Source organism: Pungitius pungitius, chromosome 5 (genome assembly GCF_949316345.1).
Source record: "Pungitius pungitius chromosome 5, fPunPun2.1, whole genome shotgun sequence".
Classification (NCBI taxonomy): domain Eukaryota; kingdom Metazoa; phylum Chordata; class Actinopteri; order Perciformes; family Gasterosteidae; genus Pungitius; species Pungitius pungitius.
This window is the reverse complement of record NC_084904.1, coordinates 9776897-10028793: the sequence shown is the minus strand read 5'-3', so window position 1 is coordinate 10028793 and position 251897 is coordinate 9776897. Positions and strand designations below refer to the sequence as shown.

The 251897-nt window shown below is 43.0% G+C and overlaps 3 protein-coding genes across 13 annotated transcripts; 1 reads left to right on the top strand and 2 right to left on the bottom strand.

Moving 5' to 3' along the window:
• Positions 1–49146: 49146 nt before the first annotated feature.
• On the bottom strand, positions 49147–60778 carry noxa1 (NADPH oxidase activator 1). Of its 4 annotated transcripts, none has more exons than XM_037483685.2 (17): positions 60629–60778; positions 59028–59228; positions 58459–58633; positions 58190–58272; positions 57930–58038; positions 57138–57272; positions 55932–56039; positions 55754–55813; positions 55641–55678; positions 55410–55548; positions 54473–54541; positions 54010–54097; positions 52890–52981; positions 51794–51954; positions 51307–51415; positions 50343–50466; positions 49148–50071 (listed from the first exon to the last, which is right to left on the bottom strand). In XM_037483685.2, the coding sequence occupies exons 3-17, from the start codon at positions 58630–58632 to the stop codon at positions 49965–49967; spliced, it is 1596 nt and encodes a 531-aa protein (XP_037339582.2). In that variant the 5' UTR covers position 58633; positions 59028–59228; positions 60629–60778; the 3' UTR covers positions 49148–49964. The 4 variants fall into 4 exon arrangements, with proteins under 4 accessions (XP_037339580.2, XP_037339582.2, XP_037339581.2 ...); XM_037483684.2 differs by having other exon boundaries at positions 59095–59228; XM_062562512.1 differs by lacking the exon at positions 60629–60778 and adding an exon at positions 60405–60497 and having other exon boundaries at positions 59095–59228.
• A 3179-nt stretch (positions 60779–63957) lies between these two features.
• Positions 63958–79944, top strand: dpp7 (dipeptidyl-peptidase 7). 8 transcript variants are annotated; one of them, XR_009956236.1, is made up of 16 exons: positions 63958–64180; positions 66289–66415; positions 66489–66628; positions 68420–68583; positions 72166–72301; positions 72485–72566; positions 72937–73103; positions 74249–74309; positions 75445–75563; positions 75702–75858; positions 76116–76180; positions 76269–76339; positions 76428–76500; positions 77135–78090; positions 78182–78246; positions 78396–79944. XR_009956236.1 is itself a non-coding variant. In XM_037482665.2 (14 exons), the coding sequence occupies exons 1-14, from the start codon at positions 63995–63997 to the stop codon at positions 77165–77167; spliced, it is 1581 nt and encodes a 526-aa protein (XP_037338562.1). In that variant the 5' UTR covers positions 63958–63994; the 3' UTR covers positions 77168–79944. The 8 variants fall into 8 exon arrangements, 3 of the variants coding, with proteins under 3 accessions (XP_037338562.1, XP_037338561.1, XP_062418305.1); XR_005121094.2 differs by having other exon boundaries at positions 78384–79944; XR_005121092.2 differs by having other exon boundaries at positions 78182–79944.
• A 3132-nt stretch (positions 79945–83076) lies between these two features.
• cacna1ba (calcium channel, voltage-dependent, N type, alpha 1B subunit, a) lies at positions 83077–250842 on the bottom strand. Its single transcript, XM_062562322.1, is given in 49 exon segments — positions 83077–83528; positions 83530–83940; positions 85742–85956; positions 90379–90592; positions 100696–100815; positions 101611–101746; positions 115003–115184; positions 115632–115747; positions 126407–126514; positions 127375–127480; positions 129964–130060; positions 131166–131293; positions 132776–132926; positions 138439–138530; positions 138674–138739; positions 140167–140283; positions 141159–141164; positions 145133–145216; positions 145291–145401; positions 145711–145875; positions 147075–147276; positions 149928–150065; positions 150187–150347; positions 150549–150645; positions 162477–162583; positions 162926–162985; positions 163227–163356; positions 164734–164830; positions 172899–173092; positions 174239–175015; positions 186955–187020; positions 188627–188733; positions 189334–189401; positions 189535–189652; positions 189740–189812; positions 192039–192170; positions 192255–192367; positions 192501–192613; positions 195926–196132; positions 196913–196996; positions 198913–198999; positions 199105–199220; positions 201431–201534; positions 212804–212991; positions 215832–215984; positions 221356–221447; positions 246978–247117; positions 248773–248879; positions 250016–250842. Coding segments are annotated over 49 exon segments (7014 nt in total). The 5' UTR covers positions 250266–250842; the 3' UTR covers positions 83077–83420.
• Between the last annotated feature and the right edge of the window lie 1055 nt (positions 250843–251897).

Genomic DNA, 251897 nt, shown 5'->3' with positions numbered 1-251897 from the left:
CCGCATCATGAAGCACGTGTGAAATCTAACCAATGGCAAGCTGGTATGTCATAGGCGGGCGACGCCAGGACCAGGAAGCTACAAAGGGCCCCGAAACACAAGCCCATTCATCTCTGTGCCTTCATCAAGTGTGAGTGTGATTCTGACGATGGCTGGTAGAAAGCAACGCTTCTAGCAGCCGAGGGACGCAGGACCTCATACCGGGGATCGGAAGCACGTTCGGAGGTTCTTCCACCCAGGATGAGGCACCACTCACGCAGCCATCCAGCCCTGAGAAATTTGATGTGGTTAGCGTTGAGGCGGCGGAGTCTGAGGGCATCCTTCCACAACACAGGGAGTTCCTGAGGTTCGCTTTTGGTGACAAAGCTTACCATTATCGGATCCTTCCGTTCGGCCTAGCTCTCTCTCGCCCCTTACGTTTACCGAATGCGTGGATGCAGCTCTGGCACCATTGCGTCTCCAGGGCATCTGCATTCTAAACTAGAATATAAATGGCATGTAAATTGTTTCAGGCATTGAAACACATATATATATATACCCTGAGAAAAACACTGTATATACATTATACACTCACCGGCCACTTTATTAGGTACACCTGTCCAACTGCTCGTTAACACTTAATTTCTAAGCAGCCAATCACATGGCGGCAACTCAGTGCATTTAGGCATGTAGACATTGTCAAGACAATCTCCTGCAGTTCAAACCGAGCATCAGTATGGGGAAGAAAGGTGATTTGAGTGACTTTGAACGTGGCATGATTGTTGGTGCCAGAAGGGCTGGTCTGAGTATTTCAGAAACTGCTAATCTACTGGGATTTTCACGCACAACCATCTCTAGGGTTTACAGAGAATGGTCCGAAAAAGAAAAAACATCCAGTGAGCGGCAGTTCTGTGGGCGGAAATGCCTTGTTGATGCCAGAGGTCAGAGGAGAATGGCCAGACTGGTTCGAGCTGATAGAAGGGCAACAGTGACTCAAATAACCACCCGTTACAACCAAGGTGGGCATAAGAGCATCTCTGAACGCACAGTACGTCGAACTTTGAGGCAGATGGGCTACAGCAGCAGAAGACCACACCGGGTGCCACTCCTTTAAGCTAAGAACAGGAAACTGAGGCTACAATTTGCACAAGCTCATCGAAATTGGACAATAGAAGATTGGAAAAACGTTGCCTGGTCTGATGAGTCTCGATTTCTGCTGCGACATTCGGATGGTAGGGTCAGAATTTGGCGTCTACAACATGAAAGCATGGATCCATCCTGCCTTGTATCAACGGTTCAGGCTGGTGGTGGTGGTGTCATGGTGTGGGGAATATTTTCTTGGCACTCTTTGGGCCCCTTGGTACCAATTGAGCATCGTTGCAACGCCACAGCCTACCTGAGTATTGTTGCTGACCATGTCCATCCCTTTATGACCACAATGTACCCAACTTCTGATGGCTACTTTCAGCAGGATAAAGCGCCATGTCATAAAGCTGGAATCATCTCAGACTGGTTTCTTGAACATGACAATGAGTTCGCTGTACTCAAATGGCCTCCACAATCACCAGATCTCAATCCAATAGAGCATCTTTGGGATGTGGTGGAACGGGAGATTCGCATCATGGATGTGCAGCCGACAAATCTGCGGCAACTGTGTGATGCCATCATGTCAATATGGACCAAACTCCCTGAGGAATGCTTCCAGCACCTTGTTGAATCTATGCCACGAAGAATTGAGGCAGTTCTGAAGGCAAAAGGGGGTCCAACCCGTTACTAGCATGGGGTACCTAATAAAGTGGCCGGTGAGTGTATATCTCAGGGTACCAAAACCAGGGGGCAGACGCCCTATCGAGACAGGGGCCGAGGCCTGGGGACTGGAGACTCCACCCCGAGGTGGTAGAGCTCCTGTGGAGACACTTTGGTCATGCCGAGGTAGACCTGTTTGCTTCCAGAGCGACGACACACTGTCCTCTGTGGTTCTCCCTGATGCATCCTGCCCCGCTAGGCCGAGGTCACGTCTGTACACCTTTCCCCCGGTTGCTCTGCTCCCAGGGGTTCTGGAGAGGGTCCGTCAGGACGGTGTCAGTCCACTGTTAGTAGCCCCGTAGTTTGCGGACCTGATATCGCTCCTCGTAGGTCCTCCCTGGGAGATTCCCATCAGGGCTGACCTGCTGTCGGTATCGGGGTCCATCGTTCACCCCCGCCCGGAGCTATGAAAACTATGGCCGTGGCCCTTGAGGGGACCCGCCTCTTAGAATCCGGTCTCTCGACCGAGGTCGTTGAGACCATCCTCCATGCCACAGACCCCGCAACAAGGAAGGCGTACGCCGGTAGGTGGAGGGTCTTTGCAACTTGGTGTGGGGAATGGCAGCTAGACCCAGTTAACTGCCCGGTGGTTTCAGTACTGGAGTTCCTGCAGGAACGATTCTCCACAGGTTTATCCCCGTCTACGATCAAAATATACGTGGCGGACTGTACGGGGTGGGTTGCTCTGGCTCCGGACAAAGAGACGTAAACAGGGTGAAGAGTTCTCAACGGGTCTTTAGTTCTCTCGTTTGTTAACGTGCCGGCGTTCCGCTCGCTCGTACACACACACACACACACTTGCTCGCCTCACTGTTTAAATAGGGAAGAGAGGACACACGTCAATTACCGGCGGCTGATTGCACAGCGCTCTCACCTGGCACTGTTCCCTGAGCCGCTCCCCCTCTCTCCCACACCTGCAGCCGAGCTGAAACCACGCCCGCTACCACACGGACGTTTCGGCGACTCATGCCCCACTGGACGGGCGTAGTATTTTGCTGCCTTCGTGGCACTCTGAGTCTGAGGCCAGCAGCCCGAGAAAAAGGCACAAGAGTACCGGGACCTGGCCATCGTGCTAGAAGGTCTCTCCGGTGTTCCGTTCGAGCCCATCGCAGAGGTCGCAGTGAAGTATGTGGCTCTTAAGACCCTCTTCCTGCCTGCTATTTCTTCCCTTAAGAGAATTGGAGATATGCAAGCCCTTTTGGTGGCCCCTTTGTGGTTGGAGTTTGCATCCGGGATGGTGAAGGCGTTTTTACGTCCTTACCCCGGCTATACTCCTAAGGCGCCGTCCAGTTCGGAGCAGGCCTTCTGTCCTCCTCCTTTCCTAACGTCAGACCAAGCGAAGCTGAACCTCCTCTGCCCAGTTAGGGCTCTAGACTCATACGTCCACAGAACTGCCCTTTGTAGACGTTTCGAACAGCTTTTCGTGTGTTTCGAACAACCCAATACTGGGGGCCCGGTGTCTAAACAGGATGAGCAAGTGGGTGGTTGAGGCCATCTCACTTGCCTATGAATCGGCCGGTCAGCCCGCACCTTTGGCCCATTCTACCAGGGGTATGGCGGCTTCTAAAGTGTTGCTGCACAACGTTTTTATCGCGGCAGGCTGCTCCTCTCCCCACACGTTCGTGAGGTGTTATCGTCTTGACCTTAACTCCACGCCTGGAGCGCAGGTTCTCTCGTCAGAATGTGCGCCCTGACTTCACACTACAGTCACTGGCTCATATTGCGGAGTGGGTATTGGCGTTCCCACAGCGTTTCCACGCAGCTCGAGTTCCCTTACATACGTAACCGGAGACGTTCCCTGAAGGGAACGAGATGCTGCGTGTCTATGCCATACTCCCAGCATGCCCGTGGCAGAGATGGGGACTCGAGTTTGAGACTCGTCCTCGCAAAGACTTCAGACTCGACTCAGACTCGAGCTTTGGGACTCGTGAACAATGTTTCATTTTAGGAAACATCTGATGAGCTCGCTATACCGCTCCCTCCGTTACCTGCCTACGTAACACGTAACGCGTACATTGACATATATTGCTGGCTGTGCACGCGCGGCCACATACGAAAAAGATGTTGAATGCACCGGGCCGCTGCTATGCCATTTGTCGTGAGCTTTGGTTACAAAACCTTTCAACAAGATGGCAACAGCGCTGGCGATCCGACCCACGGTTCGCTGACGTCGGGACGTATGCACTCCAGTGGCGGACCGTTTACTCTGCGATCTCCTTAATTTGTCTCTGCTCTGCTCACTGAAGCAAAACAATACGTGGACAATAAATATCAGAGCCAAGAGCAGCGAGTGTAGTCAACTACTGCTGCTAACACATCCCGTCAGACCAGGATTATGTATTTATAACCGTTTTCTCCTCGTTACCCTGGTAACCGCTGTCATTACAGACGGTTGCGTCGATTCTTACTGTGAAAATCGACGGTTTAGCTAAATTAAGAGTAAAGGAGGAGTAAAAAGTTGTTGGTATGTTTTTTTACGGTAAAAGGGACGATGATAAGAGATGGGGACTCCAGTTTGAGACTCGGACTCGAGTGTGACTCGAGTTGCACACACGGTGACTTCAGACTCGACTTGAGACTCGACTCGGACTCGAGCTTTGGGACTCGTGAGGATCTCTGGCCCGTGGCACTTGATACGGCCGTTCAGAGATGAATGGGCTTGTGTTTCAGGGCCCTTTGTAGCTTCCTGGTCCTGGCGTCGCCCTCCTATGACGTACCAGCTCATTATTGGTTAGATTTCACACGTGCTTCATGATGCGGTCACGCAGGGCGTTCCCACAGCATTTCCACGCAGCATCTCGTTCCCTTCAGGGAAGTAAGGTTACATACGTAACCGGAGACGTTATCCGTACCCATTCTACAAGAATGTATAAATCTAATCTATCCAATGGTAAATCGAACTAGAACATGCATTTCCTGCTGAAAATGCGTTGAAATGCAGAAAGCTGAAATTAATTTCAGAAAGTTGCTTAAAGTACAGAAATAAAAAAGGTGAAATTATTTGTAAAAATTGCTGAAAAAATTGAAATAGGAAAAGCTGAAATGAATCTAAAAATTGCTGAAAATACAGAAATGAGAAAAGCTGAAATGAATTTTTAAGAATTGCAAATATATACAGAAATACATTTCAAAAACTTTTAATTTCTAAAAATACAGCTCAAAGATAAAAAAATATAAAAGAATTGCTGAAAATATTGAAATTTCCAATGGCTTTCCTGAAAAAGTGTTACTGCTAAAAAGTCAAGACACAATAGTTGAATTTCAAAAGTGGCATTGTGATGAACTGTATCATCCAACAAAGCTACGACCTGAAATACAAAGCAAGAGAAGCTGTGGAAGTCCTTGAAGAAGTAGTATACTGTGGTGGCGGGGTGTGATTAGCTCAGCTGCAGAGGGGGGGAGCTGGGGGGAGGGGTTCAGGGAACAGTGCCGGCAGGTAACAAGCACAGCTGAAGAGCATCGGACTGATTGTCTTCCCTGTGTTTAAAACAGTGAGCAGGACTGGAAAGACGAGAGAGGCTGAACCAGACGCTCAGGGGCGAGGCCGAGGAGCGAGCGACAGTCTGCAAACGAACAATAAAATATCTTACCGAACTGACCGGTGTGGCCGTGTGTTCCTCCATCGTGAACCTGCGCAGAGGAGTCCCCTCTGCTACATATACATATTCGATTATATAATATCAGTAGCTGAAATTTTATCTGGGATAGTAATAGCAGTAGCGTATTCAGTAGTATCAGTGCCGTAATAGACTAAGTTTTATTAGCAATAGTAGGAAAATTTCAACTGAACTGAATATGTAGAAATAGCGGTAATAGCAAAAATATTGGTAGTAGTAGTAAGAGTTGGAGGAGTACTATTAGCAGCATTTGTATATCAACAGTAACTGTAGCAGCAGCAGGTGTAGTCTCCACAAACAAGACAAAGTCTCAATGTTGTAGCAAGTATAAAGCAGACAGTGACCTTATTTCAAACATTTTATTTACTTATATTTAGAATACAATTTTGTGAATCGACAATTTATAAATAATGAACACAGTAATTAGTAATAGCATGTCAAAACTTACAGACAAGTCCAATATATTGCTCGTGCAACAATATAAATCACTGGATTTTATTGAGGAAAAACTTTTGTAAATATAAAAATGTCAATAAATATTTGCTGTATGCATATATAAGTGGAAATGAAAACTGGTTTTGTCTTTTAATATTTAATTGTTCAAGTATGGTTGACTTTATCAAATCAAAGCATTTATCTGAGTTAACTTAGTTAAATTGATTCATCATTAAGTGAACTCAAGTGAGTTAAAACAAATTGGAAATAGAAAAAAAAAACCTTTCTGCAGATCCACACAGATCCCACAACATGTTGCCTGTAGTGGCCATTTGTCCTACGTATCCTTGATCAAAGGGCCACTGATGCACCTAGTTTGACTTCTTTTACGCAGAAAAAGAGTGTTGTCCAGGCGGTGTTTTCTTGTTTATTTTTAACCAAAATATCACCAAAAAACATAACATAAAGTGAGCTGCTTTCCTATGCAGTTCCTATACACTGTCTAACTGTTAATTGTTTTAATTGTTTCACCTGTTTCACTGTTTTACCTGTTTCACTGCTGTAGCTGGGAAAAACTTTCGTCACCCAGGTGCATGCTGGTCCCACCTGGCTATGCCCTTAAGTAACCTCCAGGTGCCCACCGCATTACCTAATTAGTGATCCAATTACCCAATTAGTGATCCAGCTACCCAAACAATCAAGAAAAATATATTTAAAGAATATATAACTAAATTTTAACTCTTACAGTGCCTAAGAAGCAAATGTTTTAAAATAAATGTAAACTACAGAACACTGGGTTCTCCTTACTTTGATAAAACATTGGGTTAGAGTCACTTGTTGAATCGAAGTTATAATCTATAGAGATTTGTTTTCCTATTAAATCTTTTGACAAGGCTCTTTGAACCAAGTCCTGTTTTAGCCAATTTGAAGATAATACATTTAGCTTGGATTTCTTAGTCTTACAATTTAACACTGGGCTTGAATATTTATCTTCTCTGTAGAGTTTGGGTTACCCTTAGGATGGGTATACACATGTTAAAAACCCTGAGAATACCTACCAGCTGAAACCCCATAAGAATGACTATTTAGGATACAAATATGTAGTTTCTTCAAGGTTAATTAGTCTGTAGGCATGACGCAATCAAAGAAAGAAATTCTATCCTTCATTTTCTCATATTTGTTAGAAAAGTGACTGCAACAGGACAGAAAACTAAATAAATACAATCAAATAAAAAAATGATGAAACATAAAGAAAAGACACATGGTTGGTTCAAATAAGGTAGAGCTTAAAAAGCAAAATAGACAAGTGTTCTGTAGTTTGAGATAGTAGTGTTAAGTATAAAGATCTGTAACATTGTGACCCTTGACCTTAACCACTGCTCCAGTTGTCACATCAGGGCTTGGTGTGAGGATAGTGTTTCTATAGCAACATGGAGGATGAGAGGCCTTAAAGACAAAGCAAATGTAGTCATGTACAGTGTGTATAAATGTAAATGGCACATTCAAGTAGTAAAACCACTACAGATTTCTTGAGTACTTTGTTGTAGTCAAAGAGAGCTATTTCTACCAAGGACGTGATAACAATTGTTACCTTTACAGCTGGTTTAGGGAGGAGTTTGATGCGGCACTAAGGTGGGGCTATCACTTGGACAGCGATGACTGACTGATGACTAATCTGCAGCAGTTAAGAACCAACCAATGCACACCAAATGCACAAATGGAGCAGGGTGGTAGGAGGACAGAGCTGGTCCTGACAAAAGAAAACAGTATGCTATTGTTATTAATTAGACTGAAACTAAACCTTCTAAAAAGGTTTATAATTCACAACAATGAAATACCTTGAACTCTGCTGTAGGGCAGATCAACACATACGTCAAGTGCAACTGAATACGCTGCATGATGTCTCGTGCAGTGTGTTTCACCCTCTGCAGTCCTGAGTGTCTTCACTGTGAAGTGGAGGAATCACAGAGGAGGAAGACCTGAAGGAAGAAGTGGATATAAATTACAATGTTATTTAAGATGTAAAATTATTGTTATTAAAAATATTGCAATCATACAAAATGAATACATGAATGGAAAAAGAACAAAAAACATTAGGAATTGCAGATAAAATAAGAAGACAATACCTTATCTGTTGTGAAGAAACCTCAACACTGGCAGGGAGAACACGTGTCTCTGTGGTCACGCAGTGAGGTGTCCACTGATGATGAACTGTTAATGTGACGGGGGGGTTAGGGGAAAGCGTCAACAACGCCACTTGGGGACCCACAAACTATAGAAAAACACCCAAGGCACGCAGATAAGTTACTGTGGGCTATAGGCAGAGACCAGTTGATATTTAAGTAAACGGTTTTATTAAACAAAGCAATAAAACCACAGTAAATTCTAATAACTATAAGAAAACAAACAAACTCAAGTCTACTTAACACGGCAAACGAAACACAGCAATAAAACCACAGTAAATTCTAATAACTACAAGAAAACAAACAAACTTAAGTCTACTTAACACGGCAAACGAAACACAGCAATAAAACCACAAGAAACAGTACAACAAAGAAATAACAAAGTAGAGAAAACATTACCAAATAGAATTGAGCAAAACAGCAGCAGGGTCCCTGTGCAGCACAACACAAAAGGTCTTTGTTAGGATATGGATTTAGAGACATTAAAAACCAACACAACCAAACATACCTGTGCAGCACAACACAAAAGGTGCTTGAGGCCCTGACGGCAGGTGCTTTTAAAGGCCTGCTCTTAATTGGCCGTTTGGCTGGGGAGGAGCCAGCCGAAAGGCTGCGTTCAACCCCACCACAATCTACCCCCTAGTTTTTAACCGTCGACTCGACGATTGTGTACTAACACCATGGCCGGAACATGTGGGAAGGTCTAGGCACAGGTACCCGAGAGTTGGTAGCCCCAATTGACCTACTACCAGCTGTAAGGGGCAGATGATGCATGTTCGGATGCCTCCCAGCATTGGTACGAGTGGTCCTTCTTAGCGTGGCTCCTCTGTTGCCCGGGGAGGCCTCCACAGCGTCTGCCACGGGATTGGCCCTGTGGCAACTTGTAGATGGCACTGCCTCTGGTTGGGTTGTTTGATGACCGGCCGGCGAGTGCCGAGTTGGGGGATCATCAAGGGGTGCATCCCCGTGTCCAGGAACGAGCATAAACCATTCACCATCCAACAGGGGCTCCTCCACTAGAAGGGGTTCCGTCTCCTGTGGTGCCTTATTAGGACAGTTAGTTCCCCGAGCAAATTTATTTTTTATCAATGAACGATGGACATGTTTTACCTTTAGAGGGTCATTGACTGGAGCAATGGTGTACACCGATCCGCCGACTGCCGGGGCCCTCAGCACCTTGTACTCTACCGAACTCCAAATGTCTTGGATCTTGTGGCGGCCTCTGATACCAACATCCTTAAGGTAGACCAACTGACCTTCTTGCAGGGGGACGTCTCTCACACGTTTGTCGTAGTGAGTCTTACGATGGGCAGCTGTAGCTTCAAGGTGCTTGGTCGTTCCCTCAAAAGCATGTCGCAGCCGGGTTTGGTGTTCCACAATCCAGTCCTGAGTGGTGCCGGTTACAGGTTCTTGGACTCGGCCCAGAAGGAAATCTACAGGTAACTGCGGGTCTTGCCCAAACATCAAAAAAAAGGGAGACTCACCGGTGGACTGGTGTGCGGTGGTATTGTATGAGAAGGTCACTTGCGGCAGGTAACACGACCAATCTCTCTTCTTTGTGACGGGCAGAGTGCGTAGAAGGTTGTGTAGGGTACGGTTAAACCGCTCACATTGGCCATTGCCAGTTGGATGGTAGGGAGTGGTGTGGCTTTTCTCGATATTATACATACCACAAAGCTGTTGGATAAGCTGGCTCTCAAAGTTCCTACCCTGGTCAGAGTGTATACGACTTGGCACTCCGAATTTGTAGAACCACTCATTAACCAGCACTTTGGCCACTGTCGAAGCACGTTGGTCGTGGGTTGGTACTGCCTGAGTGTACTTCGAAAAAATATCAGTCATAACCAGGACATTCTCCATTCCATTCTTTGATGGCTCCAGCAGTGTAAAATCCACTGCCAGTATTTGATTTGGGCGAGACGCCAACAAATGGCCCATGTAGGCGCAGGCCGCCGGTTGAGTGTTTTTAGCTACCTGACAGCGTTCACACTCCAGACACCACTGTTTAATGTCCTGGTACATTCTAGGCCAATAGCACCGCTGGTGGACCAAATCCGTGGTCCGCTCTACACCTTGATGTCCATGTTCGTTATGCAGTTGATATAGTACCTTATTTTTCAGTGACATGGGTAACAGCAGCTGTGAGACCTCTTCTCCCTCCGGGCGGCAGACGTTGCGATAAAGCACCCCATCTTTTTCCACTATCCTGTCCCACTGTCTTACCAGTACAAGCACTTCCTTGGAGGCCTGGCTTCTTTCCGATGCATCGGGACCCTTCCCTTTGGTCCAAAACCCCAGGAACTCCTGGATGGTTGGGTCTGCTTCCTGTAAAACACGTAGGTCAGATGGCGTGTGGCAGGGAAAGGCGACGATAGTTGACTGGGCAGCCTGAATTATTCCCTTAGCCTGCCGGAGCGACTCTGGAACATGAATACCAGGGGCTGCACAGTCCAATGCGTTGACCGGGTGTTGCCTGGAAAGGGCATCTGCATTCTGGTTACTTCGACCAGGCCTATACTTTATGTCGAAGTCAAATGAAGCAAGTTGCGAAGCCCAACGCTGTTCTGTGGCACCTAGTTTGGCTGTGGATAGATGACTTAGAGGGTTATTATCTGTGTATACAACACATTTTTGTCCTAAGAGGTAATCTCTGAATTTCTCTGTCATAGCCCATTTAAGGGCGAGAAACTCCAGCTTCATAGAGCTGTAGTTGCTCATATTCCGCTCTGTAGGCTTAAGGCCACGACTAGCATAAGCTATAGGTCTAACCTTACCATCTTGCTGTTGTGAGAGTACCGCACCCAGTCCGCTGTAGCTGGCGTCAACCTCTAGAATAAATGGTAAGGTAAAGTCGGCATAAGCCAAGACTGGGGAAGCAATCAACCTATTTTTAAGGCTCTGAAAGCTCTGCTCACACTCCTCTGTCCATGCTGCAACTAGATTTTGTTCCGATGATTTCCGTGATTTTGTTCTAGTCAATTCAGCAACAAGGTGATGCAGTGGAGCAGCAAGTTTGGCAAATCCCTCTACAAAACGACGGTAGTAGCTTGCAAATCCTAGAAAGGACCGTAACTCTGACACCCGGGTGGGTCGCTGCCATCTGGACACAGCTTCTATTTTTCCAAGGTCTGTGGACACGCCATCCCTCGATATGATGTGGCCCAAGTAGCTCACCTCTGGTTTGAAGAAGGAGCACTTTTCCAACTTGACTTTGAGGCCCTCTTGCTGCAGTCGGCCTAACACGGCCTCCAAGCGCTCCACATGCTGCGCTACAGTAGAGGAGAAGACTACAACATCATCCAAGTATAACAATAAAGACTGACAATGCTGGTCCCCAAATATTCTCTCCATCAATCTCTGGAACGTACTTGGCGCGTTGCACAACCCAAATGGCATCCGATTCCACTCAAACAGCCCAAAGGGCGTGCAAAATGCAGTCTTCTTTTTGTCCTGTTCAGTGACTGGTACTTGGTTGTACCCAGCGGAGGGGTCCAAAGTCGAGAACCAGCGGGCACCTGACAGTGTGTCGAGGGACTCCTCAATACGCGGCAATGTAAATGCATCCTTGTGGGTCTTGCTGTTCAAGAGCCGATAATCCACAGACGAAGGCTGCCATCCTTTTTCTTGACCAGTACAATAGGGGAGGCAAAGGGGCTACTACTTTCCCGGATAACCTGTGCCTCCAGGAGCTGGTGAATATGAGTTTTTACTGCCTCATAGTCTGAGGGGGGGATGCGTCTATATCTCTGACGTATAGGTACCTCATCCGCTAACCGAATATCATGGGAAATTAGGTTAGTACAGCCTATATCTCCTTCATGAGAAGAAAATACACCACTGTATTTCTGCAGCAAGGCCCTGACCTGACACTGCTCCCGATCCTTAAGTGCAGCAACATCAATCGTAGCAATTTTGTCCTGCACTGAACTGGTAGCAATCTGGGTGAAAACAGTAGCAGATATCCCTTTCTCCTCTAGACCCTTGGGAGAGCTCACCAAATGAGCTGGACTCAAAGTACCTAACACAGTGCGGGGGTATAGTACAACATCCTGGGTCCCTACATTGACGACGGGGATGTAAACAGTACCTCTCGTTATACATACTAGCGCTGGGGATGCTAGTAACTCTGCAGGTAATCCATTGCTCGATGGTTTAAACAAAGCATTATCTGCGAGGAGGTGTTGGGCGCATGTAGCTGCCACCAATTTCATAGTACCCCCCGGGACTCGCCACACCCTTCTTCCCTTTACTTTTACACAACCTGAACGATCGGGGGGAGTGTTGGTCAGGACCTGGTGACACTGCTGGAAAGCTTGTTGAATTGGGGTGGGAGCCTGCAACACAGAAGGCAATTTAAACAGAGCTGGCCCATGCTGTACAAACAGCTCCCAGTAACACTCCTTGATAATGTTCATTCCTAGTACACCAGGGACTTTAGGAGGACTTGTTGAGAGATCCTTGACCACCAGCACTCCCCTTTTTGCAATGACTTTGTCACAAAGCTGTACATCTAACTCAAGGTAGCCTACATATGGTATTGACAGCCCATTAGCAGCACTTAGCCTTAGCCAGTTGCAAGAATGTAGTTTTTCTGTACCCCAAGGTTCAAAATGTTGTACAAAGAAACTCTCAGTTATGGTGGAGACCATTGACCCCGTATCAACCAGACATGGGACCAAGACCCCACCCATGAACATAGTAACGTTTGGGCAAGCAGACACCAAACTCTGAATATCGTCTATTGCAGACTCTGAGCCTGGGGCACCCCCACCTGAACTTTGACTCAACAGTTCAGAGGGAGAGAGTTTCCCAGATTCTGAGGGCAGTGTCCATCACTCGAGAGAGTATGCGCCGCTGCCGAAGCTGGCGGTGGAAAAGCAGGTCTATATTCCCCTTTACATTCTCTAGCAAAGTGACCAGGCTGTCGGCACCTTCTACAAAGATTAGTTTTAACGCGTTGATTGAACTGGGTTCTAGGGACATTGTTAAGGGCCGCCAGACTTCTGGTAAGATGATTTAACTGCTCTTGCTGAGTCCTGAGAATCTCCTTGATTTCACCCAACTCAGGACTAACAGGAGATTTACCATCCCTGAGATAATTTAAATGGCCTCCCTGTACTGTGTGTTGGAACCCAAATGCCGCAGGAACAGAGTTACTTCTACCCCTCAAGGATCCCGGCGTTCCTTCTTGCTCCCACCTAATGGCCTCACCACGGACCTCTAATAAGGTGGCAGTGGGTTGGGCCCGGACTATCTGTTTGAGTTCTCTGCGAAGGAAACAATCGGATACGTGTTCGACAAACTGATCCCTGAGTAATACTTCCTTGTTCACAAACCCATGTGGAGCCCGTTTAACAACCCGCTCCATTAAACACATTAGTGCGTGAGAAAATTCTTGCAATGTCTCACCCTCCTGTTGCTTCCTGGAAAAGAAGTCTTCCTGCAAAGACACATATGATCTAGTACAACCATACAATTCTTGTAGTATTTTTAGAATTTTACTTGGATCTTCCTTGTCCTCCCCAGAGCGGTACTTAATCTCTTCCCTGGCCTCTCCCTCGAGATGGTCATAAATGAAGAGTGCCTGTTCAGCTGGTGCCAGGTGCTTTGCACGTATACAAGACTGAACCTCTTCAACCCACTCGACGATGCCAAGACCCGTACTACCTCTAAACAACGGACACTTTCGGTCTCTGGGCAGATAGATCAGTCTTTCGGTTACAGCCGCATGACCTGAAGGACGCCCAGGTGCTGAAGAACTTGTAGTGCTAGTCCCCGGCAGGTGGATTTCCTGCTCCTGCCGCATTAGTCGATTATCAGCTTGCAGCTGCGTGACCAAGTCCTTTAACTGGGCGAGTTCCTCCTCCATGATGGGACTTTCGTGTGCCTGTCAAGTTCCAGCCGGGGCCTGCTGCTGCCTTGCTCACTCAACCCGTTTAAGTAAAAGTCCGTTCAAAATAATCGTTTGTTCAAAGAATAAAAATAAAAAAAATCAGCTACAAGTCTCTGCCTTTACAGTATCCTGCCAGCAACGCCAGATTGGGACGGGGGGGGTTAGGGGAAAGAGTCAACAACGCCACTTGGGGACCCACGAACTATAGAAAAACACCCAAGGCACGCAGATAAGTTACTGTGGGCTATAGGCAGAGACCAGTTGATATTTAAGTAAACGGTTTTATTAAACACAGCAATAAAACCACAGTAAATTCTAATAACTATAAGAAAACAAACAAACTCAAGTCTACTTAACACGGCAAACGAAACACAGCAATAAAACCACAGTAAATTCTAATAACTACAAGAAAACAAACAAACTTAAGTCTACTTAACACGGCAAACGAAACACAGCAATAAAACCACAAGAAACAGTACAACAAAGAAATAACAAAGTAGAGAAAACATTACCAAATAGAATTGAGCAAAACAGCAGCAGGGTCCCTGTGCAGCACAACACAAAAGGTCTTTGTTAGGATATGGATTTAGAGACATTAAAAACCAACACAACCAAACATACCTGTGCAGCACAACACAAAAGGTGCTTGAGGCCCTGACGGCAGGTGCTTTTAAAGGCCTGCTCTTAATTGGCCGTTTGGCTGGGGAGGAGCCAGCCGAAAGGCTGCGTTCAACCCCACCACATTAAGATGGTGCTTCAACATCTGCTCTGTGGTGGAATGATGTCTTGGTCGGTATGAGCTGATCCAGAATCACAGAAGTGAGGCATGCAGACATGCAGGTGTTTTCTAGTCTAGGAAGTCAAATGTGTCCCGATGAGGTCTAAAGGTGATGGGTCCTCGGTTAAATGACAGTTAGTTGGTGCTGCAGTCTTTGGCGTGTCTTAGATAATGTGAACTGATCCTCACAGTGTGGAGGAGGTGCGGGCAAGACTGGAAGATATTTTTTCAGAGGACACTCTTGTCCATCAGAAAAGGAAACTTAACACTACAGAGGACACAGAAGGATGTCGTCTCTTGTCAATTACAAAGGAAACTTAACATTACAGAGAACACAGGATACATGAAATGAAATTAATGGGGATAGAAGTGTGGGGATTCAGCTGGTAGGTACATCCGAAAGTATGTGTTACATCTAGAACACATACTTTCTGATGTGCGTCTGCTACACCAAATGTCAGCCGCTGTGTACAATGCCGTATAAAGCAATTTACATTGTACACAGCTGCTGAAAGAGTTTTGGCCTGTGCATCCAAACCCACCCTGATGAATGCACATGCCAAAATGTGTTAGAAATATAGATAAAAACAACATGGTTACCTGGAAAACTATATGACCCATAATGTTTTCCAATACTGTGAACACTTAAAATTACTCATTCTACTAACATATTGTGGAGTCTCGGCCCTAAGCTGCCCCTGATCAGGTGAGAGTCTCTATTGCAGCACTGGTGTACGCAGAGGGGGCCGGGTGCAGCTCTTGGGGCGGGTCATTGATGGGAGGTACGTCCCCAGATCAATCCTCGATCAGGGTGATATGCTCCCAGCCCCGCCCGCAGGAGCACGGCTGTGCTGAATTGCCAATCAGGGTTTCGGCATAACAGGAGCTGCACCCTGGCTTCTCTGTGTGTGCCTGGCTCGTATCCTGAGCAGAACTCTCACCATCGGGCGGTAAGTTGAGACTCCACGTTATTCGACCCTGTTAAGAGAAGTTATGTTGAGATTAGCCCATGGCTAACGACCACCTTTTTTGTCCTAGGCAAAGACGGGAAACCGAGGACGTTTTAAGTTGAGCTTTTTGGATACGTGTTTGAGCCGGTGGGACCGGCAGCAAGCGGACGACGTCCTCATCCTATTGTTTTGGTTTTGTAAATAGAGCCACGCTGACGGCGTGTTAACCCTTCCCCCCTAACTTTGTGGTTGTTTTGGACCCAGATGCCTCACAATATTAACATGCAACCACATATTTTGACCAGATGATTATGTCTTCTTTACATTGACAGTTACATAAACCCAGACCGATAACAATGTGGTATTTTTTTTCAAATCCATGATTCTCAGTGGATTTTGGACCTGACAATTTTAAGACCTGTTGGAGGAATGTGGACAGAAAACGTGATTGTGACAAGTGAAATCCTTTTTACTGTACAAGAATAAAGGCCCTGCTGAGGCTGAGAAGATGAAAATGGCTGCACAGAGGATGCCCCTCTTCTGAATAATTGTGGACAATAGTATTAAATCAATGTATATAAATATTAGTTTAAATTAAGTCACAGGTACATTACTTTTTCTTTAAAACTCAGCTGATACCTTCATGGACCATTAGAGCACATGACACAATAGACAGGGTTGTGATAACTGTAATAAGTTCTCATCACACCAGAGTAGAGACAGTGTTGTGGTTGAGAGATGAAAATGAGGTCCAGCAGTGTGTTCTTATCAGTGGTCGCAGCAGTGATGACTTGTGCATATCCTCTGGACTGGAAGAGCTCAAGGATTGGCTTCCCAGTGTTGGAGAAGAGATTCTCGTTGAAATCCCCACAGACAATGATGGGCTGACAGTCCATGATCTCCAATGAGTCCAGAAGGTTCCCCAGGTTAGACAGGAATGATCTTACACTGTGGTCTGGAGGTCTGTACACAGCTGCAATCAGGGCACTCGCTGGGGCTTCTACCTTCAGAGCCACAAACTCGAGATGGGTTACATTATGTACGTACTGTTTCTCATGCACCTGAATGTGGCTTTTCACATAAACAGCAACTCCACCAGCACCTCTGTTGGTTATTTGTGGAACATTTATGTAGGACAGGTGTCTACCTGTTGTAGAAAACCTCTGCAAGACACAGTTCATGATGGCTCCTGATGTCATTGATGTGAGATGGCAAACCCTTTAGTGTTATGGTGAACAATAGTCAGAGTGTCACGTCTGCTCGATGTCTGTGTGATATGAAGAAGAGGCATCATGTCGTCCAAGTTGACTTGTCTCATGGTCTCGAGGGCTCCAGTAATTTCTGGGTTGGCATAGATTTTACTCTCATCAAGATCCACCATGTGCAGTCCACTGAGAGAGGTCACTCTACTGATAGCTAAGCCATGCCAGGTTCAAAAATGTGTTTCAGTGACACTACAGCTGATGTCCTTGTCATACTCTGAACCTTGTGTATTGTACAGGCAAAGGCAAGTCTAACAGGAAACTGTCTGCGTACCACTCCTTTCTGTTTCAGATTACCCTCTTCTCTCTCTATGTACACCATATCATCAGGGCCGCCCGGTGCTCTATTACAGTAATTCCTTCCAACAGTTTGATCATCCATCTTAAACCGGAGCATAGTGACATATGCAACACCACTCTGTTCTGAGGTTATCACCCTGACTTGTGTAGCAAACGATCCATTCACCAATCCCTAAGAAACGTCTATGTTTCTGGTGAGCATGGCTCGAGCCCCTTCAGCTAGATTTAGTGTATCTGGTAACTCATTTCTGTTTCCTTTTGTATGGTTTGGCTTGTCGAGCCATTCTTCCAGTTCGTGGGTCTTTCTTGTAGTCATCTGCATCGATCTTGGTGGTATTAGAATGGAGCAGAGCTAATGTTACTGAGTTGTGTGAATCAACCTGTTTATTAGTTGCAAAGATGTGCAGGACATCAGGTGGACAAAGTGATGGTTCAGTGATGGTCTATGACACCAAGGCTCTGTCTGCTTGAGACAACTCATCTGACTTTCCTTTAACACAGATCCGATTCAACATCTCTGCAAAGGCAACATCATGCTTCTGCCGCATAATCTCAGTCAGGGTGGTTGTCTGAAAGTGTTCCTGCCAAAGATCAATCTCACACGGCTCGTACACACAAAGGGTCTTGGACTGTCGAACTGATGGCAGCTGATAAAAGTCTCAAACCGCTATTACTGACATTCCTCCAAAGGGTTTGGGACTACCTTTGATCTGTTTCAGTCTCTCATCCACATGAGCAAACAGGGGCTTTGACACCATGGATACTTCATCAATGATGAGCATTTAAAAGTTCTGATCGGACATCATCTAGTTGGTTACCAAGTCCTTGAAATGGAGGTTTCAGACTTCGTGGAAGCCTCTTGAGCAGAGAGTGCAGTGTTGATCCTGATATATTAAAGGCTGCAGTTCCAGTGAAAGCTGTCAACAGGACCGTGGGGTTTGATATGTCAACCTCCCTAGAATGGCTGGGCACTTTTCACAGTATCTTAGATGCTTCTAAGTGAGTGGATGCATTTAATGAGATGCGACTTTCCTGTTCCAGCACCACCATTGATGAAAAAGAAAAACTGCTCAGGATTTAGGCCACAGACACGCTTTACGCACCAGTCTCTGACTGCATAGAATACACATGCTTGTTTCTGGTTCAGGTTCTGATACATCTGCCGTAGCAGTGTGGGGTCAAAGGCAGGAGGCTCTCTGATGGCTCGGGCTTCTGTTGCAGGTTGTAAATAGTGTTAATGATGGACCCTATGCTACAAGAACCAGGCTTGGATGGACTGTAAATGGGCCATTAAAGGGAACTACTGCTCACCAACAAAAGGGAAATCCATGCAAGGTTTCAGCAAACCGCATCTCAGTAACCACACTCGATGACTTGTGGCAGCAGCAATTTAAGGTGGATTTCTCTGGGAATGTCCAGAGAGGATCATTGCTTCACAGACATGGTGACCAATTCAGCAAGACTTTGAGAAGGGCATTACACCATGTGTCTACCACTAAAAAACAAGACTGTCAACATGCCAAATAACCGCAAACTTGCTGAGCAGCAAGCACTTGCGAAGAAAGTTCAACAGAAATCCAAGCTATCATCAACAGTACACTGCCTTCATGACCGACCTTGTGGAAAAAGGTTATGCTGTGCAACTACTAGACCAGTGTTTCTCAACTGGTGGGTAACATGGGAAAATTAAAAAAAATATATATATATTTTGAAGGGACTTTTTGTAATGCAGCGGAGTTTCGTATTTTTTTCCGACTCCTCCGGCCATGTTTTCCGTCAGCGCGGCAATTACAACGCACCCCCCCCCCTGTCGACACCACTAGCAAACGCAGAAGCACCCCCCCCCCCACCCCTCTCCCCCGTTGACCAATCGAAATGGGTCGCGGCTTGTCATTAATGGGTAAAGGTGGGTCCCGGAGCCATACAAGTTGAGAACCACTGTACTAGACGATGCACTTCAACGTAATGCTGGCAAAGTCTGAAATATACCCCACCACGCTGATACCATTCTGTAAAACAGAAGTTAAGGGTGGTGTTTGACTGTGGTGCGTCATACCAAGGCAAGTCGTAGAATGAACAACTTTTAATTCAATTCAATTTTACAGAAATGATACAAGTAATTGCAAGTAGCAGAACTAGTGTACCGCAGGACCACTTCAGGGACAACCACCATCAGGTCGAACCACCATCCACAGAGGCTTCTGTGGGGAGGGAGAGCAGAAAGATGTTGGTTTATGATGACAGTAATATGAATCATATTTTAAGTAATGATGATGGCAGCAGCAGGTGTCAGCAGAGCGATGCCAGGAGTCAGAACCAGGGTCCGTACGAAACTATGATCCACGGACACCTGCTAGGCGAGAAAGCACAAAGAACTTCCGGAAAGAAGCTTAATTAGTGATGTACATTAATAAAACATGGATGATTTTGGAAGGAGAGAGTGAGAGTGTGAGGGGCTCGGTGTGTCCTAAGAAGTCCCCCGGGAGTCTAAGCCTAGAGCAGCTAAACTAAGGGCTGGTCCAGGCTAACCTGAGCCAGCCCTAACTATAAGCAATATCAAAGAGAAACGTTTTAAGCTTTATCTTAAATTGACTGACTGAGTCTGCCCCCCGGACTGAAAGTGGAAGCTGGTTCCACAAAAGAGGAGCTTGATAACTGAAGGCTCTGGCCCCCATCCTACTTTTTAAAACTCTAGGAACCATAAGTAGCCCAACATCTACGGAGCGCAGATGCCTTGTAGGGCAATACGGTGTAACAAGCTCTTTAAGATAAGACGGTGCCTCACCAGCAAGTGCCTTGTAGGTGAGGAGAAGTACCTTAAATTCTATTCTTGATTTAACAGGAAGCCAGTGCAGATAAGTTAATACAGGAGTTATATGATCCCATTTCTTAGTTCTGATAACAAAGAATTACAGTAATCCAGTCTAGAAGTAACAAATGCATAAACTATTTTTTTCTGCATCACTTTGAGACAGGAAGTTCCTGTTTTTCGACATATTACGTAGATGAAAAAAGGCAGTCCTTGAAGTCTTCTTTATATGAGAGTTGAAGGACATATCCTTGTCGAAGAGAACTCCAAGATTTCTGACAGTGCTGTTGGATACCAGGGCAATTCCATCCATAGAGACTGTATCACGTGACAGCTGACTTCGAAGGCGCTCTGGGCCTATCATGATAACTTCTTTTTCCGAGTTTAACATCAGGAAGTTGCAGGTCATCCAAGTTGTGATGTCTCCAAGACAATCCTGAAGTCTAACAAGCTGGTTGGTGTCTTCTGGCTTTATCGATAGATACAGTTGAGTATCGTCTGCATAACAATGGAAGTTTATGCAGTGTTTTCTGATAACGTCGCCCAAAGGAAGCATGTACAGGGTAAATAGAATCGGTCCAAGCACAGAACCTTGTGGGACTCAGTGACTAACATTGGTGGTCCTCGATGATTCACCGTTCACAAACACAAACTGGGATCGATCGAATAAATAAAATTTAAACAAGCTGAGTGCAGTTCCTTTGATGCCAATCAAGTACAGTACGGATACAGATAATTCATATGGTTCAACAGATACAGATAATGCTGTACTCGCTCATCTCTAGTATTTACGTTTATCCTTACCCAGCAGTTTAAGATAAGACTCAATGTCGCCCGCACCGACTATAGGAGATGGCTGGTTAACAGCGGCTACTGACTGAGCCTCCATGGTGCGGAGCCGTGCTTCTAACTCACTAAGCCTCGCCTCCAAGCGATCAAATATACTACACTTCTTACATGTACCATTATCCGTAAGGGAGGCAGAGAAAACATGTGACACACCGAGCAAGAAAGAGCAGGGGAGGTAGGGAGGGAAGACATCACAAGGTTAGCTGCTAAGCTAATGCTAAAAGAGGTAGCGTTAACGCTAAACAACGTCTAAGCAACTATTCGTTTAAACGATAAAGTGCTGGACGGTAAGGCGTTTAACAACGTCTCACGTAGATAATTCGCCGCTTGTACTGACAATATCACGACAGAATTAATTTGGTATCGCTAGAGCTCTGAAAAAGTTCAATGACATCAAACACGCTGTCGACAGGAAGTGACGCAACAGACTCACCGCACCCGCATTCCGCAGTCCAGTATTGGTCTCCGTCAACGCCCAGGGACCAGACTTAACCAGTCATCTTGTCGGTGTCATATTGCGATTTAGGAAAGAACCTGTGGCACTTATGGCAGATGTGGAATCGATGTTCCATCAAGTCAAGGTGGCAGAAGAGGATTCTGACCTTCTCAGATTCCTGTGGTGGGCTGGGGGAGACCTCACACAAGGCATTGTGGAACACAAAATGGTGGTACACATATTTGGCGCTACTTCTTCACCTAGCTGCGCCAGTTAAGCCCTGAGGAAATGTGCTGAAGATCACAGAAAGGAGTTTGAACCCGAAGTGGCTGACACAGTGCTTCAGAATTTTTATGTAGACGATTGTCTCAAGTCAGTGGCAACAGAAGAGAAGGCATTTAAGCTGTGTCAGGATCTGAGAGCCATCTGTGCAAAGGGAGGTTTCTGCCTCACAAAATGGGTCAGCAACAGCCGTAAGATCCTTAACTCAATACCAGGTTGTGAGCTGGCCAACGACGTAAAGGACTTAAATCTCGATCAAGACAAACTTCCTATTGAGAGAGCCCTCGGTGCACACTGGTGTGTGGAGTCGGATTGTAATGGCAAAAATATATGTAACTCTTCTAAAATGATTCATTTGTATAACCCGTTTATTAATTGCAAGTGCTGAGATGGAAAGGCCATGGTATGAGAGCTGAAGTGTTCTGCACTGATAAATGTCCTCAGCGTCCTTGTAGTGCCTTCCAATAAGGTCACTTCGGACGCCTCAGGGGTTTCAATAGGCTTGTTCATTTATTCCAGTGTTTTGTTCTTTCACGTATAATAACAAAAATAAACTGTCACTAAACTTATAAATCAACCAACAAATAAGCAAGCAAAAACTAACAACAACAATTGAAAAACCATATGCCTGCTGGCGTCCACGTCTTCCCACCACTCAACACCGAAGCAAAAAAGACAACTTCCAGGATCGTTTGTCTTCCTGTCCACTAATTGCCACAGGTGTGCAACTTCGACCAGCAGGCGTCACCCAATTAACTTTGCTTCAAAAATGGCTCCTACACACCGGCCCTCTTATTGCTACCGGCTAAATAGGTACAATAACAAAGAAAAAAACATGTGATTTTCCAACAATAAGCAAACCTTTGTTATCGGTCTGTCTATAACGCTAGTCTTTGTTTTTAAAGTCAAGCTACGAACGATCCCCTTTGAATCTTTCTTTGTGTCAATAACTCTCCCCAACATCCAAGATCCCCTAGGGGCAGTAGGATCTGCAATTAACACGATGTCGCCATTTGCATAGTTTCTTTTCTCTTTAAACCATTTTTGTCTTTCTTGTAGGTTTGGAATATACTCTCTAACCCATCTTTTCCAAAACATATCAGCTAAGTACTGTACTTGCTTCCATCTGCGTCTACTATACACATCTGCTTTCTGAAATTAGCCAGGGGGTAATGTGGGTTGTCCTTTGAGAAGTAAGAGGGGGTTGGGTGTTAAAGGTTCGAGGTCATTTGGACTATCTGAGTTTGAGGTAAGTGGGCGACTATTCATTATGGCTTCTACCTCACAGATGAAAGTGTGAAGGGATTCGTCGTCTACTATTTGATCCTTTGTTAGTGATAGAAGTATTAGTTTGACCTGTTTTATTAACCTCTCCCATACTCCTCCAAAGTGTGAAGCGGCAGGTGGATTATAAATCCATTCTATGCCATTTTGTTGCAGAGCAACTTGAAGTTTGTTGCTTTGGTTCCATTCCTTTAGGGCATTTTTTAGTTCACGATCAGCTGAAGTCAAGTTAGTTCCATTGTCAGATCTTATTTGGCGTACTTGCCCTCGTCTGCTTATAAATCTGCGGATTGCATTGATACATGAATCTGTGTCAAGTGAATTGGCTATTTCCAAATGTATTGCTCGAGTTGTGAAACACGTAAAAATGACACCATATCTTTTCACTTCACTGCGTCCTCTTTTCACTATGATTGGACCAAAGAAGTCTGCTCCAACAAAGGTAAATGGTGGTAAATCTGGTGTTATTCTTTCTTTTGGCAAATCTGCCATTTTTTGTTCTCCCAAATTTGAATGTAGGCGTCTACAGAACACACACTCAGATCGTATCCTTCTAGCAAGGGAAGTTGCTGCTGGAATCCAGTACTGCTGTCGCAGTTTGGCCAACATATGGTTCCTTCCACAGTGGCCTAGTTGTTCGTGAATGTGTTTTAACACCAGCTTGGACACATGATGGTGTTTTGGAAGAATTGTAGGATGTTTTCGATCCTCGGGCATAGCCATTCGGCTTAATCTTCCTCCTGTACGAAGTAATCCGTCTTGCAGAATATGATCCAGTTTACGAATGTGGCTCTGATGACTGACATGAGCGTTTTCCCTTTGCAAGGTTTTGATTTCTCCTGGAAATGCCTCCATTTGTGTAAAGTGTACGATTGCCTTTTCTGCCCTTTTGACGTCTTCTAAAGTAATCTGCTGCACATTCATGCGTTTTTTGACTGTTTGCATTTTACTTCCCATCAGACGTTGTTTCTCTGCATCTAAGGTCTTAATACTCATGTTGGTAAGTATTTCCTTTCTTTTCAGACTTAATTGCAAGAGAACGTCTTTTAACTTAAGTAGCCATGCTACTGCTCTGGTTAGATTGTTCCACTTTGAGTGATAAAGTATGAATGTGTGAGTAGGATTTTGTTCTTCTTTTACAATCAAGTTCATGGTGAGAACATCTTTCTTCACTTCCGCGTCATCATCATCATCATCATCATCTTCATGTGTTTGTATGGCAATGTCAGAATTTGTCCATTCAGATTCCTGACATTTGAGAAATTCTGGACCATTCAGCCACACCTTTGAATTCAGAAGAGCACTGGCTTTGAGACCACGGGATGCACAATCTGCAGGATTTTGTTTAGTGTTTATGTATCTCCATTGTTTTACTTTGCTCATTTCCCTGATTGTGTTCACTCTATTAGCCACGAATGTTTTAAATCTTTTGTTCTCATTCTGAATGTACTTCAGTGTTGATGTACTATCCGTCGAAAACATGGAGTTCTCAAGAGCAAGTTGTAACTCTGCTTTGATCAGTTTATCCATTTGTACTGCTAGTGCTGCTGCAGTAAGTTCCATTCTTGGCATTGTAGTTTGTTTTAGTGGCGCAACGCGTGATTTCCCCATTATAAAGGAGGTGTGCACTTCATGCTCTGAATTTGTGAGACGGAGATACGTGACACAGCCGTAACCACTTTCAGACGCATCACTAAAGTGATGTAGTTGTGCAGATGTTATCGGATCAAAGCCTTTTGGCTTGAAACATCTGTTGACACGGAGCTCTCCAATGCAACTTAGGCCTGCCATCCATTCATGCCACAGCTGTATGTAGTGGCTTGGTACAGTTTTGTCCCAGGCGTAATTCAGTTTGCAGAGATCCTGCAGAATGTTCTTAGCAGTAAGGACGAATGGAGAGATGAAGCCGAGAGGGTCGTATACTGAGGATACGATGGACAGTATTCCCCTTCGAGTACATGGCTGTTGTTTCGGGCTCACTGCGAAGGTGAGTTTGTCACTTTCTATGTGCCATTGTATACCAAGAGTCCTTTCTGTAGGAAGATCACTGGATTCCAAGTTAAGGTCTTTGACTTCTTTTGATCTGGCTGCTTGTGGGATGGACGTTAGGACTGTTCTGCTGTTACTTATCCATTTGTGCAAATGAAAGCCTCCCATTGAGCAAGCTCTTTCAAGCTCTTTGCACAACTTCGCAGCATCGGCTTCAGTAGCCACAGCTTTCAAGCAATCATCTACGTAGAAATGTTGCTTAATTGTTTCCACTGTTTCGGGCAAAAAGAGATCTTTGAAATCTTCGGCAGTTTGTCTGAGGGCGAAACTTGCACAACTTGGTGAAGACGTTGCCCCGAATAAGTGCACTGTCATTCTGTGTTCTTTGAGTGGTTGACCTGTATCACCATTTGGCCACCATAAAAAGCGCAAAAAGTCCACGTGCTTCTCCATAATTCTCACCTGGTGGAACATGCTTTCCACGTCAGCCATAAGAGCGATTGGCTCCTGGCGAAAGCGCAACAAGACGCCTACCAAGTTTCTGGTGAGATTTGGACCTTGCATCAATTTGCTATTCAAGGATACCCCCTGGAAGGATGCGGAGCAATCGAATACAACTCTCAGGGAGCCCTTCTTCGGATGGTGCACTCCATGATGTGGAATATACCACACCTTTCCACTTTGTGTTTCCAGTTCAAAAGATGGCACGCCTTCTGCGTGGCCCTTCTCAAGCATTCCTTTTAGAAATGCAGTGTATTCTCTGTGAAATTGTTCGTTCTTTTCAAATTTTCTTTTCAGAGACATGATACGTTGCTGTGCCTGTTGCTAGTTGTTTGGCATCATTACATCATTTTCTTTAAAGGGTAACGGTAAGTAATAATGACCATTTCTTAGTTCTTTTGAACTTTCCATCATAGACATGAACTGTTTGTCTTCGACTGACATCTCTGATTTCTCCTCAGCTGCCAGTTCAGGAAAATCTTGATGATACTGTTTAATCAACAAGTCATTCAAATCTGCTACCGATATGCGATTAACTACAGTACATGAGTGACTTCCTTGCGTTTGACATGTTGTTTCTTGCATGAGCCCATTGACGACCCATCCTAAAGGAGTTTTAACAGCATATGGCCCATTACCTCTACTGTTTATTACTTTCCAAGGCTCCATAAGCTTTGCAGCATTTGTGCCTATTAACAACTCAATGTCAGCATCCAATTGTGGAACCTTCACCTCATGTAAGTATTTCCATTTGTCTATTGATTCTTGTATTGGTATGTGTTGTTTTGAAACTGGTAATTTTGTTTGAGTATAGACTTCTGGGAGTTTGTGATACAGTAGGCCTTCCATACTGCTGACTTCAAGACCAGAGACTACACTGCTGTGGACATTTTTCTCCTGCCCCATTGTGCACAAGAGAATTGTGGTGTTTTTACCAGTGATGTTTAACTTTCTTTTCAATGAGTCTGTACAAAATGTAGCTGAGCTACCAGGATCTAAAAATGCATGGGTATTTATGACTTTATCTGAATTTGCTACCTTTACTTTCACTGGCACGATTGCAAGTGTGCATTGTTTTGATTGACTGACCCCCATTAGGTCATCGTCTTCTAACGAAACCATAGCACTACTCAGTGGTTTGTTTCCAGTTATCACACCTTCATTTCTAATTCCATCCTTTTCCCTGCCAGTGTGAATGTGGAGGATGGTTGGATGAGACAGAGAACATGTTTCGCATTTCATTCTGTTTTTGCAGGTTTTGCTAACGTGCCCCATGGTTAAACATCCAAAACAGATCCTGTTTAATTTCAGGAATTCTATTTTCTCGCTGTTTGGTTTAGACTTAAACTTTTCACAATTTTCAAATGTGTGATCTCTTTTACAAAATAAGCAAAGCCTTTCAAGTGCACGCTTACTTGTATTCGGTTTGGGTCCACATTGTGACTCGTTCCTTTTTAGTTCAGGTGCTTGAGCAACTGTAGTGGCAAAGCTGGTCCTCCCACCAAGTTTGGTGAATGGGTTTTGTGGTTTAGGTCTTGATGTTACTTTACTCTCTGTCGAGTTGTGTATGTCGCCGAAAATTGGATCAAGCATTGCTCTGGACTGTCTTTCAATGAAGCCTACCAAGTCCTTGAACGTTGCTCTGTTCTGGTTATCTTGCATGCTACACACATTTGCTCGCCATCTATCTCGTAGCCTAAATGGAAGTTTAGACACGATGAGTCTTAAGTTGGTGAAACTTTCAAGTTCTTTTAGGCCATCAATATCTTGCATTGTATTGTGGCAGCTTTGTAAAAAGAGAGCATATGATCGCAACCCATTGCCATCCTCTGGTCTGATGGTTGGCCAGTTCACAACTTTACTAATGTAAGCAGATGCTATTTTATAGCTGTTTCCAAAATTGTATTCTAGCTGTCTTTTAGCTTCTTTATACGCAATGGAGGAATCCATATGCATAAAGCTACTGATGAGGTTTCTGGGTTGGTCTCTTGTATACTGTTGTAAGTAGTATAGTCTGTCATCCATATTAGTTGTTTTATTCTCAATACATTGCTCGAACGCTTTAATGAACGTCCTGTAATGAAGAGCATCACCGTTAAATATGGGAATTTCTCTATCTGGCAAAAGAGAGAGTGTTTGCTGTTTCACTAACATTTCAGTTATTTCTGTTTGTCTCTTTAATACATCCGTGACATTTGTACGGATTCATTATGATCCCAGTGAATTCCGCTTCCTATCGGTGCTGAGGCGCTCTGATTGGCATTTTGTTGTGCACCTACAGTTTGAGGGGCTAATCTCTCTCTCTGGGATCTCATTGGTCTTTGTACTGTTGCAGGGGTATCATCTTCCGTTGGTGTAACGTATCGGTATACGCCCGACACTGAACGTTGTTTTTCAGCTTCTCTGAATACTTTAACTCTTGCCTCTGCAGCAGCAAGTTCGGAATCTATGACCATTTTTTCTTTTCGTGCCTTTAATTTTGCAATGATATTTGCTTCTTCAATATCAAGATCAAATTTGTTATCCAAAGCCTGCGCCTTTGCTCTAATTGCCGCACATTCAGCTTCGGCCTTTAGATGAGACGTAGATTCTCGTGACGCGCAACTGAGAGCGCTTGTTGCTTTGCGGCTATGCGTGTCACTGTGCGCTACCTGAGATGCGCTATCTTGTGGCTTAACAGCCCCTATATCCTCCTGCTCTTCTTCTTCCTCATTAACTTGATCAACCTCGAGCCAATTCATGACATCTTTTAAGAAGCCTTTGTGAAGGTGATATTTGGGTTGGTACCAGTCTAAGTTATCAGCCTCCCTTTCGTATTCGTCTTTTGTCAATTTTTGTACGGCTGCTTGTAAACTAATAAACTCAGAGAAAAATCCTTCAAACAAATTAACTTGTTTCCTAACAGTTTCTTTGTCCTGTCCAGCTTCAATTAAACTATGGATTTCGTTTCGTTTGCGTGTTAAAACACCAAGCTTCCCCCTACGTGTTGCTATTATTTTAAACAGTTCCTTTTCTTCATTCCAATCCAGCTCTTCAGGCTCTTCGTCAGCCATTTTTCAAAGATTAACTCAAGAGTTCATCACACACGAAATAAATAGCATTTCAAAGTCAACGTTCAGTTTGTAGTGTAGGCTAAACACGGCAGCTCACGTTCAAAGTCATTATATGAGCGCGGCGGCTCGCTTCAATTCAGCGTTTTACTCACAAACGTCCAAGGAAATAATGGTTGAATCCTCACGTATTTCCAGCGGGAACGTATATAATCCACAAACTTTAAGGAATGCAGCTCCCAATCTTCCAAGTATCCTCAGGGTATGGCTGTAAATCCAACTTTCCAAACTCAGGTGACATCCGTATATTCCAATGTAGCAGGTTTCATTTTCCAGTTGCAGAAGGTTTTTCAACTTATGTAGTGCCTTCCAATAAGGTCACTTCGGACGCCTCAGGGGTTTCAATAGGCTTGTTCATTTATTCCAGTGTTTTGTTCTTTCACGTATAATAACAAAAATAAACTGTCACTAAACTTATAAATAAACCAACAAATAAACAAGCAAAAACTAACAACAACAATTGAAAAACCATATGCCTGCTGGCGTCCACGTCTTCCCACCACTCAACACCAAAGCAAAAAAGACAACTTCCAGGATCGTTTGTCTTCCTGTCCACTAATTGCCACAGGTGTGCAACTTCGACCAGCAGGCGTCACCCAATTAACTTTGCTTCAAAAATGGCTCCTACAGTCCTAGCTCTATAGACTAAACAAAGTAGGTCGTATGTGTGTAACCAGATTTGTTTTCAAGTGTTAGGAGGGCGAGTCCATGGTCAAAGAACTGATGTGTCTTACATGAACTAGCTGTCCTGAGTATCCTGGCTGTGGAGACTCAACAAGGTGGTCAAGGTTTCTGTTGACGCCACCGATAACTGAACTTGTGTATAAGAACGGCCTCGTCCTGTTAGGGGGCAAGAAATTGGTTCATGACAGTCTGCAGAGCATGTAGCTGTTGTGACCTTTCTTCCCTTGCAAGGAAATAAACGGAGAAAGACATACTTGACTCGGAGCCTTTGTTTCTTACTTCACGATTGTCTGTGCAAAATCTTCCACCACAGGATACATTTCAGTTTAAGATTATCATCAAAGACTGTCCTTTTACCAGAAGAAGTCTCCTTTCAATTTTTCAATCTATGACCCCTTAGGAGTTTTAGCACCTGTGGTGTTACAAGCAAAGAAAATTCTGCAGGATTTGAGTTGGATGAAAATTGGCTGGGACAACGACTTACCGGAAACAAGTCAAGACGCTTATGGCCCAGCTAGTTACTTACTGTTGCGAAATGAGAGAAACCAGGTTCACTGCACATTCATGATGGGGAAGGCCAGAGTGGCGCCTCTAAAGCAACCTACAATACCACGCTGTGGGGTACCTTAAAACAGTAATTGAAAACTCCACCAGACAGTCACTGTGAAAGTAGACAAGCTGCTGAGAAAAGAGCTACAGTTGGAGATAGTCAACTCTGCATTTTGGACTGATTGCATCGCTGTGGTTGGATATCTTCAAAATGAAACCACCAGGTTCTGTACGTTTGTGGCTAATCGGATATTTGCTATCCTGAAGGACTCAACAATTGAGCAATGGAGATATGTGAACACTGCTACAAATTTAGCAGATTGTGCATCAAGAGGACAAAGCGTGGAGGCTTTTGTGAAAAATGATTGTTACGTCCCGTAATAGTGATTGTGCATGTGCTGGTGATGTTTTCTCCCCTCCTCCTGTGTTTCTCTCTCTCTGCCATGCAGCCCTCAAACGATCCCCAGCTGATGTCCATTAGCTGGAGCCTGGCAGTGGGTATAAGGCAGCGAGGAAACCAGGTGGAGGCCGGATTCTTCCCTTGCAAGCTATCCCAGCGTGTGTTGATAGTAGAGACCTGTCTGTGGAGTTTGTCTCAACACCAGCGGTGTAAACGGTGTAGGGAGTTGGGTGCCATTTTGTTTGGAGGTTCGCCTCACTAAACTTTTCTCTTGTTTTTCTGTTAGTCAGGGAGAGAGGTAAGATGACAGTCTTTTGTTTTACCCTTTTGTTTGTTAGGGAAGGTAGCTCGTCTTAATCTTTAGGAAGCCTTGTTTTGTTTGTTACTTTGGCCTGACCCTCTCCTGACGATTTGGTTACTATTCGTTTGTTTACCCTTTTGTTATGAGCTGATCTGTCTTACCCTAAAGTTTTATTAAACCTATTAATAAAACTATGAGAACTTACATTCGGTCTGTTTCCCTTTTGTGACAGCGTTAGAACTCTAAGGGTGTCGTGTCATGCTTTTGAAGTTGAGTGTAAAGTGCGGTCAGAGCTGGGAATAGAGGAGAAGGTGATTTCTCCATGTTTATACTTTTTTGTTTTGTTACATCCCTCATGCAACCCCCTAGACAAAGAGTGAGAGACGTAACAATGATGCATGGATCTCTGGTCCAGCCTTTCTCCAAAGACCAACAGAGACCTGGCCTAGAAGCCCCAAAGGATACAAAGGGATTTTGTCCGATGATCCCGAGATAAAGAAAATAAAAGCAAACCTTGTGTATGTGGATGAAGAAAGAAATGCAGTCAGCCGACTGATGAACCATTTCTCTTCATGGACCAGGCTAAGATACACATTTGCGTAGTTACTGAAGCTCAAAGTATTGCTGTTGACTTTGTCAAAACAGAGAAGACTGTTGTATGCAGCCTTTAGTAAATCAGATTTGGATAACAGTCAGCAGGTTCAACATGTGAACACAGCCATGAAGAAGTTTAAGGCAGAGTTAAAAGGATCCTCCTGCTCAGTTGAGGATCTTGCACAGTCTGAGCTGGAAATCGTCAGACACTGTCAAAGAACAAGCTTTTCTGAAGAGATTTCAGCTATCAGCAAAGGACAAAACATAAAAGGAAGGAGCCCCCTGCTCAAACTAAACCCTATGCTTCAAGATAGAATATTGCGTGTTGGAAGAAGACTCTGTCGTACGGCTTTACCAGAAGATCGTAAACAGCCTGCCATCTTACCCAAAGACCACCACGTCACCGTTTTACTCTTGCGTAAGATTCATGAGGACACAGGGCATTCCGGAAGGAACCACATGCTTTCTAAATTGCGACAAAGGTATTGGATTCCTAGCACCATCACAGCAATTAGGAAAATCTTATCAAAATGCGTAACCTGTTGTCGACTGCATGGAGCCACAGGACACCAACAAATGGCAGACCTCCCTCAAGATAGAGTGCTTCCTGATTATCCTCCCTTTCCCAGAGGTGGAGTTGATTATTTTGGACCATTCGATGCAAAACGAGGAAGGAGCTTGGTAAAGAGATATGGAGTAATCTTTACCTGCCTAGCCATCCGGGCAGTGCACATTGAAGTGGCTTCTTCCTTGGATACAAACTCATGTATCAACGCCATTCGTCGATTCATTGCCAGGCGAGGACAAGTTACGGACATCCGCTCAGATAACGGGACGAACTTCGTTGGAGCGGAACGTGAGCTGAGAACAGCCATTGAAGAAATCAATCACTCAAAGATTGAAGGTTATCTTCACCGACTTGGAATCAAATGGACTTTTAACCCTCCGACAGGCTCTCACCATGGGGGAGCGTGGGAAAGGCTCATTAGATCAGTGAGAAAGGCTCTACATTCGACAGTCAAGGAACAAGTTCTGGACGAGGAAAAACTTCAGCCTGTACTTTGTGAAATCGAGGCAATAATCAACAGTCGACCAATCACAAGAGCATCTAATGATCTAAACGATTTGGAAGCCTTGACGCCAAACCATCTCTTGCTGCTAAAAGGCAAACCTGCATTACCACGTGGACTATTTGACAGTGATGATCTCTACGCTCTACGAAGATGGAAACATGTCCAATACATGGCCAATTTATTTTGGAAACGTTGGACAAGGGAATATTTGCCACTCCTCCAGGAGAGACAAAGATGGTTAAGACCATCAAGGAATTTCGTTCTGGGAGATATTGTTCTTCTAGTGGATGAATTAGCTCCAAGAAACTCTTGGGTCATGGAGAAGGTCATTAAGTCACTTCCAGACTGCAAAGGACGTGTTCGTCAGGTCTGCATAAAGACAAAGACTAGTGTTTTGCACAGGCCCATTACAAAGCTGTGTTTGCTTTTGGAAGGCGAACAGCGCTAAAGACTGAGCTCAATCGAGGAGTAAACTTTGGACAAATAAAAAAGGACACTCGATTTCAATAACGCAACTAGTCGGTGTGAGGTATGTGACCAGATTACAGAAACGTGTCAACTCAACGTTTACGCTCCGCTACTAATTTCGAAGCCTACAACTGTATTCTGGAGCATTTTCTTTAACATTTTCATGATCTGGCTCTCTTGCCTCCAGTTCTTCGATACATTAAAACCTCTCCACTTCAGATTCTGGAGCCAGATTACACCATTCATCAATCACTCCTCTGTTCTGTTCAAATTCTTCGACTGCATTCTCAATCTCCTCACTGTTTTTCTCATATTTGTCTTTGTTTCGTTTCACAATGTGTTGGACATACTCAGGATGGTCAGAACCTGGTAGTTGGACACAACAACTCTTTTAGAAGGACTCGTACATGGGGAAATGGGGTCTTTTCAGTTCCATGTCTGATTGGTGAGGAATGTACAGTTTCAGTAATGTGCCATAAAACTTCTCTGGATATTTTTCCTGTGAGCAGCGGTAAAATCTGATGATAGCAGGCTTATCGTTTTTTAAGTTGCATTTAGCGAGGAGCTGCTGAAAACTGAGTGAGGCAGTTTCAGGTTCATTCAGCAACAAGTTCAGTGGTTGGATCTTGGACTATGCTATTTGCAGTTGCAGTGGACAAACGCCCTCACCAGGTCTTGATATCATTGTCTTACTGGAAGGTGGTTTAGGAAAACCAAATCTGCAACCTTAGCTGGGACTTCTGAAACATCTCTGTGAATGTTTTTTGCTGTGTATTTGTACCTTTGTGACCTTCTTGTGTAGTTCAGGTTGTGTGCGTATGAGAAAGTGAATGTGTGGGCTTCCTCTGTGCTGAAACTCAACTCAGTAAAAGTAGTCAACAACTTTTCCAAGAGGCTGTGCAGGAGATAAGAGCAGACCTCTGAATAAGGCCTCAACATGCTTATCAAACATGCACATTGTTGTCACAGGATTGCTTCTGAGAATGTCACACTTTGCTGACTAGTCAAGCCCTTCAAAATTCACCTCTTCACCTTGCTGTCTTTTTATTGCTTCAATCACTTCAGCCCAACGCATCTCAGCGGCAGAGAATGTACAAAAGAATGTAGGAGTTCCCAACTGTCTGATCATGGCAAAAAGATCTCGTGTTGTTCCTCTCAGAGGCTGCATGAATCTGACCGCATCTTTGTTCCTCACCAGTTTCTCTACCTCTCGTTTATTTTGCAGCATACCAGAAGTTATCTTTCGTCCATCTCGAGTCATTGGCTCCTTTCCTCAATTGTATTGTCATACTGGATGTGGCCAAGTGTATTTCAGTCACAAACTGAGCAAAGAACAAATAGTTTGTGTCCCTGGCAAAATGATCATCAACACAGAAAAGCCTTGCTTTGAAATAACTTCTGGGTGTTACTTTCATACATATCCTCTTATCCAGTGTGTTCTGACCTGTAGGGAACAAGTTTAGAAACCAACTCGACTTTCTGCAGGGGCAACCGAGTAGATTCCTTCACTGAAACATAAAATCTCCTCTGAAACATCACATGGTTGAAGACACGATTCTAGAGCAAAACCACCATTAGGCATTTCACCTTCCTGTTCTTCATCAAGCACAGTTTGTCTCACACAGTGCACTTTTCTCACACATGTCAATTTCCTTTAAATCAGCATCATCATAGTCGTTTTAATCTATAGAGGCATCCTCATCATCATCCTCATCTTGAAGTGTTGGGTCACCTAGCTCACCCTCATCTCTGATAGTAATGTCCTGATATTGTGGATGAATGCGTTTTGAGTTTATGCAGCGCCTGCACTAGTTTAGACCAGGTGACCGTCTGGAACAGCTGATGACCTCTGTTCACCTCTGCACTCATCATCACACGCATGGACGTACTTTCCTGTCAGGCATGCTGCAACCACGTCTGGATTTCTTACATAGTTTACCCTCTTACAGTGTCTCACTTGGTTTGGAAATGATGCTTTGTCATTTCAGGTGAAATGGTCTGATCAGTGGCCGTGTTTCTCATTAGAGTAGGTAAGTTTGATTAATCCACAGGGAAAGCTGTAGGTTTGCAGTCTGTGTTTGGGAGACCATTGTTCAGGTTGACTGTGTTCATGTTGTAGAACTCCACAGGCTTCAACTCATAGGTACAGGAGGACTCTTGAGCCTGTCAATCAGGTCACTGAGACGTGAGAATATGTGACAGCAGTACCTGGTGTGCGTGAACCGGCTGGTAGGGGCAAACCTCTGGCTCTTCTGGAGTGTGGGTCAAAAAAACCATATCTGCCTGACTTTGTTCTGAACACTGCGATACACAAGAGTCTCATCAATAGCGTACTTCACATCAGATAACAAGCAGCTGAGTCCTGACTCCAGGTCCAGAAAGCTATCCACAGCTCCAGGTAAAGGTTCTCCTAATGTGCCGTACCTTGAAAGCTGAGCCATGTTGGCATAGTGTGTAGCGCTGCGTGCAGGAACTTCATCAGTGAGCTCATCGGTGGTCAGATAGATGTGGTTCGTGACTTGTTTCCTGGTCTCTCTATACATCGTGTTACTTTTATCCAAAACATGGTCCAGGTCTGCTCTGGTGATGTTTTCACTGTGCCGATGTGAGGGTTTCGGGACAGAGGATGTTGCATGTGTACAGACCGTAAAGCCCTCTGAGGCAAATTTGTAATTTGCGATTTTGGGCTATACAAAATAAAATGAAATGAAAAAATGAATTGAATTGAAAACTCCACCCCCCCCCCCCCCCCAACGACCAGGCCTTGTGCCTGTCTGCCGCAAGTGTGAAGAGGGCACTCTCCTCTATCAACCCCCGAAAATACCATGCAGGTATGTATTGCTGTTCTGTGGTCTAGGAGAGAAACAATATGACAAACCGATGTGAGTATGTTTAACTTGCAGTCTTCAAATGAAACTACAACTTTGTAAATGGCTAAACAAAGGATCCCTTCTGTAATGCACAACATGCAATACAAATTACCAACATTGTATGAGAAATCAAAATTCAATTAATTCCACATTCATTCATTCAGTCATTGGGGCAACTTAAGATAAAGTTTTTATTAGTATATGTGTAACTACTTGGGAAAACAAACAAAAGAGCATCTTGATGATCATTTAACTATTCTTGCCTTACAGTTGCCTAAATGCTGCTAATGACGAAAACGTCTCTGGTTACATATGTAACCTTAGTTCCCTGAATGGAACGAGACGCTGCGTGAAAACGCTGTGGGAACCCAAACTCTACAGAGAAGATGAATATTCAAGCCCAGTGTTAAATTGTAAGACTAAGAAATCCAAGCTAAATGTATTATCTTCAAATTGGCTAAAACAGGACTTGGTTCAAAGAGCCTTGTCAATAGATTTAATAGGAAAACAAATCTGTATAGATTATAACTTTGATAAAACATTGGGTTAGAGTCACTTGTTGAATCAAAGTAAGGAGAACCCAGTGTTCTGTGGTCTACATTTATTTTAAAACATTTGCTTCTTAGGCACCATGTTGTGGGATCTGTGTGGATCTGCAGAAAGGGTTTTTTTCTATTTCCAATTTGTTTGATTCATCATTAAGTGAGTTAAATTTAACTGTAAGTTAACTCAGATAAATGCTTTGATTTGATAAAGTCAACCATACTTGAACAATTAAATATTAAAAGACAAAACCAGTTTTCATTTCCACTTATATATGCATACAGCAAATATTTATTGACATTTTTATATTTACAATAGTTTTTCCTCAATAAAATCTAGTGATTTATATTGTTGCAAGAGCAATATATTGGACTTGTCTGTAAGTTTTAAAATGCTATTACTAATTACTGTGTTCATTTATTTTAAGTTGTCGATTCACAAAATTGTATTCTAAATATAAGTAAATAAAATGTTTGAAATAAGGTCACTGTCTGCTTTATACTTGCTACAACATTGAGACTTTGTCTTGTTTGTGGAGACTACACGTGCTGCTGCTACAGTTACGGTTGATATACAAATGCTGCTAATCTTACTCCTGTGATGCCCCACACACATAATGAGTGTGTGTGGATGGTGCCTACCTAACTGTCTCCCTACAGGTGAGCCTGGGTGGGGCATTGTCCTGATGGCTAATGGAGAGCACCTGGGCCCGGTGTCTCTCCTGAGGTCTATATATGCCAGGCTCCTGCCAGTTGGAGGGGGGGACTCGAGAGGAGGCAGCCCCGGCCTTCGCTCCGGCAGTATTCTCCATGCGTTTTGAGTTGTGTTGAATTATTCTCTTCATGCATACACGCACCACACCATTTTGTCACACATCCACACTTACAACACTGACTTACTGACTACCCACCTCATAGGATCCTTATGGCTTTTGGATATATGATTTCAGTTTATTATTGAAGTTCTTTCTGTTAGGGTTATAATTTAATAAACATGTATTCCTTTCATCTTGTAAACTGTCTCCTGCTCCTGATGTTTTGGCATAGCTTGAGCCAGCTATGACAAATGGGGGCTCGTCCAGAATCAGTAAGTATCACATTTTCAAGTTTTGAATTTCAGTTAAGCAATGTGATGCTGTTCAAAAGATTCAAATTGTTTGGCGTTGCGTGCGGGTTTCCGTTGCCGTTATTATAACTTAGACTTTTCATTGGTTGAGTTAATTGGATGGATCAATTAAGTTTGATGACACATCGATGTTAAGTTATTGAGTATTTAAATAAGTACGGGAGCTACTCTTTGTCCCAGGTCAGGCAGAGCCACGTTAGTTTTTTAAACTTTCGTGGATAATTTTTTTTTTTTTGATAGTGTTGGGGGAACGCAGTAGTAGCAGTTGTCTCGGGAGCACAGTACGTGGCTGACAGCGTGATGTTTAAAAGTTGCGTTGTCCCCAGCGTATATTCAGTGCATAATTACCCCTGCCGAACCCCATGAAGAGCTAGGGTTGAGTTAGTGAAGATTTGGTTAGGCAGATAGGGGACACTCCTTTGTTTAAAGTTGCATCGGTGTGTCAAAGCGGTGTCCAATTATCCAACCAATTAATGATGGCTCATATTGATGAGTTTGTGGCATCACCATCAGTTGATCTTTTAAATAACAGTACAAAGGATCAGTTGCTGGAAATCGCGGACCATTACCACATTGACATTGGGGACAGGAGACGTAAATTACCAACACTAAAGATGATTTTAGTTGCTAATTTGGAAGAATTAAATGTTTTGCCGTCCCTGGAGGAAACGCCGGGAGGTGGGGTGGCTGCTGCGGAGCCATTAAGCCTACCTATTAAAGGTGTAAAAACAAATCCAGGGTTAACATTTGACCAACAGAAAGAGCTTATGCTTATTACATTGGAGATGGATAGGGTAAGGTATCAAACTGAAATGGAGCGAGAGAAAGTTGTGCTAGAAAAAGAGAGACTTGAAAATGAAAAACTGAATATTAAGTTGCAGAGAGAGAAATTAGAACTCGTGAAAGTGGGAAAAATGGATCAGAGGTTCTTGGGTGGTGAAGGTGGAGCTTCAAATTCAGAGAACAAGCATTTTGATTTGGTGGGAAATTTGCGCTTGATACCAAAGTTCAATGAGAGAGAGCCGGAAACGTTTTTTTCATTGTTCGAACGATTGGCGGATGCAAGAGGTTGGCCTGATGCTGATCGGACTGTCATGCTGCAATGCGTCCTTACTGGGAAGGCGCAAGAGGCTTATTCAGCGTTATCGGTAACTGATAGTTTAAGTTATACCACCGTTAAAGCTGCTGTTCTTAAAATGTATGAAATGGTGCCAGAGAGCTACCGTCAGCGTTTTAGAGATAGCAGAAAAGACCTAAAACAAACGTACTTGGAGTTTTCACGGGACTTGGTGCTCAACTTTAACCGTTGGCGAGGCGCTGCAGGTGGAACGACATATGAGACGTTATGTGACTTGGTGCTGTTAGAACAGTTTAAAAACGCTATTCCACATCGCATAGCAACGTTTCTCACCGAACAGCAGGTTAAAACTGTGGGGGAGGCGGCCGCCTTGGCTGATCAATATGCTTTGACTCATCGAGATTGGGTACCGCGAGGTGCGCAAAATACGCACCGGGGGGACACTGCACCCAGTCAATATAGTGCACCCAGCTATAATAATAACGCACCGTTCACCAGTAGGGTTAAAACGGAGGATGAGAAAGGTTGGGCTGCTCGTGACAGGGGAAAAACGTGTCATTTCTGTGGGAAGAAAGGTCATATCAAAACTGATTGTTAAGCACTCCAACAGAGAAATAAAACAAACGTGAAATCGGCAGCATTTGTGGCACCTGCTGTGGCTGATGTCGGTTCTGGGGGTCCGTTACAGGTGAGCGATAGTAGTCTTGGTGGGGTAGATGTGGCTTACCGACCATTTGTGGAGAGGGGCTTTGTCTCTCTTGTCGGGTCCGGAGAAAAGGTGCCTGTGAACATCCTGCGAGACACGGCGGCGTTGGGCACATATGTTCTGCAGTCTATTCTGCCGTTTTCATCTAAATCAGCGACGGGGGATGCTATGTTGAGCCGTGGGATGGGCATGTCCATAATCTCTTCTCCTACACACAAAATTGAGCTAAACTGTGGCTTGGTCCATGGTGAGGTGGAGGTGGCATTGCGCAAGGAGTTTCCGATGGCGGGCATTGATGTACTCCTGGGAAATATGCATGCTGGTGGCCTCGTGTGGGCTAATGTGCCCCCAGCACCACTGGTGAGTCCTTGTCCAGTTGTCGGCAATGGTCCAGATGAGAGCGAGCGGAATTTTCCGCAGGTTTTTGCGGCAGCGGCTGTGACGCGCGCCAGGGCTCGTGAAATTGAGCGTAATGAAGTTGATACAGGTTCAAAATTTTCTTGGTCTGATGTGCCTATTTCTGTGTTGCGGGAAGAGCTGGTTGCAGAGCAACTCTCCGATCCATCCATCAACAGCCTGTTTGAAGGAATTCTGACAGGTAGTGAGGTGCAGGATAGTGCTAATGGGTACTTTCTTGATAATGGGTTGCTGGTGAGGAAGTGGGTGCCTTGCGGAGATTATGGGGTGGGGGAACCGGTGTTTCAGGTGGTGGTGCCAGCTAAATACAGGGATTTGGTTTTGAAACTTTCACATGACCAGTCAGGGCATTTAGGCGTAAGGAAAACATACTACTGCATTTTGCAATATTTTTTTTGGCCTAGGCTAAGACGGGATGTTGCAGCATATATTAAAACGTGTCACATCTGTCAAATGACGGGTAAACCAAATCAAGCGATTAAGCCTGCCCCATTACACCCCATACCTGCTATCGGACAGCCATTTGAACATATCATAATTGATTCAGTTGGTCCTCTTCCTCCATCGGCGTCTGGTGCTAAGTATCTGCTAACTGTGATGTGCCAGGCGACTAGGTATCCTTCTGCCTATCCGTTGCGTTCCATTACAACTAGAGCTGTGGTTAAAGCTCTGTCACAGTTCATCTCCATATTTGGCATTCCGCGGGTTCTCCAGAGCGACAGGGGTTCAAATTTCACTTCTCACATGTTTGCCCAGATTTTGAAACAACTCCGGGTAAGACATGCTAAGTCCTCGGCGTATCATGCTCAAAGTCAGGGGGCGCTAGAGAGGTTTCACCAGACCTTGAAATCGTTGCTGCGGGCATATTGTACAGAGTTGGGAAAAGATTGGGGGGATGGCTTGCCATGGTTAATGCTGGCTGCTCGTGAAGTAGTGCAGGAGAGTACCGGGTTTAGTCCAAATCAGTTGGTCTTTGGTCATTTAGTTCGTGGGCCGCTTGCACTGCTTCATGACAATTTTAAGGCGCCCGACCCTCCCAAAAATCTGATTGACTTTGTCAATGGGTTCAGGCAGAAGTTGTATGTGGCGGGTTCAATGGCTAAAGAGAACCTGGCAAGGGCTCAAGTGAAAATGAAGCGCTCTTATGATCAGCGGGCTGAACGAAGGGACTTCAGTCCGGGTGATCAGGTTCTGGCTCTTTTGCCAATTATCAACTCACCATTTCAAGCAAAGTTTACAGGTCCACATACTGTGGTTGAGAAACTTTCAGATGAAAATTATCTCATTGCAACTCCTAACCGTCGTAAACCTTCTCAGTTATTTCATGTGAACCTGTTAAAGCCATACTATGGTCGTGAGTCTGAGGAAATTCTGCCTGTGTGTTTGGCAGCCAGCATGGGTCCTGTCTCTAAAGTGGTTGGTGAGGGCAAGGACACCACCACATTTGATGACACATTGGTGTATGGGCGTTTGAAAAACACTGAGACCCTGGGCAGGTTAGATAACCTGTTGTGTCATCTCTCCATGTCGCAACGCATAGAGTTGGTTGATTTGATTGCGGAATTCCCAACCTTATTTAGTGATGCACCTTCGCAAACTCATCTCATAGAGCATGATATTGCATTGACTGATTCAAAACCCATTCGACAGCGTTTGTATCTGGTCTCTGTAGACAAACAGCGGGTTTTGGATGCAGAGTGCCGATATATGTTGGAGAATGGTATTGCGGAGCCGACAATATCTAGCTGGGCGTCGCCATGCATTTTGGTTCCTAAGCCTGATGGGTCGTTTCGGTTCTGTACAGATTTTCGGAAAGTTAACAACGTGACACGACCAGATGCCTTTCCGTTGCCTAGAATGGATGATTGTATTGATCAGGTTGGGTCGGCCAGATTTGTCAGCAAGTTTGATTTGTTGAAAGGATATTGGCAAGTCCCGCTTTCAAAGAGAGCTCGTGAGATTGCATCATTTATTATTCCATCTGGTCTTTATTCGTATAAAGTTATGCCATTTGGGTTGAGAAATGCACCGGCAACATTTCAACGCCTCATGAATAGGGTCGTGGGTGACCTGGAGGGCGTGGCCGTTTATTTGGATGATTGTGTAGTTTTCAGTGACACCTGGGAGTGTCACATTGCTCGTGTGCGCGCTCTCTTTCAGCGGTTGGCTGAAGCGCGGTTGACAGTGAATCTGGCAAAATGTGAATTTGCTCGTGCAACAGTCACATACCTTGGCCATGTGGTCGGTCAGGGTGAGGTCCGGCCGGTACAGGCAAAGGTCGCTGCTGTGGAGTCTTACCCTCCTCCTACTACTAAGAGGGAACTTATGCGCTTCTTGGGGTTAATTGGATACTATAGAAGTTTCTGCAAAAACTTTTCGTCTGTTGTCTGTCCTCTTACTGATCTTCTAAAGGACAAGGTCAAGTTTGTCTGGTCCTCCCGCTGTCAGCAAGCGTTCCAAAATGCTAAGATCTTGTTGTGTTCTGCTCCAGTGTTGGCAGCTCCTCGCATGGATCGACAGTTCAAGCTGCAGGTTGATGCGAGTCACTTTGGAGCAGGGGCAGTACTGTTGCAGGCTGACGGTGGAGAGGTGGACAGGCCGGTCTGTTTTTTTTCCAAAAAGTTTAATAAGCATCAGCTTAATTATTCTGTGATTGAGAAGGAAGCATTGGCACTGGTGTGGGCTTTGGGGCATTTTAGTGTGTATGTTGGGTCTGGGGTACCAGTTATAGTTTATACAGATCACAACCCACTTACATTTCTCAATTCACTTAAGTGTCCGAACCAAAGGCTTATTAGGTGGTCTTTGCTTCTGCAGTCCTTTGCTCTGGATATCAGGCACATTAAAGGGAGGGATAATGTGGTGGCAGATGCATTGTCTCGTGCTCCTGTTTAGAGCTCTATCTAATCTCTGATGTTCTTTTGTTTGTTTGTTTGTTTTTTGTAGAGACTGGCGGTGTGGCCCCTGGCCTGTTCTTCTCCTGACAGCCTTGTTGCTAGCTGAAACATCAGGATCCAGCTGTCAAGGGGGGAGGAGAGTCCAGGTGGTGCAGGGCTAAGAGTGGTTACACTCTGAGGGTTAAACTTCTAGGAACGTCTAAAAGTATTTTAAGATTTAGTTAAAACTTAGTATGAGGTAATGTTAACATTGTAAATTTGATGGATGTGCACTTAATTGGTTATTTTTTAATTTTATGTTAATAGAAGTGATCACTCCGGTATTTTTGTTAGTATTGAGTGGGGAACTGTGGTTCGTAGTGAGACCACGACTTTAAGGGGGGGGGTGTGATGCCCCACACACATAATGAGTGTGTGTGGATGGTGCCTACCTAACTGTCTCCCTACAGGTGAGCCTGGGTGGGGCATTGTCCTGATGGCTAATGGAGAGCACCTGGGCCCGGTGTCTCTCCTGAGGTCTATATATGCCAGGCTCCTGCCAGTTGGAGGGGGGGACTCGAGAGGAGGCAGCCCCGGCCTTCGCTCCGGCAGTATTCTCCATGCGTTTTGAGTTGTGTTGAATTATTCTCTTCATGCATACACGCACCACACCATTTTGTCACACATCCACACTTACAACACTGACTTACTGACTACCCACCTCATAGGATCCTTATGGCTTTTGGATATATGATTTCAGTTTATTATTGAAGTTCTTTCTGTTAGGGTTATAATTTAATAAACATGTATTCCTTTCATCTTGTAAACTGTCTCCTGCTCCTGATGTTTTGGCATAGCTTGAGCCAGCTATGACACTCCTCCAACTCTTACTACTAATACCAATATTTTTGCTATTACCGCTATTTCTACAGATTCAGTTCAGTTCAATTTTCAAACTGTTATAGTCTACTACGCCACTGATACTACTGTATACGCTACTGCTATTATTATCCCAGATATAATTTCAGCTACTGATATAATATAATCTAATATGTATACTACTTCTTCAAGGACTTCCACAGCTTCTCTTGCTTTGTATTTCAGGTCGTAGCTTTGTTGGATGATGCAGTTCATCACACTGCCACTTTTGAAATTCAACTATAGTGTCTGCAGTAACACCTTTTCAGCAAAGCCATTGGAAATTTCAATATTTTCAGCAATTCTTTTATATTTTTTTTTAGGGCTGTCAAAAATAGCGCGTTAACGACGTTAATTAGTTGTTTGACGTTAATTACGTCAATTTTTTAACACATTTCACGCATGCGCAGTGTGACAAATTATTCAGGTCCGGAAAGAACCTCTTCCTCTAGGGAATGCACTTCATCCTATACAACACATTACTGCCACCTGCAGGCAGGGGGGGTGAGTGCTAGCGGTTTTCTTTGCAGCGCCAGTCTCATCTTTTTCCGTTCTATTTGCCGCGCTCGACTTCAAGGTGTAACTTTTATTATTGTTCGGTCTGAAACGGCGCGCCCAGTGACGGATGGTGGAGCAATATTGTGGTTCGGGTGGAAACGGGGAGAAATTCGGGAGAAAGGTCGGTCCGGGAGATTTTCGGGAGGGGCTTTGAAATTCGGGAGTCTCCCGGAAATATCGGGAGGGTTGACATGTCTGGTCATCGCAGCCCTGGACCATCAGGAGCACCAACTCATTTTGCCGACCGCAGCAGAGTGGGATAAACTGCAGAGGCTCAAGACCCTTCTAGAGCCATGCAGGGAAATCAGTCTGTAATTTATCAAATAACATTGATTTGATTATTTTCTGGAATGAATTAAACCAAGTCAAATATCAATAACATGTATTTGTGTAAAAAATAATAATGATGATAATAATAATAATAATTATGTATCTGTGTCCTGTTATTTATCTTTAGTATGCATTTCAGAAAGAAAAAATGGTTAGGATTCAGGTGTAATTGTAAATAGTGATAAATCCTGATTAATCCACTGAAAATTCTGATCAATTTGATTACAATTTTTAATCATTTGACAGCCCTAATTTTTTTTTATCTTTGAGCTATATTATTAGCAATTAAAAGTTTTTGTATTTGTATATTTGCAATTCTTCAAAATTCATTTCAGCTTTTCTCATTTCTGTATTTTCAGCAATTTTTAGATTCATTTCAGCTTTTCCTATTTCTATTGTTGAAGCATTTTTTTACAAATTTCAGCTTTTTTATTTCTGTAATTTAAGCAAGTTTCTGAAATTAATATCAGTTTTCTGCATTCCAACGCATTTTCAGCAGGAAATGCATGTTCTAAGTAGATTTATCGTTCTTGTATAATGGGTACAGATAACGTCTCGGGTTACGTATGTAACCTTAGTTCCCTGAAGGGAACGAGACGCTGCGTGGAGACGCTGCGTGGAAACGCTGTGGGAACGCCCTGCGTGACCGCGTCATGAAGCACGTGTGAAATCTAACCAATAGTGAGCTGGTCATAGGCGGGCGACACCAGGAAGCTACAAAGGGCCCCGAAACTCAAGCCCATTCATCTCTGAACGGCTGTATCAAGTGCCACGGGCATGCCGGGAGTATGGCATAGACACGCAGCGTCTCGTTCCCTTCAGGGAACTAAGGGAACGTCTCCGGTTACGTATGTAACCTATCAGGGAACTCGAGCTGCGTGGAAACGCTGTGGGAACGCCAATACCCACTCCGCCATATGAGCCAGTGACTGTAGTGTGAAGTCAGGGCGCACATTCTGACGAGAGAACCTGCGCTCCAGGCGTGTAGTTAAGGTCAAGACGATAACACCTCACGAACGTGTGGGGAGAGGAGCAGCCTGCCGCCATACAAACGTCGTGCAGCGACACTTTAGAAGCCGCCATACCCCTGGTAGAATGGGCCCAGACAGCCAAAGATGTGGGGTGACCGGCCGATTCATAGGCAAGTGAGATGGCCTCAACCACCCACTTGCTCATCCTCTGTTTAGACACCGGGCCCCCCGTATTGGGTGGTCCGAAACACACAAACAACTGTTCGGAACGTCTACACAGGGCAGTTCTGTGGACGTATGAGTCTAGAGCCCTAACTGGGCAGAGGAGGTTCTGCTTTGCTTCAGCTTTGCTTGTTCCGAGTCAGGAAAGGAGGAGGACAGAAGGCCTGCAGGATTATAGGCCCGACCGAACCGGACGGCGCCTTAGGAATATAGCCGGGGGAAGGAAGTAGAAACGCCTTCACCATACCGCGTGCAAACTCCAAGCACGAAGGGGCCACCGAGAGGGCTTGCATATCTCCAATTCTTTTGAGGGAAGAAATAGCAAGCTGGAAGATGGTCTTAAGAGCTACATATTTCAATTCAACCTTTACGATGGGCTCGAACGGAGCACCGGAGAGACCCTCTAGCACGATGGCCAGGTTCCAAGACGGTACTCTTGTGCGGGCTGCTGGCCTCAGCCTCAGAGTGCCAAGAATGAAGTGACATACCAGTGGGTGTCTCCCCAGAGAACGCCCATTTAGTGGGGCATGAGTCGCCGACAAGGCCGCCACGTATACTTTGATTGTAGACGGGGATAAACCTGTGGAGAATCGTTCCTGCAGGAACTCCAGTACTGAAACCACCAGGCAGTTAACTGGGTCTAGCTTCCATTCCACACACCAAGTGGAAAAGAGCCTCCACCTACCGGCGTACGCCTTCCTTGTAGCGGGGGCTCTGGAGTGGAGGATGGTGTCAAAGACCTCGGTCGAGAGACCAGAAGAGGCGGGCCCCCTCAGGGGCCACGGCCATAGTTTCCCTAGCTCTGGGCGGGGGTGAACAATGGACCCTGAAGCCTGCGACAGCAAGTCCGCCCTGATCGGAATCTCCAAGGGAGGACCTACGAGGAGGGATTTTATGTCCGCAAACCATACTCGGGCCGGCCAGTACAAGGCTACTAACAGTGGACTGACACCGTTCTGACAGACCCTCTCCAGAACCCCTGGGAGCAGGGCAACCGGGGGAAAGGCGTACTGGCGTGACCTCGGCCAAGCCTTCACCATCGCATCCACCCCTAGCGGGCCCGGATGCGTCAGGGAGAACCACAGAGGACAGTGTGTCGTCTCGCTGGAAGCAAACAGGTCTACCTCAGCACGACTAAAGTGTCTCTAAAGGAGCTCCACCACCTCGGGGTGGAGTCTCCAGTCCCCGGGCCTCGGCCCCTGTCTCGACAGGGCGTCTGCCCCCCTGGTTTAGGTACCCTGAGATATATACCGCTCTCAGCAGAGCGGAGCTTCCCGAGGGACCACAAGAGGATCTGGCAGGCTAGCTTATATAGCTGCCGTTAGCGCAGACCCCCTGATGATTGATGTATGAAACCACCGATGTGTTGTCTGGACGAGAACAAGCTGGTACATAATTTTTTCGAGATCTCTCCATGCCTCTTGAAAGACAAGCAGGACAATTACACACAAGCATTGCCGGGACAGTTAAACAGTTTGAAGATTCCCTAAAACCACTAATTTCATGTTTCGACCGACACTGGGAGATCAAAAAAATTGATATTCAGATCAAATTTGATCCGAAACAGCTTCAGTGTATAAAAATGTTTTTCACCTGTACAAAACTATACAACATAGTTTAAATGAGTTAGAAGCAGAATTTAATTTCATAAAAATATGTTCCAAATTCTAGCGTTTGTTCAATGTGTTTCAACATTTCTACTACTAATGTTGTTTTAATTGTCAGAATGTAATGCATGTATCGAAATGTTGAATACATAGGCTTACGTTACATGTAATCCCCTGGCAAAAGTGATATCACTCAATAAATTATAGTTTGACTTTGGGAACTTCATCGGGTAGAAAAAACACCATCGTTAACAGCTGTCGCTCTATGGAGATCATATGCGCCCGAATTGAGTGTTTTTCATCTCAACGCTTTGCACCTTGCATGTGTGCGCGTGTGTCTTTGTGTTTTTGTTAGTTTTCCAATCATTGTCAGTATTGAACATTTCTCGATGAAAAGCCGAAACACACTGGTTGCTACACCCAAAGCAAAGATATAAAAAGGGTTAGCGAGCAGTCGGACGATCTTTGACATAGGATTGACGGATAAGTTGAAGGATAAATTGAGAGAGGTAAGTGCTGTTCCTCCTGTGATATGTAATATGAAGAATATTAATACTGACATGAATTAAGTCCACATTAATATGTATATTTATCTTTTTAATTAGGAAAACCATGTTTTAAAAATATATATTGTCACAACTTTTTAATAGGAAATACTATAATTCCTAATAATACTAGAAAATGCATTTCCTACTGAAAATGCGTTTGAATGCAGAAAGCTGAAATTAATTTCAAAAGGATGCTTAAAGTACAGAAATGAAAAAAGCTGAAATTATTCTAAACATTGCAGAAAGAATAGAATGTTATCAAACCAAATGGACTTGGTAAAATAGATTTGTACAGCGCTCTTCTAGTCTTCAGACCACTCAAAGCGCCTTAACACTACATAACTTCATTCACCCATTCATACACCAATGACAGAACCTACCATACACAGTGGCACCTGCCCAACCAGTAACTAATATTCACACACTGTAGTCACAGCTAGAGGAACAATGCTGGGATTAAGTGTCTTGCCCAAGGACACATTGACATGCAGGTTAGCCGGGCCTGGGATCAGAACACCAACCCTCTGATTGGAGGACGGCCGCGCACCCCACTCACCCACAGTCGCCCTAAGATAAGAAAACTAAAAAGTTATTAATTGATGGGCCTCATCCAACATTACAGTAAGAATTCCCTCCATCGGGTTGAAATACCAGTAGTACTAGTAATATTAGTAGTAGTAAAAGTAATTTAGTAATAATACCAGTTGAAATACTAGAAGTACTACTAGAAGTACTAGAAATATTAGTAGTGGTTGTAGTACTATTTGAAAGCGCAATAAGTATTCAACGAAACTGCTGTATCATAGGTTTCATGGTTAAATTACAGATAATCATTGCAGCTTTTATTTTGAAATGATGGTATTGGGTGGAGGGGTTGTGAGACAGAATATATTAATAGGCCTCATCAAACATTACAGTAAGAATTCCCTCCATGGGGGTTGAAATACCAGTAGTACTAGTAATATTAGTAGTAGTAAAAGTCATTTAGTAATAATACCTGTTGACATACTAAAAGTACTAGAAATATTAGTGGTGGTTGTAGTACTATTTGAAAGCGCAATAAGTATTCAACGAAACTGCTGTATCATAGGTTTCATGGTTAAATTACAGATAATCATTGCAGCTTTTATTTTGAAATGATGGTATTGGGTGGAGGGGTTGTGAGACAGAATATATTAATAGGCCTCATCAAACATTACAGTAAGAATTCCCTCCATGGGGGTTGAAATACCAGTAGTACTAGTAATATTAGTAGTAGTAAAAGTCATTTAGTAATAATACCTGTTGACATACTAAAAGTACTAGAAATATTAGTGGTGGTTGTAGTACTATTTGAAAGTGCAATAAGTATTCAACGGAACATTTGTATCATGGCTCATGGTTAAATTACAGATAATCATTGCAGCTTTTATTTTGAAATGATGGTATTGGGTGAGTGGGTGGAGGGGTTGAGAGACAATATATGAATAAATAGGCCTCATCAAACATTAGAGTAAGAATTTCCTCCATGGGGGTTGTTTTGAAATGATGAGAGAAGGTGGAGAGAAGGAGGTCATGTCAGGCTGCACTAATCAGCTTATAAGGATCAGCTGTGACTCACAGAAAGAGCCCCAGCTTAAATGGAAAATTGAATCCATTGGAAACCATGTTAATTCATATTAATTAAATTATAAGAGCTAGAAAGCTGAAAAGTCATAGCACCCCTCTCCTGAATGAGCTGAACATTTTAATATTTGAACGGTTCAAATAGTTGAACAATACTTGGAACGCATCTGTAGCGACAATTTACCACCTTGTCACTAGTTAGAGGTGTTTGTAGGGCTATCTGACGCGTGGTTCCAAACAAATCCACTTCCAGTCCAATACTGCATTTATCTTCTTTATTTTGGCTCGGTTCTGATGCTCAAACACATTACAATCCATAGTTATGGTCCACCATGATTCTTGATCCTCACGGTCAAAAACTGTTTGCTTCCCCATAACACCTGGCCTCCCCTGCTCTCTGATTATCTATATACCTTAAATCCCATACTCCACCCAGTGTTCTCCAGTGGAACTACAACAGCCATTTGAGAGCATAATGGCTCTTACAGCATCAATGCATTCTAACAAATATATGCTTAAATAAAAGAATACACAAACTACAAAAGGGCAGCAGGGGAGGTAAACTACAAATCCCATAGTTAGCAAGACAGAAGGGCGAAGGCTACTACCCAGCTGGAAAGGATGACGCTGATTGCCCGGAGGGGAGCTGGCGTGTTTGAAGAGCAGAAAAGGACATGAGTCTGGAGAAGAAAGGGAAGAGGTTGATGTCATGCTACAGAGCAGGAACGAGGATTTAAAGGAAGAGATTTGTTGATTTTTACAAGACTACGTTTTTGAAACATTGTGTCTTTATTTTTGTTTAGTCACATTAATAATGTCAAAGGCACATGGGATGTTCTTCTACCAACCTTTTATTTTTGTCAGCTCTTGAAGATATTAGAAAGATTACATCATTTAATTTTGGGGCATACAACAGGAATATTACAGTGATACCAAAGGATATAGAAAACAGAAACAGTAGACCAAGTACAATACCGAGTGATATCATGCGAACTAGCTACTAAATCCAGTGCATGTATAGTTATTGTAAGTCAGTGAGCAAAGTAACATTTCTGCTTTTACTGCATGAATCCCTGGGTTATGCTGGTGTTCTCCTTGTAGGCAAAGCAGCTGGGGAAAATGCCAATATGTCCTGCACTGTGTCCCTCCAGCCATTCCTCATTAACTAAAGGAGAGTTTGAGAGGAAAATACAAAGAGCCAGTGAGGCTTGACAGAATGAAGCAGTATGAAAACTCTTCAAAACATAAGTTCAGTATGGGCCTTATAGTTGTGGCTGGCGAGCAACTCTTCTTGAGCCACCAAAAAATATATAATACAAAGAAAATGTCTGAGTGTTAGAACAAATGTTAATAATTGTTTTACATTAAATCACACTAGGATGTTTGCTGATATTGATTGGCCTGACCTAAAAATTGTTCCACCACTGGGGCCTTACCGTCTCCCAGGATGTCAATGGTATCTCCTTCGCTGAACTCAAGGTCCTCTGGACCCTGAGCTATGTAGTCATACAGTGCCACCATTTGGTAGAGGATGGTACGGTTGTCCAGTGGGTCTTCAGTCTGAAGTAATACATAATAAAAGGAGCAGAATCATCAAGGAAGTAAGTTGGATTCTTCCTGGAACATTTTTTTCCTAACTATATATAAATATAGTGTTCAGACTATTATACACTTTATACAGTATTTTTAAAGCTAAAATTACTTCAATTGAGTTAAACCCGAAAGAAAGATTCAAGTATACCTCACTTTAAACCAAGGTACACTTCCTGGCACCAATACCGTATTTTCATGACTATAAGGCGCACTGGATTATAAGGCGCATTTTCAATGAATCGCCTATTTTAGAACTATTTTCCTATATAGGGCACACCGGATGATAAGGCGCATAGAATAGAAGATACTGCAGTAAAACTGGGGTTGCTTTATGCATCCACTAGATTGGGCTGTGCTAAATCAAACTTTATTAAGAGTTTCTGAAAAACTCTTCACTCCCATCGTAACGTTGTTCAAACGTTAATGTGGATATTAACAATATCTCTGAACCTCTAACTTTTGTTTTTGATTAATGAAAACATTCTTGGCAAATGCTCTTGCGCCGAGAGGCAGCAGCACCACCGTCAGCTCGATCCCGAGATCCAACTACTAGCTTTAATATACGCTATTGGAGCTGAAATTACCGCGGCTGCTGCCTTATAGTCGCAAAAATACGGTAACTATGCACACAATAAAATAGAAGGTATAAGTGAAGTTATGTGCTGTTGAAAAAACAACTTGTCTTATCGACTGTGGGGAACAGCAAGAAAAACGGATCTCCCATTTCATCCCTGATGTATGAGGGGCCGTTTAAACACACACACGGCTAAACGGCCCCTCAAACTGATGTGTAGGTTAAACACTCACCTGGCACCACAGGGTGGCTCTGCCAGCCTCAGCCACCTCTTGCATAGTGCGGCCTGGCTCTGCCTCCTCACGTAGAGGTGTCAGCACTCGAGAGCCATGCTGCTTATGTCTGATGAGAGGAAGGGGGGAGGAGATTGGGTGAGAAGAAGTGGCAGCAGGGGAATAGATAGGAAATTAAGAACATAAAATGTTCAAACATTGGAGGACAGAAAAAAATAACTTGTGGAAGACTGCCTTGAAGCAATGCTTGTTATGTGTAATCTATCCTTGGCTGTCACAAAATGGTTTCGTGATGGGTTTTAGCACATGTATGAATTACATTTTGACGTTTGTCACTTCATGGACTCAGTGTCCAATGTCAAGTTAAATTTGCCGTAATAGATGACGGACCCATAGGGTCGAAAAAGAAGCATATTTTGAGAAATTAAGTTGTTAATAAAGTTTGCAATTCAAGGTGACTGAAGTCAGTTGGCAAGTCTGTGGCTACCTGAGGCGCAGTTGATATGCTGGCTGACCCAATTTCTGTGCGATACATTTCTTGACTTCACAGAAGGGTGTGTCCGAAGGGACCGACAGAGCCATGGTGTACGTGTAGTGGACCTTCAGCACCACAGAGCTGGTCTCCGGTCCCTGAGCCGCAACCACATGCTGGGTAAAAAACAGGAATAAAATGTAATGTTAATTAGAACTTTTATTCAAAATATTTATCTTGTACAATCAATTCAAACATGTAGGTCATTATGCTATATTAATGATATTACTATTGGCATCGTATTACTAGAAATACTTTTCTTAGATTTCCTAATAGTAATTGTAATAACGCTAAAAATAGGAGGTCTCAGCTGTCAAATTGTTAGTGTTTGTTAAAAGGTTACTTTTGTTAAACCAGCTCAAGTGTTTGAGTACCTGCCCGAACACTGAAGTGTCATGTACTCTTTAAGTCACCCCCCAACAGTCCTGACACCTTCAGTAAACACTTTTGTATCTGTGGGTATATAAAGATGCTGGTGGGTTTGTTATCAAAGCTCCTTACTATTTAGCCGCACGTTGCTTTCAGCTTATTTTAGTGCAAGCATGTCCAATTGGCACATCTAAAGCTGTTTGACCTTTTGTGCCATTTCAGTTGATACCCCAGGTCCAAGCTGCCATCCTCGTAATTGGTTATGCGTGCCCCAGGGTTTTTTCCTCTACCACAGTGCATTTGCTTTTGTTTGTTGTCACCCTGAAGAGCCGTAACTTGCGTGTGTGATCCAACTTTTTATCCCAGGTGTGTTATTGAGGACCACAGGAAGCACAGTGTCCAGCTTATATGAGCGGTTCTCCAGAAACCCTCAAGCAGCAACACTAAAAGCCAAACATCTGGCTCTGAACAGGCATGTTTTAAACATTAACCTAAACATTTAACCTTACAAAGCTGTTTCTTTACAACTCCACACAAACCTTCCATATTTGGATCAGACAGAAAGAGAAGGAGTGTGTAATTGCTGTGCTGGTGTTTATATAATCATTGGATGTGCAAAGGAAATCATTTTGATGCAATTCCACATTTCAGCTGGCACTGATGAATCAGAGGGGGCCATTACCTCCTCGTTGGTTGTGTTAACTGTGTACCCAGGAGGCTCTGAGGCTGGCAGTGGTGCGTGGGTGGCAGTTGTGTAGGATGGAGGTGGTGTGTCTGAGGTAAGAAACACACTGTTAGGCAAAACACAGTAAAGGTACAGTTTGAATGCACACAATGTAAATGAACTGTATGTGTATAGCACCTCTTTTTTTCTGACCACACAAAGCTCTTTCACACTACAGATTGTGGTCTAAGGCTTTCTTAACTTCCAGGAACATTCAGGTATTGTCCAGTGCAATGTTTAATGGTTCAATGGTTAATAACATGGGGTTTCTATGGGTAGACAATATGTCTGCTATCTTGGCATTAAAATCATCTAGAAAACATTGTCCATTGACCACATTTGAGTGCTAAGTGTCATTGATGTGCGCAGTCCAGCTCGTCCAAATTAACCTTGAACGGTTAATCTGGGATACTATGATGAAGCTGGGTTTGTGTGTCTGATCTTTTTGTTGGTTAACCCAAGTCTTGTTTACATCTTATTATAAGTTATAACCCTAACCCACTGCGCAGAAAATGGATAGGAGGAAGCAGAGTGGTGGAATAACAGCCGTTCGGTCCTCATCCCAGCTTTCTTCCCTTTCTTTCTTGGTCTATCACATTGCTTCAGATGGCCTTTTCGTGTAAGCAAAGTCTGCGAGTGCTACAAGTCACCACATGTTCATGTTGCCATAGTGATTGGTTGCTTAGTAATAAAAGCCTGTATAATTATACTTCCTATCAAAGAAAGGTACTTCATGACTTTTCTACAGGAGTTTGTCTGCGAAACGCTGGAGAATAGTTTGTGGGTGTCGACAGTAGCGGAAGGCAAGTTAGTTGATCATAAACAGATTTTAACATTAATAATTTGATCAAATCGATAATTTATTCATGTATCCAAGTGCAATATCTAAATTGCATGTATCCTTTTTAAAGCACAATTATTAAACTCAATTATTAAACTCAACCATTGATGATTTTATTAGGAATTGTTTTGTTAGTTTACGTCATTCTTATTATTGCGCTGACCTGATATAATTAGGTACATACTAGTACGGATAAGAAAGAAAGTGGAGGGGGATAGACAGGGGAAGCATGATCACCTCGTGGAAGAGCTGCAGGGCTGGGCTGGGCCTGTGGTCGAGTGGGTGGCTTGAGTCCAGGCGGGAGAGGGATCCCACTGGGAACTTTCTGTGGAAGAAGACAAATCAGAAATTCCAGTGAAACATTATTTCTTCTTTTATTGGGAAAAACATGAATTTTTAGGGTCCTCGCTACGACTAGTCGTAGAGGAACCTATTGTATTTCAAGGAATTATTATTCTCACAAACCGTGGGCCTTTTTGGGGCCTTTATCATATTCAAAAAGTTGTAGCGAGGAGTAGCGAGGACTCATCCAATCTTAATTTTAAGATTCTAGTTATTATTTATTTTTTTACTGCCACATCATTTTACTGGTGAAGCGATTGTCAGGAGTTTGCGAAATGTAGACTGAAGGCCAGTCTGCTTCCTGATCATAGTGTATTATACATTGCCATAGTATTACATAAATTTAGAAATACATTACATTCTCCCTTTTGCCTTTGGAAATCTTGACATCAGCAGGATCAAGCAGAGACATTGGGAGAAGTCCCCTCTGTAAAAAAAACAGTTAGAATCTGAATTTGAAAAAGACAGTGAAATGTAACATTTGTGCAAATCCAATTATTGTATTTGCATTTGGGTACGCTCGTATCAGGTTTAGCATGCATGTGCTTGATATATTTTTAAAAATCTATTACATTAAAACTATTCAGGTTAGTCAATCTTTTCTATGAGGGGTTGTTTTGAACATCTAAAAATAACGACACTGCACCTATCACCTCTGATGGAACAGAACGTAGTCATAAATTCTACTCATTTCTAACATTATTGGCCTTTACTTCGTCACAAAATTAAAAACAAAGAAAGGCAGCAGATAAACAGAATGGACATAACTTGATGAAAATGCAACACATGAAAGGAATGAAAGAAGGAAAATCGTTCAATCTGAATAAAAACTCCAACAATTGCACACATCAATATGAATTATCACCAAATGTGCAGCTTTCATAAACAGCAGACAGACAGGTAGAGAATTGCTGGTGTTTAAGCCTTGATAAGTGATAGGAAGCTGGAGGCGTGTCCCTCATGAGTGGAAACCAGTCCGAGCTAAAGGAAGAGTGAATATTGAGCTAATATTAATCAGGTAAGTGACAAGCACAGCTCCAAATGAATTTTCATGTTGCTCCGTGTCTCCTGGATCTGATTGCTGCTGATCGTTCTCAACTTGTTTTGCCCCCATGTAGTCCATAATAATTAAATACATACTTATATATGTAATGGCTACAACTGTGTTTTAGGGCACTAGAAGACAAGTATCTTTCTCAGAAGATACAGAACTCAACAAAAACAAACATTGCATCGGTCTAAACGATTCCCCCTCTTTTAGGCTCATTATAGATCCATATTATCTTTCTCCTCACCTGTCCATCATATATAACAGTTGCCATCCCGTCCCTCCTCTCCTCACCAAATAAAAAGACCACAGCCCCTCCAGGCACGGTCAGTTGACCCGGGCCCCGAGCCATGTAAGGGATCCGCACGCACATGTATCGAGAATCCCTTGCAAGTGTTGAGAGAAAATCAGTCTATATACATTAGTACTGAAATGTGATTTTGAACAGTACCGGCTCATAATATGTGATATTACTTACTGAGTTCCATCTACCTTTGGCTCATAGAAACCAGGTTTCTGTGGTGAACAAACAGTGATAGTCAACAAAATGCGCAACTAAAACCATCGTATCAACTCGGTGGTCCTTCTTACCTGCAGCCTCAGAGGTTCAAATCCTCCAAAGTCGTCATTGGGAATCACAGAGGAAATTACCTGCCAACAGAGCATCATGCATTACTGCAACATTTTCGTCCCCCAGCACTAAAAAGTGATAAGAGCTGGAGTAGTTCCAGCATCATAACCCTGGTATCATGGAGACACTTCATTGTACCTTTGCTTTGCCCAGGAAGTCCCTTTGCTGCAGCTGCTCCACGTCCTGTTTCCTGGGCCGAAACACCACATCCTCAGGCACCAGAAGAGGAGCAAGGATCTCTTCCTTCTGTTATTGAAGCAAAAGACCAGGATTGTTTGCATGTACAGACTTTGCAAATTGATTGCTTAGATTTAGTTTGAATCATTCAGCCAATATATTTAAATAAAAGAGTTGGGCAATGAATTTGATATTGTTTGCAAATTAACTGGGACCTAAAACGTCCCTTTTGTTGTGAAACAGCTTCATTGGAACCAATGCCCTAAAATTTGGCCATGACGATCTTTATTGAAATTGTGTCCTAAACTAATGGACTGTTCGTCTGAACTCTAGTCTTCCAATGCCCATTAGGAATATCCAAATTCACTGCAGCAACAATCAGTGTTTTTCGCAAGGGCACAGCAACATTGACCACAGCCTACCACTGAGCTACACGTGCAACACTAATATCTAAAGGATGCAATAAAATGACATGGCTGTGATGCCCTTTATGTTAAATCAGGGTTTTGGAATGAAAATACATTTTATTTATAACACACTCTTCATCAACAGATCGCAGTTCAATATAATTCTAAAGCTAGCAGTTGTGGTCTAATTATTAGAGGGATTCTAGATTGATCCACAGTAAATCTGGGACAGGGGAAGTGCTTCCTCAGCACCACCAACCCGACTGATCAAGTGTAGATTGTCAGACACATTCACTGTAGTTTGAAAAACAGAAGCTGCTCTAAGGAGGAAATTATGATCATTTTGATAGCGGGCCAGACAAGTGGGATTCTTTAAATTTGTAAAAGGTTGTGGACAGGAGTTGCACCAGAAATCCTGCACTTCACAAGCCACCACACACTGGACTTTAGTCCGCTTTGGATGAAATTCAAGTTCAACAGGGATACTAGCCTAAGAGACAGCAGTCTCATATCGTTGGGGGCTTTGGCTCGGATGTTAAATGAGTCATTTTAAATCGCTTGTTGGATCCCGGCTCGTGTACTTTATCTTGATATTTTCTTTGACAAGACACAATAACCATCAGTAATGATTAGTCATTCCTGATGGATAGTGGCACCTTGCATGGTAGCTCCTGCCATCAGTGTGTGAATGTTGTGTTGTGTTCAAGCACTGAATATTAGGCAATAAACAAGTACAAGTCAACTTAGCAGTCACACTCACCAGGATGCTGTTCAGAGCCACCTCAGTGATTCCCCCTCGACCTCCTCCTCTCTCCTGGGAAGCTGACAGCAGGACCTCCTTGGCCTGGTCCCACTGGCCCATTCGACAATACACAGCTGCTGCATTATACAACACCTAGGGGACACATGACCGTTCAATATGTCTGTACCATCCCATTCACACCACTGCAAAATGTAAATCCTTCCAAAGCACTTTAAGGTTTGGTACTTTGACGTTTTAAGAAAGAAGAAGATGAAGCTGTCGAACACTTTGTTAGGTCACTGAATACTTTGCATTTCTATTTTTCAGTGGTGAAGTGCTCTGGTTCAGAATTCCAAAAATATTGTTAGGTGGAATTAATATCCCTGAACAACACCTTAAAGCAGAGGTCTCCAACCACTGGGCCATGTCTTCACATTATACAATTATTCACTCCTCACAGCAGTTTCCACCACAAAAAAGGTTTGGGACCCCTACTTTATACACACACACACACGCTGATTTGTTATGATCCGACTAATGAATAGCCTTTAAACTCTGGGAATAGCATGTTAGGTAGACTCCGCTGAGCTCTGAGACTAACTGCAGTCGTAGGTGCATAGTCTTATCTGTTCTGTGAGAAATATGAAACTCTTCTTAGGCCTTCATCAATGAGGCTTTGTAAGCTCCCGGGTGTCTATGACATTTGTACTAAATAAATAAATAAATAATGAAGGGGATGATGAAGCATAATTTGCTCTAGTTTAATTCGTCAGTACTGACAGACAACGATTGGTAGTGTATGTGTCCGACCTGCCAGCTGTAAAGTTTGAATCGCAGTCCCAGCTGCCTGTAGTCAATGACCAAGTTTCCTCTCATATGCTTCTGTGCCCAGATACAGTCTGACAGAGCTTCCTCCAGCCTGTAAAAACAGGAAAACAGATACCCAGTCATGGATGTAAAGATGATAAATTACCAAACTCTTTATCCACAAAGATTCTCTTGATTTTGTTAACCGTACAAGTTACATCAGCATCTGTAGATCAGTCTTTGGGATGGGGTCTGCCACCTACCTGTCAATCTGCATCATCACTGCTGCTCTTTGAAAGAATCCAACGGCAAGACATTCATCCTTGGAAAGGGTGAGGTCTAAAGCCTGGACATTAGATAAGGCATAAAGACAAGATGAGCTTGGACCTAAATGGGCTGAATGTACAACATAAAACCTATCAAGTCAATGTACCAGACAATTTTGATCGGTTAAACAGAGTTTGAATAACTTCAAAGTGTTAACTGAATTTCCAGGCCCCCCATTATTCCCAAGTACACACAACACGCAGACCTTCAAGGCCAGGTCCAGCTGTCCCAGAACCATGTGAGCTGAGGCAGCATTGAACAGAGTGCGAGACGTTGGTTCGCTGATTTGCTCCAGTTTGGATAGACCTCCCTGCCAGTCTTTGGCATCCACCGCCTGCACCGCTTCATGCCACAGCTGCAGTAACTCAGTGTAAAGCATTCTGGGCAGTGGAGAGGAGGAGAAAATACCGAACTGAAACACCTATACAACAGAGTAGATGAGTCTTTGCTTTTCTGTCTGCAAGTTTTTCTAAATGGTGAAAGAATAGGACTTTCATGCTGGTTCATGCTGTTGAATTGAAGAGAGCTTCAGAGAAGATTACATATATTACAATAATGGTAAAATATGAGATATGGAAACCGAGAGGAAGTTGAGGCCAAATTCATAGAAAAAAAGAGGCTTGGAGACAGTAATCATGCAACAAAAAGGGTCCATTTACTAACAAGATCAAGGTAAAGGGCACCTAGAAGTCTGTGACACCAGTATACACATGGGGTAACCAGTTACTCTGTCCTGTTTAGGCCCGAGGGGAGAAGGTTAGTCCAGTTTGTTACCTCTTCAGTTTATGCTGATCCTTAGCAGAGGCCTGTCTGCCTGCCTGTATATGTTTTTTCCAATTACCTGATGGTCTGCAGGTGTAACCAATGCCGTGTGCCAAGTGGCTGCAGCACCTGAACTGGATAATTGACGCCGTCTATCACCTCCCCAAATCTTGGCAATCCGTCCCCTGTGCTTCGTCTGCTTGGGTTCTGGCCCTGGTTTGCCACAATATATCATCGATCACAATAAATAATATATTTGATACAGCAATATTTGGCACTGAAACAATTTAAGTCATTTATTAAAACATGGATGTTATACCGAATAAAGCTGTGTTGATATAACTTGTGAATATTGTCCCTACAACTATCACGTATGTCCAACATACCTGGCTAATAAATATTTCTGATTCTGATTTATATTCATTTTTCTTGCACTATATTACACGGTCCATCTGGCTTTGCGTGCAATCATTTGCAAAGACTGCAAGAAAGGCTTCACGTGGAGAAATTGGGGCAAAGTGTCCGGCTCAAGAATCCATTGTCATGTAGTAAAAGAAGAAGAATCCCGTCTGCCATTTTTCTCTGCCTTTAACCTATACATTTATCACATCTGGAGCGATTGAAAAGTAGGAACACAAAGTACATTTTGAGGTTTACGGTTTGATTTCTAATTAAGGACATCTGTAAAATCCTACAAAAGATATTAGACTGAAAAATGACAAATGGTTAATAAGCCCCTATGTCTTTTTAGCATTGCGGAAACTAACCACACACAGTAGTGGGCATATATAATGACATTAACACAAATCAGTGGTATATTTTTCACATAGGACACAGACTGTGTAATCCACACAGTGATCCTGTGTGAATATTTTGCACTCTGTATGTCTCTGTGGGAGTACAATTTGAATCTTTCCACTTCCAGTTCAGTTTTCTCTTTTTGTTTACTATTTCTTATTTTTCATCCTTATCTATATATTAGTTTCTAATAACATATTTTGAAATTTGAAACAGACCTGTATCATTTTAAACACATAAATACATTTGAAAAGTGTCAATTACATCTCCCCAAATATAACCTATTATGTCTTTAATTTAGAAAAACATACACATAAAAGATGACTCTTTTCAGGTTAATTAAGATATAATATTGACAATCCCAGGCACAGCTGTTATATGTGTGCTGATTACTAAATTTGTATGAAAAGTTTACCTACGTTACCAAATCAGGCTGAATGAATGTTTCCTGATTATCAATAATGTTGTATTAGCAGGTAAGAAGCATTTTAACATTGCAGCTGAGACATATATATCCCATCCAGAAGAATTACATATATGTAGACTAGATCCAAAACAAATACAAACACACATTCCCCAAATACAACTTACTGTTTAACGGTTTGATTCCAATAATTTCCAATAATCCAACAAAATTAAAAAGCAAAGAGAAACCTGCATAGAAAGTGAGCTGATGTTAATGACTAACCTCACATACAACTTTCCTGGAATACTTCCTGGTACCTAACTTCCGCGTGCCTATCCGCACAAGTGGTTCTGTTGAGTTAACACAATCTGCATAGTTTATTATAGATACTTTATAAAAGACAACTTACCTTTTACTCCTTAAAGGGAGTCCACTCAGTGTTCAGTGTTCAGTCAATGTACCAGCTGCCTACCGTGGAGAGTGAGTTAAACAGGCCTCCAAATACCCACTCCAGATTCCTCAGAGGCAACCAGGCTCTGGAATTCCCCTGCTACCTCACAACGATTGCAACATACATGCATGACTCATACAGGTGTTGATTGCACTTGTTAGACCTGGTATCCATTTGTTACAGCAGAGGCTTTGTTTCAGAATGTATGGCAATTATGACATCCAATAACATCTAAGCCAATAAGGCATTTGTGAATTCTAACCTCCTGCTAAATAACCAAATAATTTGAACAATCTTTTCAAATACATGTGGAAATGAACATATTACCAAATCATGGCAGGTAAACTGTAAATCGTTGCAGAAAATGTCAGGCCCCGTGACTACATAAACAAGGCCAATAAAAGATATATTTTCAACTTCATCATGGTATGCATTATTTGACCAAGGGAATCGTGGGGAAATCTGTCATTGTGAAACACAGTTATATTTGTATACAAATATAGTTTCAGATGAGTCATGTGCTAACAGACGGGCTGAACTCTCTCAGGTTTATGTTTTAAAGTTACGTAAATCAAGTTTATTTTCCATGGAATCTTTTAGAGAAGGAAGTTGACAAAAAAGGGTGCAGTTGTCCTGTCAGGCGCTTCACACATGAAGGGATGGTTGCTTTGGTATAAAGCTGGATTTCCTGTTCAGAAACAATGGAATTATGTGTCATTTCCTCTACTTGGTCAACTGGGTCAACCTGCTGCACACGTTGTGTTTTTTGGGCAGTTTAGAGATGCAGTGGGGCCCCGCCCCCCATAGTAACTCCTCATGAATTTAGTACTTCATTTAGACTAGCCTGTGGTGGAGAAATGATTCCAATGATTTACTTTATTAAATTTAGTAGTAAAACTACTCTTTTTATCTAAAAGAAAAAAATATTGTATAATGCTTTTTTGTCTCTCAAAGCACTATCCTCGTTTCTTCATTTATGATGGCATGGGCTTTATTGCACGGTTTCAACTGTCTATCTGTATTATCCAATCATTCACTTTTCTATAACATGTTTTGAAACTGCTTATTTGATGAAAATTGTACTTTCTTGTTACTTGTTCTTCTGAGTTTGTATATCTATGTGGAAATGCACTTATTGTAAGTCGCTTTGGATAAAAGCGTCAGCTAAATGACATGTAATGTAATTCGCAAAGACTGCAAGAAAGGCCTCCCGTGGAGAAATTGGGGCACAGTGTCTGGCCCAAGAATCCATTGGCATGGAATAAGACCCAGAGCATTTCTGGTTGAAAAGACGTGGCAAGGTTTAAAGGGGTAAGTCTATTCGTAGACGTTCCCTGTGACAGGAAGTCAATGTGACATCCCTGTAAAAAAATGGGTGTGTGCATATATTCATACACACCCACAATTCACACACGTTGAACGTTTTCTCTTTATAATATTGTATCTGCCTCTTCTCCGAAACATAGAGTGTGAAAAATAATTTTCAATTTTACGAGACTCTCTCAAACGCAGCATAGACCATAACAGTGTGCCATGTGAGAGACGCATGCGCAGTGGTCATGTTCAGCCGACGTTTTGGAAACTAAGGCCCTTTCTCAATATGCGTTCTTGTGTGGACTTTTGTTCTCGTGGACTCGTGAAACGTCATCAGTCACAGCCCGAGTACTGTTCCAATTCTAAAGTCCGCATCTGGCCGAGAACGGTCATAATACCCGGATGTGACTCGCCCCGCCCATTTTACCGGGCATGCATCGGAGCAGGCTCGTCTGTTCTTGTGAGAGCCAAATATCCCAGAATGCATTTCACCTCAGCAACAGGCAACAACGACAGGGGAAAATAAACACAACTTTGTGTCGAAGTTTATAAATACTACTTTTTTAAAGTAATGTAATTTTCTGACTGAATAGTAAAATATTTAAGTCAAAAACTAAAATAAAAACGTATTAGCAAGACCAGCTGACGTGGTGACGTCATCAAGTCAGCTGCTGTTCCAATTGCGGAAATGACCGTTCTCCGTTCTCCCGAACCTGCGAGTCAGGACTCCCGAGTCTGTCTCCCGAGTCTATTCTCGCGGGAACGCGAGTCCGTTCTCGCCGTCTTAGGTATTGAGAAACGGCCTAAGGCCCTGGCCCTTTCTCAATATGCGTTCTTGTGTGGACTTTTGTTCTCGTGGACTCGTGAAACGTCATCAGTCGCAGCCAGAGTACTGTTCCAATTCTAAAGTCCGCATCTGGGCGAGAACGGTCATAATACCCGGATGTGACTCGCCCCGCCCCTTTTACCGGGCATGCATCGGAGCAGGTTCGTCTGTTCTTGTGAGAGCCAAATATCCCAGAATGCATTTCACCTAAGCAACAGGCAACAACGACAAAGGAAAATAAACACAACTTTATGTCGAAGTTTATAAATACTACTTCATTTAAGTAACTTAATGTAATTTTATGACTGAAGTTAGTTGTTAGAGCAAGTTTTGTTGTTAAAGCAAATGTTTGTCAACATTCAGCCTTCGTAACAGCCTGCTCCGTGGATGGAGATGTGAGGTGTAGTTAACGGACCGTCAGACCCTCCAGCACCGGGCGGTCAGCTCGTCTCATCCCGCACAGAGCAGCCTGTTTTCGGCGAGTCTTTTGTGAAATGCTCCGCCGGTTTTTACGTCTCCGTAGCGGTTATACATGAGATTTAACTGTACTATAACGAGTCTTCATACGTTTTGATGTGGTGTCAGATACTGATGTTGTTCACCGGTTACGTCTGTTTGTTTAGATTCATAACTTCATGTTTAAATGTAACTTTAACGTATTGTCTGTATCCGCAGAGCGCAGCTTGTTTATTGTCCATTTGCGCACAACTAACAATGTTTTAATTAAAGGACACGAGGAGACCGTCCTCGAGACTCTAAACCGGCAAAATCTGAAGCTCTGAATTATAATAATAATGAATAAAAAACCCACATATGAATTATTGTACTCTGTAAGATCTTTGATGTGTGGTCAGCAGCTTGCTGTACGAGGACCACTACACTGATTATCAGCCTCTTGATGTTTGAGTAACAAGACAAACGGTAGGTGTGTGCACATTAAAATATTTTAGTATAATAGTTTATTTTTTGTTACTGTATCCAACCTCCTCCTTCTAAAATGATAAAGCTAACTATTTTATGACTGATTATATATCTATGGTGCTCAATATTATAAATACAATTTCTGAGACAAAAGTTTGTTAATAGTAAAATATTTAAGTCAAAAACTAAATTCAAACGACCTCATTAGCAAGACCAGCTGACGTGGTGACGTCATCAAGTCAGCTGCTGTTCCAATTGCGGAAATGACCGTTCTCCGTTCTCCCGAACATGCGAGTCAGGACTCCCGAGTCTATTCGTCCGTTCTCGCCGTCGCAGGTATTGAGAAAGGGCCTAAGTCTATCATGAGCGGCCAGCTAGTATTTTTCATGGTTACAGTAACCCTGATTGGCGTGCACGTGCTGCAAGCCCTCCCACACTCCCCTTTACAGGTAACGTCATTTTGTTTTTTAGCCCCGCTGGTCGGACTAAACGGTATTTTCGAAGTGGAGAGGTTCCTTAAACCGTAAACATATCCTGGTTCGGGCGGCTCGACCCACCGTGGATCTAGTTCGAATGCGGGCTGAAGTCGAGATCATTCACCCTCCCGTTCACAATCCGGAGAATACGTAGAACTTTTACGTAAGGTGTAGGGCAGGTTTAAACCGCGGATCGTCGCGCTGTGAGGCGACAGGGCCACATCACACCACCATCCCAGTGAGCATTTTTTGGTTGAAAAAACGTTGAACAGACGTCTATGCCCGACGTTGAAAAGAGGTTGCAAAATGGTTTAAAAGTGAAAGTCTATTCGTAGACGTTGAAATGACGTCTATGTTTATAAACGGGTCCAAACATAAACGTCTTTTCAATGTCTATTCGTAGACGTTGAAACAACTTTCTCTTTTAAACCAATTTTCAACGTCGGGCCATAGACGTCTATTCAACGTCTTTTCAACGGATAAATTGTTCGCTGGAACAGTACAAGTTAAACAGTCACAGTTGTCATGTCAACCGCCCTTAACAAGGACAATACAATTTGATTAATTTGTATTTATTCATATCAATATAACACTTTTCCTATACAAAACAGAATACAAAAATAAAATATATTTTGTTAAAATAAACTATGAAATTAAAAGTGCAGCAACAACATGAACCAGTTAGTTTAGAATTTTGTGAATTTTTCTGAATCATTGGCACTTCATTTTCAGATTCTGTAACAAGATCTGGCTCTGAGTCATTTGAATCTGGATCTGTATACCTGAAATCAGCTCCGTCTCCCTCATCGTCACTCAATGATTCAGAATGTGTAGAACACGCCTCAGTTGCAGATGCCTCTAGTCAACATGTTCGTTCAATTCAATTTATTTTATTTTGTTCAACCCAAAATGAAAAATAAGCCTGAGGGAGCTTTACAGTCTGTAAAAATGCAGCATCCTGTCCCAAAACCATCACATCGGCACACGTAAAACTCCCTTCAAATGGACAAAACCTAAGGGAGAACAGCGGAGGAGTAGGCGTGTACAGAGAGAACAACTTAAAGATGTACAGTACGTTCAATTCCTACGACAGAAATTATTCAAATATTCAGAGTAGTACGCCAGGTGTAAGGCAGGACAACTGCAGGGACAACCTCCATCCACAGGAACCTGTGAGGAGGGAAGAACAAAGACTTTAGGGAAACGTGTATAATTTGGGTTTATAATGACAGTAATAAAAAAGTTTAATAATGATATTGGCAGGAGGTGTTTGAGAACCCTTATTTATAGATTTTTTTACTTATGACATTATAAACAATTCATCTGCAAGTTATGGCATTTCTGGAGTAACATTTCTAGGTATATTACACAGTACCATACTTTACAATGTTGCTTTAAGCATGCAGTAACTTACAATGTTTTGGCTAGCTTGTTTACAGGCCACAACGTGTTGAATTCAGCTGTGATCTGTGTTTAGGCCGCATTGCTTTATAAACGTGTATTTTCTACATGAAATGGGAACGGCAATAATATGATAGGTTGTTACTGTACCCATAACACATAAGCAACCCCAAACAAACGGAAAATACTCTTATGGTACTTTTGGTCCAGTTCATGTTGAACGCTGAGCATGCTCCGAGGTAGCATGCTCCAAGCTAGCATGCTAACTAGCAAACTTTCTGCGCTAACGCTAACTAGCTTACCAAAAATAAGTCTTTCCCGTATCGAGTGGGCAGCACAAGTAAAATAACTGGTTATAGTTCCAGGTGTGCTTCATTCAAACACTCACGTACTTACAGAGTATTGGGGCCGGTAGCCGTGGTTGTAACAGCCCGTTCACGTCGCTCTGCTCCCGGACACACTTCCCCTCGCGCTGCACCCGGTGGAAGCTCTGCAAGCGTCTAAGAACTTGCGCATGCGCGTTACGCTTTTCTAGTCTTCCGACCACTCACTTGTCATTTACCACAATGTATAGAGTGTATTTTAAACAGTGCTCTTCTTTGAAAAATATGGAAATTTCGATGTGACACCCAAACCTTTTAACAGTAGTGTATTTATCTTAATATATTAATTATTCACAGCCACGGAAACATGATGGATTCCAAACAGAAGAGCAGTTCAGCGAGATGTATTTTACTCAGACTGTGGACCACTTCAACTTCAACAGCATGGGCAACGGAACGTTCAGTCAGCGATACCTGATCACAGGTGACCCTTCTTCCATTGAACCCGGAAACACCCGGCTGTGTGAACCACTGTCTTTTTTCCCCTCTCCCTTCAGAGAAGTACTGGATGGAAGGCTATGGTCCTATATTCTTCTACACTGGCAATGAGGGGGACATCTGGGAGTTTGCCTCCAACACAGGATTCATCGCAGAGTTGGCTGGCCAGCTCCGAGCCTTGGTCATTTTTGCTGAACATGTAAGAAAATAGAAGTCGGGGGGGGGTTTACAGATCATTGGACAACAACAATTGGGGACAAATTGGGAGCAAAATAGTTGCTCTTAAAGTTTGACACATGCTATCAGCTGATCCAACAACAGTTTATTAAGCATCCCAATGTTACACCAATAAAATGAGATGATGGATCAGATGATGAGGAGAATCTAAAGACAAAGGGCCCTGGTTAGAGGCTGTAACACAAGGACTGAAATACTGACAACAAGTATATTTAGTGATGTTCTGCAGTACTGGGGGAACCTCTGGCTTACTGGTTTCAAGCCATTATCTAGGTATCAAACATTGTTTTTCTTGTAACCTACCAATTAAATGGGGTACCAGATTTGTAATCATTTTTTACTTCTTCCAGGATCAGGTTTCTTTCATTAAATTAAAATAAAAAGATTGAGTTTATCATAAAGCTTGTTTTTATTTCTCAATGCAGGCTCTGTTTTAATGTTTATTACCCAAATGCAAATATTTGATCAGAACCAACACTGAAAACAATGTAATGATATTGAAAGAAAATCTTGCATTATTCTCCCATGAAAAGACCAATGACAACAATTTGTTACTTTGTTCCTCAATATCTTCTCAGACCCATAACGTTCTACTGGAGACGATTCTTTGAAAAACACTGCGCAAATATGCAGTCCAGTCATCTCCTAAATCAGCTTGTCAAAGAAGTTTTTCTTTTAGTTTTATTTGTCTTTTTCTGAAGATTACTCTATATATTTGTGCCAGAAGGATTTTGTGTGTGATTAAATTAAATGTATATTTAATAGACTTATGACTCGAGGAAAGAAGACTAGATAATGCATTTCCTGCTGAAAATGCGTTTGAATGCAGAAAGCTGAAATGAATTTCCAAAAGTTGCTTAAAGTACAGAAATGAAACAAGATGAAATTATTCTAAACATTGCTGAAAGAATAGGAAAAAGCTGAAATGCATTTAAAAATTGCTGAAAATACAGAAATGAGAAAAGCTGAAATGAGAGAAGCTTCTATGTATTTGGAAAAATATATTCAAACTAAGAAGCTATTAATTGATATCCTCAAACATTACAGTAATTTCCCTCCATGGGGGGTTGTTTTGAAATGATGAGAGAAGGTCATGTCACGCTGCACTAATCAGCTAATATGGATCAGCTGTGAGTCACAGACAGAGCCCCAGTGAGTTCCCGTGACAACGGAGCAGGTGCAGTCAGTAACGAGCTCACAGGGTCAGACAGTGTTACTCAGAATCCACACCTCAAACAAATGCTTTCTGGAGCAAAACTATAAGCCAAAAAATAATGTGATTTTGAGAGACAGAAGACTATCGAACACATGAGTGTAGCTTTCATGTCTCTGTGTTTTTAAAACTGCTCATATAGCAGTTTACAAAACATGTACCTTCTGTTTTTTTTTAATATGTCGGGAGATTTGTATTGGACCTTATGGGGCTTGATAAAGACTTTGTCTCACTATCTGGCTCCTCACGCAAAAGTAAATAAATGTGGGATTCCATACTCCGACCATATGAGTCCGACCAGCACAAGCACGGCAGCATTTTTAATCTAGAAATGAAGCCTGAAAAGGGAATATAGGGAAATAGAATAAATATTCCAAGAACAATACTTGGAATGCAGAACTGCATTCCAACAATTATAATATTCACAAAATAATGTGGCCAGAATGTAGCTAAAGAACCCTCCAAGTGACCCATAATACATTGTTGATGAGGTTGATGTCTTTAGTATTTGAACACTGTCGTTTGTTGTGCCCAATCCAGAGGTACTATGGAAAGTCGCTGCCGTTCGGCACAGACTCGTTTGACGTGCCTCAGATCGGCCTGCTGACTGTGGAGCAGGCCCTCGCCGACTACGCTGTCATGATCAGGGAGCTGAAGCAGCGGCTGGGTGCTGCAGACTGTCCCGTCATTGTGTTTGGTGGCAGGTGAGGACCACAGGCTGAGTAGATGCAACTCTCTTTTCCTTGAAAAAATGCTTCTTTTCAGAAGCAATACAATTAATTAATCAAATATATCTTACTTCTACAACTGCAACTAATCATTTCCTCGTTGACGAATTCCTCAATGTGAGTGTGTGTGTGTGGAGCTGATTTCTTTAAAGCTGAAAAAGGAAAAAAAAATTATTTAACCTCTTTGTCGAGGAAATCCGCTCACCTCAGTGCTCTCTTGAGAGAGTGACTAGAATGCAGAGTCGTGTCGTCTAACAAATCAGGAATCAGGAAACGTTTATTGCCATAATATGTTGTACATACATGGAAATTGTCTTGGCGGGAGGTGCATGACAGAAGACAGTACAATAATGACGACATAGTGCAAATAAGATAAAGATAAAATAAAATAAAAGTATAATAAAATATAAGCTATGGGTTGGTAAGTTAGAGGAGAAAAGATAAAATTAGGAATACAAATAAAGATAAAGTGCACCAGCTAAACAAAGTGACGAGTGAAAGTGACACAGTGAATGAATGAACATGGGAGTCAGAGGGGGCCCGGGCTCTGTTGATGAGCCTGACTGCCGAAGGGAAGAAACTGTTCGTGTGGCGGGAGTTCTTAGTCCTGATGGACCTCAGCCTCCTGCCGGATGGAAGGGGCACAAACAGTTGTCCAGGGTGGGAGGGGTCGGCTACAATCTTTCTGGCCCGCTTCAAAGTCCTGGCAGCGAACAAGTCCTGGAGGGACGGAAGATTGCAGCCAATCACCCGCTCTGCAGGGTGGATGACACTCTGCAGCCTGCCCTTGTCCTTGGCTGTGGCTGCAGCGTACCACACGGTGATGCAGAAGTAGAGGATGGACTCGATGATGGCCGTGTAGAAGTGCACCATCATCGTCTTTGGCAGGTTGAATTTCTTCAGCTGCCTCAGGAAGAACATCCTCTGCCGAGCCTTTTTCGTCATGGAGCTGATGTCCAGCTCCCACTTGAGGTCCTGGGTGATGATGGAGCCAAGGAAACGGAAGGAGTCCACAGTGGTGACAGGGGAGTCACACAAGGTGAGGGAGGAAGGTGGGGCTGCGTTCTTCCTGAAGTCGACGACCATCTCCACTGTCTTCAGGGCGTTAAGCTCCAGGTTGTTCTCGCTGCACCACGTCACCAAGTGGTCAGACTCCCACCTGTAGGCGGACTCGTCCCTACCAGAGATCAGTCCAATGAGGGTGGTGTCATCAGCAAACTTCAGGAGCTTGACGGACTGGTGACTGGAGGTGCAGTTGTTGGTGTACAGGGAGAAGAGCAGAGGGGAAAAAACGCAGCCTTGGGGGGAACCGGTGCTGATGGACTGAGAGGCAGAGACGTGTTTCCCCAGCTTCACGTGCTGCTTCCTGTCGGACAGGAAGTCAGTGATCCACTTGCAGGTGGAGTCGGGCACGTGCAGCTGAGAGAGTTTGTCCTGCAGCAGAGACGGGATGATGGTGTTGAAGGCAGAGCTGAAGTCCACAAACCGGATCCTGGCGTAGGTTCCTGGGGAGTCCAGATGCTGGAGGATGAAGTGGAGGGCCATGTTGACAGCATCGTCTACAGACCTGTTGGCTCTGTAGGCGAACTGCAGGGGGTCCAGGAGGGGGTCGGTGAGGGACTTAAGGTGGGACAGGACTAGCCGTTCAAAGGACTTCATGACTACGGAGGTCAGTGCGACGGTCCTGTAGTCATTCAGTCCTGTGGTCCTGGGCTTCTTGGGAACAGGGATGATGGTGGAGGCCTTAAAGCAGGCTGGGACGTGGCATGTCACCAAGGAGGTGTTGAAGATGGCGGTGAACACAGGAGACAGCTGGTCAGCACAATGCTTCAGGGTGTGGGGCGAGACTGAGTCCGGACAGGCTGCTTTCCGGGGGTTTTGTCTTTTGAAGAGCCGATTGACGTCACTCTCCAAGACAGAGAGGGGCAGTGGGGGAGTAGTCCAGAGGTGTGAGCACCTGATGGGTCGGGGGAGGTGGTGGAGTTGTGGGGGATGGAGTTGTGGGGGATGGGGGATATTGTCTTTCAAATCTGCAGTAGAACTCATTCAGCTCATCTGCCAGGCGGAGGTCATTCATGGAGTGGGGGGTTTTCGACTTGTAGTTTGAGGTGTTTAAAGCCTCTCCAAACCGAAGCAGAGTCGTTAGCTGAGAACTGATGTTGGAGTCGCTCAGAGTACAGTCGTTCAGCGTCTCTCACCGCCTTGCTAAACCCGTATTTAGACTCTGTGTACAGGTCTTTGTCCCCACTCCTAAATGCCTGGTCCTTCTGCAGTCGTAGTTTCATGAGTTCCGCTGTGAACCAGGGTTTGTCGTTGTTATAACTCACCCTGGTGCATGATGGTACACAGCTGTCCTCACAGAAGCCGATGTAGGAAGTCACAGCCTCTGTGAACTCATCCAGATTGTCAGAAGCAGTCCTGAAAACATCCCAGTCTGTGCAGTCAAAACACGCCCGAAGATCCTCAAGAGCCTTGCTGGTCCACTTCTTGGATTCCCTCACCACAGGTTTACAAGTTTCTGCCTGTATGCAGGAATCAGGTGGACCATGACGTGGTCGGAGTGTCCCAGCGCAGCACGAGGGACGGCGTGATAAGCCCTGCTTGCTGTAGTGTAGCAGTGATCCAGCGTGTTCTCCTCTCTGGTCGCGCATTTAATAAATTGAAGTTCATGGCTGAGGTTTCCTTTGTTAAAGTCACCGAGGACAATAACCAAAGAGTCCGGGTTGGTCCGCTCCACACGCCGTATCTGGTCGGCGAGTGTCCGCTGTGCCTCGTGCACGTTGCCCGCCGGCGGCATGTAAACACCGACCAGGATGAATGAAGCGAACTCACAGGGGGAGTAGAAGGGTTTGCAGTTGATGATAAAAGATTCCAGAGCAGGAGAACAGTGTTGTTGGATCACTCTTACGTCGTTGCACCAGTTGTTGTTGAAGTAGAAACAGATTCCTCCACCCTTCGTCTTGCCGGAGAGCTCCGTGTCGCGGTCCGCTCTGAGCAGCTGGAAGCCGGTCAGCTGGAGTGCGGAGTCCGATCCGCAGAGCCACGTCTCCGTGAAGCACAAAACGGAGCATGAAGAAAAGTCTCTGTCCCTTCTCACCAGCAGCTGAAGTTCGTCTAGTTTGTTGCACAGTGAGCGCACGTTGGAGAGAAAGATGCCTGGCAGCGGTGTGCGAGAACCATGCTTGCGAAGTCGCACCAGCGAGCCGGCACGTTTTCCTCTCCTCCGGTGTCTCACCACGTGGGTAAAGGTGAGCGCACCTTTAACTAGAATGTCCAGTAATTCCACAGATGAGAGAAGGAAAGTTGGAAATAACTCCACTGGAGTTGTTCCACGGATGTTCAAGAGCTAGTCTCTGGTGAAAGAGCTCCGGGATTCGCAACCGAAAACACAATTAACGACGAAAACAACAAAAAACAAAGAGCACCGAAACACCGAGGGAGCCATCTGCGGCGCCATCTTGGATCTCATCTCAAATGCATACATTATACTGCATGTACACTCAAGTGCTCTGTCCTCTCTGCTCCTCTTGATTCCCCGTGACTCATCTCTTTCTGCAGTTATGGTGGAATGCTATCAGTCTACATGAGACTCAAGTATCCAAACCTTGTGGCTGGAGCTCTGGCTGCCAGTGCCCCTGTGCTGTCCACTGCAGGTCTTGGAGACTCCGCCCAGTTCTTCAGAGATGTTACGGCTGTGAGTGTGTTCCCGCTCTTTTTGCTAGACACATAATTTGCCTAATTTACATAAACAGTCGCTAGAAAAGGTTACAGAATATCTGGGGGTTGTTTGCTGTGGGAGCGTTTTTGGAAACAAAACAACCATAGTGTATACTTATAGATACTTGTGTGGATGATGACCTCTGTTTCTTTCATCAAGGATTTTGAGAGCGTTGCCTGTGAATGCAGAGATGCTGTGAGAGGAGCATTCCATCAGCTAACAGAATTAGCCCAACACCAAGGTAAGTGTACAGGGCCTCAGTCTCATCAACATAAATGACAAGAAATATTGCACTAAGCTTTTTAATGTTGTTAAGACTACTTGTTTTGATTGAGGTCACAAATTGATGTTAAAAAGAGCAGGACAGCACCCAAAACACCCTGCAGGTCCACATCCGAATGGCTTACAAGGAGCTAGATGACTGAGTCCAGACGTAAATCGGTTTGAAATGCTGTGGCATGACCAAGCCATCTATGCTAGGAGGGGGTGCAGGGGGATTTTATCCACAGCTATGTATGTACTGTATGTACTGTGTTCCCCCTACCATTGAACAAGGGGTGCGCCACAAAAATGTAATGGAAAAAGTTTTTCACGTCTGTTGATGTGACCAGAATACAGTCGCATCCAGACACAGTTCCACTTGTGCAAGCCTCCATCATCCACTGAGGATATCCACCAGTTGAACGGGATGCTGAGGAACGCTTTCACTCTGATGGCCATGTTGGATTACCCCTACAGCACTCACTTCATGGGGAACATGCCCGCCAACCCAGTCAAGGTAAATGCAATCCAGTTTATTTTTACATTCGTGCATCCCAAGCTTAACAATAAAAACCTCAGCAGCTGCTGATTAACAGCTGAGGACCTCCAATGCGAATTATATATATGATATAGCTCTTCCAAAAGAAGTAAATACTATAGCCCAGGACATTCAGCAGTTCATTTCATTTTGTGAGGTTCAGATCTGTGTAAAGCCCTTAGGCTGTACAAAATATATGTAAATATGGGTATTTTTGCTAATTAGTGAATGATGGAGCGCTGGTCAGTAAGTAACAAGAACTGATTGTCTTTGAAGAAACAGCGCCAATATTACATACCGTCTGGACAGCACTTGCCTGTTTTTGTTGCCCCTCCCCAGTAGATGTCCCGAGGATAATCCGATGATGTCATTGTGTTTGTGTGAGAGGGATGAGTATAATAAGGACATGTGTAGGAGCGGTCAGTAAAATCAACGCGCATTATCTCGTATTGTCACTTCAATATCCTTTTATTCATTGTTCAGCAACAAAAACATAAATCATACTCGTAATAAACGGAGAATTTAATGCGGTTAAAAATAGTTTCTCCTTCCGCTCTCAAAATAAAACACACCTGGCCTTACTCAGGTGACATTTAAAAAGCCAACGTCCCCTGCCTTATTAAATCATCACATAAATCAACAGAAAAGTCAGTTTCATTATGCACGATACAAGTTTAGTAGAATGGCTTCTACACTCAGGCACCTAATTGACCGGTATAGGACAATTCATACATTTAAACATATGAAGCCCATTCTCCAGAGTCCTTTGTCTCGTGTCCATAGAATTTCAAGAAAAAAAAAAAATAATCCATTTAGTTTCGATAGTCCATTTTGCAAAACAGGTTAAAAAAATTCTAAAAATATGGATGAAAAGTTCTTAAAGTTCTCTCAGGGGTCGAAGAAAAAGGGGGCAAAGTCTATTCGAGGATCTAATCAGGCCATGTTTTGTAGAAGGCACAGCTTTGTGATGGGCCTTTCCAAGGTGCCATTTTGTGTCCTGATCTTAACACAACGTACATGTCCCCTTTTGTCGGGAACGGTTTCCGTGATTCGGTCCATAGGCCAGGAGAGTGGTGAGTGGATTGAGATCTGGAAGCTCTCAGTGATTCCTTCTCTTTTCTCAGGTGGCCTGTGAGATCATGCTAAGTGGACCTGATCTGCTCGGCAGCCTCAGGAACACTGCAGGTAAAGGAAACATCGCTAGCTTTTCTCATAGTCGCTAGGCTGCATTCTTAAGGACGCATTCATTGACTGCATACGTCACTTCCGCTGCAACTCGGCTACGACTTGCCTGTTTCATTCTGTCGGCTATTCCGAATACGGCCCGGGGGACGCAGCCCTTCAGGAGCCGATGTTGACGTTAAGTAATAAAATTCACTCGAATATCTGATATAAATGTTCTAATTCAGCGTCGGAAATACACAAGGGCAAAGGGCCAAATTGCCCCCAAGAAATATAATTTTGCCCCCGATATCACAAGGAGAGGGCCCAAAATGCCCCCATAATTTCCTCCAACAATAATTACAACTTGGTTAAATTGTCAAAAACATAAATAACCCGGTCCAGTTGGCATTGAATGTTTTGATTCTCACCTTGACTGATGCGTGTGCGGGAAGAATCAAACGTTAACAAAGAGCAGTTTATTCTAGCGTCTTATGTTTAAAAACATGACATCGGTCACCAACATCACGCAACTTTATGAACTAAGATGTGATTTTACAGTCAGGTCCATAAATATTTGGACTCTGTATACCACAACAATGGAGTTGAAATAAAAAGATGAGGGTCCCTTAAAAACGGGGCAGCAACTTTAACATTTGTTGTAGTTCCTACACTGTTCACCTGATTTGGATGAAAATCCCCTCAAATTAAAGCTGAAAGTCTGCACTTAAAGCACATCATTTTATTTCAACTCAATTGTTGTACAGAGCCAAAATAATGAAAAATGTGTCCAAATATTGTCCAATATGTGCAAATATTTATGGACCGGACTGTAAAATCACATCTTAGTTCATAAAGTTGCGTGATGTTGGTGACCGATGTCATGTTTTTAAACATAAGACGCTAGAATAAACTGCTCTTTGTTATAAGGTTAACCGGAGGACCCAGCCCAGGTCCACTACGAAGGCTGCTGATGCAGCCTAGCGACTTTGAGTCTTCAGCACTGTACCGCTTAGTACTCATCCCCAAAACAAGTTACAAAATTATGAATAGTATGTTCTGAGTCCAGATCTCATGCATTCAGATGAATGGTAAAAAAGCCTTTCATTTAATGTCGATAGAAAGCTCCATAACCTCTGTGGTCCATCCTATCCTTCAGGGATTGTTTACAACTCTACCGGGCTGCTGCCCTGTTTTGAACTGTACAGTCTTTTTGTGGAGTGTGCTGATCCCACCGGCTGTGGGCTGGGGCCAGACAGCCTAGCCTGGGACTATCAGGTACTCACCAAGCATCAGCATCACAGATTCAGACTCTCATCTGGACCTGGCCTACCTGGTTGACAAATTGAACAGAGTCATCCATTACTAAAAAGACGATGCGGTGTCAGTTGTGATGTGGGTCTGTTCTGGTTGCAGGCGTGCACAGAGATTGATCTGTGCTATGAGAGCAACAATGTGACAGACATGTTCCCTCCCATGGCCTTCACCCAGAGAGACCGCCAGCTCTACTGTGCCAAACGCTGGGCTGTGGTTCCCCGACCAGACTGGTTAAAAACCCAGTTCTGGGGAGACGGTGAGCAAAGAAGCCTCATGTTATATAGAGAGATGGTTCAAAAAATGCTTTGTTTGGATCTGTCCTAATAGCCAAAACTGGTTCTCATGCAGAGTAGTTTGTCCATTAGCCTGCTTGTACCTGATGCTACCTTTGTCATCATACATTATGTATTTCCACTCCCCACTTCATTCAGTCGGGTGCCATCATAAGTTCTGCATTGAGCAGTCCTAAGTAGTTACGCTTTCTAATGAGCATGCCCCCCACCTTGTGTTCAGCCCTCTCCACCGCCAGCAACATTATCTTCTCAAATGGGGATTTAGACCCATGGGCCAACGGAGGGGTAAGAGAATAAATTGAATCATCACACTTGAGTGAACTATATGAAGCCACTGCTTTCTGTCTGAGCCAATTAGATCTCTGCTGTTTAGGTGCGCAAGTCCTTGAGCTCCTCATTGATAGCTCTCAACATTTCTGGTGGAGCCCATCATCTGGATCTGAGGTATAGCAAGCTGTTGGCATCACTCACCTTTTATTCATTCTCTTAACTTTAGGCTAAATGTAATGTGACCTGTATCTGTTTTATGCAGAGGTTCTAATGATGCTGACCCAGCGTCGGTAATCAGTGTCAGGAAGACGGAAGCAGACCTCATCACACAATGGGTAAAGATGGAGCGGACCAGATCACAGCGTTCACTTAAACGCACAGGTTCCTGACTGTCCCTTGATTAGTTTGAACAGCAGTAACAGAGGAATTCCAATGTAAGAATGGAGCGCTCCAGGCTGTTTAAAAATGCTTCATAACCACAGTCCAAAATCTCAAATGTTTCTGAAACATTCGCTTTCTATTCTGTTGAGATGGAACCAACGAGTCTTGACATTTGGTCCAGAGATTAGAATCATTGATTATTGATTTGTGAAAATGGTTGCTTTTTTTTCTTGATTGACTTATTTCAGCACCAAACTGTTTTATAGCTTCAGTTATCTGGTACAACTGGACCCTAAATGATATGGATCAATGCAGGAGCTGTATGTGACTAAATAAGATCAATATTACTCATTTAACATGTCAGATGAGATGACTAGGAGCACTTCTGTATTGTGGCGTAATTCAATAAAGCTTACTTCAAGAGCTTTACAAAAGTAAAGGCAATCCATCTTTTATCTTACACCATGCAAATGCATTTTACATTTTAAAGACAATCAAATATTGAAGCACTACTGCTTCAATATTTGTATTGATATACTTCAATACGGCTGCTGTTTGTGTTTTCTCCTCCCCGTGTCTTTGTTCCAGTCTGTCTTCACAGGTGTGGTGAGTTGCTGCTGAAGATGCGGGCGTGGCCAGCTGTTTCTCCAGCCAATCCAGCGCAGCTCTGCTCTATAAAATGTTTAGTTTGTGAGAGCTTGGAGAAGGTTGTGTTGGGAGACAGATTGAAAGAGACTTCAAAATATATATATGGTTTATGGTATATGTTGTTCGTTCAGAGTGTGGTCTATTGTACACCCAGGTCTGTGTTTCATGTACTTACCAAGAGCGCTGTGGATCAGGGCTAGGTAGGATACCCTGGGCCCGGTTTTTCAAAAGTAATCCGTTAGGATTTTGGATTACGGATTGGATCAAATCTTGAAAATGGGTTTTTCAAAGGAAAAAAACGGATTAGATAATCGGATTAGATCACATAATCCAATTTTGGTTTTAAACTGGATCAAACCTTTGGTTTGGGTTTTTCTGAATTTTTTTGTAGGATTTGGATTACTTTGATCCAAAAAATCTGGATTAAACTGATCCCATCAGAAGGGTGGATTCAGCGTGGATTTCATGCCCAAAATGTAATAAACTTTAAAAATGTATCAAATAATATCTGCAGTTCTCCTCAAAGCACAATTTGCACAACTTGGTGAGGAAACCGCTCCAAACCGATGTACCTTCATCCTATATTCCTGTGGAGATGTGAGTAATGTCACGATCAGGCCACCAGAGGAAGCGGAGAAAGTCTATGTGTTTATCGGAGACATAATCTTGATGAAACATCGCTTGGATGTCAGCCGTTATTGCTACGGGCTCTTGCCTAAAACGAACGAGTACTCCTATGAGTTTGTTAGTAAGATCAGGGCCCTGCAAGAGCTGGCAGTTCAGTGGTACGTTGCTTCACAATCGCAAACAACTCTGTTTGCCTTTTCTGGGATTCTCTACTCCTTGATGAGGGATATACCACAACTTTCCATCCCGTCGATCAAGTTGATTAGCAGGTACTCTCTCAGCATATCCTCGAGTTATATTTGTTAGAAAAGCAGTGTATTCTTCCTTAAACGGGACATTCTTGAAAAATTTTCTTTCCAGACTTCGAAGGCTCTGCACTGTGACACAGCGATTGTTAGGCAGGACAGCATTTTCCCTTTTGAAAGGTAAGTTCATGCAGTAATGGTTTCCAGTTAACACTGTTGTGGTGTTCATAATATTTATGAACTGTAGGTCTTCTCATTTCCATCTGATGATCCTCTGATGATCTCTCGTTAAAGTCATGGTTATATTGTTCAACCAGCATTCCTTGCAGATGTTCCACAGTGATTCGGTTGGCTGTTACAGCACTGCGGCCAGTCTTACACCTGCTTCTGCCACGAAGTGGACCATTAATGACCCAACCAACTCTGGTTCTTACAGCATAAGGTCCTTCGTCCTGACTGTTAATTAGCTCCCAAGGCTCCATCACCTTTGAATCATCTGTACCAATTAGTAGCTCAACATTTTCATCAATATCGTGTAGCTTAACATCCTTCAGATAAGACCGATGTACAAGATGCTCCTGTCGCGGAACATTGAGTGTAGACACAGGCATGGCCTTTTGAGTTAAAACATCAGGTAACTCAATGAAGTCATTTGTACCCATACTGGACACTTCAAGACCTGACAATCTTTTTCTGATTCATTGTTCTCAACAAATGTTCCCCTCAAATTAAAGCTGAAAGTCTGCACTTAAAGCACGTGCACGTGCTGAGTGAGTGGTGCGTAACCCACTATGTCACGTGAGGCAGTGAGCGCTTTTTCAGCCGCGGCCACAGCGCGCAAACATTGTGGCAGTCCTGCAGCGACAGGGTAGAGTTTTGCGGAGAAATACGCACAACCGGGCGGGGTTTATCACCATGGGGTTGTAGCAGCACAGAAGTCATGCAGCCCTGTCTTTCAACTACTGTTTGAGTAAATGGCTTGTGTGAAGGCCGCAAGACCCTCTTCAGTCCAGATTATTTTGTCGTGTGCTGTAAGATTTTTTCCATGGATTAGATTTGATAACGGTTGTTCCATTTGTGAGAAGTTTGGTATAAATGATCGACAGTATGAGCACACGCCCAAAAAGGACATCATCTGTTTTTTGGTGTTGGGTTTCGGTATCGATACAAACGCTGACGATTCTTTTTGGAGAGAGGGTTTTTCGTTCTCCAGATATGTCATGACCCAGGAAACGTACATTTTGAGACACAAATTGCAATTTAGAAAGGCTGGCCTTGTGGCCTTCCTTCGCTAAATGTTTGAGTAGTTTAAGTATGTCTGTCTGACACTGCGTCTGAGTAGGAGCTGCAATTAAACAGTCGTCAACATACTGCCGAAGTACAGAGCCGGGAGAGATCGTTAAGCTCTCCAAGCTTTCTCTGAGCGCATCAATTGTAGATTGTGGGTGATTCGGTATAGCCTTGACACAAACTAGTGAAGATGTATGGCTTACCGTTGAAGTTGAATGCAAACCAAAATTGACTGTCTTTGTCGACTGGCACGCTGAAAAAAGCATTTGACAGGTCAACAACAGAAAACCATTTAGCTTCATGCTGAGTTAATTAATATACATTCTAAAGTGCAATGTCCTTATGTGAAGAGATGTATGTATACGTTTATGATAGTAAATATGGTGTGGAAATGTCCCTTATGTAGTTTGTCAATTGGAACTATATTAGGCAGTAATAACAGCTAAGGTAATTACAGGTGGATATTTCTGTAAATTTACCTTGATTTAGACTGCATCTATAAGATAAACAGGACAAGAAAAATGCACTAGATGTAAATTGTATATGTGTTGAATCAATTATACAGACGCAATCTGGAGAACGAGACAAGTGTTGCTGTGGTTCTTGTTCTTCAGACTCTACCTTTATTGTACAGGAATACATCTTTTTGTTATTGTGGTCATCGCGCCCGAGACAACAATTACTCTGTGATTTCCATAATCTGTCTCTGCTACACTACAGAAAGTTCAAGTTACAAACTGACCCTGAGGTTTAGTTACCGCCCTTTCTGAAACAGACAACCCAGAGTTTCCCTCATCTTAGGGTTAAAAAAACTGAGTTTCCACTGCCACAGCGGCAGTACTTGAATCACACAGCATTACAGAGGCCAATTCATTTAATTCATATTTATTTCAAGGAACTTCGCTTTATACAAAATGGTTAACGTAGAGACAACTGCAAAATTAAACAGATCAATACTGTTTGTAATCCTCGTTTTCTTTATCAAATATTTCAAGAAACAAAAAAAAATGTTTTCCACATGCAAGCACATTGCTGGAACATGCAAACCGTTTTTTGTGAAATATAATGTTTGGTGGTCAATCGGCCCAGATTTGAGCACATGCAAGTACCTTTCCTTTGACTCAGAAACCGCATAGTAAAAAAGCTACAAATATTTCTCATTTTTTCCCCACTCAGTTTGACAATTTAAATGGTAAATACATCTACAGACGTCCCTGTCTTTGACAATGAATCACTTTATAGGTCAACCTTGTATACTGTCAAAGTGCCTTTTATTGTAACTTAACCACTATGATTCATGGAAACTCAATTTGATATTCTCATGTTAAGCATGCAAATACATGCAAAGGGTTGCTGTGATCCACGTTTCACATCTTTGTTTGCATGTTTTACTATGGTATTTTCTACAAAACATTCGGTCACAATCATGCTAAAGTCTGAATCTGAAGAAACCAATATATATATAACACTATATAATGGCTGGAGATATGGATTCGTCAGGTTGCATAGCCTTACTCTCTTGTGTTGAGCTTGTGGCTGACCCCTAAAGTATGTCTCACAGATCCAGCAGGGACAGTTACGGGGGTGAGGGACGTGAAGCACCTACCTATACATATATCCTATTATATGACATATCCTATATTATATTGAATATCCTATGACAGTGACAAAATTAAGATTGTCAAACTGCTTTTTTTGTGTTGGATGAAAGATTCAACTGCCAACAGCCGCCCCTGCAGGAAAATGACCATGAAAGAGTCAGACTGGAGCACCCTTTGCTACTTGGGGAAAATCACAGTGAACTCAGTCTTCAACTCCATCAGACCGCCACTACCCAACACATACTCTAATATCCAATCAATACATGGGCTCGGAAGACTCACATTGACACATACTAAACCCTGGGTTTATCTATACGTGCACAACGTGTTACTGGCATTAACGTCACTGGATTGCTATATTTATACATTTGCATGTTGTTAAATGCTCACATAGTGTTTTCATAATGGCTCCATCACCGGCATATGACTTCATGGCTTATCAAAAACAAGTAAAAATAAAGGACATCATAAGATCCTTTTTCTGTTTCCGTCTTTGAGGCCAACTATTGGTAGAGTTCTCTGCCAATTAACAGAACTTTCTGTACAACATGGTTTTCTTTAGAGTTTCATATGGAATGAAACAAACATCTATTCAAGTGGGGATGTTTTAGAAAACAGTTGACGTTTCACGTTTTCTACAGTATATCTAAAAGCATAGGCACTTTGTCTGAAAACATCCCCCAAAAAGTCTGTAAAAAACATACCTGAAACAATAGCAAACAAAATTGTTTGCAAAAAACATATGTGTGTTACGTCATAAAAAATTCACACAATGGAAAGAACATCTTAAATGACATTTTTATAGAAAACAAAACAAACAAGTCAGTTATCTGTTGCATCTCTCTTGAATCTTGCAAAACAATGTGGCAGAAAAAATATCAATGCTACTTGTGTGTTAGATGCCGCATTCCTCACCAAAGAAGCAACTGAGTAGAGGAAGGTCACCTTGCCCGGCTATTCCAGGCTCCTGACCTGTAACGTTAGCCGGAAGCTCCATCACAACGCTGCGGGCGATACCCAGAAATATAGCTTTCATAAATCTCCAACTGGATCATTGTAACCGTGCAAAGCACTAAAGGAAAAAGAAATCCCTTTGAACAGATCGGACACCAAAAGTGTCCAACCGCCGTGCCGACCATAAGGTAAACACCGGTTTGCTTCTGAATGGTGTAATCGCGCAAATCACGTTTAAAAGTTAGTAATCCAGTTAAAGATACAAAACACCCAAATAACCCTCCAGTGGCTCATGGCACCAGAATGCCGCCCCCCACCCCTGCAGTTTACAGATGGAGCCTTGTACTGATTTGCGTGGTTTGCTGATTAACTACTCCCAGACCTTGGAAGTCTTTTCGGCCGACCCACGCTCTGTTTCACCATGTTTGTTAAAAAACATCAACATATTCTTCTTTGCCTTGGTTGCATATAAAAATGGAAGCAATACTGCCCCCTTCGACTTAGTCTTTGGGAGCTATTACAACGGAAGATGGTTCACATCAAAGATGGCCTCTCAAGCTTGCGAGAGATCTACCTCTTAGCTGTGGCGATCCCGAGGAGCCACGAGGGGTCTCGCAAGCCCATTGTCATTCACTCAGACAACCTCCCAGTGGTTGAAATTTAAACAGTCCTCGAAAGCATACTACCACTACATCCGATTGGATCTCAAAAGATCTCCATGCCACTCATCACACATGTGGGAGTTTTTGGGGGTTTAGCCGTGCCCGTAACTCCCCAAAACCAATCCAACCGCTAGACAGATCAACTTACAATCGTATCGTTCACGTCTCGCAATTAAAATTGTTAAAGATATTCAGTTGGTGGCGTGGTCCTTGCTAGTGAAATTTCACTTTGTTGAAAACACCATACTGAATTTGATTGAACTGTCCATAACTAACTTCACTTACAGCTTAATAGGGACTATTATACAGTATGCTGTGCTCTTTGCTGTAATAGTAATGTGAATGAAGGCAAGATGGGAGGCAGCCGATAGAGCAAAACTCGCACACGAGTATTGTGTTGTCGTCAGTCGTATGAATGTTTGCATGAGTCTACTCCATTTTTGTGTATGTTGTGCACAGATGGCAGAGAACTAATATATATATATATATATATATATATATATATATATATATATATATAATAATAATAATAATAGGTACTAATTGTGTAATTAAATTATGTATGATGGTTAATATGGTGGTGTTAAGCAAAAGCTTGAGTCAAAGCCAATTGACAAAACTACAATAAGATATATATAAAGTCTTCCGTTTTGTAATGCTACGAGCCCCTTGATGAAGATTACTTTTTTTTAATGTTCAAATATTACCCACTTCCCTGCTTTGATTCCCCCCTTAAACTTAGCTATCTATGTTAGGATAAAAAAAAGACAGCAATAAATACACTGACGATGGAAACTGAAGCCTTCCAAGAAGATTATAAAACCCATCACAAATCCTCAAGAATTCACTAGCACCATTTATCCTCTGCCTGTGCCCTAATACCAGAGCCTGGGCTGGTGCTTCCCCCAATGCTGAAGTGGTACCCGTTAGACACCCCTAGGTTCTGCTGCGGGGCGAGGAAGCAGGGCTCCCATCATGCGAGGCAGTGTAGTCTGAGATGAGCGTCCGGCACTTGAGCTGAAAGTCACTGACACTGCATCCTGAAAGATCTCCAGCTGGTCCTGGAGGCTGGCGTACAGGCTGTCCAGGTCCTCGGTGTGGCCCCGACCCAAGAAGGGCTCAGAGCTGAAACGAGTGACGGGGCAGGGAGAGTGAAGGTTACCATGCTGCAGGGCGTCGTGCTCCGAAAGGCCGAAGCTCAGAGAAGCCCGGCTGGACACAAAGTGCACCGGGGATGAATTGGCAGTCTTGTAGGCCACCCCTTGCCGCGGAGTCACGGGGGGGCGGGGAAGCCGCCGACGTCCTCGGCTTGGCGTGCTATAAATGGAATTCAGTGACACTGGGCTGTCTTTAACCCAAACGCTGCCCTAGATGAAAATTTGACAATTTGAAACAATGAGGAAATTATATAAGAGAGGACACGGTACAGGGGGGGAAGGAAAAGAGGGGAAAGAAACCAAACATGTGATGACATTAAACATGACACAGAACATATGGGACAGATCAATTGGAATGAAAGGACAAGCACTATTAGAAAGATAACGACAGATGGATGAAATGGGCAGAGAATAATGAAAAGTGGGAAAAGAAGTGACAGGCCATGAGAGGCAGCACTAAGGCCCGACTGATCACATAGTAGTGGTAAGAGCATGCAAATAGATCACAGAGAACACTCCCTAAGGCATCATCCTAACGTTAACTGTGCTGACACAATGAGCCTGCGATCAGCTGGTCAATTTGGTCATCTCTAACAGTAACCTCTAACTTTTTTCCTCAACGTGTAAGCAGAGTTGTTAGCAGATGTTCTTTGCAATGTTGCTAAATAATAAGACATTTTCCCCTCACCCACAGCACAACAGAGTCAGTGCAGTTGGATCCCTGTTAAAACCAAATAGATAACCCTTTCTGTATTGCCTTAAGCTATTTCACCACTACCTACTCGGCTTTTCACCTGGGTTCGAATTTTGTCTGCATTTCTCCTTCGCTGTTCGTCTTGTCAACGCTTCTTTCTCAAATGAACATGGCCATTATTATACTACCTGCTGCCCCCCACTGGCATGGACGTGTATTTAATTACTTAGCCAGACGCTCTTCATATGTGTGGGCACTTGTGGGTGAGTGCAAAGCACGTTGCTCTCCAAATAGAGGATCGGTGGTTCAATCCCAGGCTCTGCTAACCCTCATTTTGATGTGTCCTTGTTAAGACGCCTATCCCTAAATTGCTTATGTAGTTGGGACTACAGTGTGTACATTGGTAGTTATTGATTGGTAGATAGCACTGTGGATGTAGCTCCTGTCATCAGTGTGTAATTGTTAAAAGCGCTTTGAGTGGTTGGAAGAGTATTAACAAGTACAGTTTTTACCATTTATATTGCAGTTCAGATACATTAAGTTGAGACATATTATTTGCAGCAATTATATAATATTTCTTTGGACTGATTAAGTAAAATGTTTCTTACAGGGCAGAAGGTTGAAAATAACTAAATTATGGTAAATGGACTGTACTCTTAGAGCACTTTTCAAGTTGCCAACCCAGACATACACTGATGAGAGGAGAGCACCATACACAGTAAAACCTGCCTAGCCGTAAATAACATTTACACCATTCTTACACCGTAGTCACAGGTACGGGAGCTATTTTGTGTCTCGTCCAAAGACACATTGACAATTTTACTAGCTGACCTGGTGATCAAACTACCGGTCCTGATGAAGAAGGACCCCGCTCTCCACCAAGTCATATTTGGTATAACTATACATACATACATACATACATAATAATTGATTAATCAATACTACGCTAGCCAACTACACATGTCATAATTTTTGTTGGTGTTATTGTTAAACTGTGGTCAGGCTAATCCGGTCAGCCAAAAGGTAGTTATATTGAATTATCTCCATATTTGTAGTCTAGTTATTACTGGCTTTGCACGGACTGTTGTTCTACGAATACATGTCCCTCTACTATGCCGCTATGGCACTAATGATTTTTCATGTTCCAAAGATCTAATTGGATTTTTCTTATCACTATTACAAGCAGCAGCATCAATGGATGTCATGGTTTAGTCTCAAAGGAGTTCTCTATCTGATGGTAAATAGAGATAGATTAATTCCAAACTCATTGATTTAATGACTTGCCCATCTCTACTGAACGAGCCTATGCCCTCCCACCTGCTTGTTGCTGGTTTCCTGCCCCCCGCTGGGGGAGACGGCACAGCTGGGGTTAGCAGATTTGGTGGGGCAGTGTTCCCGGCTGCAGTAGCGGTCGCAGGAATAGTATCGCTGCTTATCTGCAGAGGAGTAATGCTTCCTGTCGTGGGAGCGTCCGCGGTCGTGTCCTCGTTCTTTGGAGGCAGCCGTTTCAGACTCTGGCTCTCCTGCTGCACCTGTAGAAGAGGAATTTATGATGTTTTTGTATTCTAGATAACAATTTAGATCTGGCTGACTTTGGTTCAATGTAGCTGTACTGACGAAGTCCTAAACGAAGTCTAGTACTGGTTACTAATAAGGCGGATAGGTTTAGACGTGCGCCAAGTGCGCTCGAACACAGCAAAAACGGAGAGTTCTTTGTTACAATTAATTTGTATGTTTATTTTACATGCAAATATCATATAGCGGCAAACTTTTGCTCATAATACATTTACCCAAAATAACAAACCGCATTGGTTGCGCACAGCAGACGTTCTGACTTTTAAAATTGTTATACTAAATTAACTGTACTTGTATGAAAACTGTCAAAACCAGTCACGTGTTACTAATGTAACGACCTCTGCTGTGGAGGCAGCCGCCGTCCAATGGGATTTCGGTTTGGTGATTGAAGGCACCTGGGCCCGGTGCCCTGAGATTAAAAGACCCAATGTTCATTCATTCATCCTCTCCACCTCACTGTATCTATTTGCAGTTGTTGTGCAGTTAAAATTGGCATATTATTCTTCTACTACTGCAGACATGGGGATGAGGAAGCCGCTAATGGAGGGCTGTCTTTAGCCATCAGACTACTGTAAAGTCCGCAAACAAACTGTAAAGGAACAAAAGCATCACATTTCTCCAATACGACTTCAGCTGACCAGCAGAGCTACCAGTGTGAAAATAGACAAAAATAAGGGAAAATGAGTGAGAGACACGTGTTCTCCAAATGTACTGCCCCATAATTGAGTCAAATTTTATTTGTATCATGCACTACATTTAATTAGTAAAGGCTATTATACTGTTTTTTTCTTCAAGTAAGCAACCAACCTACTCCCTGCTTACTTTTGTATTCCAAGTTTTGGTGAATAACCATGTATTAAGTATTAAGGATTACTAGCATGGAAAGAAATAATTGTTGGAATGCGTTAAGCATAAGTATTGTTCTTCTAATCTTTACTCCGACATCGTATTATTCAATTTCTTCCGTGGCACGCTAAAACTCCTTCACACTTTCAGCTATTAAGACTGTTTAAATATTAAAGTGTTTTGCTCCTTTCAGACATTCCTGCTATAACTTTAAATTAATTAAAATCAACTTTTTAAACATTGTTTTCAAATGGAGTTTTGTTTTCAAATCCTCTTAAACTTCTTCAACTTTCAACTTTTTCAGCTTCGCCAATCTTTCAGCAAGAGACACCATTTAATCTTCAAGATGTTGACAAAAGTCTAAACATCACTTTTCAGGCTTCATTTTGGGATCAAAACGATGCTGTGCTTGTGCTGGTCGGACTCATATGGGTATGGAATCCTTGAGTTATTTACTTTTGTCCTGAGGAGTCTAAGAGTGAGACAAAGTCTGTCTCAAGCCCCATAGTCTCCACTACAAATCTGCCAAAATATTTCTAAAATAAAACAGATTTATTTAATTTATTTTTGATTTTTATTGTTAGTTAAATTGTTAACACTTCGTTGAGTGTTGATTTAACACTGAAAACATAAACACCAACTTAGTTATTATTGAAACTCAGGCCATTTAACTCTCTGAAATTCGCTGTGTAAAGCTTGGTTTAGTAAATTAACGGTCACACAAAATCAACTTGTTATTTTGAGTGTGCACTGATATAGCATGCTCAGATTAATGTAAACCGATGTTACAGTACTTCCTGGCTCAATACAGTACACCCTGTGACTCTTGTTGGGCCCTCTATAGCGTAAAACCAAGGTTGGACAGGATTAAGGTGTGATTTTTCTCTCTAGGTAAAACAGCCCTGAGATCTGATTGGCCAAGCCACAGACACCACAGGGGTGCCATTGGTGTTGACTGAGAGTTCCCACTCTCAACTGTTTTACAAGGTTAAAAGACAGAGTCTCTCTATTAATCCCTTTCCGAACTGGTCTTTGCCAGCGCAAGGTTAAAGACAGCCTCTCCTGAATCACGCTTTCTAAACTAATGATGGTAAGTGCAAGGTTAAGACTGCAGTATCACCTCAGATAAATTTTTCTGAATCAACTTGTGTCCGTGACAAGTTGAAGACCGCCTCTTCAAATCAACTTTCCAAAGGATTAAGGATTTAGGCCTTTCCAACCTAAACCATTTTCTAGCTGCTCCAGAGAAGTCCGGCTGCCCCAGTCTTCACTTACGGCCCAAGCAGCTCCCAAAGAAGGAAAACTACTAACACCTTGGATACAACTTGCGTGTTACAAGAGCACCCACAGCTTTTGTGCCACTAAAAAAAAAAACAACAGTCATCATCCCCAGTTTGCAGATGACACCACCCTCTCTGGTGGGGATGAGTCGTTGGAGTGGTGTAGCCAGAATAACCTAGTGCTCAACGCACTAAAGACAGTAGAGATGGTTGTGGACTTCAGGAAGTACGCTGCCCCACCTTCCCCTCTCACCCTATGTGACTCCCCCGTCACCACTGTGGACTCCTTCCGTTTCCTGGGCCCCATCATCACCCAGGACCTCAAGTGGGAGCCGAACATCAGCTCCATCACCAAAAAGCCCCAGCAGAGGTTGTTCTTCCTGAGGCGGCTGAATAAATTCAACCTGCCAAAGATGATGATGGTGCACTTCTACACAGCCATCGAGTCCATCCTCTGCTCCTCCATCACCGCATGGTACACTGCAGCCACAGCCAAGGACAAGGGCAGGCTGCAGCATGTCATCCGCTCTGCAGAGTGGGTGATTGGCTGCAATCTGCCGTCTCTCCAGGACTTGTTCACTTCCAGGACTTTGAAGGGGGCTAGAAAGATTGTAGCCGACCCCTCTCACCCCGGACATAAACTATTTGTGCCCCTTTCATCCGGTAGGAGGCTGAGGTCCATCAGGACTAAGACCTCCCGCCACACTAACAGTTTCTTCCTGCTGTCATTAGCATTATTTTTACTTAATAAATCCTAGAAAACCTTACAGGAAGGTGATCTGACGCCCCGCATGTATTAATAAATCACTCTCCACGGCGATAGTTATTTAGTCTCCACAAGGGAAGACTGCAGACACCCCCCCACCCACTGGGTGCCAAGTGTGACGTCATGTGATTGCGGAGGTTGGTTTTGCGGCTCTTGGTGCTACAAAGAAATAAAGCAGTGAACGCTACGTGGCTATCTAACAGTTTAATACAACTTTAGTATGTTGGAACCTTGAACAACAGCATTTAGGAAACGTGAGCTAAACAACTGCTGTTGTTACGCTGCCTACACATTAAACAGGAACTCACAGTTCTCAAGCTGCTCAGCCACATCTCGCCCAGTAGAAGCCATGAGCTGCTAGCAGCTTCTAGACACGCTACAGGAGCGAAGTGCTGGGATCGATTGCTTCTGTCTCGCTGCTCTATTTGACCAATCCTGCTCAAGAATGAGGTTCTGCCCGCCTGAGCTCCTTTACATACGGATACAGAAATACAGGCATAAATAAATGAAGAAATACAGAACTGTATAAATAAATAAATGTAGAAACAGATTTAATTATGTTCTGTGTAGGTGTAAACTTCTATTAATACATTAATGTATTTATACCATTTATTCATATTCATTTATATACTTCATATTCGTCATTTTTTGTCCTCCATATTGCAAAAAGCTCTCTCCCTCTTCAACTACCGCCTCGGACTCTGAACAAAAGGACCAAAGGAACCTGGAAGCACTCGACCCGGCTGCCGTGTCTCAGCCTGAATAGGGCAGTTTCTATGAAGCCAGATTGGGCCCAGATTCTGCAACCATCAACGGGCTGGAACCTGTTTTTGTGCTGGTTTGCGATAAACCCGGTGGCCATAGCTGGCTCACATCTGGCCGCATCGAGCCGGAACACAGCCGAGAAAGCGGACGCTCAGCCTGGGTAAATGCTGATGGATTGGTTAAAGTCAGACTTAAGAATACAAAGCTTAAGTACCAACATAAGGACAAAGAAAATTCTCTTTTGTACATTTACATTTAATGGGTATATTCAGGTTCATCTTTGTAGTTTGGGTTTTTACTCCAGCATTTTTTAAAGCTGAAAAGGCGGCACAGTGGTGGGTGGTTAGCACTGTCGCCTCAAAGCAAGAAAGTCCTGGGTTTGACTCCACCCAGTGGCCTTTCAGTGGGGTGTCCGTGTTCGGCTTCCAATGACAAACCAACAACATGCTCTGGTATGCAGGTTGATTGGTGAATATTAATTTCCTGAAGGTGTGTAGATGTGAATGCGATTGGTTGTCAAGGTGTACAACATCTCTCTCACAATGTTAGCTGGGATTTACTCCAGTCCCCCCCGCAAAGGCTTTGAAAATGGATGGATGTTTGTAGTGCCTATCTCTACTGGTTTACTTGTTGGAAAATATATAAAAGGCACCCAATGAGCCATTTTATTTCCAACAAAAGGTGCGTTAGTAAACTGTGTGGGCGTGTTAGAGCTGACTAACCAGCTCTAGGTAGTTGTCCACCTGCGGTTGTTTCGAACGATCTCTGCCTCTTCTCTCGGTGACGGTGGCATTGGCGGTGGTGGTGGCGGTGGCGGCGGCGGGGCCGGTCTTGGATAGGTTTCTCCAGGGTGGAGTCTTGCAGGTTGATCTCTTGGGGTTGCTGTGGGGCCACACTGGAGGCGGACCGCTTCATGCAGCTACCATCTGGAACAGTCTAAGGTAGAGAAACATGAGAGCTCACTGACAATCATGTCTGACACAAGTTGTTTAATTGCTGGATAACAAAAACTCATAGTTCATAGCTTACTGGGACACTTACTGGAACTGAGCCTTGCTCCTGTACTGTGTGTTACTGATGAGCAGGTGGCACTGTGTATGGTTGCTCCTGTCATCAGGGTATGAATGAGTAAATGATGACATGATGCGTTTAAGCTCTTTGAGTGGTCGGAAGACTAGAAAGCCATCAAATAAAATATATTACATTGATATAAAATTATTTGAAAATGTGTTGTATGTTATAGAGAACGAGAAAATGCATTTCCTGCTGAAAATGAGTTTGAATGCATAAACATGAAATTAATTTCAGAAAGTTGCTTACAGTACAGAAATGAAAAACGCTGTAATTATTATTATTATTGTAAACATTGCTGGAAGAATAGAAATAAGAGAAGCTGAAATAAATTAAAAAATTGCTGAAAATACAGATATGAGAAAAGCTGAAATGAACTTGAAAGAATTGTTACTAGTATTGTTTGAAAGCAATTGTGGTGTACCTATGGTTGAGGTAAAGATAATCATTGAGGCTTTTATTCTGAAATTATGGAATTGGGTGAGGGGGGGGGATGTTTTTCATTCAAACTAAATGGACTTGGTAAAGTGGATTTGTACAGCGCTCTTCTAGTCTTCTGACCACTCAAAGCGCTTTAACACGACATGACATCATTCACCCATTCATACACAAATGACAGGACCTACCATACACAGAGGCACCTGCCCATCAGTAACATTCAAACACTGTAGTCACAGCTAGAGGAGCAATGCTGGGGTTAAGTGTCTTGCCGAAGAACACCTCATCATGCAGGTTAGCCAGGCCTGGCATCAAACCGCCAACCTTAGGAAAGCCCCATTATTATTGGACATGGCTACAATCCGAAGCCGAAGGTGTTTTAGGTGCTCGCTCCTTTAGCTTGACGCACGCTCCTGATCTTGAATCTAGAATTGATTGCTCTTCCTTAGTGTCCTGGATGTTGGTGTGTCAACGTTGACATTTTTTGGGTTGAATATTGTCACCGTAATTTCTTTTGCGCCTGAATATTTCAACAGTTGTTTTTTTTTAGGTTGAATTTTTTTGCGGTGTTTTAATGTTGAAAAACATTCAGGTACATAATTTCAATGCATAAATATTCAGTGCTAGAAATTCAATCACCTTTTTATTTCAACCCCCGATGGCACAGATTTACTTCCAAAGGACGGCTGCACATGTCTGTCTGAAAATATTTACACTAACAATGCATTCCAACAATAATAATAATAAGTTTAATAAAGATTTGAAGAACAATACTTGGAATGCATTTCAACAATGACTGTAACACTACATGGTACATTTTGACCACAGCAGTGAAATTAAAATATAGCATGGAATTGTTATAAATATTAATATTGTTGGAATGCATTCATGGTATCAAAGTATTGTTGTTCTAATCTTTATTCCGACTTATTGTTTTCTTCCGTGGCACCTGGAAATTGTACTTATAACTACTTGAGGCAGTACTTTATCTTCAATAATCTAACTGAGAGTATCCGGCACAACACCACCAAACTGTTAAGTTATTGGATAAAGTACAGCCTCTCGTACCTTATTGCTTAAATATATAATAACCGTTGCCAGCAACATAATTAATAGTAAGTGAGTAGTAAACTGCCTATCAGCACTAAATAGTTGTAGCCACCAAACGTCAGGTCAGGATTTCATTTTTTTCACATTCCTATTCTAATATCTAAATTCTGAAGAATAAATGTTCTTTGAAAGAGCATAATAAGGCAAGTGCATTATTATACTGTCATTATACCAGTGGCATAAAAAAAGTCTGAAAATTACAATACTATAATTTTGCGCAATTAATCTTAATTAATGTTAACAAAAAGCAGTTATCGTGAAAGCCTGTCTTTTTTTGACGATTGCCACACCCGCAAATCTTTTTGAGTGCACAATGATATGGAACGCTCAATGTAAACAAGTGTTCAGTACTTTATAATATGGATAGATGAAATCCAGCGTGCTGATTGGTTGAGAGTGAGAGACAGGGGTTGCATTATTGAGCAATAATGTACTGTTGCTGTTCATATTGACCCGAGCGTTTCATATCACTGCACAAACAAGTTAGATTTTGCGCAACTGTTAGTTGACATTTTAGTGCAGTGGCGATCGTGCATCAAGCCTAACAATTAGACGATAAAGCAATAAGGTACAAGAGGCTGTACTTTAATACAGTACACCCCGTGACTAAGTCTCAACCAATCAGAATGTTTGATTTCATCTACCTGTATTACATTTAATACTATACTGAAATATATATTATTATATGCAAGGCATTTTGTTATTGTTTAGCCCCACCACATAGGGGGTGTAAGGTGGTGTTTAAATTAGGCTACAATGCAAATATAATCAGGTGGATTACTGGGCACAGGTGTTGAAGTGAAATGTATGTATGTATGTATGTATGTATGTACTCACCTAAATGATTATTAGGAACACCTGTTCAATTTTTCAATGCAATTATCCAATCAACCAATCACATGGCAGTTGCTTCAATCGATCTGCATCTGCCAAGCTGCTTGTTCCTCCCTCACTGAGAAAAAAAGCATTCAACAAGATCGCGACTCTTCGCTGTCCTGGCTCCCAGATGGTGGAATGAGCTCTCTGATGACATCAGGACTGCAGAGAGCCTCTACATCTTCCGTCAAAAACTCAAGACACACCTCTTTAGACTCTACCTTGACTAAAACACTAGCAAACTGTAGCACTAACAAATGGTAGCACTTAAACTGTACTTATAATGGCACTTTTCTATAACATGTTTTGAAACTGCTTATTTGATTTATTCTTCCGAGTTTGTATCTCTATGTGGAAATGCACTTATTCGAAGTCGCTTTGGATAAAAGCGTCAGCTAAATGACATGTAATGTAATGTCAAAATGGGAAAGAAAAGGTGATTTAAGCAATGTTGAGCGTGGCATGTGTTATGACCCTGGTCATTTGTGTACGGCCGTGTGCCCTGTGTATTTCCTTTTTGGGTTTTTTCCTTGGTTTGTATTTTTCCCTATGTAGATCGGGGTGTGCCACCGCCATGTGCTGATTGGCCGAACATCCTCGCCGGGCCCTGGTTGGCTGCCGCGGGACTCCTGGGAGATAAAAGGAGCCAAGATGGCGTTGTTTGAGAGATAGAGGGGAAAGCAGCAGCAGCACGTCGTTCTCGTCCTCCTCGTGTCCCAACTGGCCACCCTGTGGGGTTGTTGTGAGACTGTTGTTTGTACATGTTCCTAACGAGTTTGTTTTCTCTTGTTTTTGTGATAGTTAGGTAGGTAAGGTTCTCTTGTCATTCTTTTCTCTTTTTGGTTGGCAGGTCAGCTATTTTCTTTCTAGACAAGGTTACTTATTTTTGGTTTAGGTCTTCCTACGGGGTAGGCCGTTTTGGTGCTGCCAGATATTAAATACTTTATGGAAACTATTATTTCTCCATATTTATGTTTGTGAAAATAAATAAGTTTGTAATGTAAAAGCTATTTGTTCGTGGCTACTTGGGAGACGGGGAAGATGGGGCCTGTTCATGTTGCGTCCTAGGCACCCCTAGACTGGGGCGTAACACATGGTTGTTGGTGACAGACAGGCCGGTCTGAGTACGTCACAATCTGCTCAGTTACTGGGATTTTCACGCACAAACATTTCTAGCGTTTACAAAGAATGGTGTGTGAAACATATTCAGTATGCAGCAGTCCTGTGGGCAAAAATGCATTGTTGATGGTAGAGGTCAGAGGAGAATGGGCCGACTGATTCAAGCTGATAGAAGAGCAACTTTGACTGAAATAACCACTCGTTACAACGGAGGTATGCAGCAAAGCATTTGTGAAGCCACAACACGCGAAACTTTGAGGCCGATGGGCTACAACAGCATAAGACCCCACCAGGTACCACGCATCTCCACTACAAATAGGAAAAAGAGGCTACAATTTGCAAGAGCTCACCAAAGTTGGACAGTTGAAGACTGTAAAAATGTTGCCTGGTCTGAGGAGTCTCAATTTCTGTTAACAGTCAGATGGTAGTCAGAATTTGACGTAAACAGAATGAGAACATTGATCCATCATGCCTCGTTACCACTGTGCATGGTGGTGGTGTAATGGTGTGGGGGATGTCTTCTTGGCAGACTAGGCCCCTTAGTGCAAATTGGGCATCGTTTAAATGCCACAGCCTACCTGAGCATTGTTTCTGACCATGTCCATCCCTTTATGGCCACCATGTACCCATCCTCTGATGGCTACTTCCAGCAGGATAATGCACCATGTCACAACGCTTGAATCATTTCAAATTGTTATTGTAAATAAGTTCACTGTACTAAAATGGCCCCCACAGTCTCCAGATCTCAACCCAATGGAGCATCTTTGGGATGTGGTGAAACGGGAGCTTCGTGCCCTGGATGTGCATCCCACAAATCTCCATCAACTGCAAGATACTATCCTATCAATATGGGCCAACATTTCTAAAGAATGCTTTCAGCACCTTGTTGAATCAATGCAGTTCTCAAGGCGAAAGGGGGTCAAACACCGTATTAGTATGCTGTTCCTAATAATCCTTTAGGTGAGTGTATGTACGAAGATATAAATAAAGGACAGTAAAGTAGTATTGGAGACTCCAGAACAATTCATCACACGTCAGAACAAAAGGGACACAGGGCAAAGAAGAAAGTGCCAACCAGACACTGATAAGGATGAGCGTTAGTCACACATAGCACCATACAACACGGACGCTTTGTTATGTTTACATTCATGTTAGACCACACATTTTATGTGATTGGATCTTGTGTTGCGGCGAGAGGACCTGCTCCTCCTCAACCCCAGTTCAGGGCCAATAGAAATCTTTCCTTTTTTTAATCCAAAATTTATAAAACAATGTTCTTCCTGATGTTAATCAGTTCTTCCGGCCTGCGTGATGCCAGAACTGCTCCTGCATTTGCAAACGCACTGCTGTTACTTGACCTGTGATCTGACAAATAAATCTCCCAGAATGAGAGAAGTTGTTTGGCTGAATAATCCCAACCGTGATTCCAACTTTTGAACATGTTCGTTCTTTCATCTGCCAACCCCTCGACATTCTTTAACACTACATGTCACATGCCCCAATTTACATCCATTCGTATTCTGATGGGAGAAGTTACCATACAAAGTAGCACCGGCCTTCAGACACTTAAGTCACAGCAACGGTAAGATTGTCAGTGGGAAGTGTCACAATAAGAGTAGATTCTTAAAGATGAATTGACTTTTTAAATCGCAAACCAGCTAAGACAATCATTGCATTAATAGCCCGCATGGTTAAACAGTGCATTTTATATCTCAACAGAAAGATAAACACCGTGGCACCTTGCAATGACTCTTTGTGAAGAACAAAGTATTTTTAACATTGAGTTGAAGGCAGGAATTTGCAAAACAATTAAATTTGACATTGTTGATGAGAGTTTAAGTGCAGGTTGTTCTCTTTCGTGAACATAAATCACTGCATCATCAGCGTACATTTGAATATTACACCCATTGCAGACATCCAGCAAATCATTAATGTATAATCTGAATATTAAAAAGGTCCCAAAATAGAATCCTGTGGTACTCCCTCAATAGATCTAAAAGCAGATAATGAAACTCTGAGACACTGGGTTCTTCCTTCAAGGTAGAATTTCAGCATGGCCAGAGACTTTTACGGTTTATTAATCCAAACAAAGTGATTAACCGTATCGAAAGCCTTTTTGGAGGTCAAGAAAAAACACTGCTACTACACCCACTTCATCCATTTTCAAGCTTCACATTCTCGGAAGAGTAAGCGGTTGGCGGTTTCAGTCAAATTATTAGTTCTGTAACCAGACTGCATAGAATGAAGCGGATTTGGAGAGCTATTGAGAGGTTTAACAAGTTGCTCTGCAATACTCAATTTTGGAAACAGCAGGAAGAATACCGATTGGCCAACCATGAGACATTGGTTGAGTCTCCTGAATTAAAAATGTGTGTTAATAAAATACATTCTATTTATATACCAGTTTTCCAAATACCCAAAGTCACTTGACATAAAACATTTTAAAATACTCTGGCAACACCGGGGAAGGGAGGCCAGATTCAGGTATAAAACAAGAGGCGCTGGAACGTGGCCGGGGCACCGAACAAGCCGAAGGGAAGCATGGTGAATTGGTACAAACCATACGGAGTGGAGAAAGCTGTTTTCTCTTTGGACTCTGACGACAGGGGAATCTGCCAGTAGCCCTTAGTTAAATCCAGGGTCGTAAAAAACTGTGCAGTGCCCAGCCGGTCCAGGAGTTCGTCGACCCGGGGCATTGGGTAGGCGTCGAATCGTGACACGTCGTTTACCTTGCGGTAGTCCACGCAGAACCGCACAGTCCCATCCTTCTTGGCCACCAGAACGATGGGGCTGCACCAGGCGCTGTTGGACTCTTCTATTACCCCCATCTCCAACATAGCCGCTAATTCCTCCCGGACCACTTTTCTTTTGTGTTCGGGTAGTCTGTAGGGTCGTGACCTCGCCGTCACCCCCGGGGGTGTCTCGATTTGGTGCATTATCAGGTCGGTGCGGCCTGGCCGGGGGGAGAACACATCAGCAAACCGCTCCTGCAACTGGGCAATGTCTGCTCTCTGGTCCTCAGAGAGATGACCCTCACACGGGAGCGGGGTGGGATTGGCCGCTTTTGGCACCTCCGGCCCCAGGTCCTCTCTTTCCGATACTGTGGAAATCAGAGAAACAGACTCCGCCTCCCTCCAGGGTTTCAGGAGGTTGAGGTGGTATATTTGTGTAGCCCCGCCCCTGTCAGACCGCACCACCTCATAATCAACATCCCCCACCCGGCGTGTGACCTCGAAGGGCCCTTGCCACTTAGCCAGGAGTTTTGAGTTGGAAGAAGGAAGTAATACAAGTACCTTTTCTCCCGGTGTGAATTCTCGCAGCTTGGCTCCTCTGTTGTACAGCCGCTGTTGTCGTTCCTGGGCCTGGAGCAAATTCTCTCGTGACATCCTACCCAGTGTGTGGAGCTTTGCTCGTAGGTCCAGGACGTACTGGATCTCGTTCTTCCCGGGGCTCGGACCTTCCTCCCAGCTTTCTTTAATAAGGTCCAGCAGCCCTCTTGGTGATCTGCCAAACAGAAGCTCAAAGGGGGAAAACCCGGTGGAGGCCTGGGGAACCTCCCGGACTGCAAACAACAGAGGGTCAAGCCATTTATCCCAATTATGTTCATCGTCGCTAATAAATTTACGAATCATGGACTTCAGCGTCCTATTCATCCGCTCCACCAACCCGTCAGTCTGGGGATGGTAAACGCTGGTGCGGACGGACTTAATGCCCAGTAACCCGTAAAGTTCTCCCAGTGTGCGCGACATGAACGAGGTGCCCTGGTCTGTTAGAATCTCTTTCGGGATTCCAACCCGGGAGATGACCTGAAACAGTGCTTGCGCGACGCTCTTTGCAGAGATATTGCGCAATGGCACCGCCTCCGGATACCGGGTTGCATAATCCATGAGGACTAACACAAAGCGGTATCCGCGTGCGCTCCGGTGGAATGGCCCGATTAGATCCATGCCGATGCGCTCAAACGGGACCTCCACCAGCGGTAGAGGCCGCAGCGGGGCACGCGGGATGGCTGGTGAATTGACTAACTGACACTCCGGGCAGGACGCACACCAGCGGCGCGCGTCTGCCCGGATGCCTGGCCAATAAAATCGGGCCATTATCCGGTCTAGTGTTTTCCCGTATCCCATGTGACCCGCCATCGGATTATAGTGAGCCGCCTGGAAAATCATTTCCCGGCGGCTTTTCGGCACCAGCAACTGGGTGTTTTCCTGCCCCGTTCGAGTGTCACGACTCACCCCCGCAGCCTCTCCCATTAGCGTGTTAAATCCCTCCCAATCCGTTCCCAAAATTACGGAGTGCGTCAGGTGGGAGCTAACCGCGACCTTTATTCTATATTTTCTCCCCTTGAACCTAAGTTCGACGGACACTATGGGATACTCATGAATGTCCCCGTGCACACACCTAATTTTCACCCGCGACGCTTCTACCAATGCCCCTGGCCGAACCAGGCTCTGATGTATCATGGACTGCGAGCAGCCCGAATCCACCATCGCCTGGCGTGTACCCCCCTGGATTCTTACCGGAACGCGGTACGTCGCTCCCGGGCCGGGGGAGGGTGATGGAGCGCCGGCGACCCGGATCACCTGCCCCACCTCCATCAGCAGGCACTCCCTCCGCAGGTGGCCGAGCCGCCCGCACTTCCAGCACTCCTGCCCTGGCGTTTGAGAACCTCCCGTTGGGTCAGGAAGGGTGCCGGGGTTTGCTGCGGTCGGGGGGTCCCGGTGTACAGCTGCCGGCGGCCGCCGTAGGGCCGCCCCGCGGTCCGCTGCGGGCTCCCTCTGGCTGGCGCTGCTGCCGGTTGCGTCGCAGGCAGCGCTCCCTCCCGGCCGCCCCGTCCGCTGCGGTGCACCGCCAGGTGGTCCTCGGCCAGGGTGGTGGCCGCCTCCAGCGTCGGTGGCCGGTGGTACCGGACCCACGCCGCCGTCCGGGCCGGGAGCCCCTCCACGGACTGCTCCAGATCCACCTTCTCGAGGACGTCCGACGCTGCTCCAACCCCGTTTGGCAGAAGCCACCTGGCGGCCGCGTCCCTGAGCCTCTGCCCGTAGGCGAATGGTCGGTCCTCGGGTCCCAGCCTGGCCCCCCGGAACCGTCGCCGGTGGTCCTCCGGCAGCAGCCCCAGTCTGTCGACTACCGCTTTGCGCACCGTTGAATAGTCCCGCCGGGCCGCCGGGGGCAGCCCCATGGCTGCTGATTGCGCCTCCCTGGCTAGCAGCGGGAGTAGCCTGACTGACCACTCCCCTGCTGGCCACCCGCACGCCTCCGCCGTCGTCTGTTCTTGTGACAGCAGAGCTGGATCTTCCTGTTGGAGAAGGTGCTCCGCTGTCCCTGCAGTAGGTGGTGAAGAGGGTGGTCCGGGTTATCCAATATGGACAACACTTTTCATTGTCCTCCTCTCCACCACCTGCTCTGGATGCTATTTTTGGCAGCCGATGATGGATCAGGCTTTCTTCAGTAGCTTCTTAAGTCTGTTGGTGTCAACCGCTCCAATGCTGCTTCTCCAGCAGACAATCGCGAAGTACAGAGCATTGGCCACAGACAGAACATCTCCAACATCTTGTTGAAAAAAAAAGAAGAAAAAGAGTCTACTCATCCCCTTCTTGTACAGAATCCGTAGCTTCTCACTCAGCAGCAGTGGTTGGATGGTGTTGAATGCACTGGAAATGTCAAAGAAAGTGATTCTCACACAGCCACCAGTTCCATCCAGATGCGACTGGGCTTGTTGCAGCAGGTAGATGATAGCGTCGTCCACTCCCACATGAGGCTGGTAAGCAAATTGCAGATGTGGGCCAAGACCAGCCTATCCAGCACCTTCATCACATGGGGTGGGAGGGCAACTCTTTGATAGTCATTGAGGCTAGATGGAGTTGACTTCTTTGGTACAGGGACCAGGCACAAACGTCTTCCACAGCACCGGGACTTCCACCTGCTTCAGACTCAGGTTGAAGAGACGTGGCAGGAATTTAGACAACTGGTTGGTGCAGGTCTTCAGTGCCCTGGGAGCCATGGTGGAGCCATGGAGGTGCGTTCTTTTGATTTTGAGTTGAGCCAACATTTTTGCCAAGCCCTCCAGGTTTAACAGAGCAGTCTAGGCAAGTGAACCACAAGACTCCGATGGGACTATGATGCTTGGTTCTCAAACAGAGTCAAAGTAGATGTACAATGTTGCCATGTTTAATGTTACGATAGCAGCCATATTATCTGCAAAGATAATTATTTTTTTTCCGGCAGTTTGCGTTTATGTCAAATTAAATAATGCACTTCAGAAATGCTTGTGTTTTGTTTTGTTTGTCAGGTTTTAACATGCAGCAAAGGGTATACAACTGCATTTTTTGTGCAACCCTTTTTTTTGTTGCATAATCCTAATGAATGAAAATGCTGAATGGTTGAAATTAATTTAAAACAATGTTGTGAAGATGAGGTGTTACCGGCAGTTCAGCATTGAGTCGAGGCATAGAAGCTGCTCTGCCGTTGTTGTCCAGACCTGTGCCAGGAACTGGGATTGTGCCGCTGACACCGGTCTCCATTTTCTTTATCTCCACGGATTCCTGCAGATAGGCACACACACACAACCACTCCCATTAGCATCATAAGATAGGTGGTCGTGAAGAGGGTTCCCTTATTTCATCTTAATAACAAACAGTATTCTTTAAACGGTGTTTAGCAACTTGAACCCTAGAATAACACTAAGAACTGCATTGAGCAAAATTTCCCAGAAAGACAAGGCAATTATCGCACAAACTATTTATTCAGTTTTACAAAGTCATTTATTCAAATAAAAGCTGGTATTTGCATAACAGCCCTCACATGGTTAATGCAGCGGACCACAATTCCCGCTGGCCTGCAGCGGCCCCCGTTCCCACTGTGCCGCAGCCCAATATGTGTCCATATATCCTCTAGCTCCGACTAGCTGTGACGACGGTGTGGGGGAGTAGAGGACCCCAGTCGCGCAATTTGCTACAAAAATGACAATATGCACAACCATTTGGGCTGTGCAACCCCCACGTCAGATAGCTTTACTAAAGCAGTTAAAAACTAAACTTCATGCTTTTCTTGATGAGACATTCCCTGAGGGAAGGATATGGTACATGTTTTTTTCTGAAATCTGCAACGATTTTTATTCCTCAACCTGTCACCTTCCTTATAGGCAAACAAAGTATAATTATTCTTAAAATGTACTTTTACTCGCTAGTTGCGGGAACGGTTAAGTAATCTCTCAACTCACATGACTCAGCCAGACAAAATCTGCAGTCAGAGATGTATAACATATTTTGCAAATACACAACTGTAGGAAACAACAGGTTAAAATACATTTTAACAGTCACAGCACCTGTGTACAGTACCTGCATGACAGCAATGTCTGGTGTGTCCTTTGATGGGCCCCTGAACACGGTTCTCTTAGTCTCAACTCCGGCCACTTCCTCAGGTTTCTCCATTACCCAAGAAGATGATGCTTTGATGTTGTGGTTACGTCCTGGCCTGTGTTGTAGAAGTCACAGCCCAGCATTATAATAACAACACAGTGTCTTTTTTTTGTCACAAGTTACACTTTTCACTTTCCAAAATTGAACTTCATTTGACGCATTACAAATGTGTACGCAACCCGGTTGTAGAAGGATAATGATTTCCCCTTATTGCCTTGTACCCCAATTGGCTTGGGTGCAACCTTACATTACTGTAAAATAACTACATTCTATTATTTTATATTATTTCCGGTAAATAATGACAACTATCTTAACTCTTTTTTTAGCACAGAGGGGGTTCTGTTACTGTGTGACATTGTCACTAAGCAAGATACTATGAAGATATACAGTAAAAGTCAAAGTTTTGGGGGAAATAATTCTCAGACTCATTGCGAGACTCTAGAAAGGCTATGTCTTGATGAGGAAAACTCCAGAATCGGAAATTGCAATCTTTATACTCAACATTATGATAGCCAATTATGTGACACCCTGCTGCTCCAGAAAACAACAGAAGGAAAAAATATACATCCTTTTTACGTTCTCAACTAAACTATACAGCAGACTTCTGGGGGGTATTGCACAAAAGTAGAATAAAGAAATCGGGGCTAAGTGATAAAGCGCCGCTTGACTTAGTGTGACCTGCTCATTGCAGCTTAATCGGTTGCACGTTTGCCGATTCCCGCTGCGAAGGAGGCGCTAAGTCGATCCAGGAGCACATATCTGGTGCAGAGTCGCAGTCTTACACACTTCTCTGCGCTTCCTTCCGAGCAGTCACTCAGTGTAATTAACTCTATAGAAACTGTTTCTGCCCCACGGACACCGTTATTTAAGTTAAAGGTAAACAACCGAGGAGTTATATTTAATAACTTAATCAAAGTTAAATGTAACAATACAACAGTGCAACAAACTAGGAGAATTAAAGGGGGACTTTTGAATATTAGATCTCTGTGCTCTAAAGCTGTTTTAGTAAATGAACTAATATCTGACAACCATGTTGATATTTTCTGTCTTACTGAAACATGGCTATCGGATAGGGAGTACTTTAGTTTAAACGAAACGACTCCTCCAAGTCATGTTAATACTCATATCCCCCGAGGCACATGCCGAGGGGGTGGAGTGGCAGCTATTTATGACTCCTGCCTTTTAATAAACTTAATAAACTCATTTGAAAGTCTGACTTTCACAACCAACCTGGAAAATAATCCAGCCGGTTCTCTTTGTAATAGTGTACAGGGCCCCAGGTCCTTATTCTGAATTTTTATGTGAATTTTCACAGTTCTTAACGAGTTTGGTCCTTAAAACGGACAAGGTAATTATAGTGGGTGACTTTAACATTCATGTGGATGTCGATAACGACAGCCTTGGTACTTCATTTCTCTCTTTGCTGGAATCAATTGGTTTCTGTCAGACTGTAAATAAACAAACTCATTGTTTTAACCACACGCTCGACTTGGTTCTTGTATATGGTATTGTGATAGAACACTTAACAATCTTTCCACAGAACCCTCTCCTGTCGGACCATTGTCTGATAACCTTCGAATTTCTACTGCCAGAATCTCCTCCTCCTGCCAAGGGTTTCTACAGTCGATATTTATCGGATACCGCTGTAGCCTCATTTAAAGAAGCCATTCCCTCTGTTCTAAGTTCAGATCTTGTCGATACTGCCACAGGCTCTTTGAGAATGGCACTGGACGGTATTGCTCCCCTCAAAAGAAGAATGGCAACAAGAAGGAACTTCGCCCCTTGGTATAACTCTCAAACCCGCAAACTGTGCGGAAACTTGAGCGGTTATGGCGTTCCACCAAATCAGAAGGATCTAGGCTAACTTGGCAAGACAGCGTTAAAACATATAAGAAGGCTCTCCGTAATGCAAGAGCATCTTATTACTCATCATTAATCGAGAAAAATAAAAACAACTCCAGGTTTCTCTTCATCACTGCAGCCAGACTGACAGAGAATCACAGCGCTGTCGAGCCGTGTATTCCTGTGGACCTCAGTAGTAACGACTTGTGATGAACTTCTTCAATAATAAGATTCTGACTATCAAAGAGAAAATTGATGGTCTCCTGCCCCCAAACGGAGCCGACCAGTCCTCGGATGTAGGATCCTTGGATGCAGCCGTGGGCCCTGATACCTACTTGAATGGTTTATCTTCCATCAACCTTGATCAACTGACATCTACAATTTTGAAATCCAACTCTTCCACTTGTCTCCTGGATCCGATTCTAACTAAGCTGCTTAAGAAAGTGTTTCCGTTAATTAGCACATCCCTACTGGATATTATGAATCTGTCTTTGTTGACAGGACATGTACCACAGTCCTTCAAGGTAGCTGTAATTAAACCTCTTCTTAAGAAACCTACTCTAGCTCCAGAGGTGTTGGCTAACTACAGACCCATCTCTAATCTTTCCTTCCTTGCTAAGATCCTTGAGAAATCTGTCAAGAATCAATTATGTCACTTTCTACAAAACAATGCTTTGTTCGAGGATTTCCAGTCAGGATTTCGAGTGCATCATAGCACAGAAACGGTACTGGTGAAAATTACAAATGATCTTCTACTTGCATCGGACCAAGGACTTGTCTCTTTTCTTGTATTGCTGGACCTCAGTGCTGCATTTGACACCATCAATCACCGTATCCTGCTGCAGAGACTGGAACACTTGATTGGCATCAAAGGAAGTGCACTCAGCTGGTTTAAATCTTATTTATCGGATCGATCCCAGTTTGTGTTTGTGAATCGAGGACCACCAATGTTGGTCACGGAGTTCCACAAGGTTCTGTGCATGGACCGATTCTATTTACATGCTTCCTTTGGGCGACGTTATCAGAAAACACCTCATAAACTTCCATTGTTATGCAGACGATACTCAACTGTATCTATCGATCAAGCCAGAAGACACCAACCAACTTGTTAGACTTCAGGATTGTCTTGGAGACATCAAAACTTGGATGACCTGCAACTTCCTGATGTAAAAAAAACGGAAGTTATCATGATAGGCCCAGAGCGCCTTCGAAATCAGCTGTCACGTGATACAGTCTCTATGGATGGAATTGCTCTGGTATCCAACAGCACCGTCAGAAATCTTGGAGTTCTCTTCGACCAGGATATGTCCTTCAACTCTCATATAAAGAAGACCTCAAGGACTGCCTTTTTTCATCTACGTAATATATCGAAAATCAGGAACTTCTTGTCTCAAAGTGATGCAGAAAAAGTAGTTCATGCATTTGTTACTTCTGGACTGGATTACTGTAATTCTTTGTTATCAGGCTGCTCTTGTAAATCGCTTAAACCTCTCCAGCTGATTCAGAATGCTGCAGCACGTGTATTAAAAGAAGTAAGAAATGGGATCATATAACTCCTGTATTAACTTCTCTGCACTAGCTTCCTGTTAAATCAAGAATAGAATTTAAGGTACTTCTCCTCACTTACAAGGCACTTGCTGGTGAGGCACCGTCTTATCTCAAAGAGCTTGTTACACCGTATTGCCCTACAAGGCATCTGCGCTCCGTAGATGCTGGGCTACTTGTGGTTCCTAGAGTTTTAAAAAGGAGGATGGGGGCCAGAGCCTTCAGTTATCAAGCTCCTCTTTTGTGGAACCAGCTTCCACTTTCAGTCCGGGGGGCAGACTCGGTCAGTTCATTTAAGATAAAGCTTAAAACATTCCTCTTTGATATTGTTTATAGTTAGGGCTGGCTCAGGTTAGCCTGGATCAGCCCTTAGTTAAGCTGCTCTAGGCTTAGACTGCCGGGGGACTTCTTAGGACACACCGAGCCCTTCTCTCACGCTCACACTCTCACTCTCTCCTTTCACAATCATCCATGTTTTATTAATGTACATCACTAATTAAGCTTCTTTCCGGGAGTTTTTTGTGCTTTCTCGCCTAGCAGGTCTCCGTGGATCATAGTTTTGTGCGGACCCCGGTTCTGACTCCTGGCATGCCTCTGCTGACACCTGCTGCTGCCATCATCATTACTTTAAATATGATTCGTATTACTGTCATCATAAACCAACATCTTTCTGCTCTCCCTCCCCACAGAAGCCTCTGTGGATGGTGGTTCGACCTGATGGTGGTTGTCCCTGCAGTGGTCCTGCCGTACTCCTGTTCTGCTACTTGCAATTACTTGTATCATTTCTGTTAGAGAAATTGAATGTATTGTACATCTTTTACATTGTTGATTCTGTACACATGACATCAATTGCAGTCTGTCCATCCCGGGAGAGGGATCCCTCCTCTGACGTTCTCCCTAAGGTTTCTTCCCTTTTTTTCCCCATTGAAGGGTTTTTTCATATTTTGGGGAGTTTTTCCTGTGCCGATGTGAGGGTTTCGGGACAGAGGATGTTGCATGTGTACAGACTGTAAAGCCCTCTGAGGCAATGAATTGAATTGAATATCTCGAATAAGTGCACATCCACAGCTTTCTTAAGTAGACCACGATATTGATCACAGATTTACTGATGCAGAAATGGAGAATACGCCACACGCAGCATATTTCCCACCCGCTGAGCAGCAACTTATAATGAAATGTATGTGGAAGTGAAGCATATCATACGCAAAAAAGGGAATACGGCAGCTGTAACTAAACAAAGAGAAAAAGCAGACAATCACGGACCGACTGAATGCGGAAGGATTTAGACATATCTCCTAGGAAAGTTGTACACTCTGTTTTAATTGCTTTAATATGATTGTTTCAAAACTGAGCAGAGGGAATGACACCTCCTCTGGAAATGTATCCAAAAGACAAGGCCTAATTTTAAACCCTTATCCACAATGGGAGGATAAGTTGTACAACCATATACACAAATCTCTATGCTGTGTCTAATTCTAAATATCTTTCTACAATTAATGTTCATAAAGAACAAACATGACTGGACAGCAAAGATCCTGGCAACAAGTCAACATAAAATCATTTTGCAGGCTGGTACGTGCCTTAACAGAGGATGTTGCATGTGTACGGACTGTGGAAATCCTCTTTGGTGTAACACATTCTTCTGTGGCCAGTGAAGGGTTAGGGTTAGGGTTGTGCCAAGGACTTCAGGGCCAAACACACACTTCGGACGGTACGGAAAATAGTGCCTTTATTTACAGTTTCGGCATTTCTTACGGCATATAAAAGCAATGCCGCTTGCAAGAAAGCGCAGTGCCACACAGACCATCTGTGGGATAGTGAGAGCAGGCTTCACGCTGTGCGGTGCTGAATTTTTGGACCCAGCAGTCTGCACAAAGGTACTCCTGAGGCACAGCTAAAGAGTCTGATCTGTCCCGGAACACCCTCACGTCTGAAAGCACGTCTTAATATCAGCGCTTCTTCATCCAACACGTCATTCAGAAGTGGGCATCACGGTGCAGGAAGAAACACCGGTGAATGGACTTAATATATCGCCCTCCTCACGTTTACAATTGATCACTCCCCACTGCGCAGTTTCGCCCACCAGGGTGGCTGAGCTTGAGTAGCTGAAGTGGATATAATCCGACCGGCACCTCCTGGCTTAAAAGCATTTTGAAGCAGATTGCAACATCTATTGCATTTTCACCCCTTCTAAGTTTCTAAGAACTCTTAAGAAGAGGCATTCCTAGTATGTTGCTTACATTGGGAACAAGATAAATTATTTATCTAAACGTTTTAAGGGACGCAGCAAGACTCACAATCCACAACCAAACCAAAGTAATGACGTGTTGTTGGCCCATAAAATGAGGATTTAGTAAAACAACAGCTAGGCAGATTTTTTTTCTCATCATAAGATGCTTACATCTGTGTTTTTTTTATATTATACCGCTACAGGCCCAATTTGCTATATTTTCTTGTTCTATCCATTGCTTGGATGTTGTTAGATCCGGGAGATTCCACACCCCGGTACAAGGCTGACTAAAATACTTAGCTCTCAATTAAAAGGGTTTTAAGCTGGTGGTCGAAGAAACTTGCTGTTGGGTCTGTGTCTGTCTTTTGTGTTTTTTCCCCTCTCGTTCCTGGTTGTCAGCTGGTCAAAGTGGGATCGTCTCGCAATTCCTGCCACCTGCTGCTGATCTTCTTGATTGCCTCTACTCACCTCCAGTATGAAGCCGGTCTGATTTTCCAGTCTTCGCCAGTTCCTCTCGTGGTAATCTGCTTCCCGGCCGCTGTTCTGTTGAATAGTATTCTGTTGCCTAACTATTGTGGTATTGCTGTTCAGGACTTAACTTCCAGCTGTCTGCTTCTTCCTCAGCTCCATTCTGTGTCCTGCTCCTCCGCCTTGACCAGCTCTTCTCCCTCCCTTGCCAGTTACCGTCCGAGACTCTACCATCCAGCCTCCCCAGTCTAACCTCCAAGGACAATTCCTCTTCCTCACCAGTGTGAGTTCAAATAAACATCTGTGGTGAAGTTCGGTCTGCCTTGTAGATCCATTTCTTTGAAAAAACCAAGTGCACTGCGCGGGTGAAGGCCTCTGTAGGAGCCATACATCGGGTTTTATTATTCTTTTGAATTATTCTTTCCTTCTACATTGTTTGTATGTGTGCGTGTGGTGTGACGTCATTTGTATCCACGACACCGTAAGGGGGTGTGGTGTGTGTGTCTGTTCACCTGTGGTGAGGGGTTGTTTGGAGCATGGCTGCAGGATGAGCATGGGGAAAAACTTTCTTTTGACCGTCATCGTCATTGTCATCATCATCGTTAACATCACCGTCATTTTCATCGTCATTGTAATCGTCATCGTCACTTCAATGGAGTTTCATGTGCTGTTGATACTCTCTTGATCGATAAAATGCATCTGGCAAGTAAGTGATTGGCGCATGTTCCTTCTCGGTGAAACGGAGTAATCAAGCTAACATCTAAAGTACTTCAGTGCGACGCGTCTTTAGTATGATCCCCTCATGTCTTAGCCTGCTGCGGCTTTTGTATATTGTTTATTGTGTATAAGCTGCTATATTTGTCAAAAGAAAGTTTGTTGAAGCGCGGAAATGTATTTGTCGTGATAACGCTGGATGTTTGAGATCGCTTTCAAAGTTGTAAACGATAGACGTGAATGCTCATTAGACTCGCGTAAAGCCCATTGATTCACAAATTTGCTGTTACTGTGCCTTTTGTAATCACAGCGCTTCTAATGAAAGGTACACGTCTGTAAACATTGTGCATTGTTTGTCAAAGACGGACTGTATTCCCCGCTAGGCTTAGCAGTACTTTCGCATAAGGTGATTGTACTAGTTTGTTTGTTTTGGGACCTTTTTGTAGGGTTTTTGTTTGTGCGTCAAGCGGGTGAAGCATTGCGCTTGGGAGTGCCGCCGTAGTTCTCGTTCTAAGACGCTTAGTCTGGTTTGAGGCTATCTGTATTTAGGTACATAAATACCCACCGCTAGTACGCACAGAAGACTAGGGTTGAGTCTAGTTTAGCCTCGGTGGAAGTTAGGGGGAATCAAAACAATGCACTGTAGCTGTACTATTTTCAGGTGGAAATACAAATTATAAAAGAGAGCTATGTCTTAACGTCATTAGCAGATATTTTTGGGATTTTTTGTAACTGGAAAATGGAGTTGAAGGACACCAGCCAAGTTGAGAAAAGACAAATAACACTTACACCAAAAGCCTTTGAGCACAAATTGGAAAAGCCCCAAGAAGAACGCCAAGTAAAAATAAGAAAGATTAAAGGTGCAATAAGAGAAATTAAAAACCTAATGCAAAGGGCGGATAATGCTGGAAAAATACTGTCATGCCTTGATAATGCATCGAGCTTGTTTAAAGTAGCAAGTCATCTTCATGGTGTTGTGGATATTTTACTTTAGCCGAGTGGCCATTACAGTAACTTTTAAGTGACAATTTGACAAATGACAACCTGACACTCAGACTTTATAATAGCAACAACCGACAACGATAATGTTTGTTGCCTTATTATAATATTCATTATTTGAGGTAACTGTTAAATCGTCATCATCTTGGTTGTGGCCCAGCCAGGCCCACACACACTATCAATCAACTCTTTATTACAGACTCACGGTCCAGATCCTATCCTCATGCACTCGCCCTGATTAACACTCCCTCTCTGTTCATGTAGCTACCTGCTTGCTTACCGTTTCAATGACACTCTCCTGATCATTCTGCCCCTCCTGGACTTCACTGTCAGACTTAGACACCTGCTGCACCTTCTCCTCTGCTGCCTGCGAGCTAGGTTTGCCAACCGTCCCGTATTACCCGGGACATCCCGAATTATGGGCAATTTTGATTTGTCCCGGTCGGGACAGCTCCAGTCCCGATTTCCAATCACAGCCTGCTAAGTCAATGACGCGCGAAAAACTCCCGGTTGTTGTGAAGTTGTGGCGCATCAGACCAGTGTGCGCGCGGGTGCCGGGTGGCCAGAGCCCGGCCGCCAGCTAGCACCCACCCGTCAGCCTGCGAAAGTGTCCCTGATTTGGGTTTGGGAGAGTTGGCAACCCTACTGTGAGCCGCAAGCACCGCTATCGCTATGGCTAGTCACCTCTCCTCCTCCATGTGCTATGTTCACCTGCTGTTTCTGCAACATGTCGTCAGGTTCTGTAGTAGTTTTGGAAACTGAAGCTACAGCACTAAACATGTCAGTCATTTTTGAACATGTTGAGGCATCAACCTCTAGATTTTTTTTTTTGGCCCGCAATTTCTCTGCACCCCCCTTGCTCTTACGTTTTTGTTTCTCCATCCTAATCCACACATTTCTTTCTACCTCGGAGTCACTGAATGCATCTGACTGACACACAGAGAGGGAGGGGTGGAGCCTGCTAAGAGATGATTGGGCCGGCCCAGTGTCAGTAGGGAAAATGAACCAATGGGCCGCTGTCCCTGCTTTATGGGCCGCACCATGTTTAGGATCTGTTCCCAACAATGAGGCAGGTATTGTGGAAAATGTAGTAGATGACATTAGACCGATTGATAGTGTTTCTAACGTATCAGTGAAGTCAAAGAGGCGCAGTTCAGTAATAAGTGAATCTATGTCCACTACTTCATCAGCTAGATTAAGGGCTGAAGCTGAGACAGCTGCTCTTATGGCTCGTCAAAGAATGCTGAGTCAGAAACATGCCCTGGAAGAACAGCAGGAGGTATTGAGGAAGAGAAAGGAGGAGCTGGACCTGGACACAAAGCTGGCGGCATCTATGGCTAAAGTGAGTGTGTTCAAGGCTTCAGAAGGATCCTGTGTGTCTAATGTTTCCGTAAAATCAGATGGGATGAACTCTTATTTGGAAAGAGGAAAAGGAACACAGTTAAGACCTGATGCTGTCAAATTCGTGCCTGAGTTCAACACCCAACCATGGGATGCAGAGGCTGGAGGTGAAGCTTTGCTTTCAGGTTATTCTGCTGTGAGGCCTAAGACACACAACAGAAGGGAGCCGCCTGCTGCTGTGACCCGGCCCGGTCCGTCTGCTTTGCTTTCTCTGCCTGCTGCTGCGACTGGGGTTGGTATGTCCACTCTTCCAGGAGGTGCTTCTTATCCACCAGTTACTCACATTCAATCTGGAGATACACCCGTGACAGTGAATCATTGTGATCAGCGTTTTCTCACAGTTTTGGAAAGACAAAATCAAATCACATCTTTATTGGTTGAACAACAGTCACTTTTTCTCGTACCTAAGCGAGACCTACAGGTTTTCGATGGAGATCCTCTGGAGTATCAAACCTTCATAAGAGGATTTGAACACAACATTGAAGCTAGAACACAAAGTCAAAAGGACTGTTTGTTTTACCTTGAGCAGTATATGAGAGGTCAGCCCAGGGATTTGGTCCGTAGCTGTCAACATCTGCAACATCAGGATAGACTAGCGGGGATAGACTAAGGCAAGGTCACTACTTCAAGAAAATGTTGGCGATCCATTCAAAGTAGCCTCCGCTTATATGATTAAGGTGCTTTCATGGCCAATGGTTAAAGCTGAAGATATTGAGGCTTTGCAGGCGTATAGTCTAATGTTACAGGAATGTTGCAATTCCATGGGGACTGCCGCAAAAGATCTGGATGTACCTACGAATATGCAAAGCATTGTGAAAAAGCAGCCTTATAAGTTGCGGGATCATTGGAGAAGTGTGGCTGGTGATATTCAAGAGAAGTTTCACCGTAGAGCTACATTTTCGGACATTGTGGAGTTTGTTGAGAGGCAAGTCAAGATAGCAAGTGACCATCTATTTGGAAATATACAAGATACACCTGTGACGGGAAGAAAGGAATTAAAAATAGTCAAGTTGCACTCTCAAACTGGTTCAAAGGCTAGAGGCAGTAGTTTTGCCACTACCGTAACACCTGCTGAGAAGAAAGTGGAGTCTGGGAACGAAATAGAGAAGAACTCGCTTGTGAAAGTTTGTTTGTTCTGTGGAGCTGGACATTCGTTGGATGTTTGTCTTTCTTTAGATAAAAAGACACAAGATGAAAAATTGTCTTTTTTGAAGGAGAACCGTATGTGATTTGGATGTCTGTGCGTTGGGCACATGAGTAAAGATGGCAGAAAACGTCTAATATGTAGAGTATGCAATTATAGACACCCCACGTTGTTGCATTTTCACCCCAAAGCAAAACAAAAGAGTTCGACTCAGGCCAGTGGTGGGTTTGAACCAGTCAGAGAAGGCGCTGTGGTGTCTGTTCAGTCCAGTGGCTTGACTGAGGCCGGTAAGCAGGACTGTACACTGGTCACGTACACCTTGGTCACGTATGCGTTTCTGGATCCGGGGAGTACTGCCTTGTTTTGTACAGAGCGGCTCATGACCCGGCTCAATCTTACAGGGAAGAAGCTCGGAATACTCTTTAGAACTATGGGGCAGGAGAAGGTGGTGGAAAGTTACAAGTTGTCAGACTTGGAAGTCTCCAAGTTGGATTCTGACAGCTTTTGTGACCTGCGTGAGATTTTTACTCAAAGAAGCATGCCTGTTCATAGAGGTAACATTCCACGCTCAAAAGACCTCCAAAGATGGTCGCACCTGAGACACATACAAATACCAGAGATTGACGCTGATGTGGACCTTTTGATCGGCACTAACGTCCCTCAAGCTCTGGAGCCGTGGGAGGTAGTTCGCGCAGTGAACGGCGGGCTTTATGCAATTAAAACCATTCTGGGTTGGACCGTGAATGGTCCGCTGCGAGGAGATAATCAGATCCGTGATCAGTGTTCACAGCCCGACATCTCAGTTAATCGCATCTCCGTGGCGAGACTTGATGAGATTTGGGAAAAACAAGTGAAGGTGGATTTTCCTGAAAATCTGCATGATGACCAACCTGGTCTGTCGAGATAGGATAAGCGCTTCATTGAGTTAGTTTCTGAATCTGCTAAGCTCATTGATGGTCATTATAATATCGGTTTGCCGGTAAGACAAAGATCCCTCAAAATGCCAATCAATAAGACAATCGTAGAGCAGCGTACGTTGAGTCTCAAAAGGCGTTTGAACAAAGATCTATCTTTTCGCTCTGACTACATTACATTCATGTCTGGCATGCTGACTAATGGCTACGCAGAGAGAGTTCCTACTGAGCAGCTGGCCCGTTGTGATGGAAGGGTGTGGTATGTACCCCATCATGCGGTGTATCATTCCAAGAAGAAAAAGCTGCGAGTAGTTTTTGATTGTGGGGTCAGGTTTCGGGGGATGTCTTTGAATTCTCAGCTTCTTCAGGGACCAGATCTCACAAATTCGTTAGTGGTAGTCCTCACAAGATTACGCAAAGAACCTGTCGTGCTCATGGCTGATATTGAGGCCATGTTTCATCAGGTTGCCAGTTGACTGTTGAGATTCTTGTGGTGGCCAGATGGAGATTGTACTCAGGAGCTAGTAGAGTACAGAATTCGGTGCTACTTCCTCCCCTAGCTGTGCCTGTCTCGCCCTGAGGAAGTGTGGTGAAGACAATCAAAAGTGCTTCAGTCCTGTGGCAGTTAACACTGTACTGCACAATTTCTACGTCGACTATTGTTTGGTGTCTGTTGGCTCTGAAGAGGAAGCAGTATCTTTATGTCAAGAGCTCTGTGCCTTGTGTGCTAAAGTGGGATTTAAGCTCACAAAGTGGATTAGTAACCAACGCATCGTCCTCGCTGCTATCCCTCAGGAGGAGCGGGCCAAAGAGGTAAAAGATCTGGATTTGGACAGTGATGCTTTGCCTGTAGAGCGTGCCTTGGGTGTTCAGTGGTGCGTCCAATCTGACTCCTTCAAGTTTAAAATTTCACTTAAGGCCCACCCATTCACAAGAAGAGGAATCTTGTCCGTGACTAGTTCAATTTACAACCCTTTTGGTTTCTTGGCACCTGTTGTTTTGTCCGCCAAGAAAATCCTCCAAGACCTTTGTAGGAGTACCTTCCTGGACTTCAGGAGCGCCAGAAGTGGAATTCCGTAAAAAGAAATTTTGTTTCAGGAGATCTGGTGGTGCTAGTGGATGATATGGCTCCTGGCAGTACTTGGATTACGGGAAGAATTGTGGATACTATTCCGGACAAAAATGGACTAGTGCGACATGTACAGATAAAAACTAAAACCAGTTATCTGAACCGACCAATAACTAAAGTCTGCCTTCTGCAGGAAGCAGAGGGGCAGTGAAGATCTTTGGATATCTCGTACATGAACATCGACATCAAGGGACTGAATGTTCACTTTGCATTTTGATTGATGTCTGTCTCCCACTAGGTGAATTGAAATATGAAATAATTTGGGGCCGGAATGTAGGAGCCATACATCGGGTTTTGATTATTCTTTTGTATTATTGTATTATTCCTTTCCTTCTACATTGTTTGTATGTGTGCGTGTGGTGTGACGTCATTTGTATCCACGACACCGTAAAGGGGTGTGGTGTGCGTGTATTAGTGTGTGTCTGTTCACCTGTGGTGAGGGGTTGTTTGGAGCATGGCTGCAGGGTGAGCATGGGGAAAAACTTTTGACCGTCATTGTCATCATCATCGTTAACGTCACCGTCATTTTCAGCGTCATTGTAATCGTCATCGTCACTTCAATAGAGTTTCATGTGCTGTTGATACTCTCTTGATCAATAAAATGCATCTGCCAAGTAAGTGATTGGCGCATGTTCCTTCTCGGTGAAACAGAGTAATCAAGCTAACATCTAAAGTACTTCAGTGCGACGCGTCTTTAGGGTTTCTACTGCCTCTTTATAGACTTCAGTGGCTGCATAATAATCTTAGTAAATCAGGGACCGAAAACGTGCAGTTTGCAACAACGAATACATTGAAGACTCCAGCATACCTTTACACAACATCATTCTATTAGTCATTAGACGTGTTTAGCCCCCGTTTGCACAAAACTGCACCTTAAACAACTGTGACAGCATCTTTACCCTAATTCCTGAAGCATTGAACTTACAGTGTGCCTCCATTGTTGAGGGAGTTGGAGCTAGGTCTGGTCTGTGGCTGCGACTCAGCATGGGTTTTGGGCTGAGGCTGAAGCATGTTGGGAGGCTCCACACTGTTTAACATCATAGGCAGATCTTTCTCCTGCATGTGAGTCAGAGGCAGCAATGGCGTAAACAGAGCTCCGACCTTGCACTGTGGAGGAGAGATGTATGGCAACATGCTGAAGACATTGAGCAGCAGCAGGCAGAATATTGTTGCAACAAGATCTAACAGCAGGGTCTCCGTGCCACCCAGATGTAGAGACTCAAGCCAAAATATTAATTTCTCACAATCATGCGAATAATAGATACATCACTGTGCAACTGTGAGATTGTTTGAGTGCTGAAACAAACCTCCACCTGTACAGTAGTGGACCCCAGCCAGCAGCCAAATGTAGGTCCATCTTTTGATGTCACTTCTAATGGTCACTTTACACTGAAAACATTACCTGTTGATTTTGTAATCTACAAATGAATGGCCAGTGGATAGAAATCATATTCTGCATGTGTGTATGCATGCAGGCATAATACATGTGGGGACATGCTTAAAGGTTTGCACAATTGAATGTGTGTGCAGGCTATCATGGTGTGTATGTCGTACCTGGGAGCGTGACGCGCCCTGTTGTTGCTGCTGCTGCAGCCTCTTCGATCGATTCTGCTTGTAGTAGTCGAAGATCATCAGGGCCGCATAAACCTTTCCAATGGTAAGTTCATTGGCTGAGGATTTGAGAGGAGAAGAAAGAATGATAAAGAAAGGAGAGGCAGTATTTCAAATCTTGGTCATGTGACGACTCGAGACTGCAAAGGGAGGGGGATTCTCCAGTAATCGCTAGAGAACATGATAAGTAGAGATGAGCGAGTACAGCATTATCTGTAGAGATGAGCGAGTACAGCATTATCTGTATCTGTTGAACCATATGAATTATCTGTATCCGTATCCGTACTCGGACTGGGCGGGGCCTAACCCGAAAGTGGGCGTGGTCTAACCCGGAAGTAGGACGGATTTACCCCGTAAATTGTCGGGTTAAGCTTTTCTGCGGTTAAAACAGCATTCCTTCTTAATTCTTATCACTGATGATCATGAGAGAGAGAGGGGAAGTGTGTGTGTGGCTTAATTTGTAATATTAATATTTAGTTACGAATAGCTGCTTAGACGTTGTTTAGCGTTAGCGCTACCTCTTTTAGCATTAGCTTAGCAGCTAACATTGGGATGTCTTCCCTCCCTACCTCCCCTGCTCTCTCTTGCTCGGTGTGTCACATGTTTAGCTATTCCTCTGCCTCCCTTACGGATAATGGTACATGTAAGAAGTGCAGTATATTTGATCGCTTGGAGGCGAGGCTTAGTGATTTAGAAGCACGGCTCCGCACCATGGAGGTAGCCGCTGTTAACCAGCCATCTCCTATAGTCGGTGCGGACCACATAGACGTATCGTTTGCTCCTGCTAACCGTCCCCCGGCAACCCCCGAGCGGCCGGGAGGCTGGGTGACTGTCCGGAATAAGCATAAGTCTAAGTCGAAGCACACGGTTAACCACCAACCACTTCACGTTTCAAACCGCTTCTCCCCACTCAGCGACACACCCGCTGAGAAGCCAACTTTGGTTATAGGTAGCTCCATTCTGAGGAACGTGAAGTTAGCGAAACCAGGGTCCATAGTCACTTGTATCCCCGGGGCCAGAGCGGGCGACATTGAGTCTTATCTTAAACTGCTGGCTAAGGATAAACGTAAATACAGTAAGATTGTAATACATGTCGGCGGTAATGACTCCCGGTTACGCCACTCGGAAGTCACAAAAGTTAACGTGGAATCGGTGTGTACATACGCTAAAACAATGTCGGACACCGTAGTTTTCTCTGGCCCCCTCCCAAACTTGATCAGTGACGACATGTATAGCCGCATGTCGTCATTCCGCCGCTGGTTGTCAAGGTGGTGCCCAGTAAATAATGTGGGCTTCGTTGATCACTGGAAAACGTTTTGGGGAGTGCCTGGTCTGATTAGGAGGGACGGCATCCATCCAACTTTGGATGGAGCTCAACTCATTTCTAAGAACCTGACCCAGTTTCTTAATGGACTTAATCCATGACCCAGAGTTCAGACCAGGAAGCAGAGTCGCAGTCTTATACACTTCTCTGCGCTTCATTCCGAGCAGTCACTCAGCGTAATTAACTCTATAGAAACTGTTTCTGCCCCACGGACACCGTTATTTAAGTTAAAGGTAAACAACCGAGGAGTTATATTTAATAACTTAATCAAAGTTAAATGTAACAATACAACTGTGCAACAAACTAGGAGAATTAAAGGGGGTCTTTTGAATATTAGATCTCTGTGCTCTAAAGCTGTTTTAGTAAATGAACTAATATCTGACAACCATGTTGATATTTTCTGTCTTACTGAAACATGGCTATCGGATGGGGAGTACTTTAGCTTAAATGAAGCGACTCCTCCAAGTCATGTTAATACTCATATCCCCCGAGGCACAGGCCGAGGGGGTGGAGTGGCAGCTATTTATGACTCCTGCCTTTTAATAAACCTTAAACCTAAACTGGATTATAACTCATTTGAAAGTCTGACTTTCAGTCTTTCACAACCAACCTGGAAAATAATCCAGCCGGTTCTCTTTGTAATAGTGTACAGGGCCCCAGGTCCTTATTCTGAATTTTTATGTGAGTTTTCACAGTTCTTAACGAGTTTGGTCCTTAAAACGGACAAGGTAATTATAGTGGGTGACTTTAACATTCATGTGGATGTCGATAACGCCTTGGTACTTCATTTCTCTCTTTGCTGGAATCAATTGGTTTCTGTCAGACTGTAAATAAACAAACTCATTGTTTTAAACACACCCTCGACTTGGTTCTTGTGTATGGTATTGTGATAGAAAACTTAACAATCTTTCCACAGAACCCTCTCCTGTCCGACCATTGTCTGATAACCTTTGAATTTCTACTGCCAGAATCTCCTCCTCCTGCCAAGGGTTTCTACAGTCGATGTTTATCGGACACCGCTGTAGCCTCATTTAAAGAAACCATTCCCTCTGCTCTTCAGTGTCCTGTCTCAAGATATCAGAAGACTCCTGTGAAAACTTCAGTCCGTCACAAATCGACCATCTTGTCGATACTGCCACAGGCTCTTTGAGAATGGCGCTGGACGGTATTGCTCCCCTCAAAAGAAGAATGGCAACAAGAAGGAAGTCCGCCCCTTGGTATAACTCTCAAACCCGGAACCTAAAGCAAACTGTGCGGAAACTTGAGCGGTTATGGCGTTCCACCAAATCAGAAGGATCTAGGCTAACTTGGCAAGACAGCGTTAAAACATATAAGAAGGCTCTCCGTAACGCAAGAGCATCTTATTACTCATCATTAATCGAGAAAAATAAAAACAACTCCAGGTTTCTCTTCAGCACTGTAGCCAGACTGACAGAGAGTCACAGCGCTGTCGAGCCGTGTATTCCTGTGGACCTCAGTAGTAACGACTTTATGAACTTCTTCAATAATAAGATTCTGACTATCAAAGAGAAAATTGATGGTCTACTACCCCCAACCGGAGCCAACCCGTCCGCGGATGTAGGATCCTTGGATGCAGCCGTGGGCCCTGATACCTACTTGGATGGTTTCTCTTCCATCAACCTTGATCAACTGACTTCTACAATTTTGAAATCCAACTCTTCCACTTGTCTCCTGGATCCGATTCCAACTAAGCTGCTTAAGGAAGTTTTTCCGTTAATTAGCACATCCCTACTGGATATTATGAATCTGTCTTTGTTGACAGGACATGTATCACAGTCCTTCAAGGTAGCTGTAATTAAACCTCTTCTGAAGAAACCTACCCTAGCTCCAGAGGTGTTGGCTAACTACAGACCCATCTCTAATCTTCCCTTCCTCACTAAGATCCTGGAGAAATCTGTCGCGAATCAATTATGTGACTTTCTACAAAACAATGCTTTGTTCGAGGATTTCCAGTCAGGATTTCGAATGCATCACAGCACAGAAACGGCACTGGTGAAAATTACAAATGATCTTCTACTTGCATCGGACCAAGGACTTGTATCTTTTCTTGTATTGCTGGACCTCAGTGCTGCATTTGACACCATCGATCACCGTATCCTGCTGCAGAGACTGGAACAGTTGATTGGCATCAAAGGAACTGCACTCAGCTGGTTTAAATCTTATTTATCGGATCGATCCCAGTTTGTGTTTGTGAACGGTGAATCATCGAGGACCACGAATGTTGGTCACGGAGTCCCACAAGGTTCTGTGCTTGGACCGATTCTATTTACCCTGTACATGCTTCCTTTGGGCGACGTTATCAGAAAACACCGCATAAACTTCCATTGTTATGCAGACGATACTCAACTGTATCTATCGATCAAGCCAGAAGACACCAACCAACTTGTTAGACTTCAGGACTGTCTTGGAGACTTCAAAACTTGGATGACCTGCAACTTCCTGATGTTAAACTCAGAAAAAACGGAAGTTATCATGATAGGCCCAGAGCGCCTTCGAAGTCAGCTGTCACGTGATACAGTCTCTATGGATGGAATTGCTCTAGTATCCAACAGCACCGTCAGAAATCTTGGAGTTCTCTTCGACCAGGATATGTCCTTCAACTCTCATATAAAGAAAACTTCAAGGACTGCCTTTTTTCATCTACGGAATATATCGAAAATCAGGAACTTCCTGTCTCAAAGTGATGCAGAAAAACTAGTTCATGCATTTGTTACTTCTAGACTGGATTACTGTAATTCTTTGTTATCAGGCTGCTCTTGTAAATCGCTTAAACCTCTCCAACTGATTCAGAATGCTGCAGCACGTGTACTAACAAGAACTAAGAAATGGGATCATATAACTCCTGTATTAACTTCTCTGCACTGGCTTCCTGTTAAATCAAGAATAGAATTTAAGGTACTTCTCCTCACCTACAAGGCACTTGCTGGTGAGGCACCGTCTTATCTTAAAGAGCTTGTTACACCGTATTACCCTACAAGGCATCTACGCTCCGTAGATGCTGGGCTACTTGTGGTTCCTAGAGTTTTAAAAAGTAGGATGGGGGCCAGAGCCTTCAGTTATCAAGCTCCTCTTTTGTGGAACCAGCTTCCACTTTCAGTCCGGGGGGCAGACTCGGTCAGTTCATTTAAGATAAAGCTTAAAACGTTCCTCTTTGATATTGCTTATAGTTAGGGCTGTCACAATCTGTGCTGGGTGCAGGTTGACGGAGGCAGGCAGGCAGGCAGGACTCAAACGGCAGAGTTTTCAGAAGGTGATCTTTATTCACCATAGAACTAAACAGAAGCCAAAAACGTGCACCAACGAGGACTGACATGGACAATGACGCGACAAAGAACAACTGGCACACAGGGCTTAAATACACAAGGGAGGTGCAGGTGATTGGACACAGGTGGAAACACTCAAGCAATCACAAGACAAGGCAGGAAGTGAAGTTAACCCAGGACCACAAGGAACATGAAACTTCAAACTAAAACAGGGAAAGAGACCAAACCGTGACAAGGGCTGGCTCAGGTTAGCCTGGACCAGCCCTTAGTTAAGCTGCTCTAGGCTTAGACTGCCGGGGGACTTCTTAGGACACACCGAGCCCCTCTTTCACTCTCACTCTCTCCTCCCACAATCATCCATGTTTTATTAATGTACATCACTAATTAAGCTTCTTTCCTTTTCACCTCTTCTGCTACTTGCAATTACTTGTATCATCTCTGTTAGAGAAATTGAATGTATTGTACATCTTTTACATTGTTGATTCTGTACACATGACATCCATTGCAGTCTGTCCATCCCGGGAGAGGGATCCCTCCTCTGACGTTGTCCCTAAGGTTTCTTCCCTTTTTTTCCCATTGAAGGGTTTTTTCATATTTTGGGGAGTTTTTCCTGTGCCGATGTGAGGGCTTCGGGACAGAGGATGTTGCATGTGTACAGACTGTAAAGCCCTCTGAGGCAAATTTGTAATTTGCGATTTTGGGCTATACAAAATAAAATGGATTGAATTGAATTGAAGTTATTCAACACAACTAGTCAACGTCAGACACTGAGTGCGTGAAGAGAGCCAGCAGACGGTAAAAAAATTAATGAGAGGGAGAGGGAGAGGGAGAGAGAGAGTAGGTCAGTGCGTGAAGTAAAAAAAAAAAAAAACTGGTTAGAGCCGACTGAAAAAAAAAACTCCGACAGGCAGTCGCATTCTTAAGCACCACGTCTTAACCAGCCCCACGTTTACCTGAACTCTACTAGTTAAGAACAACAAACCAAAGTAAAGCCGAAGAAATCCTTTAAATTTATCGGGAAAGAGAGAGGAGTTCTGTGTGTGAGCCGAGCGGGACACAGCAACACAAACAGTTTGTGTGTAGGGGAGGGGCGCTGTGACTACCAGCCAATCACAGAACACCGACAGCTACCCAATGAGGACTTTTATTCAATCCGAGCACAGGATTGACTCGTATTACTCGTATAATACTCGTACTCGGCAAAAGTGCTTTATCCGTACCGGATACTCGTTTCAGCCGAGTATCCGGCTCATCTCTAATGATAAGCTCGTTCTCATACCAGGCACAAGGAGTGTTTGGGACTGCCGCTGGCCCAGAGCGAACTGAGTCGCCGGGCCCACCTTCACAGGAGTGGAAGAAGGGTTGACCATGTAGTCACGCTTTCCCCATGCACAAGCCCAGAGAGAGAGATACGATGGGAACCCAGGCGCGTGTCACTCTTTTTTGACAAATAGCTCACTTCTGTTTGAACCAAATCCTTCATCCTAGGTCACAGAGAGAGCAATGGTGGCCACTTGGTGGGTCGAGCTTGAGGAGATTGTTTGACCATGGAACCCCTGACCGCAAGCGCTCAAGGGGTCTTCTTTGTCTGGGCAAAGCAAAAGTTCTCGACTACGCAATTGAATTACGCACTTTAGCTGACGAGAGCTGATGAAACAATTACGCTCTTGCAAAGGTGTAAAGCCCCGCTGACTTCATGAGAACCAGGGACTTAAACGCAACACATTGTTGTCTTTGTCGGTTTACTCGCAATGTTTTTGACATGACCAACGGAAACATGGTCCTTTTATTGTTTCCACTGAGAAATTGCTCGTCCCAACAAAAGAGACCCCCTAACCGTCTTACAATCTGTGCAATACATTGTTGATGTGGCGTGTGAACTGGTTTAAGTGCTTTTATTATATATTATTTAGACGTTTTTGGACAAGTCTACCGTAACAGACAGTCTCATCCAGCCGAGGAAACGTTCGCTACCGTCACCAAAAAACGGGCCAGGCAGGGCCACACCAACATCTCTGCTGTCTCTGAAGTGCTACGGCTTTAGCCTGCTAACAGTTACTTAAACTGAGACAGCTGAGCTAAACCAAGGAAATGCACACTTAAACTCACCAAAGCATAAAATACTCGTCGCGGTCCATATCGGTGTAAGAACCACCGTTAACACCAACATAACCGAGTCTTCGGGGTTTGTGGATGATGTAATCACGACACTTCAAAAACCGCTGTTAAACTACAATAAAAATTAAAGCTGCGAGCAGCATTGGACGGGTCCTCGCTACTCCTTGCAAGTCGGGGCACTGGCCGGACGGTTACAAATGCGGCCGAGGACGCCTGCGGCCGTCGGACGAATCGTTCGCAAGTTAGTGGTCGTTAACCTTGTGGAGCAACACCAGGAATGCCGCTTGGCAAACTTTATTTTTGACATTATCATGGTCAAATACCATAAAATACCATACATGAGCTGTATGGTTTCCTTCAAAATCTTTCACAAGACTACTTTTGGTCAATTTCAGGTTATAAATAGAAGGTAACTAAAAATAGTTAGACAGTAATTCCACTTCAGGCAGAGAGTACACATCGCCATGGTGTGACTTAACCAGACTACATTTGGTCATTTTCAGATTAGGTTTAAAAGAAAACAATCAAAACTTTCATGACCAGGTTGATAGTAGACATCCCCAAGGTGACACTTAACCAGGACATTCTGATGTTCCATCCCAAAATAAAAGCCTCTCAAAATACCATACATGACCTTACTTCCTTCGAAATCTTTGAAAGGTGTCATAGTTTAATATACGGCAAAATGCAACTTTTAGAGCCCAAGGTCTCAAGAGCACACTGCGTGGATTTGAAAAGAATCTGGTTTAATCCCTGGGAGGAGTTTGGTCTCGTACAACTCTAAGAAATTATGAAAATATGCCAAAAAAATAAATAAATGCAGCGCCCCCTAATATTCAAAAATTCTGAAAAAATTAGGGTGTGTCCAGGGGTTCAATGTTTACACATCCTACAATGTTGGTGAGGGCAGGCCAAGCCATTTGGAAGTTATAAATCTTGCCAGATTAAGCCACACCCCTTGCAAAGTTCCTTAACCGTAATATCTTCTTAAAACCATAAAACAGGTCAGAAATTATCATACGGATGTTTAAAGGGTAAGAAGTTCATGTTATATGAGAATATGGAGCAGATTAGATAAAGTATGGTTGAGTTAAAATAACTTCAACGTTCGTGGCGAATGATGGGTTTTTGAAAATGCTCCCTACACACATAGTTTGGAAATTCTTCCGGCAAAATGCAATTTTTACAGCCTAAGGTCTCAGGATCAGACTGCACGATTTTTCAAAGAATCAGGTTTAATCCTTGGGAGGAGTTCGGTCTTTTACAATTGTAAGAAATCATGAAAAAAGGCCAAAAACAAGCCAAAAAGGCAGATTTAAACCATTAATTACAAAAATTAGTGTGTGTTTAGGGCTTCAATGTTCACACATGCTATAATTTTGGTTAGGGCAGGCCAAGTCATTTGGAAGTTAAAAATCTGCCAGATTAAGCCACACCCCTTGCGAAGTTAATTAGCCCATATCTCATGAAAACAATGAGTTATCAGCACCATTCTTATATATTAAGGGCACATTGACCCAATAATGATCCACTGACGGTTTCGTGACAATCAAACTCAGCGTTTAAGAGAAACTGTCAAAAATGTGTTTTTCACTGAATTCAAAATGGTGGAAAATCTAGTTAGGTGCATTTGCATACCATGATTGACTTTTTAGAGCATGCCGAAGAGCACCTGTGTGCCAACTTTAAAGTTGATCGGACATCGGGGGCGGAAACTGGACTAGTGTGGTCTTTTTGAAATTTCTAGAGGGCGCTATAGAGACATTTCTTTATTACCCAAACGTGAGACCCAAAAATTATCAAATTTTTTAACTGTCCAAATATCCATGCCAAATTTAACAACTTTTTGAATATAATAAAGGCCCCAAAAATGCCTGCGGTTTGTGAGAATAATAATAATAATTCCTTGAAATACAATAGGTTCCTCTAGGACTAGTCGTAGCGAGGACCCTAATAATTCCTTGAAATACAATAGGTTCCTCTACGACTAGTCGTAGCGAGGACCCTAATAATAATTCCTTGAAATACAATAGGTTCCTCTACGACTAGTCGTAGCGAGGACCCTAAATATAGAGATATATAGAATTACACCGGCCAAAGTGAATAGTGAGAGACTGATTTTTTGCCAAAGGCTATTCAATACCCACATTTGGTGTGTGGGCTGGTAATGTCGAGCCCTACCTGTAAGTATGTTTCCCACCGTACTTTGCCCATGTCTGTTGTATGCAAATTTTAGGGGGGAAAAAGTATTGTTATTTCCTCAACCACCAACATTTTCGTCTCGTTAACAAAAGTTAATAGATTTAGTCATAGTCTTTATTTTCAAAAATCAGTTTTCGTCACGTCTTAGTCATAGGAAAAAAGGTTGTTAACGAACATTTTTCGGCATAGTTTTCGTCGACGAAATGAACACTGGTCTGGTCTGACCACAGGAACCTGGAGTACATCCGATCAGCAAGGAGACTCAACTCCGAACTTATTCTGTCGTCACCTTCCTTACTCCATCCTCTGTGTGGCTCTGGTCCCATATCTCCGTTGATTTCATCACTGAAGGTAATATGGTCATCCTCTCGGTCAGTGAGAGCACAACATTATATTCTTTTAACCACTGTCTTTGTTTAGTTTCCCACCCTTTTTCCTGCACAGCGGAGTTCAGTTTACCATCACCACACCTGTAATTAAGCCCCAAACACCCACTCATCCATGTCAGGTTATCCATCGTCTTACCCTGAGATTGTATGAAATTAATTTGCAGGCCGGAAGATTCCAGTGTATGAATGTAAAAAACTTTCAGCCCCCTTTTTTTTAGTTTACTAGGCAGACAAGGCACTGACTGATACCTCCAGTGTTAACTTGACAGAACTGACCGGTAAAACGCAGTGACATTGAGTTTTGAGTATGCAAATACTCGGGAATATTCCGAGCATTTGGTTTCCTGTTCCACACCATACAACTTTCCAATGATAGCATTGAGTTCTGTAGTGAACACACTGTAAAATCTGTGTCATATTTTAAAACAATGCTCCAGCAGATATAATGCTACATTACATGTCATTTAGCGGACGCTTTTATGCAAAACAACATTGCATTATAACCCATGCGTTACATTTTAGCCTGGGGAGCATTTAGGGGTTAGGTGTCTTGCTCAGGGACACATGGAGCGGCCTGGATTTGAACCGCCAGCCTTGAGGCTCCCAGCGCACCACACAACTCCATGTGCCACCATCGCCCCAGTCCTGCCCTATACATTCATAATAAACTGTTATTTAGGTGAGTGGCAACCCTGCAATTCAAGTAGGACTAACACACCATCAGGTTGATATAAGACCAGAGAGTTCAACAGATAATGGGGACATGCTTATGTGGCACCCTGGACATTTTAAGGACTGCCATTGTTTGTTTAAATTGTATTGTTTAGTGCCATTCCCTGTCATTTTTTGTGTTTGTTTTGATTATTGTGTTCAAAAACCCTTTGTGTGACTTTTTGAGCCTGCCTCTTTCCCCCTGGAGTGGCTACGGGACAGCACTCGTTTCCGCCAGCAGGTGGCGGTAGTGGGTTTAGTAGGCCAGACGGGCGCTGTAACACTTCCACAGAGCAAGTGACTCCGGCTAACGTCAGGAAGTACAGACAATTGTTGTTCTGATTTTGAGTGCCCTGTCTGTCTGTTATCATTGCAGGTGAGCAAATGTATATGTATGTTAAGTTCGCCCGTTTTTGGTGGTTGCATGTTTTAATATTTAAATGTAGCATTTCGGCGACGATTAACGAGAGTAGTTAGCAGTCTGAGGTTGTCCCGCGCTAGTGTTAAGCGCCATTGCGCCTCCGGTATCCTGTTTTGAATGTTCATATGTTAAACAGAGCAAGTGACTCCGGCTAACGTCGGGAAGTACAGACAGTTGTTGTTCTGTTCTTCAGTGTGCTGTCTGTCTGTTATCATTGCAGAATAAAAAAACACCTGAATGGAGCCTGTTGCAGTGTGTGTAACACTTACATTTATGAGGTGTGACCAACAGATCCATGGTCTTTTGGGAGAGACTGGGCCACACTGTAGACAACTCCTTCCTTAACTCGGCATCAGATAAGCACTGGGCTACCATGCCTGAAAAATCCATAAAGACACACTTAAAACCATGTTTATTAAATCACATGTCATACACCATCAATGGCACCATATACATTAATTAGTCATATTACACTGGTTGGGAAAAGGTGGTCTGCATGATATGTAATTTAAACATATATGTATAAACATAATATGGAACTGTACTGAGTGTGGGCTGAAAACAAGAAGCTTCCAGCACATTGTAATGTGAGCAGCTTGTTGATTAGGAGTGTGTCTACTACTGCAACATGCATCCAAAGGTACTTTGTCTCGGCTGTTGTTTATTTTGTATAGCCCAAAATCGCAAATTACAAATTTGCCTCAGAGGGCTTTACAGTCTGTACACATGCAACATCCTCTGTCCCGAAACCCTCACATCGGCACAGGAAAAACTCCCCAAAATATGAAAAAAAACCTTCAATGGGGAAAAAAAGGGAAGAAACCTTAGGGAGAACGTCAGAGGAGGGATCCCTCTCCCGGGATGGACAGACTGCAATGGATGTCATGTGTGCAGAATAAACAATGTAAAAGATGTACAATACATTCAATTTCTCTAACAGAAATGATACAAGTAATTGCAAGTAGCAGAACAGGTGTACAGCAGGACCACTGCAGGGACAACAACCATCCACAGAGTACCCTGGGATCAAACTGCTAGTTCTGATTAATGGAAGCTTGAAGCATTATTTTGTCAGCTTGTAGCAGCGTTGACCAGCAGTACCATGAACCAGCAGTACCATGAATGAGTTGTGGTTTCTCAGTTGGCCTCTAAAATGACAATAAATTTCAGCATTTTCAAGGAGTCAAGTCATTTCTATTCTGTGGTATTCTAATGATGTGTTGTACGTTTCACTGACCTGAGGCCAGTTTGATCTCCAGGGCCGTGCGAATCAGGGCCATCAGGGTGGAGGTGAAATGGACGCTGTTGTCATCAGCAATGGGCATGTTCATTTTAACGAGGCGCTAAGAAGAGGACACGAGTGGTGAGACATTAGATCACTCACTGATAGCACGCAGGCCCAACAGACAATTCATCCAGAGAAATCAATCTGTGTGCTGCTGTGATCAAATAGCATCCATCTAAGCATGAAGCACATTAAAGATTCTATGTCAAATTTAGTTGAAAATGTACAGGTTTGTTCATAATGATGAAATGTGTCAGAGCACAGAAAGCCTTCTCTAACCGTACGTACACAGGAGAAAAAAACTAGACATTCACATTCAATGATGTTGGATACAGAATGAACTATGCTGTAAGTCAAAGTGCACTGGTGCAAGACTGACATTGATCAAAAAAAGGTGGAGAGGAGGCACGTAACGCATAACCAGGAAGGTGCATCAACAGTTGCAGGAGCTCGACTCTGTGGTTGCCATCCCAATAATTACAGTTAGGGGGTTGACAGTCCTATACAGTGAAGGTGGAATCTGGTAATAAAGACCGTCCATTCCCCCACCAGGCCCTGTCAGCCTTTGAAGGAGGACTTTGTTCATATCAAACTAATGGCACCAGCAGAAGCATATGAAATGCTGTGTGATTGTTGTAAGAGTTGAGCTCCCCTGAACACAAAAAGCATGTATATGTGCCATCAGTGGTAGTGCAGAAAGTAAGAAACATCACAGTCAGTATGAGACAGAGATGAAGAGCTCAGGAACAAACTCTAACACACTTCTACAACAACGGCCAGTTGCATGTGTTCACACATTCACCAGCACATACATACATGTACATCTGCAGGCTGCCCAATTAGTAAAGGCCGATGTGATCTCACAGAAATAGGTGAAATGACTACAATCTATTAACACTGCATTACATGATGGTGGCATGTATGTATAAAATACGTGCACACCACCATGTAAACATTTAAATTAAATGCTCGGTCTAGTTAACACTGCATTTTTAAGTTGTGGAAATAAAACACCACGGTTTGGGTTTAAACAAATGCCTTTGTGATGCTTCCGTAGTGTGCGTACATTTTCAAAATCTTTGTTTGACTTTTTGTTTCCTTGGGGACACCGACACTGGTGTCATGGGTGAAATGTTTGAACCACCCTCCTACCGATACTGACTTATTTTTTACAACCTTGAAATGTTGTCTTTCAAACTATAAAATATGAACTATATGTATATGTCACTAAAACATCACATGCTCATCATTGTCATTCATGTTTTTCTGTGAGAGCAGAGTGATTAAAAAAGGTTTTAGACCAAATCTTTACTTAACTCAACTCTTTACAGCCACACAGTGTCCATATTGATTTCATGCGGCTCATCTACACCTGGTATTACACTGCTTACATCTGCCCACATTTTAAGTAGATCTTAACATAATTTGGTGGGTGCAGCATGTGGACTAGTCAACCTGGTAAATCCCCAAAAACTATGCAAGGTAAGTAGTCTATTGGCCCTTCACTATGGCTGGCATCTATAGTAGGCCGACCCAGACAGTGTTCTATCTGGACCCTGGACCTACAATTGATAGAACATTGAGAGTTATTCAATTGAATAACTAGCGCAGCCATTTCTTTTGTAAACTTCTCTTTCAGCGCTCCCTCTACTACTGCATGCAGCTAATCAGAGTTTGTGAAAAAGCTTGCTAGGACTACTCCTTCCCCAGCTGCCCTTGGTTGTTATGTAACCCCACTCAAATACGTTATTGTTGTCAACTCCCTTCAACTTGTTGAACAAATCTTGAAATCAATGAATGTGAATACAAATGAAATTTACTTCTGCCCGTGATTAGATTGCAATTTAGTCAGACCACTGTGAGAAATCGATGAGTGTAATCACATTGTTGGAAGTTTTCCTGATTTAGATAGTTATACAGATATCACTTGTTATTAACAGGTGAAAATGCTGTATTTTCTCAGTTATCTCAATCAAAATTTAGCCATTTTTTTCCTAAAAATATATAGCATTGACATAGTTGTATTAATGCTGTGCAGCAAAAACATTCTAATACAAAAACAAATGCACAAAATAGTACACATTCACACAAATATTTCCAACAGTGGAAAGAGGAGATGAGAGAGTGAAAGAGATGGGGACCAAAGTCAAAAGCACAGAGAAAGCATTGCTTGAAACAGAATAGCAACACACACCCACACATACTGCTCCACAAAATAAAATCCAAACTAGGGTGCACAATTAAAATGAAATGATATTCATATGACACATGGGAGCAGATTTCCTCTATAAACATAAAAGTATATATGCTAATCAAAAATACTTTATATCTCCATATTTGATTAGCAATAAGGTATAAGCCAAAACAAAAGAACAGTAAAGACTATAGAGGGCTTATATAAAGGCTTATATAAAATTAAAGAGCACTAGAAAAATAAATAAACGCGGGAACATTTTAGAGCACAAACATTTGCTTGAGTTCACGCCAATGGGAGAGAGACTGTTGAGCAAAGGGAAGAAGGTGGAGGAGGGGGGTGTCTACCTTGTAGGCGACTCTTGGCGGACATTTCTTTCCCAAACCTAAGGGTGGGGACATGTGGAGCAGCATCTGATACATATCAAGGTACTTGATACGGCCACTTTAAAGGGTAGGAAATAAAATGTTAAAAAAAGCAAATAGGAGGATGGGGAGATGTAAAGGAAGGAAAGAACAAATGGCAGAAACCAACAGAAAAAGAGAATAATGGAAAGGAAAAACAGAAATCTGTTAATAGATTTTCTAGAGTGAGATGTGATGTGGATGTCATCCTCGGCCTGTGTTAGGAAACAGGGATGCATCATTGTGGAGCTCAGAATCCCTGACAGGAAACATGAAATGGTAAAGAGTGAGTTTGGTAGGAGGGCAGAGAAGAAGTGAGGATGGGTTGACCCAACACACAGAATGCTAATGAGGGAAGATAAACAGGGATGCCTGCATGCTAGCAGACATCCCACTGGTAATTCAACCAGGGTTCACAGAGACAAAGATTTCAATGCCAGCTTAAGCTTTGGCTTGGAATAATGCCCTGCTTCATGAAAATATCAGATGAGATTCTATTGATTTGTATATTATTTGTATCTATGTAGTCCAATACCACATAACATAAACCTGCCTCAAGGCTTTACAATCCGCATTGCATACCACTGCCTATTGCTTAACCTCCAATGCAGTGATTTTAAGCTTTGGAGGGTAAGTATATCTCCTCTGGATACATTGCAGGTGGCAGAAAGAAGGCATGGCAGAAAGATTTTGGGACGATGGCGTGGCTTTGAAAGCTTTGTTTCCACTTCGGCAAAATCAACCAAAGCCAGTCAGTTTGAGGGGCGAGTGCTAGTGTAACGATGATATTATTGGTGCACAGCAATTCAGTTAAGTCTTTTGGCATAAAAATTCACAAAGCACCCTAATAACGGAAATATCTGTTATATGCAAACCTTGTATGCTACCCTATTTGGGCAGTTCTTTCCTAAGCCCAGGGGGGGTGAGATAATGCGTAACAAATGGTACATATCCTTATAGGAAATCCGTCCGCTGTGGAAAAGAACAAGCACATAAATACAGAAACATTCAAGACAGCTTGAAATAAATCAATGATCATCAGGGGATTGACTGCATTCAACAAGGTACAGGAGTAAAGTTAGGCTGTTTGCTCATCCCCACTTTACTTTTTATTCCAAGGGGCCGAGAAGAAGGCGTGAACATACCATGCAGCCGGGTCATACTCGGCCCAAACCCGGATGAACTCATCGAGGTGATGAGGTCCTAGGATGGAGGAGTCTCTGGTTAGGTATTCAAAGTTGTCCATTATGACAGCCACAAACAGGTTCAGCATCTGGAACACAACCATTATGTATAGTATAAGCTTTGACCATGTCGCAACAATAAAGCGATAAATAGTTATTTTCATTCAGCGGATCTCAATGACATCAGCATGATCAGGAAAGCCCCTGGTGCAGGTAATTTAAACAGTGAACAGTGCCAACATTTAAAGGAGCCATGTTAGGCCATTTTAGCACAAGTTGATGTGGTTCTTTGTGGTCGGAATGAAATGTCTAAAACAGGGGTGCCCAAAAGGTAGATCACGATCCACCGGTCGATCGCCAAGGCAGTGCTGTTAGATTGTCTGCCAAAAAAAGTCACCTAACCAAAGATAAATGCTAATGCTAATTATCAATCCTTGCTCACTAAGGGACACATTTAATGTCATTCAAAAGCAACCCTGGCTGAATACAATCAGTGCAAGTCATCCGAGTAAGGAAATTACACTTCCCCGTTCTGACAGATGACAGGCTCGTAGGGCGGAAAATCACTGTCAAAATTCAAAAGCGCAAATAAGGTTCATGCCCGCAAGCAAAAGTCCAGACCGGTCCGTGTTGGTAAAATGAAGTCTGAATCTGTGAATATCTTGCAAACTTTCAATACGGATAGATATTGGAAAATTGAAATTATGAGATAAGATATGCGTAGGCTCCTTCATAGTTCGGTAAAGTTAGCAAGATATTTACAGAGATACCATGGTGACTGGCTCCGCCCCTTTACTGTCAAAAACAACAACAGCGAGCGTGCAGAAAACACCTTTGAGCGCGAGGAGAGATTAGCCGTTTAATTTACGCACGCGCATGAACCTTATTTGCGCTCTCGAATTTTGACAGTGATTTTCCGCCATAGGCTCATTGTGTTTTGTAACTCGCCTATGCAGCTCTTCGGTTCCATTTGGTTACGGCTACTACGTTTGCCCAATTACTAGCCACTCCCACACTCATACTTTGGTCAAAATACCACAATGACCATTATTCGAGAATACAGGATTCAAAAGGATGCTTCTTAATGTCTTGAACCCAGAGCTTGTCGGCAAACCTCAGAACTGCCAAACGACTAGTTTTTATTAGTTAATTAATGAATTATTAATTCATTACAACAAACACGTATGTTGTTTTCTTCCATCATTTGGGGGTTGGTAGATATGCAGACAGCCTCTTTAAGATGCACATAGCAAAGTTTTCATGATATGTCTCTTTAAGGGAAAAAGCTCTGAATCATTCACTTTTTTCACAAATCCACAAATTTCCATATACATAAAAATTATACCAACAATTTTAACTTGTGCAAATAGTCTGGGTCTTGATCAAAGTTAACTTAAAACTGTAAAAAAGATTATTTGGTTTCATAGAATTAACAGAACATTTAGTAATAAACTTAATGTGAGTTTACATTGAGGCAAATCAGCTTCATTGACACTCCTAAAATAACATCCTACCTGACAGCATATACACGGTCAACTGTAACAGTGGCTAAATGCAGTTTCTGTACTTACCAGGAAAGAGCAGAGGAAGATGAAAGAGACAAAGTAGAAGTATGCAAAATCACTGCCACACTCGTTCCCATGGGACCCCGAATGCTCGTCACAGGCTCGCTGACTCAGACAGGATAACATTATCTCGTGCCAGGCCTCACCAGTTGCACTCCTGATGCAAAAACAAAGAATTGAAAAATTTTGAACTGTGAATGGATTAATTAATACATGAAAAAATAAAATGTCAAATAATTTAGACTGAACAGAAGTTGAATTTAAAATGTTTAAAGTGTGCTAGAAGATGAGTTGACTTTGTTTTTATGTTGCTTTACCAATGCTTTAATATGCATATATTATATATATATATTATATATTTATTATCTATTCAAGATGCATGATTGAATAAGTAGCGTCCTTTTAATGATTTTATTATGAAACTAAAATTAAAATGTCAGAATCAATCTGAAGCCAATAATGGGGCTGGACTTATGAAGAATAATTCTTCAGAAAGATAGCTCATTTGATGTAAGTATAAAAAGTTATCTCCATGACCCTTGTCACATTTTATTTCCTGTTTAATTTTGAATTTTCCTTGTGTCTTCACTATCTGCCCTAGTGTATTTTCTCTACCTCTGTGATTGTCTGCGTTGTCCCTGTTTTTCTTGTGTGTCCAATCACCTGCACCTCCCCTGTGTATTTAAACCATGCGTGTTTCTTGTCTCCTTGTCTGATTGTTTAGTAATTTTTGGTAAGTCTTCTTGGTTGTCTTGTAATCCTGGTCCCTGTTGACATTTCAAATAAGAGTAGGTATTCAAAGAATAAAAGGACTAGCATTCATAAATGAGAAACGGTCTAAACCTTTGACCTAGGGCTGCACGGTATGGTCAAAAATCCATATCACGGTATTAAGAAACATTCTGAAGGTGTCCTGGTATATCACGGTATTTCTTTTTCAAGTAAACACATTAATTCATTGCCCCCCAAAACGACCGCAGCGACCCGAACAGCTGTTGCTGCCTATCTGACTATCGAAGTTTGAACAGCATAACCACCCATAAGAAATATCCCCTGCCGCTGATTAACCCAGCCGTCGAACCGCTGGCTGGAGCCACGATCTTCTCAAAGCTGGACCTTCGCAACGCGTATCACCTGGTGCATATTCTTGAAGGGGATGAGTGGAAGACGGCATTCCAACACCCCTCTCGGCCACTTTGAGTATTTGGTCATGCCGCTTGGACTAACCAAAGCTCCTGCAGTATTCCAGGCATTAGTGAACGACGTACTCCGAGATTTTCTCAACCTCACTGTATTTATGTACTGGGATGACATTCTCATCTATTCTGCAGATTTGTTGGAGCACCAGCGTCATGTCCAGATGGTCCTCCAATGCCTACTGGAGAACAAGCTGTTTGTGAAGGTGGAGAAATGTGAGTTCCCTCTGTTCGGTTCTTGGGGTTCATTATTGAGACGGGCCAGGTGAGGGCGGCGCCAGAGAAAGTAAAGACAGTAACAGAGTGGCCGCTTCCCTCCTCTCTGAAACAGCTCCAGCAGTTCCTGGGGTTTGTGAACTTCTACCATTGTTTTATCAGGAACTACAGTACGCTTGCAGCCCTTCTCACAAGACTCACCTCCTCCTGGCGGCCTACTTCCTTGATCTATCAAAACTTCCCTCCTGGCGGCCTACTTCCTTGATCTATCAAAACTTCCCTCCACACAAGAGATGGCGGAAATTATGGTCAACAAGGTGTTCCAGCTCCATGTAATTCCAGTGGACATTGTGCTCAACCGCGGCCCAGAGTTCGCTTACCAGGAATTCGGCCGGGCCCTCGGCGCAATCATCAGTTTGTCATCTGGGTTCCACCCCCAGTCTAATGGGCAGACAGAGGGGCTGAATCAGGAGTTGGAGGCCTCCGCTCTGTGGCCGCGTCAAACCCTTCTAGCTGGAGTAGTCATCTGTCCTGGGTGGAATATGTCCATAAGTCGCGTACAACTTCGGCCACTGGTTGCTCGCCGTTCAAGGTCTCTCTGGGATACCACCCCCCCTATTCCCCTCGCAGGAGGTCGAAATAGCCGTTCCCTCGGTGCGGCTCCACATCCGTTGCTGTAGGAGGGTGTGGTGGGAGACACGGGCGGCCCTCCTCCATACAGCGGAAGAAAATAAGAAGGTGGCAGATCGCCGCCGCAGCCCTGCTCCTTGCTACCAGGTCGGGGAAAGGGTGTGGTTGTCGGCCAAAGACATCCCGCTTAGGACGGAATGACGGAAATTGTCCCCCCGGTTCATTGGCCTGTTTGAGATCCTGCGAATTATTAACCCATCGGTGGTTCGTCTAAGACTGCCCTCATCCTTAAAGGTCCACCCGACGTGTATCATTGATCAAACCGGTGTGCACCAGTCCCCTGTGCCCGCCGTGGAGGCTCTCGTTGAGGGGAGGGTCCCTGTCTGACCCGTTGGGTTGGGCCTTTGGTTTTTCCCTCCTAGTCTCCCTCCCTCTTGTGTTTGTCTTTCCCCTGTGTTTGTTTTGCCATGTGTTTTGTTGTGGGTGTGTTCTTGGTTCCACCTCCAGACGCCGCCCATTGCCATTCCCCGAGCAGTACACAGTTGAGACCAACGAGGACTCGTCTACGGCTCTATTTCAACCTCGGCCCCACAGGCTTGGGTTGTCAGTCCGTTTCGTCTATTTCCCTGGTAGTCACCACTGCCATTTTGTGAGTTAATGTGCCTGACCTCGTGCCTTACTGAGTTCCTCTCTCTCCCTGTCGGTAGAGTAACGGTACACCTCTTGCCTCCGGTGTCGAGCCACGGGACTCATGCCGGGACCTGCCTGCCTGCCTCCGGTGTTGAGCCACGGGACTCACGTCGTGAACTGTATTGTTGGAGGCAACGGATACATTTGGTAACCCCATCCGGTGATTGTATTTTAGGTTCTAATCCGTGTTTTCTTAATTATACCAAGCATTTTCCTTGATTATTGAGTCTTTATTCCGACATCTTATTATTCTTATTTCTCTCAGCTATTTAAACCGAGGTTTAAATATTATTATTAATAATATTATTGTTCAGCTCCTTCAGCTTTTTAGTGTGCTTACTTGCCGGCTTGTGCCGGCGTGTTGTTAGCTCAACGATGTTTTATAAACTGCTGCAGATTACATTAATCCATCTGCGTAAAGAAGCTCTAAAACCTCACAACCTTCAAGCCCCTGCTCTCCACACATCCAAAGCCATTCTTTTCTCTCCCGGCTCTCTCTCTCTGTCTCTCTCTCTCTCTCTCACATGCACACAAACACACACAACCCCGCCCCCCTAAACGCTTTCACTGGACAGGCACACAGTAGGAAACCAGAACATCATAACATTGTCCCACACAGCAGCTAACAGCGGGGTTGCTACAATATAAAACTCGCGGGCAGCACTAACATTAAACTTTCATATTAAGGTGGGGGCCACAAAATATCGTCCCGAGGGCCGCAATTGGCCCGCAGGCTGCGAGATTGAGACCCCTGATTTAAACGTTAAAATGTTGACAAAAGTCTAAACTATTTTATAAAACAAATAGCTTGTTGATATCTATTATACTTTTTTCATAATGACTAATTATGTTTCAATAGTTTTTGGGTCCGTTTCTGAGTTTTACATTATTGTGTATTGCATTTCTTAGTGGAGCCGTCTCAGAATTCAGTAAAAAGAAATATGGCACTTTATGGACACAATATTCACTTTTCAAGCTTCATTTTTAGATCAAAACGATGCGGTGCTTGTACTGGTCGGATTCATACGAGTATGGAATCCCAGTTATTTACTTTTGTCCTGAGGAGCCCGAGAGTGAGAAAAATTCTGTCTCAAGCTCAATAGGCTCTAATACAAATCTGCCGACATATTTCTTTAAAAAAAACAGAAGGTAGGTGTTTTAAAACTGCTAGTAGAGCAGTTTTAAAACACGGAGAGACATGTAAACTATACTAATGCGTTCGCTAGAGTTTTGTGTCTCGCAAAGTCACATTATTTTTCACATAGTTTTACTCCAGGGGACATTTGTTTGAGGTGTGGATTCTGTGTAAATCACTATCTCTGCCCCTGTGAGCTCGTTATTGACCGCAGCTGCTCCGTCACGGATACTCGCTCACGCCCACTCTGTCTGTGACTCACAGCTGATCCATATTAGCTGATTAGTGCAGTGACATGACCTGAAGGCATTCAGGTCTTACAGAGGACATTTAGTTCTCTCCACCCCCCCCCCTCCCCCTGAACTCTTTTCTCTTGTATTTGAGGTGTAAATTCTGTGTAAATGGCTGTTTTAAACTCTGCCCTGCTTTATATAATAAATTGTATAGGCCTATCGACCGGCCCCCAAGTGCGGCCTTTGCCCGGTATGCCAGATTACCAGTCCAGCCCTGCAGCTATGCTTTCTGTAAACAGACTAACATCATTTCAAAATAAACCCACCATGGAGGGAAATCTTTCTGTGTGTTGATGAGGCCCATCAACTAACAACTTCTTAGTTTTCTTAGCTTAGGGCGACTGTGGGTGAGTGGGGAGGGTGGCCGTCCTCCAATCAGAGGGATGGCGGTTTAATCCCAGGCCCGGCTAACCCGCATGATGATGTGTCCTTCGGCAAGACACTTAACCCTAGCATTGCGCCTCTAGCTGTGACTACAGTGTGTGAATGATAGTTACTGATGGGCAGGTGCCACTGTGTATGGTAGGTCCTGTCATTAGTGTATGAATGGGTGTGAATGGGTGAATGTCTAGTCGTGTTAAAGCGCTTTGAGTGGTCAGAAGACTAGAAAAGCGCTGTACAAATCCATTTTATCAAGTCAATTTAGTTTGTCATTCAAACTAAATGGACTTGGTAAACCCCACCCCCCCTCCTCAGCAAATTTTTCAGCTTTAATAACTATCTGTATCTTAACCATGAAGCACAGAATGAAGCTTTTGTTAAAATACAAACTGCTCTTTCAAATACTAATAAAACTAGTACTTCTTCTACTGCTACTACCACTAGTACAACTATGACTAGTACTACAATTTGTATTACTACAAAAATACATTTTTTAATGTCAGTTTTTATTATTTCTGTATTTTTTTCTCACATTTTGTTTTTTTTGCAATTCTTTCAAGTTCATTTCAGCTCTTCTAATTTCTGTATTTTCAGCAATTTTTATAATTATTAATTTACTTTTCATTTCTGTATTTTAAGCAACTATCTAAAATTAATTTCAGCTTTATGTATTCCAACGCATTTTCAGCAGGAAATGCATTTTCTAGTTAATAATCAAATCATACATATAATAATAGATTAGTATATATTACTGCTACAAGCAGTGGTGTAGTCTACATGTTACGCAGGTATACATCATATACCCATTTGGAAAAGTCACGGAACGTTTTGCTTGTTGTGACAGAACGTTCTAACTGTCATTCATAAATTTCATAAACGTCACGCGTGCACGGTTTACTGCAGGAGATGACTATAGCGATCCCCCTGTCAACCGGCCGGTGCCTTTACCCCCCTCACTTGCTCTGGGACAGGTGAGTGTGATGCTATGAGGGGATAATCACAGTATACCAAGTACAAAAATGTAGACTACACCACTGGCTATAAGTACAGTTTTGTGGGAAAATACAATCCTTTATAAAGTAAGTATTTGTCTTCCAATAGCAGGTCTAAATTCATGGTCTCTTATACCTGAATAGCAGCATGAGAGCTTGGAGGAAAGTACGAAAGTTGTTGTGGTGATTGATAGCTGTATCCTCATTCAGCGCAATGTTGCCAAACACCTAGAGCACACAGTGAGGAAAATTGATTTGTGGGTCTTTTGTGTGCAAAAGAAGTTTTTCACATTTGGGCCAAATCACTTCAATGATGAACAACTACATGAATATTATGACCTCTCTTACCACAGCAGAGCGGCATTTCTCACCTGCATCCCAATGATGGCATAAATGAAGAACAGCATAGCAATCAGAAGGCAAACATAAGGCAGGGCCTAAAGGACAGGAAACACGTGTAATTAATAATAGTCATCATAAATCCCTCCTTGACTAAAATACACACAAGCGTTTTGATGGGGGGGACATGTTTGTGTCATTGGACTGTCTTTGGTTAGGATCCTAAACAGTTAGTGGCAGCTGCTGGAGATATACTTCCTCATACTCAACATGTTCTTTTGAGGTAAATCAACTTACCATCAAGAATACTTGACTAGCCCTTTATTAAAATAATTAGGTTCTAAAAGTTGTAAAAACGGTGTAGCTGAATCCATTATGTTATGTTCCTGTTCATGAGAACGAGGCCAAGACAATACCCAGGGTTGTGGGGTATTGCTAAAGGAAACACCAGTGGTGGATGAATGAATTGTGCCTTAAACACTGTCCACTTCCCTTCAAATATCTATTCTTGCAATAGACAAAATTATCAGTTGAGTCATGATTGTGTACATTCATATGCGGCAAGTTGTCAGTCAAGTGACAAGCTTGACGCACAGCTGGATCTACTGCTCTCCCAAGAAAAATATTTGGACGAATCCAGTGTATATGCATAAACAATGCTCCACCGTCCACAACGGACACATGATGTTTTGAGGCAGCCGTTGTGCAAACACATAGTACACTGTAAAAAAAGATCCTATTTTTACAGAAAATAACTTTATAATTTTACAGTAATTTTTCTGTTTTTTAAAATTATGTGCAAAACTCTTTAAAAATAAAGATATTATCGGTAAATTAACAGTCCAACTGTAAATTTAAGTACTATGCTAATAATGACAAATTAAATGTTTTTCTCATTTTTTACGGAAGAAATACTGTAAGTATTTTACTGTTTTCCTAAATGACATTCAAAAACTGTCTTCCAAACAAAAACCATAAAATGAACGTAAAATAACTTAATTAAAATACAGTGCGAGAACCATAAATTTACAGGAATTTTCCATAACAATTTTACACAGAAAAGAAAAGATTTGTCCTGTAGTATTTCGATGAAACACCTTTAATAAAGGGTATTTTATATATGCGCATGTATATATATAGTTTATATATGTCCGCATTTATATCAACATGGTGGTGTGGTGGTTAGCACTGTCGCCTCAGAGTAAGAAGGTCCTGTGTATGACTACGCCACAGTGCATGTTCTCCCCCAAAAATGTAAATGGTTACTCTAAATTGACTGTTGGTGAGTGGATGCGAGTGTGAATGGTTGTTTGTGTCTGTTTTAGCCCTGTGATTGGCTGGCAACTACAGGACAAATATAATATTGTTTTATTGCAAAACATTTGTTGATATCACTGTATTGAAGGTTTTTGATCGTAATTATACAGAGAAAATCTATAAAATAAATGTGTTTCTCTGTAAAATTGTTAAGGAAAATTCCTGTTTGGGAAAGTGTACATGTCAGTGTTTATCTGATAATGAGTACCTTGAAGGACTGGACAAAGGTCCACAGCAGGATGCGAATGGTGTAGCCCTGTCTTAGCAGCTTGATGAGCCGAGCAGCTCTGAAGAGCCTCAGGAAGCTCAGGTTCAGCAGTTTGTCCTGTTAGATGCAAACGGGACATCAAATCCACTTAGAAATCACAGATAAAAACACAGACTGATCAGGGTTGAATTGTTTAATGAGTCACTTCAGCTGATTAGAAAATATCTTTTTGCTCTCTCCCTTTGACAAGTGGGATTGAGTAGAATTTACAATGCCTAGGTGTTGAGACATTAATAATCCCAGTACAGATGAATGTGGTCACAATAGTAACGTTACTTATTCATTTCGTTAGTCACGTATTGTATTTATCCGTTGTTTGTTTCTGCATTTGGGAATTTAATAAAAAGATATTCGACTTTGATCAGGCATATACAGCCATATGGTTTGCATGGATAAAGTATACAAGTTTCCATGAGATTAATTGTTTGTGTACTCAAATGAATTGTACCTGCAGCCTAAATATCTGGGTGCATCAGAGATTCAAGTCTTTTAACATGAAATAGAGCATAGATCACAAAATTGCGTGATTCAAGGTTGGAGGCATAATCCTTAACAGACTAGAAGCATGTAGACCTTCTTTGGTGTGGACATTTAGCCAGAGCAGGCTATGTGCTTTGCTTATTAAAACGTGATCTTGCTGTGATCCTTAAAGAAGCACCTCATTGATTCATATTTGACAAAATCAGAAGTTATATTTGGCAGTAGCGGTAACCAAGAGGAACAAGACAGCGTTGCATACCTGTTAATATTTGTCTGTTAGTAAGCAAGGATTAGGTTATCGTTAGGTTACTGTACATCTATTACATTGTTCATTCTATACACATGACATCCATTGGATTCTGTCATTTTATAGGGATCCTTTTCTGCCGTTCTTCCTTCATCTTATATGTTAAAAATTCAAGAGCAGAGAATGGTAAAGCAAAGTCACTCACCGTGGTCTAGTGGTGTTTGGGACCAGGTCATGGCAACACCGGGGATGACAATCAACGATAGAAATGAGGAGAAAAAGAGACAAATTGCATAGGAAGGTGAGAAAAAAGGGTGGCGAGGCAGGATAAAAGGCACATTCACATGCATATAGCAAACTGATACAGTATAACACAACTAAATACACTGTGTGTAGGTGTAAATCTTGCATTTATAACAGTTAAAATTGCATTTTCTCTTCTTATTTTGAATTTGTAATGCATTTTGAATCAAGGCTTTTCCTATAAACTATTAGATATGTTAAACCAGTAACAATACTTTTTGGGATAATGACCGGTTGCATTGTAAAGGAGAAGTGCAGAAAGTGTTTGGGAATTCAAGCAGAAAAGCAAGTAATTTAATACTGTACACATGACATCCATACCATCCCTAATGTTCAGCCTGGAAGAGGATATTCAAACAACCACCATTCCCATTGCTGCCATTAAAAGCAAAACGGTCTCATTCACATACTCAGCTCCCTGGTATACCCCTGAACTACACCACATGAAAACCCGTAAGCGCCAGCTTGAAAGACAGGAAAAAAAACAGGTTTAACCGTCCATCTCCAAGCGCACTCTGACTACCTTCAACAATACAATGACACATCTCTGCCCGATCAGCACACGGCCATGCAACTGTCCTTCGCAAAATGTTTGCTGAAAGTACGTACCAAAGTAGGATTGAAGATGTAAACAACGGCCAGAATGAGAATGAGAACTCTTGCAGTGAATCAAATTGTTTTCATAACTGAGGGCTGCACGATTCCACTAGCAATGAGACATCAGTACACCTTCCTTTGTTTTCCCAAACTATGCCGTTATGCGGCCTGTTTGGATGAGTTGCAGATGTAGTGCGCTGGCCCATGGAGGAGCCAGCCACCACTCATGTATATATATTTCTTTGTACGTGGGTTTTTTAAACATGGAATATACCCAGTAATATTTGTAAAATAAGATATCTGTGCAAAATATATTCTTTTCCTGCACCTGTCTGCATGTCTTGGTTGGGCTAGGGCCAGCCTCAAGAGAGAGAAGAAGTTTAGTCAATCACTGGGTCATAAATATAAATAAATAAATGGGTCATATACAATGTAACATCGCTACACAGCTGCAGTGAGGAAACACCTTATTATAATCTATTCATTATATGATATTCAATTCAATTCATTTTATTTATGATTGATATTGTATAATTGTATATTGTAATTGTATAATTATAATAGTTACGATATTGTCAGAGTCCCACCATGACCGACACTCACTCCTCCCACTCTTTCACATTCCTCATCACCCAACCCTCTCTGCCGTTCACTATCGCCTCAGTACTAATTACACGCAGCTGCACGCCATTACGCCATGTCACCAGTTCACCACCTGCACCTCATCAGTCACCACCTTTATAAACAGCAAAGGCACATTCACTCCTTGTCTGGTCTTGTTTAATGCACTACGCTTAGACTCGCGCTCTTCTTTGGACAGTCTTGGATTACTGATTGAACTACCTTCTCACCTGTTGAAGTCCTGCTCCGCTCTCTGTTGGATTTTTGCTGAATAAACTCAGTTCCACTAACTCCAGTCGGTCTCCTGGTCATTCCGTGAAGGATATGGCATATATATCATATACTGAATATTTATATCACTTAATATGAATACAGTGACTTAATATCACTGTATGAATAAGATATCCTTATTATGTTTTGGATTAAATGTTAAAGTAATAATGCTTGTTTGATACCTTTATTTTGCATTGAATCGTCACTGGGATTTTGAAACTGATTGGCTGGCCCTACCCCAAATTCCACCACTCGCCACGGCTTGACATCTTTATATAAAGGCAATTAGTATATGATTATGAGATACGAGTTTGGTTTGTTTGCTCATTGTAATTTGGTGCTTACACTTTTTCACACATTAAGTTGCTACATTCTCAAAAAGGCCAGACAGCATGCAAAAACACTTTTATGCTTGCTCAGGGTTTATCTTATTTTTATCCTCTCTGAAGGCTGTAGTGGCATGTGTATAAACAAAGCTTAATGGGAGTATAGCAGGAGATTTTTTCTACCAATTTCTTGGCCATCCTGCTGGTGGTACTGGTGGGAGTATTTTGATTGGACATTCAATGGTGGGTTGGTTTGATCATATTGAGGAGGGGAAACCTCCTCTGACCTATTTATATACAGGTCACTCAACAGGCAGTGCCCCGTTCATCGTATGTGGCTAACTGAGTTAGCCGGATAATATTCAGGATAAGATGACGTAGACCTGTCTTTTCAGTACCCCGAAGCAGGTTTGACTAAATCACTATAGCAACATATCGAAAAACTTGAACCAGCTGGATTAGTTCTCCACTCTCCAGCTCTCTTTCTCATTGATGAAGGAGCATCGTTAGATTAACGTTTTATAGGGAGAGAATTTTCCGACATCACCCGTTATGACATTACAAGAAGATTTCCCCATTACGTTACGCGGTGAACACTGCAACCGAGCATCCACTATCCTACAGACTGTCTAAACACACCGCCTCTCATACTGTTGTGCATACTGTCTTATACTGTCCCACACACTCTCTTATACTGTCTCACAAGCTGTCTCTTATACTGTCTCACACACTCTCCCATGTCTCACACACTGTCTCATACTGTCTCTCATACTGTACGTTGTATGTTTGTACAGTGTTGCAATGCAGAGAACATCCGGAGAGCCGTTGCATGTCATGCTCTTCGTAAAGTTCTGTTTGTTTATTCTGCGATTTCTTCTGGATGTTCCATATTTCACTGTTTCAATTGATCAAATGTCTGATTATGATCAATATATATACATATATACTGATTAGCCCATACACAGATTTTCACACACACACACACACACACATAATAAAAATCCTAGTTCTATATGGTAATCTAGACAAATATATACACACATACATAAACTGATACATATCCTGATATATCCTCGTAACTTAATTTGTATCAAGTAGTTTGGGCGTGTTTTTATCTACTTATTCTGAAAGAGTTGAGATCATTATTCTCATTGGATGATGATGCATTCCATGAAGCCTACTGCAAGCAGGCAAATTTAAAGAAATATAATCTGATTGATGAGAGTGCACTGAAAATGAGCCTATACATCATACCTAGATTTAACGTTAACTTGTCTGCAATACTTTGTCGAGCTTGAAGACCTCGCAGGGGGGCGGTGTCAGTTTTTGCCATGATTATATGATTCATTTAATTTTATTTTGTATAGCACATTATTGCAAATTTGCCTCACAGGGCTTTACAGTCACGTGACAGCCTCTGTCTAGAAACCCTTACAAAAACTCCCCAAAAAATGAAAAAACATTCAATGAGAATAAAAGGGAGAAACCTTTAGAGAAGCAGATGATTATTTCTTTACATGCTTTCATGATCATCTCCTGCTCGTCAGCGGAAAAAAAAGACGATCTTCCTAAAGTTAATTTGCTGTTGCACTGTTAAAAAAATCTTGGTTTTGGTGATCGACTCTTCCGCCTTCTAACGTAGGACGCGCACGCACGATTATCCCGATGACTGACATGTGTTTCAAACTAACGAGACAGTTTGAGCGCGGATCAGCCTTTGAAGAACCGAGACAACCTGACATCAATCATCTCGTTAATTTGAGCTAGATAATGGGACATGGGAACCATGTACGAGGAACAAGGCCCAGGAAATGCCTGCAATCAATAAATAAACAATCAATACTAATACTAATAAACACAAAGATCAACACAGAGGTCACATTTAATATTCCCTCCAGTATGAGAATTCCTCCTTTCTGTAGTATAAATCTGTCTGAACCGCTGCCTTCTTTGTTCATCTTAGCACAGCTCATTACCATGGCAGATGTGTGGTATGATGAATATAATATTTGTCTATATGTAAGCCTTGTTGAAGTGAGGGTGGCGTAAGTGCTCTTACGTTGATTTCTGTCACCAGGATGTCAGTGATGCTGCCCAACACTGTGACAAAGTCAAACACATTCCAGGCATCCCTTAAGTAGTTCTGTAAAAACAACAGTTCATAAGTTCTTCTTTATTAGTCAGAATATTGAAAGTTATTTCATGAATGTTACTCACCAACGGACCAAACGCAATGATCTTGAGGATACACTCCAGAGAGAAAAGGGTTGTGAAGACTATGTTAAGGTTCCTCAGCATTGCTTCATAGAAGTCTGGAGCTCCATGGAACTGAAAGGCAGGGGCAAATTATCAAGTTTGGGAAATAATGCTTATTGATAGTTATTCTGTAGATAATTTAATACCACTGTTAAGAATTAAAGGTACAGCAAACAACATGTTTACTAACAGTAGCTTAGCTAGCAGCCTTGCTCCAATCTTTTTGCTATGCTAACTTGCTGCTGGCAGTACCTTTAAATTCACTCTACCAATCCAAACATCTATCTCAAAATCACTTTCCTGAGCTAATGAATCCAGGGCCGACTACATTTGACAATAACTCTGCATTGAATCATTAATATCCTCTCTAAAACCTCTTACCTTCATCATGAGTACTATTGTATTGAGAGCAATCATGATCATGATGGAATATTCAAATGGGGGTGAGACCACAAACTTCCACATCCTATACTGAAAGGATTGTTGGTCCTGAGGCATGTAGCGTGTCAGAGGTCTGGCGTTTATGGCAAAGTCAATACAAGCCCTCTGTAAAACAGAAACCACATCTCAGTTAAACTGTAATTTACTTGACAGGAGCTGCTCTTGTCTAAATGCGTTCACTTGCTTTGGATAACCGAACATGCATTTGAGTCCCAGGTGTTATTGAATTATTCATAAGAACTAGAAAATGCATTGCTAAAAAGCATTCCAACAATTAAATGAACTTTCAGCTGTAAAAGCTGATAGGGTAAAACCTTGAAAAACAAGAGTTGTTCATAATTTGAAACTGCTAAGCCAGATACTACTCTATGATATAACAGAACAAATATGCCCAGTTGTCCTGTCTGAACTTTTCTCTTAATAATATGTCTGTAATGAGGAAAACTATGGATTAAATTGTTTTATTTTAATCCAAGACGTGCAAAGTCATGGAAGAGGCAAAGTTCATTTGATGCATTTTACCTAATAGAACAAGAGCAGTTTTTAGGCCTGTGCTTGAAAATGGCACCCGTATAATAAAAAGAGTAATAACTCTGAAACTAATTTGACTATTTGTACTATTTTCTGGGAATAAAGGAGAACCCCTGTGAGTGCTATGATGTGTAACAACCAGTTTATATGCTACTGGTGAATAAATATATCAATATTACACACAAAAAAGTGTGTTTTGAGATTAACCTTCAAAAATGTCACACACAGCCCTATAAATCTCAGACATTTATAAAAACATGAGTTTCAATTTAATAGAGTAAGGATAAAATACTGTAGAGAAGGCTTTTGTGAAGGCCTCATGTAAAACGTCTGATCCAAAATCCAAATTGATTGACAGCTTTCTCGCAGCAACTTAAAGAAAAATGGATATAGCGCCGAATGACACTGACAAAGAGACAAAAGCAGGAAGCCCAGCTGCGCGGAGCCGTATCTCATTGCAAAAACAATAGATTGAATCCATAATTCTGTGAAAACCGACTAAGTATGTATCTATAAGCAGATCACATAAGTTCTGGACAAATTTGTATGGAATATTGTTTTACACTTACTCCACTGGCTAAAGTTATCATGTTATTTAGCCAGGACTGATGATTCGAACCAGATAAAACATGCATAGCTGTTCATGAAGAGACACTGTGCTCCGGTGTCTAGATGTCTTAACATCTAGGAATATCCAGCCTTAGAATGGCGAAATTATGTAAAAGCGTTAATGGCATTTGTGATATCTTCATTATGCAATTTTGCTCTTTTACCTCATTCTTTTCCAAGCTGCACTCAGATAAGGCCTTGTCTCCTTGCTCCTGGAAGGTGATGATGATGAGAGCGACAAAGATGTTCACAAAAAAGAAAGGGAAGACCACAAAGTAAACTACATAGAAGATGGACATTTCTATCCGGTAGCCTGGATTGGGACCCATGTCTTCAAAGGTAGCATCCACAGAGTGCTTCAAAACACTGTAGAGAGAGTAGCAGAACACAACAGCCATGAGGTGAGACACATTAGCACCAGACTGTAATGTTATTTTCCAAGGTGCCAGTGCTAAAGATCAGACCGAAACTCTTTCAGTCTTTGTGAACCACTGGAACAGGTGACTTTATAGACAGCTAGATGTCTCTGGCCTCAGCTATATGTGTGGCTGAGATTAAAATGCTTTCACTGGTCCAAACTTGTACAAAGTTCTCTCCGGGAAATGTTTGAGAATAAGTTCACAACCTAACCACAGGTTCACAACCTCAAGTTGACCATGTGTCCTTGTCCCTGCCATATGTCAGCATCAGTGGTAACACACGTTATACCGTGTATAAGTCATACATCTTTTGGTTCCAAAAGCATTGGGAAAAGTGATCAGCTTTCTGTGCCTTTAGCTTCTAGTTAAAGGGTTTGCACCACCAGATGTTACATGCACATTCTCACAGGGGGGTCTTAATTCAGAAGGTTGGGCCTCATCACACACCTTTCCCAGGTTTGATGTCCCCATGACAGCTGAAACAAATGCTATGAAATTAGGGCCGGGACTCGATTAAAAATATTAATCTAAGTAATTAGAGGCTTTGTAATTAATTAATCGAAATTAATCACATTTTAATCGTATAAATATTTGACCTGAGAACAGTGAGAAGTCATTTTTTTCACATGGATTTTTATTTTTGTTTAACCAATTCCAGTGTAGCAATAGCATATTTAGAAATATAGTACTTTCAGAAATTCAGGTAGCCTATAGGTAAGTAGACCTTCTGTAAACTAGGTTTTATTTAAGTAGACCAATACTTTCAAGTACATTCAGAACATTGGTTATTTTTTCAGACGTGGACTTAGTTACCCTGCTCCTTAAACCAGTCATCTGGTGCAGTGCGGGTTGGGTGTGGGTCCTTGTACTCGGAAGTCGGGCTAACGTCCACGCTAGATGCTAATTGTTTTGCGTTGAGGTGATACTTGAGGCTCGATGTGAATTCCTTGTTGCATAGCTTGCACACAACTATGCACTTATTGACGCTTCCATCCGTGTGTTTATTATAATAAGATTTCCCATTCACGGGGCCACCCGACACGGTCTCGTCAGCTTCTTCGTTCATGTTCGCTGTGGTTTGTTGTCTGAAGTCATGAACACTAGTTGGTGCTCCAGTATAATCGGTGCAAAAAAATAAGTGTAAATATGCGTAAAAAATGTTTAATGCGTTATTTTTTGTGTAATTAATTAATCTTAATTCACATCGTAATTAATTAATCGTAATTAACGCGCTAAAGTCCCGGCCCTATATGAAATAAAACATAACTTTAAGTCAGTAAACCCGGGTTGTCAAAGTAGTATTGGTGACTCACTCACTCTGGCATCCTCCTTGCTTATTTATAGCAGAAAAGAGGTGAGTGTTTTTTAAATGACTGGCGGCGTAATGTCAAGTCCTCTTCACAGGTGACGGCTCCTACCTTACCTGACACTGACACATTCAGTTCCAATCCTGGTTGGCCAAATGCAATAGGAACTTCTGATGAAGTCATGCCGAAACCGTTCCCTGACACGACTCATTCACGCTAGCCACTCAAGTTGTTTAATGTCACTCTACTTATATAAGTACAATCATGTGAAATGCTTTCTTTGGGTGGCTCAATAAAAATAAAACAATTAAACATGAAATTACGTATAAACATAGTGGTTTAAAAAAATTAAAAAACAGCATCCCACTGCACAATTTAAATTCTTTTCACTTCCATTTGAACTGTCCTCTCATACAGATTTTCTTTTAGACCACATATGTGAAACTCGCGGGCCACATACGGCCTGCCGGGGCATCCAGTGCGGCCCGCCGCCGGAGTGCGTACGCCGGGTCAGCGAACCCTTGGCTGTGCCGTTCGCCGGTCGGATCGGCAGCGCCACCCCCCCCCCCCTCCGTCAGCAATTTGGCGGTCGGACCATCAGTGCGCGCACCCGTACCAGTCGTCAGTGGCCTGCTTTCGGTCGAAGTGGGCAGTATCTGGCCCCAACCTGAAATGAGTTTGACACCCCTGTTTTACACCATCTTTTCATGAGCCTGTCTCAGGATTTTTGCGTTAGAGTGCTCACAATGACTGTTGCCATGGTTGGCTTTGTCAGGGGCCAGCACTGGAAACACACGCCGCATCTCCGCCCTGTGCGGTATTCAGGTTGTTGTAAACAGAGGAACAGAGGAAGCTCCTCTTCCTAAGACATTAGTTAGTTCTGCCAAACTGCTTGTTTCTCCCTCACTGAGAACACTCGACAAGACCTTGCTGTCCTGGCTCCTAAATGGTGGAATGAGCCATCTTCCACCCCAGACTAAAAACACACCTCTTCAGACTATACCTTGACAAAAAACAATACAAATTGTAGCACTGTAATTGTACTTATAATGGTTCTTATCAGTAGCAAGTAAATCAGCTTATTTGATGAAATTGTGCTTTCTTGTTCTAGTGGGTTTGTATCCTTATGGTTGAATACACTTATTAAAGGTCCATTTCCCCCTAGTAGATCAAAGCCTTTTAAACATATGGAGTCAGGTAAAATGTACTCTAATCTACCATCGGTAGGCATAGTTTCAACTATAACAGTTTTTCACGTATTTGTACTGTAACTTCAACCAATTCTGCTTACGTTGGCCAGCCCTCCCCAGTGGAGACCGTGAAGAGGGTCAGGAAGGCCCAAAGGACATTGTCATAGTGGAACTCATATTTCTTCCACTCCCTGGGCATGGGGGCCACCTCATCTTGGTCGTAGTCAAGAAACTGCCCTCTGGAAGACATGAAAGCATAAATAAGGCTGAGTTGGGTTGGACCGGAACATCGTTCAGTTTTGACAACACCAATCGCTTCAAGGTCTATGAAATAAAAAAGGAGAAATATTTTAGACTAACTTGCAGTCCTTCTCGAGGCTCTTGGACTCGTCTGTGCAGTAGAAGAATTTTCCCTTAAAGAGCTGAACCGCGATGACCGCAAAGATGAACATGAAGAGGATGTAAACTATGAGGATGTTCAGCACATTCTTTAATGAATTGACCAGACAGTCAAACACCGCCTGCCAAAACAGAGAACAGGCACACACATTTATATTACGGAAAACAATTGGAAAATCATTTAGAAAATTGTTCAATATCATCAATTAACTATCATCTATTTGCCAGTAAACTTGAGAAAGAGAAGCGTAGCATAAACATCTGACCTATCACGTTGATATTAAGATCATCTGACGTTAATTAATACAATTAAAGAATAGAACCTTGAGCTTTGGAAGACGTTTGATGGTTTTTAGAGGCCTGAGCACTCTGAGAACCCTCAATGACTTGATTGTGCTGATGTCCTTCCCTTTGGTCCCCCTGTGGATAGCATAGACTTTTAGATCACAAAGAAACATTGACTTCATCAGATTGTTTCTAAATTGTTAATAAACAGCACACCAGTCCTTACTTTAACGTGATGTTTGTCATTTTGACAGATTTGTTTAAAATGGGATGGATTAATGAGGCCCATTGAAAGAGGCTATTTTGATATAAAGAACACTATTTTGATGAGAAATCTATCTTAAATGCAGAGCAGGAGTCGGGATGTAGTTCGCAGCCTTGTCCATCTTAGACTGGAAGCATCAGAAAACTAGCGGGCTTGGCTCTGTTAGAATGAGAAAGCAATCTATGACTGTTGTTAAATTTAAACCAAACATTGGTTACATTAGTTGAACAGGGATGTTAATGTTTTACGGTTTATGTTATATTAGTTGAACGGTGATAATTTACGTAATACAAAATGATATGGGCTGGCTGTCCAATTTACTTGATTGCAAAATGTTATATCTACAATATAGTTTTACGTTTGCAAGATGAACGTGACCACATTGTGTTCGTTTCACAAAATATTCAAAATCTTCACTTTGAAAAGATTCAGTCACGTCGATATTAAGTATTATTAAGATATTAAGACCCGCAAACCTGCTGACTGAGGGAGGGAGAGAGGAGTTCTGTGGCTGAGTGAGCCGAGCGGGACACAGCAACACAATAGACAGTATGTGTGTAGGGGAGGGGCGCTGTGACTACCAGCCAATCACAGAACGCAGACACAGACAGCTACCCAATGAGGACTTTTATTCTATCCAAGCACAGATATTGACTCGTATTACTCGTATAATACTCATACTCAGAGAAAGTGCTTTATCCGTACCGGATACTCGTTTCAGCCAAGTATCCGGCTCAACTCTATAAGATAATGAGGAATATGAGTTATATGAATATCCCTGCACGTCGTCTGATGAGTAACTTTAACATGACAAGCTGTTAAAAGCAGCCCGGTTAGACCATGTGGCATTAAACGTCAGCGAAACTAACTAAACGTTAACGTTACATTTCTGGAGAATAGTCAGTGAGAGAAACTAACCAAGAGTGCTAAAACCCGACGTTATATTAAGTTATAGTGTGTTAATGTGTTTTGTTCACGCTGTGGCCCGTGTCTTGTTAACTATCACATGTTCACCGGCATTAGTAACGTAACGTTAACGTTCCTGGTCCTGAGCGCCAGCAGGAGATTCAAACTGCCATCATTCTGTGCTCTACTGCAGTGAGGTTATGGTTGCGATGGTCCTGGCGTCACACCGAGCTGCCTGTTATCGCTGGTTTCAGGTCAGTCATTAAGGGCAACTGTTAAGCAGTAATCCGCACGTTATAACGCTGTGTCCAAACCAGACGCGCTTTAGTCACGTGAGCTTAGTCGAGGGCTATTTGATGTTATTTGTCTCTACTCTGCTTTCCTACGTGATGTGAAGACGTCGGGACATAGAAAGGGACGTGAGGCGAATTGTTCAGTCACTCGTTATTTGCATCAGTGCATTGACTTTTCAAACCAGAGTTAGCTAGAGTAAGCTACTTTGGTGAGAACACAGCATTAAGAACCATGTGTAATGCGTGTTGCTCTATTTCATTATTTGTCTTACAGATCCAGGATGAATTCATGTCTGAGCAGGAGGAACGCTCAATGTTCTCAACTTCTTCCACTCCAAAGTTCAGCCTTGGAGCTGAGGCTGAAGGCATCCAACTCAAGGTTTTATTAGGGCCTGATCCGACTAAAAGTCGGGTGAAGCCCTAATGAGTTTCGAAGAATTATTATTATTATTTTTTTGCCACTTCAATCGCACTTTTGGGGCCTTTATCATATTCAGAAACTCTTGCATTTTTGCATGCGCTTCAGAAGTGCGAAAGATTTAGATATTCTTGGGCTTCTGCAATTAGGGGATGAAAAATGCTCTCTAGTGCCCGTAAAAACCCAAATAGTGCTCCCTCTGGGGAAATATTTTCCCACTTTTGCCGATTGACTTGAACCTTTGCACACAGGTGCTCTCGGATGTGCTCTACAAAGAAGTCAATCATAGCATGCGAATGCGCCTACCGATTTCTTCCGCCATTTAGAATTTTGTGAAAAACACATTTTTTCGCGAACTCCTCCCAGAAGCTTGGTCCGATTCTTATGAAATCTTCAGCAAAATGATCCTTAGCTGAATGCCGTCAAAAGTTAAATTTTTCATTAAAGTTATGGACCAATGAACTTTGTAAGGGGTGTGGCCTAAAAAGGAAAGACCTATAACTTAAAAAGTATAAGGCCTGTCCTCACCAAATCTTAAGGATGTTCAGATTCGGTCTAAGAACATTCCCAAATATTGTAAGAATATTTGAACATTAGGTGGCGCTATAGTGATTCTCTGTATATTTCCATTGTTTTTTGGATTTACAAAGGAACGAACGAACGAACTCAGAGAGTTTACATCCGATCAATTTCAAAATCAGGCAAGTTGATCCTGACACCCTTGGTGTTTTTGTAAAACTACCTGGGCGTGAGCTTGCGTCCAGTTTGGTCAATTTTGGACGATTTCCTGGAAAATATAATTTGTTATAACTCCAAGTAACATTAATATTTCTGGCTAGAAATGTTTATTCATGATGCTAGTGTAGGCCTAGAAGTATTCCTATGCAGTGATTTTCGAAAAAGTATAGCGCCACCTATTGGATTAGAAGTCTATCTCCTATCCCTTTAATCTGATCCACTTGAAATCTGTGAATATAAGCCTTAAGACTGTGATGAAGTGAATATTGGGAGTTTTTGAAAAAACGTTGTTGCCGTGATGACGCGGTCTTCCACCTGATGTGGAGTTTTGGTGCAAAAGTTGTAAATTGCCTCTATAGCGCCCCCTGTAAGTTTTCGACAAAGCAGCGTCGGCACCGTGTTTGACCTTGTATGTAAGTATGGTGATTTTTGAACAAATGTATTACAGGGAGACTTAAAAAAGTCTCAGGGGACTATGCTTTAAAACAGGAAGTCAGTTATATTTTTTTTGGCGTGAATATTCCCTCTATTTTTGCACTTCACATTTATTGCATCAAAAACTATAATGACGAAAAATGTTATTAAATTGACTACTCAAACTGTTAGTATTAATATTATATCAACCTAAATAATTAAAAAATAACAAAAACAACAAGAACAAATAGCTAAATAACTGCAAATAAATAGTCCCAACAGATCGTACTCTCTGCCCTGATGGCCGCGTGGTTATCTACAAGTCAACCAAGCAGTAGAACCGGGTTTCATTCAAGTATTAATGTTTTTTTCTTCTCTTTTTAACCGCATGTCTGGCTGATATAACAAAGGGATCCAGTTTACTCTCCTTGGTGCGGTTAATGGCTTAACTTTCACACTTTAGAGGTTCACTAATATCTTACTTAGGCTCTTATGGTTTTATTTATAGTTTATACAGAATTGGATCAAAGTGAGCCCAGAGAGCTATTGCACGAAACCCGGATAAGGGATTAATTCGGGCTATCCAGGTTATCCTGGAGGAATTTAGCTCTGACTTGGTTGCACGAAAGCAGGTTGAATCAAACCCGGCCAAGTAACCATGGCGATTTATTCTTTGAAGCTAGCCTGCCCCAGACCAGGCTAAGAGCCAGGCTAAGATTAATCCTGCAGCCTCATGTGTTAAATCAGCTGCCGCTTTGACCCAAAACAAACGGGTTTAACAGTTATTCCGTTGGCTTCTGAATGTGTTCTAATTTGTTTTTATTAACATGCATCACTTGTCACTATTGCTGTCACCAGTTTGGTTTTAAACTCTACTATTGCAGATGTTTAGATCGGTGGTCCGAAACTTCTTACCTCACGGGCCGTTTTCACAATATTTCGCGGACCATAAGAAGGTCCGACGGATTATAATCACGTTGAAATACCACCGGGTGGTATAGTCGTTCCAGACGGACCGCCCGACGGGGCGGGGTTAGGGGGGAGGTTGCTGGTGGGCGAAACTGCGCAGTGAACAATTGTAAACTGACTAAATTGTGATGAGGGCGATTTATAAAGTCCCATTCACCGGTGTTTCTTCCTGCACCATGATGTTCACTTCTGAACAATGTGTTGGATGAAGAAGCGCTGATATTAAGACGTGCTTTCAGACGCTAGAGGCTATTCCTTGGCACACATCTTCATTACCTTCCCTGGCCACAGAAGAATGTGTTACACCAAAGAGGATTTCCACAGTCCGCGCCTCCTTCTCAGCGCGACTCGGCAAACATGCAACCGATTAAGCTGCGATGAGCAGGTCACACTAAGTCAAGCAGAGCTTTATCACTTAGCCTGGATTTCTTTATTCTACTTTTGTGCAATACCCTCCAGGTAGACAAGTTATCAACCTGAATTGACAATCCATTGACAACATTGCTGGAATCTCCTCTGCCTTAAGATTGCAATATTACTTTTAGCTGAAAGTACATGGCTTAACTGATTCAATTTGAATTTACCAATATATAATGACCTGGAGGAGAAGCGTATCTTACGAAATGTATTAATTCATTAATTAAGCAAAGCTCTCTTCAGAAAGACAGCCACGTGGTCATCCAGTGTGTGTAGTTAAAAGATTAATATTTCTTGACGGAGCAAAAGTGGTGTGATTAGCTGTCGTCCTTTGCCTTGACTGAACGAAGGTGATCCTACATTTCATTTACTTTTGCAAGTCTTTTGCAGCTCGGCAATAGCCTAGTGTTGATGGATTCTGTTTATGAAACCACAGACTGAGGTTTGAATACCAGCCCCAAGAGTGATTTATTTTGTCTCTTTAGTCTCTTTTTGGCCGCGTGTCCTGCTGACCGCTGCCGTTCATCGCTGCTTGCAGCTTTAATTAATAATTTTATTGATGTAAGTTATTTAGTTGCACACCAAAACAATACCACTACACCCTTCCCAACAATGCACGTCACTAATTCAGCTTCTTCCCCAGAGTTTTTGTGCTTTCTCGTCTCCTAGGTCTAAAATAGATATTATTTCTATCTAGATCCTGCCTCCTGTCATGGCACCTGCTGCTGCTATCATTATTATTATTAGTCACATTAGTATTATCGGCATTATAATAATAATAATGATGATAATACATTTTTATGCACTCTTCATCTCAGGGTAACAATTCATCTCAGTCAGCAAAGCATTGGTAAAACAAACAAAGCAGAAGCTAGTAAAAGCATAGGAGAAAAACTTAAGAGTAAATAGTAAGTTTTTAGTCCAGTGACAGTACTGCCCTCAGGTGGTCAGAGAGACTTTTGTGTGGCGCTGCCGAGCAAAAAGCCCGGTCGCCCATGGTGCGGAGCTTGATGTTGGGAACCCGGAGAAGCGAGCTGCTTGCAGATCGGAGGGTGCGGGTGGAAGTTTGGGGAGTGAGTAGTTCTTGCAGATAGGGAGGTCCATGTCCATGTATGTATTCATGAGTGAGTAGTAGAACTGTAGTCAATCCTTAATGAGCCAGGGAGCCAGTGTAGTGAGTGTAGGATGGGTGTTATGTGTTGATATTTCCAAACTCTCATCAGGATCCTGGCAGCGCTGTTTTGGATGTTTTGTAGTTTCAGTATATTTCCAGTGATTACCGTTAAGAGTAAATCACAGTAGTCCAGTCTTGAGTAGATAAAGGCATGGACAAGCTTCTCTGGATCTGACAGGGTCAAAGTGGGGCGGAGTTTGGAGATGTTTTTAAGATGAGGGTTTGCACAGGTACTTGATATGGTCATTAAAGGTCAGGTGAGGATCAAACCTAACTTAAAGATTGCTAACTGTGGAGGAGAGCGGTATGATCTGACTGTCAAAGGTGAGATGGATAATAAAGGATGACTGAACCTGGTGTGGAGTGCCGACAAGAAGGGCTTTGGTTTTGCTTTTTAGCTGGAGAAAGTTGTTGCTCATCCATGTCTTTATCTCCCCAAGTCAAGTGGTGAGACATGACATGGCTGCAGAGGTGTTTGCTGCATCTTGATGTAGAGTTGTGTGTCATCAGCATAACAGTGAAAGGACATTCCATGTTTGCTGATGACACAGCCGAGGGACAGCATGTAAGTGATGAAGAGGATGTGGCCAAGGAGCGACACCACAGGAGACAGGGAGCAGTCAGATAGCCAGATAGGTAGGACTGAAACTATTTGAGTGTGTAGGTTGATAGTCCATAGGTGATGTGGAGGCACTCTAGAAGGATAATGTGATCCACTGTATCAAATGCAGCAGTCAGATACAGGAGGATGAGAAGTGAGGGGGATTCTGCATCAGCAGGTCATTCGTCACCCTGAGCAAAGCTGTTTCCGTGCTGTGAGATGAACAGAATCCTGACTGAAATTTTTGAAAGTTGTTGTGCTTGAGTTGGTCCTACAACTACCTTAGTACCTTAGACGGGAAGGCAAGGTTGGAGATAGGTCTATAGTTGGAAACAACACACTGTTCGGGTTCAGTGTGGGCTTCTTAAGGGGAAGATAACACCAACCTTAAGAGCAGGTGGGATACAGTCGGAATGAAGGGAAAGGTTATCAATTTTGGTGATGAAAGGACTGAGTGGGTAGAAAAGATGGTTTGGCTTTGGAGGACGGTATATGACAAGCACTGTCATGGAGTACAGAGATTTGCATTCCATAGAGGAAAGATGAAACATTAGCGGAGGAGACATTTTTAGTTCAGCCCAGTGAATGATCGCTAGTCAACCACCACGACCTTAGCTGCAGGTTTTCTCCATATAGTTATAGCCACGGAGACATGCGCCATTAAGCACAGAGTAGTCCCCTGCCTTGAATTGGGTCGTCTAGAGATTTTTCCGATGATGACTTAGGTCTTAGGTTTGTTTTGCTTCCTGATTCCACGTTGTAACAGCGGCGCTAACCTCTATGGATGTAGCGAGTAGGGTTGGCAGCCGTCCCTTAAAATACGGAATCATCCGGTATTTGAGCATGAAACACCGCGTCCTTTTTTGAATCAATAGGAGATGGGGTTTGTCCCGTATTTTCCAAGTTGTCTTCAATGCAGCATCCTATGCAAATATTCCCACCCGAATTCTGTGAAGACTCGTCCTATTCCCCCTGTGATTGGGTAATCGTTGATTGCCATCGTTGCTTTGATTGGGCGTGAATCAGAGTCAGAAGAGGGCGGGTCTCTTGGCGGGGTGTCGATTAGTGGAGGCAGGTCCCGATAGCCCCTCATGTCCATCTGAAGTATGCAAAAGTACTGACGAGAGTGGGAGGAATCACCGGGGAATCGCCGAGTCCCACCCGTCCCATAACGTCGGCGCCCCAAAAAATTGTCCAGCAAAAAAAACATTTACAGATCGTGCAGTATAAACCAAGTCTCCTTTACACAGTCAAATGCGTATTAATTACCAAAATTGTTAAACTTGTAACATTTCCTCCACTACTGTCTCACTCTAGGCTGGAGACTGTAGTGGAGGACGTGTAATTGTAAGATCTCTTCCACTTAGAACACATAAAATCATCAGCTACATCTTTTGTTGTTGTTAGAAACACAAACTGATCTTTATGATGTCGTATGAAGAAGGAATAAATGTATGCACTTAATTTGGGCATACTAATATCAACTACACACATTACTAACAGTGAGTAGTGAAGGTTTATCATTTTATCAATTATAGATAACAAAAAAAATTGTGGAAACATTTGTGTGTAACTGGTTTTCTACATGAAGCTTATCCAAGCATAACGAAAGTGGTAGTGAGAGAGGTAGAATATGGGAAAAGTGGTTAGGATGAGGTATAGGAAGAGGGTGGCATAGGGAGATCCCCACCTGGTCACACCTTGTTGCGATCTACTCGGGGGAAACAAGGTACAAAATTATGGATGCTTTACACATAAAGAAAATAAACATATTTTTGCATTAAATGATAACACCATAGATTGTACCATTGACGGTGTAAGATTTCATGTACTTTGGTTGGTACAGACTAGATGCATAAATTCCAGTAAAGGATTAAAATGGAGGAAATTCAATTCAGCAAGTGAACTGAAGAAACACACAAACCCAACTGGCATTATAACTGGCACTTGCTCAGTTATTTACACCATTTTACTTACATTGTATCAGTCTCAACCAAATAATTAAATGAAAAGGGCAAATGTCAAATTTTTCTAAATACTAATACAGAAATTATAATAAAGCTAATGGAAATGTCATTAAAAACTGACAACCAGGTTATCACTGAAATCTAAAATCAAATGTATAAACAGAATTGCAGTTTGCGGCATCAAATGTAAAATACTCCAACAATCTTGAGTGTCAGTTTGATGAGATGACAGATTTGGCTTGGATGCTATGATTGGCTGGCCTTGCCACAGGCAAATGGATTGCTGGCAGGTTGCGCTCTCTAGAGACATGCCTTAAGTGAGTGACCCCTGTATATCAAACGGGACTTGCTATCTATTAATTATTGAAAATTGATCCTTGAGAAAATTCTATACATATGTAGTATCTTCCCTAATTTTGGCTGTGGTTACTAGAGTGTAAACTTTTAAATGAGCTGTTAAACTTACATATAAAAACTCAGGACCACTCAAAATACTGGGAATATAATATTCATTGGATGGGCTTGACGAGAGTGGAGAAGCTTTACACATAATAGGTAAACTGTATAACTACTGTAGTAAGATGTGATATGTGGTATAATCACCGATTAAATGTGGTATAATAGGTGATTAAATAGTAAGCTAGTTGGCATTATTTCATAATATCCATCTATTAAATATTGGATATTTTTTCTCCGCATTATATACAGAGGTTGTCACCAAAATGTATTGTACATGAGTTTCTTGATGTGTTTAATCATGAATTCAGTATCTATCCCCATTGACAATATGATGCAAGCGGTCAGAAAGATATGGGTTCAGTACGTTGTGTAGGGCAGTGAAAAACGAACTGCATCCAAATGGAAATAATGTGACAATATGGTCGGGCAGTCACAAAATAGATCAATCTCCTGGAGAGCTACTCATGCCCTCTGGCAGCAGATGGCATGTTACATTGGGGAGTTCCCGTTGAATTCATGATAGATATTGTGAAATGGATGATTTAATTACAGTCCAAGCAGAGCTGGTGGCAAAGGAGAGTGCTGCTGAAAAGGCTCTGGCAAAATAAGAGTAATGGACATATTCGAGACGTACCGTTCTATAGCACAGAACTCCTTTAGCCAAGCACATGATCAAGTACAAGGCGATCTTAAATGGATGGATGGGAGTGTGAGCAATTTTACTTCTATATTCTGATTTCCTACAAGCTTTCGAAGGAAAATATCATAAAAAAACTGAAAGTGATACAGCTTGTACTTCTGAACTGCCTATACTGCAGAGATGCACTCACGAGTCCCAAAGCTCGAGTCCGAGTCGAGTCTGAAGTCTTTCGAGGACGAGTCTCAAGTCGAGTCTCAAGTCACAGTGTGTGCTACTCGAGTCGCACTCGAGTCCGAGTCTCAAACTCGAGTCCCCATCTCTTATCATCGCCCCTTTTACCGTAAAAAAACATACCAACAACTTTTGACTCCTCCTTTACTCTTTACTTAATTTTTTTTGTGTTTTTTCCCATAAATTGAAAATACGAAGCGTAGCCGCTAAACCGGAAGTTCGTAGATTTTCACAGTAAGAATCGACGCAACCGTCTGTAATGACAGCGGTTACCAGGGTAACAAGAGGAGAAAAGTTCATTAACGGATATAAATAAACAATCCTGGTCTGACGGGATGTGTTAGCAGCAGTAGTTGACTACACTCGCTGCTCTTGGCTCTGATATTTATTGTCCACGTATTGTTTTGCTTCAGTGAGCAGAGCAGAGACAGTTTAAGGAGATCGCAGAGTAAACGGCCCGCCACTGGAGTGCGACGTCAGCGAACAGTCGGTCGGACCGCCAGCGCTGTTGCCGTCTTGTTTAAAGGTTTTGTAACCAAAGCTCACGACGAATGGCACAGCAGTGGCCGGTGCATTCGACATCTTTCTCTTGTCAATGTACGTGTTACGTAGGCAGGTAACGGAGGGAGCGGTATAGCGAGCTCATCAGATGCTCATCAGATCCTAAAATTAAACATTGTTCACGAGTCCCGAAGCTCGAGTCCGAGTCGAGTCTGAAGTTTTTCGAGGACGAGTCTCAAGTCGAGTCTGAAGTCACCGTGTGTGCGACTCGAGTCACACTTGTGTCCGAGTCTCAAACTCGAGTCCCCATCTCTGCTATACTGTAACAATTATTATTTTGCACAAATATTTATGGTATTGAAGAACTCCTGTGTTTGTATTTTTTTCATTTGCATAATTGATATCTTTGGCACTGAAGGGATGATTGTTTGCTATTATTTGCATTTTTCTACTAAATTAAATGAATGCATAGGCAGAGTCCTTTAAATAACCAATTGTAAACATGTAGTCCTCATCCAATAATATGCTTTAAAAAGCCTGGATACATTTCAAGAAGTAAGAATATGGGAGGAAATGCAAAGTAGGTGATAGTACGTCTGTTTTCTCTCACATGCATAAGGTAATGACATTAACAGGCAAGATGAGAGAGATAGAGGAGGCATTACCCCATGAGGCTTCTTCAATTCGAAAACCCAGCACAGAAACAAAGAGATTATCTCGTCAAAAACAAACACACTTATTCCTCGTTCAGGATCACTGTTCGAGTTCTAACTAGTCACTTCTGTTACAAGATTTTTGTTCTACTGCCATTTTCCTGCTTGTTTGTGGAAAACCAAGCAGAAAAAGCTGAACACTCACTCCTAAACTGATGAATGGTAAATAAACTTATAACAGTAACACATAAATAAATAATAAATAAATATGTTTAATAAAAATACAAGGTGTAACTGTTAAAAATAGTTTAATTTCTGAATTACAAATATACTGCAACAATTTAGGTGTCATATAGGAACAACATGTTGATGACCATATACTATAATTCTAGCTCTGAGAACACAGCTAGGGCCTCCCAAAACTTTCATCCTAGGGGATCCATACTATAGCATTTGTACATTGCATGATGCCATCCAATGTGGGAGGAGAACAAGTCCCATAGCAAAAGCAGCATTCACCACTAGTGCCGGGTATTATAACGATAATATTTGTGAGGCACAGATATAGATTGTGCATAGACATGGTTTGGGAACTCTTATGAGACTGTTAAACTGCCTTTGTGGTCATATCGGTATACCCCAACACAGTCCCCATCTTGTGTCTTGGTTGGATTGTTTGGCTGTTCCATTATCATTCATATTGTTTATGAATGAAGGATGTAGTAGAGCAGAAACTTCTTCATAGACCCAGCCAAAACAACATTGTCTCATAAAATCTTACGTATTCCCCTGTAACACTGACACAATCTTAAAAAAATCTTTTTATGACGGAAGGAAATGTATTTTTAGTTCTAGAGAAAACCAGGAAATTTACAAAAAAATATGCCTGAATGTGAAAAAGAGGGCTGAAGCTAAAGCTCAGGAAATCTGTGTGAGCATACTGGTCTGAGTATCCAGACAGTATCCAAGAGCAAGCATGGGCAGTGTGAGTATGAGGACAGGGTTATGAGAAAGAGCATTACAAACTATTTAGTGAAATTAATAAATCATTTTTTCAAACCGAGAGAACTTTACACAAAGATAGGAAAAAAGCTCCATACACATTATCTTTTTTTATGCTGAGCATTTGGCAGACTAGATACTGCAGGGTGTTTCTGTCACCACAGTCCACATGACATGTTGCTCCAATTTGAAGTTGGGCATATACAGTATATTACACCTGTCATACCTTCATACCATAAGTTGGCCATTAACCTCCAAAGCTGATGATCAGGATTAACACAGAAGTTATGACAAAAAGGTAGGAGTTTCAGAACTTACGAAAATGCAAAAGCCACCAGTGCCCCACTGACCACTATGAAGTCTAGAATGTTCCAGAGGTCTCTGAAGTAGGCTCCAGGATGAAGCAACAGGCCAAGGTCCACCATCTAAACCAAAGACATTGTTATCTATTTCTATTTGGTATTTTTGTTATGGTACTGTATGCTGTTTAATTCTGTGCTACTTGTTTTTAACTTCCTTTAGGTATAGAAATAATTCATAAGGCCTGTACTCAGTGATTCTATATAATATATTTTGTGATTGTTATTGTTGACTGGCTTAATGTATTTTACACATTGAATGCTATGCTAAGGTACTTTCAGCAAGTAGATATTTTAATCAGTCTGCAACTTAATTCTGATCAATTGTAGTAAATTCACTGTCATCACAGGGAAGTGCTGCAAGACATTGAAGTCATCAGTGTTATAAACCTGTTTTTTCATGCTTACCTTGATCACCATTTCAAACGTGAAAACACCAGTGAAGACGTAGTCCAGATATTTGAGCACCTGCAAAAGAGAGACTCCATCAGTGCTGAAACAGACACACAAGTGGAGAGACATCTGTCCTCTGTGGTCATGGCAAATATTGATATCATACCAGTCTGTGGCTTTGTGGACCTGTTTTAAGCACTGCATGAATGCATGTGTGTGCATTGAACACCAGATTCATTAACTTATTGAGGGGATCACACAGTGACCATCTTCTCAAGCATTAATATATCAAATTCATGCACACTATTTGACTCACATTGTTGCGAGGAGCGTTTATCCAGACAGGGTCTTCTGCTGCCAAAGCAATACTGCTCATAGTAATGACAACCAGGATGGACATCTCAAAATAACGCAGAGTCACAATATAGTGACATAACCGCCTCACCCTGAAGAGAGAGGTGGGTTGTAAAAACAGCAAGCATTGGACACACAGGCATAACTGAGCGTAGGCTGTAGCAGCTGCAAATAGAACACAACTGTGGTTGTATCACAGAAACTTGAAAAATCTAATAGGCGTTGGATATGGGCAATTCTTTTTATGGTATACATTGTATACACACATTTTTTATTCAACTATACATGTGGCTGATACAAATCAAACTGCTTTTTTCAGTTCACTAGGTTTCTCAATATTTCTGGTGCTGTCATGGATAGCTTTAGCCTGATTACATTATATACACTTTTGATACAAACAGTTCAATGTGCACGGTGCAACATTAACACAATTGTCTTACATGCGTCTTACTGGAATATTCGCAGTTGAAAAAGGTAATAAATGGCAAGATTTCTATTTGAAATACTGATATTGCAATTAAAAGTGATGAATTGCATTGTGGGGCTTCTGGTGATTCACACCCTAACATCTAACACAGAAAACAGTTATGGAATATAATACATGGGACTATAATATGACACCAATGTCTGTATTCATTTTAACATATTCATTATGTGTCATAACCTGCTTAAAGAACTGTTAATTAAAGTTAGAAACATTCAGAAATATTCATAAGGCTTAAAAAACATTATTTAAATAACTAATTAATAATTGTTGGTGACTGATATTTCCTACCATGCCCACATCTATATCATTATAAATGCATATGTCAAATGCATTGTGATTAAACTTGTAAATAATTATATTGCATTATATGCCATTTTTTCTAAATATTGTCCACTAGGATCCTCAAAAAAGTAAAGTAAAGCTGTTGTAACGCATTATGAACAGTATTCACGACTATATTTTTAGTTCTTCATTTTCAGTTTCTAATGCATCATACGTTTTAATGCATTCTAAACATGGGCATCGGCAAAAGTGTTTTGCCCCAAAAAAGGAGTTTTGAGAAAAAACATTGGACAACAATGGATAAAAGTGGACACAGTCTTCTTTTTTCATTTTTAGCATTTGGTCGTCTTGCATAGCTGTGTCCAAAGTGTGATCTTATAAGAACCAAAGACCACAAAAGAAAAGTATTGAATGAAATAGCAAGATCAAAATTATATAATTTTTTGTAACAATAAAGTCATTGAAATAAAATTACGTATGCAATTTAAAAAAATCTTATAGAATCTGGAAAGTAATCTGTTAAGTGTGTTGGTATTATGTGACAGTTTTTGTTTCATTAAACCCTGAGCAATTTAGTGTAAAATTAGTAGACTTCTTGTGTGTTAATATGATATGATAGTCCATAGAAATGATCTCCCATTGCATGTGAGAGCCCTTCAGAAAGGGGAAGGGGTTGACAAAGGAAGTCGAAGTGACTCACAGATTAGTGTTTCCAAAGATGAACATGGAACTGTAAGGCAGGATGGGTTTGGATCCAGTCTCCTTCATGGGCATTGTCTCACAGTCAAAACTATTCACTGAGGAGATAAGACGGATTACAGCAAAACAGGCAAGGCTCATGACATTCCCATTTTACTCTCTCCAAGCGGCCTCTGTCTTCACCAAGTACAGTGGGTCATTTAAATTGGGATTTAAAGTATTTATCAACATGACAGAGATGCATTGGATCGTAACTGTCAGCAATCATCACATCTAATTTATTATTCCTGAATACCAGCTGAGAACAAATAAGATTCCTTTATCAACCTCTGCAAGCCAAAATATGAAACCATGAAACAATCTCCCATTTAAACAAAAATGAGATAAAGCAAGGATTCTCTACTAATTTTAAGTTGACATGTACACATTTTTATACATAAAATGAGAATGTCTACCATTCCAACCATTTTCATGGAAATTCTTTCGACAAAACAATTATAATTCAAACAATGTTGCTCATTACTACTACCTGGGCTGTGGAGAACAATAGCTATAGTAGGAGACATGACAACACTCATAAATGACCTATTAAGAAAAGTGTTCCTTAACTCCACAGTTAGAACAGATCTTGGTTTCGATATATGTCATCCTAGCAAGCTTACAAGAAAAAACTGTGCCCCTTTATCCCTGTATCTTAGTAGCCTTTTATCTGTGTATCATTGTTCACCTGTATCCCTCTATACATGTAACCCTATACCTTTGTACACCTGTACCCACGTAAGCCTACACTGTGCCCTTTTACTCCAATATCATATACAACTATACTTATGTATACCTGTGCCCCTGTATCCAGTGTTGGGAAAGTTCACTTTCTACCTGAACTAGTTCAAAGTTCAGTTCACAAATTTTAAAATGAACTAGTTCAGTTCATAGTTCAAACTTCAAAATATTTGAACTAAGTTCACAGTTCCAACTAGTTCAGTTCTTTTTTTTCCATACGTTGCTGCGAGCTATTATTTTTCAAAACTATTGGCACAGACCAGAACCACAGACAGCAATTATTTTATCAGTTTTAACACTGAAGCTATGCATCAGATTTAATCTTCATATCCAATTTTGAATCCTTATCCAACCAGGGTTTACATTAGCATTGAGGGGACAGCATTTCCCCATTGTTGCTTTAATGTTGCTGTCCATTCACTCCACACTAGCAGCAGCTGCAGCGTTCACCCCTACAGTACATTCTCAAACACATGCTGCTTGAATGGTCTTTTTTAAATAAGCAATAAAAACACAACAGTTATCATTAGTTGCAAATGTTTGCAAAGAAAGGTCAGATTCCTCCCATCCTCACCGACCTTGTCAGTAACTTCATAAAACTCATTTAAATTATTATACGCCGCCTCTTTGCTACACGCAGCTGTCGCCTCCATGCATTTCTTTTTTTTTTCATGACGCATGCGCGGTGCGACGCTGGTGGCTGGTGTTGCCAGATCGGGTGTTTTTTCCGCTACTTGATAAGGCGCGTTTACGGTGTGTTTTCTATAGAAATCTGGCACCCTTTTGAACAACGTTAACCTGAAAGAACGCGCCATTCATAGACACCAGAATGAACGAGTTCACAGTAACGTTCATCGGGCATTAATACAGTACGTTCAGTTCACGTTCGCCCAAAATATGAACGAGTTCATGAAATATCGTTCAATGAACGTGTTCAGGCACTACACTGCCTGTATCTCTATATCCATTAAAGTGTTTCCCATACCAACAGTATTTTTTTCAAATTACAATTAGTAGTACAAAAATGGAGCACCAGTGGTACAGTGGGTTCGCCCGGCTGAACCCCCGGACCGTTTTCCCGAGTACTACACCCCCCCCCACCCCCATGAAGTTGTAAACTTAGGGGAAACACTGCATTGCTTGTACTCCGATATACCTTTACCATTGAACACCTCTTTATCTGTGCACCTGTAATTCTTTTCTTGGATCTCTCTTTGCAGGTGTATAATGCTTTATTTTTAGATTTTCTTTCTGTCAATGGCTTTTCTATTCAGCTTTATGTCTTAGCAACATCTGACTTCACTGTAAAATGTAATTGTTGACCTTACCTAAAAAAGTGAGTGCCCCTTAACTCATTTCCTTTACTTTAAAAAAAGTTATATTACATTATATAACGTTATATTTAACGTTTAACTCAGCATGCTTATTAGCAGGTTCAATGATTATTATGTCGATCTTTCAGCGCCACTCTTGAATTCGGTAAGAATGTATTTTTATTGTTTGCTTGCTTGCTTGCTTCTTGTTGGTCTACTACTGTTGTCTACGGTGCAGTAAAACGTCCAAGAAGCGACCTCATTGGGAAACGAGTAAATAGTAATACTCCCGTGTACCAAATTAACGTTAGTAACGTTAACTTCACTGCACTTAGCGATGTCTAATGTCTGGTTGCCTATTGCACGTGCATGGTTATTAATTACCATGAGTCTGACGCGTGTGCACTGAACGCACTGCATTACGGGAGTCACGTTAGTCATTGCATAAAGATAAAATGTAATGTTCGATTCAGCTGACCGAGGAATAATTTAACTACAACCCTATGATGGTGGAGCTCTTGGCCAGACAGAATGTTTTATTTTAATACTTACTGGAAATGACAGAATATATATTATGCAAAAAGGAACCTTTAAGCTCCCTGCCTTAACTTGACTGCTACTTGCTTTAGCTGTTACCGTTTCTTGTTTTAAGCTAACTTAACTGCTAGTTGTAGTTTCTGTTTTAAGCAAACTTTCCTGCCAGTTGCCTTAGCCTTCCCATTGTAAGCTAATTTAACTGCTAGTGTGTCCTATCTTTGTTTATCAAAAAGCATGTGGTGTATGTTCACTGATTAGGGTGTCAAAGTGCTCGTTGTTTTGAATTTTCAGCTGAGGGCAATCAACCTGTTGTTTCCTAACAACGGCGGAGTGGTTAGTGCAGCCGTAGCCGACAGAGAAATCACTTGACTTTTTACATTCGTCCTTCGCACGGTCACTTAATCCCTCTCCTCCTACTGCTGGCAAGCTGGCAATCACCTTGACCACATCTTCACTAGAAACTGCTCTACCACTAACCTCACTGTAACTCCACCCCACGTCTCTGACTTCACGTCTCTGAAGTCGTTTCCGTCTCTTCTCTCCTCTTTTTCTGCCTCTATCTCTGCTGCCAGAAACTCTTTCTACCAATCCAGAATTGAGTCTTTATTTTCAAACACCCAAAAACTCTTCTCTATCTTCATCAACCTCCTCAAACCCTCCCAGTCCTCCTCCCGCCTCCACCCTTCTTCTAGGAGACTATGCCACTTTCTCTAACCCACCTCCTTCCACCTGTATCCCACGACTTCACCTCAATCACCCTCACTTCCCTCTTTCACACTCCTGTCTCCTAACCAAGTTCTTACTTTAGTAACCTCTGCCCTGTCCCACCACCTGTCCTCTCGACACCATTCCATCCCATATTCTACAAATTATTGCTCCTGACCTTCAACCTTTCCTCACCAGTCTCATTAATACTTTCCTGCTATCTGGCTGTTTTCCCAACTCTCTGATGGAGACAAGAGTTAACCCACTCCTGAAGAACCCCACCCCCAACCCTTCTGAAAAAAACTACAGACCAGTATCTCTTCTCTTCTTCTCTATCTGCAGCATTTGACACAGTAAACCACCATATCCGTATCTCCTCCCTTCAGGAACTTGGTGTCTCAGGCTCTGCTCTCTCCCTTCTCTTATCCTTAACGTGATGGCTGCACCTACCGGGTAACTTGGAGAGGATCTGTCGGAACCTTGTCCTCTTACCACTGGAGTTCCTCAGGGCTCCGTTCTGGGTCTCCTCCTCTTTATCTACACCAACTCTCTTGGCTCTGTCATTCGCTCGCATGGTTTCTCCTACCACAGCTATGCTGATGACACCCAACTAATTCTCTCCTTCCCTCACTCGGACACTCAGGTGGCGGCACGGATCTCTGCCTGTCTGACTGACATCTCTCAGTGGATGTCCGCTCACGACCTGAAGATCAACCCCGACAAGACTTAACTACTTCTCTTCCCCGGAAAGGACTCACCCATCCAGAAAAAATCCCTCAAAGCCAAACTACAACACTCAAAAACCTACTAATGCTGTGAGTGATTGTATTCATGATGTGCATAGTCGTCACATGCTGCGTTAGACCTAACAACTTTACCCTTACTCTTTACTATGGAAAACGTTGTCCAGTTGACTATTGCATTTGTTATCTGTTTATACACACCATAGTCCAAATTTTTCATGATGCAAGACATGTTTTTTAGGGTCCTCGCTACGATTAATAGAGGAACCTATTGTATTTTAAGGAATTTTTATTATTATTATTCTCACAAACCGCGGGCCTTTTGGGGCCTTTATCATATTCAAAAAGTTGTTAAATCTGGCATGGATATCTGGACTGTTAAAAAATTTGATAATTTTTGGGTCTCACGTTTGGTTATAAAGAGATGTCTCTATAGCGCCCTCTAGAAATTTAAAAAAGACCACACTAGGCCAGTTTCCGCCCCCGATGTCCGATCGAACTTGAATCTTGGCACTCATGTTCTCTTGGACATGCTCTACAAAAAAGTCAATCATGGTATGCAAGCGCGCCTAACTAGATTTTCCACCATTTATAATTTTGTGAAAGTTTGATTGTCACGAAACTGTCGGTGGATCATTATTGGTTCAATATGCCCTTGATATATCAGAATAGTGCTGATAACTCATTGTTTTGATGAGATATGGGCTAATTAACTTCACAAGGGTTGTGGCTTAAGCCCTAAACACACCCTAATTTTTTGAAGAATAGGGGGCGCTGCAATTAATAGTTGAAAATATTCCTTTTTGGCCTCTTTGTTCTTTTTTCATGATTTCTTACAGTTGTAAAAGACTCAACTCCTCCCAGGGATTAAAGCCGATTCTTTTCAAAATTGCGCAATGTGATCTTGAGACCTTAGGCTCTAAAAATTGCATTTTGCTGGAAGAATTTCCAAACTATGTGTGTAGGGAGCATTTTCAAAAAACCACCATTCGCCACGAACGTTCAAGTTGAAAAGAACTCGACCATACTTTATCTAATCTGCTCCATATTTCTCATATCTCACCCTTTAAACATCCATATGATCATTTCTAACCTGTCCTATGGTTTAAAGAAGATATTGCAGTTAATGAACTTTGCAAGGTGTGTGGCTTAATCAGGCAAGATTTATAACTTCTAAATGGCTTGGCCTGCCCTCACCAAAATTGTAGCATGTGTCAACATTGAACCCCTGAACACGCCCTAATCTTTTCATAATTTTTGAAGATTAGGGGGCGCTGCATTTAATCATTAAAGATGTGCCTTTTTGGCATACTTAGTGTCACGGTTTGGGTCTGCTCTATGTCTTATTTTGTAGTTTTCATGTCTCTTGTGTTCCTGGGTGACTACACTTCCTGCCTTGTCCTGTGATTGCCTGATTGATTCCACCTGTGTCCAATCACCTGCACCTCCCTTGTGTATTTAAGCCCTGTGTGCCAGTTGTCCTTTGTCGCGTCATTGTCTAAATGTCACTCGTCGTTGGTGCACAGTCTCTGGTGAGTTTTTGATTTTTGGAATAAAGAGCACTTTGTTTGGAAACAACTGCGTTTGAGTCCTCCCTGCAACCTGCGACATCCCGATCCCCTGACACTTAGAGTTGTAAAAGACCAAACTCTTCCCAGGTATTAAACCCAATTCTTTTCAAATCCACGCAGTGTGCTCTTAAGACCTTAGGCTCTAAAAATTGCATTTGGCCAAAAGAAATATTAAACTATGTGCATGGGGAGCAATAAAAAGAACATTAGAATGTCCTGCTAACTGATGATATTGCTAACTGACACCTTGGGGATCTGTTCTATCTGTCTGAAGTTGAATGTTCATGAATGTGTTCATGTATTAATTGTTTCCTTTTAAACCTAATCTGAAAATGACCAAATGTAGTCTGTAGATTGTGAAGGAATTTGGCTCACATATGGTACTTTGAGAGGCTTTTATTTTAGGATGGTACATCAGAATGTCCTGGTTTTCACCAAGTCACACCATGGTGATGTGTACTCTCTGCCTGAAGTGGAATTACTGTGAAACTATTTTAATTACCTTTTATTTATAACCTGAAATTGACCAAAAGTAGTCTTGTGAAAGATTTTGAAGAAAACCACACAGCTCATGTATGGTATTTTGAGAAGCTTTAATTGTGGAATGGTACAACAGAATGTCCTGGTTATCCCTAAGTGACACCTTGGGGATGTGTAGTATGAATTTGAAGTGATATTATCACGTAACTATCGATAGTTTCCTTTTAAATCCAATCTCAAATTGACAAGATGTAGTTTTGTGATTGAGATATTGAAGGAAATTGGCTCATGTATTGTATTTTGGGAGGCTTTAATTTTGGAATGGTACATCAGAATGTCCAGGTTATATGTTGACAGAAAAGGCCTAAGGCCATGATAATAAGTTCTTAAAGCGGCATTCCTGGCATTGCTCTAAGCGGTTATCGACCACTGACTTGCGAACGCTTCGTCCGACGGCCGCAGGTGTCCTCGGCTGCATTTCTAACCGTCCGGCAAATGCCCCGACGTGCAAGGAGTAGCGAGGACCCGTCCAATGCTGCTTGTAGCTTTAATTTTCCTATAGTAATTGTATAACTTGATTGGAAAAAAGTTTAGTTCATTCAAAATAATAATTCATATTATTTGAATACAACAACCAAATTAACAAGTAACAGAACATTGATTCATATTTGATTAATTTCCTATAGTCTTACAGTTAATTTGGATAGGATCTAAATTCCATTAAGAGCACTAAAAGAAGAGGCAGTGAAATCTGTTTATTTTGTTGTAATGTCAATATATTTTAAAAGTTTGAGCAAAACGTCCACATTTCAAAACATGTACAGCATTTTTTATCATGTTTGAAATTAGGACAAAAACTTTTCTCAGAAATAAACTTTGTCTTCCATTATAACATATACATATACATTTTCTAATTCAGCTTTTTTTAAGGCAATCGGTTTCCTGATTATTTCTTAGTAAAGAGAATGGTTGGATTAGTAAAGGTAACTTTTTCTTATTAGTACTGCTTACTTAGTCTTAACTCAGACTACTTTAAGTTGTCTGAATATTGTCAGTATAATTAATCACACATCAAGTTAACTATACTAATGTTTACTGCAGCTACATAAGTTGCCTGAACGCAGTTATTTTCAGCATTATCAACTTAAAATTAATTGCGAGCAGCGATGAACGGGCCTTCACCTCTGCTTCCATGTCAGGGGGACAGCGGTCAGCAGGACACGCGGTCAAAAAGAGACTAAAGAGACAAAATAAATCACTCTTATATCATTCTTAATAAAGATTTATAGCCAGAAATATCAATGTTCCTTAGAGTTGTAGCATTTTACATTTTAGGGTAGGAATGAAGATTGACCGGTAGATCAAGAGCTTTGCCTTTCGGCTCAGCTTTGCATTGAGCCAATGATCATTTTGCTGAAGATTTCTTAAGAGCGTCTAGGAGTTCGCAAAAACGTGTTTTCACAAAATTCAAAATGGCGGAAAATTCGATAGGCACATTTGCATACCATGATTTACTTTTTTGTCGAGCACATCCAAGAGCACCTGTGTGCAAGGGTTCAAGTCAAACGGTAAAAGTGGGCAAAAATTTCCCCAGAGGGAGCGCTAGAGACCACCTTTTTTCATCCCCTAATGGTGCGACTCCAAGAATATCTAAATTTTTCACACTTCTGAAGCGCATGCAAAAATTCAAGAGTTTTGGAATATGATAAAGTCCTCAAAAGTGCGATGGAAGTGGTGAAATAATAATAATAATACATAATAATTCTTCAAAACACAATAGGGCTTCACCCGACTTTCAGTCGGCACATGAGCGACTTTGCTTTTTTTTTGAGGCAATCGGTTTCCTGACTTTTTTCAAATAAAGTCAAATTATTACATTTTATAGTGTTCATTCGGTTGCCATTTTTACAAGAATGAACTGCTTTTGCAAAGGGCAGATGGTGCAGACTCATCAATATATGAAGTTGAAAAAAAAATTGTTGTCTGCTTTGGAATGTAATGTATGAGTGCCTCCTGTAGGCCTCTGTTGGTACTGACTTTGTATAAAGGGACGGTCTCCAGATGGGGATGTGATAGTCACAGGAAGAATTTGAATGGAGGTTTGGCCGGTTCTTCTGACCGCCCTCTGGTTGTCTGCGTCCTCTGGTTGGTCAGGTGGCCAGCGACACCCCTGAAAGTTGTGCTGGGGGGAGAAGGCGAAGGACTGTCCCGACAAGTCACCGAACTTGTCCCTAAAAAGATATTAATATACAGTACATTCTCAAATAATATCTTATACCGATGGCCTGAGGGATAAACAATGCCAGCTTTACTTGCCACTACTGTCCAGGGCATTTAACTTGACTTCACAAAGGGTAATGGATATGGCTCAACATTAACACCCCAATAGAACCACTATATGATATGATTGCATTATTTGATGAGGTCTTTCAGAAACACTAACTACTTTATTACTGTCCTTCCTAAAGGCACGGGGCCTCCAACATAATGAGGCTTTATTCCCAAATCAAACAAAGACTATGATGTTTAGGTGGCAACCTCTGTCTTTCTTTATTTTAGAAGAAGGTTTCTGGTGGTTCCAATACGCTGGGATTGGGATTGCTTCATTAAGTTTGCTATCCCTGCCACACGACAATCAAAGGAGGTTCATTTAAGTATGACCATCTCCTATGGAAGTAAATCTGTGTCATTGGATTTTGAAAGAAAGAGGTGATTGAATTTCTAATAAAATACTGCAAAACATTCACCTGCAAATAATTAAACGGCAAAAAAATCAATTTATTGCAACATAATGGTAATAAGGTCGTACTTGGTGCTGGTGGCCACGCTCTTATAATGCTACTAATCCAAATGTTATTTTAATAATAGGGGCTGCAGCCTGCGTGCCAAACGACAACAATTGACCATTTTGTGAAATACCTACCCTGGGATCAGGGATTAATAGAATCTCATACATTTTATTTAACATTAAAAAGTTAAACTCTTATTCCAAATAAGAGTGAACATTAAAGGTCAGAATCTGAGCACAGGCCACAATGTGTAGTTATTTTCACACTACGAGAAGGGTGGATGTAGTTTTGTGCAAGACCACTTCACAGTTTTGAAACCAGGAACGCGCTTGGAGAACGCATATGAGCCGCTGCAGCGTAGTGGGGAGGGGGGTAGCGGTTTTAGCGGAGCATGCAGACGCATAACCCCAACAGAAGATGCAGGAATAACCACAGTAGCACCGCGTGGTAGGTTCCTCCGGTGGTGAAACGCGTCATTTGGCCAAATTTATACAAATCTAAATTAATACAAATCTACAACGAAAGTGTTTCTGACTGAATTCATACATAGCCGAAAACAACAAAGAATAGAGTTTTTTTGATTTTCACCTGTTGCTGTGGGTCTTCTTTCTTTTGTTGGACTCCTCTTCTTCAACTGATTGGCCCCCGGATCCATGAATCCGATGCCTCATCCTTTCTCCAGGGCTTCCACTGTCTTCTTTAGAAAGTCGATCCCCATTCCTGTTAGACAGTCTGTCTTTGTGGCGGGATCTTGGCTCTGCCCAGCCACCACTGTTTACTGTCCTGTTGCCCCCTTTGGACTGCCGGTGCGAGTGATGCCGATGCTCTCTCACCCTAGGGAGTCCTCCCGCTCCGCTGTGATCCACTGAGCTCTGGTGGTTGTGTGTCCTGCCTCTCTCTCTGTGGGACCCTTCACTTTTTCGCTTATTTCCCTGGCTGCCTTTGTGTTCCTTGGAGTTCCTGTGATGGACATGATGGCCTCCGTCCTTACTCGTAAAATTGTTGTCATTTGTATCCTGTCTTGCTTTTGCCCGGTCCCCGTCTCTGTCTCTGTGGCAGTTGTGGTGCCGGGGAACAGGGGGAGGATGATCAGTGGCTGTCAACCCTGCCTCTGGCATGCAAGACTTGTGATGGTGGTGATGATGGGCAGCAGGGAAAGGCCCTTCACGAGGCTCGACAACGAGCGGCCGGTCAAGGTGGGTTTTCATGTCAGGCCGGGTGTGGAGGGCTGAGGACAGGCGGAGATGCTCCTCAAGCTCCAGCTCACTGTAGAGGGCCTCGCAGCTCGCTTGGTTCTGCCTCCTCAGCTGGTTGGCCCTCTGCTCCCAAACAGACATTGTCTTCATTGATTTCTGCTGTTCCTTACTAGAGTAGAAGAAACAGACAAAATAAACGTACTGAGATTCATTGGAAATGATTAAAACACACTCTTTGAGGTCAACAACTTTATTCCTTAAAGGGTATAAGCATATACAATGGATGCACTGCCAGATATGAGGCATTCAGTACATATGTACATCATGGCACATCATACCAGTAATATATTTCAGGATATGTAGCACACATATTTCCTACATGCTTAATGATTTCCAATACAAGCAAGATGCAATAGAGCTTCTAAAACAGCAAATCCTAGGGTTCATTGTCTACTGTGGAGAGCTCATCCAACCATGGAAACATCACCATGCTTTGACCGCATGATCCGGGTGTAATACAGTAAATTTTGAAATGGTTGAATGCATGCTCTTTTGATGGTGTGTGAGGTAAACACTTATCTTCTCACATTGGAAGATTATATCTTAGAAGACCATCTCTTTATGAGAGTAAGTAAATCTGTCCTCAACACTTTAATCTGTCCTCAAAAGCATACTTCGTATTCATCATCTACATGGATAACCCTAGAGAGCCAGCCCTTTTCTTTGCCCTCTTTAGGAACTCTGGCTAAGAGGGGGATAGAAATGATTGAACTGTACCCACTGAATAAACAGAAAAACTTCCATCGTATGCATGACAAGAATGTGTTATTCACATGGTCTTGCTTTCAAGAATGAGATCATTATTAAGTATGCTTTTAAGCATGTGTTCATCATCATGGACCACCTTGCAAGCATGTGACCGTGTTTACCTCAGGTACTGATGGACTGGAGTGCAGACATAACTCCTACAAAGAGGGAGCAACATATGGAGGGAGAGAAGGAACTTAAGAAGACTAAAAACAGGTTAGCAACAAAAGACACGGGACAAATACGTTTCAGACAAAATAAACAACGAAGACAGCAGACAAAAAAACTGTTTAGTTTTTTTCCTAGCATTTGTTTTTTAATGTTTCACTACTATGCATAATAGCAAAACATACTGATGTTTCTCAAACAACGGCTGTTATCCAACTAACTTAACCTTTTTTTGTAGCTTTGCTTTCTGTACCTCACGGCATGTAACCAACGAAACAGCGTGTCCATATACCTATTTACAGTTCACATTAACGTCCAGTGACGCGCAGTCAGGGCACTGCATAACCTGCCAAAATTCAAACCTAAAAAAGAAAAAGTATTTTATTTTTACTGTGTATTCTTATAATTATATATGCAATATGTGTGTTATTTCAATTGTTTAGACGTTGCAATGACAAATGTAGAAGTTGCACATAATAAAATACAAAATACATTTTAGAGTAAGCAGTGCTTTTACTCTCCATTAATTGCAGCTGACAAGCGAAAACCCCATGTTGCGCATGCACACTTTGATCCTGTATTCTTTAACATGTACGGCAAAAAGGCGAACTCGGCTGCGCCTTTGCACATAAATAGATTGTGCCATTTATAATCTATGTTACGTATCAAACATTGACCAATTTAATTCGAGATATCACAGGACATTTGCAGAGCTGACATCACTACACCAGCTACGTTGTAAGTGTAATCCCCGCAAACGTCAAAAAGTCATAAATGAACATTAAGACACTACATTTCCATGATTCCAGTAACCATCTCCGAAGGGATCTTATAAATATATATACACACACACACACACACACACACATTACATTCCATGTGTGCGTGTGTGCATATATATATACAGTATATATATTGTATATATACACTCACCGGCCACTTTATTAGGTACACCTGTCCAACTGCTCTTTAACACTTAATTTCTAAGCAGCCAATCACATGGCGGCAACTCAGTGCATTTAGGCATGTAGACATTGTCAAGACAATCTCCTGCAGTTCAAACCGAGCATCAGTATGGGGAAGAAAGGTGATTTGAGTGACTTTGAACGTGGCATGATTGTTGGTGCCAGAAGGGCTGGTCTGAGTATTTCAGAAACTGCTAATCTACTGGGATTTTCACGCACAACCATCTCTAGGGTTTACAGAGAATGGTCCGAAAAAGAAAAAACATCCAGTGAGCGGCAGTTCTGTGGGCGGAAATGCCTTGTTGATGCCAGAGGTCAGAGGAGAATGGCCAGACTGGTTCGAGCTGATAGAAGGGCAACAGTGACTCAAATAACCACCCGTTACAACCAAGGTCGGCATAAGAGCATCTCTGAACGCACAGTACGTCGAACTTTGAGGCAGATGGGCTACAGCAGCAGAAGACCACACCGGGTGCCACTCCTTTCAGCTAAGAACAGGAAACTGAGGCTACAATTTGCACAAGCTCATCGAAATTGGACAATAGAAGATTGGAAAAACGTTGCCTGGTCTGATGAGTCTCGATTTCTGCTGCGACATTCGGATGGTAGGGTCAGAATTTGGCGTCTACAACATGAAAGCATGGATCCATCCTGCCTTGTATCAACGGTTCAGGATGGTGGTGGTGGTGTCATGGTGTGGGGAATATTTTCTTGGCACTCTTTGGGCCCCTTGGTACCAATTGAGCATCGTTGCAACGCCACAGCCTACCTGAGTACTGTTGCTGACCATGTCCATCCCTTTATGACCACAATGTACCCAACTTCTGATGGCTACTTTCAGCAGGATAAAGCGCCATGTCATAAAGCTGGAATCATCTCAGACTGGTTTCTTGAACATGACAATGAGTTCGCTGTACTCAAATGGCCTCCACAATCACCAGATCTCAATCCAATAGAGCATCTTTGGGATGTGGTGGAACGGGAGATTCGCATCATGGATGTGCAGCCGACAAATCTGCGGCAACTGTGTGATGCCATCATGTCAATATGGACCAAACTCCCTGAGGAATGCTTCCAGCACCTTGTTGAATCTATGCCACGAAGAATTGAGGCAGTTCTGAAGGCAAAAGGGGGTCCAACCCGTTACTAGCATGGGGTACCTAATAAAGTGGCCGGTGAGTGTATATATATACTGTATATATATATGTATATATATATATATATGTATATATACATATATATGTATATATACATATATATATATATGTATATATATATATATATGTATATATACATATATATGTATATATACATATATATATATATGTATATATATATATATATGTATATATACATATATATATATATATGTATATATATATATATATATATATATATACACACTGTGGAGCCCCCGATCAGGTGAGAGTTTCTATTGCAGCACTGGCGTACGCAGAGGGGGCCAGGTGCAGCTCTTGGGTCGGGTCGGGTCGGGTCCCCAGATTAATCCTCAATCAGGGTGATATGTTCCCAGCCCTGCTCGCAGGAGCACGGCTGTGTTCATAACAGGAGCTGCACCCTGGCCTCTCTGTTGGTGCCCGGCTCATAGCCTGAGCAGAACTCTCACCATCGGGCGGTAAGTTGAGACTCCACTTTGTTCGACCCTGTAGAGAAGTGATATTGAAATCAATCCCTGGCTAACGACTACATTTCTGTCCTAGGCAAAGAAGGAAAACCCAGGACGTTTTAAGTTGTTTTTTGGATGCGTGTTTGATCCCGGTGGGACTGGCAGCAAGCGGACAAACCCAAGAACCCCACAATTGTTTTGTGTTTTGTAAATAAAGCCACGCTGACGGCGTGTTAACCCTTCCCCCACTAACTTTGTGTTTGGTTTGGACGCCTCACAACACATAGAGCGGATGAAATAAGTATTGAACACGTCACCATTTTTCTCAGTAAATATATTTAGGAGCTAGTGACATGACATTTTCACCAGATATTGGTAACAACCGAAGTAATACATACAAAGAAGATCAGAAATAAAGCCATGTGTAATAATGTGAAATGACACAGGGAAAAAGTATTGAACAAAAAAAGGTATGGAAAGCCAAGACAACAGCTGCAAACTATAGGTAATTAAAAAGCAATACAGACCCTTGTCAGTGCAAATTAATATCAGCTGGTTCAGTCCCAAATTATGGCCTACAAAAAGGTCTCATTGCCAAGGTGTCATACAAGACACATCCCATGATGGGTAAAAGCAAAGAGCTGTCTCAAGACCTGCGCAACCTAATTATTGGAAAATGCAATGATGGCATTGGTTATAGGCGCATTTCTAAGCTTCTGAATGTTCCGGTGAGCACTGTTGGGGCCATAATACAGAAATGGAAAGACAACAATTTCACCATTAATTTGTTTCGACCAGGTGCTCCTCGCAAGATTTCTGACAGAGGAGTGAAAAGAATAATCAAAACAGTTGACCAACAGCCAAGGACCACTTCTGGAGCGCTTCAAAAAGACTTGCAATTAGCAGGTACTGTTGTCTCAAAGGAAACTAAGTAATGCACTCCACTGCCATTTCCCGAATGCACGCTCACCACGCAAGACTCCAAAAAAAAGCATGTTAAAGCTCATTTAAAGTTTGCTGTACAACATTTGGAAAAGCCAGTGAAATACTGGGAGAGCGTAGTGTGGTCAGATAAGAGCAAAATTGAACTTTTTGGATGCCATAATACACACTATGTATGTCACAGCGGACACTCGCCGACCAGATACGGCGTGTGGAGCGGACCAACCCGGACTCTTTGGTTATTGTCCTTGGTGACTTTAACAAAGGAAACCTCAGCCATAAACTTCCTAAGTTCAAACAATTTATTAAATGCGCGACCAGAGCGGAGAACACGCTGGATCATTGCTACACTACAGCAAGCAGGGCTTATCACGCTCCCTCGTGCTGCGCTGGGACACTCGTCATGGTCCACCTGATTCCTGCATATAGGCAGAAACTAAAGCTCTGCAAACCTGTGGTGAGGGAATCCAAGAAGTGGACCAGCAAGGCTCTTGAGGATCTTCGGGCGTGTTTTGACTGCACAGACTGGGATGTTTTCAGGACTGCTTCTGACAATCTGGATGAGTTCACAGAGGCTGTAACTTCCTACATCAGCTTCTGTGAGGATAGCTGTGTACCATCATGCACCAGGGTGAGTTATAACAACGACAAACCTGGTTCACAGCGGAACTCAGAAAACTATGTCTGCAGAAGGATCAGGCATTTAGGAGTGGGGACAAAGACCTGTACACTGAGTCTAAATACAGGTTTAGCAAGGCGGTGAGAGGAGCTAAACCACTGTACTCTGAGAGACTCCAACATCAGTTCTCAGCTAACGACTCTGCTTCGGTTTAGAGAGGCTTTAAACACCTGACGAAACTACAACCCGAAAACCCCCCACCCCATGAATGACCTCCGCCTGGCAGATGAGCTGAATGTCTTTCAAATCTGCAGTAGAACTCAATGTCCTGACTCCATCCCCCACAACTCCACCACCTCCCCCGACCCATCAGGTGCTCACACCTTTGGATTACTCTCCCCTCCCCCACCGCCCCTCTCTGTCTTGGAGAGTGACGTTAATCGGCTCTTCAAAAGATAAAACCCCCGGGAAGCAGTGGGTCCGGACTCAGTCTCGCCCCACACCCTGAAGCATTGTGCTGACCATCTGTTTCCTGTGTTCACCGCCATCTTCAACACTTCCTTGGTGACATGCCACGTCCCAGCCTGCTTCAAGGCCTCCACCATCATCCCTGTTCCTAAGAAGCCCAGGACCACAGGACTGAATGACTACAGGACCGTCGTACTGACCTCTGTAGTCATGAAGTCCTTTGAACGGCTAATCCTGTCCCACCTTAAGTTCCTCACCGACCCCCTCCTGGACCCCCTGCAGTTCGCCTACAGAGCAAACAGGTCTGTAGACTATGCTAGTCGAACAGGGCCTTCCACTTCGTCCTCCAGCATCTGGACTTCCCAGGAACCTACGCCAGGATCCTGTTTGTGGACTTCAGCTCTGCCTTCAACACCATCATCCCGTCCCTGCTGCAGGACAAACTCTCTCAGCTGCACGTGCCCGACTCCACCTGCAAGTGGATCACTGACTTCCTGTCCAACAGGAAGCACCACGTATAGGTGGGGAAACACGTCTCTGCCTCTCGGTCCATCAGCACCGGTTCCCAAGGCTGCGTTCTTTCCCCTCCGCTCTTCTCCCTGTACAGAAACAACTGCACCTCCAGTCACCAGTCCGTCAAGCTCCTGAAGTTTGCTGATGACACCACCCTCATTGGACTGATCTCTGGTGGGGACGACCTGGTGACGTGGTGCAGCGAGAACAACCTGGAGCTTAACGCCCTGAAGACAGTGGAGATGGTCGTGGACTTCAGGAAGAACGCAGCCCCACCTTCCTCCCTCACCTTGTGTGACTCCCCCGTCACCACTGTGGACTCCTTCTGTTTCCTGGGCTCCATCATCACCCAGGACCTCAAGTGGGAGCTGAACATCAGCTCCATCACCAAAAAGGCTCAGCAGAGGATGTTCTTCCTGAGGCAGCTGAAGAAATTCAACCTGCCAAAGTCGATGATGGTGCACTTCTACACAGCCATGATAGAGTCCATCCTCTGCTCCTCCATCACCGTGTGGTACGCTGCAGCCACAGTCAAGGACAAGGGCAGGCTTCAGCGTGTAATCCGCTCTGCAGAGAAGGTAATTGGCTGCAATCTGCCATCTCTCCAGGACTTGTTCTCTTAAAGGACTTTGTGGCGGGCCAGAAAGTTTGTAGCCGACCCCTCCCACCCCGGACATAAACTTGTTTGTGGCCCTTCGATCCAGCAGGAGGCTGAGGTCCATCAGGAGTAAGACCTCCCGCCACACTAACAGTTTCTTCCCTTCGGAAGTCAAGCTCATTAACAGAGCCCCAGTCCCCCCCTGACTGACTCTCACTCCCATGTACTTTTACTTCGTCACTTTCTGTTTAGCTGGTGGACTTTATCTTTATTTTTTTAATTTTATATTTATTTCTAAACTCTCTAACCCATAGCTTTAGTGGACTAACTAGAGATGAGCCGGATAAAGCACTTTTGCCGAGTACGAGCATTATACGAGTAATAAGAGTCAATATCTGTGCTCGGATTGAATAAAAGTCCTCATTGGGTAGCTGTCTGTGTCTGCGTTCTGTGATTGGCCGGTAGTCACAGTGCCCCTCCCCTACACACATACTGTTCAAGGCCTCTACTGTACTGCGAAGGGTCAATTGCATGCTTAAAAAAGAGCATAACGGTTAAAGCCCAGCCCATTTCAAGACAACCCGACAACTTACGGGTAAAATCCTTCATACTTCCGGGTTAAGCCCCGCCCACTTCCGGGTTAGGCCCCGCCCAATCCGAGTACAGATACGGACACAGATAATTCATATGGTTCAACAGATACTGATACAGATAATGCTGTACTCGCTCATCCCTAGTACTATCCCATAGCATATCTTTTATTAGGGTCCTCACTCTGACTAGTCGTAGAGGAACCTATTGTATTTCAAGGAATTATTATTATTATTCTCACAAAACGTGGGCCTTTTCGGGGCCTTCATCATATTCAAAAAGTTGGATGGCATGGTAACCGGACTTTTCATTTTTGGGTCTCACGTTTGGGTATAAAGAAATGTCTCTATAGTGCCCTCTAGAAATTTAAAAAAGACCAGACTAGGCCAGTTTCCGCCCCCGAGGTCCGATCAACTTGAAAGTTGGCACACAGGTCCTCTTCGGCATGCTCTACAAAAAAGTCAATGATGGTATGCAAATGCACCTAACTAGATTTTCCGCCATTTTGAATTTAGTGAAAAACACATTTTTGGCAATTTCTCCTAAACGCTGAGTTTGATTGTTACGGACTAATTAACTACGCAAGGGGTGTGGCTTAATCTGTCAGATTTTTAACTTCCAAATGACTTGGCCTGCCCTCACCAAAATTATAGCATGTGTGAACATTGGAGTCCTGAACACACCCTAATTTTCTCATAATTTTTGAAGATTAGGGGGCGCTGCATTTAATCATTAAAGATGTGCCTTTTTGGCATATTTTAACAATTTCTTAGAGTTGTAACAGACCGAACTCCTGCCAGGGACTAAACCCGATTCTTTCAAATCCATGTAGTGTGCTCTTGAGACCTTGGGCTCTAAAAGTTGCATTTTTCCAGAAGAAATATTAAACTATGTGCGTAGGGTGCAATAAAAAATAAACAGCTTTTAAAAGATTTCGAAGGAAGTTGGGTCATGTATGGTATTTTCAAAGGCTTTTATTTTGGGATGGAACATCAGAATGTCCTGGTTATCCATAAGTGTCACCTTGGTCTACTGTCAACCATGGCTGCGCATGCGCGGCCACACAAGAGAAAGATGTCGAATGCACCGGCCGCTGCTGTGCCATTCGTCGTTAGCTTTGGTTGCAAAACCTTTAAACAAGACGGCAACACCGCTGGCGGTCCGACCGACGGTTCGCTGACGTCGAGACGTATGCACTCCAGTGGCGGGCCGTTTACTCTGGGATCTCCTTAAACTGTCTCTGCTCTGCTCACTGAAGCAAAACAATATGTGGACAATAAATATCAGAGCCAAGAGCAGCGAGTGTAGTCAACTACTGCTGCTAACACATCCCGTCAGACCAGGATTATTTATTTATATCCGTTAATGAACTTTTTTCCTCTTGTTACCCTGGTAACCGCTGTCAACTTCCGGTTTAGCGGCTACGCTTCGTATTTTCATTTTATGGGAAAAACCACAAAAAAAATTAAGTAAAGAGTAAAGGAGGAGGAAAAAGTTTTTGGTATGAGGGAGGTACGGTATTTGGGGTACCACCTGGGGGGTGGGCAGGTGCGTCCTCAGGTAGACAAGACAGCGGAAATTGCAGCCTGCTCGCGCCCCAAGACGAAAAAGGAGGTGAGGCGGTTTTGGGGGCTGACGGGTTACTATAGGTGGTTCATCGCCGGCTTTGCGGACCTCACCAGCCCCTTGACCGACCTGACCCAGAAAGGTGCGTCGGATCCGGTCCAGTGGTCGGAGCAGTGCCAGCGGGCGTTTGAGAAGGTAAAACAGACTCTCTGTGGGGAGCCGCTCCTCCACACACCCAACTTTTCTCTCCCTTTTGCTTTGCAGACCGACGCATCGGACAGGGGGCTGGGAGCCGTTTTGTCCCAGGAGGTGGAGGGGGTCGACTGCCCCGTGGTCTACATCAGCCGGAAGCTATCGGAGAGGGAGGCCAGGTACAGCACGGTGGAGAAGGAGTGCCTGGCCATCCGGTGGGTCTCCCTGTGCTACTACCTCCTGGGACGCTCATTCATCCTCTTTTCGGACCACGCCCCGCTCCAATGGCTCAACCGCATGAAGGATACCAACGCCCAGATCACTCGGTGGTATCTGGCCATGCAGCCGTTTAACTTCAAGGTGGTCCATAGGCCAGGGACGCAGATGGTCGTGGCAGACTTCCTCTCCCGCCATCTGGGGGCGGCCTAAGTCGGGCGTGGGGGTATGTGGTGGTGGGCGTGGTTTCAGCTCAGCTGCAGGAGGGAGAGAGGGGGAGTGGCTCGGGGAACAGTGCCAGGTGGAAACAATGACAATCAGCTGGCGGTGATTGATGTGTGTGCGCTCTCCTCTCCTTATAAACAGTAAGGCGGGCGCAAGCGGGGAAAAGGAAAAACGAGTGACCTGTACGCAGGCGCGTTTTCCGGTTGTAATAAAAGAACCCTTGTATACCGCTACCCTGGTGTTGAGTTGCCTTTGTCTGGAGCCCGAACCACCCACACCCCTTACATATATTTATTGAGAAAAATGGTGGTGTGTTCAATTCTTATTTCACCCGCCATATATATAAATATGCACCTACACTCACCGGCCACTTTATTAGGTACACCTGTCCAACTGCTCGTTAACACTTAATTTCTAAGCAGCCAATCACATGGCGGCAACTCAGTGCATTTAGGCATGTAGACATTGTCAAGACAATCTCCTGCAGTTCAAACCGAGCATCAGTATGGGGAAGAAAGGTGATTTGAGTGACTTTGAACGTGGCATGATTGTTGGTGCCAGAAGGGCTGGTCTGAGTATTTCAGAAACTGCTAATCTACTGGGATTTTCACGCACAACCATCTCTAGGGTTTACAGAGAATGGTCCGAAAAAGAAAAAACATCCAGTGAGCGGCAGTTCTGTGGGCGGAAATGCCTTGTTGATGCCAGAGGTCAGAGGAGAATGGCCAGACTGGTTCGAGCTGATAGAAGGGCAACAGTGACTCAAATAACCACCCGTTACAACCAAGGTGGGCATAAGAGCATCTCTGAACGCACAGTACGTCCAACTTTGAGGCAGATGGGCTACAGCAGCAGAAGACCACACCGGGTGCCACTCCTTTCAGCTAAGAACAGGAAACTGAGGCTACAATTTGCACAAGCTCATCGAAATTGGACAATAGAAGATTGGAAAAACGTTGCCTGGTCTGATGAGTCTCGATTTCTGCTGCGACATTCGGATGGTAGGGTCAGAATTTGGCGTCTACAACATGAAAGCATGGATCCATCCTGCCTTGTATCAACGGTTCAGGCTGGTGGTGGTGGTGTCACGGTGTGGGGAATATTTTCTTGGCACTCTTTGGGCCCCTTGGTACCAATTGAGCATCGTTGCAACGCCACAGCCTACCTGAGAATTGTTGCTGACCATGTCCATCCCTTTATGACCACAATGTACCCAACTTCTGATGGCTACTTTCAGCAGGATAATGCGCCATGTCATAAAGCTGGAATCATCTCAGACTGGTTTCTTGAACAGGACAATGAGTTCGCTGTACTCAAATGGCCTCCACAATCACCAGATCTCAATCCAATAGAGCATCTTTGGGATGTGGTGGAACGGGAGATTCGCATCATGGATGTGCAGCCGACAAATCTGCGGCAACTGTGTGATGCCACATGTCAATATGGACCAAACTCCTTGAGGAATGCTTCCAGCACCTTGTTGAATCTATGCCACGAAGAATTGAGGCAGTTCTGAAGGCAAAAGGGGGTCCAACCCGTTACTAGCATGGGGTACCTAATAAAGTGGCCGGTGAGTGTATATAAAGGTATGTATGTGCATATCGGTGTGTGTGTATGCGTATGTATAGTCATCCTAATGGATGGTTGATTTTTATGCATATCTGAAAATCAATAAACATTTTGATCACAAATATGGAATTTAAGTGTGGTTGAATGAATGCTGACTACAAGCCATTTGCCTTCATATTCAATTGAGCAGTGTGTGTTTTAATTGTTGCTGACTGACAAACACGATTGGCCGCTGTGCAATAATTAAGCAATAAGGCCTGAGAGGCCGGACTTCATCATCAATAATGTTACAATCGGTTGCAAAAGCTAGCATTGCCCCTAACGGATGCTGTTTCCTGTCTTTTATTGTGCAATTGCCACAGAAACCAAGTACTATTAGTTCATACATTTCGAGAATGAACTTGTCAAATTTCATGAATATATATATATAAACATTTACATGTCTAAATAATACAGGAAAGCTATTTGTTCGAGTGCACACTAAAATGGAACGCTCAGGGAAAATGTAAACAGGTGTACAGGACATTGTGTGTGTGTGTGCGTGCGTGTGTGCGTGCGAGAGAGAGAGAGAGAAAGTAGTAAATGATTTGTCATCCTAAATCATCATCATAACATTTCATAAAAAATGTTGACTGTGCGTGTGTGCCATGCTTGTGTGTAATGTTTAGTTTCAATGTTTTAGCCTAAAAAATCAGTTAATCTGGCTTTCATAACTCAGTGCATAACCTCTTACTAATATCACCGCACATCACTGTTAACGTAGTGTTAATAATGATATGTACTATATTCAAATCGCAGAGAATTGCAGAAAAAAAACATTCTCATACAGAAAGATGTGGATCACAAAAAATCAAATACCACAATCACAGAGATGTTTGTGGTAAACAATAAAAAACAAACACAGAAACAAAAATACTGAAACACACATCACCATATCGGAAGGTGTGATTACAGAAGAAGACATTGTTAGACAGTAGAAGAAGAGGGGGAGAGTGGGATGATGGGAGGTTAAAACATTTGTAACAGAAAGGTAATAACTCACAGGGAGTTAACACTGCAGATAGATGGGCTGCTAGAGTGCACGTTACCTCGACTGCGTGTTACCAAACTGTACATGCAAAAAAAGAAATAGGGGAGAGGGAACATCATAAAATCAAGAAGACATAAAGAAGCCAGCCAGCTCTTTATCTGTGTGCTTCTGGATTCTAATTTATTGTAATGGTCATCAAAACACACAGAACTGAGCCAGAACCAGAGAGAAAATGTAACACAAAAAGACCATTCAATGGTTACACTCAGTTCCGTTAACGCCAAAATCAGCATGAAATATGCCATCCAATCTAAGGCATGGCAGAGCAAAGTAATACTCAAATCTCTGAACAAACAAGATATCATTTATCTTATGTTGCAAAAAGTTAATCATTTCCAAATGTTTGTAGAGGTAGGGCTGCTCTGGAAACAACATTAGTGTCATGGCGAAGGCTCAAAGAATGCCTAACTGAATGTTGAGGTTAACGTAAACTAACAGCAATGGTGCAGCAGCTAATATTTGTGTGGTGACTCAAAGTGTATCCTGCTGCTGTGCCCAACAATGTCAAATCCATTGAAATGCTCAAGACCACTAATGAGATACTTTTTGTATTACTTATAGTTCAACTGAATGGAAAATGTTATGAGTAACATAACTGATTTAAATGGCCCAGAACTTTCAACTTGTAAAACCTACTGTCTAGTAGCTTTTTCCATTAAGCTTGGATCGTATAAAACCAGATCTTAATGAGGAATGTAAACGATTTAAGCTGCATTCATAATTTTCTTTGGCCACATATAGCTAGCTAAATAAGACAAAATCACAACGCTGACATATTATTATAACCTTACATTTTTTATAGAGAACATTAGCATTTTCCTATTGACTCATGTAGCAATAATTTGAATTCATTGGTTATGGAAGCTAAGGTGGTTTAATTTCCTATGCTACTTTGCTCACGTTAAATCGACTTTTTAATCTTTGAAATGAAAACCATCAAAAATGGATTTTTTCAGTGGCAAAAAATCATTCTCTCTTAAAAAAGATTCTGATCCTCCAGAAACATTTTGTTAGGCTTGCAACCAAATCAGAGCCAGAGATCTCATCTGCTTCTTAATTGCAGAAATTGCAGATTTACACAATTTATGACATCCATACTTCTCAAATTTGTGTTTCTATTCATAAGATACTTTCAGGTTAAGGGAATATTCCTGATCATATCAGGGACTACTTTCAGACCAATTCAGAGGTTCACTTGAATCCAACTCGCCAATCATCAGATCTCCATCCTCCAAAAGCACTTGCGGCCTAAGGTCAGTCCTCAATTCTTGATTTTGGGGAGCCAAATTATGGATATATATATTTCCCACCTAAAAAAGCCTTGCTCCATAATAAGTTTCCAACGGTGTTTAAAAGATCAATTATTTGCTGTTTTTTAATATTTTGTATGTGTTATTTTCCAGGTAATCTTTGTTTTAGGTTTCTTGACATATTCATAGATGTTCAAACACAAGCCCTTTCTTATTCTCACACAGACACATACAGTTTACACTCCAAGGTAGGATTTGTTATACAGCGTCCTGCAGTATTTTGCATCACACATAAATTGTGTCTACCATTGTAGACACACAGTACACAGTGGAGGATGTGTGCTGATGGAAAGACATGGCAGAGGATGACTTACGCTGCAATGGAGATGTTAGTGGCTGACGTGGGGCTGACCTCCTTTACCTCCTTAGCCTTCTGGAGGGCAAGCTTCTTATTGATGGCACCTTCCTGCTCCTCTTCATCCTTAATAGTACGTGGGAAAAGAAACACATAACACACAAAGAAATAGCATATGAATACCATTATCCAATGCTTTTTATCTTTTGTCCAAACCGATTGGCCAATAGATTTAAGAAAGATGGAGAGTTCAGCTGTTGCACGGACACTTAACAAGCATGGAGACTACCAAAAGAAGACACACACCTGAACTTGTTTTGTTAATACAATAGAGTAGACAATCATATGCATTTACTGTATACGTATATGGTAATTCTCATATCATATGTTTAGTGAAAAACCTTTTTCTGAAACTTTTGTGTACTGTACTGTAATATTCTTTTCCAAATAAAGAGAAGGAAATAAAAAACACGGTGCGAAAGAAGGCAGGCTGTTGCTAATGCTTCAACAGGTTAACTCAAATTATGCATATGTGTTTAATTTGTGGGCGAACATGCTGTTTTGAATAAGATTGTTAGGATTGCATTGCAGAGTTAATTTTAATAAATAAGTGAATACATTTTCTGTACTCATGGATGCGGTGGGTGAGATACTGTTCCTGGCTCCATCACCTCCTGGAATCAGCAATATAACCTAAGTGTCTCAATCTATAAAGAAATACTACACCTTAGTAAGCTCTTGTGCATTTGCAAGGTTATCGACAGCAATAGCCAAGAATACGTTGAGAAGTGTGTCTGGTTATTTTTGGTCTAAGGAAAAGAGCAGATATTTGATGAAGACAATGCAGCTGTTCTATCAATGATACTTCATTTCATGGGGTGTCATGGCCCCGTTCCAGCCACGAAAGTGACAGTGAGAGCAGGATACAGTTTCCAAAGAGAGTGAGAACAATAAAATAGATAGAGGAGAACATTCCCCTGTGAACTCCTCCCTGGGATTCGATCCCATGGTACATGACTGCATTCCAGTCCTCCCCAGTTAGGATCTGCAAGGGAGACACAGCCTTAGGTTCTCTGAGTCCAGTTCAGGTACTGTACAAACAGTTCAACAGAATGACGGGGTTGACCTTTACCTGGAACACAGTGAGAATCGCTGCTGGGAATGTGTCAAAGTTTGTTGTTGGCGTTTCGTCCTCAAAATTAAATCTGCAGAGAGGAATTGCATGTAAATTAAAGCCACAACAGTCCATCCTCCTCCTGCTTAAGGATGGAGCACTTTAGCCTTCTCGATTAGGCTGTACAATAGTACATGTCAATTAAATCTGAGCCATCTGTGTGACCTCATGAGTAATGAGTAAGTGTTTAATGATGAGCTGTACTGTTGCAGACATTTTGTATCTCTTTTTTTCCCATGGTACCTAATTACATTACACCACCACCCATCGCCCCAAGAACTGAGCCTCAGCCTCTATGTAAAAAAACATACACCAAATAAGTAGAGAACAAAATGAGAACAATATGGAAAGTCCTGCTTTTAGTGATGTAAGGGTCATGTTTTATTGACTATTCAAATTTTGGCAACTGGCTAACCATGGATTTGAAGACAATTTTGTCACGGTTTGGGTTCATGTCTTTATTTTTTAGTTTCATGTCTCTTGGACTACAGTCCCATCCCCACTCCCGTCTCCACGACGCCTGACTCCAGTCCCGTCCCCAGTCCCGGCTCCGCGACGCCTGACTCCAGTCCTGTCCTAAGTCCCGGCTCCATGACGCCTGACTCCAGTCCCCCGTTCTACAAAGCCTGACTCCAGTCCCGTCCCCAGTCCTGGCTCCACGACGCCTGACTACAGTCCCGTCCCTTGTCCAGACTCCAGTCTCGTCCCCAGTCCCGGCTCCACGACGCCTGACTCCAGTCCCATCCCCAGTCCCGACGCCTGACTCCAGTCCTGTCCCCAGTCCCGGCTCCACGACGCCTGACTCCAGTCCCGTTCCCAGTCCCGGCTCCACGACGCCTGACTACAGTCCTGTCCCTTGTCCCCACTCCACGACTCCTGACTCCAGTCCCATCCCCAGTCCCGACGCCTGACCCCAGTCACGTCTCCAGTCCCGTCCCCAGTCACGACTCCAGTCCAGGCTCCACGACTTCCGTCCCCAGTCCCGACTCCAGTCCAGGCTCCACAACTGCCGATCCCAGTCCCGACTCCAGTCCCGTTTCCACGACGCCCGTCTCCAGTCCCGCAGAGCTCCACGGAAAACAGCCGGAGCCGCAGAGCCCCACGCCACACGTCAAGCAGCAGAAGCCACAGAGCCCGATGCCAAGCAGCTGGACCCAGAGAGCTCGACGCCCGACGCCAAGCAGTCGGAGCCACAGAGCCCGACACCAAGCAGCCGGACCCACAGAGCCCCACGCCAAGCAGCCGGTCCCACAGAGCCCCGCGCCAAGCAGCAGGACCCACAGAGCTCGACACCCCACACCAAGCAGTCGGAGCCACAGAGTCCCACACCAAGCAACCGGACCCACAGAGCCCCGCGCCAAGCAGTCGGAGCCACAGAGCCCCATGCCAAGCAGTCGGAGCCACAGAGCACGACGCCTGGCCGCCGTCCCGGCCGACCCCCAGAGACCTCGACACATGGCCTCTTGTCTCGTGTCGCGTCATTACATGTGTTTCAGGTACGTCTCGTCTCGTCGTCATGTCATACCAAGTAATTCATAGTTCATGTTGGTGTTTTGTCAGGTCCCTGTCTCATCATTGTTTTTCCCTCCTTCTCGCCTTTTTTTGGTTGGAGTGGTTTTGAGTTTATTTTTGGAAATCTTGACTGTTAATGTCCTTTTTTACCTGCAAACTCCGCATCTGACTCCTCCCTCCTTGCCCTCGCACCCGCACATTGTGACAAATTTGCTTGACTATTGAATGTTATTAGAATACAGAGATCTTAGAGTACATTAGGCATATTGTGATTTATTTTGTATAATAAAAAGCTGTATAGTAAGTAATAAGTAGCTGAGTGAACCATACTATGTATTATATATAATATGTGGATATAAATATTTAAATTTTTCAAATATTCATCACTTCCAAAATGGCTGCTTGCCTGAAGCAGAACTAGCTAATTTCAAAAAGCTTTTTTTGTTTCTAAAGTGTTAACACAACTGTTCTGATAAGAAGGCTAATCTTGTCCTAAAAAATGCCATCCCGGTAGGATGGAACCTCATCTATGGGGACCCTTATTGCCAGATATGTTCTCTCCCTCCCTCCTAGAGCGAGAAGGCACCCTCGTGATACTGCTATGCTGTGTCTAAGCCATGACAGCTGTAATGTTTACAAAGTCAGAAAAATGTTGATATAAAATACTTGACCTGCGCGATGGAATATCCAGTGTCAAACACTGCCACTGGCGGTCAGGAGGGATCAAATAGAACAAGTTACTCACTGGCCACCAAACAGCTGCATGCCCAAAAGAGCAAAGACAACAATGAAGAGGAAGAGGAGGAACAGCAGGCTGATGATTGACTTCATTGAGTTGAGAAGGGATACCACCAAGTTCCTCAAAGAGTTCCAGTACCTAAAAACACAGGTATATGAATATATACAGCGATATTCTGGCATCTCCCATGTCCCACACAGGGAGACAATTCTGAGGACTCACTTTGTGACTTTAAAAATCCTGAGCAGCCGCAGAGCCCGCAGCACACTGATCCCAAATGATGCCCCAGGTTTGATGGCAGCCCAGATCACCTCAAAAATACTGCCAATGATCACCTGCAAGCAAAGTAATTATTTCTAAACTATTCAGACCATAATCACAGTTATTTTTTCTGAAATATTTCAATTACTCTACACATGCTCACTCTCTAGTGATTCATCAAACTCCCAGCAGAGGAGGTCAACTCACCCCAAAGTCAAAACAGTTGAATGATGAGTGGAAGTAGTTCTGGGGTCCAAGGCCATACATTTTTATGAACATCTCAGCCAGAAACAGGCCAAGAAAGGCAAATTCTGCTAGGTCTGTCCAGGAAAAACAAGACACACACAGATCAATGCCCCGCAGCAGAACAGCAACTGCTGCCAGTTCAGCTGTGCTCACATAAAACATAGAAAGAGTTTATGGTATAAGGACATTATGCTGCCATGATGCAGTCTGTGAGTGTATGTTGTGAAATGTATGACAGTACTTGTGTGATATATGTTTGCATCTGTCTCTGCTGTCTCTATCTAAAGCAGGACACCAAAGAGTTTTCTCCCTAAAAATCAACAAGGGATTCATCAAAAATATCGGCTTACATTACAGTTACAAGAAGTAATTCAAATCTAAACTTTTCAACATGTGAATGGTGGCATCCAGTTGTTTGGTACCTCAAGCACCGCCTTGGTGCTGAACTCATGCCAACCAGACCAGGGCTCATTCAGTTCCCTTCTGATTAAATTGAGCAGAGTATCTGTTCTTTCCCGTTTTTGGTGGTATGAATACACTCACCGGCCACTTTATTAGGTACACCTGTCCAACTGCTCGTTAACACTTAATTTCTAAGCAGCCAATCACATGGCGGCAACTCAGTGCATTTAGGCATGTAGACATTGTCAAGACAATCTCCTGCAGTTCAAACCGAGCATCAGTATGGGGAAGAAAGGTGATTTGAGTGACTTTGAACGTGGCATGATTGTTGGTGCCAGAAGGGCTGGTCTGAGTATTTCAGAAACTGCTAATCTACTGGGATTTTCACGCACAACCATCTCTAGGGTTTACAGAGAATGGTCCGAAAAAGAAAAAACATCCAGTGAGCGGCAGTTCTGTGGGCGGAAATGCCTTGTTGATGCCAGAGGTCAGAGGAGAATGGCCAGACTGGTTCGAGCTGATAGAAGGGCAACAGTGACTCAAATAACCACCCGTTACAACCAAGGTGGGCATAAGAGCATCTCTGAACGCACAGTACGTCGAACTTTGAGGCAGATGGGCTACAGCAGCAGAAGACCACACCGGGTGCCACTCCTTTCAGCTAAGAACAGGAAACTAAGGCTACAATTTGCCCAAGCTCATCGAAATTTGACAATAGAAGATTGGAAAAACGTTGCCTGGTCTGATGAGTCTCGATTTCTGCTGCGACATTCGGATGGTATGGTCAGATTTTGGCGTCTACAACATGAAAGCATGGATCCATCCTGCCTTGTATCAACGGTTCAGGCTGGTGGTGGTGGTGTCATGGTGTGGGGAATATTTTCTTGGCACTCTTTGGGCCCCTTGGTACCAATTGAGCATCGTTGCAACGCCACAGCCTACCTGAGTATTGTTGCTGACCATGTCCATCCCTTTATGACCACAATGTACCCAACTTCTGATGGCTACTTTCAGCAGGATAATGCGCCATGTCATAAAGCTGGAATCATCTCAGACTGGTTTCTTGAACATGACAATGAGTTCGCTGTACTCAAATGGCCTCCACAATCACCAGATCTCAATCCAATAGAGCATCTTTGGGATGTGGTGGAACGGGAGATTCGCATCATGGATGTGCAGCCGACAAATCTGCGGCAACTGTGTGATGCCATCATGTCAATATGGACCAAACTCCCTGAGGAATGCTTCCAGCACCTTGTTGAATCTATGCCACGAAGAATTGAGGCAGTTCTGAAGGCAAAAGGGGGTCCAACCCGTTACTAGCATGGGGTACCTAATAAAGTGGCCGGTGAGTGTACATTACATGTGTACAATGAAAAAATAAGTAACCACATTCTTAAAAGCTTGAAATTATGGCCGATATAAACTTGTCACATGTGTTAAAATGTAAATGTAAAAAATGTAAAAAACTTTATTTTCATGATGATGATACAGGTATTAATTGCGCTGGTTTGTTAGTAACCTGATGTCACCACGGCTTATTTTTTGCATCAAGGCCCACAAAGTTGAGGATTTTTCTTTTGTGCACCCTGAGCATGAGTTAAATAAACACAGTATTTTAGCATTGCACAAGGAAAAGCATTCTGAATAGAATGTAAAGACAGTATCATTTGAACATGCATGTCACAGGACTGGTGCAGGTAGAGGCAGGACTCAAACGCAGAGCTTCCGGCAAAATTACTTTTAATAAATCAAAATCCAAAAGCTCGATATTCCATAATAAAAAAAAACATCAAGGGGGGAAAAAAACCAAGGACGTGATGACACCAACCATATGTAAACAATGCACATGCAACATGCAAACAATGACGCAACAAGGGAAACAAGACACACAGGGCACAAGGGAGGTGCAGGAGATTGGACACAGGTGGAAACAATCATGTACACTGCAGACAATCACTGGGAAGACAGGACAAGGCAGGAAGTGTTGTTCCCCCAGGGACACAAGAGACATGAGACTACAAAATACAACAGAAAGAAAACCCAAAACGTGATAATGCATCAGGTTCTAAATAGATATGCTGTGGTTCCATTCAACTGTCTATAACTTAAACAACTTTTTTGATCTTTGATTGTATAAATGTATTTTCATGAAATAGCAATTTGCTGTGATATTCTGTCTTAAAAACAGTAATTTTCATAGTTTTGCCTATAATATGAATTATGCCCTAAACTGGCCAGGACTAATTAGCTGGCATGGTCTTGTCACACAGTGCCCTCCTCAATGCTTTTGCAGTTACGGTTGGCAGAAATGCTTTGTTATTAATCCTCAAGGTAATGACTATGTATTACAGTGACTCAGTGATATCACTTACACCATCTTCATCTGAAGTTTTGTAACATTAGCCAAAATAACAGGTGAAATAAGGCTCTAGTGCAAAACCTCTAAGTGTACTGAATTGAGCAATGATATGCAAAATTGATTTCAAATTGAACTTTAATTTACGATGTCTTCCTAACTTTAATGCAAGTGGCTGTGTGGATGGCTATGTCTTAAGAGCTAAGGACATGTTTTGTCGAAGCTTGTCAAATTTTGATGCAAGACATGTTCAATATGAATAAACTTTGAATAGACAAGCAATAGTGATCCATACAGTAGCAGGGCGGAGTTTCAGAGTTCTATGGACTAAGTCGAGCTTATCATCATGCAGTGGGCCATGACATGTCGCGACTCATTGACTGCAGTTCACTATTGCTGCTGGATCTTAAATATATACTACATACTATAAAATACAACTTTAATTAAAATTACAACGGAATTCTTTGTCACTACCCTGCAGACAAACGAGACCCAAGTATTCCGACAAGCAGTACAATCTCCCGTTAAATGGATTTCCATTTTGGGAATATTGAAAAGACTTGTCGAACGTAATATTGGGCTACATGACAGTTACAGTTACTGTGAATAAACTGCTGGAACTCACAGAGTGCAAAGGTGAGCCACTCAGGCTGGTCATAGTGGACAATGGCTACACACAGTGTGTTGAGGCCAACCAGACACAGCACTGTCCAGTAGAATCTTTGGGACTTGACCAGATGGCGGATGGTGAAGCGCATCCTTTTTTCTTTTCTTCTAAAGTAAGAGGAGCTCTCGTTCTTACACTTCAAGCTGGCCCGGGCGAACGGCGACCCTGGGAGGGCAGTTGAAGGAAAACAATGCAATAAAGTTACCAAGTCTTAAGCTGTACCAAAAATACAACAGTGTAGTTACTTTCAACATGAGAACTAAAAACAGGACTGAGTTCTTGTCCGTTTGTATTTGGTACTCCAGTAGGTATGATCCAGCATTTCATTTGAAGAGGTGACCTCTACTGGCACAGTAAAAATAGCGCGCAATACCATACTGTATGTTCAGAATATTCTATTACCCATAGTTTCAATATCAGTTTTATAGAGAACGTCAAACAGAGATAATTTATTTAGATTATAACTTATGCAATAATGCAGCAAACATTAGACTAAAGGGGTCAAAGAGAGAGAAACTCTTATACATTCATGTGAAAAGTGTTTTGGCAGAAAGGTCGCATGGTTGACGGTAATGGAGAAGAATGTAGTGTCATACGATATTCTGTCACTTTCTGTTCGCTGGTGCACTTTATTTTTAACTTTTTTTAACTCTTATTCCTTTATTTTTAAACTAAACCATAGCTTTAGATTACTAACCCATAGTGTTATATTTTATTCCTTGCACTATGTTGTCTTATTGTCGATTGTCGAACTGTCTGCTGTCATGCACCAACTGCCAAGTCAAATTCTTTGTATGTCTGACATTTAATTGGTAATAAATGTTTTCTGATTCCTGATTAATGTACCCTATTCATTTCTTTTGTTAAAGCTACTTGCTGTGTGAACTCTCAGTTTGACTGGTCTTTTACATGCAGGGCCAAGACATTGAGAAAGTTGTGTCTCACCAGCGGATGAGATGTCTGTGAAGTGGTCTTCGCCTTCTTCTGCATTGATGAGGTCATTCTTACTCTTCTTAGTCCTTTTCAGCACTGTGAGTACAATAGAGAAGAGATTCGTCTTTAATGCAGCTGTTCTGCTTCTTCTTCTGTTTTCTTGAATAAGGAGTACACTTTTCGAAACAAGTCCTCTTATATTCTAAATGTTGGGCATTTGAAATAACTTGTTTCCCAAAGTGGCAGTCAAGTTCCATCTTTTACCACTAATCTGTATTTGTGAATAATTAATGGATTACTTTTTCTTAAGGCTTTGAAACTACTACTACTATCATGCACTGTGGTGGCAGCGTGGTTATCTGCTCGGCTGCAGGGGGGGAGAGGGGGAGTGGCTCGGGGAACAGTGCCAGGTGGGAGCGTTTTACAATCAGCTGGCAGTGATTGACGTGTGTGTGTGCTCTCCTCCCTATTTAAACGCAGTAAGGCGGGCGAGCGAGGAGGAAGGGAGAACGAGCGAGCTGAACGCCGGCGCGTTTTACCGAGCGAAATCAACAAAATAAAAACATTGGAAATCACCACCCTGGTGTCGAGTGCATTTTGTCCGGAGCCGTACAGACCCACACCGTACATGCACATATAAGATTTTGTTAATTGAATGGTAACAATATTCATGTTGAATAAATCCCTCTTATTGATCACCATATAAAGATGCTCTAGTGAAGTAAAGAGTCTAAAAGATTTTCAAAACGTATAAGCATACTTCATCTGTTTCATTTACTGTAGTTATACTTTATGTATAATATGTACTGTACTGCCGCTCAAAGCACTTAACTTTGCACTACATGTCATTAGTGTAAAAGTGGTCCAAAAGCTATATCAGAACCAATGGAAGCTGTACCACGTGTTCAGACAGGAAGACCATACTCCTGCATGCCCCAAATGTATTTCTCATACATCTGCCAGTCATTCCTAACGCATGGCATGCTCACTCATTTAAAAACGGGCATTGTTCGGAGATGTCAATCAGGACATCAGCTGTTTCGATTTTTTTCTAGCCAATAAACACAAAGAAAAAATGCATTGCTAACCTATCATCTTGGTGCGGTCTCTTTTAAATACGGTTCTCTTTACCGTTAGTCTGTTCATGCTGCTGTTACACATTCTCCACCTTCCAATATTCACCTAATCTTTATCAAAATCTCCAGCTTCATCATTCTAGCAGCCTCCAACACCCCCACCAGGTCCGTATTATGGGGACTTATCTTGCTACTACTCCCTAAAGAGCCTGAGGACCAAAGAGTTATCATCACATTTATCAATAATAAACATTCATCTTTCACCATCAGACTTGTCTGTTCTGTTTGAACTAACATACACACTCATTCATAAGCCGAAGGCAACGTTGCGGGAGCAATTCGGGGGTTTTGTGTCTCGCCCAAGGACACGTGGGCATGGACTAACAGAGTCAGATATCCATCCACAAACTCTCTGAGGGATGACCTTGCTATACCACTGAAAGTGGAAATAGTGTGTAACTATTGATTGTTTCCTTTTGAATCTTATTGGAAATTGATACAAACAGATGTAGTCTTGTGAAAGATTTTGAAGGAAGTTGGCTCATGTATGCTATTTTGAGATGCTGTCATTTTGGAATGGTACATCCTGGTTATCCCTGCGTGACACCTGGAGGTGGTATACTATCAACCTGTAGTGGAATAATTATGTAACTATTGATTAATTAAAATCCCATCTGAAATTGATTAGACGTTGGCTGGTGAATGAGGTAATGTATGACATTTCACATCCCTCCACACGGTCCGACGGCCGCAGGAGTTCTTGGCTGCGTTTCTAGCCGTCTGGCCGGTACCCCGGGGTGCGGAGTATCGATGACCCGTCCAACGCTGCTCGCAGCTTTAATTGGTCTTGCTTTTTATTTGTCTTTAGGACTAATGTGTGACTTCTAACATGACACTTAACCTGGCACATGTTTTCTATCGAATGGCAATTCTCACCAGAGCTGTTGTGTTTCTTTTTGTACCATGCTCCATCCAGAGACTTCTCCTCTGCATTCTGGTCTTCCTCAGCCAGCATCACCTCCTCTGCAACACAAATACTACACCTTCATTTATAGACATGATCTGATTATATTTGTTTCAACATCACTTACAGACAATACTTTTGATTCTATTGTGTGTTTTTATGACCTGCTTTGCAGATCCATTCCAGATACCCAATTAACTCCCTTTCAATCTGCTGTTGCCTGCGCAGCTTCAGGAATTCTTGCCGCTTCTCCACCCGCTCTCTCTCCTTGGCAAACTCCCTGTTGGAAACACACACACGCATACACACACAGTATATGTGTTGGATCCAAATGCCATTACAGAGCCTGGATCCGTCCAGCAGGTAAGATGGCGTTAATGTCCTCATTACCGTTTTTGTGGAATAGAACTCCACAGCTGGTTACTGTCAGACGTAACAACTCAACATAGACGTAACAACCTATTCCACGTTGGGCATTGAAATAATGATTATATTTTCACAGGTTGAACACATAATCTACAGTTATACGGTCATCATACAGTCATGAAATACAGTTGTGCAGTGAGGCTATATTGATGCATTTATGCTGTCGGACCATTGTCTGATAACCTTTGAATTTCTACTACCAGAATCTCCTCCTCCTGCCATGGGTTTCTACAGTCGATGTTAATCGGATAACGCTGTAGCCTCATTTAAATAAGCCATTCCCTCTTTTCAGTTCAGTGTCCTGTCTCAAGATATCAGAAGACTCCTGTGAAAACTTCAGTCCGTCACAAATCGACCATCTTGTCGATACTGCCACAGGCTCTTTGAAAATGGCACTGGACGGTATTGCTCCCCTCAAAAGAAGAATGGCAACAAGAAGGAAGTTCGCCCCTTGGTATAACTCTCAAACCCGGAACTTAAAGCAACTGTGTGGAAACTTGAACAGTTATGGCGTTCCACCAAATCACAAGGATCTAGGCTAACTTGGCTAGACAGCGTTAAAACATATAAGAAGGCTCTCTGTAACGCAAGAGCATCTTATTACTCATCATTAATCGAGAAAAATAAAAACAACTCGAGGTTTCTCTTCAGCACTGTAGCCAGACTGACAGAGAGTCACAGCGCTGTTGAGCCGTGTATTCCTGAGGACCTCAGTAGTAACGACTTTATGAACTTCTTCAATAATAAGATTCTGACTATCAAAGAAAAAATTGATGGTCTACTACCACTAACCAGAGGCGACCCGTCCTCGGATGTAGGATCCTTGGATGCAGCCGTGGGCCCTGATACCTACTTGAATGGTTTCTCTTCCATCAACCTTGATCAACTGACTTCTACAATTTTGTAAATCCAACTCTTCCACTTGTCTCCTGGATCCGATTCCAACTAAGCTGCTTCAGGAAGTTTTTCCGTTAATTAGCACATCCCTACTGGATATTATGAATCTGTCTTTGTTGACAGGACATGTACCACAGTCCTTCAAGGTAGCTGTAATTAAACCTCTTCTTAAGAAACCTACTCTAGCTCCAGAGGTGTTGAGTGCATCACCGGTTCCTCACTCCCCACCATTGAGGCTGTCCAGAGCAAGAGATGTCTGCGGAGGGCACGCAGCATCGAGAAGGACAGCTCTCACCCCAGCCACAGACTGTTTGCCCTCCTCCCCTCTGGAAGGCGCTACAGGGTGCTCCGTTCCCGGACCAGCAGGTTCAGGAACAGCTTCATCCCTGCAGCTGTCATTCAACTAAACTCTGCCCCCCCTGAACTCTGAACTCTGCCCCCCACACCCCACACACATCTCCCTCAGTGACTGTACTTCCCCCCTCCACCCTGGCTTGACTGCCACACACCTTCCTCCAGCCACTGAACACTTGCACTGTTATTGCACAACTGTTTCTTACTGCACATATCTATTTATTCACTATCACACTATGCACATACTCTGCACTTTTTGCTATTTTGCACTTCTGGTTGGATGTTAAACTGCATTTCGTTGCCTCAGTACTTGTACCCTGTGCAATGACAATAAAGTTGAATCTAATCTAAAAAAATCTAATCTTAATCAGTCTGCATTTATTTTAATATATTTATTAATATAATGCCATATTTATTTTATAGTATATAACATTTTATAGTATATCTATGATTTATTATACCCAAAGAATAATTATGTATGTATCTTCATACAAAGATTATTAATGTCCACTTAAGCAGAGAAAAAAAGTCTCTCCTCTCTTGTTCACACAGCCATCCCAAAATGGGCCTCATGTTAATACACAACTGAGGGGAATTCTCCTCAGTCGCTCTGCTCTAATGTTGCCTATCCAGCTTATAATGCAGTCCAGACAGACAGCATTGTTGTGTAAGTGTAGCACATTCTGATTAATTTAAATTCTCATTTAGTTTTTTCTTGAACAGATGGAGACATCAATATGGCCAACTGGTCTGGTTAAGAGAGGGTGAGATCTTGAAATGCTCCGCTAATGTCATCCTCACTTCTGTACTTACCCTGACAGCACACCCAACACCAGGTTTAGCATGAAAAAGGAACCAATTATGATAAGTGGGATGAAGTATAGCCAGTTCCATGTGTTCCCTGAAGCATCGTTGGCCTAAGTACATGAGCAAACAGAGACAAAGAATAGGGTTGTTAACAGTGTTGAGTTTTATATTCTTGCAATAATAAAAATAATAACCTGCAATAATAAAATTGTTGATGTTAATTAATGAAAGCGTTGACGCAATAATACCACAATAACTTAAACTTGACTGCTTATTTTAGTTGACATAGACTTCTGCGGACGCTGTTAGATTGTAATGACCCAAAAATAATTCATGCAGCATAACCAGGAGTCACCGCAACTACTATTACTTTTTTATGGTTTGTAGATACTTACTATGTGTTGACTAGAAGATGATTTCAAAGTTTGACTACTTAAACTTTTTCTACTTAAGATATAGTGTATTTCATAATAAGGAGTGGGTCTTTATGTGGAACATTAAAATCTATTATTTTCCAAACTAACACAAATGTAGCTGCATTTCTATCAAATGCAGCTCATAAATGGTAAATTCCCATGAAGTCTCATCACCTGTCTCTGTTCCTTAAAGAGCTATTCTTGAACACTGAACCTCTGCTGTGAATAATGTATTTGGACCATTGGAGTTCATCCCAGGCTGCAAATCCCTGTGCAGAACCAGTTCCATTAAAACCTTTTGGTAAAGAGCCTGTTTTAAGAACTCTGAATTACATACACATGATAATAATGATGAGTTTATATTTTACTTGGGAAGAAATGATCAATGAAATCAATGTACCACAAAATTGTTTTTAGAAATCATCAAGAGGGTAACAAGCCTTATAAAAACACATCTAGGTGATAGCCCAGTGTGTGGACATTAATCATAGAAAGTTTTACTTTGACAGAGTCAAGATAAACTACTCTAGGAGAGGCTTTACTGCAGACCTCGCAGCAGAGGAACGGCAGACAGATTTTTTTCCTCAAGTCCAGCTCTGGTTAGGGGATTCTCAAGTTTCAACAACTTTTTTTGATCTTCGGGCAAGGTTGTCTGAGAGAAATGTTATAGATATCAGCGAATTCAGTGTTGTCTGAAATGAGTGATTCGGGGTCTCGTTTTTGTTTCTAAGTTTGATGAAAAAGATGCAACCCAGTCTCACAGCAAAATGTGTAATAGCTACATTGGTCCACAAGGGAAAACGTAGTATTGTTACAAATTGTCCCCAAAAATTGTGAAAATATTACATTTTTTGGCCTATTCATTTACATTGCATTGCAACTAGGTCACGTGACTATCAAGTTACATCAGCCAAAAAATAGAAAATGGCGGGCTTATTATCTACACACTCACACTAACCGAAGAGTAAAATAGTCGTTGCGGTCCATAACGGTGACAAGAACCACCGCTGCCCCCACAGTGACCAGGCGGTCTGGGTCCATGGATGATGTCATCATGACATCTTTAATAACCGCCGTACGGGGTCCGTACGTTGCCCATGTCTGTTAGGTGCGCGCAAATAAAAATTAAAAAACTGTATTGTGACTTCGTCACCACCAACATTTTCATCTCGTCCCGTTAACGAAAGTTAACATATATTTAGTCAAAGCTATTATTTTTTAAGATCCGTTTTGTCTTGTCTTGTTTTGTCTATATTATTATTATATGTTTAAATTATATTATATGTTTGTGATGAGTACGCCATAATCCTGTTGGAAGTTGGTTCTGGCGCAGTTCTGTGTCCGAAAGGGAGAGGCTCATTACAGTTAAGTTGCAGGTGGACACAGCATCTGTAAATTCTTCTGTAACAAAAGTAACATTTGACACAAGTAACAAGAATTGACACACATTATATCAATATTCCATATCGTCTTCAGATGTATTGGTATTCATATTTGTGTGTATGTATGAGTGTCTGTTTTTACAGGCCACACACACATTTACATTATGTTAATGTTCTTCCAAACAATAGGTATATACAATTGTGTGTGCTGGCTCAGCGTCTAAGCTTGAATGGATGGGAATTTGGTGGGAAATTTAACACATTAATACTTGGACACATGGACATGGTTAGTGGTCTGTCTACTCAGCCACACATTAATCTTTGTGACATCTTTGTGTCAGGTAGATAATATTTTATATATATATATTAGGGCTGTCAAATGATTACATATTTTAATCAAATTAATCAGAATTTTCAGTGGATTAATCATGATTAATCACTATTTGCAATTACACCTTAATCCTAACCATTTTTTCTTTCTGAAATGCATACTAAAGATAAATAACAGGACACAGATACATAATTATCATTATTATTATCATCATTATTTTTTACATTAATACATGTTATTGATATTTGACTTGGTTTAATTCATTCCAGAAAATAATCAAATCAATGTTATTTGATAAGTTACAGACTGATTTCCCTGCATGGCTCTAGAAGGGTCTCGAGCCTCTGCAGTTTATCCCACTCTGCTGCGGTCGGCAAAACGAGTTTGTGCTGCTGATGGTCCAGGGCTGCGATGACCAGACATGTCAACCCTCCCGATATTTCCGGGAGACTCCCGAATTTCAAAGCCCCTCCCGAAAATCTCCCGGACCGACCTTTCTCCCGAATTTCTCCCCGTTTCCACCCGAACCACAATATTGCTCCACCATCCGTCACTGGGCGCGCCGTTTCAGACCGAACAATAATAAAAGTTACACCTTGAAGTCGAGCGCGGCGATTAGAACGGAAAGAGATGAGACTGGCGCTGCAAAGAAAACCATTCAGCGTGGACTGGCGCAAACGACTTGCTGAACCTGACGGCCTGACATATGCCTGCAGGTGGCATATGTGCATTCCCTAGAGCAGCGGTTCCCAAACTTTTTTTCCTGCGCACCCCCTTCCATGTCCCAACCGGGTTGGCGCACCCCCAATTCACATTTTAAAAAAAACGCAACAAAACTTTGTTTTATCGTCATATAAAGACTCATGTTTAAACATGCGCAAATAACCATAACACGCATGACAATACCAACATCAACACAGGCTCAGTAACAAAAAGCAAGGTTAGTGCAAAAGTCGCTCAGCCTGCAGAGAGAGAGCGAGAGAGAGAGAGCAGAATTCCACCGAGTGGAACATGTTGAACTAGCAACTCTTCCTACTGTCCTGGTTTTCTTTGCTATGCTCTCAGCTCTCCATCATTTGACGGCTGTGTTTGAAGTGCCAACAATCTCCCGACATTTAGCCAGGACATTATCCAACAGAACTTCTGTTTGTTTTACTTCTAATTCAAAAAGCTCTATCCATCTCCAACTATCGTCTTGGTCTCTCCGATTAAACTGACTTCAGCACACAATGGTTTCAGGGGTCAGAGGTCAGCGCACACCGAGAGTAAACAAATCTTTAACTGTGTTTGTATTGGAACCACTATGTTGTTTGGTTTGTATGTTCTATACTGACGCCTAGTGGCGAATGTTGATTGCTGCACTGACTAGCTAGCGACTGTTCAGAGTAACAGGATGTGACATACAGGAAGTGAGCTTCAGTTTATCATGCCTTTGAACTCAGAGTTAGCATCTTGGCTGATAATCTTCATAATCCTGTGCTTTAAAGCCCCAAAAATCGGCTTCATCAGTTTGCAATTATTTACAGTAATATTAACATGTTCATGTTGATATTTGTTAAGTTCCGCTAAATGAGCTAAAGCTACGATGTTGGTTCTCTCTAAACTACATGTGAGTGTGTTATTACATGGTTATTATATCTTGGCGCTAAAAAACAGAACGCACAGTGCATTTCATCTGTTATTTGCGTTGAACTACTCATATCTGGTTTATGTTAACAGCCTTTAGTTTCTCATCTCTCATCTCATCTTCAACCGCTTATCCGGGGTCGGGTAGCGGGGGAAACACCTCCAGCAGGGGACCTCAAACTTCTCTTTCCCGGGCCACATCTACCAGCTCTGACTGGGGGATCCCAAGGCGTTGCCAGGCCAGTGCAGAGATATTATCTCTCCACTTGGTCCTGGGTCTTCCCCGGGGCCTCTTCCCAGCTGGACGTGCCTGGAACACCTTCCAAGGGAGGCGTCCAGGGGGCATCCTTACTAAATGCCCAAACCACCTCAACTGGCTCCTGTTAACGCAAAAGAGCAGCGGCTCTACTCTGAGCTCCTCGCGAATGGCTGGGTTTCTCACCCTATCTCTAAGGGAGACGCCAGCCACTCTCCTAAGGAAACCCATTTCGGACGCTTGTACCCGTGACCTAGTTCTTTCGGTCATGACCCATCCTTCATGACCATAGGTGAGGGTAGGAATGAAGATTGACCGGTAGATCGAGAGCTTTGCCTTTCGGCTCAGCTCTCTTTTCGTCACAATGGTGCGGTAAAGCGAGTGCAATACCGCCCCCGGTGCTCCGATTCTCCGGCCAAGCTCACACTCAATCTTCCCCTCACTCATGAACAAGACCCCGAGGTACTTGAACTCCTTCACTTGGAGTAAAGACACATTCCCTACCCGGAGCAGGCAATCTGTCGGTTTCCTGCTGAGAACCATGGCCTCAGATTTGGAGGTGCTAATCCTCATCCCAACCGCTTCACACTCGGCTGCGAACCGCTCCAGTGAGAGTTGGAGGCCGCAGACCGAGGATGCCATCAGAAAAACGTTTAATCAAACAACTTTTAGTGAGGACAGAAACATTCTATCACATTAATCTCAGCCACTATAATCGGGCAGGTTAATTTTGACAGCCCTAAAAATATCAAAAGAATTCAGAAGAGGGTTATCATTTAGGTTCTGTGCTTGGACCGATTTTATTTACCCTGTATATGCTTCCTTTGGGCGACGTTATCAGAAAACACTGCATAAACTTCCATTGTTATGCAGACGATACTCAACTGTATCTATCGATCAAGCCAGAATACACCTACCAGCTTGTTAGACTTCAGGATTGTCTTGGAGACATCCAAACTTGGGTGACCTGCAACTTCCTGATGCTATCCTCAGAAAAAATGGAAGTTATCATGATAGGCCCAGAGCGCCTTCGAAGTCAGCTGTCACGTGATACAGTTTCTATGGATGGAATTGTTCTAGTATCCAACAGCATCGTCAGAAATCTTGGAGTTCTCTTCGACCAGGATCTGTCCTTTAACTCTCATAAAGAAGACTTCAAGGACTGCCTTTTTTCATCTACGTAATATATCAAAAATCAGGAACTTCCTGTCTCAAAGTGATGCAGAAAAACTAGTTCATGCATTTGTTACTTCTGGAATGGATTACTGTAATTCTTTGTTATCAGGCTTCTCTTGTAAATCGCTTAAACCTCTCCAGTTGATTCAGAATACTGCAGCACGTGTATTAACAAGAACTAAGAAATGGGATCATCTAACTCCTGTATTAAGTATTAGGTACTTCTCCTCACCTACAAAGCACTTGCTGGTGAGGCACAGTCTTATCTTAAAGAGCTTGTTACACCGTATTGTCCTACAAGGCATCTGCGCTCCAAGGTTTTCGGCAGATTTCAGGTGTTTCGGTGCTCTTTGTTTTTTGTTGTTTTCATCGTAAATTGTGTTTCCTGTTGCGATTCCCAGAGCTCTTTCACCAGAGATGAGCTCTTGAACATCCGTGGAACAACTCCAGTGGAGTTATTTCCAACTTTTCTTCTCTCATCTGTGAAATTACTGGACATTCTAGTCAAAGGTGCGCTCACCTTTACTCACGCGGTGAGACGGCGGAGGAGAAGAAAACGTGCCGGCTCTTTTGTGCGACTCCGCAAGCGTGGTTTCTCTTTCTTCTCTTCTTTCTCTCCAATGTGCGCTCAAACTGGACGAACTTCAGCTGCTGGTGAGAAGAGACAGAGACTTTTCTTCATCCTCCAATTTCACGGCTCTGTGGATTACACTCCAGCTGGCAGGCTTCCAGCTGCTCAGAGCGGACTGCGACATGGAGCTCTCCGGAAAGACGAAGGGTGGCGGAATTTGTTTCTACCTTAACAACGGCAGGTGCAATGACGTAACAGTTTTCAGGACTGCTTCTGACAATCTGGATGACTTCACAGAGGCTGAAACTTCCTACATCGGCTTCTGTGAGAACAGCTGTGTACCATCATGCACCAGGGTAAGGTATAACAACGACAAACCTTGGTTCACAGCGGAACTCAGAAAACTACGTCTCCAGAAGGATCAGGCATTTAGGAGTGGGGACAAAGACTTGTACACAAAGTCAAAATACAGGTTTAGCAAGGCGGTGAGCTAAACGACTGTACTCTAAGAGACTCCAACATCAGTTCTCGACTCTCTGCTTCAGTTTAAAGAGGCTTTAAACACATCACAAACTACAAGCCGAAAACCCCACATTCCATGAATGACCTCCGTCTGACCTGACAAGCTGAATCAGTTCTACTGCAGATTTGAAAGACAATGTCCTGACTCCATCCCCCACAACTCCACCACCCTTCCCTCCCCCGACCCATCAGTGGCTCACACCTTTGGATTACTCAAGTCTCGCCACACACCCTGAAGCATTGTGCTGACCAGCTGTCTCCTGTGTACACCGTCATCTTCAACACCTCCTTGGTGACAAGCCACGTTCCAGCCTACTTCAAGGCCTCCACCATAATCCCTGTTACCAAGAAGCCCAGGATCACAGGACTGAATGACTACAGGCCCGTCGCCCTGACCTCTGTAGTCATGAAGTTTGAACGGCTAGTCCTGTCCCACCTGAAGTCCCTCACCGACCCCCTCCTAGACCCCCTGCAGTTCGCTTAAAGAGTCAACAGGTCTGTAGACGATGCTAGTCGAACAGGGCCTTCCACTTCGTCCTCCAGCATCTGGACTTCCTAGGAACCTACGCCAGGATCCTGTTTGTGGACTTCAGCTCTGCCTTCAACACCATCATCCCGTCTCTGCTGCAGGACAAACTCTCCCAGCTGCACGTGCCCGACTCCACCTGCAAGTGGATCACTGACTTCCTGTCCAACAGGAAGCACCACGTATAGGTGGGGAAACATGCCTCTGCCTCTCGATCCATCAGCACCGGTTCCCCCCAAGGGTGCCTCCTTTCCCCTCTGGTCTTCTCCCTGTACACCAACAACTGCATTTCCAATTACCAGTCCGTCAAGCTCCTGAAGTTTGCGGATGACACCACCATTATTGGACTGATCTCTGGTGGGGATGAGTCCGCCTACAGATTGGAGTCTGAACACCTGGTGACGTGGTGCAGCCAGAACAACCTGGAGCTCAACGCCCTGAAGACAGTGGAGATGGAGCCTCACCATCCCTCCTCACCTTGTGTGACTCCTTCCGTCACCACATTGGATTCCTTCCGTTTCCTGGGCTCCATCATCACCCAGGATCTCAAGTGGGAGCAGCTCCATCACCAAAAAGGCTCAGCAGAGGATGTTCTTCCTGAGGCAGTTGAAGAAATTCAACCTGCCAAAGACGATGATGGTGCACTTCATCATCAAGGCCATCCTCTGCTCCTACATCACCGTGTGGTCTGCTGCAGCCACAGCCAAGGACAAGGGCAGGCTGCAGCATGTCATCTGCTCTGCAGAGAGGGTGATTGGCTTCAATCTGCCGTCTCTCCAGGACTTGTTCGCTTCCAGGACTTTGAAGCGGGCCAGAAAGATTGTAGCCAACCCGTTTCACCCCGGACATGAAATGTTTGTGCCCCTTCCATCCGACAGGAGGCTGAGGTCCATCAGGACTAAGACCTCCCGCCACACTAACAGTTTCTTCCCTTCGGCAGTCGGACTCATCAACAGAGCCCGGGGCCCCTCCTGACTGACTCTCACTCCCATGTACATTCTCTTTGTCACTTTCACTTGTCACTTTCTGTTTAGCTGGTGCACTTTATCTTTATTTTTAATTTCATCTTTATTTCTCAACTTACTAACCCATAGCCTTAGCGTACTAACCCATAGCACATCTTTTATTATACTGATATTTTTATCTTATTGCTGCACTACGTTGTCATTATTGTACTGTCTTCAGTCATGCACCAACCGCCAAGTCAAATTCCATGTATGTCGAACATATAATGGCAATAAATGTTTCCTGATTCCTGATAGATGCTGGGTTACTTGTGGTTCCTAGAGTTTTAAAAAGTAGGATGGGGGCCAGAGCCTTCAGTTATCAAGGTTCTCTTTTGTGGAATGAGATTACACTTTCAGTCCGGGGGGGCAGACTCGGTCAGCTCATTTAACATAAAGCTTAAAACGTTCCTCTTTGATATCGCTTATAGTTAGGCCTGGCTCAGGTTAGCCTGGATCAGCCCTTAGTTAAGCTGCTCTAGGCTTAGACTGCCCGGGGGACCTCTCTCACACTTACTCTCACTCTCTCCTTCCACAATAAATCAGGTTTTATTAATGTACATCACTAATTCAGCTTCTTTCCAGGAGTTCTTTGTGCTTTCTCGCCTAGCAGGTCTCTGTGGATCGTAGTTCCGTCTGCAGTGTTGTGCCTGAACGCGTTCATTGAACGTTCATATTTTGGGAGAACGTGAACTGAACGTACTGTATTAATGCCCGATGAACGTTACTGTGAACTTGTTCATTCTGGTGTCTGTGAACGGTACATTCTTACAGGTTATCATCGTTTAAATAGGGTACCAGATTTCTATAGAAAACACAACGTAAACGCGCCTTAATAAGTAGCGGAAAAAACACCCATCTGGCAACACCAGCCTTCAGTGTCGCACCGCGCATGCGTCATCAAAAAAAAAAGAAGAAATGCATGGAGGCGACAGCTGCGTGTAGCAAAGAGGCGGCGTATAATAATTTAAATGAGTTTTAGGAAGTTACTGACATGGTCGGTGAGGATGGGAGGAATCTGACCTTTCTTTGCAAACATTTGCACCTTAATGATAACTGTCGTGGTTTTATTCCTCATTATAAAAGACCATTCAAGCAGCATGTGTTTGAGAATGTACTGTAGGGGTGAACGCTTCAGCTGCTGCTAGTGTGGAGTGAATGCACAGCAACTATCGAAGTAAATCTGTGTCATCGGGGGTTGAAATAAAAAGGTGATTGAATTTCTAGGACTGAATATTTATGCATTGAAATTATGTACCTGAATGTTTTTCAACATTAAAACACCGCAAAAAAATTCAACCTAAAAAAAATCTCTGTTAAAATATTCAGCCGCAAAAGAAATGACGGTTACAATATTCAACCCGGTGAGACACCAACATCCGGGACACTAAGGTAGAGCAATCGATTCTAGATTCAAGATCAGGAGCGTGTTTCAAGCTAAAGGAGCGAGCACCCAATACAACTGATAATAATTGCTGTCTGTGGTTCTGGGCTGCGGCAATAATTTTGAAAAATAATTATAATTATATATATAAATGGTGCTCAATATTAAATATATCATTTCTAATTTTAAATGAAAATGAGACAACAGCTTGTTAATAGTAAAATATTTAAGTCAAAACGTATTAGACCAGCTGACGTGGTGATGTCATCAAGTCAGCTGCTGTTTCAATTGCGGAAATGACCGTTCTCCGTTCTCCCGAACCTGCGAGTCAGGACTCCCGAGTCTGTCTCCCGAGTCTATTCTCGCGGGAACGCGAGTCCGTTCTCGCCGTCTCAGATATTGAGAAAGGGCCTCTGAGTCAAACCCTAAACTCTGAGTTGATTTACCCTGAGATGGGAAACTCAGAGTTTTCGGTTTCACAACAGCTGTTTAGAGTTGGTCCAATCAACAATTTACCATGGCAACGACCACAAACAATTGGTCGGCACCCCTATTGAGCTGGAAATATTATTGCAAGCGTGCAGCGACTATGAACCGTAATTAGAAACAAAGCAGCACCGCAACTGGAGCAAAAGACAAAGAAACGTGGGAGAAAACTGCTGCTTGGGTCAATGCTTAAGTTCCATGTGTTGTCAGTCAATATTGAATGTACACGCTAATCATAATCCAAATGTTTTACTAATTCCCAGTGGGAAAATTCCAATTTTTACACTCTGTTAGAATGCACTACACACAGGCTTGAAATACATACTTTGCTCATATTTAATCACAAGAAAAACTGGTACAATGGTATTATGTATAAGGTATTTTATTCAGGTGCATACTGTGGAACTCCTCTTTAATGGCTCTCACTGGTTTGTGTCCATGGAACAAACACGTTTAAAAGACGTTTCACACTTTTCTGAACTGAGAAAAAACTGCTGCAGAAAAACGTAATACTACACAATGAATGTGCTCTGATTTGAGAGCATGTCCACGATGGGTGACGTTATATGAGGATGGATGGGGTTATGTACATATTTGATGGACTGTGAAGAAAACTGATATCGTTCAAACAAGTATTTATCTGGAAATGACAATATATCTAATCGGGGCCTCAACATTCTCTCCCGACGTTTAACGCCCTGCGAAGTAATACCGCTTCTTCATCAACAGACTCGTTCAGAAAAGGACATGCCATGTTCCAGAAAACACTTTAGTCTTTAACGTAACAGGATCTTATTTTGGTCATATGTGGAAACTGCGCTAAAATCCGCCTGATTCAGAGTATGAATGAATGAGGAAATGAATGATGAAATGAAAGAGCGCCTTGTCATTGGCTGGGCTGGTGTCAGAGGGAGGAGCCTGTGAAAGTAACTCAAGGTGTATTGAAGAAAACCTGCTCCCGACAAGGTTAGGTTCACAGGCTCAATTACCATAGCGACTGACCCCGAGGTTTAGTTACCTCCCTTTTCTGAAATAGACAACCCAGAGTTTCCCTCATCACAGGGTTAACAAACTGAGTTTCCACTAAACCTGCTTCTTAAAATGGACCCCTGTTAACTAGAATGACAAATTATTAGCTTGTCCAGAGACATAATATATATACATATATTATATATATATGAATATGTGAAACGAAAAAGTCTTGACAATTCTTGGTGTCAGGATAAAAGTGAACTTGTTAGATCTAAAAGAAATATCAGTATATATATGTATATATATATATATATATATATATAGATATATATATATATATATATCTATATATATGTATGGCACACAGAAGCCCCTAAAAACTACTGTTAAAATGGTAGGGGAAACACTGCTTATTGCCGGTGCAAGTGCAGCGTTTCCATTCTAAGGTGCAATTGAGAGAAATGTAGCTATTTCTGAAAGTTTAGTCAACCTTTGTGAGCAGCTCACAATCTGCGAGTAGGAGAAGACATTTTAAGCCGCTACTTTTTTTTCCTGCGGCTTAAATATGTACACATCTTTTTTTCGTTCTAAATTTAGGTGGTGCGGCTTATATTCAGGTGCGCTCTATAGTCCGGAATTTATGGTAGCTTGCCTATGTAGCAAATGGCCTGTTGATCCACAAAACTTACTTGTGCGCTTAATAAACAATTTTAAGAAGTTGACTCACGTTGTAGAGAATGTCCACCCATCCCTCCATTGTGATGCACTGGAAAACCGTGAGAACCGCGAAGAGGATATTGTCAAAGTTGGTGATACCAAAGTTGGGTCCAGTCCAGTACTCCCTGCAGGCTGTGCCGTTAGCACAGGTTCTTGCTGGAGCCTCCAGCCCACAAGGGAAATCTGCTACTTGTTTGTCTAAATGCAAAAATACACACATCACATACTCATCAAAATATAGGATTTCACAAACTTTAATTATTAATTTCATTTTTTTTAATCACACATTTTGAGATGCATTAATCTTGATTATTGGTGATAAATTAAAATCGTAAAAGTAAGGAGTAATCATTTTAGAAAGTGTGTATATTTTACACCTTGTTGTTTAATTATTAATATTATTTTAAACACAAAATTACACACATTTGATTGGAACATGTTGAACTGGCGACTTTTCCTGCTATCCTCGTGCACTTTGCTCTCAACACGCCATAATTTAGCAGCTGTGTTTTATGTGCCAACATTTAGCAGGATGTTTTCAAACCACAGTCAGACAGTGGACTCTGCAGACTGTGTGGTGCGCAGGGTAACGTTAGATGTTGAGATGGCCTAGCACCGAGCTTCGTATAGCCAGGGTTCATACACATTATGTCCAATGGATTTCCATGACTTCCCCATGACTTCAAACTAAATTTCCATGACCAAAAATGTTGTGAAATCTCAGTGTAGATAACAATGAGATTTCCAAGGTATACACAGTGTTTCCCCTACCATTCAATTAGTCCCCAAGGAAGTCTGTTTTTTATGTTTACAACTATTCACTATGGATGATGGAAGGTTTTTTTCTGACATCAGGGGGGCATTGCACTAAAACAGTATGAGGGATTAAGCCGGGATATTCAGGTTATCCTGGAGGAATTTAGCTTGGACTTGCACGAAAGCAGGTTGAAGTAAACCCGATTTATTCTTTGAAGCTAGCCTGCTCCAGACCAGGCTAAGATTAATCCTGCAGCCTCATGTGTTAAATCAGCTGCCGCTCTGATCCGAAACAAACGTGTTCGACAGTTTTTTCGTTGTTTTCTGAATGTGTTCAGATTTATTTCTATTAACATTAATTAATTAATGAATTAATTTTGTCAGACAAGATTTCCACATATGCCATATAAACAGCTATAAAACCAAGACATGAAACAATATTAAAAGCAATTAAAATAGAGTGTACAACTTTCCTAGTATGTCGATATTTTTAAATCCTTCCGCAATCAGTCGGTCCGCGATTGTCTACCAGGCTCTGTTTAATTACAGCTGCCGTATTCCTTTTTTGCATATTGCATATTTTATGCTTCACCTCCTCATATATTTCCATGATCAGTTGCTGCTCAGTGGGTGAGAAATAATACTAATTTAATTTATGCTCATTGTGCAGGAAATTAAAGGATTAAAGGAAACTAGATAAACACTGCTGCGCAAATTAACTGAGAAAATATTTGTCATCACTTCAAACCGGAAACATCTTATCACTACGTGCCCGAAGTACTACGAACCTATCAAGTACTATGACAACCAGTGGAGCGAGACTGACAGATTACGTTGGATGAAGCATCCTTAGAAGTCTGAAGAATGAGGCACCAACACACACTGCCGTAAGGAGAGAGTGACGGCATTACAAGAGTGTCACTGTAGACTCACACTGCAGTCTGTAGTAACGTTTCTTAACCTGGGCGTTTTTTTTTGTTGCTAACTATCCAATAAAATGGCTACAAATTATTTTGTAATGTATTCAGGTGAGTTAAAGGTGATTAAAGGTATGCGTTAGCTCCGTACCTTTTGAGTCATTATTTTATAGTAACCCTGGCAGATGTTGATCGTCATTGTAAACTTTGCTTTTCGCAGAGATGTTACAATATCTTCTGTAATGGCAAAATATAATGATGCCATAATGTTTTATTAGATTAATGTCTAAAACCAATCATGACTTTAATTCTGAGGAAGTTCCAAGACACCAGCTGTGTGGGAACTATCTAAGCAGGAGAACTCAGAGCACTTCTCCTCTTTGATCCCATTCGTCTTTGCATAACACCGCTGTGTGGAGGAAGGAGAAGGTGTGAATTTCTTTGGCTATTGTCCTAGATCTAATCAAACATCTGTTGTAAGCACCTTGAGTTTCCCTTCAGGTCTGGGACCTCGTTGCCTGTCTAAAACTCATTAGCATAACAAAACCAAGGTGTTAACCCTGCCAATGTATAAATATAGCTGTGTTCCTCTCAAACATTAAGAAGAAGCTTGCCACTGCCTGTCAATGTATAGCTGTTGCAAACCTCTTCTTCCTTGCAAGAAATAAACGGAAAATGCAACTTTGATTCACAAGAGACTTTACAACTGATTCCCGATTGCATGAGAAAATCTTCCACCACACTGCACCCGGTGAAAGGTGGATTTTACTTGCTGGTCATATTGTACAGAAGGAGAGAAGAGTGTTATATTCCTATGATAACATTACTTGAAAAAAAATTGTGCAATACACTTATTTTAATGTATTATTGAACTTGCGATTTATCACTGTTAATCACAGAAAACCGTGCAATTGGGTTACATTTTTTGATCTTTGCCCAGCACTAATGTATTTATAATATATGATTTATTAACTATGCACCTTCCTTATGAAGAAACAAACAAATAATTACGGTATAGACTTCAGATACATTTTCTTCAAAGAAAGTCAAAGCTGTGTAGCACGTCAACCATTAGTACCAAACCTTTTTGATCAAACAATGGTTTGATGGAAAATATTATAAATGTGAGGCACACACTTTTAAAAATTTAAAAATTCTTAAATTCTTTTTTAAATTCTGAAAGTCTCTCAGGAATGAGAGTTGGAATCTTCTCAAAACATTCATGTGACTGCAGAATCCTCAATACTTAACAATAGCATGTTTTGGACAGTGGGTTCATAGCATAGCAATATGATTATGGTTCAAGCACATTATGCTTTGGTTAACATCAAGACCGAGTTAATCCCTCACTCTCAGTTGACTTACCTGTGTCGATTCTAAAGCAGGTGCGGTGAAACTTCCCCATGTAGAAGTCAAGGCCAATGATTGCAAACATGAGGATGGCGAAGAAGAGTAGCAAGCCAATCTGCAGCAGAGGCACCATGGCTTTCATAATGGACTTTAATACCACCTGAAGACCTGTAACAAGGGAAATTTGATTTATTTTAAATTCTTATTATTTGTTTACCATAACGAACACAATGGTTAAACATAATGTGGCTTAAGTGTACCTGCTACCAGAGCACCTTAAGCTAGAGATCAATGATCAACTTTGTAATCGTATCATCTGATCCGTGGCCGCATGTTTTGGGACACTCAAGTGAAGAGAGATGAAAAGCGGTCAACTAATCACTACATGGTGGTGAGTTCCATTGCAGGGGGAGACAGAGTCCAGGGCCAGCTGCTTTGCAGGGGTTTTGTTTGTTCAAAAGACATTGAGATTGGCTGTGGGGGATGGAGTCAGGACTTGCACCAGTATATGCAGTCCAAGCACGCCCGAAGATCCTGTTGCTCACTGCCAGATTGTCTTGTGTGTTCTACCAAGTTTTCCAGCGTATCCCGAAGTTATCCTGTTTTCCTCGATCCCGACCTTGTTTGTTCCTCGACCCCGATTTACCTGCCTGCCCCGTTTTGGATTTGTCTGCCTGTCTGTGTGCCATCCTGGTTCTGACCCTGCCTGTCCTCGTCTGCGGATTACCTGCCTGCCCCTATGGACTTTTTTGCCTCCCGACGGATCTCCCGGTATTAACCCTGCCTGAACTTTGATTAAAACCCTCCTGTCTTGTCCATCGTGTACGAGTCGTGCATTTGGGTTCTCCCGTACTCCGGTATCAGTAACCGTGACAGTACAATCTGGCCAAACATGAACCCAGCCGACCAAGAACGTACCGAGCCCGAAACCCCGACCCCAAGCAACATGTTGCAACGCCATGAAGTCTATGTCGGTCCGCCATGAGCGCAGCATGGAGTCCCTCCGCGACCACCTGCGGAACCTCGCCGTAGTGACGCGTACTCCGGACGTCACTCCCGCTGCTAACCAAGTACCCACCTCCGCTCCAATGTCCGACGCACGTCTTCCTGCACCCGAAGGTTGTTCCGGTGCTCCCGGTTCCTGTCGACCGTTCCTGGTACAGTGTTCGCTCGCCTTCGAGCTCCAGCCGTCCGCGTTTCCCACCGAGAGGTCCCGGGTAGCGTACATTGTTTCCTTGCTCACAGGGAGAGCAAGGGATTGGGGAACGGCCGAATGGGCTAAGCAGACTTCTATCTGTTCCTCCGTCGCGTCGTTTTCCGCGGCGATGCAGAGGGTTTTTGACCATGCCACTCCCAGACGAGAGGTGGCCCGGGGACTGTTGGGGCTGCAGCAGGGAATACGATCCGTTTCCGACTATTCCATTAACTTTCACACCATGGCAGCGGAGAGTGACTGGAACCAAGCCTCGCTTCACGATGTCTTCTACCACGGATTATCAAGCCGGGTAAAGGACGAATTGGCAGCTCGGGATCTCCCTGCTGGTTTAGACGAGCTGGTCGCCCTCGCCATTCGGATCGACGGTCGTCTGCGGGAGCGGAGAAGAGAGAGGGTCGCTTGCGCAGCTTCAGGACCACCGCCGCGCCAGTTGCCGGAACCTCGACGGGCACCAACCGAGGGTGGACCTTCTGAGTCTATCGCGGGGCCAGAGGCAATGCAGCTGGGACGGGCTCGACTCGCTCCGGCTGAAAGGCACCGCCGCCTGCAGGCGAACCAATGCATGTACTGCGGTCAAAGCGGTTATTAAGCGGTTATTACGCTTGTCCAGTAAAAGACAGGGCTCACCAGTCAACCAGAGGGCGCTGGTGAGCCGGGAAGTGAATTTAGAAATGCCCTCTCGACCCCGAATCCATGCCCAGTTGTTTTTCCAGGATAAGAGCTACACTGTTCCGGTTCTGATTGACTCCGGTGCAGATGCCAATCTCCTCGACCAAGACCTGGCCGTCAAGATGGGGATTGAGCAAATAGCTTTGGAAAGACCCATCCGGGCCACGACGTTGGTCAGCTACTCTGCAGGGTGACTCATCAAACCACCCCACTGCGCTTGGAGATGTCAGGTAACCACAGTGAAGCACTCACCTTCCATGTACTTCATGCACCTCAACAACCAGTCATTTTGGGATTTCCATGGTTTAGGAGGCATAATCCGCACATTGACTGGGCTACTGGGACTATATTTGGGTGGAGATCTCACTGTCACACGGTTTGTTTAAAGCCCCAACCCTCCACCCGCAAAGAACTGCAGCGTTTTTTGGGCTTCGCCAATTTCTATCGGCGGTTCATTCGGAACTACAGTCTGTGGCTGCTCCTCTCACCGCTCTAACCTCCCCACAAGTGCCCTTTCAGTGGACCTCGGTAGCGGCCAGGGCATTCGGGGAATTGAAAACACGTTTTACCTCTGCCCCTATCCTTGTTTTCCCAGACCCTGCTCGCCAGTTTGTGGTGGAGGTGGATGCGTCGGACACCAGTGTAGGAGCAGTTCTCTCGCAGCGGTCGGCTACAGATCAGAAGGTCCACCCATGCGCCTTCTTCTCCCGGAAACTGTCTCCCACGGAGAGGAACTATGACATCGGGGATCGGGAGTTATTGGCGGTAAAGCTTGCACTGGAGGAGTGGAGACACTGGCTGGAGGGAGCTGACCAGCCGTTTATGGTATGGACTGACCACAAAAACTTAAGAGTACATTCGCTCTGCCAAGCGGTTGAACTCCAGACAGGCAAGGTGGGCTGGAGCTGATCGCTTCAAAAAATTGTTGGGGCGGTGGTCTGGGAGGTGGAAGAGGAAGTAAAACATTCTCATACAGCACAACCGGCGCCGAGTGCCTGCCCTGATAACCTTCTGTTTGTCCCAGCGAATCTGCGTTCAAAGGTCCTGCAGTGGGGTCACTCTTCCCGCCTGGCTTGTCACCCGGGGGTGATCCGCACGCTAGCTCTGCTTAAACAACGGTTTTGGTGGCCCACTATGGAGAAGGACGCTAGAGAATTAGTCAGTGCCTGCATTATCTGCGCTCAGCATAATGCCTTTCACAAGGCTCCATCCGGCCTTCTCAATCCCCTGCCCATCCCTCATCATCCCTGGTCCCACATTGCCTTGGATTTTGTAACCGGTCTACCCCCATCTGACGGTAACACAGTTATTCTAACAGTAATTGATCGCTTCTCCAAGTCTGCTCAACTCATCCCACTACCTAAGCTGCCTTCTGCTAAAGAGACAGCAGAATTGCTATTACAGAGAGTGTTCCGCCTGCATGGTCTGCCCGTCGATGTGGTCTCCGATCGGGGGCCACAATTCACTTCTCATTTTTGGTCTGAGTTTTGCAGGCTACTGGGGTCCACAGTCAGTTTATCGTCTGGATTTCACCCACAGTCCAACGGTCAGGCGGAGCGGATGAACCAGGAAATAGAGACTTCTCTATGCTGCATCTCTTCCCGCAACCCCCGCTCTTGGTCCCAGCAACTCCTATGGGTCGAGTATGCCCACAACACACTCCCCAGTTCTGCTACCGGGCTCTCACCTTTCCAATGTTCAAGATGATACCAACCTTCGCTGTTTCCGGAGCAGGAACTGGAGGCAAGCGTCCCTTCTGTCCAGGCGTTCATTCAGCGCTGTCGGTGCACCTGGAGGCAGGCCCGCTCCACGCTCCTGCGTACCTCGGACTGGTATCAACGGTCGGCTAATAGACGTCGCACCCCGGCACCCTACTACGTCCCGGGACAACGTGTCTGGTTGTCCGCCTGGGACCTCCCACTCAGAGTGGATCTCCCGGTTTTGACCCTGCCTGAACTTTGATTAAAACCCTCCTGTCTTGTCCATCGTGTACGAGTCGTGCATTTGGGTTCTCCCGTACTCCGGTATCAGTAACCGTGACATACACAGTCCATTCAGGACGTCTCTCTCTTCTGGCGTTTTCTTTCAAACAGCCCGTCTTTAAGCAGGCCTGAAGCATGTTCTCCCGTGACATCAGACCCAGTCCGAGAAGCTCGGACCTTCCTCCCAGTTATCTTTTATCAAGTTGGGATTTTCTGCCGAACAAAAATTCAAAATCCTATGGAGGCCTGGGAAACCTGGGAAACCTATCAAACTGAAAATAACAGAGGATCAAGCCATTTATCCCAATTACGTTGATTTCTGTAAGTCTTATTCAGCCATTTCACCAGACTGTCGGTCTGTGGATGAAACATACTAACTTTAGCTGTTAGAGTAAATTCAATGCGTTCTGCTAAGCACAGAATGTAAATGGTTCCGGCGATGTCAGAGGAAGGGCCGGTTGGGGATGAAAGTAACCCGTATTGGACCAGCCCAACTACGTTGGCACACCAGGGTTTCCCTGGTATCTCGTATGGTAGGTCCGCCCCTGGGACGGGGTCCCTTTAGGGTTTTTATATGGGACTGGAAGGAGTATGGGTTGCCAAACCTGTTGCAATGAGCCATCGAGTCACTGTATGCCTTTCAGAAGGAGCTGTGCATGTATGTCTAGCCATAAGTCAGAAATGTTTCTCGGTGGCTGTTGGTCCCCGCCAGGGTTGCCCTTTATCACAATCCTCTTCGTGACTTTCATGGACAGGGTATCTAGGCGCAGCTGGGAGATGGAGAATGTCATGTTCAGGAGTCTTGAGATCTACTCTCTGCTGTTCACAGATGATGTGGTGCTGTCAGCTTCCTCGGACGATGACTTCCAGCATTCCCGTGGTTTATATGCAGGTGAGTGTGAAGGAACAGGGATGAGGGTTAGCTTCTGAAAATCTCAGGCCATGGGGCTTTCCCTGAAACCGATGAATTGTTGTTGGGTGGGGGACTAGCCGCCTACCGGAAGCAACATGGTTCTTTTATCTGTTCGCCTTGTTCACAAGCCAGGGTAGGATGGATTGGGAGATCGAAAGGCAGATTGGTGCGGCTGCTGTAAAACCGGCACTGAAGATTGAAGTTGAGCCAGATGGCGTAGCTCTCAAAGTCTACGTTCCAACCTTTACTTATTGTCAAAAGCTGGGTCATGATTGGAAGAACAAGGTTGCAGATACACAACGTTAGTTTTCTCCATAGGGTGGCCGGGCTCGGCTTCGAGATAGGAGCATGGGCATCGGGAGGGAACAGGAGTTAAGGCACTACTTCTTGGTGTTGGAAGGAGTCAACTAAGGTGGTTCGGGCATCTAACTAGGATCCCGCCTGGACGAATCCCACTGGAGTTTATGTGGACATACCCAACTGTTAGGAGACCCCGGAGGAGACCCAGGACACAATGGATAGAGGGAAGTCTGGGTCAAACTCCTAGACCTGCCACCGCGACCAAACCAAGTATAAGCGGAGGGAAATGGATGGATGGCTGGATAGACATCTTAGGACAATATTGTTGAATATACAATGTGTTAATTTGCCAGTATTCAATTCAATATTCTAGGCTGGGGATTCCTAACTGGAATTAGTTCGAGTTGTTCCACTAATTGCAATAAAAATTAGGCTAGTAAAAATGTGAAGCTAACTCACTTGGAATGCCGGAGACCAGTTTGAGTGGCCGCAGCACTCTCACTGCCCTCAGTGTCGTCAGATCAAAGTCAGCCCCAACGGTGGCAAGGATCCTGTACACAACACCAGCATGGGAGCAAGATAAGAGGAATGTCAGCAGCTGTTTGACTAGAACACATGTGCTGGAAAATAACATTAAAGGTGTTACATTTGAAATTGTTAAGGACAAAAAACAATGACGTGCAGGGGCGGAGTGGTCATAGGGGATTCCGAGGAAATCCCTGTTGGGCCAACGGGGTGTTGGGCTGGTCCAATGCCGGCCCACCTCCATCACCACACGGCCCTACCTCTGAGATCGCCAGGCCGACTATATTCTCTGCTTCACAGATCACGTTAAAATTAATCGTTAAAGCTAGGAATCACTGACTGAGTTTTATACTACTCCTCACAATCTGTATTCACACTCATGGTTTTTTACTTATTTGATCTCTTCAGTCAGTCTAACTTTGTTTTAGGTTTAGGTTTAGCTGCCAAGCACGCGCTCAGAACAAGGGATTGCAGGGGAGACTTGAAGGGGGTATTGTATTGCATTCTGGTATCTTAAGTATACGGTATATTCATGTTTATGGCAGTTTACAATGCAAAAAGAAAGTAAAGTATCCTTTATCAATCCTGGTAGGGAAACTATTTTCTGTATTTAACCCATACCACACCGTGGGAGCAGTGTGCTGCATTAGAGGTGTCCAGCCAGCAGTTAGGAGTTAGGTGTCTTATGCAAGGACACCTCGAAACAGGACATGAAGTGGCCAGGGTTCAAAACCCCAATCTTGTGATTACCGGCGCACCATCTCTATTCCCATTCCGCAATATTTTGTCTTACGGTATGCCTGCCTACCCGCCTGCCAGTCTGTCTGTGTCACGGTTTGGGTCTGCTTCTTTACACTTGACCAATAATGTAATAATAATGAGTGGAGGCAGTGTATGACCCGGAGCACACGAACATGTTGATAAAAAGGCTGCACGCACTCTCAGGGTCACGTCCATACAGGGGACTGGGTGACCATGGCTCACACGCAAAACAGCCTTAATATGGAGTGAACCTGTTGCTAAATAACTACACGCACTCCCAGGGTCAATTGTAGATAAAACAGAATATTGAGACTAACAGGTCTCACACACAAAGTATCTCAAGTATGCAGTGAACTCATGAACAACAGGAGACGTGATGATCCGAGAGCCTGAAGGGATGGACATCCCTGTGCTCCAATGGGTCTTTCCGAAGGTCATAAACAAGGAGCCGCCTCCATCATAGTAAACCAATCAAGAATGCTCTTAAAGACTATATATTCCGAGCGCACTTTGTATTAAGCGCCCTTTCATTGCTGTTGCTAGACAGATTGAAACAGGTCCGTGCACGTATGACTGCAGGAGTGAATACTCAAATAAACATTGTCATATTGCTTTGATTAAAGTCTCAAGTCTGGTCCTTGCTTTGCGTTCACGACACTGTCTTCCCCTGTGATTGTCTGCCGTGCCTGATCGTTTCCCCCTGTGTCCAATCACCTGCACCTCCCTTGTGTATTTAAGCCTTGTGAGTCTCTTGTCTTGTGTGGCGTCATTACATGTCGACGTTCTTGTGGCCAGTCAAGTAAGTCAAGTCTGTGTTTTCAAGTCCAGGTCCCTGTTTTTTTTGTCTGTTTTGTTTTTGCCTTCTTCCTCCCCTATTTGGTTGGAGTGATTTTGAGTTTGTGATTTTTGACTATTAAAGTCCTTTTATTTTCCAATACTCCGCGTCTGAGTCCTCCCTCCTTGCCCTTGACCCCGCGTCCTGACAGAATGACGCCACCTCTGTCAGGACGCGGAAGTGAAGTTACCCAGGAACACAAGAGACATGAGAACTACAAAATAAGACAAGAAGCAGACCCAAACCGTGACAGTCTGTCTGTCTGTCCTCTGCATATCTGGAGACATGATTATCAGGACTACTTAAGTTTTTGGTTGTATTCCCATGAAAATTAAATGATTTTGGTGCAATTTGGATAAACAATGTGTTTATTTTTTGAATATTGTCTGGAGTTGTGCATTTGGGTTCAGGACCATTGTTTGGTCGTGACAACATACTAGATAGTAGAGATGAGCAAGTACAGCATTATCTGTATCTGTATCTGTTGAACCATATGAATTATCTGTATCCGTATCTGTACTCGGATTGGGCGGGGCCTAACCCTGAAGTGGGCGGGGCCTAACCCGGAAGCATGACGGATTTAACCCGTAAATTGTCGGGTTGTTTTGAAATGGGCGGGGCTTTAACCGGTATGCTTTTTTAAGCAACCAATTGGCCCTTCGCAGGGAGCTTGATTGACAGGTGATATGACCAATCATTCATGAACTTGAAAAACAGTGCACTGTACTGACCCATTTCTGCGGTTAAAACAGCGCTCCTTCTTAATTGTTATGTTCATTTATGTTTATCACTCATTATTCTGATCACTGATGATCATGAGAGAGAGGGGAAGTGTGTGTGGCTTAATTTGTAATATTAATATTTAGTTATTTAACACAGTCACACTAGTCAACGTCAGACACTGAGTGCGTGAAGAGAGCCAGCAGACCGTAAAAAGAGAGGAGTTCTGTGTAAGAGTGAGCCGAGCGGGACACAGCAAAACAATAAACAGTATGTGTGTGGGGGAGGGGCGCTGTGACTACTAGCCAATCACAGAACGCAGACACAGACCCAATGAGGACTTTTATTCAATCCGAGCACAGATATTGACTCGTATTACTCGTATATTACTCGTACTCTGAGAAAGTGCTTTATCCGTACCGGATACTCGTTTCAGCCGAGTAGCCGGCTCAACTCTACTAGATAGCATCAATGCAAAATATCCCTCAATACAATGTCAAAATTTAAAAAAATTCCAATAACAACTGAACGAACACACAAGAGAATCAATCAATTCCTACCACAGACATATGCACAACCATTTTAATTACAGTATTATCTCTGGAAAATAACAGCCAAATCAAGCGGAACAAAGAGAAACAGTTTCAACGATTGGGAACCCATGAAGGAATGAATAAGGTCTTCCGAGGAAAGCACACTCATCAAAACATAAACCAACCACACATTGACACATTCCCATGCAATACTGAACGTAATGAAGAAAATGTGTTTATAGGATTATGTAATCCTCTTTGCTGCTATAATCTTGCAAATGTATGCATTGTGGGAAACAACTTTTATTTCACTAACGATAACAGAATTCTACATGCACAGATGTCTTATTCCACGAAAAAAGGCAAAAACTAGCAATAAAAGGGGACAAGGGGGTGAGAAAGATCCATCTGAACCATAAAGACGACGTCTGGAGGGACGATTAAAATCACATAGAAATTATAAGGAATAATGAGACCAAGTAGAAACACGGCGAGAGATGTATGTGAAATGAATTACCCTTTGTATTACACAAACTGTGGTAATTTCTGGTAACCTCCTTGACCCCTACCAGTCAGGCTTCAAGGCTTCTGCTGCTTTTGACACAGTAAACCACCAGATCCTTATTTCCTCCATTCAGGAGCATGGTGTCTCAGGCTCTGCTCTCTCTCTTCTCTCGTCCTACCTTGAGGGCCTACCGGGTAACCTGGAGAGTATCTGTGTCGTAACCTTGTCCTCTTACTACTGGAGTTCCTCAGGGTTCCGTCCTGGGTCCTTTTTCTTCTCTTTCTACACCAACTCTCTCAACTCTGTCCTTTTCTCGCATGGCTTCTCCTACCACAGCTATGCTACACCTAACTAATTCTCTCCTGCTCTCACTCGGACACAGGTGGCAGCACAGATCTCTGCCTATCTGACTGACACCTCTCAGGCTATTTATCATAATTTATAGGAAGAAACCCATCAATTTCAATAAGCCTCCTTAGATATTAGTGATTGATAATCAACTGTTTTGGATCACCCCTTAATATTGAGTATTAAAACTACATATTTGTATAAATTATACAAAGTATGGACTCTTGTTACACTATACCGCATTTATTCTGCCACTGTGATACTATACACAAAAATAGGTAACATGCTGTACTGTGCGGGTCTGTACGGCTCTGGACAAAGGCACTCGATACCAGGGTGGTAGTTCCAATATTTTATTATTTAATTATTTTGCTCTCCTTGCTGGCACTCGCCGCTCGCTCGGTCGGTCTCTCCTCGCTCGCCCCCGCCTAACTGCTGAAATAGGGGAGAGCACACACACATAATTATCCCCAGCTGGTTGTTATTGTGTTCACCTGGCACCGTTCCCCGAGCCACTCCCCCTCTCTCCCCCCTGCAGCCGAGCTGAAACCACGCCCGCCACCACACATGCATTTCAATGTTGACAATATTAAAAGTGGATGGAAACTATATTTATCTGAAGAAATAATAGTAAAAGAAATTCTTCACTGAATTCTTCTTTATTGTAGTCTATTTTGTATACAACACCTTAATCCCAAAAGTAACTGCATGTTGTCTAATACATTCCATCCATTCTATTCATTACCCACATAATTCTCATTTTGTCCTATGGAAAAAAAAACTATGGCAGTAAAAACCTTTTTATTCCAATCTGAACATACAACTGTGATAAAAAGATGAGAATGGGGATAAGATGCAAAGCCAGTGGATGAAGAGAAACAGAGACAGAAAAGGAGGGAGAAGGGGATGCTTGAAGCGGGGAAGTCTCCTGAAGGTGTAGCCATAGAAACAAAGAAGGCTTCCCTGATCTCATTAGAGACAAAGAGCTAACAAGGGCTCAGAATGGTAACAGACTGTGATTCATTACATACACATATCAACATCAATACACATTCACAGTAAAATGAGGCAGCAGAAAACTGGTGGGGAGGAGAAACTTGCTTTTCCACACCATACTTAAATACGTGTGCACACATAATTAGGGATGCGTATCCTTTGAGTTTTTTCCGATACTAGTCCTAAACCGATGACAAAACAATGATTTTTTCTAATGCTAAGGCATTTTTTTTCTTCAAACTGAACAATATACTAACTGTTTACAGTATACTTGTATAAGTGTTTCCCTTCTGTAAGAGATTGAAGTGTATCTAGTAGTTCATTGGAATTTGGGGAAAATTAATAATTTAATTTTAGATGTATGCTTATTGTGCAGGAACCAAAGATACTTAATATGTATTGAAAAGCATTTATGTTGGATTCACTCTCCTTGTTTGTCTCAATTTGAAATTTGACGTCATGCAGAAGGAGCAACACAGAAGAGCTGCATAATTTTCTACCGTGTGACAGAATTTATTATTCTATAAAGTTTCTAGTTAACGCTTTGCTGCGTAAAATAAAGATGAAATGATCCAAACGATCTGCCGTCATTCACGTGTCTGCAACTCAATGCGGTTTAATGACGAACACTGAAGGAACAACGCTACACCCTCGTTTTTTTACTTCGGTGGGGGACCTTCTGACGTGAGGGGGTGTCCGCTGGTGAGCGCGTGCTCTCCTTTGTACGCGCACTTGTGTGCAATTGTCTGCCTGCATATGGCGGCAAACGCCATATGCAGGCAGCGACGTAGTGCTCACTTATACAATCGTAATCGCTGCAATGGAATGCATTTTTGAACATTTTCAACAATATGTTTGCAAATGTGTGACGACTCAAATGACGGAGGCTGACAACACCTGCCTGTCGGGGGAAAACAAACATGCACCCGTAGCCAAACCAGTAGTTCAAAAACCAGTAGGCACGTAACACAGTCACTGAAAATTGGGTTCTCGTTTCAGACTTATGAGCAAATACAGTATCCCTTTGAGATAAATTCTAAAGCCTCGCATTAAGACGTACATCCCATTATGTAAGACTGCGCTACTTGCAGGTCGCTGTGTTGTGCCAGATCCTCGATAAAGTTTACCCATGGTCATGAAGACTCATTTAACGTTACGTGGACTTTGAATGCCGCTTGATACCCAACTGAGATCGGCTTGTGCCGCTCAGAAAAAGGATCCTTCCACCGACCACTTTCCACACTCGGCGCTACTGCGGTTATTCCTGCATGTCCTGTTGGGTTTATGCGTCTGCACGCTCCGTTAAAGCTGCCCCACCCACTACGCTATAGCGGCTCATGTGCCTCTTCAAGCGCGTTCCTGGTTTCAAAACTCCGCCAATCACTCCTAACAGCTTGTCGAAGGATCTCAGCATCATTAAATGAATTCAAAACTAGTAGAAGAGGCGTATTCTGCCCGGCTGTACGCTCTCGTTTAACTTCCGCTTAGTTCATGAATATTGTAACCATGTTTTTTTTTTCGGCTGAATATTTTAACAGTTTTTTTTTTTTAGGTTGAATTTTTTTCAGTGTTTTAATGTTGAAAAACATTCAGGTACATACTTTCAATGCATAAATATTCAGTGCTAGAAATTCAATCACCTTTTTATTTCAACCCCCGATGGCACAGATTTACTTCCATAGGTGCTCTTTGTTTTTTGCTGTTTTCGTCGTAAATTGTGTTTCCTGTTGCAAATCCCGGAGCTCTTTCACCAGAGATGAGCTCTTGAACATCCTTGGAACAACTCCAGCGGAGTTATTTCCAACTTTTCTTCTCTCATCTGTGGAATTACTGGATATTCTAGTCAAAGGTGCGCTCACCTTTAGTCACGCGGTGAGACGCCGGAGGAGAGGAAAACATGCCGGCTCGTCAGTGCGACTCCGCAAGCGTGGTTCTCGCACACCAGGCATCTTTCTCTCCAACGTGCGCTCACTGTGCAACAAACTGGACGAACTTCAGCTGCTGGTGAGAAGAGACAGAGACCTTTCTTCATCCTCCGTTTGGTGCTTCACGGAGATGCGGCTCTGCGGATCGATACCGGACTCCGCGCTCCAGCTGGCCTGCTTCCAGCTGCTCAGAGCGGACCGCTTCACGGAGCTCTCCGGCAAGACGAAGGATGGAGGCGGTCACTCGCCGACCAGATACGGCATGTGGAGCGGACCAACCCGGACTCTGTCCTCTGTGAATTTAACAAAGGAAACCTCAGCCACGAACTTCGTAAGTTAAAACAACTTATTGCAGCTTATCACGCCGTCCCTCGTGCTGCGCTGGGACACTCCAATCACGTCATGGTCCACCTGAATCCTGCATACAGGCAGAAACTAAAGCTCTGCAAACCTGTGGTGAGGGAATCCAAGAAGTGGACCAGCGAGGCGCTAGAGGATCTTTGGGCGTGTTTTGACTGCATAGACTGGGATGTTTTCAGAACTGCTTCGAACAATCTGGATGACTTCACAGCAGAGATGGGGACTCGAGTTTGAAGTTGCACACACAGTGACTTCAGACATGACTTAATAGTTGCCCTCGAAAGACTTCAGACTCGACCTCGAGCTTTGGGACTCGTGAACAATGTTTTAGGAAACATCTGATATACACCTGCCTACGTAACACGTACCTTGACATATATTGCTGGCTGCGCACGCGCGGCCACACACGAGGACAACAATTTGGTGTCAAAGATGTTGAATGCACCGGCCGCTGCTGTGCCATTCGTCGTGAGCTTTGGGTTCAAAACCTTCCAACAAGACAGCAACAAAAGAACAGCGCAATGCAAAATATGCGCCATTACAATAAACAACCACGGGGGGGGAAGGGGTTCGGCCGACGGTTCGCTGACATCGGAAGGTATGCACTCCAGTGGCAGACCGTTTACTCTGCGATCTCCTTAAAGTGTCTCTGCTCTGCTCACTGAAGCAAAACAATACGTGGACAAATATCGGAGCAAAGAGCAGCGAGTGTAGTCAACCACTGCTGCTAACACATCCCGTCGGACCAGGATAATTTGTTTATATCCGTTAATGAACTTTTCTCCTCTTGTTACCCTGGTAACCGCTGTCATTACAGACGGTTGCGTTGATTCTTACTGTGAAAATCTACGTACTTCCGGTTTAGCGGCTAAGCTTCGTATTTTTATTTTATGGGTAAAAACACCCAAAAAAATTAACGGAGTAAAATGTTGTTGGTATGGGTTTTTACGGTAAAAGGGACGATGATAAGAGATGGGGACTCAAGTTTGAGACTCTGAGTCGAGTGTGACTTAAGTCGCACACGCAGTGACTTCAGACTTGACTTGAGACTCGTCCTCGAAAGACTTCAGACTCGACTTGGAGTCGAGCTCAGAGGCTTGAGACTTGACTTGGACTCTAGCTCAGAGACTTGTGAGCATCTCTGCTTCACAGAGGCTGTAACTTCCTACATCGGCTTCTGTGAGGACAGCTGTGTACCATCATGCACCAGGGTGAGTTATAACAACGACAAATCTTGGTTCACAGCAGAACTCAGAAAACTACGTTTGCAGAAGGATCAGGCATTTAGGAGTGGGGACAAAGACTTGTACACAGAGTCTAAATACAGGTTTAGAAAGGCGGTGAGAGACGCTATACGACTGTAATCTGAGAGACTCCAACATCAGTTCTCAGCTAACGACTCTGCTTCGGTTTGGAGAAGCTTTAAACACCTCACAAACTACAAGCCGAAAACCCCACACTCCATGAATGACCTCTGCCTGGCAGATGAGCTGAATGAGTTATACTGCAGATTTGAAAGACAATGTCCTGACTCCATCCCCCACAACCTGTGTTAGATTACTCTCCCCTCCCCCACCGCCCCTCTCGGTCTTGGAGAGTGACGTCAATCGGCTCTTCAAAAGATAAAACCCCCGGGAAGCAGTGGGTCCGGACTCAGTCTCGCCCCACACCCTGAAGCATTGTGCTGACCATCTGTCTCCTGTGTTCACCGCCATCTTCAACACCTCCTTGGTGACATGCCACGTTCCAGCCTGCTTCAAGGCCTCCACCATCATCCCTGTTCCCAAGAAGACCAGGATCACAGGACTGAATGACTACAGGCCCGTCGCCCTGACCTCTGTAGTCATGAAGTCCTTTGAACGGCGAGTCCTGTCCCACCTAAAGTCCCTAACCGACCCCCTCCTGGACCCCCTGCAGTTCGCCTACAGAGCCAACAGGTCTGTAGACGATGCTGTTAACATGGCCCTCCACGTCATCCTCCAGCATCTGGACTCCCCAGGAACCTACGCCAGGATCCTGTTTGTGGACTTCAGCTCTGCCTTCAACACCATCATCCCGTCTCTGCTGCAGGACAAACTCTCCCAGCTGCACGTGCCCGACTCCACCTGCAAGTGGATTGCTGAGTTCCTGTCCGACAGGAAGCAGCACGTGAAGCTGGGGAAACACGTCTCTGCCTCTCGACCCATCAGCACCGGTTCCCCCCAAGACTGCGTTCTTTCCCCTCTGCTCTTCTCCCTGTATACCAACAACTGCACCTCCAGTTACCAGTCCGCCAAGCTCCTGAAGTTTGCTGATGACACCACCCTCATTGGACTGATCTCTGGTGGGGACGAGTCTGCCTACAGGTGGGAGTCCCACCTTCCCCCCTCACCTTGTGTGACTCCCCTGTCACCACTGTGGACTCCTTTCGTTTCCTGGGCTCCATCATCACCCAGGACCTCAAGTGGGAGCTGAACATCAGCTCCATCACGAAAAAGGCTCAGCAGAGGATGTTCTTCCGGAGGCAGCTGAAGAAATTCAACCTGCCAAAGACGATGATGGTGCACTTCATCATCAAGTCCATCCTCTGCTCCTACATCACCGTGTGGTACGCTGCAGCCACAGCCAAGGACAAGGGCAGGTTGCAGCGTGTCATCCACTCGGCAGAGAGGGTGATTGGCTGCAATCTTCCGTCTCTCCAGGACTTGGTCGCTTCCAGGTCTCTGAAGCGGGCCAGAAAGATTGTAGCCGACCCGTCTCACCCCGGACATGAACATGAACTGTTTGTGCCCCTTCCATCCGACAGGAGGCTGAGGTCCATCAGGACTAAGACCTCCCGCCACACAAACAGTTTCTTCCCTTCGGCAGTCGGGCTCATCGACAGAGCCCGGGGCCCACCCTGACTGACTCTCACTCCCATGTTCATTCACTTTGTCACTTTTACTTGTCACTTTATTTAGCTGGTGCACTATCTTTATTTTTATTTCAAATTGTATCTTTATCACTTCTTACTTACTAACCCATAGCTTTGGCTTTAACGTACTAACCCATAGCATATATTTGATTTTACTCTTGTTTTATTTTTATCTTATTGCTGCACTATGTTGTCATTATTGTACTGTCTTCCGTCATGCACCAACCGCCAAGACAATTTCCATGTATGTCTAACATATTATAGCAATAAACGTTTCCTGATTCCTGATACATAAAGAAATGCAGTTAAATTAAACTCCTCCAACCCATCATGGAATACATTTCGGATATTTGTAACTCAAACACACTTTATAAAATATAACAGCGCAAAACAACCATCACTGTCTGGCATCAAAAAACTGTGTGTGGTAATACATGAGCTGCATGGGTTCATTTAATCCCTCTACATGCACACTCATTAAGGATTGGTAGTCCCATGCTGATTCTCCCTGCATGCTCTATGGCTTGCTGTCCCTGTAGACGAAAGTGTAAGAAAGGCAGCGTTCAGAGAAACACGGCCAGCTGAGCGGAGACAGCAAGCGGCCAGGCCCTGTTGTCTCCGCTCAGCCAGCCTTGTGACGACCAGCTGTGAGATCAACCCACTCCCTGGAGGGGGTGGTGTTGGAGGCAGATCAGGGTGTTAGTATTTGCAGAGGATCCGTCCAAGGCTGTTACATTTGAATCACTAAAAAAGCAACGGGAGACGAATGTTATTGACATCAGTCTGCAAAACTAGTTCTTCTCGGAAGATGGGCTACAAAGAAGCATCTTAGATAGCCTTTGTCCATGTGGTGTTACAATGCAAATGAGTCATACATAAAACAACTAGGTTCAAAGTAATACTTTATTAACAAGGTTGTTATGTAAATGAGGTATTCTAACGGTTACTTACATGATCTCCTTACATTTCTTGCTCATGATTGTTATTTCAAGTGAACGGCAGAATGATACGTCACTATTTAAATATTGCCGCCGCAAGCAATTGTGACAGAATTATCTCCTTTCCTTTTGTAACGGATGATCCAGCGGATCCTATGCTACAGAAGCTACGAAGGGAAGCATCAAAGCTCCTTTCCTTTGTATTTAAAGAATTCGAAAAGCTCTTCTCACAGCGCCCACTTAAACTACTTCATTTAGGAACCATTCTAAGCAAATTTGACAATTCGAATCCAGCCTATACATGCCTCACGTAAATTATCCTGTAGTCATACTGTGCACAGCGCTTATCGAAGAAGATCAAATGCATGCTGGAACAGGGCTATTTCATCCACAATAAAACACAATCAAATATTTATTCACTTGCTCTAGTTTTTCTCTTCACAAGACAGCTGATTAGAGAGTCTCTCTGTAGCTGTCTCAATGCAGTGCAGGACGACGAGGATTTAATTTATTCAGGACGGAGGTAGGTGAGCTGACAATGGGAGAAATCTAGGTAACTTTAATATAATTCACTCGAATATCTCCATATAGACAGATATTGTATACAATAATAAATAACATTGCATCTTAGTTTTTTTTTTATCACTGAAGTTATGTAACTTTCAGGAATGGACATTAGCACCCGCCAAATGCAGGTAGAAATTGGCGGTGGCGGGTAAAGCAGTCCCTCTCACTAGCCACTTTGGCAGGTGGAATTACATACAGCGGGTGAAGGTATTGAACATGTCACCATTTTTCTCAGTAAATATATTTCCAAAGGAGCTACATGACATTTTCACCAGATGTTGGTAACAACCCAAGTAATACATACATACAAAAACAAAGAAGTTCAGAAATAAAGTTATGTGTATTAAATGTGAAATGACACAGGGAAAAAGTATTGAACACATGAAGAAAGGGAGGTGCAAAAAAGGTATGGAAAGCCAAGACAACAGCTGAAAACTATCAGTAATTGAAAAGCAATCCAGACCCTTGTCAGTGCAAATTAATATCAGCTGGTTCAGTCCCAACTGATGGCCTACAAAAAGGTCTAATTGCCAAGGTGTCACACAAGGAGTCTGTTGTATTATGTTCTCTACCCGACATGGGACTGGTGGCGTAAGGACTGGGAAAAGCGGAAGTGAAACGCGGTAGGATCACTGGTTGAGCAAGTAATCTGGCGGATCTGTAGTGATGGCAAAGTGAAGCTTTCTGACCCAGTGAAGCTTTCAAGCCAATTGTATAGGAAAAAAGTTCATTCATTCAATGCATCGCAAACTCTATGATGACCTCTGCTGTTGGATACGTGTAGTGCATGTTTCAAATAGCCTACCAGTATATTTTGGCCCAGTCTCTGTGGGTTGAACAGGATTATGAAAAGTTGAACCCATAAATCATCTAATAAATACATTGATTCCTATATGAATACAACTATTGTTTTTCAGGTTTGAATTGTGTCCTTGTTTGTTTTTTTCAATTCTTTGTACATTGGGAAGAAGTAGAACAAACACTTATCTGTGTCTTTCTGCACCGTTGTGCATGTATGTTTGTGATCATACTAGCAGAGAATTAATAAAAGATTATATATATATATATATGAGTTATATGTAAGCTATATAATTTAAAATACCAGCATGTGCTCCCTACTGCATGTGCAGTTCATGGCAGTCACAGGGACTGATGTCAATAGTTTGAATCTGGAATGTGGGAAGTGATTTACAGAGGAAAGGTCAGTGGGGCAGTGATTGTACAGGTTGGTTATGACAAGATATTGAGGTGCTTGTGGACACATGGGGCATGAAATTATTGATTGATATTAATATTGATTATTGAGATATAATATACATCCATAATTAATTAATAATTACACAATACAAGTGACAGACTTGGCCTGCCTATTGCCAACCTTGTTAGAGGAAATCAAATTGAAGTGCTCCCACATCTCGAAGCGACCTCTTTGCCACAGGTTCCATTGTAAATTTGCTCTTGGCTACTCTCAACAACACTGACTTTGACTCTGTCAGACGGACAAGCCCGAACCGTTTCGCACCCATTTGAATCAAATCGGAGCGGTCACGTGACTGCGCCGGAACGAAGCTTCGGACGTCACTGATCACGTGATCAGCAGGGAACGAACCAAGCACCGATACGTTTGCTTCGCCTTGCACTGCTTCATATTTCGACACAAGCTTCGAAGCAGGAGGGTTGGAGGTAACAACACTACGGATCTGCATAAACTGTACTGTGACTGTATAGCATGTCAACTAATTCAGATGGAGATGAGATGGATTGGACGATACCCAAAACAGAGAGATTGAAAAGGGCTTTAAGAACAAGAAATAGAGGGAAAAGTTGGTCAGGGTACAGCGAGACTGGCAAGGGAAGTACGAGCAAGAAATTGAGATCTAATCAGTCGGAGAAACAGAAAACGGACAACATGGAGAATGGGCAAGAAATCGTATGGAAAGTTATTGAGTTTAACCAGGACGGTGGACATTACCACCCGATTAAACTCACTAAGGCTATTGAGAAAGAGATTGGAAAAATCATATTTGCTAGGTTTTTGAGCAATAAAAGAATACTGATACATGCAACTAGCAAGCAACTAGCAAGCAACAACAAGAAAAGATACTGAAAATGTCCTCACTTCAAGGGGAAAGAATGAAAGCACATATACCAGGAGCAATGTCAAAGGTGAGAGGAGTGATATCAGGTGTACCACTGAGTATGTCAATGGAAGATGTCAAAAATGAGATTCAGGGAGGCAAAGCAAACAAGATGGATCGTTAAAGGAAACACTATCGGTTGTAGTGCAATTTGAGAAAACTCTACCTAAATCAGTGCAAATAGGGTACATGAGTTACAGTGTGAGGGAGTATATTCCCAAACCTATTCAATGCTATAAATGCCAAACAATGGGACATACAGCTCAGCAATGAAAAGGAAAGATGAGGTGCGCTAGATGTGGTGGACAGCATGAGTACGGTAAATGTGAAAAGGATACGAAGATTAAATGCTGTAACTGTAGTGGTGAGCATAGTGCTGCGTTTGGAGGATGTGAAGTACAAAGAGAAGCCAGAGAAGCCCAGAGGGTGAAGATTCTAAGTAAAGTGTCTTATGCAGAAGCACTAAAAACAGTGAGAGAAACGACATCAAATAAAAGCCCCAGTGGAATGGTTCAAAGAAATATAGTAGCAGTTAAACAAACACAAAGGCAGACTCCTGTTCATACTCAGATTACATGTGAGCACAAATGTGAAGTTGATAAGGAAACATTGGTAGTTAAGAAGATAAACTTTGTGGTATTCATTTGTCACACTATCAATGTTACGCCACAGTTGAAAAAGAAAAGTGATAGAATCAAGGCTATTGTGGAGGCAGCAGAAAGAATTCTTGATATAGATGTTAAAGCAGACCAGATACATGAATTGTTAACAGCACTTGGAAACGGGGAAAATACACAAACTGAGGGTTAGAACACTAATTATGGTAATGCACATACTACAGTGGAACGCCAGAAGCCTCATAGCTAATGGTCAAGAATTTAAAATATATATTTATGAATTAGATGTTGTTCCAGATGTAGTATGTGTACAAGAAACTTGGTTACAACCACATTTGGACTTTGTTATACCAGGGTTTAGTTCTATAAGACATGATAGGCCTAACAATCAAAATGGTGGAGGGTGTGCTACCTTTCTCAAGGACGGGCTGGCATTTAGAGAGCTCCCTTGCTCAGTGGATATGGAATGTAATATGGTCGAGATATGTAGTCCAAGGAAAGAGGGTCATATTAAGCTAATACATTTTTATAACCCATGCAAGAAATTAATTACCGAAAAATTAAAAGAAATGGCAGGGAATGTATACAGGAAAGAAATATGGTGTGGAGATTTTAATGCGCATAACAGCCTATGGGGCAGCAAGCATACAGAAAGTAACGGGAACATAATTACAAAACATAAATTATGGAAGAAAGAGTATTGGTGTGCCTTAATAATGGACAGGGTACAACAATAGATATGAATAGGGGTACTATATCATGCTTGGATGTTATACTGGTGTCAGAAAGCTTAGTTAAAGCATGTGATTGGCATGTTAAAAGTGAAACTACCATAGGAAGTGATCATTTCCCAGTTCTCACTGTAATTAATACACACATTTGTAACCAAGAAGGGATGTCTAGAACCAGATGGTGTTTTGAGAAAGCAGAATGGGAAAAATTTAGGGCATGTTGTGAAGAGTCAGTTAATCTGGTGACATTTGATGGAAATATAGAAGAATGTACAAAGCAAGTTACAGATGTTACGGTTTGGGTCTGCTCTATGTCTTATTTTGTAGTTTTCATGTCTCTTGTGTTCCTGGGTAACTTCACTTCCTGCCTTGTCTTGTGATTGCTTGATTGTTTCCACCTGTGTCCAATCACCTGCACCTCCCTTGTGTATTTAAGCCCTGTGTGCCAGTTGTCCTTTGTCGCGTCATTGTCTCATGTCAGTCGCTGTTGGTGCACGTCGTTTTGATTTTTGTGATAAATAAAGAGCACGTCTGGAACTCTGCGTTTGGGTCCTCCAGTCTCCGCCCGTACCGGCCCCCAGACCCCAGTCTCCGCCTGTACCGGCCCCCAGACCCCCGTCTCCGCCCGCTCCGGCGCCGAGACGCCCGTCTGCGCCCGCCACGACGACGCCGGAGCCGCGCCCCCGGCGCCCCCCTAGACCCTGAGTTGCCGTTGCGGCAGGCCCCCCGAGACCCTGAGGCCCGGTCGCCGTAGCGGCAGGCCCCCCGAGACCCTGAGGCCCCCAGGGTCCTGCCTTCCGCCTGCGCCAGCATCCCATTCTGACAACAGAACACATTATAAACTCAGCAATACGGAGTATCCCACAAAGAACAACAAAGGGAAGGAAGAAAGTGGTACCTTGGTGGAATGAGGAATGTAGCAGAGCTGTTAAACAACAAAACAAGGCATTTAGAACATTAAAGAAAAATCTTTCATACGAGAATGTTATAGATTATCAAAGGAAAAGGGCTGTGGCACGTAGGACAATAAAGTATAACAAAAAGAGAAACTGGAGAGAATTCTGTTCCACCATAGGCGGAGGAGTAAATTAGGTCTATGTTCAAGAGAATGAATGGGAAAAGCACGTCTGGTAAAATTCCAGCTTTGATTGATAGAGAGAAGATAATAGTATCAGATAAAAAAAAGGCAGAAGTGTTAGGGAGGGCCTTTGTGGCAGTTCACAGTTGTGAAAACCTTAGTGACATACATAAACAGCAGAAAGAACAGGCGTTAAGAGAGAATAAGGAAGTGAAGTTAAAAAAGGAGGATGGCATGTCAATACTTGACGTGGATTTTACATTATCAGAACTCAACATAGCGCTGCTGGGCACTGGATATACAGCACCCGAGCAAGATCAATTATGTTATGCCATGTTCAGATAGTTACCAGGCGAATCATTTAAGTTAATATTAACTGTTTAATAAAATTTGGAGGGATGGAATAATACCACACAGTTGGAAAAGTGCAGTAATATTACCATTCAACAAGCCTGGTAAGGACCCAGCTAATCCTGATAACTATAGGCCCATAGCATTGACATCCCACTTGTGCAAATGGATGGAGAGGATAATAGTTCGTAGAATATCACATATATTGGAACAGAGAGGATTACTGACCAATATACAAAGTGGATTTAGAAAAGGGCGCTCCACAACAGATGCTCTAGTTAGAGTAAGTAATGATGTGGAAAAGGCATTGAAAATGAAAGAAGTAATGACAATTGTATATTTTGACTAGGGCTGGGACTTTAGCGCGTTAATTACGATTAATTAATTACAATGTGAATTAAGATTAATTAATTACACAAAAAATAACACATTAAACATTTTTACGCATTTTTACACTTCTTTTTTGCACCGCGGAACGTTTCTCACTGGATGAGTTTCGGCGGACCGATTATACTGGAGCACCAACTAGCGTCCATGACTTCAGACAACAACAAACCACAGTGAACATGAACGAAGAAGCTGACGAGATCGTGTCGGTTGGCCCCGTGAATGGGAAATCTTATTATAATAAACACACGGATGGAAGCGTCGACAAGAGCATGGTTGTGTGCAAGGTATGCAACAAGGAATTCGCATCGAGCCTCAAGTATCACCTCAACGCAAAACAATTAGCAGCTAGCGTGGACGTTAGCCCGACGAGTACAAGGACCCACACCCAACCCACACTGCACCAGATGACTGGTTTAAGGACCAGGGTAACTAAGTCCACGTCTGAAAAAATAACCAATGTTCTGAATGTACTTGAAAGTATTGGTCTACTTAAAAAAAACCTAGTTTACAGAAGGTCTACTTACCTATAGGCTACCTGAATTTCTGAAAGTACTATATTTCTAAATATGCTATTGCTACACTTGTCTGCTGGAATTGGTTGAACAAAAATAAAAATCCATGTGAAAAAATTACTTCTCACTGTTCTCAGGTCAAATATTTATGCAATTAAAATGAGATTAATTTTGATTAATTAATTACGAAGCCTCTAATTAGATCAATAGTTTTAATCGAGTCCCGGCCCTAATAATATATATATATTATATATATATATATATATATATATTGACCTTACATATATATTTTTTATAATAATTTTTTACCTATTATTTAAAAAAAAATCTTTTCTGTGACATTTTTTGACCCTACATATTTTGACTTTTTTCACAATATTTTTTTTCCCATGACATGACTGGAATGATCTTAGATGGAGCAACCTACACGTCCCTGTCACTAATGCCAAATGCCCCAAATTTCTGTACTTTAAACCTTATCTGGGTTCAACCCTCAAGGGACATGGTGGCTATTCCTAAATCCTTTTTTAGTTTTGGGTAACTGAAATTTATAAAAAATCATAATGGGATTTTGCCCCAGAGACGGATTGGTGCATCTTGGAGGATCAACCATGCTATTCATCCTTCCTGCATTGGTAAAGGCACAAGTGAGTTGAATTTGAATGTAACAGAGAATTGGAGGGTGGATGCACTAAAAAGGGTAAACAAATCTACAGACTGTCAGTTTAAGGTTGTCCACAGGATGCCCTGAAGTAGACAAACACGTGATTGTCTTGAAAAATGCCCTCAGAGGCTGTAATAAGTTTCATGTCAGTGTGACCACTGAATGAGACACATCTGCTCATCTTTACTGACTCACCCGGCCTTCTCTCCCGTCAAAAAGGTGGAACCCTATAGGCTATGTAGCATGGCTAATAAGTGATAAAAGCTTAATTAGCAATTAACATCAAATTTAGTGAATTCATCATCATTCAAAAGATTCTTCATCATTCTTGACAATGCCATCATAACTCAAGTGAACGCGCCTTGTGTTTCTGCATAACCCCCAGGGTCCACTTCTCTGAAACAACCAGTGGGGACAATGCCCCCACAACTACCTCCACGGTAGTGCGCTCAAGACTTGGCAGCAGTGGGATTTGAACCCGCTAGTGCTTACAGAGGCTTTTGGCCCCTGCACTCACCCCTACACCACCAGTCCTGGTCACATTTTGGCAACTTTGATTCTCCTATTATCCCTTGAGCATGTGAGTTAAACTTTAAAACTTTAAAACTCTTTTATTTTGGGGAGTTTTTTCTGTGCCGATGTGAGGGTTTCGGGACAGAGGATGTTGCATGTGTACAGACTGTAAAGCCCTCTGAGGCAAATTTGTAATTTGCGATTTTGGGCTATACAAAATAAAATGAATTGAATTGAATTTTAAATGCTATTTCCACATCTGGGCCTGAACCCACAACCTTCAAGTGCAGTGCAGGCTTGTCGCAGCAGCTCTTCTGCTGTGCTACTTCACCACACACTAACCAACCCTTTGTTTGTTGTATTTAACCTTGATATTGCTACTCAAACCTGAAGTAAAACCAAAGGCTCAAACCCAAGACTGGGCTTGAACCCACAACCTACAGGGTAAGGACAGTAGCTCCTCAGCTCTTGTGCTGCACTACCTCACCATGCACTAATTAAATTTTTGTTTCTCGTATTAAACCTTGAGACTGCTACTCAAACCTCAAAACTCTTTCAAAGCAGAAGTGATGTCTGCATGAAGGGGCATGAACCCACAACCTCAGACAGCAGGTTGGAGCCTGCAGCCCTTCAGTTGTTCCCTTGTGCTATTCAAGCACATGCCTCATTGTGTCCGTTTCTCATATTAGACCTTGGGATTGTTTACTAAACCTCAAAACTGTTTCAAAGTTTACAGTTTGAAGCCCTGACTGCAACCAAACCCTCCTTCTGAGAGAGCAGGTTTGAACTGAGAATCCTCCACACTTCAGCCTTCCTGCTATCTCCCTGCACTGTTCCACCACACACCTGTTGATGCTTTTGAATCCAACCTCAATTCTCATAGATTCTCAGGCTGGAATCCACAACACAACACACTTGTCTGCTGGAATTGGTTGAACAAAAATAAAAATCCATGTGAAAAAAATTACTTCTCACTGTTCTCAGGTCAAATATTTATGCAATTAATTTCGATTAATTAATTACAAAGCCTCTAATTAATTAGATTAATATTTTTCCCGGCCCTAATTTTGACATAGAAAAGGCATATGATACCATGTGGAGGGAAGGTTTGCTTATCAAGCTAACTAGTATGGGGATAGGAGGAAGGTTATATAATTGGGTTATGGACTTTTTAACAGGTAGGAAAATTAAAGTTAAAGTTGGATCAGAGGTATCTACAGAATTTAATGTAGACAATGGTATTCCCCAGGGGAGTGCAATTAGTCCGATACTTTTTAACATAATGATTAATGATATTTTTTCAAAAATGAATGGACGCATAAAAACAGCACTATATGCAGATGATGGGGCCATCTGGATGAGAGGAAGGAATGTGCCATACGTATTAGGTAACATAAAAAAAGCAATCAGGGAAGTAGAGATGTGGTCATATAAGTGGGGATTCAAGATGTCGACAAGCAAATCTTGTTATATGATGTTTACAAAGAAGCGCAAGTGCCATGTTGAAAGTTTAAAATTATATGAGCAGACAATGGTGAAAGTAAATGAATTTAAATACCTGGGACTATGGTAGTAGGGGTACATGGAAAATGCATATTGGGAACTTGCACTAAATGCAAAAAAGTTATAAACCTGGTGAGAGCTGTGGCGGGATTTGACTGGGGTGCAGAAAGGCAGTCGTTAATTAACATCTATAGGGGTTGCATGAGGTCATCAATAGGCTATGGTTGCGTAGTTTATGGTGCAGCGGCAAAAACAGTGCTGGAAAAAATAAATAGATTACAGTATAGAGCATTACGTGTATGCATTGGAGCTGTTATGACAACCCCCATCAACGCTATACTCGTAGAAGCTGGAGAGATACCTTTGGAGTTAAGAAGAGAGGAACTGGCAATGGCGTATTGGATTAAATTGAAAGGAAGTGGGAAAGAAAACCCAGCAAAAGAAACAATACAGGAATGTTGGGAGTATACAAAGTTTCAGGGGTTCGGGTTTGGATGGACAAGAGAAATGAGAGTGAGGGAATACGAAATGGAAGCCATAAATTTCACCATTGCCAACCCAGTCAGTAGAATTCCACCATGGCTCTTTCCAGAAGTAAAGGTTGATATAAATATATTGGAAAAGAAAAGGGAATGGAGAATGGAGGAAATAGGAGTCAAAACAAACATCTACTTAAGAAACAGTTACTATAATTATTTAAAGATTTACACAGACGGATCTAAGAATAAACAGGAAAATGTGGGAGTTGGAATATATATACCAGATTTTAAAATCCATATCTCTAAAAGACTATCTGACCGGTTATCAGTGTACACAGCAGAAATAGTAGCAGTAATTATTGCACTACAGTGGGTAGAAGAGGTCCGACCTGATAGGGTGGTACTGTGCACAGACTCTTTGGCCGTAATCAAAAGTATGCAGTCATTAACATCAATAAGAGAAGATCTACTAATAGAACTTTTTAACAGCTTATTTAGATTGCATCAGGGTGGCATTGAGATTCAGTTTTGTTGGGTACCAGCACATGAGGGGGTTAAAGGGAACGAGATGGCAGATAGACTGGCCAAAGAGGCACTGCTTAAAGCAATTATAATTACAATCCCACTAGGAAAAGGCGAAGGTAAAGCAGTGGTTAAAAGGAAAGGTCTTGAAATATGGCAGAAACGTTGGGAGGAAGACAGGAAAGGTAGGAGATACTATAAAATACAAAAAAGTGTCAGTATAAAGAACTTCATGGAAAATACTAGGCGTGAAAACATTGCAATGACAAGACTGAGAGTGGATCATACAGGGCTGAATGGCACATTATTTTTAATGGGGAAAAGGAACAGTGAGAACTGTGGAAACTGTGGGGTCAAAGAAAATGCTTAACATGTAATAATGAACTGTAAATTGAATGAAGTGGAAAGGCAGGTGCTTAAAGATAAGGTTCAGGAGGAAGGGAGGGAGTGGAACCTGGTAGGGATACTGGGATCAGAAGGAGAAGGAATAAGAGCTACAAGGAAGGCTCTAATTACCTTCTTAAAAGACTCAGGGATATGGAGTAGAATTTAAATGACATGACTATACACACTCCAGTACAGTAGGTGGCGGCATGCACCTAAACGTTGGTTGCAGTCCACCATTAAATAAGAGAAGAAGAAGAAGAAGGTGTCACACAAGACACATCCCATGATGGGTAAAAGCAAAGGGCTGTCTCAAGACCTTCACAACCTAATTGATGGCTTTGGTTATGGCCTGTATGCACGCTCACCACGCAAGAAAAAAAAGCATGTTGAAGCTCGTTTGCTGCACAACATTTGGAAAAGCCAGTGAAATACTGGGAGAGCGTAGTGTGGTCAGATGAGAGCAAAATTGAACTGTTTGGATGCCATAATACACACCATGTTTGGAGGAGAAATGGCACTCCACATCACCCTAATACCAACAGTGAAGTTTGGAGGTGGGGACATCATGGTGTGGGGCTGCTTCTCAGCAAATGGTACTGGCAAACTTCACATAATTGAAGGAAGGATGAATGGCCATGAGACATTCTAGACAGAAATCTGCTGCCATCCACCAGGATGATGAAGATGAAACGAGGGGGGGACGATTCAGCAAGACAATGATCCCAAACACACAGCCAAGGAACCCCTCAACTTGTTTCAAAGAAAATAAAGCTGCTAGAATGGCCCAGCCAGTAACCTGAGTTAAATCCCATTGAAAATCTATGGAACTAAAGATAAAGATTCATAGAAGAGGCCCACTGAACCTTCAAGATTTGAAGACTATTTGTGTGGAAGAATGGGCCAAAATCCCACCAGAGCAATCATGGACTAGTTTCTCCATCCAGGAGGCGTCTTGAAGCTGTCATTACCAACAAAGGCTTTTGTACAAAGTATTGAATAAATATCAGTAAGCGTGTTCAATACTTTTTCCCTGTGTCATTTCACATTATTACACATAACTTTATTTCTGAACTTCTTTGTTTTTGTATGTATGTATTACTTGGGTTGTTACCAACATTTGGTGAAAATTTCATGTCAATAGCTCCTTTGGAAATATATTTACTGAGAAAAATGGTGATGTGTTCAATACTAATTTCACCTGCTGTATGTCATTTTTAATTGTAGTGCAACGGACTGTCTGTTTAGTGTTTTGCGTTTGAGATAGTATGTCCTTTCAGTGTTGCCATAGAGGCAAAAGGGTGGTCGATGGCATATGGCAGTTATTAATGTGTCATTGACCTTATTACGTTGTATCGAGCATGAATCGTTTTCCCCTCTCGGCCACCGTAAGCTCTTTAATCAGCAGCATAGATGTGCAAACACACGTGACAGATGGAGGCTTTTGATAACAATTGAGACCTGGTCAGTGCAAGGCAAGAATGCGGCGGCACATAGCAGGTGGAGGAAAACCAGGAGGGCACACAAGAGAAAAAATTAAACAAAATGAAACCAAAAATTAAGAGGTCAGGATTTGGTGACTACATATATATTTTATGTAGCCTTATTTGGGTGTTTAAAATTGTCATTTACAGTTGAAAGGATTGCAAATCTAGTTCTTCAAATAAATTGTAGCAAACCATAGTCAACTTTGATCAAATTAATCTCAATTTCAACAAAATTGGTAACCAATGTTGTGTTTTTAAAGACACATAAGACATGAGAACAAACTGCTTTTAGTTATAACTCCATCATGTTGCCCACCCATACAGCCCCATCTTATTGAGGTTGTACTCATAATATTATTACAGAAATAAACCAGTGAGCTCAAGTAGACAAGTAATGAACCTGAAATATCACTTTCTAAGTCGGTAACGTTACAAACGTTGAGAATAAAATCCACAAACCGAACTGGATAGCTTTGCTGCTTTTGTTTTGTGGTGTGATTATGTATAAACTTGTTTTATAACAATAACAGTGTGTAAACTGTTTTTGCTGCAGTAGGCATCCAGGGGAGGAAACAAACCCAATATGAATAAGAAAATGTGACCCACTGCCGCCACCACCACAGGTCCTTGAGCTTGCACAAAATTACTGCTACTATACCTTGCTGCAGCAGAATGTGAGAGCTGAGGTGGACCGGCACAGAGATGCACACTCACTTCACCCACTTGGTAACTATCGTGCACATGCCCTTAAGCAAACAATGTCCTGGTGGAGATGACAACCTCGCAGTAGGCTGAGCTGAGTTTAAAGGCGGAGGACACCAGCAGGCGAGCGACAAATAACAAAGCTGTTGGCTGACTTTTAAAATATGACCGGCTAACTCTGCAACCACAACAATCGGAAGAGTCTCCTTTCTGTTCACTCAAGTCAGGCCAGAAACAAGAGGGGTATCAACTGTACAAGCTAAAGTCAAAATATATAGTGTTCAAAGTTACACCCCAACATGTAGAGACGTGACAGCACATGAGAACGTATGGACACTCGTTACTCAAGTGAGAGTAAGACACCTGAACCAAAGACAGATTGATGTGGTTGGGAGGGATTCTGTTTTTTTTAAAAGGGACCGACGTGGCACATACAGGGGGCCGTGCTCTTATAAGGAAAGATCAAATCTCTGTAATCAGAGTCTTCCGTCTACAGGTCAGTAGAGAACAATTCTTCACACCAACTATAGCCTTTATACATGATATAATAAAAATAGTCTCACACATGAAAACACAGACCCGGCTGCGTATTTCGAATGTTCATCACTTGATCTTCACAGAATATGTCAGGGATCAGCTGCTCACTGAGGTTTTTCATCAAACGTTACATTTGTTAGGAACCATTATAGTATCTGTGGCAGCAGGCCGGTGTGTTTTGGACTGAGTCAAAATAAAGTGGTGCATGTCTTCATGGTGATGAAGGAACAGAGGGTTTTTTTGATGATACAAACACAATTCTTGGTAGTAGATACATTAACTGTTCGCTTGGTCTATTGATGGGATTAGATGAGGATAAAAAATATAGAATATACTCCGAGGCAGAAAACTGTCACATGTCCGTTATTGGGATAGTTAGATCGGCTAATCTGTTTTAAAAATGGATACATTTTTTGCAACAAGTTTTATTTTAACACTAGTGAAATTAATGGAAAAAAACTTGCATGGAAGGTTGTAAAAAAAACAAATTAATAATTCAAACCTTGAAAATACTCTCTTCTGCTTTTGAGCTTTTATCACGTTCTCAACTGACTGCTTTGCCTTTGCCTTTTGCCATCAAGGGGCTTGATGGAACCAGCAAGCAGCAAGGGACTTTTTGCAGCGTAACAGCATCCTGTGTCACCACAACCAAGAATAAACCACTGGTATTTATAAAGGTTCCCCTTAGATCCCATTTGAAAGGTTCTACCTTGTACCCAACAAAAAGGGTTATTTCTGGATACATCTGTTAAAAGGATCCACTGATATAAAGTCGTACGGATGCTATTGTTTGATGGTTTTACCCGAAACCGTCTCTGAAAGCATCTATGACATTTTCAAGTGAAGCTATATTTAATCTGTGGATAAAAGAAATAGATGCTAACTAGGTACTAGTTTATTATAGTTAATAGTCAATTATACAGCTTTAGCCACTTTGACTGGCACAGATATGGTACAAATGCAAACTTATCCTAAATCTATGGAAAACTTTTCTGTTGTACTTGAATTAACCTAGCAGGATTGTGGCGTTACATCTGACATAAACCGGATGGGAACCACATAAAGGGTAAATTTCCACAGTGAGCTCATCCATTGCTCCTTTATCGTGGACATTTACATGACAAGTGGGTAATGATGCAATGTGATGTAATTAGATAATGATGTACAATAAAATATTTCTCTCATAGGTTGTCTCTGGTTCATATTTTTGCATGTGTAAATCATCCAGTGTTTAGCTTAGAAAGCAAACTGATGAGGCCCTTTCCGATGTGATTACCAGCATCATAAATAAAGGCTTTCACTGAAGGGAGAACTATTGCTGGAAAATGTGCATGGCACACATGGTCATCAATATATTGGTGGTGTGGTACAAAACATATTTTGGCATAATTCGGGGTTGCAGTATTTTTTTTTTCATTCAGACTTGAAAACATGAAGTCATCTCCACTAGAAACACGCATTAAAAATGCAACACACAGACACATCAGAGCCACCCTCATTAATGGCTTCTACCCATCAGCGCTGTCAGTTAGCATCTATGGGAGCCATTAGGCCAGTGCTACTTACCCTGTTAGGACCACCACAAAATCCATTACATTCCAGCCATTACGCAGGTACGAGCCTTTGTGAAAGGCAAAGCCCAGGGCGATGATCTTGATGCCAGCCTCAAAACAAAATATTCCAATAAAGTAGGGCTCTGTGTCGTCCTGTAAAGACAAAGCAGAGTAGGGTGAGGAGGTTTCATGAAATTACACCCTTGCATCTGGCTGAGTCAATGAAATCTGATCTTGGCCAGTCGATTTCACTGCACTCCAATTAAATGAAGGTCCACAGGATTTTCTTTAGCGGCTTCCGGTCCATCGCATTCTCTGTCCCATGAGCATCTACAATGCTCTATCTGATGCTTCAACGCCTTAAAGAACTCTCAGGAACAACTATGGAGGATGACTTTGAGTTGTCCTAATGCCTCTGTATGCAACCACTTTATATTTTCATCCAATGGATAATAACATTGCTTTATATGCTCATTATTTCATTTTACTATACATCTATATTTGATTTTTTTATTTTTATTATGAGCCTCACCAGACAGAGCATTTCCTTCAAATGTCTGAGTTGACAAGCAATCTGGGTACAGGAGGGGGGGGGTAGCCAGAGGTAATGACACACGGAAAGAAAAAAAAAGGTCGCTCAGCAGGGTTCTGCTTACCACGCCGAGGAAAACACCAGGTATAACCCTACATTGTATTGAAACTAGGGATGTCAAATGATTAAAAATTGTAATCAAATTAATCAGAATTTTCAGTGGATTAATCACTATTTGCAATTACACCTTAATCCTAACCATTTGTTCTTTCTGAAATGCATACCAAAGATAACAGGACACAGATACATAATTATCATTATTATTATCATCATTATTATTGTTTACATAAATACATGTTATTGATATTTGACTTGGTTTAATTCATTCCAGAAAATAATCAAAGCAATGTTATTTGATAAGTTACAAATAACATTGTAACTTATTTCCCTGCATGGCTCTAGAAGGGTCTCGAGCCTCCGCAGTTTATCCCACTCTGCTGCGGTCGGCAAAACGAGTTTGTGCTCCTGATGGTCCAGGGCTGCGATGACCAGACATGTCAACCCTCCCGATATTTCCGGGAGACTCCCGAATTTCAAAGCCCCTCCCGAAAATCTCCCGGACCGACCTTGCTCCCGAATTTCTCCCGATTTCCACCGGACAATAATAAAAGTTACACCTTGAAGTCGAGCGGCAATTAGAACGGAAAAAGATAAGACGGGCGCTGCAAGGAAAACCGCCAGCACCCCCCCATGTTGACCGCTAGCACCTGCACCCCCCCGGTCCTTTTGAATTGGCAAGTATGGCGATGACGGTCTCTTTATTTCTGCTCACGCGCTTGACCATTCGAATTCCAACGTGTTGGAAAATTTTGTGTTGGTCAAATGACCTGAGGTTGATTTTGTTAATGGCCTGCGAACATTCAGCGTGGACTGGCGCAAACGACTTGCTGAACCTGACGGCCTGACATATGCCTGCAGGTGGCAGTAATGTGTTGTATAAGATGAAGTGCATCCCCTAGAGGAAGAGGTACTTTCCTGACCTGAATAATTTGTCACACTGCACATGCGTGAAATGTGTTAAAAAAATTGACGTAATTAACAACAAACAACTAATTAACGTTGTTAACGCGCTATTTTTGACAGCCCTAATTGAAACCAAACATTAAGGGATTTGTGAAAGCCCTCAATATATTCTGGTCCCAACAGTTTGTAATTCATGAACACAGAAGGGGGAGAGGGGAAGGGGGGTTCAGCGTCAAGCAGTTAGTTTACTTACCAGACGCTTTGACATTGGTGTTTGGTCCAAGGCCGGAAGGTGTTGCTCCAGAGCCAGCACAATGCAGTTTGCTATAATGGTGGCCAGGATCATGTACTCAAATGGAGTGAAAGCGTTAAGGACAATACATTCCCGAGTTGCTAGACCTCATAATATATTATGGACCGCTTATGGACTGAATATATACTATATATTTTTGATGATACATTAATGCTCTGAATATTACATAAAGGTCATTGGAATCGTAAGCAGAGGCTGGGATAAACATGATATCAAGAGGGCATTTTTAAAGCTCCCAAGAAGAGCCACATTCAAAAAACAGCTTTTACTAGTGCTCCTCTGAATGGAATGTGTAAATATGGCATGTCCTTCTTTTTTATCTCAATGGCTACTTCTAGTTGGCTAGTTAGTTGCATCTATACTCCAATGCAGACCTACATAGAAGCAGTCACATCTTCTCTTTTTTCGTCAGATGAAAAACATTTGGAGAGGAGAGGAAGCTGGCTGACGACTTAAGCTACTGAGACTCCGGCCCTGATTGATCCCCAAATGCTCTGCATCAGGATAAAAGGCTCGGTAATGTACTGCACCATCAAAGCATGATACAGATTACCCAACTAACTGGTGACTTAAGTAATGGAGTACATAATACAACTCGATACGTCTTCACAAAATATACACATCAACACGACTGAGAAAATACTTTTTTGTTTGAAACGTGCATCCTGCAGCATTTGACTTGTTGGTGTGGTGTCACACCCATGCAGTCTGCCAACGCCTTGATGCGGAGGTCAGTCTGCTAGGGGTTCAGCACCATTGGCAGACTACTGCGGCCATATAGCACACAGTGGTCTATCAAGTACACCTACATAGTAGTGTCAACTTTAAACCTTGATGTGCTCTATGAGCAAACCTAGTTCATGGATCTAGCACAGGGCAGGAAGGAGGGTTTCCCTCCATCAGCAAGTGTTGGTCTAAAAAATAAAGAACTACAAGAAAGCCTGGTTCAAACCTAGCAGCATTTATGTTCTAAAGAGAGTTTACCTAAGACCTCTGGATGTAGGCATCAGCTGCTGCCACAACACCATCTAGAATGAATTTGGACATTTTTTATCATTCCAAATAAAAGGCTTCATCCATTGTTTTATCATTACCTAGACACATGCAAGATGCGTGCTCCTTTAAACTGGCATATATATCACGCAGCTGGGTGTAAAGCTGAATACTGGTCGTTAAGGATATGGCCACTCTGTGATCCTTTTGGCATATTTCCGTATGATGTTATCTTCGCTGAAGGTAAACAGAGAGCGGTTAACGGTTAGGCAGTTCTGTTTGACCGGAATGGGGTTGTAAATGGCCATGGTCCTGGCTCTCTGCGCCATCGTCTGCTTGTACACCCGCTGGATTCCCGGGGGCCGGCCGGCCCCTCTGCTCGGGCCCGTGGAACAGCTGCCTCCATAGCGGCCGGAGACCTCGTCTTCAACGCGGGCCATCCCGCAAGAGCACCGGTCTTACTAGAGAAACCGCAGCTGGCAGCTGAAAAGGAAGCGAGCATCCCAGCACACCCAGCGCCGTAGGTCCCCGAGGTGCGCGCGCCGTGCACTGACACAGGCGTCCTACATCCACAAGTACACGGAGCGGGAGAAGATATTCCTCTTTAACCTCAGTCTCTGCTGCTTCCCGTGCTGCCACCAAGCCCGACCGGAAATTCAAAGTTTAGACGTGCGCATTCCATGATGCAGGATAGTGCAACTGGCCCCGTGGATGTACTGGTCCACGATCCAGGTCGACATGAGGGCTCCTGGTGAAGACTACAGCAGAGGAAATACGGCAAATCCTCAGCGTGACGAGTCCACATTACAATTTCTTCTAGAAGGCGTCCTTGAACATTTTTGTTCTAAATACTTTCTACTCCAGATGAACGCTGAATCGATGACCGGGTCCGACGACAGGCCACCGTCACTTTGTTGGTACAGTTACTGGGGAACTACGCAGCCTGCTCACATCAAATCGCCGTTGATGAGAATGCAGACGCACTACTTTCTCCACTGCTCCTTGTCTAGACCTCACGTGACCGAGAGGACGCCAGTTAGTGGCTCCACCTGGACCAGCGCTGTTTCCACAGCAACAGGGAGGAGAGCGAGCCACACCACGGTCAAGTTACCGAGAGTAAAGATGGCTTCCGAGATAACGTTCAGAACTAGAAAATGCATTTCCTGCTGAAAATGCGTTGGAATGCAGAAAGCTGAAATTAATTTCAAAAAGTTGCTTAAAGTACAGAAATGAAACAAGCTGGAATTATTAAAAACATTGCTGAAAGAATGGAAAAAGCTGAAATACATTTAAAAATGGCTGAAAATACAGAAATGAGAAAAGCTGAAATGAACTTGAAACAATTGCAAAAAAACTGAAATGGGAGAAGCTTCTATGAATTTGAAATCACAGAAATAATAAAAGCTGAAATTAATTTCAAAAAGTTGCTTAAGATGCAACAAGCTGAAATTATTCTAAACATTGCTGAAAGAATAGAAAAAGCTGAAATACATAAATGAGAAAAGCTGAAATGAACTTGAAAGAATTGCAAAAAAAAAACAGAAATGGGAGAAGCTTCTATGAATTTGAAAACACAGAAATAATAAAAGCTGAGAATTAAAAAATACATTTTTTGTAGTAATATAAGGTTTAGTACTATAGTTGTAATTTTTGTACTAGTGGTACTAGCAGCAGAAGAAGTAAGTACTAGTTTCACTCGTATTTTAAGCAATAGTGGTGTACCTATTGTTGAGGTACAGATAATCATTGAGGCTTTTATTTTGAAATAATGGAATTGGGTGGGGGTGGTTTGGGACACAGAATGTTTGTTATTCAAAGCAAATGGACTTGGTAAAATAGATTTGTACAGCGCTCTTCTAGTCTTCTGACCCCTCAAAGCACCTTAACACTACATAACATCATTCACCCATTCACACACCAATGACAGGACCTACCATACACAGTGGCACCTGCCCAACCAGTAACTAACATTCACACACACTGTAGTCACAGCTAGAGGAACAATGCTGGGATTAAGTGTCTTGCCCAAGGACACATTGACATGCAGGTTAGCCGGGCCTGGGATCAGACCG

What these genes read in the sequence shown, in the direction of transcription:
- dpp7 (XM_037482664.2), top strand. Translation starts at nt 63,995, where the DNA reads ATGACCGTTCTCCGTTCTCCCGAACATGCGAGTCAGGACTCCCGAGTC. An exon ending in AGAATTAGCCCAACACCAAG is followed by an intron (nt 72,567 to 72,936) that starts GTAAGTGTACAG and finishes TGATGTGACCAG; the next exon opens with AATACAGTCGCATCCAGACA. An exon ending in AACCCAGTTCTGGGGAGACG is followed by an intron (nt 75,859 to 76,115) that starts GTGAGCAAAGAA and finishes CCTTGTGTTCAG; the next exon opens with CCCTCTCCACCGCCAGCAAC.
- noxa1 (XM_037483683.2), bottom strand. Translation starts at nt 58,965, where the DNA reads ATGTGTATACTGGTGTCACAGACTTCTAG. An exon ending in AGCTGGACCTGGCCTTGAAG is followed by an intron (nt 58,273 to 58,458) that starts GTCTGCGTGTTG and finishes TCTAATGTCCAG; the next exon opens with GCTTTAGACCTCACCCTTTC. An exon ending in TTAACACAACCAACGAGGAG is followed by an intron (nt 51,955 to 52,889) that starts GTAATGGCCCCC and finishes TTTTTTACCCAG; the next exon opens with CATGTGGTTGCGGCTCAGGG.